Source organism: Dromaius novaehollandiae, chromosome 3 (assembly GCF_036370855.1).
Source record: "Dromaius novaehollandiae isolate bDroNov1 chromosome 3, bDroNov1.hap1, whole genome shotgun sequence".
Lineage (NCBI taxonomy): Eukaryota > Metazoa > Chordata > Aves > Casuariiformes > Dromaiidae > Dromaius > Dromaius novaehollandiae.
Genome location: NC_088100.1, coordinates 41,463,988 through 41,752,345, shown reverse-complemented (window position 1 = coordinate 41,752,345; position 288,358 = coordinate 41,463,988). Strand labels below are relative to the sequence as shown.

Sequence of the window (288,358 nt, the reverse complement as noted above, 5' to 3'; positions counted from 1 at the left end):
GTGTGTCACCCAAATAGTCAGAGGGATACAGTTGCTGGTCTGAAAAGCTCGTAATCAGTAGGCATATTTAACTAGCTGCTTTTGATTTGTATCATGTCTTGAGATAACAGAAACTCTCAACTGACAGGTAGAGGACATGCTGAAGAAGTCAGAGGCCAGGTCCGCTTGTCGAGAAGCAGTCTGCACTGTGTTACCTGCCTGCCTGAGCGCTATAGAGACTAGTGAAACAGGGTGTTGTAAAAGAAAAACTTGACTGGATCCACCAAATCCTAGCTTTGTCAGTGCATTACATCCATTCTGGGAGCATTGTTAGCAGACCTGTTGCTAGTGTCCAAGCTGAACCTCAAACTCCTCAGTCCACTCTTTGAACACTCCTTGTGTGTAACAAGTTGGCAAGTTGTCACCATGACTATTTCTACTGTGGAGACATCATCTTTCCTCAGAGCCATAACTAAGGAGCCAACTACTGAGGAATATTCAGGAAAGCTGTATGTCCTAAAGCCTACATCCCCTTGGGGTCTGGGTGCTTACAGCATTCATGTGGTAAAGGATTCAGGCTACAGTTTAACAGTACAGAGGCTTCAACAGCAGTAGACACAAGGCATCCCTACCTTGCGTCCAGGCTTTTTTCCTCGCCCTCACACCACAGTACATCCTCTCCCCAGCTGCATCAGCATAACTATTGGTAGACCATATCATCTTCTAGACCCAGACATCAGAAGAGTGGCCTAATCTAGCTTACAGTGTGAACCCACAAGCAGTTCTTGTCAACACAGCTGAGGGGAGGGGGGCCTACAGGGAGGGAAAAAGCAGCTGAGGAGGGATCAGAAACTCCTGAATTTGGCACTGACACCACAACTGGGATGTTAGGAAAGCCCAGCCTTGGAAACATTAGGTATGGACATCTCCACTGACGTCAGGTAACTTACGCCTATTTAAACTTGTCCAGGTTTGTGCCTAAGGGAGAACCAGGATGGAGAGAGGGAGAATTACAGCATAAAAAGAGAAGAAAAGACCATTAGCTGCACAGGGACACTGTTTTTAGGTAGCAACTGCCATTCCTTTTCCTCTCGCTTTATTCTATTTCTCTGACATGAATAATTTAGAAAATTAATAGATTAAAAATTAATATATGCCACTGCAGAATTTGCACGAAGACACATTCCCAGAGATTATTCTCTTCCCATTCATACCGCAGGCCTGAAGCTGACCCTACCCCCCTAGATTCAAACATTTTTTTTCTTTTGTGAATTTTGGATCCAGTACTTAAGGGGAAATGAAATATCTGGGAAATTAAATTATCAGCAGATAAGCAAGACAGATCATGGCTGTGACATTCCTACACTAAAAAAAAATAAAATAAAAGCACAAAGAAAAGAAGGAATTGCTGAAATGGTACATGAAGAATTTCCCCTTGAGAACCTGTCTCTGTGTCATTTGAGATTAATTTAGTCAAGGAGGTGACTGTGGATATATTAGAAATGCCTGCTGTTTCAACTGCAGGCTATTCTAGGCAACACAAAAATCTTAAAAATACACAAAGCAAAGGCATAAACCCAAGGGAGATGGACATGAAGTAATATGCCCAATGTTCAACACCCTATATCTGGTAGTAAAGCTGTTAAAGTTATTCAGCTGAGGTTATGGCAGTTTGAAATATATACTTCTATGAGAAAAGGGAAAATAAAATATTTCGTGGTAAGCCACAAGTTAATGACAATTTGCAAGGAAGAGTTGTACACTTGCCAGAGAAAGAAGTTCTGTCATCCAGCTGTAAGGTTTGAGACAAGTTCAAATTTTAGTAGAATCAATGCAAGACATAACTTTTCCAAGGTAAACAGAGTGAATACCAGTCAGTGTTCTATCTATTTTTGTACTCTAAGGAGTATATCTTAGATATGCTCTAAGGAGCACATCACTGTATTTTCCAAGCCCCTACTGTGTGTGAACTTTTATAGGAATATTATTATCCGTCTGATATGGACATGGAACATTTTTGTCAGTGTGAGGCTAAACTCTGATATGGTCCATTCAAAATTTTCCACAGCATAGGCTGGATTTTTTCTGCCTTGGGTTGATCAGTTCTTTGTTTCAAATTTGTTTAAATTGCTTGCAATTTCTTCACCTTGGGCTCGCTCTGTGCTTGCCTTCTTACCTATTTCTCCCCATTTTCATTCCTTACCCCTCCTCCCACTCATCTTTTATTTCCACTTAGATTATGTGTTCCTAATTAGGGTTACAACCCCGAGGAGAGGAGAGGAGAGGAGAGGAGAGGAGAGGAGAGGAGAGGAGAGGAGAGGAGAGGAGAGGAGAGGGACATGGAAATGGAAAAGGAAAGGGAAGGGGAAGGGGAAGGGGAAAGGGGAGAGGAAGGGAAAGGGGAAGGGGAAGAAATCAAAACACAGACCACACAAGAAGTTTGCAATTTGTTTTGTATTTGCCACCATCATCACATTATTTGTTGTGCTTGTATGCTCCATCCTATTTCTCCCTGGGTCCAGAGCTAGATGGAGACATTGCGGCAACCAGGACCTCTTTAATATCCCTTTTTCTTTTACATTGCTTCATGTGCCTTCTTCTCCCCTCCCACAAAGGCCGAGCACCCAGGATGGAGCAACACCGCTGTGGGACACCCCCACAGCTTGGGAGAGCAGCTTTTCTCCTCCCCATGGCTCGCAGGCACTGCTGCTGCCACAGCGGGTTTCTCCCCTCCCAAGAGAGGAAAGCAGCCGCAGCTAAATCAGGGAAGCCAAGGGCCTTGTAGAGAGGGGAAGGCTACCCACCAGGACGCCCCTGCCACAGGTCTTCTGGGGTGGTTTTGAAGGGGACTGGGTGCCCCAGTGCAGAGAGGCACAGGTGTCATACGGGGGAGAAACAGGGGCCTCTCCCCCCTCAGCTCATTCAGGGCTCATCCCAGGCGTTCTCATTCCCAGGCAAATGAGGGTGCCCCCTCATCTGGGCACCTCATCTCAGACCCCAAGGAGGCTACCGTCCCACAGGAGTCCTCAGCTGCTATGAGCACAAATGCCTGAGCAGCATGAGGAAATAGAGGGGCTGCAGCGTATTTACCTCCATTTGACATCACTCTTCTTAATGGCATCAAGGGCAAGTTCACATACCTAACCCTTGCTAAAGCCTGTCTTTTGCCAGAGTAGGAACCAGGATGCTGGTTTCGTACAGCATCTGGCACACTAGGGTTCCAGTTCTGGTGGGCCTTTAATCACTTTCCTTATACATCTTTTTATTATTAATAATTATTATGTTTGATTTACATTGTCCATAGTGTACAAGTTGGCCTTGCAAAGCTGTTGCTTGCAAGCCTCATCCCCAGACACAGCTGTGTGTTCAGTGGTGTGCCTTATCTGTGTATAATTCATGGCTCAGCTGGGAATTCTGTGGAATAAATAGCATTATACCATTATGAAATGACAATAGATGCCAGAGCTCTTATCCACTAAAGCAGAGCCCAAGAGTACAACTTCTACCAGGCTAGCAACAATTAGATTCACAAATGTAACCAGATACTACTGTTTAATCTCAGCTCTGTTTGGGCATCTGTAACAACTGATTATGTTGTAAGACCACTATGGCTTCCAAATAAGAAATCACAGTGTTCTCATTATGTACTGAGTGTTCATCACATCAGATCCATTTCTCAGCATTTAATGTTAATTACTAGCTTGGTTTTGTATTAGCTGAGAGCTAAATGATGTAGTACTGCAGAAAACTATTAAGATCTGCGTCACATAGGCAAACATAACCATCCACTTCCAGAATGTGAAATGGATAATGACTGGGTATAAAAGAGTTCTCAGAAACCCCAGCTGAATGTATTCAAGATCAGCGCTTCCTCTTTAATAGGCCCTCTGCCAGAATGACACATCACTCTGCCTCACTGAAGTCATTTATAAACTGTCCTTTATAACACTCTTTTCCCTCCTGCATGCGATGTGTCTACTCTCATGGACTGTCGCAGAGGGAGGATGCACCTGATGGTAAAACACTGCACTGTTTAGAAAAGTAAAGCTGCTGGAGAAAGCTTTTCCCCACTACAAAGCCTAGAGGAAAAGAGAGAGAGCAAGATTCGAAAAGCAGAGCTGCACAGAAGGAGTTGGATATCAACCAAGTTCCTAATTCTTTGAGGCTGACTTGGGTTTTCCACTCGAAAGCATTCCCTTGGTTTCAGACTGTAATGTAGTATCTGAAAGCATCCTGTGTAGTTCTTGCATTCCTGGAGAAAGCCAGGCTGGAGCGCAGCGCTGGAAATGGGAGCTGGAGGTTGAGGTAAAGGTCTGTGAAGTTTGCGCAGCACTCCCCTGAAGGGACGGTGCTGAGGTGTATCAAAGGAAATATTTAAAGGGAGGGAAAGGAACTTCTTTAAATTTCTATGTATGTTTCCCCTCCCTTCCTTTCCTTCTGCCTGAGCATGCTCCAATACAATGAGTCATTGGTAGTTGTCACAGACTTGGGATCCCCATTGTGTTATTCAGCGCACAAAAACGCAGTCCTTGCTTACAACGCAGACATGAAAAACCAGACTCAGGGACAGAGTGCACAAGAGAGTAGCAAGACAATTTTGGCCATGCTGATAGGCAGTGGTTCCAGCAAACTACTGGCAAGATTTTGGCCCGTGTTATACAGAGGAGAGTCTTTCTTAAACAGGGGCTGGAAGAAAGGGAGAGCTTTGCAAATTTTTAATGAGGAGTTCCTCCCAAGCCCAAGGAGAAAATAATAGACGTACTTGCTTGCTGATGAAGGTGGAAGTCAACCTCGTGACCATGAAAGAAGGTTTATGGGCAGGGTGGGGACAGGCTCCAATAGAGCTGGAAAGTGAGAAGAAATTATTTCTGCCTGATACCACAAAAAGAGCCGACACAGGGGCATGATCACTACAGAGAGAAAGGAGCCAGCAAAGAAAAAGTAACGGAGTAATCCAAGTGATGGGCTGAGAAAATGACCATTGCAGCAAAGCTCCTGCTGTAACAAAACCATGGAGATGCTGGGTGATAAGAAGTGATGCAGGAAGCTAGGAAGGGTTACAAGCTGATGGAGTACGAAGAGGAAACCTGCAAGACATAAACTGGGCATGATTACTTAAAGAGAAAATACCATTTACTTGGGCCATCAGAAGAAAATTCACCTTCCACTAATCTCTGAGAATCTTTATGCCAGTTTGTCAAGAAAGAAAAGTTGGCTTTTCTTCTGGGTAAATAGGCCAGCAATTACCTGCTTCACCAAAGCAATCGCTTCAACCACTGTCAGCCTAACTCGCTATATACCCCCCTTACAGATATTCTGTACTTGTATTTCAGATGTGGAAGTTATATTGAAAGCACAGACAGGACTGTAGCATGCAAAGATGTTCCTAAGCAGATAATTCCTGGGCAAAATCCTTTTGGATTTAATTTGCATAATTTCAAAACTTTGCCCCGTCTTTAACCAATTGCTTTATGTTATGAGATGCAGTATAGAATCCTGAATTTAAGATATAGCAGATCTCACAGCAGAGCTGAGAGTGCTCAGAGTTACAAGGGAAGCATAGCTGCATGGTGGCTGGCTTTATTAAGAGAAATGTCCTGTCTGTTTTCTCCTCCCTCCTCTCTCCAATTTCTGGATTTTGGGGGGGCCTTCCCTTTTGTCCCTTTGAACAGCCAGTTCTTCTGCTTAGATGTGCTATATCCCTATTACTTCGAAACCATCACTGGTAAAGAATCACAGCCTTCTACAACGTTTGGAAGACAAGATGGCTTTAACAATGACCTTCACATGAGTGCAGACAATAAATGTTTTGTGTGTTGCCAATTGCCTTTGTTTCCTGTGTTTTGCAGAATGTTCTCCTCATCAACCTGCTGAGGGCTGCCAGGGACTAATATTGCCCTCAACAGTGTTAAATTTGCTAGTCAAATGCTTCCCTTAGAACAGAGAACATGCTGTTTTACAATTAAAATGAGCTGCTAACTGGGGAAAGATGAGGATGTTAGCTCTAAGGAAAATTTTTAACTTGTCCAGTAATCCCCTCCCTTTTACAAGACTTTGTGGTCTCAGTGAAAAGATGCTACAAAGATTGTCACCATAGACCTTTTAGTGCTTTCAGATAAATCCTATGGAATCACTTTGTTTTCACCTTTTACAATAGACTTAGACCTGAACACTCCTGTAAATTAAAAACAAATGTAGGTTAAATACGCAGCAGGGATTCCCCTACCTACCCCAAAAGCTAATTATCACTTACTCTACTCCTAGAAGCACCAACAGGCTCCTCCTTGTTAGGAAAAAAATTACTAGGGCCACAGATGAACTATATGATAATATGCAGTGATTACTATGGAGTAAAACTCCATAGTTTAATTAAAAATGCAACGACAGTGGATGCCCAAGTGGAAAGCTAAGATAAGTAGTTATACAAGTGTGGAGTTTTGTGAGGCTTGATCTCACTCTGCTGGTGTTAGTGGACCTTTGCTTATGTCTAGAGGAGAAATTTGTAAAAAAGTCTGTGGCTATTACATATAAGTTTTGCAACTACAGGCCATATCTGCATTCTTGTTGTTTCTGCCTTCTGCCAGTGCCTGTGGGGCCACATTTTAACAATATTGTACAAGCATTCAGGGAAAGAAAACTTAAGTTGCAGCTTCACAGTTCAGGCACATTAGATTTTTCACAATCTTGTGTTCAAACCAAGAGCTCTCACATAAGCATCCAGATGTGGCAATCATCTGTAGGGTTTGCTAATAGAAAAAGTAAAATTGCCTGTAATGCATTTCAAAGTTTGGGGTGGGGGAGGCAGTCATTGCAGATGTTTGGTGTGGCTCTCAGGTAATGCAGACGCTGAAGGAAGTGAGTCTTTTTGCAGCCATCCAGCACTACTGAAAACAGCCACATTCCTTGGGCCAAGCATTGCCTGGGAACTGGTTGCACTGCACAGCTCCCGAGCATGTTTTGTTTTCAAATGACTGGCAAATTACAGTTCAGGAGGCAATTTTACTCAAGGGCTGAAGTGGCAGGGCTGAAAGCAAGAAAATCATTTTCCACTTTTGTTTTTTAATCATATATGTCTTGTGAATATGCATTGAATATGCATTTGGGTCACCATTTGGGGCAGGTAGGCATATTCTCCGGGGTATTCTGCCAGGCATGTTCTCGCTCAACACGGCAGCGTAGGCGAGCCCACTGCAGCCTTATATGCTCTCTCCTCCTGTCTTATCTCTGGAGAATCTGTTTTGCTGGAGACTTCACTCCTTCCCTCCATTGCCTGGATTGGACAGAGTCATTTTTGCCAAAAGACTGGGAGGAATCAGTGGAAGGGTGCTGATGGAGTGGGTTTTTCTGGTGGTGTGTTGCTTGCAGAAACCTGTCTGCAATGGCTGGGCTGCTATGTACATTCTTCATTTCTCGCACAGGTTGATGCCAGTTAAGAAGTACAGTTCTTACAGTGAGAGGCACCCAAGGAAGCCCAGTTTTCTAATGGGTTGCCTCAGTTTAGATGTACCCAAATGCCCTGCAACATCCTCATAGAAATCAAAATTTAATGAGGTCAGTCAGTGAATTGCGATCTGTTCTTCATAAAACCAATGGCAAGTGCAGATGCCGTGATTGCACTATATACGCAGTGTAGTGCAAGGCTATCATGAAAAGACATTACCCATCTTTAATCTGCAAGGGACTATTATTTTCATTATTGCTGTATCACCTGCTAATGTTGCTATAGTTAATGTCTATTCGTGACGGTGTCTCTGTTATTAACTTCTGTTTCTAGCAGTTTATAGCTTGGCAACCACTGTAGTCTTTGGAAGGGTTTTAAGGTTGACATATAAGAATCACAGCCTGGGAACATTTTTATTTCTTAAATTCTGTGTTTCATGATTGCCATTATTGTACTTTAAAAAATAATTTCAGAAGCTGTCTTAATTTAAGCATAGAGATTTTAAACTCTTAGGGTATCTGTTCCACCCTTTTTTCACTATTTCTGGCAACAAGGTTTCAAGATACCTGGATGACATGGGAAGAGAAGGAAAAGGGACAGAGGTATCTGCCAACACCAGTTTTCCACACCTCCCAAGCCTGAGATGGGAGGCTGGTTCCCCCAGTGCCCACCTGGAGTCAGTGGGGAAGGAGTACAACTCCAGAAGGCAATTCAGAGGACCTTAACGGACTTCAGATCTGAACTGTCTTTTGGAGCACTTGCTCTCCAGTGTAGAAGGAGCCAAGGGACACCAGCTGTCTAATTTATGTACCTTTAAATGTTACTACTCTCCCTCTTGCTACTGTAAAGCCTGGGAGAGAAGCAGAGGGGGAAAAAAATGCTCTCTACTCCCTAGACTGAGGGAAAGAGTAGCTCAGTCCCACTGGGCTGGATGATTAATTTCCACAGGCTGTACCCGTCACGGCACCTCCTGTGATATCATAACCAGGCAAACACCTGAATTTGGAGGAAACAGGCCCAAAGAGCAGCATCTTTCTTGTGAAAAAGGGGATATTTCCCCCACACGAGTAAGGTCCTCAGATTTGCTGGCATGGGCCAGCATCGTACAAGAGCGGCTCTGCTCTCTGCTGCATGGGCTCTCACGCAGACCTGGCAGGAGGCCATGCAGCCACTGCAAGAGGGCTGAGCTGAGGGACTGAGAGCTTGCAGGGCTGTCCTGGACCATGTGGGGCAACTTGATTTCTCTAAATAGCTGGGGTGTAAGTGAGAAGGAGCAGAACCAGAGTGTACCGCTCCCCCACAGCCTCTGGGCTGTGGAGCAGCCCCTCGTACCTGGAGGGGACAGCCTGCTTGAATTCATGTATTGGCAGAGTGTGCTCAGCTATGGTATATGTATGTTCTTCACAGGTTAGTTCTGGAAAATGAAAGACAAAGAGAGAGAAAGGAAAAGCTGCTCTAACAGGGAAAGTTGATAACGGAGTTCATAATTAGGAGAATAGATGTCAAATTTTTCAAGGCTGTTTTACCTTGACTGTATGTCAGCACCCTTGAACACCTTAAAAAAGAGCAAGTGTGGGTGTTCAGCAGAGACAGATGCCCCCAATTACTAGTTATCCATGCTTAAAAGAAAACTGTACGGAGTTTGCTGCCTTACAGATTTCACTGGTAGGGTTACTTGTCAAAGGAAGTACATATGCATAGTACTAATGTTAGCAATGAGTGGGATTTACAAATGACATTTATCTCCAGCATTCAGAGAATAATAGCTGGGGGAGTGAAGGACTGAGGAGTGCTTCTTTGGCTATTTTATTACTCTGATATTGCCAAGAGCAGCAGCACCCAATCTATGGCTCATGCATTCTCACTGTGAGGAATTAGTGAGGAGATACGTATATAGCTATATATAAATGTATGTGTGTGTGTATGTACTCGATCATAAATTGAAAACATTTTCCCTGATTGCCCCTGAGTCATTAGAGCGATCCCTTTTAGTGCGGCTAAAAATATAAGCATGGTGTCAGGGATCAGCGAGGGCCGGCAGCTCCTGAAGGGAGGTCGAGCCAGGACCGGGGGTGACCCAGTGCCGGCCATGCCCTCGCCCAGGGGGAACAGCCCCATGGGGGTTCAGCATGGCATGCAGAGCTTGGGCTGTTGGGGCCCATCTGCAGCCCCGGGCAAGGCAGCGATGAACCAGGGCCAGGGACCATCCAGGGAACGTCAGGAAGAAGAGGAGACAGGGCATGCTGGACTGCAAGCTGAAGTAGACAGGGCATGCTGGACTGCAAGCTGAAGTACTAGCAGACCGCAGACAAGCTACGTGGGCATGCTGTGGCCCCTGGGAAAGCAGCGTTTGGGGTTCATACTTCATTAGGCAGCAGAAATTACAGATACTTGTTATAATGCCACAGAAAAGCAACCTCCTTCAGCTCTGCTCCTCTAATCTATTTAGTCTGGGTTTGGCTGCTGTTTTCCTGTGAAGTGTTTGAAATCAGCCTCATCATTGCAGCAAAGAGCATTATCTCGCAGTGTTTTCCAGCTAGCCCCAAGAATAACTCTGATGTCAGCGGGGAGCCCTCTCTCTGGCAGCCGTCCTTTCTCTGCCAGCTGCCCAGAGAAAAGGTCAGCTGGCTCCCTGAGCTCATCAGACAGACCTAACGCATGTAGTGCCCTGTTCGCACCCAACCACCCCAAGCAAAGCCACCCCAGGAGAAAACAGCTCCCTAACTCCATGATTTCACACAGGCTTGAACCTGCCCTAAATTATCTCAGCCCTTGAAGAAGTGTATTCCTGCTGGGGGAGTGCTGGTGCCTGGTGGTCCAGCTGCTCCTTCTCCTCCATGTCCATCCTCAAATGGGGCAAGGCGAAGCGGAGGTGCTCAGCTGGCCCTGCCCCCATGGGAGCTCCTCTTACCAGGGCATTGCCAGCAAGGAGCTTCCAGGGGGTTTCCACTTTTTCATGCTGCCTGACTGGCACAGAGCGGGCAAATAAAGCAAATACTTGGGATCTGAAGTACTTACTGCAATCTTTGGGCATTTGGAGAGACCACAGGCCTTTCTGGCAACTATTCATGTTGGCCTCACTGGTAGAATCTGAGATATTTTGTCAGTCTAAGGCAATTTATCCTCCAGCTGAAACACAGCCTAAAATTCCTTCCCTTTAAACCACTACTCTATCAAGAATATAAAAAAGTGCAAGGTTACCAAGCATAGCCCACCCAGGAACCCACCCCTGAATTAGCAGTATTAGCAAACAGCATTCATATCACTAACCACAATGACCATTTTGCCTTAGTAAAGACGGAGTTAGGACTTCAGAGTTTGGCCCAAATTCTAGAGTACATAAATAGATTTCTATGAATCAAAGCTCCATTATGTAAGACATAAAAATAAGAGAACAAATGAGAGGAAAAATAAGCTGAAGTTCAGAGTCTGCAGTGAAGCATCAGCTGAAGATTTTGGGCACTGAGTCAAGACACAGATCTTTTCTTTTTTTTTTCCCCCTAGTTTGCCTGCTTTGCTTTAAAAGTGACTCATTCACTCACTCCCCCTTCCACCACCACCTTCCATGTTGTTTCAGACATGTCTGTACATTTTAATGCTCATAGGACCATAAAACTGCCTGTTTAGTCACTGCTTGTCTGCATTTGCACTTCCAAATTAGAGGGGGGAAAGGGATGTGCACAGATTAAAAAAAAAGCCTCAAACATGTAGCCAAGGTTAAAAGAAATCTGGTGCGGTGCATGCAGCAGTTTACAATGAATTGAAATGTGACTAAACGCAGCATGTGACAGCTTTCTATATTTAGCAGTGGCTTTTGCTTTTACACTCTTTGAGATACACTGTCAAGACGGCATCTATGTTTGTGCATTTCAGCAGAAGAATGAGCCCCTGAAGGTGTAGGAAATCTCAAACAATGGCTGTGTATACATTCCCGTTGTCGCTCGGGCACTTGTTTATACACGTTACAGGCTTGCCTCGTTCCCCACCTCTGGCACATTCTCATATACTCTTTGCTCTGACCACAGAATATTTTTAGCTGAGGTGGCATAGTCATTTCACCATTGGATCTTCTTGTCACACCTTTTCCACAAGCCATTAAAAAAGAAGGTTTGAGAGCAAATCACTGTGCAACTTGTAAATGTGTTGTGCTTACCATGCTCTTAAGAGATGAGGTATATACTACATTTGCTTTTTCTTTTTTTTAATTTAGGTTAGTTTGCATAGTTAAATGGGTGATGAGTGTGCATTTTGTGCAACGTTATAAAGTAAAGTCATGCTGAACACAAATTAGTCTGAAGTCTTTTATTGCAGCTTTTCTCCAGTATTTGGTAGATAAAAGGTTATTTTCATACATGCACTTGTACTACATGCATCCTTTTAGGATTATAAATAGTCACAGAAAATGATACTTTCTTTCACAGTCCCCTTTCCAGTCTGTTTAAAGCCTTGCCTGACTGCTCTTAAAGAGGGCTTAGAGATACTTAGATAACATGGTGATGCATGCATATAGGAACTTGAACAACACTAATAGTCTAGCTGGAATAAGCATTAAAGCATTCCCAGTATTCCAGATTTCCATAAATAACATAAATTAACCTCATGGCTATTTATATGCAGCAGCAACTACAATGGCCTTTTATTTCCTTCCTTTTTTTCCCCCATTTGCAAAATCAATATTCAGCCAACATTCTGTGGACGGCATCCATTTTTGCAACAGGCTGCACAAGCACAATGGGTATTGCATAAGTTTACTGGGAAACAGTCACCAAAATGTCTCGCTCCAGCCCATCGCTGCTCCATACAGGCCTCTCCATGGGGAGATTTGTAAAACAAAGGTAAGGCTTGTTTTACAAGAAGCTCTGCATACTGCTATCCCCAAACAGGAGGTCTATCTGGCATTGAACCCATGTCAGCCTTGAAACTATACAACAGCAATTGTAGAAAGATGTCTTCACATAGGCCAGGAAGGGGATAAAACTCTCGTCTTCCAGTTCTTGCAGAGATTCTTGGTCCACAGCCCAGTTCTAGACCTATGCTCCATGTTTCCAGGGTTTGGACATAGTATTTTGTGTGCTGCCATAGCAACTGATGCTCACATATCTGCTAGCAGATGGCAGTTTCAGGAAGAAGGCCTGAAAATGTCTGCGCAACAATGTTTGCATCCCTTGGACATTTCAGAAATACTGTACCTTCCAGGCGTCTCCTTCTGCAGTTTCGTATATCACTGGTTGTCAGCATGTTGCTTCATGAAGTAAAGATAGGGCATATAGGAAACTGCAGACCAGTAAGACTCATAGTTGTACTGGACAAATTGATAGAAACTTTTTAAAAGCATAGGGCAAGCAGATACATGGAAAAATATGATATAATGGAAAAGAGTCATAATAGCTGTTGTACAGGGAAGCCTTGTCTCATGAATTTCCTAGCGTTTTCTAAAGGAGGCAATGGGAATGTAGATATGGCTCATTTGGTTCTTACAGTAGACATGGATTTTCAACAGCTTTGACAAAATCCCTTACCAAGGGTTCTTAAAGATGCTAAACTAGGAGGGAAGTTCTTTCATGGATTAAAGTTAAAGGAAACAAATGGTAGGAATAAATCTTAAGGTCCTGTGGAGATCTGTTCTGCGTCTGTGTTGTTAAGCATATTTATTAACCACCTGCAAAAGGCAATGGATAGTAACCTGATGAAGTTTGTTGATCATACCAAGTCATTAAAGTTGTAAAAATAAGTGACAACTGTGCAGAATCACAGACCAATCTCATGATTCAAAGCAACAGGGCAGTAAGGCACTGGGTGAAAATCAGTACTATGAACACAATGTCAACGTGCACAGGAAAAAGCAATTCTAACTTGAGAGACACAGTGGTGGGTTTTGAGCTAGCTATTTCTACCCAGAAAAATAATCCTGGGGTTAAAGTAGCCGGTTCTATGAAGATGCTAGCTCAGTGGTTAGCAGCACTTAAAGAGCAAATAGCATCTTGGGAATTATTAGGAAAGGAAGAGAGAAAAAAATCCTTGTTGTCCCCATATTCCAAATCCTCTGCGGAGTTCCAGTCCTTCTACCTCAAAATATACAGTGCAATTACAAAAGGCACAGAGAACAACATGAGTGATTAAAAGTACAGAAAAAAAAATCAAGAAGCAAATAAACAGCCTAGGATTTTTTCACCTAGAAAGAGATGACTGAGGAGGAAGATGACAGCAATCTAGGACACCTTGAAAGTCATTGAGAAGTTGAAAAGGGAATAATTATTCAGTCTTTGCTACACTATGGGAAGTAAATGGCCTCCAAATAAATTACCAGGGGGTAGGTTCAAAACAAAGGTGGCACTTTTTCACAAAGCAAAAATTATATTGAGGAATTCAGTGCCACAGGATGCTGTACGTCTCAAAAGTTTGCATGGTTTTTAAAAAGTAGTTGGACAAAGTTAGAGGAAAAGATCATCAAAAGGTGTTATGCACAAAGCAGCCACCTCTGGCTCAGAAAGTTTCCCAGTTAAAGACTGCCAGAAGCTGGGAATATACCACTATCACTGTCATCCTGTTATCATTTTCCTACTTACTAACAGTCACTGTCAGAGAGAGGGTGCTGAGCTAGCTAGGCCTTTGGCCTGAGCAATGTCCTCTCATACTGCATCATCTGAGCAACAGGAACAGCTCTTGGGCTGTGCTATATGTGAGGCAACATGGTGATTTTCACTGAAAGCTAATCTACATCAGCTGCTTCAGATTTACCATAAATTTATAGTAGCCCACACACAGTTATTGTACCACTCCATCCCTCCTAGGTATTACATGCTCTCTTACTTTGCAGATAAAAAAGAGACAACTCTTATGAATACATAAAGGGAAGCAGAATACTTGGTCTTAGGCTTCTGGAAAATGTCTGGACCTTATTCTTTTTTTTTTTTTTTCCAGTTTTTGTCTTTTTCCTTATTTTTCCTGAAATGTCATTAGTTGTGCTTCTTTTGTAGACCAAACGAAGCTGTGCTGATCTGATAACCTCCCCAGTCCATCAGCTGTTCCTTAGTAAGAAATGGCTGCCATTTGGTTGGAGCTTTTCCACTGGAATAATGAAGGGTCAAACTCTGAAAACTTTACACACCCTGCATAGTACCTCACTCAGATTCTAGTCACACTGCAATCACTGCAGCTGCTTAGCAGATTAAAAATTACGAGGCTAATGAGAATGAGAATCTGCCCCTCATGTACCAAGTCTCTCTTTAAGAGTCATATTTGGTTCGTCCTACTCCAGCTGCTGCCCCATTAAAGCCTTAAAGAGAACTCATAAATATAAAAATACCCAAGAGCATGGCAGAAAATCCTGCCCTGAATAATTGTACTGAAATGTTCTAAAAGGAACTTAATTTCCTTCTCGGTAGCCTCAGCAATACTTTGAAGAGAGAAGAATGAAGGTGAGGACATGCATTACATTCTGCAGCAGTACAAAAAGAAACCTTTTTGCAGAGAATACATCAGGGGAATATGTCTAAAAGGGCTTATATCTGTGAAAATATGACCTCTGATTTTGCCAAGGTCAGTAAAACCTACTGTGATTCGCTTTGTAAGTGTCGGTCACACAAGTTAAAGCTGCCTCAAGGCAACTTTAATTTCTGTACCCAAATGCAACAAGACATGATGTTTCTGAAATGTTAGCAAAAACCTCCTCTGTGTGGAGGAGCAAGATTATCTGGTCCAACATTTGTTTATGATTATTTATGGATCCAAAACAAGTCAGTGTCTTTTCTATGAATTCATATAGAATGACAGATCAAAAAGCCATGGAGTTCTGTTAATCTAACATGAAACAGGCTTCTTAATTTCAATTTCCCAGCTCACACTATTTGTGGGTAGGTGCTGTTCTTCTGTTAGCCTCAACAGTAACACAGGCCAGATGATCCTCACATCCCACAGGCCTGTGGTGCCATTTATTGAGATAATCTGTTATAACTTTGGGTGACATGATTTGCTGTGTATTTCTTGGGTGAAAGCTGAGAAAAAGAGGGGATGGGTCTTGCACTCTGCCCTGAATGCCTTTATAAGGCTGCTCAGAGGCTGTAGCTGCACCCCGTAATAGCCTTTTTTGGAGACAGATGGGCACATGGGGTCACACCATTACTCATCCCATCAAACATTCCTGATCCTTAGTGTCAGAAAAATGAGCTCCCAACATCCACTGCACTCGTGTTCACATGGGATTGCTTTATTGTGCTAGGAAGAGGAGGATTTCCATAGAAGGTTAAAGCATTCTGTGTCCTTCCTGGCACTGGCCAATTCTAGATGTTTCTGAAAAAAGGTGCCAGGATCTTATTAAGTAGTTGAGGAGTAGTGTGTTCTCCAAAACAGCTTCCTATTTACCTTCACCAGGAAAAGACACTGGCTTATCACCTGTGATGTGTTTACCTTCCTTAGATTTTCTGGTTATCCTACGTAGAATAACAATAAATATTTTATTGATGCCAAAGTCTAAATGCCTAGTAGTGCCTTGACTTTTTTCATATCTTGTGGCAATGAACTTGGCAGACTGCTAAAAAAGTATTTACCATTTGCTGGAAATGGTTATCTTTCAGTTTCATTTCATTTTTAACCAAGACAGAGCTGCATTCATTGTCTGTGTGCTATAGGGTGCTCTTCTATATCCCCTTTTATTCACCTCCTGCCTAACTGAGCAAGCCCAGCCATTTTGTTCACTTTCCATTGAGAAGTCTCCCTTCACTTTAGTTGTTTTACCACCAGGTTTCTGTATCCTCTTTAGGAAAAGTGGCCTACAGCTGAAGTCAGTATACCTTGCATGTTGTATTACATTATAGTGCCATCACAGAAGCTGCTGGGATGTAAATGGTATCCTCTTAGTCCAAGCATCTTGTTTGTTTTCTAATAGCTATGGTATATTGTGTAGGCCTTGGTTTTGCTGTTTATGATAATACTCACAAATCCTTCTGGCTCTTTCAGAAAATCCCAGTCCTAGCTGGAGCTGTACTTGCACTGGGAGAGTGCGTGGGGGAAGCCATACCCCACTCCCAGCCAGCTGCTGAAACCCAGCCCTGTGCGTGCCATGGACTGGGAACGCAGCTACATTCTGGCATGACACCACCACTGAGCAACAGTGGTAAGAGTGCATGCTTATGAGTCTGAAGCCAGAAATAGTAGTAAAACTACGTGGCCCCTACAGATTGAGAGCATGGAGAGTGAAGGTTGACCTCCCATGTAGCTGCCAAGCGAGCACCCAGTGGGCACAGCAGTCCCAACCCTCCAGAAGTGTTACGCCACCTCTGTCAGCAGCATGGTTTCCCTGCTGATGACTCACTCCATCTTGTTAGGCCTCTTTGCAGTCCTTTCTTGACTCATGAACCAATTACAGGCCGTGTACAGCCTTGTGGCTGCAGTGGTTTCCCCTCCTTTCCAGACTGACGCATTTCAAACACTTGCTCTAGATAAGGTGCTTGGAGCTGCTCCTTGTGAGCACCAAACCATGCTGAGAATCACCAGCCTGCTCCTGATCTTCGCTTCTTGCCCATCAAATATGTTTCCCTTGACCCTGTGACTATTTGCTCTAATAATTTTTTTGTTAGGGACTTTGTCAAAGGCTTCCTGAAAGCCCAGGAACTCAGAATTTCCTGAGTCTCTATAGAGAAACCAGACTCTCAACTGCGCCTCCAGGCCTTTGTGGCATTGTAATGTTTTCTTCTTGCTTTAAATTCCTGCTTTCTCCTGTGAGTTTTCTTTATATTCAGATGAAGAAGCAAGGCAAAATTTCACAGGATGGAAAAGATACGCAGCATAGCGAGATGAGATAGGGAATATGATTATGCAGGAATCCTGGGCAACTTGAATTGTAGGAGAGTTATCTCATCTCCTGCTCAGGAATGTCTTATGCTGATGTGTGCAATCCTTTCCCAGTGACTGTGAAAATCATGATAAGGAAAGTGATGAGACACTCAGTGCAGCTAGAACTCTAAGACTTGGGTTTGCCCTCCCACGCATTTTGGGTGGGCAGGCAAACCACAGAATGTCATCTGTGAAGTCAGAAAGCATTGGGTACATTTAATTACTACATTAGTACTTGCTAACACTTTCTATGCCAAGAAGTGGTTGTGGAGAGCTTGGGGTTGTTGTTGTTAGCACTTTGTTTTTACCACGACATAACTATGGGGGTAGGAGCTCACACATCTGAGAGCTTGAGTCAGCCCATTAATAGGCACCTACTGCAATAAACAGGTCAGGAAATAATTGTGGCAAAGCAAAGAGCTGAGTGGCTTTGGTTTATTCTCATACTTCTCTTGCAGTTGTTTCTTATTCTCTTTTCCTACTCACAAGGTTTTCCCTTTGGCAGTTTTCTATTTCCCATGATCTTCTACATTCTGAAGAAGAAGAAAATAAGGTAAATAAAGGCTTTTTTAGTTAAAAAAATACTATTCCAGCCATTGGGATCTAGGCACCACAGAAATTCCCTCTGGGAACCTGGGCCTGACAGTTCATTTAAAAAGGATCTGTGGGTTCCTCACTGCACATCCCATTTATCAGCAGTGCCCAGATTACTGGCCACAGCCTCAGCACGTATCCCGCAGACTCGTCACCCTCCTCCCCAGCAAACCCAAGGGAGTGGGCTAAAACAAGTAGCAGCAGCAGCCAACTCCTGACTTCCACCTTTCCGGCGGGTGCACGGCCCCACGCTGCTGCGTGGTTTCATCATATGGCAGCAGCATGGAGGGGGGCTCTGAGGTCCCAAGGAGAGGACAAGTGAAAGCAGGTCCTTGCTGTTGCTACAAATCACCTACCTCATCCCGTGCTTTGGGCACTCCCTTGGGGAAGCAGACAACCAAGGTCAAGCGGTATGAGCTGTCCTCGTTAGGAGCAGCTCGCTCCCAAAGCCCTCTTCCCCCAGGACACACATGGGCTGAGCGGGATGAGCACGGCATGCTCAGTGCCTCCAGGAAGTTTGCCAGGCTGTATGTGACAGGATCGCACTGCACAGTGTTGCCTGCCGCGATGATAAGTCATGTGGCCTCCCAAGCTAAAAAGTTTGGGTACTGCTGCTTTCCATAAGAAGGGGAAATCATAATCTCATTTGGCAGTTTCGCTCAGAACATCGAGTGAGGCATTCACAAGGGGTATGTAACTGTTCTGATGTGATCTAGTTAAATATTTCAGTAGGCAAATACATGACCCAAAACAAGCTTTGTGACAGATTTGGGATGTTTCAGTTATTTTTCCATACTTGGGATATCTGAAATGAGTCAATGCAAAGTCACTGTTGCTTAATGTTGGGGCATCAGTGACAAAAAACAGTTCAGAGCACTTTTGTTAGTCAGCATTTCCTTCCTCATCCCATGACAGCAAGCAAGGTATGCATGCAGCGGGGCTGTGTTCAGCCTCACCTTCTGCTCACTAGAGCAGAGCAAACGTGCTGGTGCCGCATGTGCATATACTATAACCCTGCCACCTGCCCCCGGCCATGGAAATGTCCTGATACCATACGTCTTCTCAAAACGTGCTCCGGCTTGCAGGATCCGTCTTGTCTTTTCTATCTCAGCTCTCAACTTGGGGTTGAATCACAGGCACAAGGATTGCAGCATTCACTGTTCAAAGCAAGTTTAAAACACTACACAGGTAAAAACAGGAAGATCCCTTCCCTCTTCTCCTTTATTTTCACCCTGATCCCAAACTAGTAACTTTGTTGAGGGGTAACTTTTGTTCTCTTTCATTTTGCCTTCAATTTCTGCTATCCATACCCTTGTCAAGCACAAATATGACTGAATTTATGCATTGGAGCACCATGCTTTTGCTCCATCGGGAGTTATTACATCTGATGTAAACACACAGTTGTTTTCATTCAGCTAAAGATGAGATATTAAGCAGATTTTGATCAGTATGAATACATCTGGTTGCTAAACCTGGGGTAGATTTTTGTATGTGGATGCCCTTAAGTGGACTTAAACTCAACCTGCTACATGTATAGAAAGGTAAATGAGTATAACCACATCCTAAATCAGTCCAGAGAGATTTGCACTGATATAATTAAACTAGTGAAAGTTTGGGTGTGGACAAAATGCTTAACTTCTAGCAAAATACAGTGAAGTTCTAGTAACAGCCTTTCTGCACAGGATAAAATCCGTATTCATACATACCATTTTCTAGAAAGGAGCACGGTTGCCACAGAGAGCGCTTCACAGGCACCGTTGGGCTACGCTTACATTGAGTTCAACCAACTGACCAGCAATTTTGAGCTCTTAGCCACAAGCAGGCAGCAACAGCAACCAAGAGGACCAAGGAGCGCATGGGTCTCTGCCCAAGAAGAGAGCGCCCTTGGGCAGGGAAAGCGTGCCAGCGCGGGGGTGCATCAGCAGCTGCAGACGGATGCTGTCAGCTGTGCTAATCGTGTCACCTCAGCACCCCCGCCGTGCTTGACTCACACACCCCACTGTGGTACATCACTGCCGTCAGTTAGGAGGCATTTATGATGACAGTGATTTTCTGATATCATGGGAGAGAGAAAAGACCTACGAGGGCAAAGTTGTCCTTGGACAAGGTACACAGCCCTTGCTGTTACATGTAGTCTGAGCTTCTCTTCAGCAAATACAGATTATTCAAAGTTCTCTTTCAACTGCATGACATGGAATATTTGTTTGTGGTTATAAGATCATTTCTTTCCTTCTGTTTTGTTTGTTTTAGCTCTACCTTCCTATACCTGTGGCCAAGATACTGAAATAGGGAATGCAGCCCTCTTGAGCCACAACCCATCACTGCTCCCTCAGCTGCCAGAGAGAGGTAAATCAGTCACCTCGGCCCTGCTGTAGCCCTCCCCGTCAAACTCCCAAGTTGGCAGTGTGGATTTCAGCATCCCCAGAGGCCCCTCTTCAGCTCACTTTTTTCTCTGATAGGAGACACTGTGACTGCCTGGAGCTCACCGGTGGAGCAGGAGGAGCTCCATCCTAGGCAGCATCACAGAGTTTAAAAAAGGAAGAGAAACACAGAAATAAACAAAGCACATGCAACATTTTCAACACCAGCTTTGTAAAAAATATCTTTCATGAAGAACTCTGTTCCCAAATTACACTGCAGCTCTTAGATGACCTTCCATTCTGTGCAAGCCCTTAAGCATAGACAGCCTCCAAAACACCTCAGCACCAACCTATCCTGACCGCCTGGGACACTATTTGAAAGTGCCAAAAGCTACCTGAAATGGGGAACCAAGGTACAGAGGCACTAAATGCATTAACCTTTGAAATAAATGGACCTAAGACCTGCAATAGGTGTCCCAACGTCACCAGCCAGAGGTGCCCATTCGTACTGATTGGAGTGGAAATACCTGGAGCTCCAGACCCTGGGCATGTCACTGAGGCTGCTAAGGGAAAAAAGGCAGATAGTGAAAAGAAAAGGTAGAAATTACACATAGCAGATGTTTCTCCTTGCATATAATATTGGACTGTTTGGGAAGGTGGATGAGTGCCTGCTTGTCATCGAATATTTATATAGTTCTGTTCTTATTTATACCATTCTTACAGTGTCTCGAGCTCTCAGAAGGGTTTTAGTTAAATCATTCTATCAATGGAATTAATCAAACTTGTTCTTTTCTTGTGCTGCTTTTCCCAGCTTATAATAAACTCATTCTAGGACTATACTGCCACCTCTTCCTTTTATATTTAACCTTGCTGTCTCTCACTCTGGTTTTACCATTGTGGGTCTGAAATTCATTCATGTATAAGCCAACTGCTGAATAGTTGTTGTGTAATGTAACTTGATTTTACTATTTAATCTTCTTTTCATCTTGCTCATGTACAATATCTACACTTACATGCATTCAGCACTGTTATGAAATAGCAGATCCCTCCCTTCTGCTTCCTGGGAAAGGAGGGTGAAAGGAGAGGGGAGATTTCATCTCTATCCCTTGGTATCATGCTCTGAATGTTATTCACTGTGCTAAACTGTATCAGCATTTTTATAAGCTGATGCGCTTTTAATTGTTTCACTCACTCTCTCATACACATGAAGTAAGCACTCTAATGGGTTCTGTACCTTTCATCCTTTATTTTATTGCTAATGGTCCCTCCAGTAATATAAAATGACAGATGAGTGCAGTCTGAGAAAAGCAGAAAAATCAATTCATGTCCAGACTCCACACCAGAGGAGGCACGGAGCTGAGGCTGCCAGACACTAGGATCCCTCTTGGGCTGCACCGCAAGTGGGCGTTCGGGGTGAGGAAATAAGAGAGGAAGGGCACATCGGCAAAATCGCTCTTGGGCCACACACTGAGCAGTGGAGTTGGGCAAGTGCCGCAGGTCTCATGCACCCTCTGCCCTGTGAGCCCACCTCCTGTCTGCGTTTTGCCCTGTTTGCAAAGAAGGCGGCTCCAGCCGCACTTCATGTACACACACGTATAGTAGCTGCCAAGCATGTGGGCGTAGGATGTTTCCATCCTGCTTGTAAGCGCGACACTCAAGCCACAGCTGGGGTCATGCACAATTTGGGCAGTACGTGGGTGGAGTTATCCAAGCGCAAAGCGACCGAGCAAGCTAGCTCTTCTTCTTCCCAGGCTCTGCCTGACGTGAGATCCACAAAGGCGTCATGCAATGTGCAAAACAATCACAAGCTGTCTCTTTGACCCAGCGGCGGGGCAGCATGAGAAATACAGATGTCGAGATGCGCATGGGTTGTACAAAGCAGCAGGTGTAGGCGGACCCACATGTTCTTGAACAACTGTGCCAGGAAACATGTGACTGTGTCAGATGGTGTCAAGCATAACAGCAGAATAGCCGTCCCTGTCTTGTGAGGAACACCTGATCTGATAGTCCTCTTTATAGTTAAAGGAGCATGTTACATTCCCCAGGAACATCAAGTCTCAGCATCTAACACTATATACAGCCATCAGCCAAAAATGGTGTTAATAAATGCTCAGGGGCATCTATTTGCCGTCTCTAGACATCTAGACATGTGGTCCTCTAGACATCTCTGTTTTTCCTACATAGTTCAATTTCTGGCCATGAAAAAAAACTGTCTTTAAAAGATCAGGAAGGTTTATAATTTTTTTTTTTTTAAAGCAGCAGTCAGTGAAAAACCTATCAGATACCACAAATTTTAGTGGTTTCAGAGAAAGGTACCCAAAGGTAAGGAGATGTATTATTTGCTTCAAAACAAAATCACACCCTTCATGTCAGGCTCTAGCCTGGAGTGAATACTGTACTGCCAAGTTACAGGAGTCCGTAATGGAAACGCTGACATACCCTCAGCACCACTGCAGTCACAGTCACTCTATAAATAGCCATTGCAAATGCTTGCTGTGTGAGATGGGTTCAAGCAGCCACTTGACAGAATCTGGTAATTTAACCATGATCTTTTCAGAAAATACTCATAGGTGGGATCTAAACAGATCCGTGTACGTGCTTTTGCAGGCGGGTCTGGGGCAGGTGTGGGTGTGTATCGGTCCTACCCTCCAGTGCAAGATACAAAGCATTAAGGACGCTGTTCTGCCAGGTACAGTGCTGCTTCCCAAACAAAGCTGTAATATGACCTACTTTGCTCAGTCTAGTTCTGTTCAATTATAAGTGGCCTCTGTTGGGTTTCCACATGTAGACAACATCAAACACGTTTCACTGAAGCATTTAGATATTGATTTTACTCAGCCTGGGAACTTCAAAGTGGGTTCTTTCCATGTCAACTTGAAAACACATCCTCCAGCTCCAGCACTACAGACTGTTAGCGTACATGCACATGCGACTCCCTCAGCTGCTCTTCATCCCTCTGCTATTTGTTTTGAAATTAAGGATGATTGTTGCATCCCTTTACGGCCTAATGACATTAACTATTGTGTATAGTAACCTAGAATCTGTCATTGCTCTTTAGCTTCTGTGCTGTTACCTGGCCATGCCTAAAAATGTGCTTTTTAATTGGATTGCAAAATAGAGCCCTGGTCCCAGGTAGGAACACTGAAGTCACTGGAGGATTGTTTAAAATCTGTGAGCCTGTTTCTAAAGGCAGGGGTATTTTTAGGTTTTCACCATGCATTTGTTCACCACATCACATGTTCTGGGGACGTGTCTCTAGCTAGTAGCTTCACGGAGATCATTGTTGTTCTCCACCTATATCAGGGTTGCATTGTTGGTTTGGTTTGGTTTATGTTTTCCGGGGGGCTTTTGTGGTAGGGGAGGGAGGGGGAAGGGTCAGTTAGATAGAGGTTCAAGTGTAGCAAACATATTTTGTTAAAAACTACCGGAAACTGAAAAAGGGCATCTGCTATACTTTCAGCAGGGGGTTCAAATGTTGTGCCTGAGCCAAATTTCCAAGCTCAGAGAAACACACTTTTTTTCTAAAATTGTTCAGGCAGTTTCAGATAGGAGATGGGAGGAAGTTGTTCCCTTCCTATCCAGTTTTGTTGAATTATTTTGAAATGAAATGAAATGGGATGTGAAATGGTTGCCATGGTTCAACCCAAAGCCAGCAGCACCTGGAGTGAAACGCAGCCCCCCCCCGGGCTTGGGCCACAGGCCGGCAATGCGTTTGGTGCAACGAGAAGTCATTGCCCACCTGGAGTCCTGATGAGCTGGTGTCCTCTACACCCTGCCAGAGCGGCACAGAGCCAGGGCCCCAGCATCCCTCCGTCCTATCTATGGGCTGATGCAGAGGCCCAGACATAATATCCGTTTGTCTCATTCACAAAGCCACCCTTCAAAGTTGGGTGCATGGTACATAATAGTAAAATGAGCAGGTGAATTTTATTTTTTAGGGGCAGTTTTGATATAGAGAGAGTCTTTACGCAGTGTATTATTATGGTGTGCTGGTTCTGGTATTATTAGTATTATGACGCCTAGACTAGCATCACTGGGTCAAATGGCAGTTATTTCCTTGTAGAAAATAATGAATTGAGAACTCCACCATGAACGAAAACCAACAAGCACCTGAAGAAAATGAGCAGTAAAACTACGCTGCAGAAGGTCAGATCTCTTTCAAACGAGGCATTTTTGCTTTTTCATTTACACAAATGAGTGTTCTTGACCAAGTAGCCTTTCCTGATTATTCAGTAATCTTTCCTCCTAAAAATCTAGGGCAGACAGTATGTCATTTAAATTCATAGCAATTATTTCCTGCAAATGTTATTTATTTGAAAGGCAGGGTACAGAAGTCAATGTAATATCGCAGTAATACTTGAGGAGATTTGAACCACAGTGAGACTAATCGCATAAGGTACCAGACAATGAGCAAAACGTTTCATCTGAAGAAGTACAACTTAGGCTGATAGTGGCAGTGGCGATTATGAGAGCTATTCGCAGCCCCTGGAATACCAGGGCTCTTCCCTTGGCCTTTTGCTGAGTCCGTGATACACTATGTGGGACACTCATCTTTTTACAGATGCTGCTTCTAATATTTCCATGTTCTGGTATTGCCAAACGCAGTCTGCTCAGTCAGCACTGCAGCGCACATACTTCTTCATGGAGACTTTGATGACAGCAGATGGTTAATCAGCAAATAGTGCCAAAGGCAGAAAGGATAAGATTGTTGTTTTAAGTAGGAATCCTTAAGGTATAGGATAGGGGATGTTAGAGCACTTTCGACATATATTACCAAGAAAAATGGGGCTGTGGATAAATCAGCACAATAGGATACTGCCAAAGTGAAAAGCTTCAGTTATTATATTTCTTTATGCATAACATATACCAATTAACAATTGCAGGTTTCCTTCAAGAGAGCACATTTGATCCACTGTGGTTTAAAGATGGCAGAGAAAACTGTTAGAGAATAATTATGAGATACAAAATACATAGTAAATGAATGCCTTAGCAGAGATTGTTTTTCTGCGTCCTTCCTGCTTTCCCTTGAGCTAAACACTGTGCTGCACTTAATTCTGGACCAGATATACTGCTCATTTTTTCAAGGCCCAATATCTTCAGTTTCACTCTATATATACAGCAATTGGGATTCTGTCCTAAGTGTTAATATAGGGATATTAGCAGGCAGACAGACTCCCTTGCAGAGGTATGAGATAAAGTGATGGAGCTGGTCCATTTTATGAATGCTAAAAGAGAATGTGCAATGTCTGGAAAACATTAAACTGACCTGCAGGGTTTGAAACCTGCCTATAAAATTCTCATTTAGATGAGATGCTTTCAGAGTGGGTAGGCCAAACTACACTCCTCCTAAGTATTTGCTAATAACTTTAATGAGATGCAAAAGCGTAAAAAAGCACCAGAAGGGATTTAAAAGGGTGGAGAGGGGAAGGGCAGGAATGTCATTCCTTATAAAAAATCACATAGAGATTCACACAGAACTGGTGAGGTTGGAAGGCACTTTTGGAAATCGTCTAGTCCAAATCTCAAAGTTAAACACTCAGATCTGCACATTCACATGTATTCAAAATGGCACAGGCACAGACATCACATCATTATTATTTGACCAAAAACCCTCAAGGAGCAAAACCATTGATAAGGAGAAGAGGAGGCTGGAGTCATTGGATGAGATCTGCAAACAGGCTCAGGGGAGCTGAAGCACACAAGGCTAAATCTACCCAGTGACTGAGTGCTGTATCACTTAACCATTCAGACCAGTAGAAACCACAGCTGCAGGGCAGGAGCCCACATTCTCCATGTTTTGCATGCAGAGGATCAAAATCCTAACAGTGGGATCTTGAAAAGCTGGCGAGGTGAGTGGGGAGACAGCAACCCAGCCACTCAAAAGCGGGTTGCCATCAGAGGAGAGAGTAGATGAGGCAAAGCCCAACACAGACCACTAGGTCCTTCACTCCGTCTGGGACTCTCGCCTGCAGATGGCTGCCAAAACTTGCGCAGCCATTTCTTATCTGAGAGCTCAGCTGCTCTGTCGTGGCTTCGTACGGCCATCAGCCCACGAACGGAGCAGCTGCTGGGGGGAGCAGCTGGGCTCTCAGCCCCACGCTGTCTCGCGGGAGTGGGTTACAAATCCAGGGCTCCCGCCTGCACGTACAGAGGTTTCCCTACTTGCCAAGCTATGACCAGTTCAGGTGAGCCTCTCTTAATCTCTTCCATTAAAGCCAGCCCACTTGTTGTGGCCCTGTTGGAGAAGGATCCCATGGGAGAGAAGCAGTTGAAACAGTTCCTCCAAATGAGGCGGCACATGAGTGAAGCCTTGGCATTGCATGTTCCCGGGGAAATACCCTGAACACTCAGCTGGTGTACGAGCGGTGTTGCCCCGAGGGTTTCATCCACAGCTTTTTGCATAGCGCGGGGCTGCTCTGAATATGCTTCAGCAGAGCAAAGCCCAGCTGAGACAGGCAGGGCGGAGAGGTGAGCCACAGAGTGGAAAACCTCAGCAGCAACAGGAACTGGTGATGTTGTTCATGCTTTCCAGGGAAAATTCAGACTGATGAGAAGTGCTAGATCCTAGTAAGGTTAGGCAGGTGCCAAATAAGGTGTTGTTTTGTTTCCTGGAAAGTCAGTGGCATCTCAGTGCTGGACTCAAGAACTCACAGGGCCATTTAGGCAGCACCTTCTTTTGCCAGGGCCTGTGGGAGTGTGGTGCCATGCTCCCTTAGGTGTTTTGGGAAATGGGACCCAGAAAAGACAGAATGCATCCAAATGTCCTGCTGAAGTCAGAGGACGACAGTGGTGGTGACACACGAGCAAGGATGGCCCTGAGGATTTAGAGCACCCTCCTGACTGCCAGGGCACATTGGGAGAGCAGGAGTCTGGCAGTGTCTCAGCAGCACTCGGGGTGGGGGGAGCAATGGAAAAGTGCATTTGGCAAGGATAACACCTTTCGCTGAGACAACACAGCCCAGCTTTGAAAAGACAGAGAACAAAAGGCCGACTGGCAAACAGGGGAAGAAAGTGCTGGAAAGGAATTTGTTTCAACAGGAAGCTCAATGGCTTGTTGTAAAACAGGCTATGATTCTGTCATTTCCATGTTAATCCCTAAGAAGGGGCAGCTCCAGCAAGCAGCAGCTTTTCTGGTGAAAAAACAGTGGAGGTTTGAAAAGGACAAAAGGGAATTTGAGCTTCCCATCTGGATCAGCAGTAAAAAATAATAAGAGAGCAAGCTTTTTCCCTTTTTTCTCCTCCTTCCAGAAATTCTCTGGTTTCACCTTTTTGAGTCTTAAACATTCATTTAATCCCAGGCTTGCTTAAAAGAAAAAGAAAATGTGTAGAAGGCCTTCTACACCCCAAACCTATAGAAACAGTTCCAATTTTCACTACCAGAAATAGCAAGAGGAAATAAAAAGCAGGTGTGGGAAGGCTTTTCTGAATGATGCCAGGGCTGTGCTTTAACCTTTACTGGAGGGAAATACACATCTGCATATGCCAGGCTATTGCCTTTTTGCATAGTTCCCTTACAGCCACAGAAACCTGACAAAAGCAACCAAATATTCCCAAGTTCTTTTAAGCATGTTTGCTGACAGCCTGTGCCACTGAAATATTGCACTGACCTTTGACAAAGACAGTAAATATGGTTTGCTAGGCTGTACATAGAAAAAATCAGGGCATTGGGGGTCTCAGAATTAAACAAGGAAAATGGTAACACTAAAACAACTTTGAAGAGCAGTGAGAACAAAAAATAAGCACCATATTTGTCTGTCAATCACACCGCATCCTTCCTGCTTTTTTTGCATATATTAGTGATACCTTCTTTGAGTTACTTGAGATGACTTTGGTTTGATCCTGTCGGAGGCTGAGTGACAGCCACTTCCAGACTCAGCTGCTCCGGCAGAGGTGTTCAGCACCTTGCAGTGAATGAGCTTAGATCAGACAGTGTAGCCTGCAAAAGTCAGTTATTCTGTTTTTTGTTTCTGTGGCAAAACAGCGAGATCCTCAGATTTGTTCTTCCTCCTCCTGTACACCATTCAGTGAGGCAAGAATGAATGCCCTGGAGGCTAGCTGTACACTGCCAGCTCAAGCCTCTAAAATGAACACAAAATCACAGCCGAGCCTGAACAAGGAAATGTAAGTCTGAACCTGGCCCCATGGAGAGTGCTTGCTGGAAAGGCCCCCTGAGGCTACTCCAGAGCTGTAATAATCTACGTAAACAGGGATGGTGTATTTTTTTCATCCTCCGTGTTGCTTCAGTAGAAAGGGGCAGAAAAATAATCCACTTGCATATACAGTCATTTAGGCCCAGTCATGATTCCTTTAAAGCCTGTGCCAATGGATTTTAGTCATTCTCTGGCAAAGGTTTCGCTTTTAACCACAAACACTGAATAGTTATGGAATGAGTCACCACCTTGAGTAATCTAATTCCTTGACCAGTACATGCTTGCTTGCTGCACTTCAGAGTGACTTTCTTTAGTCAGACATTTTAATGTATGCCTCTCTCTGTGAAGTTTTTCTTTCCTGCAGTTTCCAGGGTCGCAGGACTGAAGAGTCCACTGCTCAAGGTAATTCCCACTGCACGAGCAGGCAGTTGGGGGCTGGGATGGCGCTGCAGTCCGCTGACCTCCCTCACCTCAAAATCAGCATGGGCTGTCCTTGGGAGCACAGCAAGCTCAGGGTTAGACGGTAATTTTTCAGACAGCAAACCTTTACTCAGCAAATCTGGTTATATCTAGGGGCAAAATGCAGCTTTATGCAGCTTTACCAACAAATTGCAAAACAGCCACACCTGCAACAGCACGTTGCAGCAGCAAATGTTAACTGTTAACCTGCCTTGCAACAGCAGCTGAAGAAAAGTCTTCCAGTCAGCCCTTTGCACAACTGCAATTAGTGCCGAGGACTGCTCTGATTGACTTTAGAAAGGGAACATTAAAAACAACTGCAAGATGCATGGGCTGGTGTCGATGCAAGCCGCATGAAAACCCAACTGTATGTGCTTTTGCATGGAGAGTGGAATGCTTTCTGTATTAGAAGTGTTTCGTGTGCTTTCTTTATGAGAAAACGTACAGCTAAAAAATTACGGGGTTTCAGAACACTAGAGAAGAAAGCTATTTCTCCCCCCTTTCAAATATGTAACATTTCCGGAGCGCTTAAATGTTCGAGGATTAGACTGTGGTGACTGTTCACATGACACCTTTTGAACAACGTTATTAAAATCCTTCATAGCCCCTTCTTTCATCATGGCAGTTTTCTGTTTCATTTCCTATTTACGGGGGACCAAACTCTCCCTCAGGGCATCTCCTGGCCACTACTTGCAGCAGGCTCCTTCTCTTCAGGGGAGGAACAGAACAGAGAGGCAGCAAATGGGAAGGATCAAATTATACTCTGATTTTTTTTTTCAAGCCAAGAAAAGCAGACTATAATAAAAGTACCCTAATATCAATTTATGATCCCAGTGGAAAAATGTCTTAGAGTAAGGTGTCTTTGTGCATTTATGTATATATGAGCACTGCTGGCAAACAGAGCAGAGCCAGCTGTTACTATGTTTGATAGACCTGTCCTGTCCTGACCTAATCTGTATGCACACCTGTACTCAAAAGGCACACACTTCTTTGAACAGGGGAAGAAAAAGTGTTTCACATGAATTGTCCAATGAGAGGATCGATCCTGTGTTTGGTGACTGAGCAAAGAATATTATCATTCTTAATGCTAACACCCATCTGATTTCTTTTTAATAATTATATTGCCTGTATGTATTAATCCAGGCTTTTAATATTTCTTCTTTCTTTCTTAAGTCTTGGTATCAATAAGATGGCTATCTATCTCAGGACTAGAGAATACAATCTGCAAAAATACAGGCCATTTGTATAACAAAGTATTTAACAGTCATTTTAATTGTAAAAGGATGTTTTTTCATTATGTATGGAATAAAAATGGTGTCAAGACACGAAAATAACAGGAGAAACAGGCCTGTTCAGAGACAGTCCCGAGGAACCCGACTAGCTAAGCCAACGCTGTCCACAACACACTGGTCAATGGAGACTGGGACAAATGGTATTCACTAGTGTTTTCACTAGCTGGGGCTAAACATTTCCATATTTGATGTCATACTGACATGACTTGTCCTTGCTCTGTTCTCGTGGTCCTTCTGTCAGCTAATTTTGCCTATCGTAACCACAGAAGCATAGCAAATGAGACTGGAAAGGATGGGAAAATGTTACTTAGTCCAGCAGTTCTCAACCTTTTTTTCCACTGTGGGCCTTGAAAAATTTCTCAGGAGTAGCAAGGGCCTCTTCTGAGATCATCAAATATATAGATTACTGGGTGGCATGGGTGAACACATGGGTTTTTTGAGTATAACTTGACATCACATCTAAGCCAAACTGTTGCCAAAATGAGTGACCTTATTCCTTCACCTTCATTCCCATGTGCTTATTTGTGTCCTATTTCTTCCCCTGGCACTGGTGTTCATCTGAGCCCATCCGGTGCAAGGATCTGGACCAGCAGGCAACAGTTCATTTTCTTCCCTAGGTTTGGTTTCATGCTGGCTTCATACCTCAAACCAGATCCCTGAAGGGTCAGGTTAGTGACCTTCCCTTGTTAGTGGTAAGTCTATGCTTTACAGATGATTATCAAGACTATTTTTTTAGCAAGACTTCAGTTTCATCACTTCAACAGTTAGCTTAGTTTAGCTCCTAACTTTTTCTTTAGTGAGAATCATTTTATTCTTATTTAACCCACATACAGTCTGAATAATGTGAAGAAGATAGGGACTGAAAACTAAAACTGAGCTTCAAGACCCCAGCCACATGCCACAGGCCCAAAGTAGGAGAATTAAAGATTTATGCCTATGGCCATAAAGGAGGCAGTGAGTCTCTGCTTCATAGCTCCAGAAAATAGTCAGAAAATAGTCAGAAAAGGCCAGAAATAGTCGTATCAGCCATCTTCTCCATAGACTTGCTGCCAGTAGTGGGATAAAGGCATATTATTCAGAAAGGTAACTGATCTCATTCTAAAGACATGAGGTAATGTCAGGGTTACCACCATTATGGCAAGCTATTTCAATATTCATTTATCATCACTGTTAGGAAGTTGGGTTTATTTCAAGGTTGAATTCATCTGACTTCAGCTTACAGATATTGGATCTTGTTGTACCTTTATCTGTAAGATTAAAACATTGCACAAGATCTCATTTCTCTGTGTAAATACCTATAAATACTGACCAAGTCATCTCTTAGCTGTCTCAGACTGCATAAGCTTTATCTTTGGGGCTTGTCTTCCAGTCCTTAGGTCATTTTTGTAGCTCTCCTTTGAAATCTCTGCAGTATTTCACATCTTTCTTGAAGCATGAAAATGAGAAGTGGACAAAGTATCATAATAGCAGTCATTAATTCAAAATCACTTCCCTACTTTTACTTTATATTCCCTTATTATACATCAATGGGTTGTATTGGCCAATTTTTCCCACAGCATTGCATTAAGTGCTTGTGGTTAGGTAATTATTTGCAATGACCCCTGTGTCCTTCTCTTCAGCACTACTTTCCAAGAAAGAGCTCCTCATTCTGTGCAAGACTTCAATCAAAAGATAATGTGGTATTAAGTCAAATGGCATTCAGAAATACAAGTGTAAAGTGATACAGACCTGCAGGCTGGTAGTCCTGTCAAAAAAAAAAAAAAAAAAAAAAAAAGAAAGAAAACATGTTTTTGTGACGAGACGTATCACCCCTGAAACCATGCTGACTGATATTTGTTATAATTTAGCTGTAACTGTAGCTTGTCTTATTCTTTTTAGAGTCCTGAATTAGATCTAGACCAAAATCTCCATCAGGGTCTTATACTTCCCTGAACCACACCATTCATTCCTTTCCACAATATCAGGAATCTTTAAATATCCGAGCAGCCTGATTCACTTCTTTCAGTCTCTTGGCTATGAGTAATCTGAACAGGTTGATTTGAAAATTTTGATCTCCAGCAGATGCTGTTTCATGTCCTTTTTTCTGTACCTGAGAGGCTTCAAGTTCTGGCCCTAACTTCATCTGAGTTGGGCATATCCTCCTGTTCCATTCCACCCACAGAGCAGAAATCCTTCTGAAAATGTCTGCCTTTTCTATATCCTATTTACAGGATATATTATCCATCTGCAAGCAGCAGTGGGCCCTTACCTGACCTAGGAATTTTGAATTTCTCTTGGGATAAAAATACTTTCTTACTGATTTTAGCCCTTTAGCCCCAAGCAACAAGAATGATTCCTTTAGTTCTCTTCATCACGGTACATTATCTATTGTTGTTACTTCACCGTTCTCCCATTCTTTCAGCCTGGAAATCTTTCTGGCAGCACAGTTTCTCCACATGACCGTAGATTCACAGCTTAGGGGACACCAGTAGGATAGCATTGAACAATTCTCAATTTGATATAATGCTTCCCACATTACAAATCGGTTATGTCTACAGAGGTATTGAGTTTTTGGAAAACTCTTTCTTTTGAAGTTTCAAATATACATGATAGATGTTGGTACTTTCTTTACAAGGCCAATGAATCCAGGCTGTTCTCACTGGTGCAGAGGCAGCTGCCAATTTTTAGGTCAGTGATGATCTCATTTCATCAAACAGAATGAGGACCAGCATACAGATCTGTCATATGTTCTACTGATACCCGTGTAGCTACTGCAGCATGGCAGTCAATACTAATTTAATCTGCTTTTGTGCCTGCAGTGAAGACTTAGCATTTCTGCATTAAGAAACCATTTGTCATTTCTGAAAACTCAGGAAATGTTGTTATTGGCCAGAAGAGTCTAGCCAGTGTGCCTCATGAGAAAGGTGTACATGATAATGCAGTTTTACTGCACAGTGTATAAAAAGATTAAGGACAAGTAAGATTAGAGGCACTTTAATAAATGCTCACCAATACCTCTTTAAATCACCAGTTAAAAATGTAACCTGTAACCTTTCAGAGATCCTGGGAATCATCTATAAGTGTCTAAAAAGTAGCAATGTCTTTAATGGACAGCGTAGATCACCACCAAATACACCAGTCTGGGCTGCCAACACACGAGTGTCCGTTATTGTGATGATGTCCTTCACTCCGCAGAGGGGTGAAGCAGAGAAGTGTCATGGGATCCACCTGTGCCTTGAAGAGCCATATGCACTGCTTCCCCACCTGGCTGGGATTGTGGAGAGGATCATCTCTGTTGTCTGTCTTGACTTTGACCAGCTGGGAGGCCCTTACGGGCTTCTTTCAGGTTTCTTTCGTTGGAAACAAGCAGCATTTCTCAGTTTCCTACTCTGCCATCTGTGTATCTTCTCTTCCAGTTGGTTCTTGCAGGTTCTTCACTTCAGATGTCTGATTCAGCACCTGGTGGTGATTCGATACTACCAGATGTGAAGATAACGTTCTGGTTCTTCTGCTTCTTGTCATGACAAATTGCCAGTCTCTTTTCTTGTTTCTCGTGTTTCCTGGGCTACTTAATTCCACTGCCAAAGCTCAAAAAATCTGCCATTATGCTGACCAGATTGAGGACATTTTTCAGAAAAGCTTCCCTAGTTCTGGCCTTTTGGAAAGTGGTCAGCTTTTCCTTAAGACCATTGACTTCCTTCTGTAGAAGGTCTAGTAGTCCCCACTTGATGGAGACCATATGCACTTCCATTTTGGGTAAGAAGCAAGTATGACATGTGGTATAGCTCAAAAGAATTGGTAACGCTCTTCCCATCCTGACTGCTGTGGCTAAACTGCATTTTCAGAACAAACCTCAAACTCTCAGAAAAAACTCTTATGAGAGCTATCTCTGTTCAAACTTTATTTTTTTTCAGCAGTTATCAGTTCAGATAAAAGTAACTAAACACACCTACCTTTCTAGCACAAGTGCTGCCACTTTTAAAAGATAAAAAAAGTCTTAGCAGTGTTTGAGGATGATATGGATGTACAAAGAAATTGACACTATTAAGGTCCTATTCCAAAAAAAGTTTTTAAAAGGATTAAAAGATAACTATAATAAGGATTAAGGAAGGAAATACTAGCAATTTTTCTTCAGTGCTTAATTCTCCAGAAAAAAAAAAAAAAATCAGACAAAGGATATTTATACTGCATGTAAGCTTAGCTACAAAAAATATGCCTACCATATCCTTATGGTATTTCTTCTTTTGTTTTGTGGCTTTCAGTTTATTTTTTTAACTACAAAGACAAGCATTCTATTGTTTAGATCATCATGTGTGAATGCTAGAATTTTAAATGTACTTTAATCTATGTCAAGTTACCAAAATAATATTAGAGAATTGACAAAAAGTAGGTCTTTGACAGGAGTGTTATACTGTACCATAATTAGAAACTGTTGCGTGCGTTGTTCTACTATTACAGTTTCATCAGTGCAATAATAGAACCCAATTCTGCTCCCGTTCAAGCAGAGAGGATTTTTGCTATTGACTTTTAGGACAGTAGAGTCATATTATACATTGCATTGAATGAAATGCTTAACAGATTTATTTTCTTAACAGGCTAACTCTACACTGAATTGCTGAAAGCTGCTAGGGAGTCAGAGAACGAGCTGTTTCAACCTTTCCTGGCAGTTCCATGTTTTTGACGGGGTTCAACAGGATTACAAAGGATCAATGAACACAAATGGACCTGGTAGCTTGAAAACTAGCCGCAGAGTGGATGTGAGCGTAACTTGCCCCCATCCTGCTCACTTTCAGTCTGCACAGCTGCCTCACAAATGTCTTGCCCTTGGCTGGTGTGAATGCACCTGGGAACATCCTAACCCACCAAGCAACCTCAGGCAAGCTGCTGCTGCTGCTGCTGCAGAGAGTGCACCTTGAACCAGGCAGGGGCTGCACTTGCACATGGAGAACAGCCCAGTCTACTGTTGATGGTGCTGTTGGCATAGTCGATATTTATTCTCTCTAGAGATTTCTGAGGATCTCTGAATTCTTTCCCTGACCGGATTCTGTCTCTGTTGCACCACTGTTTGCCCACAGCATTACCCTAGTGTGGGTGGGAAGAAAAACATGCTGTGCACCAGGTACAGCTGTGGGAAATGGCTAGGTCCTCCCTGCTCTGAGAAGGGTATGCCCACATACTCATAGGAGAAGCCATAAGGAGAACAGAGCCAGGGTGTGCAGGAATTAAGGGCTAAATCTATGGTTAACACAGATTAGCAACACTCATGAGATGCTAGCCTCACTTGTGCCAGCCAAGAATCTGGCTTCTGGCATCTTTCTTGGCCATGAGAAAAGGACAAAATGCGAAGTAGCCATGAGCAAAAGAAGAATAACGAAGCACTTTGCTAGCAGGAAGGGTTAGAGAGCTGTATCAGTTTCTTCAGTCACTGTCAGAGTCCCTGCTGCTGGCCTCATCACCTGCCTGTTTCAGGCAATCTCTTCTCTAGGCTGCCTTAGCCATCTGGTAAGATTACAAACAGAACAAAGCAGCAAAAAGGAGAAGAAGGAGTTAGGGGGAAAAGCTTGTTCATCCTCCTCCCCCCCCCCGTAACGCCTCCTTTTCATCCTCTGAATGCATAAATCCTGGCTGTGGCCTGGTTCCTAACAACTGTGTGCATAGAGGTAGCCAAGGCCATTTGATTCAGTTCTATTGGAAATGTGATTTTCCATTGGTCTTACACAAAGGTCTATTAATTAGGGCTGATAGAGCTTAGTAAAAAATCTGCTTGGCTAGCAAGTGCACTTTCTCGCTCGCTCTCTCTTAGACCTTGCCAAGATCTCAAAAACAGAGGGAGCTTAATTACAGTCAGTGGATTAATCTCCAAGGGAAAGAAATTGTAATTAGCACTTTGAAATGTGCCACTTATTTTTCTGGGCTTTCAGAGTTTGTCGGTGTGTCTGTCTGTCCTTCTGTATGACTAGAACAAATGTAACTCTGCACAGCTTTTATGTGCAAATGGCAGCTTGACTTCATAAACCCTCTCAATTGATCTTGTAAAGACTCTTGTTTCCTCAGTTTCTCTCTTAAATCCTGTTCACCACTTTTTGTAGGTCTTTTTCTAACTTCAGTCACCAGTGGTCCTGCCACCAAGGCTGTTAAGGCCTTCTGGTGTCTCTTTGAACTCTTACGGTCTCAGTTCCCCACTTCATGACAGTAACAAGTAAAACTATGGTTTCAGTAACCAGTGGACTTTGAGCTGTTCATGTAATGGCCTGAGTTGTAACAGCCCATCAGTGATCAATGGAAAGGCAGTAAACTCAGTGCCTTATAGTATATCATGTATGTTCATGTTCAAGTAGGTTTGAGGTGAAAAGGAGTGTTGGGAAGAAAATTTAAAGCCACAACAAGCCATTGAAAGAGATTTCAGTGAAGAGCCTAGTTCTCAAATGGGAATTAGGCACAATTTTAAAAATCACCTTGATAGATGAGAATGTGCCCAGCAAAGACACACCAGGCACTCTGATTTATAACAGCCTTTGAACACAGTCATGTCCCTGATATGCAGCACCTTTTGCTGTTGAGTTTGCATACATGCTAACTAATTTTCCAGAGATGTACGCCGGGTGCATCACACAGCAGCAGGCAAGATCAAGCCCTTTATGTGTGCACAGCAGCAGTGTATCAAGGAGAAGAACAAAAAGAGGAAATGAAATACTCTCCTCTGGGGGAGTGAGCATGGAGGGAGCCTTCAAGAGGTATATCCCTTAATCCTTCTATCTAGTATATCATCATTCCTCAACAGTGCAGTAAGGCTACCCCTTCATCAAGACTCTCAGTCCTAAGAAAGGTGACCCAAACTCCCCTTCCATCCATTTGAATCTTGCTCTGACAGCAAGTGACTTGTTAATTATTAATATGAAATATCTGATGGTACATAGAGCAGCTGAACCCAGTTTAATGTATGCTCAGGGCGACTCTCTGAAGCTGAAATCAGCCATTCCGATGCTTTGGATTTTTCTACTGAAGTTTTCCCTTTTGCTTCCTCTTTTACTTTCCCGTCTTTCTTTCCCGTGCCTTTGTGCCTTCGTGCTGAGATTCTGCTTTCATCTCAGCGATGAACTTACAGGTCTGCATTTCGATTCTGTTCCTTTACTTACTGATCAGGCTTAATGGAAAAATAAGAAACAGGATACAACACCCGGCTTCCCTCCATGCCTGGAAACTCTATTTCTTTCTTCCATGTTCGTGGAATGTTTAGTCTGTCCAGTGTTACACACTTTTAAACACTTTACGTGTGCACAGCAGCAGTGCATCAAGGAGAAGAATAAAAAGAGGAAATGAAATACTTTCCTATGGGGGAGCGAGCATGGAAGCTCATCTCTGCATACCCTTGGAGTTTGAGCTTAGGTATTAGCTTCAACTGTAAGTGAAATCACATCACCCAGAGTTAAACATGTGCTACATGTGGTAAATACAGGCTTTGGAAGACTTATCTTCTGGCTTAGGGCACGCTTTTAGGATGCAAATCTCCTCTTTAGAATGATTCGCATGCTATGAGATTATGATTTGCTACCTGCGTACTTCATCGACACACACATACGTTATTGAGGTCATAACCACCCACCCACCCTGGGTGTAGCCACAGTTACCTATCAAATCTGGTGCTTTATCATTCAAAATATGGAGGCATCATTTGCTTGATTCCCAAACAAGTTCTTTAGCACTGATTTTCAAAAGCACTTTCCCTGTCTCAGGGCACGTCATATTTGGCTACACTACCCTCTCCCTTTTCATGCAGCATCTCCTGCGGCAATCAAGAAAATCCCACTTTAGCTAAACTCTCCCTTGCAGCTTCCTACTTTTTGTTCACCTTGTTGCATTTTGCCCTTTGGAGAGTCATGAGCTGTGATAATACATGAGGGCTGTGCCAACACGGTCCCAGAATCCAAGCTTAGCCCTGGAGAAAATCTCCCTCCTGATTGGCAGCAGAGAGCCCCAAAGCACCCATCTTATTATTCCCCAGTGACCATGAGAGTCAGCTCAGTTAAAGCCTCTTTGAAAACCTGATCTCCAGGCCATTCGGCAAAACATTAAAACAGCACAGCTGTTTAACAGTGCTAATATGCAGGGTCAATGGCAAAGACAGCATCAGAATCTGGAAATTCCTGGTTCTCTGCTCTTTCCTGCTTACTGCAGTGCTTTTACTCATTTTATGATCACCAGAATATACACAGTAGTTATGCACTTATTTTGTTATGTATGTCCATCCCTCTCTAGGGAGATATATGAGCATATACTTAACCAATATTCTGTTGTATGCTGTAATTCTAACTCATGTTAGGGACCTAGCAAGCAACGCACAGCAGAAGCAACAAGCCTAGTTCTTTGTTTCTTCTCCCTCATTTAGTAGTTGTACTAAATTATGCACATTATGTTTTTCCTGAAGAATAACTTTAAGTAGCTTCATAAAACAGCAGTATTTGCACTGCAGAGGCAACCTTTGTTCTACTTAGCACAAAGTAATACTCAATAACTGTGTGCAAATGCAGAATGGGAGGTGATTTGGAAAGTATTTTTGAAGAGTTTAGAAAGCAGGATTGAGATTTTATTATTATTATTATTGGAAATTTGAACATTTTCTATCACATTAACTGACTTCACAGCAATTTATTTTGCTGCTATCATAAAGAGGTAATGAACCATGAAGTTTCTTCAGGAAATTGTCAGCATCTGCCTGCAAATAATTTTCAACCACATGTGAGCCATGAAGGAAGAACATAGTGATTCCGAGCAAACTGCTTGTCCGTATACTAATGGAAAACCAGTCAGTGTCGCTGGTGTTTGGCACACTTGGGAGACGGGCCTGTTTTAAAGGCATGACACTACTATGTGACAGTGGGAAATTTAAATGCGTGTTAGTCATTGCACAGATAAGATTAACTTCTTTGAAAGCATATGTTTCCACAGATGGATAATTGTAGTGAAAGGATAATCAATAAAACAAGAAGAAATTCAACAACCTGCTTTTTATTCTCTGAGGAATCTCGCTTTTTAAAACAATTATCTCTCTACTATCTGTGACACCTCCTTTGTTCCTCACAGTAGGCGCCTAACACTAAATCAAAACCAAAACCCATATCTAATCAAAGATAATAGGAAGTTTAAAAGATTTCCTTATCAGTTCCAAACACAGACAGCATCACAGAGTAGTTATCTAGGATTAGGAAGCTTTCTGGGTATGATTCAGTGATAGCATTTACATCATATCTCTGTAACTTTGGTGACAGCACTGAAGAATTGAGCAACATCCTCAGATCATGTTATGTTGGAAATCTGTGGAAATGGATTCACCATGCCTGAAGCCTTGTGTGGCCGTTTATACAGGTGCGAGGGGAATATAAAATGCAACTAGCTAAATGCTAATCATTTTATTCTCGCTATTCCTAAATGTAATTGATTGGTACAAGGTAGCGAAAAGTTAAGCTCATACTTGTTTTAATCTTTAAAAGTTTCCCTGTGATAGAAAGGTTGTACATTTCCTCTGCTCAAGCTTTCCTTATCTTCAGTTGGGACATCTATCATTCCCTTTCTTGGGTATTCTTTTCCTTGATGTAATAGGAGAAAAGAGTTTCTCACTTTTTTTTTCTTTACCGACACATCATCATTAAAAGTACCTCAGACTTTGTTATGACTTCACACAAAACACTAGCCATTGATGTTTCTCTGACTAGGAGGAAGCCAATGTTTGTCTTCATACCAGGTTCACTGGCCAGAGAAATAACTTGCTTGAATTCATCACAAGCAGAGAGTTAGAATTCATTGATTTACTCATTTTCCCCTGTGCTCCTCACTTTAATGTTGAGCATTTCATAACTTTGAATGGATTTATCTCCGAAGCAGATCAGTGAGGTAGGGAAATTTTATTTACTTACATTTTACAGGTGAAGAACTGAGGCAATGAGAGATTAAGTGACTTGTCAGAAGGTGCAAAGGAATCCGATAATGCAGCCAGGAATAAAGGCCAGATCTCTTTAGCATCAGTGCACTGCCTTAGCCACAAGAACATCTTTCTTCCTCTTTCTGCCTTAATAACCCCTAACTCATTTCTCCCACACATTCTGTATCTTGCAGCAGCCTGAGTCTCTGTTCATAACTTTCTTGCATTTACCATGATCCCATCATACTCCTTATGGTGCCTTCAAGAGATTTTTTGTCTTTGTTTCCAATATCAATACAAACAAACGATTACAGTATTCTCAAAGTAGCATTATAGCAAACCCAGCATGAAACAGATGGAAGAAATAAAATGAGGTGATGATATGCCACTATAACAATTGTGAGAAGACAATATATTGCTAACATCACTCCCAGTCTGCTGCTTCTACAGTGTGTATAAAGAAAGCTTTGTTAACAGAAATCATAGCTAGTTATTTATCAGTATTATGCTTAAGGTTTGTTTTATGCAGTATTCAACTGGGAGAAGGACATGCAGCAGTTTTTCTCAGAGTATATATGTCTGTAGCATAAATATAGGAGAAATATCTGGTTTTAGTTATGTATTCTAGCAGTATTCTTTGGCTGGGAAGAAGAAGAGAATGACAGCTTGTGGGGATTTGTTAGACAAAGAGGAGAAACAGTTAATATTCTGGATACAGCTTTATTGATGCCAATCACATTTCCTAAGCTCATTACAAAAATTAATAAAGTACACTAGCCAATGGAGTAAATGAATGGTGTCCATCAGGCTGTCTGGGGTCAGCAATGGTCTCAGTTGTAGTCATGTAACTCCCAGTGAAGTCAACAGGAGAGGGTCTCCAATGAGATGCTCTAGATGCATTTCTAGATGCATTTCCGTCCTACACAGCTGGTACCAATCGGTGCCACTTTGCAAGTGACTTATGCCCAATTTGCACAGGTATTGGTGAGTAAACAATGTGAAAGGCCATGAAGAATTTACCCCAAGAAAGTTAATCATCTTGTCTAATTGAAGGCAGAATTTCTTCCTGTCAATCTGAACTGAGACATTTTCAACCTGGTCAGGAAGAGTCTCTGCTGTACCTGAGCTGGCCTGTCCTGGGATTCTTGAAGTCCCCATTCTCTAGCTCCCAATTCAATCTCAGTTTATGCTGCTGCAGCTTAAAAACTCTGCATGTCTTTCTGGCAGCAAGCCTGCGGCCTTTCTAAGAAACACTGTAAGTCCTCTCATCCACCCAACTCTGATCATGCAACAGCGCTGCAGAGGCTCCTGGCACACAGAGAGACTGCCACACCATGCAAAAAGACAAGGGTCCAGGGTAAATATAGTGGTTATTCAGCAAATTCTCCCTCAACAGCAGCATCCAGGATACACTTGAAATAAGGCACAGACACAACTGGGGTACTTGGAGTAAAAACATTCCTATTTACCTCCCTTAGGTTTACTGTACATGCAAATTTCGCTGATGGAGGACTATTAAATCAACTGAGGATAACTTAAGTCTGTTGGTGTTCCAGCCCATACCTGCAACTTTAATCTCAGTGGAAATATTTCAGTGTTTCCCACAAAAAGAGCACTGAAAGCAGTTTCATCCAGCTCCCTCAGCCCTCCTCCTGCATCAGAAAGAGAGAGAAAACAGGTCACATGTTTCCAGCGGGGCAAGGAGCGGAGTAGGGCGATGTCCAGTATGCACAGAAGGGATGTATATGGCAACTTTGTCAACCACGTTCACTCGGACCTGGTGTTTAGCAGGAATCAGCACACAGAGTGGAAAAGAAAGACAGCTGCTGGATTTTTTGAAACTTTAGCTCTTTGCAGTTGATGGAAGGACTCTCAGGGACCATGATATGCCAGACAATTCTAAAGCAAACCCCAGTTTTCTCCAACGTTTTTCAAGGTCTGGCTTGACAGCAAACTGATCCACACCAAAAAGTGGCAGCCACAATATGGATGAGCATCTATGCAGCTCTGTAGCCGCAACCACATCACGTAGCATGAGAGTGCAACTGCACTGTGCCTCTAAAGGAGAGGCCCTGCTGGTATGTCACCTCTCTCGGACGCTCTGTCAAAATTTATCACAGAAAACCTCAGCCCTTGATTATGAATAATGCATTTCCAGAGAATATGAATATTAGTGTATCTGAATATGAATATGAGAATAATTATTAGAATAATAATTAGAATAATGTGAATGTTAGAATGATCAGAGTTAGGAAAAATGGACAGGAGTTACAAGGTTATCCAATTCACTCTGTTCATGTCCGTAACAGCCTGTTTTCAGGAAGTGCCTTAGATTTTTATCAGAAAAGTCTAGAAACTATAATAAAAAAATCCCAGATAATTAAAAACACTGGCATTGGGAGTGATTGCCCTTTCTCATTATGCTATAAAACAGAGAAACTTGCCTTTACATGAATTTCCAAGAACCTCTGTTATTTTTATGCTTTTATACATGCTGTCCTCATAATATTTTTATAGGATGCGACAAAGAAACTATTTCAATAAAGCTTTTCTTTCTTCATGTACAGAGGAAGCATAACTTTTCATTTAGCCTTTTAAGATATGACACATCTTTTGACACTTTCTGACTCCCAGTACAAGGCAAAGGCAACTTCTGAGCTTGTTGTTTTGGTTTTCCTTCTCTTTTTGATCTGTTTCGCTGAGCCCTTGTCAGTTGAGAAAGAATTTTTAACTCATACATTTCTGGATGCTGCAAAAAATTTCTTCTCTACCACCAGATCATGAAGCATTGTTCTTGTCTTTTGTTACTATTATTTTGCAGTGTGATTATATTGTTAAGTAACAAGATAGCTTTTCTTTGACTTCTGGGTTTTGAGTGTTTAGAGCTTATGTTTTTTCCAAGGTATGAGGGCTTGGATAACAGTAACAAGTAGCAATATCCTCTTACAGGACACTGTCCTGCAGTATATCTCAAAGTGTTTAATAAAGAGGTTATCTCCATTATAAAGAAAAGTGAGGTATCTGCTTCTCCACAAGTTCAGTGCAAAGTCGTGCATCTGAACTTAAGCTTTGGATAATGTTGGATGTGCATGAAGATACTAGACTTTACATGAGAGCAGCTGAAGTGCAGGTACATGTTCCCATCAGCCAGCTCTCCTGTGGGAATAACACGAAGCAGAGAGATTGCTAGCAAACACCTAGCAGTGAGATAATATACACACGGCCATAACCGTTTCCTAGAAAAATATGACTAGCTCAAGGTTACCCAATAGCAAAAGGGACTACACTACACAGGTCTCACATTGCCAGCTCCAATACTCCATTTTCGAGGTGGGAACACGGGAATTGATCTAATGTGCCTGACTTAGAAACACACACTCCCTTAGCAGCTAAAGTCATAGGGAAGGCAGACCAGTCTTGAAATTCAGTGCATGAATTCCCTATTTAATCAATTAGTAGAGGAAAATTTCTCTAAGGACCATGAGGAGAGCAGTTTAATTACCTGCCTTTGCAGGATCCCACTTTCTTTTCTGCATAGCTGGTTCTTGGAGGTGAACAGCTCTGCTGCTGTGACTGTACTGCTTCCAGGCTCTGAGTTTGCTCAGCTCACCTTCTCTTCAGTAGAAAATCCTCATGTGCTATGCAAGTTATTGCTCACTAGTGAAAGATCATAACTATGCAAGCAAAGTTCTTGAGTAGGGCAAACCCTGCCCTGCCTCTGCCCATGGAGAGGGTCAAGACTATATCTGTCCTGTAAGGAGCCCGTTTCAGACCATGGTCGGTGGATTACTCACCTACAGCCTGGACAGCTTTACACTGGGAAAAACCATCAGTGCCCAGCAGAGAGTAGGGAGATACACCCACAATATTTCTATCAGATGGACCAGTCCAGTAGTGGAAATCACTGATACAAAGGGTTGGTAATGTCTCATTACAGAACTTAGATCCCCAGAGAGATTTGCTTGGAGACAGAGACTGGAAGTGAGCCAATTTCTCTGGGACTACCCAGTTCCTCTGGTGATTTCAGAGGGCAATTCAGGCAAACAGAGCAGAAACTGCTGAAAAGGAGCTCTCTTTTTCACTACATAGGACTGAGTTCTGTTTATCCTTTTGTCTTTCCTAGATTTGTTTAAAATGCCGTATTTATCAAAGTTTTCCTATGATAAGCTCCCTTTAATAACTTTCTAATTTATTGGTTTTTAAGACAGTGGCTATTGGCCCTAATCAATAACATAATCTCTTGTGTCCTAAAGATGTCACTGACTCCATAGATGAATATATACCTACCATTCTTTACTTTCCTTGGTCCATAGTCACTTTACCATGTACTCTAGAGTAAAGCCCACAAATACCCAAATCATTAATCATTTTGCTTTCCTCTGCTAATACTAACATTGGCCATTTTGGATCTTTAAAAGTGAAAAGTGAAATTAAATTGTCATAATTTTTCATATGAATATGCTCCTATAAAGGCTAATAAGGAGCAGGCTTGTTTGCATAACTCAGCCAAGAAAATAAGAAATCGAATATCCTTGCATGGATATACAATAACAGGCATAATACTTTTTGCAATTAAATCTGCTTTTGATACGTTCATTTTCCCTTCAGGTTAACATTGAGACAACATTGTGCCACGCCCATATTTATTTACAGAATTTAGCCTTAAGCTAATTCAGATATAACTATTATTCTTTCCTCTTACTTCCCTTTAAACTACTGTAGGCATAGTTTGCTTTGAAATGAGCTGGCTATTTTTTTCCCATGAAGTACATAAAGTAATCCAGTGCTTACAGCACTTACTTTTCTTCTCTATTTTACACAACACACGTGGTTCTTAAGATGAGAGAAAAGAAGAGATTATTTTTCTCCCCTTTTTAATTAATCCATTTTGTACCAAAGCAATAATAAGAAGGCAAAGATAACTGAGTCAAAAGGTTTTTCTCTCATGACATTTTCAGTGACAAGTTAAAATGAAAATTGCTTGGAATTAGAGGTTGGATAAGTTAGTGAACTCTCCTTGTATCTTTAAAGGTTTGGTGCAATTCTAGTTCATGTCAAATATATAAATTAAGTTTGTGGTCTTGTCCTGATCCTCATTTGTATGAATCACAAGCTACAAGAGGGCCTGTTATAAGTCACCAAAGCTGGCAGCCAACAGGGGCTGCTGGATACAGGTGCTTTATTTCTACTGTAGTCTCTCGGATGAGGCAGTCTCACTATTTCCTCCAGGCTCTTCATTCAGGTCCCATTCTCTCCTCCTCCCTCACCTCCCAGTCTCCCTTCCAAAAATCCCCACTCTCCTTCTTAAAAAGAAAAAAAAATTAATAAACCAGCTTAACACAGAGCATGGAAGAAATCATCTGCAATGGTTAAAACTGGGCACAGTTTATGAGCAGCTGACAACAGAAAACTATCTGACAGCCTTAAATTTAAGTTGTTCGCCTGGCTTTGTCTACTATCATTGTTAACAATAATTAAAAAAAAAAATCTCCCTGAACTGGAATGTATATTATTACACTGAACCAAGGCAAGTGAAACCTTTGCAAGAAATTCAAAAACCTTAAAGGCTCTTTCAAGGCAGGAGTTTCTGTACTGGAACAGCAGTATGGTGCTGTGAACTTCAGAGACATTGCCTCCAGGACAACACCAGAGGGGCTTTCACACAGATATGTTAGAAATTCTGCCCAAACCAGCTCAGCACAAGTCACAAGTAAACTGTAAATAGACAGAAATTCAGAGGGAGGAGATAGAGCAAATAGACAAAGATATTAAGATAAACAATATATAATTATTCAAATAGACTAAACATAAATAAAGCTGCATGTGTGTCTCTGTAGGCCCTCCAGGTCACTAAGGAATTAAGGAGGCAATTAACAAGGATTAAGACATTTTCAAGAACTGAATTAATTATTTGCATTTGTCTTCACTGTAGTGGGGGATTTGGAAATTTATGGAAATTACGAGTGTGATATTATAAAGATAAACATTTCTGTAGAAGAGGTTCTGGAGCAAGTTGAGAAAACCGAGTTCAGAAAGTTAAAAGAATCCAGGGGTGTTCTGGAGAAGCTAAGCTGCAGAGCCAAGCTACTGGTCAGAGCACGCAATATGAGTTTAAAAAACAAGGGTGTTTCCCAAGACTAAAGAACTTCCCTGTTCCAATATATGAGTCAAAATGAATGTAGGCAATGCAGACCCCAGGGCTGAGGATGCTCGCTGTGTGCAACCAAGGACAAAGTTAATTTTGGCATGCAGAATCAGGCCAGGACAGTCCTACAGCTGTGCTGCAGCTCTTTCCCTCAAACCTGCAAAAAGTGCCACCAAATTAAGGAAGTGGTGTCAGGGGGGGTTTCAAAATGCTTTTGACAAAGCTCCTCATAGCAGACCAATAGGTCAAAAACAAACTGGAATAATATGCCGCATGAAGTATAGATTAAGCAATAGGACACAGATAATTTCAGTACAGGCTTGTATGACAACAGTAAGTGCTAAATCCCTGGTGACTTGAACATTAACTCTCATCTCTTCCCATTCCCATTATATTTGTTTGCTCGTAGTAAGGTTTTATGAAGCGGCTGCTTGAACAAAAGCAGGAACATTTGCCTTCAGGAAGACTGGGCTCTCACTGGCCCCCCCAGCCCCAGGATGCTGCTGCTAGGCTGAACAGCCTTGCCGAGGTTTGCGCTAACACATTATCCATTTTCATTTCTTTCTGTGGAGGTTATTTCTGAAGGCATAACCTTGCTGAATCATCCTGCCACCTGAGAGTCTGGGCTCTCGAAAGCTGAGCAGGTGAAAAGCAGAATGCCCCAGGCCCCATGTTGTTCTTTGGATGATTTTTCACCATGATTTAGAGAGGAGTGACAATGTGTTGCAGAAGTTTATGCACACCGCTAAGACTGAAAGGCAGCATAAATTATGAAAAACTGTGAGTGATTTCAGTAGATCACACATATACACCCCGGGCATGTAAAATGTAGTCTGAAGAATACAGTTTAACACGTGTAGGTGAAATAACAGTTCCTTCATGTGAAATGGCATTCTCTTCACTTGGTTGTTTCAAGAAAATTCAGTATAGCTCACTAAAGACATCCCTCCCACCTCTCCCAAGATGCAGATAATGTCACTTAAGCAAATAAAACAACATAAGCCATCCTAGATAAACAGACTGACACATCACATTCAGTTTCAGACCTTTGTATTTCGCAGGCTGCATTCCCTGTGTGGACATCAGTGCAAAACAACAGCCCTGACTTGGGGCTTTTGTTTGGTTTTTGATACAGCTATAGCTATAACTGAAGAGACCCTGGGACAGGTAATAGAAGTAGCGGCATGGACGACTATATGGTGAAAGGATGAGGGGAAATAGGCCAGATCCAGTAAAATATTTGCATGGCCCTCCTTATTCCTCCTGCTGACTGCTTGTTCCCATCCCTTGCTGCACTCCCAACTCACCTGGTGCCTCTGCCTCTCGCGAAAGGGGGCTCATGGCTTTCAAGAGCTTCCCAGCCCTCAACTTGCAATGAGCTACCATACTCACCATTCTTTTCTTCACCTTCTGAGCACAGTGGCTATCCCACTCCAGTGCCTTGTTCCTGCTGCCCCCACTCCACCAATCTGCCTGTCTTCCCCGGACTTACAGCACTGCCTCTTGCTAAAATGCAGAGGTGCTGCTGGCTCTCTACCCCACACCTCTGATGCTGGAGAGCCTCAGCACCGAGGAGCATCGAGCGAGCAGAGCACCTTGTGGCAGGTTATCAGGCTGACGGTTGCCTCGTGGCTGGGCTTTTGAGGCTGCAAGTAAGTCCCTGCTGCTCTGCCCTGTCCCCAGCCAGTCCTTCCCACTCCCTCCTTTGTGCTAGTCCTGGTCTTGTCTGATCTCCCAGTCAGCTGGTTCAGGAAGTTAAGCTGGCAGAAAACTAATCCTACAAAGAAATGTGTAGCCACTTTAGCTCCTGAACCAGCTTACTTCAGGGTCAGACAAGTATCAGTGCCAGCACAAGGGGGAGGAAGGGGGGAGAAGCAGAAAACACCGCCAGAGGTAAGGATGGGACTGCAGCAATGCTGATTAGAACTGTTTTGAGCTGTCTTGGAAGCACACCCTTAGGCACCAGCCTGCTTAGCACTGACAAAACTGAGACTTGTCTGCGCATGTGCAGAGCTGACAACTTCAGGCAGCAAATGCAAAACTTTAGACAAAAACCTTTTGGCCCTACGGAGCTTGGGCACCTCTTTGCTTAGGAGGCACATCTCTGTTCAGGAGTTCAGGGTCATATCTTCAGGCTTAAGCACTTATGTCCCACTGGGAGTATTTAAGCCATTTTTGGATCTGCCTTTCTGGTATTACTGTTAAGGTCCATGTGCTGGGATTTAAGTAACCGTTTGGAGATGTACATGGAAGAAACCCTCACTCCATGGAGAGAGTGTCGGGAGGATTATTGCTCCACCATAAAGGAACCCAGACCACTCAGTGAGGACACTCAAGGCAGTTCAAAGTCCTCAAAGGGAAGATTTGAAAGGGCTGCCTGCACTCTTAGCTGCATCAGTAGAAAATTTGGAGTAGGCTGGGAAAGAGAGGGAGTCTTCCAGGACACATTGCATATTTCCACAGAATAGCCAAAATGGAGCCTCTGCTACTTCATGAGGAAATGCTGGCAGAGCAGCAAGGAGCTGCCATCACTGCTGCCTTCCCTGAGCTCCTTCTCTGCCTTGTTTCTCTGCCCGCTGCTGCCCTCTCTTTTGAAACATGGGAGGCAGCAAGGCCAGGCAGCATCCCCTGCCTCCAGGCAGACCTCTCTCCTACGGAAGGACCTGCCCCAGTCTTCTAGAAGGCTAGAAAGTGGAGCCGCTAGGGAAGTCAATGAAAGAAATCAACTCAAAAACAATAATTTTGCAAGCAGGGGACAGGAAAGAATTAACTGATTCAGTTATGGAGGACTCAAGGGGAAGGGAGTGGTAGCTTGGGGATTTTTCATGTAGACTGTTAGGTCTGATCCTCAGGGCAGTGGGTGTTAGACCAAAGCTGGAAAACTTTCCCTAAACTAACAAAGCAAAAAGCTTCCATGCAGCGTACATTCAGTCCAAAGAACTTCCTGGTAACTCAGGTTATTGAGGCAGATTGTTGATTAGGATCCAAGAGAGGATTAGAAACTCTTTTAAGCATAAATAGTATTTGCAATTGTGTGAGTTAAGCAAACGGATACAAGGGAAATCAAACCCCATGCTTCAGGGCATAAACTGCTCTCTTGTGAGTCAGGATCAACCTTTTTTCCTCTACACATAGTTAGCTAGGTGCTCGCTGTGGTTTTGATTTGCTCTGAAGCATCGGTTATTGGATGCTGCCAGAAGCAGGATGCTGGACTAGATAGAACCATTATGTGTTTCTGTAGGGCAACCGTTTTGTTCCCATAGGTCTTCAGCAGCTCTTGGTCTTCCAAAGCATTAGTCCCTCATTTCCATAAGCACTAAATTTACTCTCAATTGCTAGAGAAATAAACAGGCAAGGTTGCATGAAGCATTATTTATCTACATGGCACAGACAGCATTTATTTTAACTTAATAGAGATATGCTTTTAAGATCTGTATAGGTCATTTTTCCAAGTAAGAAATGAATTATTTTTTGTATTCCATTTCAGCTGCAAAGAAATCACACAACTTCCAGAAGGTTTTGTATTTTGAGAAATATATATTTGTGGCTGTGTGGTTGTGTGTGTACATATATAAATATATATACACACACACACACACATATACATATCCATATCTATCTGTTGGTCCAAAAAAAGGTTTTGAATTACTAGCATTTCCTTACAAATTAAAGGCAGGCAAGAACCAGTAATGCAGGTGACAGAGCATGCACTAACAAAGTCTGCCTCTCCACACTGCCTCTTTGATGTACTTCGTCTTTGCCCTAAAGGAATTTCATTATCCTATGGTGAGCCAGTAATGGAATCTGTACTCAGAATCAAGCTTTCATAGAAAACGATACCTTGACTCTTTGTTCTGTACAGATTAGCTGTGTGTGGTAGGAATATGTTTCTATTTGTGTGTGATCTGAGTACACTTTGAATACTGATCTCCAGATAAAAAGGATAGAGATCTAATTTGACAAAAAATTAAATTCCTCTATCTTGCTTTATCTAAAAAAATTCTGATGCTTATCATTGTGATAAACATTTTGGGTGATACTTGCAGTGTTAAGATCATGTGAAAAAAATCTCTCCTCGGTGAACCAAATCGAGTGTCAAAGACCCTGATTTATAAAGAGTGCAGAGGGCTCTTCAGTACTATTTTTAGAACAATGCCGCAACAGATTTACACACAGAGAAAAAAAAACCCTACTCTACAGTCACTTAGGAGCAAAGTAGCATTTCACTGCATAATAATGAAGAACTAATTGCTCTTTGTCATCACTTTTTATGCAAATTGCCAAAGAATATTTGCCCAATGTGCATTTTACCTTTTAACAAAGAAAGTAGTCATGACAAACTAGACCAAATTTCATAAACTAAAGACAAAAGTAGGCTGTACCATACAGAAATTGCAGCTAGCAAGTCTATTCCTTTGAGGACCTCTATCAACTTACTCATGAAAGTCCATAAACAAAAAAAAATCTTTTGGCCTACATTTCTAGTTAAATTAAATTAATTCAGCTATTAAAAGACTGAAATTCCTTTTCATGGAACTTAATTGTCACTATTTGCATCTTTGTTTACTTTTTTCTTTTCTCTTGGGATAATCACCAAATATCACCAATTGTCATTTTCTTACAGACTGCTTTCAAGCTTCTACTCATTTCATTACGTCGATTTCAGACGTTGCAGCTTGCTGGTTATTTGTTTAAAAAATGTTTTCTTGGATTTTTTTTAAATAAAAAAAAATTATTATCAGTCTTAGATTTCATATGTTTTCACAACTTCAACAGCTGTGGAATAACATTTCCCTTTTGATCCAACGGCTTCACTATAAGAAAGAGAAATATATAATAAATCACCTTTGTTCTACATGAAGCCTTAATGTTTTAGTCATTCTGCAACTGACACTGAAAATTTGATATGAAAATTATCTAGATGGCAGACCAGGTCAAAATGCAGACATCCTAATGGACTGCATTGTGTCAAAGCATTTTATCCAAAAATATCCCAACATGCTCTTTTTTTTCTTTTTTTTGAGAAATAGAAGAAGGATATCACTGTGCAAGGAGTTCCTGACTTGCATGAGCAATGAATGCATTTGATAAGCTAGTTAGTCTTTTCAATCTCTAATTTTTACAAACTTCAAACATAATAGAGAATTCCAGCAGAATCCATTTCTACTCATACGCTATTCACAGCAGACCTTTATAGTTCACAACTTCAAGTTAACGTAGCAAAGAGCAGTTTTAAATTGCTCCAGTAATCGAGGTCACAATCGTTTGCAGCAGCTACAAAAAAATCACATGCAAACTGCAGGCCAATGCACTCTGCTTTCCCCTCTAAAACAGAACAGCCACAGAGGGTTGACCTCTGTCTTAAGTGCTAACACTTCAAAAACACTATCTGTTAATCAGAAAATATGTGAATATAGTTTATAAACATCTCTGCATGAAAAGAGCTATCTCCACTCATATATTTTCTGCCCCAGTCCTATGCTTAAATCACAAGAACATCCTGCTGTCCAGCCTTTTTGAAAAAAGGCAAAAGTGATCAATGTGATAAGTAAATGAATCAGTCTTTCATAATGTGAATGGAAACCCACAGGTCTATTGAGGTCCCAAGTTATTTGGTTACTATAAAGCAAAAAGCAAAATAAATGACCCCAGCAAAAGCCAAAGCTTTTGGTGTAGTACTGAAGTACCATAAAACCGCTTCAGAATTACACTGTAGTCAGGAAAAACAACTCCAAAATAGTTTGTCTAACAAAAAACTATCAGAGGCAGTGCAAGTTGTTGCTCCAGTATGGCCACAGCATGCCTGTTGACTGCCTTTGCCAGTATGTCTACACACTCCATATTCTCTGATCTGACCTCCTGCATGTCCTCCCCGGCTTACGTTCAGAGTCAGCACTATTCGTGATCTCCGTAAGCCTCCTTATGCTCCACTGATGTTTCAGCTACATAAAGTACGCATTATTATTAAACTGCACATGAATATTAAACTTCCTTTGTCTCTTCAATTTCGTATTCCCCTATGTGTATGTGTGCTATTTACTAGGCCTCTCTCTGAAGGCCCACTGCCATACTTTGCTGAGCTTCTTGGTCATGCTCTGTAACACAGACGCGTCTACCTCCAGTGCACTTGCATTTCACTCTCCTCTGCTGGCTTCTGTCAAAGCTAGCGGCTTTTCACTCTGCTTCCTCCTTCCCTCCCTTCTCCCCCCGCAACCTCCCCCTACTTGCTCCCACCTCCAGCACTCCCATCTTCTATCTCAATCCCACTAGTATTTTAATATCTCCATGGCTTCACATTTTCTGCCATCTGCTACATCCTGCATGACTCATCACTAGAGCACAACAGAAATCCCTCTTCATGCCGAAGCAACAGTACACTCAGCAGAGTACATGTTCTCCTTCATAAGCAAAGGAAACACACAGCTGTCACAGCGGCGGGGTGGCACCGAGGACCAAGGGAAGAGATTATTAAAGGCACAAGTGGCAGCTGGGCATCTAGTAGACGTTTCACCACCACTTACAGCTCTGAAGAAACTCCTTGTGATTCCTTACAATGCGAGCAACGTGTCAGTGTTGTGGCTGCACAATTCAGCCTGCAAGGAAATAAATAAATTTATTTGCATGAAGCCTCTGATACAGTTCTCCAATGAAAGGAGAATCATACATGCTAAAAAATCAGAGCTGTTACCAATCCAGTATTTGTGTTTGTGAGTAATAATTACCTCAAGGCTTTTACTCTAATTAATGGATTCGGGTCTAGTCAGCCACTAGTGTATGTGCATAAACTCTCATTGATGATAAAGACTATGTAGAGTAAAAGACTCCTTAAAAATAGTAATTTCTCAATGCAGAATAAGATTTTTTTCTTACTCATCTTTTTTTCCTTCCCCAAATCATGACTTAGGATTAAATCTTGCCAGACTAATGGTGTTTTTTGACATGTCAGAATTTGGACACAGATAGTTCAGAAATATTTCTGTTTTGTTGAATATGACATGGAACGAAAAAGCCTCCTTCCTGATATTTAGTGTCTAGAGCACAAATATCATCCCATCATATCTCAGCTAATCTTTGCATGTACCTCCTTCTTCTCAAATCCTAGAATTTTTCCCTTTCTGAGTCGTTTCCCTTTCCAAGAGGCTCTTTTTTTCCAACCCTCTTGTGCATTCCTTCATTTGCAGAATGACACACTTGACAAGGCAGATGCTTTGTTTGTGCTCTTAAGGTTTGCTGGAGACATTATCACTTTATTTTCTGGGTAACTGTAAAGAAAGAGGGTTGTAGAAACAATGGTTTTCCAACCGTTCTGAGCAAGTTTAGCTGCAACAAGGTGGCTCTTGGTGCACAGTTGCCCTTAAAGAACTTTCTGAGCTGATTTGTCTGCACCGCTTCGCAGTGATAGGGCCAGATGAACTGAGGTTTAAATATGTTATGTTCGATGGCCCTGTTTTGGGGCGCAGATTCAGTGATCATCCAGACCCACAGAATCAAGGAATTTGCCAGATTTCATCTCTGGAATATTAAAACATAACACCGTTTCATATTCTATTTTAAAATACATTTCTAAATGCAAATTCTGAAATATTACCTATTAATCATAAATAGTAACAGACATAGTGAAAAAATGAAAGTAATAGCAGATCTAACTAAAATCTCAGAAGGCACTGATTTGAAGACAAAGGGAGTAGTCTAAAGCCTTAACCTTACTGGCTACCTACATGACTTACTGTGGGCTGTACTCGGACTGCCTATCAGGGCATTTCACTGCAAGACAGCAGAGCGCTGCTAGGATTGTCTTTGCTCTGGGACTGACTCTGATCTCCTGCAGAACCAATGAAAAGAATAATCTTAGGCTATTCATTGTATGTGTCTAACATAGGTGTTGCAATTACTTTTCCCAAATTACTATACATCAAACCAAAGTCTGGCAGCTCTGACAAGCAGGCAGTCTGAATTGTTTACTGCTCTTTTTTGTAAAATGAAAATGCCAGAGAGACCCTAATGTTTGGCTTAGAGACCATACAAAGTGGTTTGGACATAACATATAAACCTTAATGATTCTTGACCCTCAGTTTCTTGACATGCTAAGTCAACAACTCCTTAAAGGTCCCCTTATATTATGTTATCTACATCCATTTTTTTAAAGGTCAGTGCCTGCCTTTTTATTTCCTGCCTTGCTCCCCGACACTATAATTTTAGTCTTGGCAACAATGCTTTGTTAGTGCTTCAATACATTTCAAATATTATATCTCAGTGGCTCCTCAAAACACCATGCCGGAGATCTGATGCTCTGTGCATGGCAAATGTTCCTTTGTGGAGCTTTTGATGTTATGTCAAGCCATGCTGTGGAGACATTACATTGTGGATCTTTGATATCATGCTCCATGACACTGTCTCCTTCTTAGCTGTCACCATTACTGACTCAGTGTGTGCTATTCATACCATCAGTGTTCATGGAAATGCAGTCTACCTGGGGTGTGTTAGAATCTGGTTGCAAAAAGACATATGGTGCATGTAACATAATCAGTAATCAACTCTGAATTTCTTAATCACTGCAAAGAAAATGATGCAATTTCATGAATTCTACCTGCACAACCCAGGAGAACATGTGCATAATTACCAATAATGACTTAGATCTGTGTGCAGGACCTGGGCTTATCCAGGAAAGCTGATCTTTTCCACCCTAGTGCTGCTGCGTAAAATGTACACTGGAAGGAAATGAAATTTTCCTCAGTTAAAAATTGCAAGGTTTGTCCTTATTTTTCCCTTTGTCTCTCCTTCCATTACCACTGTAAAGATGGAGTTGCAAAAGGTTCTATATCCACTAACATGCCACTCATTCAGTGTCTTCAAGTCAGAGGGGCTGAAGCAGAGACTGCAACAAAAGTTGTTCTGTGCAGTACTTTGGTTTCTTCTTGTAACTCTTTAAGATAGGAATTATCTATTACTAGGAAAAAGCCATTTGTTTTATAAATATGTGATTGAAATATCCTGCAATACACAAAGCTCTCCAACAAGTGGCACTATTAAGACTATTGAAGTTAAAAGATTGATATGCAAATGAGATCTCAGAAAGGGATGTTGGAACATGTTTTACAATATTGCATTCTATTTTAAATCTTTTAAATATACATATGAAATATGACTGAAATAGATATTCATAATTCAGATATTCTGGAAAGTTTTGTGTTAAAGAAAATACTAAAAAGTAGGTCAAGTGCCACAAGCTCAACCAGACAGTCCTTTCTAAAAGGATGAAGTCATGGAACTGTGGGGAAACTGCCTAATTAAGACGTTAGTAAAAGTAGTATGTAGCCAGGAAATCTGTCCATAGGGCTAAGCTAAAGCCAGTTCTTAAATGTATGGAGGTAGCCCTTTCTTGAGGATATTGCGGCATTCAGGGTAAACTATGCTTGAAGCAGTCATGGAATAACTTCTGGATTGCATGTCTTCACATTTATTCTCATCTTATTTTGTTACTGTTGCTTGACAAATGGTTAATCATTTCAAGAGACTATGTATGACTTCTCTTTAAAAAATTCATATTTGCCTGGAATATATGTTTGGCTGTATTTCAAGAAAAATGGTCCAGAAATAGTTACATATACAAAAATCAAGGTGTGAATATAGTTGATTGCAATGAAAACAGGATCAGACTGGATTTTTGTTACTGGAACATAAGCAGTTTGGAAGTGAATTAGGAAGCCAATGTACTAAAATATAACATATATAATATAAAAATAGTATTTTGAAATGGTAGGTTCCTTTTGGTTAGTGTAATATTCCTCCCATCTTTTCAAAACTAATTTGTCAGCTCTTCCCCAGATTTCTGGTGTATGACCAACAGATAAAACGGCCTGTAATAAAATCTGGATCTGAATGATATACAGGAATCCGAACTCTGTCTTCCACTAAGAGTGGAATTTTAACCTACCCTGATAGCAAAATTATTAACAGCATTTAGGTACCAAAGCTGCATATAGGTGCTTACTGAGATTTCGAAAAGCCTGTGTGTGCAGTTCCTACCTGGCCCTAGCTTCTTTCACTCTGTGCTGATTTCCATCCTGCTCAAGAGTGATCTTGTTTACACCAAAGTCACTGGAACTTTGATCACGGGGTACCAATAATTATAAGATCTAAAAGGGACAATTTTCCTTTTTACACTTACTTTAAGTCATATTGTAACATCCAATTTAAAATATCGGCCAGTGAAATAAATGCTAATTATTGCACTTTTCAGAAATAGGTGCTATGGACAGAGGTTTATACAGACTTTTTTGTTTTCTGTTTGACCAACTTTGACTCACTTGCGGCTTTACCTCCTGCAGTGTGTTGTAAATAACAGAATATGTGCACTTTGAATGCAGTGGTATAATGGGCATGCAAAGTGCTAACTAAAGCATTACAAATGCTGCATGCCTTTTATTTTTATCTCTCAGTCCTTCTGAATGTAGTATTTTTATCTCGTCCCAATAAAAAATTATTTTTGTGTCTCTAGGACAAGCAAGGCAACGAGACTCAGCCTTGCCAGCTTTTCAACACAAGACAAATCCCCTTACATACTGTAGGACTTTTGATGTGCTTAATGCTACATATGTCTGAGAAACCAGAACCTAAATGGCACTTGTGAGCAAGGTTTTATATAAGCATTACTTGGAAAAGGAAATATAAGTTTATGAGTCAAATTCTCCAGTGGAGTGCTATTATGCAGCCACATGTAGCTATGAAAAGTAGGTGTAAAATGCTACTAACTGAGAATGCTTTTCACTTTACACAAGCATACAGCCATGCTAAATGCAAGCCAAGGGAGAACTAAGCTTTTGAAAAGTGACAATGTGTCTGACATTAGATATGAAAAGTTGTTTCTGTGTTGATATGCAGTATTTGCATAGCTTTCCGTAGTCAGCTAGACTTTGAAAATGCAGGTAGCCCGATGCAGAAGCCATAATTCAGAAGAAGACATCAGTGAAATGACTTCATTGAAACTGCTCCTCGCTGAAAGAAGATTTGTAAAACACCGTGCGTCACCTGTCTATAGTGAAAGGGGGGGAAAGGGAATGAAAATACACGATAAAAACTGACATAAGCACAGAAAAAAAACCCAAACATATACATTAATTACTAAATATGCTTTTGCTAGCAGTAGGTCACCATCATTTTTTATTGACATTTACTGCAACTGCAATTTCTTTTTCAAGACCACTGACCCAAGAAAATGTAACCCTCTAGTTATCCAATGCCCTTTAATTAGAGATGCCTCCAGAGATAATCTCACTCACAGCCCCCATTGTGAATCATTTATTTTCTAACTTTCCGTTTTATCAGCACTCTTTCATCTTTATGTTTTTCTGTCCTAACCCGGTTGAATAACTTGGGCTTATACAATTCAGTTTAGTCATTTACCAACTCTCACAATTGCATTTCATGTCTCATGACATTTGGGGTCTTTCTCAAAAGCACTGGCTGCTGGAATCAAGGTAACTCGTAGGAATCCCCAGCTTTCCGATTCGTAAAAGGAACCACGGTGCCAGGCTTTGGGATGGGGAAAGGGCTGGAAACCACGCACCTTGCACCCTCCGAGACGAGGCAAAGGACAAATCGTGATCCTGTGCTGGGAAGACTGTCGGGGGGCTATTTTCGTTTATTAATCTCGGGAGCACTTATCTCTGCTTGCGATGTTTGGCAGGGCTGACTCACGATTGCTGGACGCTTGCGGTTGGCAGTGTAAGTAGGATGAGGTTTCTCCGGGGGCGGAGCGCGTAAAATATCACCAGGATCAGCGCCGAGACGCCAATGTCACGCTGGAGCATGAGCGAGGGGGTATTTTCTGCCCTGCCCGTCAAACCTGCCGGCCGCAGCGCCGGGCCCGGCTCCCCGCCGTGGGGCACCGCGACGCCTCTCCCCCGGGCCCCGACCTGCCCCCGGGCCCCGACCTGCCCCCGGAGAGGCGCTTCGCGCACACCACACCTCACGCCGCCGCCGGCCGCCCCCGCCGCCATGGCTGTCGGCGAGGCTGCGCGCCGCCCCCAACGGCCCCTCGCGGCGAACTACGACTCCCAGAGCCCCCCGCGGCCGGCGGCGCGAGGCCAAACACGGGGGCCGGCACGCGCGCAGGCACGCACGCACACACACACACAGACACACACCCGCTCCCGCCGGCCGCGCTGGGAAAGCGCCGGAGGGAGGGAGGGGGCCGAGCCCGCGCCGCGCATGCGCCTCCCGCCTCCCGCCGGCGGGGAGGGGCGGGGCGGGGCGGGTGGAATGTCAAGCGGCGCCGCTATTCGCGGAGCGGCCGTACGCCGCTTTCCGTGCGTAGGGGCCGCGGCCGCCGAGGGAGCGGGCGCTGCGCCGTTGGCGTAGCGTTGTTGTGAATGGAGCGGGGCGGCGGGGCGGGGAGGATGATGTCAGCCTGCGAATGTCAACAATGTAGCGATTGAGGGGAGGAGGCGGCGTTGCGCCGGGGCGCGCGCGAGGCGGCGGCGGGGCGCGGGCAGCCCGCAGAGCGGGGGCAGCAGCGGCAGCGGCAGCACCGCCGCCTCCACGTCCTCCTCCTCCTTTTCCTCCTCCTCCTCCCGCTCCGCCGGGCGGCCAGGGGGCACCGAGCTGCCACCGCCGTGCGCGGCCGCCGCCGGCCCCGGGTGCCGCTCCGGCAGCGCCTGCTGCGCCCCCCGCCTCCTCCGCTGCGGGTTTCTCTCCTCCTCCGGCCCCCCGCCCGCCCTTCCCCCTTTATTTTTCTCCGCAAGACTTTGGCTCTGGAAGCAGCTGGTTCAAAGCAATCGCCATGTGATGAGCGGCTGCGTTTGGGTGGCTTTTTTCTTTTCCCCCTTTTTTGGGGGGGGAGGGCGGCTGTAGGTTTCTGACCGCAGAGAAATATTAATAAGAATTTCCGAAACAAGAGCAGCAGCAACCAGAGCAGCCCCCCTTCCCCTCCAAAAAGCCACAACAAGCTTCTCCCCCCCCCCCCCCGCTCCGCCCCCCGCCCGGCTGCAGCGAGCGGCGACCCGCGAAAGTTGCGCGGCGGCGAGGTGAGTGCGCCTGTTCGCGGTGCTGCGCGAGGCGGCCGCGGGTGCGCGGGGGGTCCCGGGCCGGTTCGGTGCCTCCCGCGCTGCGCGGCTGTTTGCGCGGGGCGGGGAGTGCGCCAAAGGCGCCGAAGTGTGCATGTGTGTGTGTGCGTGTGTGTGTGCATATGTGTGCGTGCGTGTGCGCGTGTGTGTGTGCATATGTGTGTGTGCGTGTGCGGCCGCGCAGCGCGGGAGGCGGCGGCAGCGCGCAGCGTGCGCGCAGCCCCCGGCGCCCTTCGCGCTGAGCGCGGTTAAGTACCGGGGGCTCCCGCCGCCTCCGGCCCCTGCAGGCACCGCTCTGCCCCGCCGTGCGCGGTGGGTTTTTTTTTTTCTTCCCTTTTCCCCTGTTTTTTTATAGGTTCGGAGGGAGATGTTAACTCCGATAGCAGTTTCTTGGATCATTAAAACGTCGCGTGTAGGCAAAGGCGGTTAGCTGCGAAGACGCTGGCTGTCATGAACGACGCGAAGTGTGAAATCATGCCTCTCCTTTTGTGGAGCAGGCTATTTTTGTAATGCGGCGGGTGCCTTGCTTAAAACGCCTCAGTTATCGTGAGATCACTGTGCCCTTATTACCGACGCCCTGGCAGCGCTGAAGTAAACTGCCTTTTTCATTCTTCAGGATAATAACAAACGTGAGGCAGGGGTGACACCTTATTAGAATTACTCTTTAGGATGTTGGAAAGATCGCAAAATTACAGCGTTGCTGTTTGCTCTAGCTGTAGACGCACCAGCGTTTTCGTGATGAAAACCCATTTTCTGAGACTTCGGAACTGTCACTAAACTTGTGCAGGTTTTAATTGGTGTTCCAAGGCTTGCACTAAAAGCAAGCGTGTGTGGTGGTTTTTTTTTTTTTTTTTTTTTTTTTTTTTTTTTGAGGCTGAGATTTGTCTGAGATTGTGCTGTAGGTGGTGGAATGCTCTGCACTTTGAAGAGGGTGGTGGTGCTTGGGTAAATTGACTTCTTCAGGTATGTAAATACTGAAATGTGAGATAATTGCTTTGGATGAGATGGATAGAATAAAATGCTTAAGACGGTGTGTTAAGCAGTTGTCTGTTGGGCTGATGTAGTTTTAAATGCTGTTCTAGGAGCTTTTGCATATGATAGATAGAAGTTAAATTCCACCTCAGATGTGAGCTTGTTCTCTTGAAAATCTGCGTTGCCTTTTGTATCCAGCTGCCTGGGCCTCATCACCAGGTCTGGGTACTTGTGCAGCAAAATGGATCAGCGTCGTACTTCTCTGCAGCATATTGAACCTGTGCTTCCAGCATCATTTTTCACATCTGACTGTCCAGCTTCAAAGGCAGGTGTGAAGGTGCTCTGCAAGAAATGGAAGGAAGATGTGTCTAACTGGGAAGGTAGAGGATTGAAAGTAAGGATCAGGTCTCTACCTCTAGTTTCCCTGTTAGTCTACTCTGTAATACCGGACAAGCCATCTGAACAGATGTTCCTCTATACGTTAAGCTCTCAGATGGGCAGAATTGTCCCTAGTGATGTTGCAGATAGAGGGGTTGTCAGCGTATTTAGAGGCCCTTTGCAGAAATGCTCCGCAGAAGCAGAGGCTGCATTGCTGGGCAGTGCTGGGCAGAGGTGCTCTGCAACTGGCACTTGAGCAATTTTGTGAGAACTTCTGTGTTTGTGAGGACTGGATGGGAAAGGTGCACGCAGCAGGCAGGTGGCTGATGTACGCACTGTAGAAGACAGATCCCAACTGGTTAATCCTCAGCACTTGTTTATGCCCAGGTATCTCACACTTGGAAACAGAGCGCTCGGGCTGGTGTTTTTAGCCCTTTCCTTGCCTGGGGACACGTCTGGTGGCATTGCTGCCGCGCGTGCGTGAAGGACGCGTTCATGGTGGAGGTGGGCCGCCCTCCTCTCCCTCGTTCTTTGCTTTCCCTCGGTCACTCTGCAGGAAGAAAGCATAGGTAGGTCTCTACAGAGCTAGGCATGAAGGAAAGTTAGAGATAGGACATGACCCTCTAGCAAAGAATAATGGTCCAGATCCCAATAAATAGTCACTGACTTGACACTTCCAGTACTCTTCGTATGAGGAAATTCTGGTAAATGTTTGACGCTGTAGAAGGCCTCAGAGACTCATTGAAATTAATGACTTTAATAAAACCACCATACTGTATAGCAGTCTTACACATCTTTTTCTGTGTGTGCATAATTAACAACAAAGAGAGCTGAAACTAAAACTCCCTATAGATGGTGTGTATTGTGGAATAAGTGACAGAATTTGCTCGCCTTTCTTATTTTAACTTTCATTGCTTGATTGTTCTGTTCTTAAGTGTGATGGCTATTTTTCTTAACGGGGCTGCAGTATGATTGCCAATTAGTTATTTTCCTGAGGGTTTTCTCTAAAAATATCTCCAGCCATGAAAAAAATTTCCATGATCGCATCTTCTCTCAGAGAGGTGTCCTGTCACTGCATCTGTGGCATTGTTTTTGGTAGGGCATTACATCTGCAGAGATACAGAGGAGACCTCTCGGAGTGCAACTAACAAGCGTTCGTAGCACTAAGCTGAAAAATGAGATGTATAACATTAGTATTTGTGAGGTAAAAATTACAGTAGTAATTAAATTTTTATATAAACTGTCTTTATAAAAACTATATAATAAACTATTGGAATAAATTGAATAGCATTTATTGTGTGATTTGTGAACAGAGTCTCTTGTGATTTTAATTCAAATAGTATGAACACTGTATGGTCAAATGAAACCGTATGTGCCTTCTTGCTCAAAGGAATGCTCACTGAATGGTTTCTCAGTTTACAAGTTGCATGAACATACCTGTAGTGTTTAGCAAATTTGACTTACATCTGAAGGCATGCGTGCTTCCATCTTTCATCTCTTGATTTGGGTTTCCATCCCTATCAATTTGGGGTGTGATCATTGTATATTAGTGGTTTCTGGGGTGAAGTGTATTAGGGGAGATTTACCAGGCATTCTGTTAATGTGTTGAAGAGAATTTGGATTTAAACTGTTAAATGTCAGCTTTCTGTAAGCCTAAGTTATTCCCGCTGCTCTCAGTGCTCCTCCTGACTACAAACGCTTTAAGAGAATGTGAAAGGGACTCATTTGGTTATTGTCGTTCTCCACTGATATTTGAAGAGGTGCCTAAATGATTCTGTTGTAGTAGCTGAATGGATAATAGATTCCTACCCCCAGTAACTCCCTAAGGTTTTCCAGAATAGTGCTCAGAACGCTTGCTCAGCTTTTTGCAAAAATGGTCATCATTTCTTTAAATTCAGCCAAAGGACATTAACCTTGGCAACTGCCTGAATATTAAACATTCATTTGAAGCTTGCATCAAGAAGATGTAAAATGCATGAATATAGCCAGCTGAGTTGCAATGTGTTCATTTTGCTTTTTAGTTAGGCAGAAACATCTTTGTAGTGCATTGAAAAGAGTGCTACTTACTGTGCCACTGTTGGACTATGAATTATAATTTTAAAGCAGGCAAGCAGTGGAATGCATACAAATTTCTTTGTGGCCAGTGATGAACTTGAAGCTCCTGAGTTAGTAGAGCTACTAGCATTGATTAAAGAGCAACCACATGTTCAGAACAGGTAAATAAAAAGGAACAAGGGAATAGGTGCAGGCAAACCTTTATGCTAAAAGTTTATGTCTATGCCAGAGCTTCGATCCTTCCAAAATTGGGCTTAGACTCCTCGGCTGCCTATTGATCTTCTTGCAAGGAGAGCCACTGAAGCAATCTGAGGAGCGCCTGCTGTGCTGTGCTGGGGACCCGGCAGATCAATAGACTCAACCTGAACTTCATCTGAAGCAGGGTGCCTGCAAAGGGCATAATGCGGTGAGGGGGCTGCTGGGGTGGAGCCCCTTAGCAGTATCAGTAGCCCCTTAGCCCTTCCTTGGTCTGCTTTGCCTCTTTCCTTCCTCTCCCTTTCCTATTTACACCTCCTGGTGTAAACCCACCCTTGGAGCAAGCTGTGACATTTTCAATGAAGTGCCTCAAAGGAGGAAGGGGAGGAGGAGATGGTGGTGGTGGCTGCAGGGGCAAGAGTCGCGGGGACCCGAGGCGCACTGCTTTCTTGTCATTCTTGGTGTCGGAGGTGACCTAAGAGTCTCAGGTCCTCTGAGATTCATTTCTAAAACCTGTAGTTTGCATAAAGTTTGAATGATGGCTTTCACTGCAATTGTGTCAACAGAAAAGATGACTGAAGATGTGTTAGGAAGAGGAAAACTTGGGAACTTCCAGTTGGCACCTGGTGGGAGCTGGTACGGAAGCTGGAAGCCTGTTTCTGGTGCTGAGCTCCGCAAGCACCCGCCAGGCTCGGGCGGGCTTTGGCATGCAGGTTCAGAAGGAGTCTCCCTGCTCAGAAAAACAGGAACTGTTTATTGTTTGCCTGTCGCTGCGCGGTCTGGGCTGTAGAGCAGCAGGTTTGCCTTTTGAGAAGAGGAAAGGCAGTTTCATCTATTCAAATAAAAACAGCGAAAGCAGAGCGACCCCTTGAGCCTTAATCACAGCTGACATCCATTGAGGTGTTTTTTTTCTTTATAAGCGATTGCTTTATAATTTAAGCCTAAACTAGGAAAACAGGAACTGTAAGTGTGGAGGTGTTCCTCTGCCAACGATTTGCATACAGCCTGTTTTTTATTTAGTGGGTAGGTGTGTTCAGTGTGTGCGAGAGCAATTTAGCATGTCAGCAGTTTCCTCCGAGCCGCTCGCTCTTGCTGACTCACGTGTCTGGCGCAGCCCGGAGCTGCCCTCGCGATGAGCTATCCATAAGCGGAGGCGCAGGCACAGAGAGCACCCGTGTTCTGAGGCTGTTTTCAGTTCTCCGGTCACTGCCTTGCTGTGCTTTCCTTCCCCAGTAACATCCAAATACCCTGTCATTTTGACAGCCGGGTTTTTTGCTATGTGTTGCACGAGGTAGAAATGCGCTGCACCTCTGCGGCGGTCGCGTTTGAAGTGCAGCTGGTTACGGCGAGTGTTCAGCAAGAGTCAACCTCCCCATTTTATTTGTTGTTGTTGCTGTTTCTGGCTTTGTTTTGCCTTTTTTTTTTAATGTGAATGGGACGTTGTATTCACCAAAAAATCCCCCGCAACGCTGGTCCCGCTTTTCATACAGCAAGCTGAGCATACGAATAGTGATTTTCCCTAGACCATCACCATAGTGATTTCCCTAGACCGTTTCCCCTGCCCATCGCCCCTTTTTAGGGAAGAATTCTTCCCTTAAGCCAGCAAAGAATTCTGATTCACACCCAAAAACCTGATGTGGCTGTCTTGAATTTTGAGCATTTTGCTCGGTCTTGGAGTCTGCTTTCTTATCCCCTGTGCAGCAATAGCGCCAGCCGTTAGCACGTAAGGATTTCATCGTTTGCATAAAGATGAAAACTTGCACTCTTGTTTAACTGTTTCTTTATTTACAGACTCTTTTCTGATTACTCATAAGGTTCCTAAAATGATGACTGATGATTTTTAACTGATCTTCTTGTTGTGGTTTTTTCTTCTCTCCTTTTTTTTTCTTTCTTAATCTATCATGAAAGCCTTTGCAGAAGGGGAGTGCGTGATCTTTCTGCAGTTTGGGGTTTATTGTTACAGCGCTTAAACTCTTAGTCCTCTTTGGGGGGTTTCATTTTTTTGGAAGAGGGCGAAAAGTAAGCGATCACTAAAAGTGAGATAAACAAAATCAGCTGGTATAAAACAGGCTTTAATAACAAAAAGGTGAGTTCTTGTCTCCTGTTGACTAAAAACAAAACTACTCTGACCAGTAATGAATAGAAAACCACACTGAGAGCTTTGTAACACATGAAGAAAATGGGTGTTCTTGGTTTCCGCCAATACAAATGACTCATCAGTATCAGTAGGGTTTCTACTTCTAATAATAAAACTGTGGAAGACCTTTAAAACATGTGGTTTTGGCCCCTGCTCTTAGTGAAAGGTTGGAAAATATTACTTTGAGCTTTTTTTTTTTTTTTTTAAACTTATTTTAATGATTTGCTGTGCAACAGTGAGAGATCTCCAGCCCTCCAAAAAAACCCTAATTGTGCCATTGGTTGCGGTGATAAAATCTTCCCCTCTCCCATCTCCTCCCTGCAGCGAGTATTGTCGACGTTTAGCCTCGATGTCGGAGATGTGCATCTGGAAAATATAATCTATTTATGTCGAGTGGGGGGAAGAATTGGCACACTACCTCGTCTTGCTGAGCTGTTGTTCTCCACTTCTATTCCTCTCAGATAAAGAGAGGATAGTAATATTGCAGAGCGACCTACATTGCTGTTTGGGCTAGGGTCATACGATCCCGACAGGAAAGTAAATAGAAAATATGAATTGGAGAATAAGTGGCAACCGGCAGGATGCATGTGTTATTACCTAGGAGAAAACGAACATTTTCCACTACCGAAAGTGATACTGAAAAAGAAGGCAAACCGGAAAGTGATCTATTAAATTCTTGTTTTTTTGAGTAGTAGTTTTCAAATGTGCTGGCACCCTTAAAGCTGTTTACCTCTGACACTGAAGTTTTTTGTAAAGATTGTGCTGTGTGCTCTGTAACAGTGCAGCAAAGCGACCCTTAGTGCATATTGCATTTGGTTTGAGCTTCTGTAATGTGTAGAACACAAGGGTTTTTTTATGTTTATGTACAACCAGAACATGCCCTCCGTGCTGTTATAGTATATCAAATTTTAATTCTTTTTTGCAAGGAATTCTACTTGTAATACTAGTCCAATCAGTGTATTGTGATATGCTCCATTAATTGATAGTGTTGCTGCCTGCTATCAAGTTGTCTCTGTTTTAAGATGTAAAGATCATAAATGAGTCAAAGGTAATCCTTTCTTCCACGTTAGTGAAAATTTCAACACTTATGAAATGTTTACTTTGCCTGTTGTTGATATATTTATACTAGTAAGTTATTCCTTATAAGGATGTGATAGTTCTGTGTTTCTCATTATTCTATTTTAAAAACAGGGTGTGCTTTAGAAAAAGAAAAAAACCATTCTGGGGTAGATCCTCAGCAAATCTAGAGCTATCCAAGCTCCCTCAATATCAGTGGGCAACCTTTACCACTAAATGTTTAATTTGGATTTTTCTGATATATCTTAGATATGTTTGCTGGTTTCTTACATAACCCGACTGATGGACAGTCTTCATCTTGTAGCTTCTTACAGGGAAAAGCACACTAAAAATAGAGTTGCAGAAGCCTGTGGAAATATAACTTTGATACATGTGAAAATCCAGTTGTTTGTTACATGGCAACAATATGAGGGATTTTATTATTTTTAGTTTGGTATAGAAGAAAAGGATAACTTCCATTAGAATAGGCTTGAAGAAGTTATTTAAGGAGAGTTCTTACTGAAGTCCACAGAATAACACTCAGTAAGGACTGCAAAATACGGTGTCTGTTTTTATTCAGAGTTCAAAAGGATGTAGATTCAGTGTTCTGATTCCAGCTTGTTTTTAGGAAATCTTGCCATCAGAAGTGTCGTGAAGGTAGAATGACAATAAATGAATAGCACATCTAAATCTCATCCACATCCTGAACTTTGCTTGCTTGGAAACAAGACTCATGTCCCAGATCCCTGAAGGCTGGTCCCAGGAAGGGCAGTAGGCGCTGTCGCTACCTGAATTTGAGATTACCGTTCCCCCCCTCCTTTCTTTGCACGTGGACTGGCATCTGCCTCATCCCGCAGAGAGCCAGTTGTGGGAGCTAAATTGCAGAAGATGATTCGCTTTACGCGTAGGGTTAGCTGGTTGAGTTTCCTGCAGGGTCTGACAAGGACCTGCATAAGGGAGAGGATGGAACCGTATAGAGCTGCCCCGGGGGACACTTGGCTCCCGAAGCGACCCTTGCCGAGCTGTGGGAGGTGGCTGCGCCACGCAAAGGGAAGGTGAGGCACGTCCATGCCGGGTGCGCAGTAGCGGCTTTGGGACCCCTCAGTGCTCTCTCACCTGGCTTCTCTGCCTGGACCAGTTCAGTATTTTATCTATCACACAGATAAAACAGCATAATCCTGTCTTCCAGGTGAGTGGCTTCAACACGGCGTTTCTGCATTGTGGCCCACCTCCTGAAGGTCACCGCACGCTTGTTTTTGCAGCACGGTGAGCTGCGGGAAAAGGTCCTAGTCCAGCCTGCGCCCCGTCCAGCCTGCAGCTTGGCTCCGAGGCCTCGCTGCCAGGGCAGGAGAGATCGGGGCGCAGACTAGGGCTGTTTAATTTGCAACGGACAATTGCAAGAAAAACTAGACAAAAACAAAACTCAGTGAAGCAAGCCTTCCTCTCTTCTGTCCCCCTGACACTGTGCAAAAATAGTGTGGTGCAAATAGCTGTTGTTATTCCCACCTGATTCCAGGCACCCCTCGCCTTTTCTGTCTAACCAGACCTGGTCGTGTCACCCCTGCCATGGCGGTGAAGAACTCTCAGAAATTCAGATTTTAAACCTGGGTTACACCTGAGGACATGGGAAGGGTGGAAAAAGCACATTAGACCTAGAACAATTTTTTCCTCCCCCCTTCTTTTTAGCCCTGGCTAATTTTCTGACAATTTGATGAGTTAAACCCTGGGCAGCTGTGATAGCTGGGGCACTGCTGCCTCTCCTCTCCTCTGGCCTTGAACAAAAGTGGTGGGGTTTGGGCAAAGCTGAACGCTGTCCATGCATATCAGGCCAGTGCCTAGGACTTTGCTAGCAAGATTAGAGTATATGCAGACTTCAGGTGAGGTCACGCTCTCAAAGAGGGAAATCTGAATTCTGCTTTGCTTTGACTTTAGGTATCTAATATGCCCGAGGTGAGATACTTCTGTATGTAGAGCCTATAACCTGCAAAATGCTTCTGACTCCTCCAAGATTTAACTTCATTTCTCACCCTGTATTTATTCCTGTAACTATTTTAAAACGTGTACTGAGGGGGTGCAGAATTCTTTTTACAGAAAACCAAACAAATTAACAGCTTTAAAGTAGTAGTACGATATGTCAGTGAGCTAACCTGAATGTAAAACTCATGGTAAATTTTAAAATTGTTGTGCAGTTTGTCATAGCTGGAAGTTCACAGGCAGTGATGTATAAATATTCTGCAAGGAAATTTTTTGTTTGTCTTTTTTCCCCTTCTTGTTCTTCTTCATTTGTCTTATTTTAGACTAAAAGTAGAGTCAGTGATTCATTCCATAATCTGTTTCTTGGACAGTTAGTCATCTGCCAATTTCTATTAACTTTCCACTTTGTTCATAAAGTGAGTAATGCTTAATGCGCTAACCACCAAATTCCAAGTTTAAAAAGCTGTGAGCATCATTAAAATAGTCTCCAAACTTTCTCTTTACAATTTTTACCATTCTGTAAGATCAAAGCAAGTAAGATTTGGCATGTGATGCAGTATAGCTACAGTCTAATTGTTTTGTCTAGCCCTGGTTATTAAATCAAAACTCAAGGCTGCAAATGTAATACACAGGTTGGTGTGAAACAGAACTTGTATATTACTTGTATTTCTTAATCACTAATATTTCTTGTTTTTCGTCTCAACTCCTGCTTCCAACAGATAAATAAAGCCTCCTTTTTTCCCTCCCCCATTGATTGCCATCACTTTATTAATTTATATTGTTCCCTACCTCACCAAATTGCAATGCTATCGAGACTCATTTAGTGAAAGTAGCTTTGTCTTGCAAGGAAAACTGGAACTGATATTAGCTGGCTCCTGCAAATATTTCTGTTGCTTTTCATCTTTTTCTTTGGTGGAAAAAAATGATTGTGCTGTTGAAGTGTTATCTGTGTAGAACTTGAAGCTATAAAGCCTTCATATAGAGATTGGGAGATATTTTGATCTCAAGGTGATGCCAGTCATATCTGAAGATGTACACGGTACTTGTTTGAATCACCCATAGAATTTTTTTTAACTACTTTTTCTTTCTTGTGGAAACTGGAGTACTGTAAATAGTTACAAGGTCAGTAATGTCACAAGAGAACTTTACAGGACCAAAGTCTTCATGAACTGTTCTGAAATAACATGAAAACTCTGACTTCAGCACTTGGCAGCAGAGATATTCAAAGTTAAGGAGAGACTTTAATGCTACAGGAGTGTGTGTGTTGCTGGGGGGGGGGGGGGGATAAACATCGACACCAAAAGTGGTTCACTTGGCCGGACGCTTTCTGGGTTCCTTTTGCAAGCGCCTGTTCCCCCCCATACACCTGCACTCCGTTTCTTGCAGTGAAGTTATCTTTCTGTCTCTAATCTCTCTGTATTGTAGATCTTTTTCTGATATCCCCAGTTCAATGTTGCAGTTCTGTAAGCACAGAAAGCGGTGGATGAAAAGGAAAAGCCTTCTGTTAGGGCTGCTGGTGGTGATCTCCTTACCTCCTTCTGTCTCAGAAGAATAGTGTCAAAGCAGAAATCTGTCACAGGAAAAATGTATTTGGCGTTGAAGAAAAGGTAGGAAAGAGCCATTTCCTCATTTCTAGTCCTTGTAAATACCCAAAACATCCAGATACCTGTGCTCACTTGCAGTGCAAAGAATTACACCTTCTAAAGGTTTTCTTTTCAATCTAACTTTGCTCACCAGTGGGGTTTGAACAGTTCAGTTGAAGCTTTGGACGAACAGCAAGGTTGGGGATGCTTATTTGAACACCAGCCTTTGAGATTTGCCCATCCTGATTGCTTGCAGATTTTCTGACATCAGTGGTTTTACTTAATGCATGTCTCTTTATCAGCTATCACATTTCAAAAATTACTTGTTTCTGGTTCAGTCTGTGTTTCAGTTTTTAAACTTTACTTTCAGGACTGGTGGTGGTCTGGGATTTGAAAACTTCTTGAATATGTCTGCTTCTCAATTCACAGAAGCGTGAACGGAGCTTTGGCCTTTTGCTTGAAAGGCATACAAGAGCCAACCTGTATGAGTGCCGTTCCCCTGCCTTATTGCAAACAAAAAAATGAAATTGCATAGGATCCCATGTGGACGGACCCAGAGGTTGTACTGGAATAGCCCAAGAAGCTATCTCTGCGTGATTAGGATATTAATAAAATGTTCCTTTATTCCCCAAAAACAAAATTCACAACTTCCTAGGGGGCTTTGAACCAGTTAAGGCAGATCTGCTGTCTTCTCCAGCCCTGTTGAGCTGCCAGTGCAGATGAGCACACGTACGGCCCTGCCGCACTGAAGAAGGGGTTGCCAGGTGGGCAATCTGTGCGAGAAGCCATCCGCTGCCGAATCTGCTGCCTCTGCTCTCTCACCCCAAACACCCTGCCTGTGGCCCACAGCAACAACTGTTTCGGTGCTCTGATTTAATCCTTCAGAGCATGGCTAGGAAACTTCTCTACTTGCTCTTTTGGGAGGGGAGAGAGAAGAGTAAGGGCTGGGGTCCTTGTGGCAGCTATTGGTTTGGTTCTTTGCACTTTGTGTGTGTGATAGAAGAAGTGGTCGGTTCAGCTTGTTAATTTGGTTTGATTTTTACGCAGGTAGTCTGTCTAATGATGAGAATTTGTGCGATTTTGTTAGATTAAGAATCAAAGTAAAATAAAACTGTGAGGCATGCTATTGTTTCCAGTCTTTTCCTTTGGACCTTCGGTGGTTAACGCCAGGAGACAGACCCTTCGTAGTGAGCTGGCATGGGAGGACACAGGCTCCCAGGTTTTAGGGGAGCGCGTCTGGTTTTGGGGATTGCACAATTGCCAGGTTGGAGCATCGGGTTTTGGATCACCTCTGGCACAGGAGGTTGCATGATTTATAACCCTTGCCTTACCTGGTTTAACACCTGGCACAACTGGTTTCTTTGGCTGGGAAGAGACTTTGGGACACACTAAAAATGACCAGTTGCCCAAGATGTTATATTTGTTGAAACTGCACAAATACCCTGCTAAGGGCAGTGGCGGAGCGTTGACTGTTGTAAGCTGAAACTGCATTCAGTGCACTTTCTTTGAGGAAAAACTTTTTTCCTGTCTTCCATCTGTTTCATTCTAAAGTCTCTTTGAAAATGGTCCCATAATGATGGGCACATCAGTGTCCGCCTCCTGAGATGAAAAGCGTCCTCACGTTCATCCTCGATTTTGAGGTGCGACATGTTGGAGTATGCGTAGCCATGCAGGGATTCTCCTGTGTATTTATAGAGCAGGTGTCTCCCTCGGCGATTTGCTCTGCAGGTGCAGCTCTTCTTCGGTTAGAGAAACCACGAGCTGAAATGATCGTCCGAGTGAAACAGTTTACAAATAGCTTTTCAATGTTTGGTGTTTATTTTTAACTCTTTTCCCCGCCAGTGGGCCCCTCCCTGGCACATTAATGGGTCTGAAACAACTCAAGGAAGGAAAATCGTTGTTGCAGAATATGCAGATTGCTTTAATAGTTTCCAAGGGACCCTCAGAGAAAAAAAAAAGGTCATAGTGGCGCAACATACGGGTGAAGATCTTCGCCCTTTCCTTACATGGGCTTCTCCTCTGGTTTTATTCGGGGTGGACGTATGCACGGGTGGTAAAACCTCATCTTCCATAGTTGCTGGGTTTTGTTCTTCTGGTGGTGGGGGGGGTTCTGTGTGTGTTTTAAGGGTTGATACCTGGTGAAAAGACACAGAGTGAAGGCATTGAAAGCCCATGGAGGCAGGGTGCCCCGTAGCACCTGCGAGGGGAGCCTGGTGCCCCATGCCGCTGCCAGGCTGCAGCTCGCCGCGCGCCCCAGCAGCACCTCAGTGCGGTCCCCGCCACGCCGCGGCAGACACTTGCCGTACGCCCTTTTGCCCTAATTTTGGTTTATTGCAAAGAAGTTATCTCAACCGTGCTGCTGCATCTGAACACAAGAGGAAATTTAGATGCTTTTTGTCTTTTTTTCCTTTCCTTAACCCCTGCTCAATTGCTAATGGAAATTTCTGGTCAAAAGGGCAGAATTTCGTTGCTACGCGTTTAATCTTAAAACCACAGCTCCCGATACCCAGGACGCAATCATGCTAATGCCCTGCTTACTGTCTTTTTCCAGTGCTGTGTAGGTGTGGGTAGGTTACGTGGGGGGGAAAGGGCAAGGGAGAGAATGGGATGGAGGTGCCTCTCTTGCCCCTTCAGCTGTATTTCTGTTGGGTTTTGGTTTTTCTTGTTTTTTTTTTTTTAATAAAAAAATCTGCCTGCAAAGTAGGTTGATCTTTGCAAAAAAGATTTGACACCGATCCTCCTTGCATGTATTTTTGCACATGTGCCGCTAGCTGCGTGCGTACTTTGCGGCGGGCGCAGTGTAGCTGGAAAGTATGTGGGAGCGCGGCTGCTTCCTCCGAGGCTGTTACAGGTGGTCAGATGCGGCTGGGGGAAGAGGAGGAGAAGCACGGCGCGAGGTATGACACCCACTTCCTTTGGCGTACATTGTAATGTACTTAACCCGCTTGCCTCTGGCTGTACACACCCGGCGGCAGGCTCTGCTTGCGGTGGTTGTTCTTTGCTGTTACTGATTTGCTGGTGGAGGTTTGTGACTAAGGTTGCGGTTTAATATGCCCTTTTTAGGTATGTGAGTGTTTAAAATTATCTGGTGTTGCATTTCTTCTTCTTTTTTTTTTTTTTGCCATAGCCTTTTCTACCTTTGAAAGTTTCCACAACTTTTAGAAGCCAAGAAGCTTAATTAAAAAAAAAAAAAAAGTTTTCCCAAATAATTACAGGTTGGCTACATGTTTGTGTGTTTTGCCTTCAAAGATAGCTTTTGGAGATTAAGTAGGTTAACAGCCTTTATGCTTTAAATGTTTAGTATGAAATATTGGTGAACTTTACGCGTGCTTAAAACGAGAGCTTAAGTATTTAGAGTTTGTGAGAAGACTGTCCTTATTTAGGTGAAATGTCTCTTTTTCTGCAGCTGTACCCCAAGAAGCTTAGTACTAACATTTGCAAGTACAGATTTGTTTCCTTGTAATTTTTAAATCTTTACTTGAGGGCCTGTAATTTTCCCTTAACTATTCACCTGCTGTTTAATGGCTCAGATATTTGTTGAGCGTATGACATATGTGTTCATATTCCCTTATATTTTTTGATGAAATGTTATAGCCCAGTGAGCTATGCTGCCATCGTGCTAATGGTGAAGAAAAATTTGTCATTGCACTTTCTGGCTCGGGGAGGAGGTGGGAAGGGAAGGGAGTGGATGTATAGTTATATGTACATCTGATTGTTATAACACCCTTCTTCCTCGGCAGATTGTGCAGCTTTAGTTCCTACTGATTATTTTTTTTTTCAGTTCATGTCTTGTTCTGCCAGTGTGCCACCGAAAGGAATAGCATTTACCTACTGCTCTTACTAAAGAAAAGGGTGTTTTCCCCTTGGAGGTACCTTGAATATCTGGCATCAGTGAATGGTTGATGGAAGTCCCAAATGTTCTGCCTCAGGGGAGCTCCTGCAAGTTAAGCTGTTGAATGTAGTTATTAAATATCAAGCAGAGATGTAGAACATTGTTTCTAATATTTATGCCATCTTGGATCTTGCTATTGATTGCGACTGAAACAAAAAGACCCAATAGTAGTTCTAGATAGTGTGAGGAAATCTGACATTTTTGGAGACATTAGTACATGGCTATTGTGGAGCTGTCAAAGCATGTTACGTGCTTTGAAAGAAATGGAGTAACTGCAGTGAAGTCTAGTGCCCCACAAAGGTGTAGCTAGTTATGCTAGTAATTAGCAAAGTAAAACTGAATTAAGTTGATTTAATTTGGGAGATGCTGCTGAAAGTCACATAGCACTCCAGCTCAAGTTCATCTCCTGCAGAAAGACCGTCTAGCTTGTGGTCTTTCTTGTGCTTAATCAATTTAGGCTTGAGGTGGCCAGTTCTTGCAGCTCTGCAATCTGCTTGCCAAACCACTCCTATAAGTTAGGGCGTCAAGGTGCTTCAGGCATCCATCCTTGGGGATGCCCCAGGGAAGCTCTGAGAAGAGTTCGGGGAGACGGTGCCTGTCGTTTCCCGGAGAATTCGCTGCTCCGTCTGCCTTGGGACAGGCAGCGGTGCTCGCAGGCGCCCTGCGGCTTCCCCCTTCCCCAGGCCCGCGGCGTGGCAGGCGGTCCCTGCACCAGGTTAGCCTTCACACGTCTCCAGAGACCCTCGCTGTGGTACCGGCCCTTGGATTGCTCAGGAAGCAAAGACTGGCCACCCTGATCTAGAGACTGTTTGCAGAAAGGACAAGATGAGGGGGTTGTAGTTGAAATAGCTATAAATGTTGTGTACAGCTGCCAGATTGGGATGGTTGGATTAGAAAATCAGAGAGAATGTGGTGCAAAGCCAAGAAGTAGCTGAAAAAAAAATTCAGGAATTACACAAAGAATGAAAAAGAGGGAAGACAATCGAAGCCCTGTCCTCTGTCGCATTGGAAAAGGGAACATATCATTAAAACCCATAGCTCATTTTGGTGTCGGAGGAGGTGATGTTGAAATTAAAACACGTACCTGTTTGAGTTGCTGCTTTCTACGCAACCTCACTTCAAAATGAACTGTACTCAGTAAAAAAGAGCTGCTGTATACAGGAAATCATGTTTTTTACTAGAACATATAGTAAAAACACAGGGTGGGGCATACATGTGCCTTATTGTATGAAAGCAATGGGTATGCAGCAAAGGATCATAAGTGGATCCCTGTTCCTTCGCTCCTTTCTTCTGTTAACATAGGACACTGAGGCTTGAGTTAGGTGATGTGAGAATTAGTCTGCCACTTAAAACACTGCCATTTTACTATCTGTTGTTTGAAAAAGGGACCTACCAGTTACAGAAAGCTTTTGAACATTTGAATTCGCAAAGCAACACATGTATTTAGTTCAGCACACAACTCGCACTCTGAGCAGAGGCACATGGCAAATATAGTTCTGATTTTTTTTTTAAGAGGTTCTAATGGATAAACATAAGTGAAACAGATCTAGATCTCACAGTGGTTGCAAACTGTGGCAGAAACATTAGCACCACACTTTCCAGTGGAAGCAGAACAAAAATGTAAAGTCTGCCAATTAAATTGGAAACAGCTCTTAATTTCCCCTCTCTCCCTCCCCGGAGGATGAAGGGCTTACTCTGCTGTGTGGAACCTTGTGTAGTGACTCACAGTTTTATATGGATTAGTACGAAAATGTAGGTGAGGGAGACACGGATATCTGGCAAACTATATATAGCGTCTAGGAGAAGCGTCCTGGTGCACACAGTAAATGAATGTTTGATCTATATCTCCTACCGAATTAATGGAAACATAAATGCAGAATATCCTCCTCCTTTACTCTCTCCCCTTCTGGTTGTGCTTGGCAGATATAGAGGAGGTTTATGATGCTGAGAGAATGAGTGTGTATCAATAAACTGAACTGTTCATTGCAATAAAGTAATAGTTTCCCCATTGAAATAAAGTAGTAGTATCTGCTTTGCCCCATCTGAAATATGCATGTGCAAAGCACCACAAACTAGAAATTTTGACAGTTCAGAAATGGGCGGTGAGCGTGCCAAGTGGCTGTGGTACCTTTCGCAAAGCAGTTATTGGGTGGTGTTGCATGCTGGATTGCAGTGTCTGAACTTTCCTGTCTGTTTAAGATCAGTTGTAGAGCACTTCAGAGGATGGTCTCTTGGTCCAGCAGGTTTCCAGGAGGGAAAGGCCTTTCCACCTCTTTGGTCCATGTCTTTTTGGTCGGATGACAACCAGCCCATGCCTCACTATAGGCAGTGGCCAGGGATGTGAGTGGGACCTCTGTGTATGTATGTTGGCATGTTAAAGTATGTCCCCATCCTACTTGCTGTTGTAAAGCCACAGGCAGCACAACCCTATTCGTGCTGGCATAATCCAAAATCTAATGGCTCTACAGTTGTCTGTACCTGGTAACTCAAGAATTCAACATGAGACTTCTTCAGTGGACTGAGAAGTTTTCCATCTCCAGGATTCCGTTTCATCTTCCCCACAAAACTGTTTCGTGTCCATTCATTTGCACCAGCATAGCTATTAATTTAACCAATATCAATGGAATGCTCATGATTTTAAAAAGAAAACTTTTTAAAGGTTTGTTTTGAAACTGAGTCATTTCCCTGAGTTGCTAATAAGCAAGCCTACAAAAATTTAGAGCAGAAAAACTAACAGGGTAGTAAATTGCAGTAGAGGAGAAATGGGATCGAGTGACCTGGGGAAAAAGAAAATGTATTAACCTGGCTTTGCTGCCAGATGCAGGCAATAGGGACTGTGCACTTAGGTGTTGCTTTCTCTCTTTAGTCTGCAGCTATGCCATTTGTGCTCCCTGTGGAAAACGGCCTCCTATCTGGAGTCTTCATTAAGGACGAGAGAAAAAATTGTTCTTATGTCCTTGAGTGACAGTCATACATTAAAGTTAGGCCTTATGTAAGGGACTGCCCCTTTCGCGTGGGCATCCAAAAATCTTAGGTACTTAGGCTCTCATCTTTGTATTTTTCACTATATCTTACTTACTGTACCATTTAATTGTATGGACTTTATTTTTACATCTCAGAGTTTTGGACCTTTATTGTAGTAGCATAAAATAAAAATGTTGCCAGGTAGCAAGGCTGAAAATCCTTAGGTCAGTTCTGAGCTCCTAGCCTCTGACTTCCCTAGGCAGTGTTAGTCTTCCCTGGGATCCTGAGTGTTGATTCTCTTCAGTTCTTTCTGGAAAAAACCTTGAGTTTTTTTCTTCGAACACGGTTACATACAGGGTGTCACAATACCCTGGGAAAGTTTTTTGGAGAAGAGGAAATGCATTTACAATGAAAACACACAACCACCACTACCAATAACAACAAAAAGAAGCAGCCGCATCTCACGTAAGTGGGGGGAATCCCACACTTTCTCTCAGTGTCTTCAGAGAAGTAGACTTATTTGGTAATGTGCATATTCTCAGACCTCCCACCATCAGTCTCGGATGTCAAAGAGGTCTGACTTCCATTTTAAAACTAGTACCTGGCACGGAGTAGAGTTATACTTAAAGTCTTATTGCCTAGAAACCCAAACATGGAGAAGTAAAGAATTCATGTCGTTTGGTTTAATTTCTTGAAAATAGATTAAAACTCCAGTGTTTATCTTGGATCCCCTATGCGTGGAGCTGGAGGGAGCAATAAGGGTATTTTATGATTAATGAGCCTTTCTGCATGTTTCTCTTGCCTCTTGGTATTTAATAGTCTCAGTGACCTAGCATTTTGTTTTATTTTTCTCTTGTTGGCATTCTCGTTAGTCGTCTCCTGAGATGCAAGAAGTCATCCCCAACCTGAAGATTTCTTCTCAGCGCTGAGAATGTGGGCTAGGTTATTGTTCTTTTGACTCCATCAGTCAAATGGGTTGAAGTTGCTGTTCCATTCCTAGCATCAGATCTTTTTGTTCTCTACTTCTGCACAAAACAATTCCTGCAACACGTAAAGCTGTCATCCTCACCTCAAAAATAGGATCCAATTAAGATGAGGAGCTGTGTTACACTGGTTACACAGGTTAATTCGGGTACGGTAGCAGTCTAGCCACAATACCTGATGTTCAGTGTGAAATAAATTTGCCACCCAGGCTGACCTCCATGCTGCGTGCTCTGACTGTCCAGGCCACTGATGCTGCAGTGACAGCAGTGTAGGCCTAGCCTAACTCAAGCCCAAGCCAAAATAAAAACAACAGGAAGAACTCTTCAGCCTTCTTTCACCTTTCTCAAAAGAGAAGAAACCCAAGATCACAACAAATGCTTCTTGGCACTTATTTACACCTAGAAGGCAGTGAAGGGGGAAATACTGTATGGACCAAGCATCACAGTCTGTTGCAATCAGAGGCTTTTTTTTCCAGAGTCCTCCTGAAATAGTTTTATGGGTCTGAGTGATTTTTATGGGTAGGGAGGGGTTTGGTTTAAGACACAGGACTGATCCTTCATCTAGAACAGTCAGAAGAACATCTGATACTAAAAATCACCATTTTATCCTTGCAAATGGAGGCTTTCTCAACTGGTGGCAGGCCATGTATGGCACATGAATAGATCTGCCTCCCTTGAGGTTTCTCTCTGCAGCTGCAGACCATGTGCCTGTGTGTGTGTGTGCGCGCTCACCAAGCAGGCAGAGGGGAGTATTTAACCAGCTGCAAGTCAGTGAATCAGTGTAGGGGAAATTATTTTCCTTGGGCAGAGAAACTCTGTACTAGAATGGAGGCTTAATTTGGCAGGGCCTTCTGCAGTACTGAAAAGCTGTGCCACTAATCTGTGTTCACTCACCTGAACTGGAGACGGGAATCCGATTGCCAGGTCCCAATTAAGAAATCCTAGGTGCTTTAAGGTTTTATTAAAATCGCTGCACAACCATCCGTGTCGTTTCCTCTGCCAGTTTAACCAGTATGGTTGAGCACAGCAACAGAGAATTGGAGCATAAACCAGCATCTCTGTAGACTGAGTACAAGGAAATTGAGAATTACTGAAAAATAGCGGTGTATCCAGATCAGGCAGCAGCTATCCAGGAACTGGAGCATGAGTAGAGAATGCTTTTGCTCTGCTGGCAGTAGGGCTTATTCTCCCTTTCCTGCCTTTCTCCTTACTTGGAGAGTAGTCAAAACAGCCGGGAAAAACAGAAGTCATCTGATCAACGTGCAGGAGGCCCTGCTTCTTACTTTTGCCTTGCAGAAGAAGCAACCGTAAAAGTTTCCCCATTCATTCCATCTGCCTCTTTTGGGCTTTTGATGCCTGAGCGAATTTAATCTATACCTGTCCATTTTCCTCATACATGGCAAGTCTCTGTATATAGTAAATATTTTTTCTCTTTCTAACCCCAGGTATAATGCACCTGTTTTCTGTGATGATGTGTATCATTTAAATAATTTTGCTTAAATGAAGGAAGTCAGTGAGGAGACAGAGAGTTTTAATTTAACTGAAGCCATTCAGGAGAAGCAGCTGGATTTCTATTCCATGCAGGTTCTTATCCCACCTTATGCTTCGCTAGTGTGTTAAGTGCCATGATGAGCATCCGGCATGGTGAGTTTTGTAACATGCGTGAGTGGCTAGATACTCACTGTAGAGTCTGCAGAATGAAGTACACTGGGCACAAAAAGTGGCTGTGCTTATGATGTCCCTTAATTTTTAGGGAAAAAGTTTCAGAGGTTTGTCTCAGCCTTTTCTGTATCTTGGTGAGTAACCCGAAGGAGTGAGGCTTGAAACTGAGAAGCAGCTGTTGGAGAGATTTGTTAACTGACAGCCTTGTGCTTTTGGGAGTAAGCATCCTCCTAAAAAATCAGTTTCAAGCAGAGTAAAGGTAATGGAAAGGATGAGGTAGGTTTTCCTGTGATTGATTAGTGTTAGATTTCTTGTACCTTGCCCTGAAACATCTTTAACTCTCCTGCCTGAAGCTGATGATGGAGCGAACCATGAGTGTGATCTGAGAAAGCATTTCTTGGGTACAGTATAAACTGCCCTCATGCAGTTACTACTAAAAATAGTCAGCATTTCCTCTGAATGATACAATTGCAAGTCTTGAGAAAAAAGTGTGTAAAGCAAAAGTACTACTGTGTGGGGAACGCTTAGCTTCTATAGAAATCAAAATTAACAAAGCTGAAAGCTTCTCACTGCATTATAACCTGTGGACCACCAGACTATGTCACAGAACAGGTAACGGGCTTGCCATTGACAGGGTCACTGATAGACCGCATCGACCTGTACAGGTTTGGGAACCCCAAATAGACTAGAAGCACTACAATGAACATCAGCAGAAACACTAACGTTTGCTGTATGGGTGCAGCTGTACACTGAAGAGAATGCTTTAAAACTCTGATCCAACCAATGAAACAGGTTTTGATGGTGTGTTGGTTTTCTTTTTAATAATCATTTTCTTTGCCTAGGCAGTGTTGTTTGAAAGCTAGTTGTTCATGAATGTGTAGTGCGATCTTGGTGCTCTGAACAGTATAATACTGCTCTGAAAAACTTACAGCAAAGCTGTTCTTTCTGTTTTTTCTCGCTGATACTGCAGTTTCTCAGACACAGAAGATAGAAGTAGGATGGTATCTCAGATGTAGACCCACTAGTGAGAAGGAGATAATTGGCCTAGCAATGTTGATAAAGATAAGTCAGCCATACAACTATTCAACGTAATGCTTTTGTTAGGTCAGTGGGAAGGCAGAGAGGCTGGGAAGTAAAGTATGAACATGACCATTAGCTGTTGAGTCCAGCAATATATTGTACTTTTCATTTCTTAGAAAAAAAGAGAGATACTAATTTTAAGGTACAGGATTTTTGTTTGTTTAATAGCATCTCATCTTCGTGAAAAAACATATGCATAATAGCATTGTGTTGGTGGGGACAAGTCCTTATTTGTGCTACAGGCACATGTTTTGGAGAGAGCGTATTTTGGCCGCTGTGCATGGAATTGTATGTAGCAGTTATCCTTTTTGCTTTTGTGGGTAAGTTTTCTCATGCTAAAATATGCAGCTACAATGCTGTGTTTCATTGTTAGACTGTCTGACCTTTGCCTTTATCTGGAAAAGGGGGAACAGGAAATCTGTATTTCCTAAAAGCTGCCTGAAGTCACAGAAGAAAGCAATATCCCTTATACATGCAGTATATGAAATGACCCCTCAGTGCAATCAGAAATAACTGTGGCCACATGAAAGCTGTATGGGGAACTGGCTGTTGGAAGTCAGTGATGATGGGAAGCAAATAACGTCCAGTTCCCTGTTGTTTAATGTTGAATGTGTCAGATATGTGAGAGTTATACTGTAAACTGGTGTAAGTTGCAATAGTTTTGCTGGTCAAAAGCTGATCAGGATCCACAATTCATCTCCACCAAAGTGTGAGCCTGTGGAGCAGATGTATATGCACTGCTTCAGAAGCAAGGTGTAATTGTGGACAAAAGAAAGGTAATCTAGGACAGAAGGCATTAAAAGGAATTTGAAGCCATTGCCTCTGCTGGGACTCTTGGACAGTGTAAGAAAACAAAAAGCAATCCAGGATGGTGAACACGAAACATCTCAGCCTCTCTTGCCAGTTGGAAAACTGCTAATAATGTTTATAGCCTTGGAATAAAAGACAACAAAACAAGTTACTTAAGAAAAGAATCCATCATCCTGACAAAAATAGAGCTTTCAGCTATTTTTTTGTATGAGCCTCTGTTTTTCCAGCCAATCAATCCTGTTACTGAATAAAACTCTGCAAATCAACTTAACAAGATTAATGTCTGTAAATATTTGTAAAACCTATGTGTTACACAGTCTCTTTAAATGAGATTATGTCATGTTTATAATACTAACTTATATTATGTAACCAGTCTGGTCTAAAATCGAATAGTTTTCATTAATTTTTCTTGCTTGTTTAATTTCATGCTTAAACTAATAAGTTATAAATCCGCATGACTGCCCACTTATTGTTACACTCAGAATAATTGCATTGAGTCACTGTTCATGGATGTAGATAGCCATAGGGGGTTAATACTTGGTATTTAAGCAAGTGTGTTTATCTGAAATCTGAATCATCAGTCTATAGAATACAATGCTTACTATGCAAAGTTCAGCCTCGAGTGATTACAGGTAGGAAATGTAATATGTAATCATTACTAAAGACACAAACAAGAATTCTAGGCATGAAGGATGTTATGGAAATTATCTGTTACAATGTGAGAAAATAAATGCAGGCAAATTGATTTCCAGTATATTAGCAATTATTGAACTATGTAAAAATAAGTTGTATGTCATTTCCTAGAAAGACCATATTCATGCTAATTAAGCTTTGAGAAAAGGGATATGGAAGCATTTAATATAGTCTTTTTAAAAGTTTTTTTTTTTTTTTTTTTTTTTTTGGTCCCGGTGTATATCTGTTTCTCATCTATGCTCTGTCTTGAATATCTTATTTAACCAGAGGAGAAGTTGGGAGTGCTGAAGTTAGCTGCTAATAATCAACTCCCTTCATAGACTGAAAGATTCAGTTTTTCTCATCCAAGTTTATTTCCAAAGTTTAGTCCAAGTGTTTAGTTTCAGACACTTAAGTGGAATTTTTTTATGTGCTGAAGTTTTCCTTTGTGGTGGGAAGAATGCCAGGGAAAATGACATTTTGAAATGGCATTTCACCTTCCTTTCTTTTGCTGATGTGTTTGCAGGTAGTTAAATTGCTGAGAAATTTAGTAGCAGTATGACCTGTATGTTTTATAGAAGGAAAACAAATAATGAAGGGAAATACTGTTATTTTACTTGCACCTTCTGCTGAAGTGCCATTCATCGGTCCTAATAGAAGCAACTGATGTGCTATAAATCCTTTGCATGCAGGTGACAGAAAAGAGCCTCCCGCATAATACATTCTGTACATTGCAGTACGAGAGTGTTCAGTAACTCTAAATGGTTTGTACTAGGTGAAGTCTGTAAAGCTTTCCTTTCTAAATTAAGGCATATGTTTTCATTTAGAACGTTGTGAGAACTGATATTCACGTCTTAGGGGGAAAATGCTAATTTTCCAAACTTCAGAGGGTCTAAAACTTTTGCTTTGGGGATTTCTAGCTAAATGTCAACAGCAAACTAGATTTTGTTTCGCAAGAGAGAAGTAGCTGCACGGTTCTGCAGAATGTGATAAAGCAAACTTTAGATTAGAAATCAGATTAGTTTGTCAGTCAGAATAACTGTACTGTGGAGTTACATCTAGGGAGTCAGAAAGCACTTCATTCTTTGCAAAAGACACAGGGAAGATTTTATAATATACCACTTTCTTGCTTCAGTAGTATTTACTGCCTTTGAGAGTAGGTACTACTGACACAGGCGATTCTGTTAGCTTGTTTCCTTTTCCTGCAGTTATTTGGAATATGCAAAGGAATCACTGTTACTCAGTGTCCATGTCTGGCAGCTTAGTGTTCTGTGTTTCAGGTGGCATTCACATGTCAGTATGTCACATTTAAAAATGATGTTTTTTTCCTTTTTCAGCATAGTTACTACAAATAAGAATACTTGAAAACTAGAGGACATTGTAGTTATAGATATTCTTTTATTTATATTCTCATATGATGATCTCTTGCTGATCTTTTGCTATCAATCTAAAGAATGTTTTGTAAACAATACTGATTATTTTATAAAGAATGTGGAGGAATATGTATGTGTGCAAGAGAGGCTTACATCTTTTTTCAAGTGCATTAGACTTTTTTTTAGATTTTAAGTACTTTGCATTATTCTTAACAGGGATAATACATCGAGCATACTGAGATATATTATATAGATATCATTTGTTCTTGGGCACCAGTGTAACATATGTGGGTGTCAACTGCATATCACTGTGGTTTTTAACCAATTTATGATAGTTTTGTTCTGATGTAAAGCCTAAGTATGCTAGAATTAGGATTGCCACCCACTTTAAATGTTGTTGTTAGCAGATAGCATTTATTTCAGTCACTTTAAAATCTTAACATTATGCAGTGGTTTTAAAAGGCTTATGACTTTTTAAAGCAACTTTTATATTCCATCTGGTTAATCTCCACTGGGGTTGGTACTGGAGATCCTTCTCCCAGAGCATGTAATGCAGGTGCAGCATTCTGCTATGTTAAAAAGCTAGATAGCTGTTGGGCCCCCTAAAAGACTCAGGCCATCCCTGTTAAGTGTTCAAACATGGTACACCCCACTGAACTGCAGCGTTCTGTCAAAGCTCCCGTTGATCCGCTGGATTAAGTCCAGAGAGCCCATTGCTTCTAGGAGTGCACGTGTTGGACCATATGAGCTTACATAATAACCTTGCATGTTAAAAGCCCAGAGGGCAAGTAATCCATGAGATGTCCAGTGGTAATGCTGGCAATAAACTGAGAATTCCTGTGCAGGAGAGATCTGGGTGAGTCAGTGGGACTCAGCAGTTGGCTCCCTCATGTTTTCTACAGATGACAGTTATCAAGGTTTTGTTCTCCTACCTTTTTTGTATAGCAGTTAAACTAAAAGAATGTGAAGTGTGGCTCATATAGTCCATGTGAATGTTTCTAAAGCTAACAAGGCTGCATATATTGCTTCTGTTGCCTGTGGTCAATTATTTGACTGAAATTAACTTGAAGATTAGAGAAAAGGATACAGCCACAAGCATGCACACAAGCTTATAGAGCCATGAAAATACCAAGAAAAATTGCCCAGAGGGTGTTTTTTTCCCATCACGTAGACAAACATATCATAAAATTCTAGTGCCTGCATTTTAGGTTTAGCTGGTAGGTTATCCTATAATGCCTGAGAGTTGAAGCAAAATGCTTACTAATGCTGTGGTTGATCTTTGGGGATCTGCTGTAAAAAATGGGAACAGGCTGAACTTAGATGAAGGAATGGATGGAGAGGGAGAAAAGTCTGAGAATGATCCCTGAAGCCAGGTCGTCCCCACTCTAAGGCTGCGATGTGCTTTCCTGGTAGCCTCAAGGTCCTTTAGTCAGCCCTCCCTCCATTTGTGGACATGTAAAGCAGAGGCTCTCTGCCCTCCCGGTGCTTAGGGAGGATTAATTACTCCTTATGAATAACTGTGGAGATGAGAGGTGCTAAACAGGAGGGCACGAAGTAAGTCTGATGTGGTGAAGGTGGGAAGGCAGGAGGCACAGTAGTAATCCTAGCTGGATAACACTCCTTTCTCTCTAGAAAACTCTCAGGGAAGAGTTAGTATGGATGTATGGAGGTGGAGAGAAAGCCAGCAGAGGCCACAGAGAGGCAAAAGCTGTGTGAAGCTTGGCTCTTTTGAAACACTCGCAGCTTGCTCCTCCAGGCCACCAGAACGAAGCAGGTGGAGGTAAAATACCCAGAGCGTTTCAGTAAATACTAGCACAAACCTGTTGGCTGTAATGAGCTTATGAGAAATGAGCCAGATCTGCAATCTGCACGTGTCACGCTTGCAGGACAAGCTCTGTTGGATGCATGCATGTGTGTGTGTCCCTGGGTCCTTCCTGGGCACACACGCCCTGGGGTAGGTCATGCTGCCTTTGGTCTCCATTGTACATGGTCTTGTGCCCAAGCACCATCTGGTCTCCAGTGGCCTCAGCCTTCCCCTGCAAGCCTAGCAAGGAGAGAAAGCATGGCTGTTTAGCACGATCGCCCAAATTTGGTTAGTGCTGGAAAACTGCATTCAGTGCCTGCTTCAAAATGAGTCCAAAAACTTCTTCAGAGCAAATTACCGTCACTCAGAGAGGACAATTAGTAGAGGAAATGCTTCTCTGCCTTTTTCCACTTACCTGAGCATTTTTCTTCCCTCATGAGCCTTGCCAGGTTCCCATTATCATGGGTATCCCTGCAGCTGAGGGCTGCAGCCTGCCCCCACGGTGGCCATCTCCTCACCTTCTGCCTCCCCAGCCATCACTCGTACCCACTGGTGGCCTTCTCCATCTGCACGTCAGGCAGGGACAGAGCTGGGCAGGTGGGCACTTCCCAATTAATAACTTCCCTGCAGTTTCCTTAAGGCTCCTGGGGTTGTCTCTGGCAGTAGCTTGTCTTCCTCCCCCTTCTCCTTCCCATTTGCTTCTTCCTGCAGCCGCCTTGGTTTAACTCTGCGCCATTAGACTGGATAATGCCTGTCAGGTAAACTGGGGCACCTGCTCGCCTTCAATGGGAGTGCGGACAAGCTCCCGCACTGTGCAGAGCAAGTGGTATACCAGAGCAAATCTCTGCCTTCCGGGGGCTCTGCTTTTGCTGTTTGAAAACAAGCTGGTTCATCTCATCACCTCAGATTTTTGTTTTTTTTTTTCTTTTTTTGATGTTCCTCGTCCTTTTGAAGAAGACAAAAAGCTATGATATTAAAAAATAATTTTATAAGTCCAGGGATAGCATGCTGTTTCCCTATGCAAATTAAAATAATGTTCTGTAATAGCTACTGGATGGGAAATGGTTTTCTGCAGGTAACAATTTTGTGGGCTAGATACAACAAAAACAATAGAGCCATGCATGTTGTGTACAACTTGAGCAATATTTCAGGCTTGTGATAGAAACAGCCTTTATAATGCAAAAATAGCAATCACATTCCAACATTTTCAGTTTCATAGTGTGAACTAACATCAAACGTAAGAACAACAACAAAATCTAAAATTCATCAGCCATTTTCATCTGAGTTTGCCAGGCCCCACACTGTAAGCGTTGTGGTACTTCAAAGCCCTTGACAATTCAGTTAAAGTAAATAAATAAATTCATCTTGAATATTAAGAGAAAAACAAAGGAAAAGACTCTTTTGGCATCCACATATGTGATAGGGCTGATGATTTCTTTGTCACGTTGAAGCTGTACCCAAAGTTGAGAGACGGAAAATCCTGGCATTTCATTATTAGCAGGCTGTTTCATTTGAATGTGGCTGGCAATCTCCTTATCTTTCTGTTTTTAGCATAACTGGGGAGTCTCCTCTTGCCATGGGGACTGGCAGTGTTGCAGAGCTGTATGTGTAACAGTTCAGGTTTAAACTATGGGATGATTCTGCTCAAAATTAGATCTGATACCTTACAGTTTGTTACCCAGCCTGGAGTCACCATTAGCCTGGTGGGTCTTGGATGAGTAACGGCTCTGTGCAAGAGTGTCAGTGGGGTCCTTCCTGATGGAAAGCACCCTCTTAAGTGGAAGTGTCTCATGGGCATGAGTGATGGAAACTGGGCTGGCCGTGTGTGTCCGCAAGGAGTAATGACATTTCCTTAGAATGAATTGGGGCCGATGCTACACCTTTTAAAGCTACCAAGTCTGAGAGGCTCTGGGAGAACTTGTAAGCAATTGAGTAAATCCAAAGAGGATCTACAGGATGTATTTCTGTAGTAAAAGGGCTTGTTTGTGCCCAAGGGCTTGGTGCAGGGAGGCATGTGGTATGAAGGACAGTCAGTAATCCGTAATGTAGAGGAGGGACCCTGTGGCTCTGGACTAGCAAACTACTTCCAAAAAGTGCTTACTTTTATACCCCTCTTCATTAACTGAAAAAGAGAGAAGAGTGTGGAGGGATCTGTTCTTGTGTAGGGCTATGCATGTACCTGAAGGAAAGTTCGGTTTCGAGAGCCCCCACAAAAGCTATGTCAGTATGTCCACTTCCATCCTGCATGCCCTGGGAGAAATTAGCTTGTAAACCTGGCGTTAGATCCGAATCCTGGCTAAACATGTGCTTAAGCCTACTGTGAGCCTGAGATGCCAGTGCTGGTCTGGGGCCAGAGGGAGACTGGACTGTGATGTCCCATTTTCAAGGGGGCCACCAGGGAGCGTGATCTCGGGGAGTGTCAGAAGAGAGGCCAGCGTTGGGTCAAGACAAGCCTAAAGGCATGCTGAAGTTGGCTCCCCGGCACGGCTTTCCTGTGTACGCCCTGGCATGGCTCTGTGATTCCTGGTGGGGCAGGCAGTGGTCCTCCTAGTTCTAATGAGGTCTGTCTTTATGGGAACAGACACATCTGAGACAAGCTTGTGAGTATCCAAAGCCTTCAGTGTCTATTGGTCTGGCAACAAGCAGAAGCTGTCGCCGTCTGGGCAGCGTTCAAGGGTCATAGCCGTGACCACCTCCTCTGGCGGTGCAGGTGATACACAGACACTTGAGCTGTGTTTCCCTCTGCCTACGCAGTCAACACTGCTGTTTTGCAATCAGCTCTTCTCAAAATGACATTACCAGTCACCCCTGTTTTGATGGCGAAGTTTGAAATATTTTGTTGCTGATTATGCAAAGTATCTGGTTTTCATCACCACATCTTTTTGTGTGACTGCTGTGGAGTCTTCAATATGGATTTAATATTTCTTGAAAATTATATGTTAATTGTTTCCAATTTTCTATGGCTTAATCTCTTGGCCACTTCAACTTAATTATTGTTATAGTTGCCCTTTTCTGAAATGTATTATGCCTGTTCTGATGTTTTTCTCAGTTTCATTTAAGTACTTGGCCACGTAAGTAAACCTTACTGCCTTACATTTTTGCTTAGAACAACAGATTCCTATTAAATCAAGTATGGGAGTTTAAACTATTTAGTTAATAGGGAAAGCGTGTAGCATTACTGAGTGCAAAATGCACTGTATTGTAGCCTACAGCGTTAAATTGAGAGTGGTGTGTTTCTTGAGACTTAAGGTTTGTGTGTTGATTCTTATATTCATCGGGTTTCCCAGCTATTTTATTACTACTCTTTGTGCAGAATTTAAGCACAGCAGATGATCTGTGTCTGTTCCCTTTGGTCTTAGCATTTGTAAAAGGAAAAAAAATGCACAGACATACTGAATGAAAAGGCGCTGCTTCGAAAGGCTGATGAGTAAGGCTGGACCTCCCAAGGAACATTAACTTCAAGGTAATGTATTGCCGAAGACGTGTGAAGGTGAAGCAGGCTTTCAGTGGAGCAGGAGGCGCTGCTGGAGTCCTTCTGACCCACAGTGCCAAGGGTACTCCTGTTCAAAAGGAAAATTCCTTCTGGAAGATGGAGAGGGAGAGAGGCCCAGGCAAAATTTAGCAGTTGCAAGGTCCTCAGAGATTAGAGTGACAGGCACAGGAAAGCTGCGTGGATGATGGTGTGCTTTATCTAAGCCTTCTTGAAGAACTTGAACTCCCCCACAGGGTGTGTTGGTGATACGATGACAGCTGTTTCGGAGCCCAGCCTTTCCTCTCGTTAGTGAAGTATTGGAGATCCCTGCCTGGGAAGTGTGGGAGTGAGATCAGGTGAGACAAGAAGCAGAAAGTGTCCACGCTGTGTTGTTTTGGGTTTGGTTTTTTTAATACCTTCTTAAATAGGAAGGTTGTGCTCGACTAGGAGTGTCCTGATGCCTCCTCGTAGTCCCAGACTACTTGTTTCCTGAGTTGCTATCTCTGTGAATCCAGATCCTGTTGTTTACCCTGTGCAGAAAATATTTGGCTGTTATGGGGATGAGCCTATACAAAGACTTGTGTGAGGAAATGTAAGATCTGTCAAAGATAGCACAAAATTGTTTCTTAATGAGTCTTGGTTACAGCATTTCATAATGGACCTTTAGAAAAGTATGAAAAATATTTGCCTCAGTGTGTTAATAACCTCTTGGGGGGAGGGAGGGGTTGTTTTCCCATGTGTTTGCACGGTGCCGGTTGCAAGCAGGAATCTCTAGCTCTGCCCCAAGAACTTAACTCCTTTAGCCTTTTAAAGCTACCTTTCACCAACACTGCAGCTGAGAAATATGTGTGTGTGTGTGTGTATATCTTGCACGTGATAATTTTGACCCTTGAGGTTTTATATTTAATATTGATTTGATCATGTCTTTTGTAAATTAATGTTTTGAAAGGAAATTAGCAGGCTTCACTGGATACCCATGAATTGATCCAGGTGCTCACTTCTAATGCAGGCAGTGGCTCATTCATGAGCATAACCCAAAGAGGATGTAGTCGGTTATATCTTTTTTTAACTGAAAAAAGTATTTATAAGTGATTTAAAAATGGCCTTAAGCTTAAAAAAGATTAAGCAGGTGTTACAGTAAAACATGAAGCACTTTTAGGGTATCACTGTTTAGTTGTTCCCCCGCCCCCCTCCCCCCCCCCCCCCCCGGTATTATCGTTCCACACAAAAGCAAATGGATTGAAGACATTGCACAAAAGGCTGGTGGTAATAGACTTTAAGATGCTGATTTATGGCTTAAGTCTGTGCTGCTTTGAGGTGCCCGTAGGTCGTATGTTGACTGCAAAAAAATTTGATTGTCTTAATCATTGCGGAGCAAAGAAACCAATAGCAATAGTCTCTGTTGATACCTTGTACTCTAAAAACTAAGAAATTAAATATGCTGAAAATGTCTTCCATTTCCATTCCTATGTATTCTTTCTTAAAATAAATGTAAATGACGTTATAAAAGTAGCCATTTATTTTTAGAAATTTCTAGAAAACTCTGAAATAGAGGAGTGTGAATGTGACCATGCTAGAAGACCACACAAAAGCATCTAATAGAGTGAAGAGACTGGATTTCTTTTGTTTTAGATTATGGAATAAGGTTTTAAAATGAATGATTGCAGCTTATTGTTTTAAAGGCAGTTAATTTCAGCTAGTAACTTCTAAAAGCAGCCTGTATAGGCTGCATATTCTCTGTATACACAAAGACTTTTAGAGAAAGGATGACCAAACTTCAGGGCTTGTGTACTGTGCCTTACACACACCAGATGGTCCCACCCTGCAGCTCAGGCACTAGTTATTCTCTTCAGTTTCCCAAATCTTACCGACTTTCTCTTCCATAAATCATCAGTTCCATTTCCTAGCAATTAATCATTTTGCTTATTTTTTCTTCTCTATTTAATTCTTCCCATTCATCAACTCATTCACGTATTAATCTTCCAATAATAGAAAAGTTGGATTTCTTGCTTTGCCTGTCCAGATCCTTGTTCATACACCCCAATTTCCTGTCTTTTATTTTGATGACGAGCTACAGATGCTCCAGAGGAAAGAGCAGTTCTCCTGCCCCACCTTGAATGGCAAATATAACATCCTGACAGCCTACGATGTCTTGGCTTTATCCTGTAATTGTTGGGTCACGGCTGAAGCCTGAGATGTTTATGTTCCTTTCCAAAATTTTGTTGAGATGTGAAACTCCTGTCCAGTCCCTTTCTGAATTCAGCTGAACTCTTGGCCTCTGTGATATAAAGTGGAATGGGTTGCTATCAGATAACTACATGGTGTATAGAAAGTATTTTCTTTTATATGTGTTGAGTTTTTATTTGGTTGAATTTTATCTTTCTCTCACATTATTGGACAGAGAAACAGAATCTCCAGTTCTTCTCCTGTCTTATCTTCTGTTAGCTTGTATTTACTAAAACATGTATTTTAAGCAGGCCAAATGGCGCTTTCAGTATTTCCGAAGCATGCGCACGCACGCATGTTGCCCAAACAGAGAGCGCGTCTCTCTCACGCTCAGCAGGGCTAGCGCAAGGGTTTTCCTCTCCAACCCCGGTTTTGCCGTGCGGTGCTGGGGGGCTGGTGACGGTGGGGGCGGCCAGGCGCTGGCCCTGTGTTAGCCTGCCACCACATGAGGGCAACCAAAGCCATCCTGAACCATGGTGCAAGCTGTCATTTAAATTGGAGAGACTTGTGTCAAACGATGGGAATGCCGTCGCTGTGTGCGTGCGTTTCTCCTTTTTTTGACAAAGCAGCCTAGAGGTAGCTATCGCGAGATAAGCAGCCTGATCGAGTGATTGCTCTTTTGTTCTAAGATAAACCTCTGATGCACGCATATAACCGGTTCTGCTTTGGTTTACTTTCTTATATGAATTTTACAGAAAACTTTAGAAAAGCTTAAAATGATGCTTCAAACCAAACCCTAATTTATAAAGGCTTGGTGAGAAGGGTGAGGATATGTATGTGGTTAATACCTGCAGTAGCAGGTGAAGATATAAAACCTGGAGCCCTGAGTCCAATGGGACCGCTGTCGCCTGCTGGCGGACAAACCTTGTCTCAAGGCGCCTAGGAAAAGACACATTGAGGGGGTTTATGGCTCCATGTTCGAATGCGTGTATTAAATGCCATATCTTTGACAACATTTGCTGCGTGCGTCTCTTATCATTCCAGAACTTCTTCAGACATCTGAATAACTTCCCACCTCTTAACTGTACGTCCATAATGGTGCCCTTTGTAGACTTATGTTGGTAAATTTTCTGTAGGACACCGTCCATGTTGTTCCACATGTAACACACATACATTACTACTCAGATAAAATAGATTTATTGTACCTTGCTGCAGCTGTCAGTGAAAGGAAATTGTGCATTTTTCCCTTGAGTGTTGGGATATTTTTTTCCAGTCTTTCTTTCTTTGAAAGCTCTAGTAGCAGGCTACTTTTTAGCTCACTCTTTCTTTGCAGAGGAGAAGTCACCTTCTGCTTTTCTTGTGTTCAGAATTATGTAAAACAGTTGCAGAACATAAACAGGCAACAATAAATGCTACAGAAATGTATTCTAAAAGATTCCACTGTTAACCACACCAAAGAAAACAGAAATGCAAGGTTTTCAAATCAATGTAATATACAGGAAGTGACATTTAAATTCTTACTCTTTTAAAATTAAGATGTCTTACCATTTTCGTCTTTTAAAGCGTTGAAGATTTTTCCATTAGTTCAAAGGTTGTGTTGGAACCCCTTTAAGAATAAGTTTTTCCATTTTTTAAGAGACTTAAGGTTTTTCTTTCTTTTTTTTTTTCAAGATGATAGTATATATTTGAGTGTAAAAGCTTAATGAGCACTGCAGACGTTTAATTGGCTATTTGAGAACCTGTGTTAGAGAACTGACCTCAGGAATATTAGGAAATGGTAGTCCCACAGCTTATCTTTACACTTCATAAAAACCATTGTTTAATTCTTGGAAGAAGAGGGTGTTTCAGTCTCACTCAGTTTTTGTCTTTGTTCTGGTTTGCTTTGCTTCTGTTGGTGTTTTTCCTGGTCTCCTTCAGTGCAGGAACGCAGCATTGAAACAAGTGTGAGGTTTACAGCTTTTACTCTCAAGTTTGTCATTTTTTGCCTCATGTGGAAGCCTCATGTTGAGCCGCCCGTAAACAGATTTTCTTGAATACAAGTAGGAGGTGAGGGCTGCGCCCGGGAAGCGAAACCCGGCTCGCTGTGAACCCGGGCTTGGAGTAGCTGGCGTTCAGCCCACGCCAGCTGCGATGAGCAGGGGGTCGCACCGGCGGCAGTGCTCCCCGCTGGCCCAACTGAGCTGGTCTCCCGACGCTTAATGAAATTCAGGACTCTTCTGGAGCGCGAGCAGAGCTCTCGGTCCATTGCATCGTTTTGATTGTTTTGAACTAGTTTTTCCTTCTGCCTTCTTTCAAGGAGCGTGCTGGAGTAAACATCTGTCCTTTCTTTTAGTTCGGATTGTTGATTTTTTTGCATGTTGGGTACCATGATGAATTGAGTAAAAACCGTTAATGCTCTTCTGAAGCATGAAAGGACAGTGCATTTGTCCTGTTTCTCAAGCATCTGCCAGGAATACTTGATATCATTGAAGTGTCAAGATGTTATCTCAGTCACTTAAATTCTGCACTTTTGCATTTTTCCACTGCTGGGGTTGAAAAGAAAAATCAAAGAAACTTGAAGTATGAAGTGTTTTTCAAGTGAAATATAAAATTTAATGTATTTTTAGCTAGTAAAATTATCAGAGCTGCTAATTGGTATCATTTTTATCATTACTATTGAATCTCCTTTATCCAAGTATGTTTTTGTTCCTTTTATCTGAAACTTCTCCACAGCATAGTGAAAAAATAAATCTTTATCTCCTCCTGATCTCTTGTATATTATTCTTTCAGCCAGAAGTGTCTCTTTGGTATTCTGGAAATACTGAAAGATTTTAAAATACAGTCTATTAAGGAAAAATATTTTAAAAGATTAAAAAAAAATAAAATCCTGTTAAATAATTAAGATGCTTTGGGCTTTATCAGGATTGACAGTGTTCTTGCCATAATATACATATGCAAAAACTGTAAGAAGTTTAATATTTTATAACAAAGATAACTCCAAAACCTAAATCTGCTGGCTTGTTTCTATGGTAACAAATATTGAAATATGTCTAGCCAACACTGAGGTCCCCCCCCCCCCATTTAATTTCTGTCTTTAGGTTCTAGGAATTCATTAAAACTGTAGAATCCTTTTAAAATTGGTATGTTCTGTTGTAAAATTCCTTAAGATTAATGTTGAACATAACTTTAAACATAAATATTTCTTTGAGAGAGATTTCTTTGCAAGTGAGGGATTAGAGTTATCATATTTTTAAGACTATGCTCATTGATCTGGTATTTTTGTTCTTCATTGGCAAGTTGAGTTCTTTTTTTTTCCTTCGCATGACTATACATAGAAAACGGAGTTTCAGCCTATGGATTCTGCTGAAAAGGTATCTTTTTAAAGGTATCGTCTTAACCAGAATGGTCTGTCCAGCAGGTAACCGTGGCGTGAAGTCAGTGCCTGCAAGGTTAAAGTTAGTGGTCAGGACCTGCTCTCTACTCACCTGTCCTCATTCAGAACTACCTCTTAGGGATCCAGTCTTACTCTTAAGATTAAAGGGTTGACTGCTTAGGACTGTGGATGTTGATTTCATAGAATTGCACTTAATTTTTTGCTTAGTCTAGAGTATTTTCTAAGTGTGTGATTTAAGCCATTTTACATCTGTCGTGTTCGGGTTGTTTTTCTTTTGAGGGCAGCCCAGCAGCACTGGGAAGAAATCTGAAGTATTGGCTGTGAGTTTCCATTTCCCCAGCGGTAACTCAAGCCACAAGCACCTAGTCCTAGAAGTAAGAGAAAATTTTTGCGACTTTGAAGTGAAATATCAGGTTGATGCAACATTTTGCACCATCCAGTTGAATAGCTAGCATTAGATACAGCTGGAAGCATGAAGACTTCCTCTCTTCGCCTGTGGGAACCCTGATTTCTCCCGGAATGTAGTAAAGATAATGAGGCAACAAAAAGAAAATCTCAGAAACTGAGACTTGTGTCTAACAGCTGCGTTACAGGAGTCCATAGTTGTGGACTAAATGAATGTTTTCTCATATCCTCCAGGCATGATAAGGAAGAAAGCGGGATGTTTAATGGGCAGGGAGTTATCTCCATGGTCCTGTGCAGGAATGACTGATTTCAGTGCTGACCTGGAGGCCCGTGTAGGCAGCGCATTGCTCGAAGGGATCATGTGCAAAATATTGAGTCAACTTACAAGCACTAGTTAGATCTCCAAAATGTCCTTTTGCAATCACAAACTTTATACAGAAAAAGAATCGAGACAGAAGTTCAGTGAAGAAGTTGCTTCAGGTTAGATATGTGAGACTTTGGAAATCCCAAGTCTCATTTTCTTGCCTCACCTGAGTATGTATCTACTTGTCGCCAGCCTGAGACTTTTTTTTTTCTTTCGTACACATCCTATGGTGTTCTTTTAACCAACATGGGTTATGTTGGTTAGCTACAGAGTCCATGTATGGCTGATGTAGGAGTCTTCCCTTCACACACCCACTCAGTTGAGAGCATTGATGTGCACCCTTTGCAATATTTTGATCTCTCCAGACTTTATCTGAAGTCCATGGAAGGACTTTTGCTCTCTCCAGTGAGCTTTACCCAAGGGGCCAATGTAGAGGACATGTGCATGTTCCTATTCCTCACTAACAGCCCTCAAGAGAAGCACTGGTGGTTTTCATGGTAACTTCACTGTATTTTTGAAAAAGAAGCAGCATCCAGTATTGTAGCTACAGAATGAAACTTGGTCTTGCAGGACACAGATTTTGAAGTCTTAATGCAGTTGTAGAGTGTCTATTATGGGGGGTGGTGATTCTGACTGACGCCTCTGGGAGCTGAAGTGAAAGCTTCCCTCCCCCCTTTTTTATCTTTTTTTCAATCCAAACACATTGAAAAGTTAAATCCTGAAAATGAAACTGACTCAAGACTTGCTGCAAACAAGTGAAAATATTTTGCTCTTTCATTTCTTAGGTTCACTGTGAAACTTAGTGAAACTGCAGGTGTGCTCCAGCTCAAACTTTTTTCTTTAAAACAATCTGTTTTTCTTAAATAGATACAAAAATATTTTTAATGAAACAACTTTTGTTTTGAGGGTTTCTAGCTTCATATGGATTGACTTGTCAAGTTTATTTCCCCCAAAGCTGAGCAGGATTGAGAGCAGGATTATACGTATGAGTAAAAGCTGTGAATATTCCCATTCCATTAGGCTTTTATTCTTCTGTAGGCAAAGCGAGCACACACACTAAGGCACGTCCAGTTGGTAGCTGTCGGGAAGCTTTCGCGGTGGACAAATGTGTCCACACCACTTTTTCCACCTTACTTTAAAGCATCTGGTATATATCAGGGTCCTACACACCCTTTTTGACTCTTGGAGCTGTGAAATGAAAAGCAACTTGTATTCTTGTATGATCAGCTCTCACGTTCTCATATGGTGTGTGTATAATCAGACACATCAAATTATACTTTGATTTACTCCTACATTTTGAAGAATACTTACAGTTGGTTTTAGATGAATTGCTTAGTAAAATGTTGCAGAGAATGACAGTGTATTTAGGGGAAATGTGAGCAGAGAGTTAAAAATGCCAGGGGTTATATTGTTTGCTCAATGCAAGACAAAAACAGAATTAGAGCCACAATTGCTACCATTAACCTTGGTTGTATTTTTGCAGAACAGAAGTCAGTATTTTTTGCAGAACAAGCATCGCGTAAGCAATCCTGTATAAAGATGCATACCAGATGATTAAAAACAGTAAGCAGTGTGAGTGCATGGATAGAAAATCCGCTTTGATATGGGAGGGTTTCTTTCCTGCAGGAGTTACTTAGCCCCTTTTGAGAGGAGAAACAAGGATTAGTTTTAAATCTTTTTGATTGCTTAGTGCTGTCTTTGATAATAGAGGGAATTTTTTTCCTGGCAGCTTTTTTGGAGATCTACAGTTTGGAATATACGGTGAATGCTGTGATTCCATTATCATGTGATATTTATGCGATATTCCCAACCATAACATTACCAAAGCCGGTCTCCCTGCCCCATCTCCCTCCTGATTAAATATTCAGTTTCTCATACTTGAGTCCTCTAGAGACAAAATGTAGAGAGGGCAGGTATGGCACTGTGGCAATTTCTTTTCTGTCCTCAATTCCCTAACCTTATGGCAGAGTGTTTCTCTGTACTCACTATGGGTACTTCTGCCATGCTGTTTCAAGGCAGAAAACATATCATTGTTTAGCTTAGCCCTGAGGCAGCTCAAAACTTGTGCTAGATTAATTTAAAAATAGTATAATGCCCTCCACAGCAGCAGAGTATTGCTTGGGGTGGGAGTGGCGGCAGGAAGGAGTATTTTATACTTGGGGCAGGCAGACTCATCTCGAGGCAGACTCCTGCTTGTAAAGAGAGCTGAAAATCATTGACGTCAGTGGGAGATCCATGCATGTAAGGAGAGTGGGATATCAGCTTTGAGATCTGCTGCGCAGCTCTGAGAGCTGAATTTTGCCTGAAGCCTTGTATTTATAAGGGAGCCATTCCACCTCTGGAGTGTTTTATTTTCTAAAGTTGCATCAACCCCCTTTTCTGTCCTAAACATTTATCAAAAAAAAAAAAGTCTTTTGGAAGAACAGATAGGTAACAAAGCCATTAATTTCTCTTCCATGTTATGTACTTTATACAATTTTAAAGACTCATTTTGCCTTTCATCTTGTGAACTGTTTTCTGCAGATATTTCCTAACATTTCCCATGACGTTTTAGCCTGTTTCTTCAGAAGATTGTATGGACTGAAAGAGACTATTGTTTCTGCAAGAGTGCAAGCATGTGCACATTTGCTAATCTGGTTGGTACAGGATTTCAAGAGTGGGTGTTTGATGGAGGAACAGGATTTGGATGTGTGTGTATACGAATTCTTGCTAATAGCATGCTCTCTTATTTCATAAATAATGTCACATTTCACTTTCTAGGTTCTTCATGCATGTTTCTCCAAAAGTTGAACTCCAGTATCATGAGACATAAACAAGGAAATGACATAGAGTAGGATTACAAAAACTTTAGCTAGCAGAGGTTTGAAGGCTGTTTCATTTTTCAGTCCTGTTCTTAGATAGGAATCAGCTACTTGATTGTGTAGGGAGAGACCCAGAGCAATTATTTTTCACAAATAAACAAGGGTTTAAAATGGATACTTCCTTGTCTTCCATGCTTGCTTCCAACCTGCCTGGGTTTTCATTTTTGAAGTACAGGGTAGGCAAGCAAGTCCTTTGTAGCCTGGCATGTTGGAGGAAGACTTTGGCAATCTAGATGTGCTTGCCAGCTCTTGAGAAACTGGAATCTGAACTTTCCATTTACAAATTCTTTTTGCGAAGCGTTGTACATACAAGAAATCATGTGATACTTTTTTCAGTCGGATGGTATTGCCTCGAAGCAGAGGAAGCTGGTTATTTTTGTGCTATGTCCAGGACCTTGTGAGATGCAACCTTACCCACAGATTTGTTTCCCCTTTTGGGAATGTTACCTAGAAGATCGCACTGGGGTAGCTCCAGCTTCCTTTTTTATTCTGTGACCCAGATCTCCGCTGGTGATAAGATCTCATCTCCTCCGGGTACGGAGTGAGAACGGCAGTCGTGTTCCCGATCGCTGATCCACGGGCATGTTCCCATACGGTGTTTCCAGGCTTGTCAGCAGCCTTTCAGCGAGTTGGCTATTGTTGCTGCCGCGATTGTGTCTAGCAGCAAAAGGCGGGGTTTTGTTCCATGTTTTAGTTTCACGTAGGTCTCGTAAGATGGTGTTAGGCAACTTCGGGATGTTTTTACATACTACTTTATGCATGTGTGAGACAGCATAAAATTCCTCAGAGTGTTTCAGCAGCAGCAACATTGTATAGCCGATGGTAGTCCACTGTATCCCTGTTTTAATAGTTTCCTTGCGTCGTCAGGGGTCGTCAGGGGTAGATGCTGTCTGTGCATGGCTCCTTGTAGCAGAGGATGCAGCCAAGGAACACTGAGACTTGGGAGATAATTTAAGAATTGATGAGGATTGATCCTGTGGTTTGTTTATGGATTTTGTCTGGCTGAAATACTTTTTGATGGACGCATGGGAATTCTTAGGTGGTGATAAAAGCATTTGATAAAAGCTGATTTTGTAAGAGGGTGGCAAAAAGATTGTGGAGTGGGGAAGAGTTGGGGGTTGTTTAGTTTCTTTAATCTTCTGGCTGTCTTATTTAGCAAAGAGCTTACAGCTTTACCCACAGTCACTTGTGTTTTCAGTGCCTCTGGACCAAACTGCTGTTGACTGTCCCTGAGGAGTTTTTTGATGCTTCAGTGGGACACAAAATGGGTCAACTACCTTGCTTCACAGACCAGCTCACTGCTTGCCCAAATCACGTTTCTTAAGTAGCACCACCTTTTCAGGGGCTTCTGGATACAATATAGAGCACTGGAGCCGAGCTGTGAAGCTGTCTTTTGCTCTCCAGGACTTCTTTTGTTTTGTGCGAGAGAGATTGTGAGAGTTCCTTGTTCCTATAGCGGGGAATGTTTGAGGCGTGTTTTTGCTGCCAGTTCTCTGTTCTGCACTCCTGAGGTTTGCATGTAGGGCAGTTTGGAGGGCTCCTAGCAGTGGAACTCCCTATTTACAGTCAGCGAGTTCATTAGAGCCCTGAATTATTTACCTTTAAGATCTGTCTTCCTGCCTCGTGCCTTTGGTTGACTGTAGGCTTGTGCTCTGTTACAGGCTATAAATGTCCAAGGCAGCGTAATATCTAGGGCCATTTCACCTATTTGCTATTATTTTTTTTTCATGCACAAAGACATTAAAATATTGTAAATAAGGGCACAGTGTGAATCGCTGATATATAAAGCTGGTTTGTACAGCCCTAATTTAAGTCTTGTGAATGCACAGACAGTTTTTGATTATGTGATCACACCCTGCTCTTTCAGCAAGACCCCTGCCTCTAACGCAAAGCGTACAGCTAGCTGCAAGCACACGGTGAATGAGCTATTCAGCATCTTGGGCTTTTTCCTGCTGTTCTGTGTTTGGCCCCAGGCTTTATTTACTGCATGCTATTCACATCTTACTGAAGAAGTTTGCAATTTCCTCCTGAACTTTTCTATTTATCACTGTCACACCTGAGAGTTTGACAAATGGTTTGGGAAGTGTTGTGAGTCTCTTACAGGAAGAGAGTTAAAACAGAGGACAAAGGATCCTGAGGATCTTGCAGCCTTGCCATTTAGATGTCTCAGTATCACACAGTATTTCATATACTGGAAACAGAGTTCCCTTTTGCTGCGAGTGTTCATTAGTTTTGCTTGAGAGAAGCCAGGGTTTCGGGTTGGTTAGGAACACGCCATTAATGGCCACTTGGGAACCGCTTGGTTTAAATGACTTGAGTGCCACTGCACAGCAGCTCGGTGGCAGTCCTCCAAGGCGGCGTTCGTCCGCCTGAGCAGTGAGAGGAGCAGCAGGGAGACACGGGGCGGCTGCCTTGTTCGTGATCAACAAATGTCGGAGTTTCCCTGCGCTCTCCTGCGGTCGCCCTGACGCGTGGCTCGAGCGGGACCTGGAGGGGCACAGGGAGCCACTGTGGGCCACGTTCACCCGTAATGTCTGCGGCTCCCCGCCTCGGCCCCCCTCACCTCACCAGGCACTGTCCTCCATCCCGTGTCCTGTCCCAGCGACATCCAGCTCTGGTTCTGATGTACTTCTCCCCTCCCTGGTCCGGCTCCCAGCTGCTCTGCGTTTAGGCTACGTGGTTTTAACCCCCAAAAGCTTAGGACTTGGTCAAATTTGGGTGGATTTGTGCTGGAGACAGCAAAGTTCACTCTCCGCTGAAAAGACCAGTCCCTGTCAGTGCTGGTCTCATGTTTTAAATCATTACGCCGAAGGTTGCCAGACTTGTTGATCTTTTCCAGCCACATTTTCCGACGTGGCTCAGTCGGACCCCCGTGACTGAAACCGTCAGACGCAGCTCGCCTTTTGGCAGGCGTCCGCACTGACCGTGAGCAGAGCGTGCCCAAACGCCTGAGCCCCTGACCTCGCGGGACGGGCATGGCGGTCGTGTCCTCGTGAGCGCCCCGTCACTGCCTCGGTGCCACACGCCTTGCGGGAGCGGGCAGGGCACCAGGTGCAGGTGGCTGAGCTGCATCTCCTTGAGTAAAGGTTTTTATTTTGTTTTGTTTATTTTCAGGGAAAGCGATGAAATATTGACGTTAGTGGCATTTCCAGTACTGAAAATCCAATTGCAGTTTTTTTCCTCCCTTATGATGTGTCTTCTGGCAGTTCAGAGTGATTTTTTGGGGTTTTTTTTGAAGTTGTATCTTCAGTGGGATTCTACCATGTGGGGCTTTTTCTTCCTTATTTAAGTATGAAAACTTCTTTATATAAAAGTGTCCAGTATGGTTCATCTGTGTATTGGTGGGAGAGACTGACACTGAAACAACAAGCTAGTAATCTGTGAATCAGGGGGTGAGCACAGGCACTAAAAGACCCCTTCTAGAATTTTAAGCAGAATCAATCACTACTTCAATAATGTTGTGGGTGCAAAGGTCAGGGAAACTGTACCGTTAAGTAATTTACTGTCGATGTAATTTTGCAAGTATTATTTTTACAGTACTGCTGTACTTACCAGTGATACGTATTTGCTAGTGAAACTGAAAGAAATTAAGAGAAAAAAAAATTCTCTTTTCCTCCGTATTTCTGTTTTTGGTGGCATTGAGTGCCTGCTTGGCTTTGTTCCCAGCACTGCCAGGAAGCACGCGCCAGTGGAAAGGGCGTGAGGTGTGGATTCGGGAGACCACATTCCCCCATGCGGCTCCTCAAGTGATGTGCTGGGTTATTTTGGCCTCCAAACTGTTCCTTGTCTCCTCCCTTTGTCAATAAGCAATCTCAGGAAAAGGACTTTCTTCTTGTTTGATAATTTTTCTGGCACATAGCAGAAAAAAAAGACCTAAATATCTGCTGGGAAAGCCAGCTACTACTCTAACACAAATAACAGGTAATCCCATGCAGTTAATCAATGTTCTCTTTTGTGTTGGTTTTCACACAGAGCCATGAGGCAAGAGAGAAGTTTTTAAAAACAGAAAAATGTGATTGCAAAAACACCATTGTTGGCAGGAGGACTCGGTGGATTCAGGTAATAATGTGACACTGCTTTTTATTATGTTTTAAAAACTGGATAGATTTCAAGTTGACAGCGGCCCTTTGTCAGGGACGGAGCAGTAGAGGAAAGTGACAAGGTATAACAAGACCCAGTGGCTGGCTGTTAAATTAATTCAAACCAGGCATGAGGGTGTAAGCGTTCTCGCAGCAAGGGTAATTATTGAATAGGACAACCTTGTTAGGGCTGTGGTGGCTTCCTTCATCATTTCAGACTGTTAAAACTAAGATTTTTGTTTTGTTTTGTTTTTTCACCCTGAGAAAGAAGTCTAATGCAACCTCTCACTACTGTACTGAGGTAGAAGCTCCAGGCCTGTTTAATGGAAGAAGGTCAAATGAGATCGTTAGCTGTCCCTTAGACTGTAAAACTCTCTGAATCTATGAATATTTCCCTTGAATTACCTATTTAAAAAATTATTCTGGAAGAGAGCAGATTATTATCTGCTAAAAGGCTTGGACCTAGATCCTCACTGCTTTAGAGTACTGCCACTGGCTGGTGTGTATGTTTGTGTATGAAGACGATTTCTTGTTGGATAATTGGAGGAAACCTAACGTGTGATGTTCAAATACGCTGCTGGTATACTGCAACAATCTCATCTTAAAATAATGTTTTTTAATATGTTTAGATCCTCTTTGTGAAGAAGTGTAAGTTGTTAGCTAAAGTACATCTTTCATGTTTTTAGTAATTTTAAATCTCATAAAATGAGATTATTTCCATAATTGAGGGGGAGTGGAAGGTGGAGGGAGTGTATACAGTGTTAATCACAATGGACTTTATAATTAAGGCCAGATTCAACCCTCAAACTTCTTAGGCAATCCCAGTGAAGTCAACAGGCTTTTCACAAGCATAAGGGTTTTCCCCATGTGTACTTGATTCCAGGATAAGGGCCTGCAGTGGCTTTTTCATGCTCTGGTTTCTCACACATAGGAGGAGATTTGAAAAACATGCATGTTTTCCAATGCAGGCTTTTGTTTTTCAATGGAAATTGGAGAAGTTCTGTATTATTTATCAAGAAGCAGATATGTAGAGCAAGTCAGCTTAGATGGAGTTGTTTTTAGCTGGTGATTCCTATGCATTTCCTTTGTTAGATGCATGGGGGGGGGGAATGCAACTGTGTGTTTGCATTCCTATATTCATGACAAAGAAGGACTTTAAATAGTATGTGAATGGGTGTGGATTCGAGATTTCCTAGAACCAGTTTCTTAAGATTAAACTGCATACTCCAAGAAGATAGTTGCTGTATCAACATGAGCATAATAACAGATTATTAAAACTCACTATCTAGTCATAGAAATGAGTCCTAGTGTAAGCAGTTGTGCTTACAGCTGTGATGTGTATGTATTTGCAAATGTAAAGGACTTTTTTTCTTGTAGCACTGATAACTTGGATAAACACTGTGTGTGTGACTCATTGCAGAATATAAACTTATTTTAAAGGAGCAAATGTGGGATTTGCTGAATATCCTATTGCTTGCATCCCTGAATACTTGCATTAGGTCATGATTAGTCTTAAATTGGCCAACCAGGGAGCAAAATTACTGCTGATCTCCCATAGGTGACTTCAGAAATAAAGAGCAGAATGAAAGTGTTTTAAAAATATAAAGAGTAATTTGAATTCATAAAATCGTAAAGCAAACATATGGTACAAGGTCTTCTCAAATATTATACTTAAAAGCTTTTTTATAATTTCAGAAAAGGCTTGTTTAGTCATCACAAGAAAAGTATATATTTTCATCCCTTTCTCTTCAGATCTTTGTCATTCCATTCTTGTTTTTCTTTTTCTTTTTTTTCCACCCCAAAATTGTCTTAATTTGGGGGAGGGATGGGAGACCGAAACCAGATGTGCCTAGGAGCCGTGTTAGGGGGGCAGGAGACACGTGGCCAGTCGTACTCCTGTTGTTAAATTCATTATGGAAGTCCTTCTGCAGTGGCGGGACGGAGTTGATGTAATCCCAACCGAGCACTCTGCGTGTGCGCACGCGCGTGCCTGCAGGCTCGTCCCCAAGCAGGAGATGCAACGGGCACCGCAGTGCCGCCCGGGTCTCCCAGGAACGCTCCTATTTTTAACGCGATCTGCCAGGCGTCGGTGCCAATGTCTCCCAGCCCCGTGCCTGCACCGACCAGCTCCGCCGGCGGGGAGGTCGCTCTTCGGCCGCGGAGGCGATGTCGGCTTTGGAAGTGGTGAATGAGAAAGAAGGGAGCCGGAGGAGCGGGGGCGGGCCGGCAGCGAGAGAGGGAGATGGAGAGAAACATGCGGCTCCAGAGGGAAATACGCTGCGCTTTACAGTTGCTTGTGTGGATAGAAACCAGATGGTGAGCTGGAACACCCGCTCGGAGAGCTGAGGAGCCAAACATATGGTTAATGGTTAGGAGAAATAGCTTTCAGAGCCAGGGCTTTGCTGACTGCTTCACATTACAGATTGTTACAGTGTGTCATTACATTGCCAAACTAAGTGCTTAATACCCACCGCGGGTGCTGGGCATACATTTGCGCAAATGGCTTTGAGCGCGGCGCTGGCACGGCCGCCGGGTTGACATCACGGGTCCCCGCCGCCGCCCCCCGTTCGCGGTGGAAACGCTGCCGCGCTCACGTTTTACGAGCCGAAAACCTACAGCAGGCAGCTTTCCTGTTCTGCCTGCCTGTGTCTGTGCCTTTAATCGATTTATTTCCAACAGTGTGTGTGTGCCTGCGTGTGTGTGTGTGTGTGTGTGTGTGTGTGTGTGTGTGCGCGTGTGTGTGTGTGTGTGTGTGTGTCTTTTTTTTTTTTTTTCTAACAGCCAAGTTCACCTCGACTGCAGCATTGCACTTACATGCCCAGCATTTGAAGTTCCTGCTTTGGGAGCTTTGGGCAACACCAGGCCCATGTTATCTAAGGAACTGCTGAGCTCATTCATCTCCTTTTCACGGCCCGCTTCCTTTTATTTTTAGCCAAATCCGTCAGGCCTGACAGGCGGGTAATTTGAGCCAAAGAAAGGGCAAAGCTCCAGGTCCTTTCCACAAAGCAATTCTTCTCCTCCCTCCTGGGAAGGCTCCAAACTTGGCCTGCTCCAGGCAGATGGATTTGTTGAGTCATGTGAGATCATTTACACAAAAACACAGTGAGGCAGTGAAAAAAAAAATAAAAAAAGGGAGAGAGAAAGAAAAAGCGGGTGGGAGGGGGAAGGGGAGGAGGGAAGGGGTGGGAGAGTGTGCGCCGCTGTTGATTCTGCTGCGAGTGTCGGAAATGTGCTGCGAGGCAGCTAGACAGAGGAATGCAGCAGATTCATTCTTGTATAAGGTAATGTCTAGTTTACAGTACAGGGTGGAGCCAGCGTGGAGAAATCACTCGAAAACAGATTACTCATTTAAAAACCCAAATTTCTCCTGAAAATAAAAAAAAAGGGGGGGGGGGGACAACATGCACACCCGCACGCAGCGGCGCACAGGCAACAAAGAACACGTTGTTGACAGCCCGGGATTACGGCAGCGGTAAACTACTAACTGGAAGGTTTCTAGAAAATTGAGTTTGCTGTGTGATGCGAGAGGGAGTTTGCTTTGTCTCGACGCCAGGGTGCCCGGGGTGGCGGGGCGCTGGGGGTCTGGCCCCGGCGGGGGTCATGGCGTGGCGTGGGGAGGGAGGGTGGAGGGGCAGGACGGGGCGTCCGGAGCGGGTGGCCGGTGGTGGAGCTTCGTTACGGGTGAAAGCGGGTGCGAGGGGGCTGGAGGGGGGGGGAGTGGTTCTTGTTTGGGTTTTGAGCTGGCTATGGCACGGTCTTTGGTATGTCAGAAAGTAGACTGCATTTATTCGGTTGGACTGGGTGTTGATTTTGTTACCGTTTGCAACCCAAACTCACCCCAGCGTGTGCGTGTTTTCCTTTTTTTTTTTTTTTTAAGTGGGTGGCAAGAGAGAACATCAAACTTAAATTTTTTTAGATCTTGGTGCATGCTGGAGAATTATGTTGAGTTAATTTATGCAGTTTTCTACTGATAGGCATTTGAAGCTTTAAATAGGCATGGACTATATTTATATATTTTTGATATAACTTCCTGCTGCTTTAGCTTCCCTTAACAATGCAATATCTAAATATTAGTGTTTTGTCCTGACGCTGACTGGAATTAGAGTAGGAACAGCAACTGGAATGGGAAATTGTTAGAACACAAGCGCTAAAACAAGTTTCCTGCAAAACATTTTCTTAAATCCTGAGCTGTAGTTAAGAAAGTTGTGGGAGTGTGTGTATGTGGGTTTGTGTTTTAACTTGACCCTTTCTCCCACAGAACAGCGTCTTCTGCAGACCACATAGCAGTATCTGTTAAGGTGCTTTCCTTTTGGGAGGAGAGTGTTTGTCTGTAGCCTCCCTCGTTCTGGTTGACCTTGTCTTCCCCTTTTCTCCCCCCCGCTGCTTCTTTTACACTTTTGTCTGCAAGACCGCTGGATTTCGTGGCCCGCTTGTTAGGGGTGCATTGTCCTACTGAGGACGTTTGGTGTGGTGAATGCCTCCTCAGCTGAGTTCTGTTGTCGCTGCCTGCACTTAAGAGTTTTCTCACTTGGTGGAAGCCTTTTGTCTTCTGTGTCTCTTCATGGGTCTCCCTCGTTAATTATATTGAAGTAGCACTTGACGGCATCCTGGGTCCTGGCTGGGGTCCTGCAGGAGCCACCGCACAACCGTGTGACGGGGTCGTTGCCCCTTGGAGTTTACAGCTGATGTCTGGGATGAGACGCACCAGGGGACAGGCGCATAAGGAAGAAAAGTACAGTCAGATCTGAGGTTTAGACTATGTGATAAGCCGTGGCCATAGCATGGTAGCTTTTAATGAGGAATGTCTCTGGGTTGCCCTGAGATCCTCTGGAAGGTCCCAGAGAAGGACGGCATTGTTATTTATTGTATTTGCATGATTGCTGTAATTTTCATTTCCCTCTCCCCAAAATGCCTAATTATCCTACATTTTCTGCATCTGTGAACAACGTTTCTCAAGGTTACCCAGAGCTGCAATTCCAGTGAAATTCTCACTTTATAAAGCTAATCTCCCATCAGTGGCTGTGAGTTTTCTAAAAGAACAGAGATTATGAGGAGCAAAAGTTTTCTTCTTAAGATTTTTGCATTAGTGGCCAAGCTCTGCGTAATTCCTGCATTAACTATTTAAATTCATTATTGACTGAAAGGTTAATAACTTTGTCTCTATTTATTGCACTTAGAAGACTTGAATTTCTTTTAATCACCCTGCAGAGAGTCACTGTTGTTCCTGCCTCCTCCCCCCAATCTCCTTTTTTCTGCTCTGAAGATGCCACATGTGTTGTTGTATGCCTCTTTATGTTGGACATCCAGCCAGACTAGACATGTTTCGGGAACCGTTCATGACATGCCTATCAGGAAAATCAGCCTTACTCTTCCTTCCCTCTCTTTCACTGTAGTTCAGCTTCCTCTCCTTCTTCTAAAATTGCGTTGTCTGTGAGATGCTATCAGCCCCTTAATTCTTTTATCTCGCTTCTCATATTGCTTCCATTCTTTCGGTCATACTACCTTTTCCTCTATCTCCTGATTAGACCAGAAATTTCTCTGTTATTGGCATCTTCCTGAGTTGTGCACACCATGGCACTGTCTCTTCTGGGATCTGAGGAAGGATTAATTTTGAGTGCTTGCATGTTATGTCATGTCTCGCACTCGGCTTCAGTTTTCACAGCGTACACCAGGTAGAGGACATCTTCTCAAGGAATTTTTCTTTCACTGCTGCCTTAAGCAAGTAGCTCTCTTCTCAGTGTTAAACTGATAGCACGGGCCCCTGAAAAGGTATGTTCCTTGACTGGTGTATATATCGGGCCTTAAAGAATTGCATGTTGTTGCAGCCTCTCTGCACGTAGCTTTCCATCAGCACAGGTAGTGCCATTTGCTTTCTGCCTGCAGTATCCAGGTAACAGCCAGGCACATTAGAGCATCTCTTCTGTTTCTCATGTTACTTCTGCACAGGGAGTCTATGTTATTTTCCTTCTTGCCGTCTTTCCCGAGAACAGTTGAATACAGAAAGCTTCCAGAGTCGAGAGCTGAAAGAGACGTATTCCCCAGCTCAAATGCAACTGCGTGTCCTAGCTGGAATGAGCAGCAGCCACCATCCTTTTCATCTAGGTCAGATGAGCAAGAGATCCTCAGCGTGTTGCTAACCAGATCAGCAGAACTGTGGATTCTGCTCTGAGGTCTGACCTAGTTGCTCTTTGTGGAGTGGGGTAACTCATAGCCGGTTCCTGGAATTCATACCGCCAAGGTGCACCAGAGCGCTTGCCCTTACTTTGTAAGAGAAGCGGTTCTTCTTTCGTTTCCTCAGGCTGAGAAATACTTCATTTCTTTCCAAAGACCATGCTGTGTGCCATAATTGTATAACCTGCCTGAATCTGAAGATGTGCCGAAGACTCTGCTCTCTCTGTGAGCAAGGAAACCCTGTGCTTTGAGCTCAAATTATTCAAATTATTCCACTGGAAGGAATGAAATAGCAATCCTCTCCAACAGAAAACTTGAGCAAACTGTGATTCTCTACAGAGGGATCAGAGAGTTAGCATGTGATTTCTAAGATGAGTGTGGCAGTGACTTCCTCGTATTGCAAGTGTTCATTTATGGAATTTACAGGCATGCATTTTCCTTAAAATAAGAAGAATCATAAAAGAAAAGAATCATGACCGTAGCTGGAAGTTATGTAGCTATGGCAATTTCCTCTACTTAATAAGTGTATCTATTGGATGTGTCAGAGGGGAGACAAAATTTGTTCTAAACAGATCCTAAGCAAAATTTCCATGATTTTTTTTTTTTGAAGCATTAAATATATGTAAATTTCTCATATGCAATGGTGGAGAACTGGTGCAACGACAAAGTGGAAGACTGTTTATGATATACTCTGAAACTTAGCTATTTCTGATTGTGGCCAAATCCCATTAATTGTGATTTCCCTTTTTCTTCTTTCTTTTCCTCCTTTGAGCTTTCTGGATAGCAGCTTCTCTCAACAGCTTGAAGTTGTTTGGAGAATCTGCTCTGAAAATCTCCCAACCAGTTCCCATTTCTCAAAGCAAGCAAGACTCTGGGAGCAGCTTATCACCCAGTGATCCACAAACTTCAATTTCTCTTACAAAGTCTCTGTCAGTCATAAACCTAACAAGCTTAAATTTCTCTCCCATCCATTCAGTTGTGGACAGCAGAGTTAGAAGTCTTTTTGATGATGAAACTTCGCCTATTGGTTTAGTGAGGCATCAATCCAAATGGGCAACACAACATGTGTGAAAGTGGCTTTTTTAATTTCCTTATAGTATCCTTAAAGATCATTGAGAATTGCTCAAGAATTTCCAGTGATGATGCGCAAGCACCCTCTGCTACTGCCATCGTAGTGGCAGGTTTTTCAAGTTGCTGCGTTAAAAAGAGTGAGGTGCTTTCAGGTTCTGTTCAGTCCATTAGCTTTTACTTTATAGTCCTGTGGTGTTAGTAACTGCTGAAATGATTGTTTACTTTTTTGCCTGATTCTGTTATAAATTAAATTGATGTCAGCAAAGCCATCTCTAATCATGCACTGTAAAAAGGTCTCTTTTTACCTCTGTCACAGGCATCTCACTTGTTTGCAACATCTTTGTAATTAATTAGAATGTGCTGTTACTCCCTGATAAATTTACTCTTGTGTAACGATGCTCGTGGGCCATATTCGGCCTTAAGTGGATGTATCACTGCTCTTCAGGCATTTTGGTGCCTCGATAGCTGGTATTATTCACTCCAGTTATTCATTCTGGTTGTTTTCTTGTGTTCATACTGAAGTGAGTGCGTTAACGCAAATATTTTTAGTTATAGCCCTGTCAGATTTGCTTAGGGAAAAGGCATGTCCTCCTTTTTCAGAAATACTTATCTATAAGTCAGTGGTATTATATTAAAGTTTTTTCTTTAGTTGATCAAATTCTAAGTGCTAAAATGAAAGGCCTATTATTACTTTAGTACTCCTCTTGCAAAAACAAGACTGTCTACTCTTGCTTTTGCAAGCGTAGAGCAGTATGTCTTCTGTAACCGCTTCTCTAATTGCAGCTTGAAAAGAACGTTAAGAGTTCTGCTGGTAAAAGATTTCCTTGTTGAAACCAGTGAAAAATCAGGTTTAGAATGCACTTTGACTGGTGCTCAGCTCCGCGTTTAATACCTCTTGATTACTGTGGTCACAGCATAAATAAATGAATTTGATAGCTTACTTGATCATGCAAATGCTGAAAGTCTTTCTCCTTCATCTAAATATTCCTTTATCAAAGATATCTGCTCTCATATAGCTCCAGGCTGTTGCCCATTGGTTAGGTAAAAGGGAATGCCATGTGTGGGAAAATAAACCCGCACATGCAAGCTAGCTCCTTATTAGAAAACAGTGAGAATATTTTAGCAATTTCAGTTTGTTTTTGATTTGAATACTTTCTTAAGATTAATAAGAAAAGGCTAAATAATCAAGTTGTCAAGCAATCACCTTCTGGAAGGATGGCATAATAGTTAACGTGAGGTAGCTGTCCATTCACTTTTGGGCTGATTGCTTGTTGGTTTTCATATACGACCATTAATGGATTTGAAGCTCCTGCAATGTGTTTGGGCTGTGCTGGACCAGCTTGACAGTTTCAGTATCTGGACTGATGTCAGAACCCAGATGGTTATGACAAAATAGTTTTTTTTCCTTGGCTGCATTGCCTGGACGCAGGCATTTGTGTACTTTTGAAGCACCTTCTGCACGGCATGATTTTAGAGCCTGAGCTGAGCGAGTGTGTGCCAGTCTTGCAGAGGAAGTCTCGCTTGTGTAGCGCTGTGCTGTGGAGGGCATGCATGGCACAGCCGAAACTTGTTCAAATGTGCTTTTGAGAGTGAGAGGTTAAAAGGACAGGATAAACCACGGTCTAAAGCAGACTCTTGTATCTGGCAGGTCTATTCTTGGGTGACACTGGTTTGGTTACTTAGTTCAAATGCAGTGACAGTTTCACCCCTACCCACAGGCTGACAATCTTATACCTAATGGGAAGTTCTTTTTCTTTTGGGTTTTGCCTGTTGTCAGTTTAGTCCTCGGAAATAACTGCAAAAAAAGGATGTAGGTTTATGGGCATTATGATGTGTTCACTGTTTAAATAAATCTTCTGTGATTAAATTCTGTGTGGGGTTGGGGGAGAGGCGCTCCAGAGCCCTAAACTTTGGAGAATTTTTAGCATTTAAAGCTAATTTTAACTATGAAGCATCAGTGAGTTAAGTATAGTTGCAAAATTCACATTTAGCCTTAATCCAGAAGTGTTGGATAGCATCACCGGAGCAGTTGCTGCAACAGGGAGTGCCCACGTGCAAATGCCAGTGCTTCTAGAAGAACTACAGGTTGAGATTTTCAAACAGAAGTGGAGATGCACTCAAGTTGGTGCCACATATTTTGATTTTCAGTAGGTGGCAGGAGAGACAAAGTGACAGCTTGACTGAGGTAGCTAGCTGCTTGTCCACATGCCGCAACAAGGAATTAAGGCTGTACCACATCTACACCTGATATCCTGCAAGAACCAGTGAGGACTTATTGCTGGGTGCTTTTGTAATGTCTGTCATCTGGTGTGTTTAACATCGAGACACAAGAAGATGGGAACGTTCGACGTGTATTGCACTGCCTGTGATAGATGCTGCACTGCATGCTGCATCTCGCGTTTCTGCGATGCCTCCTGGTAGGCATCAAGGACGAAAGGATGTTGTCGCAGCCTGAGCCAGTTCCAGTTACGGCTGCGGCAGTCCATCCTTCCCTCCCCGCCCTAGCCCTGGCCAGGAGTTCCTATCTTCTGTCTTGCACCACTGTTGGTGCCTATGAGGCCATGCTGTGAGCTCTGCTTGATGGGGCAAATCCAGTCCAAAGCTAACTAAACTAAAGAAGTGGCTGTTTTCTTGGACAGCTCATCAGAACCATCTTGCCTGATCATGTTACTAAGGTTGAGGCAGAGGAAGGGATGGGAACAAGGGACTGGAGGCAGAGGGGTTGCGACATCTTATTCTTAGATCATTTCAGACTACAACAGAGCCGCACCATTGACCTATCAAATGGGGTGAGAGATGTGTTTCTTTCACAGAAAATACAGTAGATGCTAGGTACTTTCCTAATCCAACATGTGATATTGTTGGACTTCTGATCTGCAGTGGGATAAAGTAACTTTAAAAGCCTGAAAAACATGTTCTGTCTAAGCATAAAAGAGGCTTTCCCAACGTAGGGGCAAACCAAAGAAGTGAAATTAAGAGTGTTGTCCCTCCTGTGTCTTACTGAGACATGTATCTCCTTTTTGAAGGTGCTCCACATCCCACTTCAGTTTTTTCCTTTCTTATTTATGGGCTATTTGGCCTCCCGTTGCACACAAGGACAAAATCTGCTCTGATGCATATGTAACTCTAGCAAAGTCAATGAGGTTGCATTTGTAAAACAGAGAAGGTGATTTGGCTCAGAGTTTGTAACTGGAGAAAGGAAGCACTTTTTATCCATTGATTTATAGGGAATTAGCGTATGGTTAAAATATGTCCACCCATTTGCTGTGCTAATTTTCCAAGGATTGTTCTCTCGAGGACTTTTGGTCATAATGGAAACAGCTTTATTGTGTTGGCCTGCCAGAGGGCATTGAATTTGTCTTAGAGCCAAAATGAGTGGACAATATTTGATTCATGCTTGTCAAAGGAACTCGTACTGTATGTACCAGACAGCTTCCAATAATGACTTTAGCCCTCCATTTGTGTGTATTTGCACATAAACTTTAATATCCTGGCATATCAAAACAGTTGGTTGTATGATAGCCTAAATTATGCATATTTGTCCAATGAGTAGTGCTGTTGAGCAACCACCACTTTGATTTTCTGTTTATTTCTGTGCCCATTGGTTTCAGAAACTTTTAGCGGTCTGTGTTAGTTAGATATATTGATGCTCCTGTCTTGCAGTTGAAGCTGATTGAATATTGAAGTGGTGTTCAAATTCGAAAACTGCTGGTGTGATGTAATGGCAAGGACAAGACATCTGTGTAGGTACTTGCTCGGCTGTCTTTGCTGGAGAGCCTGACAGCCTCATGGACAGAACCAGAGCATCTAAAAGAGGATGAAATATCACGCTCATACTGATGAGGAATGGAGGCAGGGACGTGGTGATTTATTGAAGGTCACGGAGGAAATCTGACAGGTTGGAATAAGGACTCCTCTGCACCAGCCCAGTAACTTAACCTGTGATCTCTATTATTGTGGAGTTTGCTTCCTCTCGCCCAAGCAACGTGAGAGTCTTCCCATTGAAAAAGTACCTGCTCTTATCACAGTGGGAGCAGGCCATAAGTTTGGAATCAAGTTTAAGAGTCAGTGCTATGAAATCCAGCACATTTGGAGAGCGGCTGTAACTGTAGCATCTCAAAGGGAAGTGGTCTGAGGGGCACAAATTTCATAGCTGCTCTGTTGTTGCCTTACGTACAGTTCAGGTTTGATCTGCAGAGTTTTTAGTAGCTGGAACAGATTGAGGACCTAGATATATACCAAGTTTGGAGAACTTTGAGGCCCCTCCATCCCTGGAGTCAGGCAGTCCCATGCAAGGGCAGGGCTTTTCTCATAGAGAAGCCATTGGTAAAGAATGGGACCTTATGGGCCAAAATTGCCTTAAATAGGGTGATATCTTCTATTAACACATTGTATGCCTGCAAATGGTTAATCATTGCCATGAGCAGATTTAACTATGAAGTGCTATGCTTGGTAAAGATGATCAGGAAGGAGTTCCTGCTGTTTGAAAGCAGTAGTTGTCTGACATTAATTATGAAAAACATGTTAGGTTGGAAGAGTAATTTTTTAAATCTATTTCTGTAAGCAGTTCATAGAAAGGTTTATGCCATTCTCGAAGACGTCTAACTGCACTTTAAAGTAGATACCTGGCTTGGTGTTGGGAAAAGAATGTTAAACAACTGGAATTTAAATACCGGTACAGCCTCATTGTAATAATTTCCCAAAAGGCACATTGGTAATTCTGCTAAATAGAGAGTTTAATAGACTTTAATAATGTGTACTTTAGAGACCTTATACACAAAGGAATTATGCATAAAATGTTCATTATGGTACAAGGCTACCTTTTTATTTAACTAGGAATCTGTCAGAAAAAAACCAGTACATTCTATGTGGCAACATATTGGGCGGGGGGGTTAACAAATGGAATTAATTATTGCCACCTGACCTATCACTTCACCTATTTTCATCAAAGTTGCAAATGTATTATTTTACCTAACAATGAACAAATTTCCCAACATAAATATTAGTTTATTTAAAAAAAATCCTTTACTCACAGGAGTGCTGTGGTTAACGGAGAGTGCAGCTGTTGCTCTGTAAAGCTTCCCTAACTAGAACCACCGCTTGGCTGTGTTTTCCTTTGATGTGCCCGTTCAGTATCTTAAGAAGTACCCGGTAAGAAATGTAGAATAACTCTTCTTTTATTTTTTTTAGTGAAGAGGAGAATAACAAAAAGCAATCTTAGTAAGCAGCTCTAAGCAAATTTTGCACTGGATTTCAATTTGATTTCAGTATGCTGCTGCTGAGGGCCCTGCTGGAGAACAGGCGAGAAAGAGGGAGAAGCAGATGCTTTTGGTAGAACAGTAGGGCATTTATCTCTTTTAATGAGGTGACATCATTAGTGCTGACAAAGTGCTGCAAATCAATACGTGTAATGGACTGCTGCTGTCTTTCAGTAGTGCGCAGACTGGGGTACCTCTGAGCATTTGAATCTGCTGAATCACAGGTCTGGCTTTCTCTCTTGTGGGATACTTTTTACCATTTTGTCTGTGTCACTCCCTCCCCAGAAAGACTGGGGCCTTTGATCTCAAAACTTGGAGCGCACCTCCAGGACTTGTTGGGGCAGGCAGAAGTGCACTGATTTCCCGAACGCAGGCAGATCGCTTAAACGCCGCAGACGTCCGTTGTGGTGCAAGGACCTTCTTTTAATTGGCAAGAGCGAGGTTGCTAAGATCTGCTTTAGCCTGATTCCTTCTGCCTAAAATGGCTGCAGGTTTTTTTTCCCCCTGCCCTCTGCCTGCTTGCTTTCGAGCAGTGGTGTAATGTCAGCAACACCAATCATGTCAGCGGTAGCACTGGTGACCCTGACATTCAGCAACAAAAGGGCTGGAGGAGAAAAGAGACAGTGAGCTGGCTGGTGTGCTGGAGAAGGAGCAGCAGCGGAGCGAGGGGGGAATCTGTGGGTCAAAGCATTTTTTTCATACAAAATCCGTAGCTGTAACAAGCACAGATACCATTGCATGCAAGGTGACTAGGAGAAGAAGTAAGATGGATTTCACTAGAGAGCTTTCCTTTCTTCCTCGCTCTTCAAATGGTAAGCAGCAGCACATGGCTGTAATAGTATGAAAATAACCAAAAAGAAAAAAAGAAAAGCAAGGCGAATCTAAATTTTAAAAACCCTGGAAGTTTTAATAATGCGTCTGTTAAAAATGACTTAATTCTCCCATAACTCCCATCAGAATCATGTCATCCTTCACCAGAAATGTATAACATGACCTAAACATTTGAGGTACGCGCTCTGTTTGTCAGAGAGCCCAAGAGTCATACTTAAGCATCAGTGCCGATTCCAGGAAAAGAGGCTGTCAGTAAGAAGATTCGTCTGAACAGATCATGCACATAAAAAAAAATGTGGTTCCTCTTTCTTTTTTTATCTGCACGCCCCTCCCATTGTGGGCTTCCCAACACCTGTTTTTGGTGAAAGAATATAAACAGAATTGTAAGATTCCTCAACATTAACTATTGCCTGACAGATCAAGCTTAGCAATACAAGGTCATCCAGTTTTGCCTTTGTATTTTCTTTTTCTTTTTCTTTCCTTCCTGCCCCCCCCCCCCCCCCAAGCCTCTGCAGTCTGCCCAGGTGGAACCATCCCTGGTGAGAGACCTCCCACACTTCTGCCATGTCATGATCTGGAAGTCAAAAATGTTTGTCATCGTTCAGGTGAATTCAAGTCTCTCCCCCCCTGCTTTGAGCCCTGAGCTCAGCCTGAGCCATCCAAGCGCTTGGACAGACGTGTGGGCCTGACTGCTGGCCCAGGGGTTTTATCGAGCTGCTTTACCTTGCCCATGGCTCTGGAAACACAGCGTTCCCAACCCTCTCTTGTGTTAACTGAGGACGAAGGTGGGGAACTGAGAGCCAAATAAGCCTTTCAGGTACATTTGGTGGGGCCATATGTTAACACATGCTGTAGTATGCTCCAGCAGTAACGCTGCCAAATGTCGGCTTAGAGGGAGACTAGGTAAGGCTGTTAATACTTTCTTCTTTCGTTAAATTAAATTGGCCTGCGTGCTCTAAGGGTCAGAGGTCTGCTTTAGCAAAACCCAAGGTACGCTTAGCATTCTTTATTGCTAAAATCAAAGAATCATTCTTACGAAGCAAAATCGCATTAGCAGTTTGTTACCTTTTCATGCTCTCAACCTTCCTGAACTGGCAGAAGGTAATGGCCAACAGATGTAGGAAAGGTGTCATCTTGGGAAAGCTCTAAAGACTTTTTTTTTTCTTCCCCAGAGCATCCCTTTTGTAAATCAGCTGTTCTATATCGCATAGCACAGGCCTTTTGGGCTATCTTATTGCAACAATTAAACTGAAGTTTGTATACCTCCCTTCCGGGATTGGGATAACAGTAACCTCACACACATCTCGCCTCCAGTCTCACTGCAGGCACTCCAATCCAATAAATAAATACTTGGCCAAATTTTATTGTCTTTTACCCAGTTAACTGAAAACAAATGCCTTCTGCTTTGTTAATGGCAAGTCATGCCTACATCTGTGACTCCAGCCAGCAAAGTTTCTCAACCAGCTTGGCCTCTAAGGGACTGATTCCTTTTTATTGACTCTGCTATGATTACCAAATCTTTCTGTGATCAACATAGGAAAAAAAAATCACATGGTCACGGGCTCTAAGGAGAGGAAATAGCAGGTCATACCTTCTCCCAAGACTACATAGTGCCCACCTTTGCTCTCCTTTCCTCGGTAATACTGGGGAGAAAGTATTGCAATGGAGGGTAAAGAGGCAGGCATTATGAAAGGGTTTGGGAGGAAAATAGCCATTAATATTCCAGAATATTCCTGTATTAAGACTGTCTACTTAATTCTTTTCCCTGTGGATGGTATATTCACCTTGCTTTAGAAATACATGTGAGCTTGGGGTGGCTTCTCAAGAGAGGAGAACGCAGTGCTCCTCATTAGCGTTGTGTCACAACACATGCAGCTCGCTAGCAGGTTTAGAGATGATCCTGCCAGCAATCTCAACCAGTCTCAAGGTTTTGTTACCTCTCATAGAAAATACCGTGCAAAGCATTGACAGAGGAGGGCTGCTAGCGTGCAATAGCAACACTGGTGGGCCAAATCTTGTTTGCCTTGCTTTCCTGGGTGGTCGCCTGGCTTTTATGCAGCACATGGAAATAGATCTTTTGGAATGTGAAACTGTGCCATGTGCATTTCTCCCACAAGTATTTTATAGTTTTGACTGGCATGCGTTAAGGAAATGGAGAATACTAGAAGAAAAAGATTATATAACTCTTCATCTGTGCTTCCTTTGCATAGCAAGATTTTGATTTTATAGTAAAAAGCCCAGTCTATGTTATCATGTTAGTCATTTTTTTAAAGTTAAGAGTGAATTTTTTGGTAAATGAGTGAAGGAATAGTTTCTTCTTAAACTCATCCCCAATTTAGTTAGTGAAATATAAGTTCTTATATGCCTTCACTCAAAGAAGCTGATTTTTTTGGTCGTATTAATTGGGTAATCTGATTCTTTAAAATTCAGAAGATCCCTTTGTCCAGCATAGATTTATTGGATTCCTGGTTTTATAGAAGTAGGTTGTGAAGGGGTTTGGAGTGTTTTGTTCTATTTTTTTGGTTTGGGGCTCATTTGTTTTTTTTTAATAATTATGTTATGTATTTTTTTAATAATGATGTTATGAGCCATTAAGTATCCAGGACTTTGTAAGTCTCACACACAAATGCTATACTTGAGTTGGGGAGAGAAGGAATTTTGACACACGTATCTCCCTGTGCTCTAGATCTTGCTACTCACTAGCTTCGTAATTGTGGTTTTTAACATCTGAGTGTAAGAAGCAATATAACTTTTCAGTCCCTTCATGGAGAGAAAAGCCAGATCTTTGTCAGTAGGACAACCTTGCTCAGGTTCAGCTGCACAGGATGGAAAAGGGAGCCCTCACACACGAAGAGCTGCCATTTCAGAGCATGTTGAGGATCCAGCTCTGATCCCACTGTGAGTTAGTGCTCAGGATCCTTTGCACCACCAGAAAAGTTGCCACCCCATATAGTAGGATCTTTGTGTGAGAAGAGAGAGATTGAAAGACATGAACATTTGGAATGTGCATTGCAGTAGTAATGGTACATACATTTGCCAAAATAAAGTCAGACCAGAGCATGAAGGGCAGTGTGACTGGAGATGTGTAAGTAAGGAAGAAAATGCTTGCTTTTCCCCCAGCTCTGCCCTCCCAGGTAGCCTTGTCCTCTGGGGACGTAGTCCTTCTCCTGTGAGAGATGCCTGAGTGTTCAAGTCACTTAACTTCTGAACTTTGTAAATTTAGGGATAATTGTTTCATTGTAAGGTGCCTAGGAATCCTCTGCAGGGAGGGATAGCTCACAGGAGCGCATGAGAGGTATCACTGCCTTTGCAATGGCTTTCAAATTAAGTATCTTTTGTTTCAGTAGATAACATAAAGCCTCCCAAGCCTGCTTTGTCAGCAGCTCGCTGAGGTACTTCCCAGTGCTTTACAGCTCTTGGTTTCACCTGGCAAGAGCAATCTATAATCCAGGCGTGTACAGGTAAGGGAGCCCTTCAGAAGCTTATAGAAGAGTAATGGTGCTTTTGCCTTGTCACTTAGAGAAGGTGAATGTTCTGTCAGTTTCCCACTGTGTTGCACTATTCAGTTTCCAAAATTGTAGGTTGCATTTATCCTTTCAGCAGAATAAGGCACTCCCCTCCAGCTCCTCGAGGAGACCAAGAAATGTACACTTAATTGCTTTGTGAATGGTGCGAAGTCCTGGTATGCAATCTAGCCATTGCTCATTAACTAGCTGAACCTATTAAACCTGGACGGTGAGCAGAACTGAGTCAGCCGCCCTTGATTGCAGGCAGCTAATGGCGCTCTGGGAGCAAGCTGTGACTGTGGAGTGGAATTGGCAGTAGACTCCCATCAACCTTCTCTGTTTTGAACTCACTGTACATGCCATTTAGACTTCTGGCTTGAAGACAGATGATTTCAGTGCAGTGAGAAGGGGGAAAGGCGGAGGGAAGCAAGCATTGTCTTCCCAGCTACGTTAGCTTTGATCTGAAGTTAAAAGCAAACCCGAATTCTAATGGCACTGGTAATTTGACATTTAAACCTACAGAAGCGGAGAGATTTGTCGTCTGGCTGTAGCTCACTTTGATTATTGATTGAATCTTGCACAGATGGTTCCACTATACAATGCTAAAACAAAAGAAAATGGCCAAATAATGTGACTTGGCATCTCCTTAACGTTTCTTAGCTCTGAGAGAACCAACTGCTTACAGAGCATATATAGGGGGATTTCTGCCACTGAAATATATCCTGTCTTGCAAAAGAGCGTGGTAACACTTTCTTATATTTTCATGCCACACTAGTAGCATGAATGAAAATAAAATCTACTAAAACTTAACTAGTTGAAGATAATTTTTTGTTTAGTTGCTCAAGGAAAAATTAACGATGTTTGCATTTGCCCAGGAACTTGGAGTTGTTTAACCTTTTAAACTCACGAAGGGCTCAACTGGAGATGGATACAGCCCTGGTAGCATAGGTTTTGCCTCCAAAAGTGTAGAGAACTCTTGACATTGTGCTGGATCATTGTTTCAGAGCAGTTTGTGCTTCTTGCGAAGTTGCCAACATCTCATCCTTCAATATTCAGATGCCACCTATCCAGTTGCACTTCATGCCCAACCTTATTTACCTTATGGGGTTTGCCAAGATCACAGCTTGGTTGTGTGGCTTCGGGCCCAGTCAAACAGTCTGTCAAGGAGAAGAGGAGAGTTTTTTTGACATGTTGCCTGAAGAAGGAAATGTCCAAATATGCTTTGAAATCTTTGTTCTACTTGTTCGTTCAGTAGTTTTAAGCTGTTGTGTGTTGTGTTTTCCTGTTGTTCTGCCTTAGTTTCACTAACGTGGAGAGATTATTTCGTTTCTAGTCTGGATTTGTACATTTTGTTTGTGTTGCTGGCAGATCATATCAACACCCACTTTTCTGTGATATTTAAACTTAAAAAGATAAAATAAAAATCTTTGGTGTCACGGAACACTGATTTGCTTGTAAAATAGTTTCATATACCAGAGATGCTATTTAAAAATATTGTAGGAGTCTAGTAATACATTAGCATTTTATACGTTTCACTCCAAGCAGTCCCGAAGTACTTAAACTGTAGTGCATGCCTGCAGCACCATGAAGTGCAGGCTCTAGGGTGGGGTGTGTAAACCCGGGTAGCAGTTACTGAGGGCGCAGGGAGCTGTGGGTGCAAGCAGCTTGCAACCAAGGGGCCAGAATAAACTGTGTCCTGGAGGAAACCGCTAGGAAAATGATCAGTCTTAGTGAAAGATAGCCAGGCTCTGCTGACGTTCTCATCTGGAAATGAGTCGTAGTAATCCTCCAGAAATCCATACCAAAGCTCTGCTTACAGGTAATTTCCAGCGTGGTGGCAAACAGTGACACTTCATGTTATTTGGCGAGCTGTCAGCTGCCAAGAGACCCGGGAGCTGAAACTCAGACTGGTGTTCAGCCCGCGATGCTTTTAGGAGCTGCCCCCTGGGATCGTCAAGCCGTATACAGCATATCCACGCTGTGAATCGCGCAGCCTGAGCTGTGCAGGCCTTTGCCGCAGCTGCGGATACGGCCCTGTGCAGGCACTCGAAGCCAAATATTTGCTGCTTTGTTCACTCGTAGAGAGGCAGCCATAAAATGAGTGTCCGCGTGGATTCTGGGTTAGTAACTTGTTGCCCTTAGTGATCTCTGCTGCATTAAAAGCAAATAGCCCCTTCATCTGTCAGTGGCTAAAAATGAATGGAGTAACCTGCTGTAGCTGTAGGCTAAGCTGAGCTGCGTTAACTTGCAGTGGCTGTAAACTGAGAGCAGCATACAGATGGGCAGCAACACTGGGGTGTTGATAGCTGGTAATTTCTTATGCGATAGCAATGTGGTTGTACGTCTGACATGCATAAAGAGCGTTTCTCTGCATGACCCAAGGTATCCTTGAGCCTATTTTTTGTTTGACTCCCTTTAAAACCAAACTCACATTTCAGTTGCTCTCAGCTTAGTTGTTTTGTAAGTATCTCAGGGTGGGGGGAAAGTTTAGTGTGAGGATAGCAAAACCATTCTTACATGATTTTGAGACACTAATTACTTGCCTCTGGGAAATTCAGCATTGCAGGCTAATATAGGCTAATATGAAGACTAATATAAAACTAAAATGCAAGCTTCTATAATGTTTAACAAAAGTAATACCACAGTGTGCTTTCTGGTTATCATTTCAAAACCTCAGTGACATTTTATCTCAATGTTCCCGTATGCTGTTAGAAATGCAGGCACTGTTATTCATGCACAGGAATCTCAGTAGTTGGGGCAAAAAAAAGAAAAATCCAAAAAACAGAAAAATCCAAAAAACAAAAAAGGTTTGTAATGGAGCTTCATCTTCTGAAAGGAATTATGTCATGGTCATCTGTGATGACATAGCTCAGGATTCAGTCAGCTGGGAGAACCTTTATATTCCACTTCTTCCGACCAGGAGGAATATAGCCCAAGCAGAACAGCAGCCTATGTGCCTTTGTTTACTCTTTAAAGAAAATGAGGTGGTTAATTCTTTCACTTTTAAAATACGTCTAGAAGAAAAAAAGGGCTACTTTATTTTCATCTGACATGCCTCTTTCAGGCAGAAAGAGTCTTCCAATAAGTTGAATAAGGAAGTCATGAGTCTTGGGAGTGTGAGATGGGTTATAATCTTAATGTCATTTTACTATTACTAAAATAGGCTAATTTTGTCTTGAGTTAATCCATGCAAATCCCATTGATTTAACAGTGTTATGCGGATGAAAATAAGAAATGCTGCTGGCCTATATTTGGTATCTTCTTGTCTATTGTAAAAGCTTACAGAGCGTGTTGTTTAGTGAAGTAATCATCTCTGCTGTATGCTAGAACACCGCTAACAAAAAGCTGGCACAAGCTAGTGAACTGTGTGCAACTGTTGCTGTTTCAGAGCTAACAGGTGAAACACAAAACCTTTCATTTTTCTAGGTTTTGCAGAATACACGTGTGCAATTTGTCGATATTTTTATGGTAAAATAGGCTAAAAGCAGAAAACATTTGTAGAGATTGTGAAACCAAACCTCCTGTTTTAAATCAAATGGGAGGCTTTAAAAGATTATGCAGATCTTGAAAAACACAAAGCATTCGACTGAATGTTTCAGTCAAATTTAGAATCTTCACCTACTTAAACAGGATCACAGGTCAATGCTTTGTGCTTTGCAAAATCGTCTCTCCCTAATCTCCTCCTAAGCATTTAGGACTATGATTTCAGTGACAGAGGGGAGGGAAGTATTTCCAGTCTGAGACTTGTAGCTAAGTTGTCATATGGAGTTAATCTGTTGAAAGACTTAAGTTGGTGTAGATAGATATATGCATTGAATTCTGAAACCTGCTATTTATTGGCAAGCATACTTGCACGCAGGTACTAATTATGTGGAAGCGTTTAGCCAAGGTATCCAGAAACTTTTATTTGTAAACCATTTGTGTAAAACATGGAAGTGAATTCTACCTAACTAGGTTGAGCTTGCTTTGCCTCTGTGTTTCAACAAGATTCAGAGAGGCTGTGTCAGCAAGATTCGGAGGGGGTGTCTCAGATGATCTTTTGTATACAGTTTCTTGTATTTATCAGATAAGGGGAGCAGAAATAAGGCTTTCTCCAGCCGTTTTTTTGTTAAATGAAAAGGGAAATGTTGGAAGCTACTGGAAACCTTGATGTGTATTTCTTGACACAAATATGCTGTTTCTGTTTCTTAGACCTGGGTTCTGGAGCAAGCTGCAAACACCAAAAGCCCCTGTATCTCAGGTTGTCTTAGTGTTGTTATCTTACAAAGTTGGTAAGGAATAAGTAGTCAGACTAATAAAGATCTGAAAATATGTAATGAAAAGTACTTCTTTGGTAAAGCTCTCCTTTACTGTAAAGGATCCTGAATTTGAAGTCCTCTGGTGTCAGAGAACTTGGCTTCATGGACGATTGGGTTGGGATTTAGAATATATTTAAAAAGCATCCTGCAAGCAGAGGCTGCAGCAAGGTGCGGTTGTGATTCCAGTGTGAACGTGGGCATCACATAAGTGAGACTGCGCCTCCAGGGAATGAATGTTGGCGTTCTGTCTTCTTTGAAACCCCCTTGTGCTCACCCACAGCAGTGTCTACTGCTGTCACCCACCCAGTAATGAAGAATGAAACAAAAATGTTCTGCAAGCAAATCTTCGTTTGCGCTCATCCTCCAAGTGTTTTGTATTCTGTCTGCTCCGTTTTGTAGCTCCTTCCCTCAGAACTACGTCACTGCTTGTCTTTTGGATACAGTATTGGGTGCTTTTTGCAAATAGTTGGTAGCTCTGTCCATCTTGAAGGAAGTTTTTGTTCCTTTTCGGTGGCCGTGCAAATGCTAAAATGGAAGATAAGAGAATTACAAAAGTGGAAGAATTAAACTAAGGAGGAAATGACCCTGTATACTCTCTGGACTTCCCAAGTATCTCAAGTGGATTGCTTTTGGGAACAGGGATCAGGGATTGGGGCCAGTCATGTTTGGAGTGCTGCTCCAGTTCTTTCCCTTCAGCATCCTTGCACTTTTCACAAGCAATAAATTCAAAAGCTGTCAACAAACCTGGTCTTTATGGAGCATTTCAGCAGCAGCCCAGCTTATCTGAAAGTACAGATAGTATTAAAATGTGCTCTGTCAAAGAGAGCTAATTGTCAAGACATAAAAATGAAACTGCAACACAGTCATGCACAGATTTGTTGTCTAGCCATTACAAGGCCAAGCAAGAAAAGATAGGTATCGCAGAATTAAAATTCATAATCAAAGGAAATGAAGCAGTATTGTAATTACTTTGGGCAGCAGAAGCTAGCCATTTTCTAGCTGAAACTAGCTTAAAATTGTGAATCTGAAATAGTCATTTCAGTCTTCCTTAAACTTCCTCTTTTCTTAATTTGAGACCTAATAGCTGCAGATTTTTTTGACACCTGTAAATTTACCCTGACACCTGCTTTTCGCTAGAAAAAAGTACAATGGCAGTTCTCTTCTTCGGACTTTATAGAGAGCTGGCATGGACAGATATCAGCTGCATTGTGCATCTTCTTGGTAACATCTTTCTCCATGGAAAGAACTCTGTAAAATGATGATCCATGTTTCAGAAAATCTAGGCCTTTTGCTTATTGTGAAGTCTTGGTTTGAGCACGTGGATTCGCAAGTCTAGTTCAGTTTCAAAACTAGAGGGTGTTTACTTATGCTTGTTGTACTTTGGAGCAAAGCTGTGTGTTCTAGGGAGAAGTGGTATTTCAGATGACCACAACTGCAAAATTTGTTAACTTTTGTCAGAGTTTTACACTAAGTAGTACTTTTTAATTAAGAACTTATCTTACAGGCACAGTGTACAAGTTTTACACATCTGTAAGCTATGGCACAAAAGTTGCTCAGGGTTATACACGACGTCAGTATTAAGGCTGCTTAGCACGACCTTCGTTGTCAGTTTAGCCTTTATGTGAATGTTGGCTTGTTAGAGCACGTTAGCAAGAAGAGAAGAAACGCAGACGGCTTGTTTCTTACGGCAAGCTATATACACATTGGTTACACTTGCTTAGTCCATACTTATGCTAAGAGATAGCTGACTATTTGTGAATGTTTTAAGTTGGGTCTGTGATGTTCTTGTTTCTTTAAGTTCTTCTGAATGTCCCCTCTTTATCTTCTGTATGTCATCTGTCTTGATCTGAGCAGATTAAAAGGCTAACACTGATTTCAGAATATCTCAGATAGTAGCATTTCTTGTCTCATTTCTAACTGGAAGACCCTCTTTTAACCCCGAACTCTGATTTTTCCTCCCCCAGTATTCTAACCAGCATGCTTACCTGCATTCCCCAATCTGGCAGGTGCCAAGAACTGTAGAACCAATGTAGATAGATAGCATCTCAGCTTGACCTCTAAAATCCTCATTCCGGTTCCTCTTATTTGGCTGTTGAGGGTGGAGCTGGGGCCAGTTCATTCCCTCTGATTTTAACTGACTAATTCAGTAGGAGGAGGCCTCATTGACTGTGTTAAGCTAGTGAAAAAGGTTGGCTTCTTTATACCCCCAAATTTTCACTGGATTTTTCAAGCACTTACCTAATCCTTTGATCATCCTGCAGATTTATGGAGCAATTCACACCATCCTGATTTAGTCTAGCTTCTAAATTTCTTGTTTAGTTGACAGGTGCTCTGCACAGCTCTATTCTAAAAAAGCAAGTTAGCAAGTCCCAGGTTAAATCTCGGTTAAATATCACCCCTGTACGGAAGCAGTCTCCCTAAAAGATTGGGTTTATTGCGATGCTGAGCTACTGTTCTGTACTTTTCAACGCTGCTGGTCCATTTTGGCTTTCTCTTGAACCCTGACTTCTTGAATATTGATATTTCAGGTCTGTGCCTTAGCCACCTAAATGCAAAGTCTGCTGGTCTCCAACAGATTATCCACTGTTAAGTCCAGAACAACCTTTGTCACACAGAGCCTGATTGTGGATATCATCTCTCATGTGACATAGTATAAATTGTTGGTTAAAGGGGTCTTTCTCTGCTGAACCAAATAGCACCATAAGCATAGGAGCATATGAACTAGGTCAGTAGCCAAAAGAATTCTGAAATTTTTTCTCCAGCTCTGGCAGGTGTTAAATTTCTGTGTTTCACTGTATTTAGGGAATGCTCACAGGAACCTGTGTAAGATTTGGGTGACAGTAACTACTAGCATATTAGTGTGACGGGGACGAGGGAGGGAGGCATGCAAGATGTCATGTTGAAGAACATATGAGCTATTCACAGCAGCTCTGGAAACGGAACCCAGCTGTTACTGAGATAAGATGCAGCTTCTTTTCTAAGCTGGATATTGAAATGGCCGCTGTTACTGTAAAAGGTAAGTACCTTGCAATCTTTTAGTCTTGCAGCATCCTTATGAACTAGGATGTAGGTGACAGGAAAACTGCTATGTTCTCTTTGCACTTGGTGATGTTGTTTCTAAGACAAGGTTACCACCTAACCCAATGAGGGCAAGTTTGTTTAGTTTTATGACCCAAACCAAACTGGCCAAAAGACATGGTTGATATGAAAAGCAATAATAAGACATTCTGTGTTTGGGGTTCAGCTAAAGGCAAAAATCTGTCTTTGGAAAAGAGGCAAATTATGGGAAGATGGCAAGGTAGCTGTTCCAGCAACGTGTGTGCCAGGAAAGTAACAGATTCTGTCTCGGGTGAAATGATATGACCTGCTTTGGTGAAAACTGTGAGCCAACCAAGCTTCTGAGAAGTTCTTCAGGGAAAGTTTTGAAAAAAATATTGAAAGTAGGTTTCTGGAACACTAGAACAAAGGCTGCAGCAGCAAAAGAGGTGCAGGTGAAAGTAATGGACGAATATATTAGATTCAAAATCCTTTGAATAAGCAAAATGTCTGTGACCAGGAATTGATAAAGAGCAACATGAGAAGGAAAAAAAGCTATAATATATTCATGAAGCAAGATGATTATAAGTCAGAGGGAGTAGCATTAATTATGACTTCCAAGGCAGAAAAATAGCTTATAGACTGGGAACCGATTAGCAGTCGATCACTCTGAACTAAATTTCAAACACAATACATGGAGTGACAGTTATACAGTGTTACGAACAGACAACTGCTATGATGAGATGAGAACTGTCAGCAGATTTGAACCAAATTCCTCAGCCTGACATCTGCTTACTAATGGGGAGGCTTCCTTGTCGAGGTTAGGGATGATGGCAGAATGGAGGAATCGATGGCCGAGCATCATCTTTTGTCTCTAAAAGCAATAAAACAGGATCTGGCAGACCTCTGCCTGCTATCAAGGCTCATCTCGATGTGTGGGAATGGCGTACAGATGTCCCTAAAGCAATCAGTGGAGTTGTTGCAGTCTGAGTTGTATTGGAGGAAAACTGAGTGCAAATCTCCGTAAGATCTAATTTTGTAGTAGACGTGATTGTTGCTTTCAGGATGGGACCAAAAAGAAAAAAAGTCCCCAGAAGTATTAAAAAGATTGCTAGTAAAAGCAAAAGAAATACCTAATGAACAAGGTACTGGTCACTAAAAATATGATAGTTTTCAGCTAAGCAAACCCAATAGTGAATAAGCCAGTGTGTGGCTATGAATATGAAAATGCCATAGCCAACACCAGACCATTGAATGCAGCCAGCAGAAGCAGTAAGCAAGTTGATTTCAAACCAGGAATAGATGACCAAAAAACAGAAGAGAAATAAAGCAGATAACCTTTTCAGCGACTAGATCAGCTTCTTGGGCAAGGTTCTCTCCTTCACTGTTGTCTGCATCAGCTCAACAGGTAAGTCACCACCACCCAGGCTCAGATAAAGGAGAAGAAACTCTTTAGTGACAGGCAAAGAAGAAGGACGATGCATGGAGTGCTATGACTTGGCCAAGGAAACTGAAAAAGCCAAATTAGACATGCTGTCTCACAGCACAAAGGCAGCTGTGAAAACTCAGAAAAAATGAAATTTGGAGAAGCTGCAGGTAGAGACCTGCTTGCTTGAAAACAGTGGAATGAACAGTTGCTGAATTCTTCAAGAATACAGGAATATAGAAAAAAAAAATGACTGACAGGGAAGTTGCAATCAAAATACGGTAGCAAGGTGAATATAAGCAATTGCAACAGTTCGGGAGAAGCTGTATTCCTTTCAGTAGTATGGTCTTCATGTAAAACTAAAAAGCAAAACAACAAATACATATTTTTTTTCTCTTAGCTTCAGCTCAGCCAGTTCAGTTGTGAGGAAACAAAGGAAGGGCCAGATTTTTGGCTAGCCTTGCCTTTTCAGGAGATTAATCTACTTTTTTGAAGTGTGTATTATAAAAATTGTGGCATCTTGACAGCCTTGGACTGTTGAAATAAGAGGAGAGCTGAGTGAACGGTTCATCGTGGGCATCCTTGGTGTAAAACAGAGGTACATTCTGTGGCAATTTTACAATTGCTGTTGACTTGATATTGACAGAATCAAGTCGTCATGAGAAAAAGGTACAGCTAGTGTGTTATTATCAGCATCAGTTAGATCCACTGTACTGAACATGTGATGCCTAAGTGACAATTCAGAAAACATGTAAGTAAAGACCAAAAGACTGCCTAACAGTGCAGGGCTAATAATCAGCTGTGAAAACAAAACTCAGGAGAACTTCAGGAACTCCCAGCTGAAGCCTTATATAAAAAGGCAAAGGAATACAAGGATTGAGTCAATTTACATGTCTTGGCAGAAACACACAAACCAGTGGGGAAGTCCAAAAGGAAATGTCACCAACTGGCAAGGCAACAGCTGCGTTTACCAACTTAAACAAAATTAGTCATTGAAAATATAAATTTAAAGACCAAACTATGAGTCTTCCACTCAGATGTTATTTCCATTTTAACGTGTGGATGTGAGAGCTGGAAACTCACCAAAGGTACAGGCACCCAGTGCTCCAGAAGTAAATACCTGGGGATAGTACTAGATAACAAACAGAGTGAATTTATTAGGAGCACAAAGATCTGTCAGTTTAACAACAGTGTATCCCCCAGGTTCTCCAGGGTGAATGATGGAAATACTTGGGTCGTGTGCTAAGAATGAAGCCAGAATGCCTGTCGGAGCAGATGGGCTGTTGAGCAGCTGGAGGCTCTCACAAATGGTCAGACCAAATACTACTTTGAGTGTGAAAACTTACGGGCACTCAATGATACAGAAAAACTGCAGAGAGCGGCTAAAGATAGGCACAGACAGAGGAGCCGTGTTTGGTTCCAGAGCAACATCTGTGGGTGCAAGGCGGCTTTCGAAAAAAAGTTACTCCTGGTTCACTTGAGAGTGGTGGGACTTATATGGCGTTTTCTCATTCGTGAATTCAGAGTATTTAATCTTGGGTTACTGAAAGGAATCTGAGCTTCCCCGTGGCTGCTTTTCTGGACATTGCTGTGGAATATTGCTTGCACACACATGCCAAAAGATCTGTCATCTTCGGTCTAGCATGCATTTTCTGTCTGACCTCAAGCAAATCACGCGACCTCACTGATTCTCAAGAGCTCTCTGACTGCAGGACTATGGGATTTTAATTAGGAACAGTGGACAGTGTACCACTTGCTTTCTTTTTCTGGTTTCACAGCTGTCCACAGGATCTAGTAGGTGAAGCAAGTTTCTTTGGAATTAGGAAAAAAGCACGTGTCTTCCAAACTCTTCTGTGGGAGTAAAGTTGCTTATAGCTTTATTTGAAAGTGACCTAAGATGATGTAACTACAGATTGCCTTCAGAGAAGAATGCTAAATCTTCTCTTCCTCATTTATGGATGCTTGCATATTTGACTTAACATGGTTTCGTGGGGTTTTTCACTTGGTATTTTAGATAACAGCAGTTCTTACAGTAGAACCTAGCAAAATTATTGTTTAGGTTATTGAGTTTTAGATCACTTTTTAGAACGTGGCGACAAAACTCAAATGCCATGCTCTTTTTTAGGATTTTTATTCCTTTTTTTAAAAAAATTGTACAAATAGCACCTCAGTTGTTTGCTCTTTATAACTCTTAGTTTCCTTTCTATAAACTGTGCTTTATAGGAAAAGTTATCAGAACCTATTTATTCTCCCTCCTTTCATCTCCGCATCTCAGGACTTTTTAGCTGTATCACACCTGGGAGTAGTTCGCATTCCTCTTTATAAGCCAGTTGTTCTGTCTTACCTGTGATCTCCCTTTTTTGACATCTACATTAGTGTACAAACAAGCCATGATTTTTATTCCTAGTGGCAGTGTCATTGGCCTGTTGGATAACAAGTTGCTTTTTCAGAGGCATAGAAATTTAAGACAGAAAAGGCATATTTAATCGTCTGCTCACTCTCTCCCTGCCAACCTCATATTATTTCTCATCCGGACTCATTTTGAAAGATTCAGACAAGCAGATTGCAGCCACGTGCCTTGGGAGGCAATTCCAGTGCCCAAACCCAACACTTCTGTTGTGAAGTTGTTCCCAGTAAGAATCCTGACTTCTTCACCTTCTGAATTTAATTCTGCCATGTTAGTTGTTTCTTTCACTTGCACATGCCTCAAGTGCTTACTACCCTTCGTGTCTCGCCTATGACCATGACCTTCCCTACTGGCCAGATTTAGCCCTTTTTATTCTTTCTCCAGCCGTCTTTCTCTGTCATCCTGTAATATAACTGTGACTCCTCTGGTCATGAGAAACCTGTGACTGAATACCACGTTCTGGTTTATCTTATGCTTGGCTTTTTCCATGCAGCGGAACTTCACTGAAGCAGTGAGGAAAATATGGCAGTAGGTGCAGACAGACCCATGTGTTTCACATGCAGCCATGCTTCTTGTCTAGAGTTACCTGATGACGAAGTGTGCTCTTTTATTTGCCTGCCAAGATCTAAGTTCAAGGTCATGTGTTTTCCCTGCAACGACTGATAAGCATCACAAGCAGCTACAAACAGCATTTTCCCGCATTCTTGTTGGCGTGAGTTATACTGCCTTCTCTCATCAAGGGAGCTCAGAAACCAAAGTCTGAGCTTGGGAGTGTGATAAAGGAGTCCCTTTCCAACCACTGTAAAAAACAGTCTATCTAAAATGATTCTGCTCCCTTTAAAACATTCTGCTAAACGGGGCTTCAGATAGTCCGGGCAGCCACTGCATGTTATCCATGCCAAGGAATTCATCTGGATTGCATTTGAGAGGGAGTTTTGGATGAGAAGAGCTGAAATGAACACAGGACCTGCTGGATTTGAAATGTGGAAATCAGCAGACATCAGAGTAGGGGTTGGCACTGAGTCCTGTGTGTCTCTTTAGAAAGGTCGGGATGCACCACTGGTCTGTGGTGGGAGACGCAGGGGCTTGCTCGGGGGCAGCTCTGAGTGCTGAGGGCGTCCCAGGCTCTCCGCAGAGTGACAGTAGCTGTGTCCTAGCATCTGACCTGGCTGCCGGTGGTTTCCTCATGCAGCTTTGCTTGCTGGCTCTCAGCTGGAAAGCCCGTTAACTTGGTAGCCAGCCTTCTCGAGACAGCTCTTTTCCCCCATGTCCCAACACAGACATGAGCAACTCTGCCTGCATAGCTAGGCTAAGTCAAGTTATTTGGGCCCTTTGCATAAGTAGCTGCAGATATGTCCTTAGAACAAAGTCGTAATATAAATTGATCGTGGCAGCAGGGATGGAGCTCAGCAGGAGTTAGGCCTTTGGGGTATTTTGTCAAATTTTTGAAGCATGAACTGTTGGTAAACTAGAGCTAGGAGGGCAGATTCATAATCTGCACTGAGAAGCAGTATAAAGGAGCTGTAACCCCACTGCCAGTGCCCAGCATCAGATTTCTTCTGGCCTTTCTCTGCAGATTTGCCATTGCTGTCGCCATCCTTCCCCAGGGCTTGGGGCGCACGGAGGACCCCAGCTCAGCTGGAGCTTGCAAAACTGCTGAAACAAACTCGTGGGTGACCTTGACTCAGGAGACCAGCCCCAGCTTTCCTCTTTCATTACCCAATAGCTCTGCTGCTGCTTAGCCCCAAACTGCCGGAGTCACTCAAGAGGGAGGTTTGTCTAGGTCTTTGGGTAGACAGCTGCAGCCAAGCCGTTAGGCCCTTCTGAAGGCAGGGAAGGTTATCGTTCACCTCCTCAAAGATGGGTACCTGAGACGGGTGTGAAGTGTGTCCCAGAAGGGGCTGTCACTTCTCATCAACGGCAAAGGAAATCTGGAGAGATGACTGTCTGGGATGTAAGTCTCTACATTGCAAGCATCTGATTCAGATGAGATTAATGCTGTGGTAAACTGTGAGAATGACGGGGCCATACAGATAGCTACATAAGTAGTAAATGGCTAATTATCTGATAATTTAGATTACGTTGTAAAGTGCACTCTGTGAGTATGTTGATGACCTCAAGTGGAGAGATGGGGGTCAAATGTGTAGTAATATTAAGATTCTTGCCTCTTTATCTTAAGTTGTGGTTGTTGATAACATTGCTTATTAACTGGCAGTAGATTAAGTAATCTGTGGTAGCCTTGCATGTTTTGACAGAGAAAAGAGTTTTACAAATAAATGTGGATGTTTTCTAAAAGGGTATTAGTTCCTGCAGGATCATCATCGGTATCTTTGTTTGTACCTTGCAGTCTTTCAGGATTGTATCAAGCATACATGGCATCTCAAAATTTGGCCCAGTCCAGACTTTTTTAATTTGAAGAAAGCTTTTATAAACCTAAAGCAGAGAGTTTTTCTCCTCTTCTTCTCATATATCTGTCCTTTTATTTTAAACAAATATAATACACGCAGTGGTTTTAATACCTGAAAGTCTCAACATGATTTTCATTTGTAGGTTTACTTATTTGTTGCATTCTTCATGGCCAGGACAACAGGAGGATCTTTAAAGACATTTTCATTAGTATGGAGCAATATCTGTATTGTGGCTAAGATCGTAAGCACTTTTTAGTTGTAGTTGACTTCCACATTCTTTAAAATCTTCCAGTTCTGCATGTCTTTTTGGATTGCCTCAAAACGATTAGATGCAAAATTAAAAGTTTAGTTTGCAATTATACGAAGTATTGAAAACTGTCATATTCTTCAACTGCATTGCTTTCCAGAGGTGGGAAGGAATAAAAACATACCGTAATTATATAGTCTAGCTATTTATTTTCATCGCAGTGGCACTGCTGAAATGTGCAGCAGACGTCATAATTCCAGTGAACATGGTCCCTGGATGTCGCACCTGCCAGTCCCGCAATCTTAGTACCCGTTGGGGATGTATGTGTCTGAACAATGTAGGAAGACTACAAGAGGTTTATCCCATTAGAAATAAATTACAGTGTGGTGTAGCATGAAAGTGATGTGTCAGTGAATACAGAACACAGGATTACCTTCTGTCTCTTTTCTTTATCATAGATAACAGAAGCAGTATGGGAAGGAGATTTATATTGCCCTCATTTGAAGCTGACCAGTCAATTTAGATGAGATGAAATAGGGATTTATTTCTGGAGAGAAGAATGTGTTCCTGCTAATATGCCATTAATTGCTTTATTATTTAAGGCACAAATTATATTCAGCAATTTGTTGGTCTCCTTTTTTTTCCAGTGAAAATAATTATCTGTGGAAAGATTTTTCTGTCAGAAAATGTTGATGAACCTACTAACAAATTCATTTGAAAGAAGCTGAACTTTCAATTCAGTCTCTCTTCTCTCTCCCTCCCTCTCACAGAGACACACTCATACACATAGTGCTTAATTTAAATAAAAATAATAGTGGCTTTGCTAAACGCACAAATGTTAACAAAAATCATGGCAACTCACTTTGGCATGCTTGTCAAGAATTACGGCCGTCTCTGCACGTATCGGGAGCTGCTGCCTGTCACCTTGGTAGCAGCGGCACCGAGCGTGGCTGCAAGAACAACATCCTTCTGCTGGATGCAGAGGGAGGAGCAAAGCTTTGAAAAGCTCCCGGGCTCTCCTGGAGGCAACCAGAGGCACTGGCTGGGGAGGGCCGGTCCCTGCAGGGTTCAGTCCCAAACTCTGCTCTGGCTTCCCTGCCTCTGTCGTACGCACTGACACCATACAGCGCGAGTGAGCTTCCCCCACAAGCGCTGCCGCCGTCTGCCGAGCCTGCCTCCTTTTGCTTTTTTTTTAATAACCATCTCTCTGCTATATCTTTGCTCCCTTCAGTGTGTTTTCTGTGGTTCCTGTTGTCCTTTATGCTTTGCCCTGTCACCCTTCCTCCACCGTGCTGGCGTCCTCTCTCCGTTGCTTGAAACTCTGCTCTTTCTCCCTCATCTTCTTGCCTAGAGTTTGCTGCGCCTGCGTTAGCCCAGTGATTGCCAGCATTCAAATTGTTTGCCACAAAGAGGCAAGTAAAACTGAGCTCAAGGGAGACATGCCTCCACGCAAATCACCGTTGTCCTGTCCTGATGAAGCTTGCGTGGGCAATCGCTTGTTCAGGGTGCCCGAAGCGTAAGCTGTGGGGCTTCTGCTTTGCTCTTGGCTTGGGATTATGGAAGATTTGGAGGCTGAGAGATGAACGGGATCTTTCACACCTCTAGTACTCTCGGGTTGCCTCAAAGTCCTGCCAAGCGCTGCTTGCTTTGGTCACGTTACCAAGGATTTCTTTACATCCAGCAAGGGCTAAGGAAAAATGTGCGTGTGTCTAGATGTGCACACAGCCTATGCCAGCACTCTCGCCTTGCCGCGTCTGGAGCTGGGGCCTGCCGGCTCTGGCACGTGCTGTTCCCTGCATGACTGCAAAGCCTCCGAGGTGCAGCCATGGCTGTGGACACGGCAGTGGGCAGGGGCATGGACAGGTGGAGCGGGGGCGAACGGTGAGCAAACGCAGGTGCCGTGGCGAGCCGGAGTCGCAGTGCATCGGTAGCTGCACCACTGTCCAGGCACGTTGTGCCTGCGATGTAATGCAGCTCTGTGCCCCATCACTTTGGTTTCTTTGCTAACAGCAGTGCCCAACCACAAGCTAACGCTGGAAACATCCTAATCTTGTATGTCCTGTTTATATAAATTTTCTTTTTAAAGGAGGCTGAAATTATACTTCGTGTGGATGCTGTTCTCTTCTTTCAACTAGTGCAAGCTGAGCAGTGATCATAGTAAATTAGATCTGTTCCCTCGTTAATGGACTCAGAGTTCTTTCTGGAGGGAGGTGATAATCATATTCTACTTTAAAAAATAACAGTTGGTCCATGCAACAAGAGCCTTGAGGTTATTTCTTCTGTTTTCAATTCTTCACAAATAGAAATGATCCCAAGAATACCAGCTCTCTATAAAAAATTGTTCCACATTGCTCTTTCCTGTGTGAGACAGAGCATTGCTCTCTGTCTTGGCTGGTGTTTAAAGTAGCAGCAAGACCCCTGAATTGCCAATGACTCTGTATCATTTGTGTCACCATTGATGGAGAAGAAGAATAGCTTTTAGAAAAACTATTTTTGTTACAGATGTGTAGAAGTGAATTTATGGTTTCAGTCATGCTTCCAAGAGAGGATCTGTGGAAGTGAGATAGAAAACCATATGAAAAAGCTGGCAGAAGGAGTATAGCGTGTTTGGGGGGGGGGGGGGGGGGAACCAGACAAAAAGGAATAATACCTGAAAAATTCACTGAAAGAAGAGAAGCTGAGGGAAGTAAGTCCATGCAGCCATTACTCCTGAAACGTCCATGCCCAACTACTGGCTTCTTGCCTGCCTTTTTAATTTTTGATTCAGTGTTGCCTGCTGTTTTTATTCCTGCCCTTATTTAAAACAAGCCTTTCTTAAGCCTTAGGTGTTAGAGAGCACTTTCTCCAATTCTCTGCTCTTCCTGCATACACATTTCATTTTCCTGTCTAAAAACAGTTTGAGCCATCTCCCCAAAAAATACAGCCTCAGTGTTCAGTTTTTCTTAGTAAGTGAAAAAATATATATTTTCAAATATTATGTCACTCTAGTTATGTATTTCAGGTGCTGCAGTTTATGTGCATCCAAATTGTCAGGAAGGTCCTCGTTCCTTGGGGTTTGCTTCTTCCATAACCTGAGTCCTGGGTTATTTAAATTGACCAGTGCCTCTGCATTGCACTTTTTCTGTAAGGACGATCATTCTTGCCCATCGTGTTAATTCGGGAAGAGTTTTCTGTAGGAGTGACGTGACCTCATTTGACTGATCTCATGCTCCGCTAGCAATGCTGTTTAAACAATATCCCTTCCCACCCCCATCGCTTCCCCGGCATGTTGCTGTCCCTGGACACCTCGCTGTGTCTGCAAAACATCCCTCACCTCCTTCTGCAGTTCTGTAGTGCCATCTCCATGTAAAATTTTCCTGCCTTTTGTTTTTTTTCAAGTTTCATTACTTGACCTCTCCCTCTCCCCCTACTCCAGTATAGCCTGGAACCTACACTCATCCCTTCTGATGATGTATATGTTGCTGTGGTGCACGCTGGAAGAATGAAATTTAGCTATGGTGGGTCTTTCCTTATATATTTAGTTTAATGCATTCCAGTCTGTGCTGTGTTGTCATAAACCTTAATCTTGCCCTGCTGAATTGTGCCTTGCCAGTGGGGAACCTGGGATGGGAGCTTTGTGCTGTCTTGGGGGACAAAGGAAGGAAGCTCTTCTAAATGGCAAATTGTGCTAAATTCTGGATAGGCAGGCATTTGTGAAGGGCTCTACCTGGAAAACTGAAAACTGGTTGGGTGTTTCAGGGAGCCTGATGACAAAGGTAAAAAGAAGCTCAAAAGTGGCTAGGAACAGAAAATGGTAGCTTTTCAGGCATTAGTAAATGGCTATCACAGTCCATATGCTCATGTTGAGATGTTTATTTTTGTTGAGAAATGAAAAAATACACTGGGTAGTTTTATACATAAAGCAAAAAATGCACTAGGTATTTTTATATGTAAAGCAAAAAAGCTACATGATTGTGTACAATTGTAAAAGCTTTTTTTATCACCGTAAGTTTGGAAACGTAAGTGACAAAGTAGATGAGTCATGTGGGTCATCTGAAGTGAGTGCCCATAAAAAAAACTTGGCAGCTCATTATCATGTGTTTTCTGTCTAACACTTATTTTATGGGAAGAAATCTTTTGAAACTTTTAAGATTCTAAATTTTATTGGTGTTACTCATCATCCATCCTTGGAGCTGTAAAGATGGGCTCTGTGAGCTGTAAGAAGCCCGTGCCCAGGTTTAAAGGACATCAGAGGCATGAGAGTTTCCATAGCAGAGCAGCCCTGTGTCCTGTCTGAACGCTTGGTCAGTAGGAGTTTTGAGATGGATGCAAAAAAACCTACAACTGGCATTTGTATATTGAACCTAGTTATGACTCCTAGTAGCTGCCAAAATTAGTTTAAAATAGCTTTTACTCTGAGAGCAGTGTTACAGATTTATATTTGAGTTGTTTGGACTTCATAGGGGTTGGAAACTCAGATTCTAGACAGTGCAACTTTCTGTTTTTTTGATACAGACTTTCACGTCGTGAAATTTTTGTACTATACATTTCTATTTTGAGCTCTGGGTCATGAGACATTCAGTCTAAAGCATGTCATTGTTCCAGGACTGAATATTTGCCCCTTGGAGTTTTAGACCAATGTAGTTTACGGAATGAGAAAAGGAGCACTTTGTTGACATTTGGGTTATCATCATTTATGCTGCAGTGATGCCCAGAGGCCGAGGAGGTCAGGGCCCCGTTGTGCTACATGCTCCATAAACACACAATGACAGAATCTGCCCAGAGAGCTTGCAGCCTAATTTACTTTTTTCAAATGGCAACTGTCACAAGCTGCTCAGGAGTGTGGAAGGCCAGGCTAAAGCTTAGGAGAGGTGGATAAAGCAGGAATAATTCAGGTGAGGCAGCCAAATGTGCATTGCAAATGCAGTTTACAGTAAGGACATTAGGACTGCATTCTTCATGTGGGTGAGCAGATACAGATACATAGTTCGTTGTGTTGATGACTTTCTGATATATTGCAAAGCCTTATAATAAGTGTTTCTCAAGTGTAATGGACTACCTCATTTATCCTTGCCTACTATTCTGTCTCTGCCAACACCAATTCCAGTAGGACCAGTGTGAGAACAAGCTGTTAAAAACAAAGATACAAATTAGAGAGGCATCCTTTCTCCTTCCAGATGTGAAATCTCTCTGCCCTGTCCATCCCTGTGCTTGTGTACACAACACCGCATAGCAAAGGGCAGGGAATAGTGTCCCTGAAATAGGAGGAGGTTTAAGCTATGATTAAAAAGTGCTGGAGAATAGAATCACACACAGCTGAAAGGGAGAATATCCCCATTTTTCTGTGGGATATGAAACATCACAGTGCATGCTTCTAACTCTGGATAATACCAGGGTAGTAAGCCTTTATGCTAGTGATAAAATTATTTTTGTTAATAATTATATGCTTTTTAGTGTATGAATGTTTTTTCCATATTTATAGTGTGTATCTCTCTGAAGCATGTGCAGATGGACTTCTGCTTTGTGACTGGAAGGTTGGAAATAAAATGAAATGATTGAAAATTCTCTAATAGGTATCATAAGTCCATTACGTGTTATTTGTACATAATATACAACAGTATGATACGGTTTCTGTGGCATATGCTTTAAAGGATCTGCATGATTCAGTAGTGGCTTTGCCACTATGACTGGTCTGCAGTCCTTGTGAAGCAGTGTAGTTAAAACCCTATATCCCGCCTTACATCACCAGTATGATGATGTACTCCGAAGTAGTGTGTATGCTGTATGCAGCACCAGTGTGGGTACAAGCTGAAGCAAAACTTCATTATGTTTGACAGTGTCTTTTTAGCTGAAGTACTGCCATGATTTGCATGACAGTAGTGAATCCCAAAATTGGTTGATTGCCGAGAGAGACTTTAAACTGTGAAGACAGACGTGAGAGAGAAGAAGAATTAAATGCTTAATTAATGGATTTGTACTTCCTATTTCTTGGAGCATGGCTTTTTTTCTTCTCTCCTGTATTGTTTATTTTAAGGTGCCATACGTTCTACTAGAAGCCGTTTAGAAATTTGGTAAAGAAACCCGCACGTGAGTATTAAGAGGGTTCTGAATGTGACGCTCTAGTAGTTGAGTATTGCACCTTTCTAACTGGAAAATATTTGGGGCTACCAATGTATAGGCGTTATTTGGCCAGTGTTGTATATTCTAACGATGGCATCTGTGCAATCGTATAACTGCTCTTGCTCCTGTGGACTAAAATGAACCTGTTAGCTGAGGTTTAACTTTTCGTGGGAGAAGTTCTTCCCCTTTTTCCTGGATTCTTTATACCATGTTTTCATCAGAATTCTAGTTACCAACTTTGACATTTCTTTGGTGTCTCCTTATGTTAGTTCCTTACTTCCCACATGCTGTTTTATGTGAAGGTCTTTATAAGTTGCTTCAGAGGACTAAAATCTTTCGTGGTGATAGAGATGCCAACATGCGTGACAGTTCTTATCCACCCAAAATGGCAGTGATTGACTTGTATTTTTTCATATAAACTGATTTTTCTCTCAGAAAAGTTTTCACTTAGAAAAGGTAGCTATTAATTACTTACCTACCTGTGTTTCAATATGCCACCGTCTGGTTAAATAGCTCCCTTGTCTATTTCTCTCTGAAACTATAAAGTACTCTTTTCGGCAGAACAAGCTAGATGACATCTTGACACTTCCCTAATGTTTTCAAATCCTGGTGGGTTTGAGTGAATTATTTGATTTATTTGAACTTCAGATTTGGGTCTTGTAAATATGCACAGATGAAAGCTAAAAAGGTTGACAAAAACGCGCTTGCAATTGGAAGTGCTGGGTTTGGCATAGTTATCTTTGGCAGCATGAGCCTTGTCAAGTCCAAGAACGAGAGTCAACATAAATCTGTTTTGATACCAGTAATTGTTTTACATTATGGTAGTTATTACTACCTTCACCATTGTTTTATTGGGAAATGCAAAGTAAGGCGCAGGTCTCACCCTTAATATTTTGGTACTCAGTAAGCCACACACTTGGAGAAGATGGTTATCCTCATTTTGCAGATGGAGGACTGTGGCCCATATATAAGAGTGGGTTGCCTAAGAAATCGGAGGCTGGCGTTAGTTGGTGGGCTCTGATCTTCCATATGTTAGCCCAGAGCCTTAATGCAGAATGGCCCTGCTTTCACAGACCAATATGCAGCTTTTTCTCTTTCTGAAAAATAGTACTGTTGCCCATGAGAAAGCTGGAAAGCTATGTCCATCCAAACAGTTAAGCTTTCAATTATATTGCTGCTAAAGATAATTGCAGGAGTTTATTTCTGATCTTTTAATGGTCCGGGGATTTGGAAGTTCTGTGAGAGAACAACGTGAACTGTGGTTGTAGTTTGATGGAAGGATTTGTTCAATAACATTAGATTTATGTACATGTAGCCATCAAGGAATGAGTGCAAGTAGGTGGCACCTCTTTTGCTGTTATTTCTGCGACTTCATTTCTCAGTCTTAAGCTAAGTGCTCCTGCAGTCCTCTTCTGGTGGGCACAGATGCTTTTTATGAGCCCCTGTGCAGGGGATGATCAGATCAATAGGTGTTTAATTTATAAGTTTCCCCTACCCATTTTGTTTTCTATTAATAACTCTGTGTTTTATTCCTGCAAATATCTCATGTCGTGCATCTGTCTATTTGGGGAGCTAATCCTGTTGTGGTGGGCATCTATTTCAGGAGCAGCCTAGGCAAAGTATAGGTTATTGTCGTACTGTCATCCGTTACTGTCTGTAATGGGTTATACAACTAGTATTTTAGTGTTGGTGTAATGTAAGAGTTCAGGAGGGAAATGTGTATTTGCAGCATGAAGTCATTAAAAATACTGTGTGGATTTTTCCAAAAGAATAAGCAGACCAAGTGTAGTGGGCCCTATGCCAGAATATGTAATATCCTTGCAGAGCATCAGTTGAAGCTCCACGTTGGTTTAAAAGGCAGCTTTACATGGGTTTGTTGAGTATCCCTTTAAAAAAAAAAAAAAAAGGTTTGTGTACAGAAGTAGCAAATGAATTCAGTTCTATCAGAAAGTAGGTCAGTGACTGACCGCCCGATAGCATGAGGCAGCAGTTCCTAGTAGAACTGACAGCTCAGCAGCATGAACCCTCAGTGTCTCCAGGAAACTTGTTGTGACAAATGTAAACACATTATATCCTCTATTCCTCTTATTTATTTATTTTTTTGCTGCTGCATTAGAAACCACAAACTGTCACTCTCCATCCCCTTTCTTCACCCCTTCTGGTCCCCAAAGGGAAATGCCTTGTAACATAGCTAATAATTTTTGCAAGGCTGAGTAATGAGTAAGGCATTCCAGCAGGGTTGGGTTTTTCTGACAGCTGAAGTTGAGCGCTTTAAAGCAGACTTGACTAAAATCCAAACCAAAGAGTTTCTGATGGTGAGGGAAGTCATTGTAAAGACAGGAACTGGATGAATTCAGGCTCCATGTGTCCTGGTCTTTCATTGCTTTGTGCTGAATGTAACTTTTGCATATACTCACTTCACTGTTTGTATTGCCAACATCAGTAACTGTGTGGCTGAACAAAGAGCACTCCAAAAACGTCCTCACTGGAGCCCAGCAGTTCCTGAAGTGGGGAGGTTTTTTTGTAATCTGGGGGGAAATGCCAAAAGTTGATAATATTTTTCCCCACTGTGCCTCCCCACTTTGCTCCTTGACCCACCCCATAAAACAAAACTACCTCAGAGGACATGGAGGATTTTATGTTCTCCTTTTCACTGAGTTGTCTCTATAGCAGGGAAAGAAGATGAATCTTACACTACCAGCTTCCTTGGCTAGTGCCTTTCTGGTGGTGATTCCTGCCATGGAAGTCGCTGTGGACTGGAAGGTCAAGGAAGGCTTCTGGCTGCAGTGCCGTATTTTGGTGGGTGAGACAGATGGCTGAAAAGCTGCAGAGTTGGCTCTTTCCTTGGCCCTGTAACCAGGTTGCACAGGCAAGTCAATGCCACAGGAAGCAGAAAGGAGGATTTCTTTATGTACTCACTAAAATGGTCTGATTTAAATGTTTTTCCTGAAGAAGTACCTGTTTGACAGTTCTGGATTTTCTTAGTTAACTGGTTATCTTTTTGGCGTCAGGTCGCCCAAAAACATCTAGAGGACTCTATGCTCGTTTATGCAAGTGCTCTATAAAAAGCGATTTTTGCTGTGTGGTAGATACCACCAGAGCCTTCAGTTGTGCTTTGCCATTTAACTGAATCTTTAAGTTCATTTGTTGGTGAGCATTGCATTAAAATCAAAAATGGATGACATTGTCCAAGCAAGAAGTAGAGATTTGATTTGAGAGCAGCCATGGGAATATATTCATTTGAATTTTTCTTAACCAAAATGCTTTTAGCTTTGGTAAAAGTTTGACCACAGCGGACACAAGTTGAGGAAGAAACTAGATGATTTATTTGACCAAAAATGGCTGAAAGTAATTCAGGAAGAAGAGAGTCCTATTTCAATTAAGTGCATGTTTTGCTTCATAGTTGTTGCTATAGATAATGCTGGCATTGACTGTTAGACACCATGCAACAGATGTAATGCTAACAAAGTTGTGAAAAATATATTAATGTATGCAGTTAGAAAAAGGCTTCAGTTGTAAAGCAAGGGGAAAGGATGCCCATATGCATGTGTGTGAGTCCGTTTGTGTGCCGGGCAGGAGAGGCAGTTCTAGTTTGCCTACAGAGGGATTCTTGCACTTCCTTTTTTGACGGAGCCCACAAAGGGGGAAATGGAGATGTTGGCTTTCAAGTGATTAACCTCTTCACAGAGCCACTAAGCTCCTTCTACTTTAAAGGAATGGAAGCGCAAGGTGCTCTCCACAGAGGCATGAATAAAGATCTCGTCCCTTTTCCCACCGTTTCATGCTTGCAGAGCTCTCACTGCCCATAATTCCCTCCCCTGCTCCGGGGAGGGGATGGGAGAGTCAGAAAGAGAAGGATTTCTTTAGGCCCGGGCTTTGCTAAGCAAGCCACTGCAGGTTCAGATCTTTTTAGTTCCAGGTAGTTTGAATATCTGAGTCCCTTGATAAGGTTTCAGAAATGGAAATATTTTTGAATCCCCCACTCAGCTGGAAGCTACAGGGTTTTTTCCCTGCTCCCCCAAATGCTAGCAGGAGGTCCTGCGAGGCCATCCAGTTAAGCTGCTTCCCTGTTTGCGGGTGGGCGGCAGACCTCAGTGTACGAGATATGACGCTGTGACCTTTGCAGCAGTACGAAGACGAATGTAGAATACAGACAGGAAAATTACCCACGTTCGAGTTAGTCACTGATGTCACTCGCCTTGGGAGAGGAGAGACTTTCATAAACCCCAGCAAATCTGAACTACTTGGGTTACTGCAGAGCGGTAACTCTGCCCTCTCTGGTTGGAAAAGTGGTGCCCAGGGAACAAAAAAGCTGCAGCACCACTCTTTTTTTCTAGTTCGGGAACATCTGTTTCACACAGTCTGCACCACATGCAGGCAGTTGCTACCCAGTACATTTCTCAGTATGTTGTACTTTATTCCTTCAGTTACATTGCTGCATCATGAAGACAGCAGGGTAAATTCATATGTTCCCTTTTTGCTTGGGAAATCTTGGTGAGGGTTTGCCAGAGCGAGCGTCTCCTTTATGGCCGTGCACACAGCAGCGAGACGGGGGACTCACTGCAGGATCGGCTAAGCCTCTGCCATCCTCTCCCTGCCGATCTCTGAGGGTCACAGCAGTGTGGTCCGGTATAGGAAGGCCACAGAACTGATTTGGTCTTCATTTCTCAGCTGCTGAAGCTCTCTCGGCCTTCCTGCACTTCAGAAGGTTGGGGAGGGCTTTCCCCCTGCCCTGCGGAAATGAGGATAATCAACCGTTGGTTAGAGCAGGCAAGACCTCAGGCAAAGGACGTGGGCAAGAAAGGCCCTTTTGCTTGCAGGTGGCTTCTTCATATTCACGAGCTGGATCTGTCAGGAAGAAACTTGTCACAAGCGAATGCTTTTTAATGGAAATGGACACTTTTTTCCCCCCAAAAGTATGTGAACAGTTCCATATTTTTTTCCAAATTAGTGCCGTTCACTGGGTTAGTGGGGATGTCTTGGGCTTTTTCTGTCCCAAAATAAGAACTCAGGGAGTTTAAGTTGCTTTTATTTCCTTCCATACAGCAAAGGAACAAAAATGCGTGTGAGAGATCATATTTGGGCACTGGAGATAACTTACAATAGAACTTAGATTTTATCAGTTTTCTTCTAGTCTGGAGGAAAATTAGTGTTACCCTCTGGGTAAAAGAGGAGGCAGTTACACAGCTGCTGTTTTTGAGCTAAGAGTTGGATCAACCTCATTGACTCTCGGGCTGTATCGAGTGACTTAGTGCACTTCATGTGATGCACTGAAAATATTTCAAACTTTTTGCTACTTAGGAAGGGGGAGGTAGGAGTTTCTACTTGATTGCTTTTCTAAATGCACAGCAATCTAAACGAATTAAGCATGGATGATATCATTTCAGTCAGCAGCACAAGATAATGTCCGTCTTGACTGTATGTGAATGTGTAATCCTCAGTGTCTCTGCTTCCATTAGATCTAAAAGAGTAATCAATGTCATTTGTCAAAGTAACATCTCAGATGATGGAGAAATTCAGTACAAGGACATATGGTGCTTGTCTGCAAGTAGGAGTGGCTCCGCGTGTGTTGATCAATTCTCCATATCCATCTTCTGCAAAAATACCAGTATTTAGTTCAATGCTGACATAAAGTCAGGCTGTCACAAACAAGTTTGCACACCATTCTCTTCTGGTGCAAAGCAAGCCAGATGAGCAGTGCGGTGTTAAGAGTCCTGCATTTTAACAGGAAGAAGTTCAGAAAAGGTGAGTGAGGTGTGAACAAGTGAAGCGTCCTTATGAAACTTCATCCCCCTTAATGTTTTGCAAGAACTCTTTTTAGGTGCAATCATACGTCTTGGGTTTTGTAGAGAAATTACATGGATCATTGCTTGCCCCAGTGTTGGCACAGGCTAGGGTGAGTCGATTGCTTCTGCAAAGATACCTAGTTGCCTTTCTTCGTGACTTAGGAACCACTCTCAGCATCTCTTCTTTGTACAAATGTTGGGGGAAAAAAAGGAAAATGAATTCCTTATATTGCAAAGTTGATCTGCTGAATGAAGTTCTTCTGCACTCATACTCAGGGTGTGCTCCATGGGGTGGCTGACTTTAGTAAAGGGTAACTGAGAGGTTTCAGTCCAGAGTGCTGGTGCAAAACATAAAACGGTGTCTTGCAAGTGCTCCTCAAGAAGCCCATTGGCTGAGAATACTCATTTCACAGTAATGTGCTCCCTCCCTAAACTAGTCCTAGTATTTGGGGTTTTGCCTCTTGAAGGGCCCAGCTTAATTCTTTTTCTTCTGTCCTTCATTCACCATCCTCATGTCCTGATATTATATTACAGACACTGCAGTGTAACGGCATGGTTTGGTTGCCACGTGAAAGGCTCTAGTGGGCATCTTTACAAAAGTGCAGAGCACTTCAGTAAAATTTAAAGATACAGGTGTTTACACCTTGGCCGGACAGATGCATTATTTATTTCCTGTTGATTGAGTCTCCCCAGCCTTAGCCTTATCTCTTAGCCTTCATTTATTCTAGTGTGCAGCTCACAGTTTTAATTAGCATGTTACCTACTGAAACACTGCTCATTTCAGGCAAAACCACCACTTTGCCCATTACTGAATCTAATGCGTAAACAAGACAGATTATTTATCCTGCCTTGAACGAGAAGAGGAGGAGCTATTTAAGAGCTCCCGTGGGCACGAGTGCTGACTAATGGTTGCTATCTTGAGTACACAGAAATCAATTTGGACCTTGTCTGATGAACACTGCTGCTTTTTTCTCATATAGAGCTATACAGAAGAATTGGGAAATAAATGCGTTCACTTAAGATAACAAGTGACAGCTGAGAACAATTAAAACTCTTACTTGGAGCTGTATTTTTTTTCTTTCTACAGTAGGTGGGTGGTGTCTGCAGCTCTGAATAGCTGATACAGGGTATTTGCTGCTGGTCTGATGTTATCGTTCACAAAGAGGAGAAAGTATCATGCCAGGTTATTTATTTTACAGCCTTTTCTTCTTGCTTCACACAACACACAGATCTTGGTAGATGGAAAAGGATTTTTTTCTTGTTAGAATCTTTTTGGCAATAAACACATGCCTAACTGTAAGAGGAAAAAAGTTTCACAACCTATCTTGTTTTGTGAAGCCCAAACATTTGTGAAGCTTACAAACCCTCAAACTTTGCATAATGTGCCCATCCCTGATCTCAAACATGAGGTGGCAGAAGAGGGAAGTGTTACTTTTTTTAACCAACAACTTATGACTGTGTCAACACATGACAATTTGTCAAAGCTTTCTGTAGTGGTGCTGTAAATTAATTTTTAGCATCAGTTGTGAGTGGTAAACACTTTGTGCGGTGTGAACAGTTCTTAGTACGGTGTGAGTTGTCAGCAGCTTGCTATCTACCCTAAAAGAAAAAAAATAAAGAAGGGAAGGATGAAAGCTCGTTTACTAGTACAAAGTGGATCTGAGTCTGCAAAAATTAGATATGCGGTGGTATTTTTTTTCTCCTCCAACCCAGTCAGCCCCACCTTGCAATTCGGGGCTTGGCTTTGCCATTAATATTAAGAACCTGTACTCCAGGCAGGGGGTTGAGAAATTGCAACTTCAGTCCTGCACTCCAGAAAGTGCTTGACAGTGAACAGGTTTTTTAGGCTGACGGCTAGATGAATGAGAGCCCCTCTGTACCTCTGGCACCTTGGATTTTACCTCTGTTTGCTTGCTTTAAAAGCAGAATTTGTCCTGCAAATGCAAGCATGCTCCTTTGTTGCAAAGTCTTGCATAAAGAGCATGAAATGCTTTAAAAAAAAAGACGGTAGCCCAAACAGAAATGATGGCTGCGCTCTCCCTCTTCCTTGCCTGCCCCTGTGCTGTTTCTTCTCCTTGCCTATCCCAGCTGTTGTGGTAGGGTTTGCAGTAGTGATTCTTACAATAGGAGTTGACGTGATAGAAGAAAATGATTCAGTACGAAAAGCTGGGGAGTATATACTGCAGAAAACAACTTTTCAGATACAAACCTATTTTAATCTGTTACTTTAACAGAACAAGCAGTAATAACCTCCCAACCTAACAATGACTGTTAAACTGAACATTAATTCGTTCAGTCATTGAATTGCTAACGTGTCTAAAACTTGCAAGTGAACACCCACTCAAGAGAGAAAAAGAACTTAGTGCCTGGAATTCTTGGCCTTACTGAAATCACCTAGATTTGTGACACCAAAGCCAGTATTTCATCTTGCATTTCCTGAGAATGCTTTAGGTAGAACTAGATTAAGAAAAACAGCTGTGCTAGTTTGTTTGCTGCTCTGATACAGTCAGCATGTTTTTTTTCTCAAGCATAGGTGCTCTCAGCTTCAGCTGCCTAGATAGGCTTTGACTGTGGTTTGAAGCTCGTTCCTGTAAATGGACAGCACACTTTAAGCTTGGTGTGAGAACTTTATACAGCCCTACTAAAGCTAGTTTTAACCTGATAATGATTTAAAAAAGAAAAATGACTTTATTTGCGTATTTGCTCACAAAAGATTTTGGTTTTATTTCCTTTTCTAGATATAACTGTAGGTGCTTCTTATGTGAAAGAGCTGAGCCACACCATCCAGTAAACTGTCTAAAGCAGCAATTGGCTTGCTTGGAAATCATTTCCAGGACTGTGTTGTAAGTAAGTATTTTTACAAAGCAAAATGAAATGATTTCTTTGGTTTTCAGGGATTTTTGGATGTTTTGATTGCTCCGTACAATCTTATAGTTTTACTGTCACATTTAATCTCCAGTAGCAATGCACGTGAGGATATGAACACTCCTGCGTCTAAAACATTTAGCTAAAGCCCCTTAGAGCCCTGTCTTCTTGCTGGCTTGTTCTAAAACTCCATGGCACAGTAGCTAAACACTTCTAAGATTAGGCACCTATGTATAAGTCTAGCAAGAAATTTGGCGAAATAAATACTGATCTATTTTGTCATTTGCCAGTGCAGTTTTTCACTCTGTGGCTTATATGGTTTTTCAGAAACACGCCTTTAGTGTTCATCCCTGTCTGCATTTTAGCTATGGTGGGAAAGCCTTGCTAGTGCAAGCACTTCATGCAGACATTCTGGGCCATGAACTGTGATCTGCCTACCTTGATTTGAAATACTCCATGGAAAACTGCGATGGATAACCTAACTGGTCAGAAAAGAGCACTGGTTTGTTTGCTCTGACACTCTCTGCGTGGTGAGGGAACCTCCGTAGGCTGTGAACAATGGTGATTTGGTCTCCTAGATCTGTCTATGATGAGTATATGTGAATGAATAAGACCCCATTGCAGGTTAAGAGCCGTTTGCATTAAATATGGCATTGAAAACATGTTTGTACTTAAAAATGAATATCATCATTGTAGAAAACTTTGAGAAGTGCACCAAGAAAACCTCATAATACCATTTATACAGTCACTTTTGAAAGTATAATCCATTTGGGGATATTTGTGACCTAAAATTTTACAAACATTTTATTTCTTTTTATATTGCCCTCATTTTCCTGCTGCTGGTGATGCGGGTTAACCTGACATGAGAAATATTTATGACCTAAGTGCATTTCCCTCAAAATGGCCTCTGACAATATGGTCCCTTCAGAGAAAGAGAGCAAGAGGGTTAGTGACTTAGGACTCAAGTCACTTAAAGTTAAGCACATGTATATGCATTTTACTGGTTGCTCACACTGCTCAGCACCTTGCAGAGTAGTCCCTATAGGTTACATTTGCAGTATATAAGCTAGTTGGGAGAAGGGAAAGTGCTAATCCCAACACTCAGTCCTTCATTCCCAGGTGGTAAAAAAATGGAATCATTTCTTTGGAATAGGCTTCTTGTTTGTGGATTTTTGTTCTGCGTGGTCAACTGACACACCTGGATCACTCTCCAGGTGAGGTTGTGCTTGACAAAGATCCTTGTCTCAGTTCTGCCATTGTCTGCCAGGTGTTGTGTGCTGACTGCCATTTTACCATTGCTCTATGCCTGCCAGGCCAGTGTAGCACTCAGCTTGATTCTCCATGGCTGGATGGGAATCAGATGAAAAAAAGGACCCGTTTGCTATCAGTGGTGGGACCTCAGCTCTGGCATCTGGACAGAGAATGAGTGAGGCAACTGCTTGGGGAAAGATGCATTTAGAACAAAACGAAATTTATATTTTTGGTATCCTGCTTATAAATGGTCAGTCTCTTCCTGGAATGTAAGTCCAGGTGCAAACTCACATTGTTTTCACTGCGGGAGGCAGATGCCTGGCTACCTGTAGGGTCTCAAGTGCTTCTGGTCTTATCATGCATAGTGATGCAGCACCTACCGGCAGGAAGCCTCGCTCTGACCTTGTGCCCTGGCTGGCACTGCCGTCGTCGTTGTCCATAACCATTAGAGCTATTTCAAGGAGAACTTTTGGTTTTATTGCCGTTAGCGATATGGCGTTTTGTTATGTTATGGTGTTTTCATCACTGTGGCACGAGGAGCTAAAGCTGTGCCACATTTATGCTGAAGCAATCACAGCTTGTTTCCTAGACCAGGTTCAGATGTTGTGTCCCAGTGTGCATACTACTGAAGCAGTTGTGCAGTCTCAGTGACACCAATCCCTCAAAGGATTCACTATTCCAGTGTGGCTTTCTGCCTCATGTCATTCGAATTTAACTATGTTAGTCTTTGTAATGGTGCCAGAAGGCCACATATTGGATCTCTACAAAGTCTCAAACAGTAGATACATGTTTTTAAATAGTTAAATAAATGTTAATTGTGATTCACGAATAGCTTTTCCCCAACTATTAAGTAATATCAAACACTGAATTTTTCAATAAGTAATTGTTTTTTCAGCTGCTGAGTAGGACTAAGTTTTTAAAATATTTTTAGAGGGTTATTTTTGCAGCTGCGTGGCTGCTTTTAGCATGAAATTTTCAAGTTATTTTGTAGGGCTTGACAGCCATGGATGCACAGTGGGCAAAAGCTGATGAAAGCCTGTGGTTGAAGTGGTATGATTGCATTCTTTTGATGCACCTTGGTTCGTTGTGGATAGTTTGGGCTGCATCCAAATAAGCTGAAAATAGCATATTGGCCACTTTCAAAAAGTCTGTGGTTTTGCAGTATTTTCTCAGAAATGTCCAAAGTTTTTTCTTTTTACCATGTTAGCTATTACACACAGGTGAAAATTAACTACTTTTCTTTTCCTCTCAAATCCCTTTTTGTAAAGGATTCAGCCAGTGTGAATTATTTCATGAAATAACAGTTTAACTTGCTGCATCTTGTTGCCACTAATGTAATACTACAGAATTTTTTGTTAGAATTGTGTTATGTGCCATTCACTAAAAGATCTGAAGACATTTTCAAGTATCAATTCAAGCACTATCATGATGATAATAGAGACACCATGTTTTTACACAGAAAAATGTGTTTTTATCTTAGTGCTGCAGTACGCTGATTGAGAGTACCTTGCTTACATCTGCACAGTGGTTCATTAGCCAAGCCAGCAAATCATTCTAGGCACTTTAATGCTTTTCTTTAGCTGATTGCTCATTTTGATGTATTGCATAGCAATATTGGAACATTTACTTAGGATCTTTTTTGTGCATCTCCTTTCTCTTGTTTTCCCACCAGATCTGTTCTGTTGCCTCAGAACACTGCGGTTCATATAAGCATTTGCTGTAATTCTTTGAAACGGTGAATAAGAAATCTCCTTCTAGATACTACTGACATGTTTTGATGAAGCCACAATTATGAGCACAGAGTGTACAAATGAAGGACACTTAACACTTAGAGCTAGAGAGAGGTTAATGTTGGCAGGGGAGAAATAGTGAAGGTTAAATTATGTTCGATGTTTGTCTGCTTTTCTTTTCTTTTCTTTTTTTTTTTTTTTTTAAGCCACGGAATAAAAGAACCAGAATAAAAAGTTTCCACAAAGCAGAAGTGTGAGTGAAATGAAACGTAGTGGCTAGACAAATGAAAGAACCACATTCATTTAAAAACACCCAAAACCTTTAAATTTCAAAGACCCGGTAGAAAAGCTGATCTGTCGGACACCCAGTTTGGACTGGGTACTCAACTGGAACTCATGGTCGGGGTTCAGTTACCCCACTCAGTCATTGGTTTCCTGTGTGTTCTTGGGCAAGCTACTTAATCTGCCCCATGACTGACTTCCTCATTTTTAAAATGGAGATCATCGTCCTCCCTTCCAAGGGGGTACTATGAAGGTGAAATCTACTGATGCTTCCGAAAGACTTGGATATTACAATGCGCAGAGCCCATCTAGGAGCTAGAGTGAGAGGGATGAGCTTCCTTGCAGGGTTAGTCACCCATGCTGCTTGCGTTTGGGTGTTCTGGGAGTAGAGGAAATGATCTAGAAAGTTGAGGGGGGGGGGTTTTTTTTGAGCCTTTCAGATCTGGTTTTCATGGAGTTTGGCTGCCTTTGTGGTAGGCATTTGGAATAGTCTCTGTCTCTCCCCTCTGTCTCCTGATAGCTTTGAGTCATTCATATCTGCTTGACACACACGACCCACACAAACCCAACTGGATCAAAAATACAGCTTCTGTCACCTCCTGAATTATAGAGAGATTTCTTGACATTTAAATATGGTTGTGCCTTTTCATAAGAAAGAAACTGAAGAGAACATGAGCCTGTTCAAGAGGTATCAGAGGTGACCCTAGCAATTGAGGAAGGATATAAGAGTGAGCTGGCCACTACCTTCCAGGCCTCCTGGCAAGGTGTGCACTGGCACAGTGTTGCCGCACCTGCTAAAGGTTTCTGGATAGCCGAGCACTGGAACTAAATGGGTCAGCTGGCCTGTAGTCTCTCTGCTCCTCCACTCAGCCTCTGATAGGCAAATATTCATTTAAGAGATTTTGATATGAATCTCTCACAGTGCTGATGCTAATTCTGAGTAAGGAATCAGAAATGACAAGTCACATGCCTTTTGATGTGTCCTTTTACCTTACATGGGTTGATAGTCAAACTTTTCTCACCATTTACTGGCATTCTTTTTCTCTGGGAAGAGGGCGTGGAGGCCTGTAGACTCTTTTTCGTCTCCAAACATTAGTAATGCTCTTCTCCAGCCACCAACAAGGTCTTGAAAGTACAAGCAGGTTCATGTTCAGATCAGGGCCACTTTTGTTTTATCTTTGATTCTGCTACAACAGCTCTTTCTATTTCCTGTCCTCCCACCTTCTTACTGCCTTCCCTGTTTTTGGCTTTGCTTTCACAAATCTTCCTTTGACCTGACCCTCAGCTTTCTCCAAGTTGCTAGGGTTGATAAGAGATCCTCCTCGTTTGAACCTGCATATCCTCCCATCCCTGCCATATTTCTGTCCTCTTCCTGTGGCCACATAAATGCTTCCTCAGCCATCTTTGGAGGTCCCTACTCACTCAGACCTCTTTCTGCCCCTCTAATCTACCAAAATTAGAGAAACAAAATCTAATGTCATCTCCAGCCAGTAAATCATTTTCTGTTTCTCTCTATCCTGGCCTTCCCTGAGAAGTTTTTTCTTTCTCATGACTTGTATCATGTAGGATACAGCAGTAGTACAAGATGTGCTGTTCCCTTCACCTCCCTGGTCCTCCTTCCTCTACTTATTTCTGAACTTCAATCAGTCTTTGTCTTGGATGGCTTGGCTTTTCTCCAGTAACTCTCTCATCAAGTTGCATTCCTGTGTTTTTTTCTTCACAATTTCACTGCACCCTGTAGTCCCTTTCTCTTCATTCATGAGGCAGGGTTTGGTTTGGTCTTCGCATTTGGACCCCAGTTAAAGAGAGAACATAGTAGCCTAAATTCTGAACCCGGGTGCCAGATAAGAGTACCTGCCCTGGGTCAGACCAAAGGTCCGTCAGCCCAGCCTCCAACCACAACCAGGAGCACACGTCTGTGCAAAGGCAGCAGGCACATGCGGACAGTGCTGTACACTGGGAGGATGCACTGGCAGATCTGTGATATAGAGCCCTCTCAAGCCACAGGTTGCACCATTAGGTTGTAAAAGGCCTTGATGGACCTGGAGTGGTTCCATTGATTTCAGGTGAGTTACCCCCATTTTAGATGGATAAAGAACCCGCTTCTTGCTTGGAGGGAAACGGTGCAGCTCAGAGTTGGCTGCTGCATCTAATCCAAAGCTCTAAGTATGAGGATTTTCAATTATAGGATTGTGTGTCATCCGTTCCAAAACTGGTTAGTTCAGAGTCCCCTGCCATGAGAAAACACGGATGTTTGAGACGTGGCGCTGCTGCCGCTGGGTGTCCCCTCTCTGCCTTTAATGGTTACCAGTCTTCCCAACTGCAGAAGTACAAGGATTTCTGGTAAACATGAGAATTCAGTCTGCTTACAGCTTTATAGTACTGCTGCCTGAAAATGCTGCAGTGGCTTAGTTGTCCATTGCTATTTCAACACCACGCCCAAGCTACAAGTAAGTAGTTATTGAACTAATTTAGTTTTGTACCCAAGACGTAATTTTCTTCCTGCAGATCGGGAACCCTGCTATTTAACACAGTGTAATTGACTTTAGCTGTAAGATTCAATATACTTATCTAGGATTACAGTTCAATAAAATCTGCTCGTGCCTGGAGTAAAAGGAATTGCAGAAACACTCAGCGATCGTTTTCTGCCTGTTCCGCAGACAAGCTAAATTTCATATCTTCTAATCTTTACATTTTTGGTTATGTTGCTGCTTGACCTATTCATTCTGGTTAGAGCTGGCAGAAACAGCTTTAAATGCCACCATTTTGCATGGAGATCAAGCCAAGTGACTGAGATGTTGCATAGTATTCTTAAGTCAGTTTTACATGACTAACTCTCTCATTTCAGTGTGCCCTCCTGGTGACGGGGTGGGGGAAAGGGAACTAAACTGTGTCTGGTTTCATTATGAAGATGATGATTATAGAATCCACAATGTATATGAGATTAAAGCCCTATAATTTTATAGACCAAATTGTGCACAAAGAACAAAATCTGAAATCATTTCAGTCACTAACCATGCTTTTGTCTTGCCTCACCCAGTATAGAAGAAATAAGTATTGGAAAACAAACATTTATTCAGAACATCCTCTTACTATTGACCAAGTAGGAAGTTGTATTAGGCCAATTTCTACAAGGAAGCATTCACTGGCCAGTTTGCATTGGCTTTTATGACTGTGTGCTGTAATTGTGGAGAGCCTTTTTGCCCAACTATTCATTAACATGTTTTTCATTAGCCACTGTGAACTCATGGGAAAGCATTAGATTAAGTTTTTTGCTTGCAGAGCTTCAGGGAAAAGTAGAGACTTTTTCAGTGAGACCAAGAGGCGCACAGGTAGTGAGTAATTTGGGATGACTGCTGAACAGAGTGTGGGAAGTATCCTTGACTGAACTGAGAGCACAAGCTTTGTTGATCTTACTTCTGAGAGATGTGCCCCAAACTGCAATCCTTAATCCAAACATGATCTTAAGTTACTAGTTCTTACCTACCACCATGCTTCTTTTCTGGATTATTTCTTCTGAGCATTATACTGTTGCAAACTGGAGAGGAAAAATAGACTCTCAGACCCACAGTAATTCATTTTCCCGGTTCTGGCACACTGATGTCCCAAACAGTAAAATACAGAATAACACTGATACAGCACTGATTTGTACAGCATTTGGTGTTCTAGTCCTCCTCTTTGCACTGTGTATTTTTCACATAATTTTAAACAACTGCTAGGGCTACAGAGAATAACAAAATAGGATAAACAAAGCAGAATGGGCAGATTTTGTGGTATGAGTTAAAAACAAAACAAAACTCCAAAAGCTATGAGAATTGGAAAGAGTGGCTCTTTTACATGGCAAAAGTTGAAGTATAATTACTGGGTGCAAAGCATGGTTTTTTTACAGGAATAAGTTATGAGTGCAGATCATACCTGAGACCCTAGAAGCTGGTTCAGCTGTGATTTAAGAGTAGTGAGGAAGGCTCTCTAAAAGAGTTCTTTCTTTCTTCCAGTTACTGAATCAAGTTTGAGCCTGGATTCATGCACATTGATTCTTACTACTTCTTTGTGTGATGGGACTTAACTGTGATGGGGATAATACTGATACAAAAATTCTGGTTTCAGATAGCATGAAACTGAAGAAGAAAATAAATGTAGTATTCAAGCTTTCTATTTGAGTTAAGCTGATATGAAGAACTAGATAGACGTTTAAAAAATAGTAGTTGCTATTTTACTTTCCTTTCTGTGTCCTTTATGAATTAGTGAATCCTGTTTTTCTTTGTTCCCCATGCTTTTGTTATATATATTTTTTTTCATCATGACACTCGGGAGTTGGTGCAAAGTGAACTAAATGGCAATCATAACAGACACAAATAGTCACTTCAAATTTTGCCCACTTAGCTTGTGGCAAAACACTAATGTATGTTAGTACACTGCTTACTGGTATGCAGTGCCAAACTGCAGACATTTTGTTAGCGTTGCCAGTGCTCTCATGAAACCAGAAGTGATTCTTTCACTTGCTTGCTAGAGTGCAAAGTAGCCTTAATTCCCGTTCAGTTTTTCACTGCTGCCTCCATCTTAGTATTGCCACCCTTGTACCTTGGAACAACAAAACTTCGAAGAGTTTGTAAAAGCCACAATCAAAAAATTGTATTGGTCTAGGTCTGATAGGTAATACCACTACTGACTACCTGCATTCTCTTCTCGAATCTGGCACAAAACAGTACATCTTCTCCCGTTTCGGGAGCATGTCTATCCATTTCTCTCTACAATTGTTGAAGTATGTGAAAGTATCATTCAGAAAAGCATGAAAGATTCCCTAGATATACTGGAAGGTTGATGACACTCCTTGGGTTCTGTTCTGAGTTTAGATAAAGCTGTATGCTTCTGGGCATCATTTCTAAATCATAATTGAGGTTACCTCGTTTGGTTTTGTCATAGGTTTGTTTTGTAAAGGTAGCTATGCAGTCATTCTTACATCAAAGGACCTATGTAAATTGCTTGCATTAAGATTTTTTTCAGTCGTTGAAAAGCGAGACTTTCATTCTGCTTCATTTGAAGGATAGAGACTACAATATTTTGCGGATATTTCTAAGTATTAGTTACATGTCCAGCAATCTACCACAATTAGGGAAACAAAATGTAATGACATCTCTAGCCAGTAAATCATTTTCTTTTTCCCTTTTTACATTTGTTTCATGTCTTCTTTTCCTCCACTCTTTCTGGACTCTTTTCTTCTTGAATTGAAATCTGCCATTGTATTGGCCTCAGTACTTGTTTCTTCTCTTGTTTCAATGGATCATCCTCCATCTTCTCCAAAGCTGCAGTATTCTCAGGTTCTCTTCCTATCTCCAAGTCTTATTTTTAAGAATTAGTAGCATGCTCTGTAATCCATGAGCACTATTGGATGTGTCTACATCAGCTTTACAGTTTGAATCAAGAGTGCTCTTCTGAAACAAGTCTTCCAACTGTCCCCAGCTGTGAGGCTTTGTTTCATGTTGGAAAGTGGTCATGGAGCATGTGAACTGGATATCTTTTGAATGAAACAAAGCTGAAAGGTGTGCTCCAGAAGTACAGCTGATGTATTTCAACTGCTGGTAAGCGTTCAGTCCACAGGACCATGGTCGAATTATCCAAGGTAACTTGCACAAACCAAGGTAAAATGCACAAAAATAGACATCGCATTAGCTCCCAGCAGTAGCAGTTACAGTCTACAAACAAAGACTAATGTAGACATGGCCATTAATTGGTGAAACATCTGGGAACACATTTCTAGTAAGCGCAAGTATCTGTCATTAAATTCTTCTATACTTTCTCCTTAATCTATAAATTCCTGGTCCATCTAACAGGAGTCTGTGTTCAGTCCCAAACTTGACACCTGAGTGATACTCATTGAGCCTGGTGCTCCTGGTTCATCTCCACTCCATTTTCATGCTTATGGTGTAGTCTAATCCTTTTATTGTTGAAATCTCCCACCTGTTTCTCCCTTTGTTTTCTTTTTTTGTTCTAATGATACTGCTATTCCAGGGCATATTCCCTGGCAGGAGACCTGCAGTACAGCTGGCTGGATCATCATTAGCCTGGTTGTAGAAACCACTGTTTTATGTTGCCTGTTCCTCAGAAAACACCACTAGAGGCAGTTGCAGTCTCACTTGATTTTTAACCGTTTAAAACATGTGAAAATAATTAATGAATTATGTGGGGATGTGTAACCTGAAGAATGTGGATACGTGGGAGTGTATGTCGGAAGCATCAGAAATGGGATCACTCCATTATTCAAGTACCGATGTTAAAAGGTGAAAAAGTCAGTGTGCTCTGAAGTTTGATTGAATCTTGGGGGTTTTTTCATATCTGTCTTCCTAGGTGATACTTCATTTTGGAAAGTGCAGGGAGAGGAGCAAACAAGAAGCTCTTAAATTCCCAACATTTTCCTTTGGGGAGAAATCCTGCAGAGGAAGAGTTCAGAACTCTTTCGATAATCTTTACAGCATTTAATCCCAAGAAAATGCAATAAAATCAGTGCTTCCACTGAGAATTGGCAGCATATTCTTTCCGTAACAAAAGACCGGTTTTTGGTTTCTTTGTAGTACAGTCTGATTCAGTCTGAGTTGACTGAAAAGAGTGAAATCTGTTTTTGACAGATGTTCCCCACAATCTGGCAAATATAAACACTCCTGCAAGACGATAGACAGCTTGTTTACATAGGAAATCTTTTCTTTTTTTTCTTTTTTTTTAAACAAAAAAAACACAAACAAAGCAACATTCGGATCAGTCATTCTGATCAAGGCAGTGTCAATTATTAGGCTATAAAGGGAACTGATGACTCAACTTAGACACAGCACTGCGGCGGTCTCCGATTTTCAGTTTCATAACAGATTCTTTTCAGGAATGATTTTCATTCATATGTTATGTTTAAACATATTTCTGGAAGTGTGTATCGTTTTATAATAGCGATGCAAGAGAGGAGTGGCAGTGTATGTGAATGTTTGTGCAGAATTCAGGACGCTTCCCCGTGCCTCAGTGGGACGTTTGGCGCATTGTGGGATAGGGTTTCTCTGATCGTATCGTACACCAGGACTGGATCCACACAAAGCTGTTTTGTCAGTCACCATTTTAAAATGGCACATATGTGCACATCAATAAAATTGAAAAGAACTTTGATTCAGAGAGTGAAATATTTTGATCCGATCCCAAGCTTAGTAATTCCAGCAAGGGCACTTGTTAAAACTGGTGACTCAGAAATTGAAATGCAAAGCGTTTCTCTGAACGGTGGCCGGAAATTAGCTCTGAAAACTGAAACAAAGCCCAGACCGCAATTTTATCTATTTACTTATTAATTTTAGATGTGCGAAAATCCATTTGTCTTTGGGAGACATTTTGATTCCTTTTCTGTAGCACCTCTATGATCCTTAGGCTGTATGATCAACCATGCCAGGACTGTCTGACATGTCTAATTTTTAGTTTAAAAAAATGAGTTCCCTGTGAATGATTTCATTGCCCATAGTGCTGTCTGATTCTGTCATGGCGTTTGACAGAACTCGGTGAAGTATTAGGTAGGACAGGATGCTGGAATATTTGAGGTCATGTAATAATAAGGAAAAAATCCACAATAGTGGAATTGAATCAAGTGACTTGTTTGTTTAGTGTACAATACATAGGTTATATGTACAGCGTACAATGGCATCTCACTGCTCCGGGACAAACAAATCCAAGCATTTCTCTGTCAAATGCAGACCCGCTGCCTATCTGCTGGTCCTGCCGCCTTGCCAGGCAGCGCGTGTGGCTCTTACCCAGTGAAACACATTGCATCTTCTGCTCTGCCGTGTCCCACAATACGCTTCTTCAGGGCGCCGGGGAAAGAGCCTCGTCACCATCGCTCAATGACTGCGTGCTTTCATTGTAATGCTGTGCTAGGGATTGCCACTGTGCGTGTCCGCTAATCCAAGCACCGAGTCCCTCAAACGCAGGAGATGCTATGGCATTTTGGTGCTGATTGGTCATGCCCACTGTTTTGTAAGGAAATACTACTCTGTCATTTGAAAAAGAACAGATAGGGACCGCCAAAGTGGTGGTGTTGATAGAGGTGGTCTTGCTGCAAGAAAGTTAGAAATCAGCATATTGAGCGACGGATATCAAAGGTACCAGACAGATGATGTGAAAGAGCACGCTGTGGAGCCAATATCTGTGTTCTGGTCCTCGTTCTGCACCCCAGGTGTTGTTGCTTTTCTCTTTGCTGGTGTGTGAGCACCTAGTACTAGTCGCTGAAAGTGAATCTAGCTGCTCTGGATTCGCTGCGTGACCTTACACAATGTGAGGACTCTTCCCTTGTCAGGTGCCAAGTGCCCTGAGGCCTGCAAATGAAAATCACAGTGGAAGAGGACAAAGTAATATATGTGTTTAAGGGACTGACAATTCCCATTGCAAGGCTGGTGGAGTAGTGTTCATTTCACAGAGAAAACTGTCTGGATGATTTTCTTAATTATGGTTTACCTAAATAAATAAATAATGCATATTCATAGCTCTCAGTAAAGTAACTCGTGTTGAAATGTTTACCTCTCAAGAGAATAATTATTAGGGTGGGGTGGGGGGGTGTAGCAATTAATAATAAAACATTCAGACAAGATTACAGAATGTTCTGATTAGAATAGTAAACATTATGCTAGAAATAAAAGCAAATACACAGAGCTGTCTTGAACTGAGGGAAGAAATGCTGCGCTTTCCAAAGAAACCTGCTGAACTGAAGCAATTCAATTGAAAGGACTGCTGTCTTGGAGCTATTCTGTATACCAAGTAGGTTCCTTCAGCATAAAGTTAGATTTATTGGATGATTCTCTCTCAATTCGAGTCTGGAAAAAAAAATGCGAATATTGGCATTCACATAGATGTGCATGGCAGCTGTAATACCCATCAGCATTGCTTTGAGTCTAGTGTATGTTGATTCTTAAACCAAGTGACAGAGGATGTTTCAGCTGTTTATACGAATAGTAAACAAAACCTTCATTTGTGTTGCAACCCCTCCCCCATCTCATACAATCCTTTGAATGAAATTCTTTGCTCAGCTGAGAGTTTAAATTTGGACACATCTTTTCATGTCTTTTGGCTATGGTTTCTTATCTAGATAATCAGCTCAAAGAGAGCCAGTGATGTGTTTAAAGATTTCTGTGACAGCTGCGTACCATTAGGCTGAATAATTAAAAAAAAAACTTAATTGTAGTTTAACACAGTAAATACAGATTGGGCTTTCAGTTTAGCACATGGCACCAAGAGAACGGAGCCTTGGACAAGAGTGCTGTGATTAACCCTCTGCAGAGCATACTTATGGGGCCGGTGGAGCTGGTCTGCTCGCTAGCCTTACATGTCTTCAGCTGTTTCAGACCAACAGAGGAGTATGACCCTTGGTGTATTTGCTTATTTGCACAGAATTGGAAAAAAATGTGTGCAGAAGATGGTCAGAAAGTAGTTAGCAGCCTCGGGGTAGTCTGTTGGGACCACAGCCTACCGCAGCTCCTCTGGGCACTCCTCACGTTGCTGGGAAGCAGGATCCAGTTTCCTCGAGCTGCTTGTTCCCTGGCTGTGATTGCAGTGCCTCCGCCAGAGCTCAGCCGCGGCCTCCCAGCGCTCGCTCTGCATGGGGACAGCCTCAGACTCCAGCAGATGTTTAGGCAAAGGGAATGACCTTGAGTTCAGCACCATCTCAGATACCCTAATGAAAAGGGGGTGGACTGTCCCTGCTCAACTAAACATCTGTCAGCCAGTCTTAAAGGAGCAAGCTGCTGTCCTGCCTGGGCCATTCTCTAACTCAGGAAGCACAGGGGAGTCTTTTGGGGATGAAGACTTCCAGACCTTTTTCTCTAGACTAAATTGTTCCCTTCTAAGGTAATGTCAAAAATGTCCTGAGTGCTTGTAGGCAAGTAGAGCACTCAGCTTTGTGCTAATACATGCCCGTCCTGGAATACCATCTCATCTAGAAACTGAAAAGAAGTTTTTCTTTAACTGAAAGCATCATCTGACTATTAGGATTGATAGAGTTTTTCGCATATGTGTCATTAATGGAAGTGTTTGGTCATGGACTGAAACGAAATAAGATGCTGAAGAACAAGCGCTAGCAGCTTCCCACTATGAGCTGTGCTGTTTCCAGAGCAGGTGATGAGAATGTCATGTTGACTTTAGTCCTCATTAGGCAGTTCTGCAGCACCTTCTTGCTAGTAAATGTCCACTACCACATTTTGGTTTTCTTCCTTGGTGGGTCAACCTTTTCCCTGGACAAGCCATCTCCTGTGCAGCATCCCCAAGGTGGTGTCTGTACCAACAGGATGAGGGTGTTAATGCTTGGACAAGGCTGTTAGTCTGTGTCCTGTTTTATCTGTGTGCTACATGGTAGAGAGAGCGATTTTATAACATATTCTCCTTTGGAGAAATCTTTCTAGGTTCCCCTTCAAAAGATTTTTGTGGAGCAGAAATATCCCTCTCCACCCAGCCTTTTTTATAACAGCTTCTGGGAGTTTCAGCCATGCATCTCCCAGTGAAGCCAATGGCAGGGAGGCAGCCAAAACCTCACACAAAATTTTGAGTGTTCAGAAAGCAGCATGCCGTTGGTGCTACACATACAGAATACACTGCACAGTAAACCTGATATCAGCTCACAACTAATTATCTGTGTATAAAAATTCCCCTGCTTGCCGTTTTGCCGTTAGAGACTCACTGGTAAGATTTATGACTCTGGCTAAAATGAGGTACCATTTCCTTTTTCTCAGCATTACTGTGCGTGGCCTTTCTGGCTTTTCTTGTTAAACCAACTTGAGTTCACACAACAGGGAATTATTTTTGAACCTCTTTCCCATCATGAATCTACCTTTCTTTTTTTGTTGCAACAAGAGAAAAATAACCCACAAAACATTTTAATTTCTTTAACTTTCCCCTGCCTTGTGTGAGAGTAAAGATGAAGGACTTAAAAAGCAGTCCCTTCTAGTGAGGCACAGCATTGCCCTATTCTGAACCCTACAGCTTCCACAGACTCGTGGTCGACCTGCCCTGATCAGCATAGATACAAATGAAATCAGTGTGGCCCCTTGTGCTACCACTCTGTTTACTTCTTTCTGCCAAAGTGACCTGAGATAACTTCTACATGAGAGGGAAGAGCCACACTTGGCCTCTCTGCAGGGTTGGGGACCTGAAAAGGGAGGTGGGATTCCTGGAGAAATCAAGCTAGATAAATCAAGGTAGATAACACTTATCCTTTGGCTTTTTGTGGCACCTGTTTACTTCTAGTTACACCTCAAAACCTGGGCTCTGCATGCTTTATAGTCTGATATGTAACTGTTTTGATTGGCGTTTGTATGAGCTAAAAGACAATTCCTTTCCTTTAACGTAGAGCGCGGGGAACCAGATGTACATCTCGGAGAAAGACGTTATTTATTTCTCCTGACCTAATGTTAAAGGCATCTGTCTTCGTTCCATGGACTCCTGAAAATTAGACTGCCGACTGAACTTGTTGACCTGGCAAATGTTTATCCGATTTCACCCTGATCTGAAGTTACCTGAAAGTTACTAAGTCTAAAGACAAACTAACAGTTGGTTTTTATTGTGTAGAAAGAAAAAAGGCAGCAATGTTGAGCTGCTGCCATGTTTCCCAGTCAGATTTAGACATAGTTATTTTTGTATTAGGGCTTTGAGGAAAACCGGTAGAGATGCCAGATAAACCTTCCCAAAAAAGCCATTTGTGTTAATACTTAAATATTGTTCATCTCTCACAGCATTTACTTATCTGTTTCCCACATGCTGAACCTTATGGGGAATTCTTGTGGTTGACTGTGGCCTACTCTTTCATTCTGTATTTTAACTGTTTTCTTGATTTGCATTTTTAAAAAGAAATTAGCAGTAAAATTCTGACTGTGATAATCATTCAAAGCATTCAATGGAGCATGCTTGCAGCAGGGTGGAGAGCAATGCTCGTGGTTCACATGTGTCGGGGCAGGGGTCCCCACGCGTAGATCGAATGAACTGCGTCGTTTGGTACTGCCATGGGAAGTGTCCGTACTCAAGCGACTGAGCACTGGTATATCTGGTATGATTTTCTGAGATTCCAGGTTTGGTATCAAGGCTCTGTGATGGTTGGTGATTTCCTCCTCGTCACTGAACCGTTTGATTTTGTCTTGTTTGTGTGTTTGCTAACCGAAGTCTGTAGTCCTTAAGGAGAAATATGCCAGACAGCTGAATTTTCATCAGATTTGGTGCAAAGTATTAGGTGTGGCTTTTGCTGTATATTGGCTTTCTAGTACTTTATACTACAGGGGGCATAAATGTTCAGCTTGTGTCATTTGGTAATATGTGCGTATTGTTATGTGGGGGTCCTTCTTGCAGAATATATTAACTTTCCTTTTAAGTCTAGCCATTCTTTCATGCATCACATTACCAAGAAAAAATATTTTTGATGGCAGCTTTATTTAATTCAAGAATATTCATTCCTATGTTAAAGTAATTCAGATTTTATATAAAAAGGTTTACAAGTTCATGTGGGGCAGGTCTTGAACTAGTCTCCATATAACTCTATTCCCACCTCTCCTAGCCCAGCCTGGTTGAAGTGTCACGAAATTAATTGTAACCGGAGGAAAGAGAAGGTGGAAAATTTCCCCCTCACACATCCCCCAGGTGCTCTGAAGGTTTTCCATTTAGGACCTAAGCATAGTTAAGGAAAATCCGGTTTGCAGACTGTTTCAAACAATTTCCTGGCTAGCACAGAGCAAAAGAAGCTGTGCTCACCTTCAGTCAGTCAGCTGCAATTATCTTAATGCTTTTTCGGATGAGTTTAGTCGTGGTTTCTAGCCAAACTGATTCTTCACACGGTTTTATCATTATCTAAGTAACAGTTGAATCTCATCTCAGTTGAGTGCTCACCCAGCTAGCCCAGATACAGCAAAATCAAGAACCAAGTAGATGATTAGAAGAAAATCAAATACATTCATAGGTAAAGCAGATTGTGTGTCTTTTCTGGCATCAGATGCCGATACCATCATGGGTTTTAATTTATAGATTTCAAGGCGGGATTCTGTACTAGATGTCAGGAGCATTGCAAATACCTTCCCAGCCTCAGACAACACTTCAAGCAGTTGCAAACTACAGGTGTTATAATGAAGCAGTTTCAACCAGAAAGAAATATTCTTCAGCTTCACTTGAAAACATATGAAACGTAAAGAAAACATGTTTGCTAATCTGTGATAGTATTGTATGTAGCAGACTGGAATCCAAGGCTTTTGGAACTAATTTCTGCATGCTTTGGGGTAATAAGCATTAAGCTCTATCAAGCGAGGCATAACTTGAGAAAACACAAGTTCTTGTTTACACATCTGTGCGCACTTCTTCCTGTTCCCTGTTGCTCTGCCTTTCTTAAGTATTTTTTTTCACTATCTGTGTCTGTAAGAAGCCTGCCAACTGATCTTGTCGTGTGCGTTTGTTTTGCTTGGTCCTAATGCCATGTGTCTGTTATGAATGTTCATGTGTAGGCTAACCCAACGGTATGCTTGTTGCTCGCCTTCCGCATTGCCTGCCCAACTTCTCTGGTTTTCACGAGCTTGATTGCTCTGCTTTCTGTGCTTGAAAAATCTTTTGTGCTAACCGGAGAAACACCCAGGGACACTCATCTCACCCTTCTCAAATCATCCTTGTTGTTTTGTTCATCGCAAACTGAAGAACCTCTGTTTTCCTCCTCTTGAGCATCAAAGTTTGTGTTATTTTTCATTAACAGCAACAACATAACCTCTCTTTGAAACACACCCATGGTATAAAAAAAAGAAGCTGAAGATGTTTTCTTCACATAAATACTTTTTTAGCTTTATGCTTCCTTCTGCCAAACATGGTGTCCAGTGTGTCTGCCTTTAACATTTGCATTCTTCCATGAGCCCTCAAAAAATACTGTAAGCTCCCCCCCCAAAAGAAAACAAAAACAGGTAACATGGTTCAAAAACGTACAACGTTGTTACAAAACATAATTTAAAAAAAAGCTTAGAATGCCTGGTTTGAAGTATTTTTATCTTTTTTAGTCTTCTCTGCAATTGCAAAGACAGAAGCTTCTTTTGAAATTAGAGATAAAGTCTCCTTGCGCTCACCTGACTCCAGGAGCTGGCTCTTCAAGTAAATATTGAACAAGCATTTTTGCAGTATCTCATGACCTGGTGATCGACTGCCCCCGTATGCTGGGGGCCTACAGGGATACAGTGCTGGATGGAGAGTGCATCTTCCTCTGCACAGGATACAGCTCTTCCTCTGTTGTAAACCTAGCCAGTCAGTGTGCTCAGATGCTCAAACTTTTCTTCACTACATGCAGTTTTGGCTCTTTATTTCATCTAAGCTCTTTTTTTTTACATATTCTCTGCAAGTTTATAGCTGTAGCGACAGTTGTGCTTTTCATAATTTGCTTGTTTCACAAAGAAAACTCTTTTATAAAATGGAAAGCATGAAATAGTCTAGATGTTGAGCATAGGCGAGGGGTTAGCTTTCATTCTCCCCTAAGCTGACCCCTAGGCAGAGAGATTCCTGCTTTCATGTTTTAGATCATGTGTAAAACCTGATGCTCTCTGGATCATCCTGTGTAGGGCAAGGATATCTAGGGAACATGGAGAGAGAAATAGAGCAAGACATTTGCAGAAGGGAATGAAATGTTTGGGAGGTAGCCTCATGCTTTCTACAGCAGTGAACATCAATCACACCTTCTCAGAAAAGTGTGGCACTGCAAGTCCCCCCCTCTTTTTTTTGTTTTTGTTTTCCAATTCCCCACTGTGTTGATTCTCCTTTCCTTCTGATGTGCTGCAGCAAGTGCAATTTTAGCTCAGAAGTGTAACTTGTCTTTGAAAAAGCAAAGGCTTCCCTGGTTTTATCCCTTTGGCCATTGAGTAAACAACAGCTATTTTTGTTTTACCAGTGATTTATGACCGAACAGACTTGAAGTTTTTATTTTTTGTTTTATAAGCAATTCATATAATGTATATTTGTAACCATAAAGATTTTGAGTATTTTGTCCTCGTACAGTCTGTCAATGAATGTTGTACCCGCTTGGAAAAAAATACATAAATTAAACAGACACAAGCATGGCATTCCTAGAATAGTCTCACGATTCTTTTTAAATTTATGTACAGATAGTGCTTAAATGTAGCAGAATTCTGAGCATCTGTTAGTAAATCATCTATTAGGGTGCCATCCAGAAGAAATAACCTGCTCCTCGTAAACGATCCAGTTTTTGCAAGGCTTGGAGTAAAATGCTGTAATATCAATGCGACGGCGAGAGCTGTTTCCGTGCGATTTGGGCTTGGCACTGTGTGGTATTTGAGCCGGGTGCTGCTGCCAGCTATCCGGGAAGGCCGCCCTGCGCAGAAGGGCCATGAGCCCCTTCTTGCACCTCGCTGAGGGCACGCGACCCTCCCACCAAGGGCCAACGAGCGCCTTACTCCCGCTCCAATTTTTTTTTGACGCCGAGTCGCATGCAGTGTGGCTGTCCCGTAGAGCAGATGGAGGAGCATGGCACACATTACATTAATCAGGGGTTGCCAACCGAAGGGTTTTTTCCCCTATCTGACGCTCCCCAGAAGAAAGCGTAAACAGAGGGACAAACATGATGATCCTGATTTAAAATTCATGATGAAATCAAAGCTAAGCTTTGGCACAAGCCGGTATTAATCGTTATTTAAAGCCTGTTAGATCATTTTGGTAATTTTGTTGAAATACCTTGCTGGTGTGATGTGCAGAGTTTCATTAATGTGTGCAAAGTACGCAGATACTTACAGTATGATCTATTTAGAATGATCACAGAAGTATTAGTTTATCTATTTTATAATTCTTCTCAGGGGCCTTATTTAGTCTTATATAGTCTTCGTTGTAAGCAATTTACAGTTTAAAGGTAAGATGAGGTATGTAATGGGCATAGGCTGTCACTGAGGCAACATGTAATTTTAATGTTGGACTATAAACACCTTCTATGTAAAAAAGAAAAAAACTCCTTTTAGAATTAGAAGGGGGGGGGAAGAGGGTTTTGAGCAGATTTGATGCTTGAATTTTAATGACTGGCTTCATTTTATTTTAGGTTGATATCGACTGAGTTGCCAGAACTTTGCCCTACAAAGCTTTGGAGGGCCACTTCTTAATGGATTGCTGTGGCCTCTTAATTTCTCCATTGATCCCATTCCCTGCATCGTGAGAACGTTTTAGCCAGCACAGAACCTGAAAAAGTTACATGTAAGTCATGATTCAAGTTTCTTTCTTTATAAAGGGGAAAAAAAAAAAAGGTTTTGGGGAGGCAAAATGGAGGCAGCAAACATCATACTTTAGAAAAATACCATAAAAGCTGTAATCCAACAGCAAACATTAGGTTGTGAATAAATTGTTACTGAAGTATTCTTAGTGACTTTTTTAACTTAAATGGTGATTGTCATTCTGAAAGCTGTTCTAAGTGTTCTGCTTCCATAGTAAACCTTAGCAAAAAGTAGTTAAAATAGCTTCTCACTCTCCCCCAGCCTCCCAGTTACGAAGGTTTTTTCCACAACTGGCTAACTTTGTGTATGTTTACCCCAGAGTGTTGTGCTAAAGCCACACTCGTGCTTCATGTGAGATCAGAGGCCAGCCTTTGCTCAGTGGACTGTAGGCATCCCTCTTTTTCTATCATAAAACCAGTATCCTCCTCCTTCGCTGCGGTTTGCAGAACGGTTCCCTCGGAGGAGTCCGAGCACCTAGCATGCTGCTTCTCCTTCCCCCGGCTGCAGCCCTGAAGAGCCCTCTAAGCTCCAGTTGTATCTGCATTTGGAGAGCCACTTCCAGCTCCTTTCAGTGAGCTTCACATGTGGGGCACAAATTTAGCAGCTCCACCAAAAGTCAGAGGTGACGTACATGAGCGACAGGCTATCAAGAACACCGCCATGGCGCAGGGGTCGTCCCAGGCAGGACTGTGGCTCGGGAGCCTCCCGTTTTATTACCGATTTGCCTGTGAGATCTCATTGCCTCCCTGCATGCTTGTCATTCAGAAAAGGCAGGGCAGGGGCATTGCCAGTCAGCATGTTCATACGGGCTTAATGCATGCAGGAAATGTGATTATTTGATGTGGAAAGAACTGTGTAAATGCTGTAGCAGGGTGCAGAAAGCCATACAGATTTGGTAGGGACAGAGGGGATTGAAGGGGCTGAAGACCCCATCCTGTCTCCTTAATCTGGATAGTATTTGCTGGTGCGGGTTATACGCTTAGATTTTTCCTCCTAAGACGGGGGAGTGGCTGTGGTGCTGTGCACAAATTTCCTCTCCTCAACACCACGGCTCCTCCATCCTCCAAAAATCCTGCAAAACCCCTCACAGCATCTTCTAGTGGGAAGAAGCTGAGGCTGGTTTGACTCTGCACCCCCCAGCAGTCCCAGCCCTGCCGGGGTGGATCTGCAGGTGGAGAAAGCCTCTGGAGCACTGCAAGGAGAACGTGGACATGAGGGTCTGCGCAGCCCAGGGGATGGGACACCCCACAGCTGCCAAGTCTGGAAAAAGGCTTGAGCACAATTTTATCTGTGTTTTATTAAAAAAAAAAATCCCATTGCTGTTGGGAAGCTTTTGGACGACGGTGTAGAGCACCTTGGCAAAAAACCACCTGAACCAGAGGTAATACAAAATTGTGGTTTGCAACGTCGTCCTGTCTGGCAGTTTCCAGCATCGGTTGCGTATTAATCCAGTCTTCACAAGTAGGAGAGCAAACGTGGAGCGGAGGAGAAATCTGGTATAAAATCCATGGCCCGGCTTCAGAGCTGGGGCCGTTCTGTTGCCCCCGCTTCCGTCGCGCTCACTTTCAGTAGCAGCGATGCTGCGTCTCTCGGTTCGGCCAGCTCCTGCGCTGCCTGTGCTGCACAGCCCTCCCAGTGCGGATACGTGTGACAACCGGCAGCTGGTCAAATAACTCGACCAGAAAAACCTGAGGGGAATCTGCGGAATGGAAAGTCGTGCTGGCGCAAGGTCTGCGCCTCACTGCAGCCTCTATAAGGACATCTGCTTCCAGTGGCCCCAGCAGGGGAATTTAAATCTCGTTCGGCGCTTTATGGTGGTCGTGCTGTTCGGGCTCTGAATGGCTCCAGGCCCTGGCTGTTAAGCAACAAAAAGGCAGAAGCAGGAATTCCTTGAAAACCATTGGCAGACTGCGTTGTGGAGGGGGACACATCGAGGTTGAAAGAAGGAACTTCTTTTTCTTTCCTTCCCCCGCCCCCCCCTCCCCCCCGAAATAAGCACTGACATGTTGATCATGAAGGCTGGCCTCCTGCCCTTGTTTTTGCACCGGAGTAATAAATTCATATTATGCAGTTTAATGACTAGTGAGGCCAGGACGGTGAAGCCAGCCACAGCACTCGTTCTGGTCAGTTTGCCTTCAGTGCTTACTACCACCGGGTCTCTATTAGGAACTGTAATATTACTTAAATAAATAAATAAGTATTGCAGTATTTTGGAAGTGGAGAACTTAAATTACAGATAAACCTGCATATGATGTATAACCTGTTTTATTTGCTATGAGGTTAAATGTAGGTCTCAAAACAAAAAAATCTATTGTGGAAGAAACTCAGGTTTTTTTAAAGCATATGGGAACTCAGTTTTTAAAGACAGGAGAATTTTTTTTCCCCCCTGAGGTAAAGGGTATCGGCGAAAATAATAGCGAAACTGTAGGCAATGGAGAAAGGGTTGCTACAGAATTTGCTGTTGAGGAGGCCTTGGTAAAACAAGGTGTTGGCTTGGTTCAGTTTTCTGAAAAAGGGAGAATCTTGCCATTTTGTTCTGGGCCTTGCAATATGTGCTGTAGCTGTTAATAAAAATCTCCATAGGAGGAATCATCTGACTACATGAGAATTTTGGATCTCATTTAAAGTGTGTTCCTGGTGCTGGTCTTAGGGGAAGAAAACTTGAAAATATGAGATGTAACGACTCAGAAGTAAGCAAGCCGAAAGAAGCAACCCATCGTTTATTAGTCATCCTTAACACAATTCCCTTGTCGTTTTGAAGCCTTGTTCACAATTTCTGTGGACTTTTCTTGTGATTTTTGAAATGCTTGTGATTGGCCACCTTGCAAATTCACCATTAAAATCCCTGTCAGAGGAACTAGCTTTAAAAATGACATCCTTCATAGCAGATTTGAAAGAGCAGCCGGAAGCTGAGTGGACATAAATGGAAAAAAACCCTCTCTCATTCCCTGTCCACAGCTGAAGCGCATTGGCAGAAGTGTGTGCAGGATGTTTTGTTCTCCTGCTTGTACTGCGAATCATCAGAATTCTCTGTTTCCAACACTAAAATCATATCTGAGCACCAAATTAACTTGAAAAACGTGCACGGGTGAAAAAGCTGTTGTAAAATAGGGTTCCTTTGTTTGTTTGTTTTGGTTTTGTTGGTTGTGTGCTCAAGATCGCGCCAAGCTTTTAAAACATGGCATGTGCCCTGACTCCGGGGAAGTGCATGTGTCGCCTTGCAGGGCAGCGGGTTGCTGGCGGGGGCACCAGCTCGGCCCCCACATCTGTGCCGGTGGCGTCCGCCACCCGGGTGAGCCTGCAGTTGCTTACTTAATTTCCCAGTGTTACTCCCAAGCCTGCTGCCTGGCTTTTTCATAACCAGCTCTGCTTGCGGGCAGTCACCCTAGTGACCTGCTAGTGGTCGTGGGAGAAGAGACCCGATTCTCCTGGGTTAATTAGCCCGGTTGGAGAGAGCGGTTGCATGAGGTTGACCTAGCTAAAACTGTGGTATTCTGGCTTTTCTCGAGGTGCGGCGTATTTAGTATGCAAGTACTCTTTTCCCCCTTTCGTTTCATTATTATTTGCATTTTATAATATTACTGGGGTGCTGATTGATGTGATTGATCTCCATAAAAATAGTATGCGGTGATGTTCTAATTCAGAGCAGAAGGTTTCTCCCGTGTTCACAGAGCAGATTGCTAAACTCTGTTGTCGCCTACGCGCCAAGATAGAAACATTTATCCAGGTCCCCTAGGAGTTAATCGCGGGGAGGTTCGGCTCGGGCTGTAACAAGGGAGCGTAGGAATTAGGGAGAAGCCGCGCTCTGCACTGAGCAGCTCGTCGGTTGTCATCCTGAGCGACCACCAGTAACGCAACAGGGACAGGGCTGTGATCGGACGTTGCTGCCGTCGCCGTGGGGCCGGGCCCTGCAGCGGAGGGGGGCTGGCCCGAGCGGCGATTGCAGCGCTGTGTAACCATTTTTGACTTTGTCTTACCGCCTTTTCTTTCCCCTTAAAAGCAGCAAAAATAACACCCCAAATGATGGCATTCTGAGGACAGTAAATTGTCTTAATTCTTACTGCTCGTGCACTTACTGTGTTGAGAATTCAGCAAGAGCCTTTAAGTGCTTTGCTCCAAAAAAACCCCAAAACTCGAATTCAGAAAAGCTCTGCACACATTAATATGCTTTAGGTATGAGTTCTTCAGAACATTTTTTTTTTGGTAAGATTTCTTTAACTCTGTCCTGCAGCCATCTGTAGGCAGATGTAAATAATGTAAAATTTTAAGATGCAGATTTTGGTGATTAGATGTCTGTCATCCGCCTACCACCACACACTGGGAAAAAATGTATCTTTTTCTAAATCTGCACCCAAAGGTCAGAAAGTTTGATTGGATTAACAAGGAAACCAGATTTCTGAAGGTGAAGTCCTATCGCTTTGAACATCTACTTACCAAACACTTGGGTCTCTTGTTACCAAATCCAGTCCAGCTGCTCCCAAGTGCCATGGTCAGAGCTAAGGAAACGGGTGTTTTTATGCTACTGAGCAGACAACATTGGATTTTAATTTGAGATGTTGCCGCATCTGCCACAAAATCTCAATTAAAAAAAAAAAGTCCCATTCTCATGTGGTGTTTGTGTTTTCTCTGTGATACTGCAGAACTACTTGTCCTGCTTTCAGGCTTGCTTTTTGAGAGGTGCACATGTTTGACTTATCACCAGTATTTGGCAGGAGTGCACTGAAGATAGGGAGGAGAGGCAGTTGCTCAGCGCTGGGTACAAATACCGCTGGTATCTTGGTCATGCAAGTGAGATGTTCCTGCAGGACATCAAGTATTTTATTTAAATGGGGCCTTAGTCCTAGCAGAGGGCTGCCACATGTCTAGAAATGCTTTCGTGTGGATGAGAAAATTCTTTTTGTGCAGAGTTTCGCCATCTGTCTTTTTGAGAGCTTCATATTGGCATTTATCACTGTAGCGCTGAGGTGATTTCCGTCAGATTGGTAGCCACAGCGATGCTGCTTAATGGATGTTGTGATTTCTGTGGTACGTTTCCCTGCTTGGAGACTGGGAATCTGCTCCAAGGTGCGACATGTGCTGGTGGCAAGCTCTTGGCGTAATCAAATGCTCCCCAGCACTGCCCGTGTCACCATACCCATGGCAGGGCTAACCCATGGCTTGGGGGACTGAGGACTGCTTTTGATAAGTATTTGCTGCAAAAGTATCTGTTGATTGAAAAAAATAATATATATATATATTTAGAACAGATATATTCAGTACAGCCTGAAGAATGTCAGGTGTAACCTCAGGCACGATTAGTGTGTGGGCACACGTGTGTGCAGTGAGCAGACAGCCCTGTGTGAAGGTTTCTGAACAAGAGCCGTGTGCCCAAGGTGTCTCTGCCCGCAGACGTGTAGCGATGGCTCTTCGTGCCACCAGGAGAGAAGTTGCAAGGGCTTCGGGGCTTGAACATCGAGCGCTGTGGCTGGACAGAGCAGACCCTTCCCTCTAATTCTGCCTGTGGCACTCAGGTAAATAGAATTTATGTATTTAGCTGTTACGACTGAGGAGGGTGGTGCTGCTCGTTCCAATATGACCCAGCATACAAGACTGAGTTATTTAGACCCCTCTTCCCTGCCTGCCCTTAACGAAATGTTTGTTTATCACTTGGAGGGCGTGAAGATCTATTTACTCCGTATTTTCCACGTGACCGCAGTGTTGCGGCAAAGATTTTTATTTTTGCCGCTGCAGGTGACAGCCTGCGTGCGTGTGTCAGCCCCAGCGGCTGAGTCACAGCCCGCCGCCTGGGCTGGTGGCACTTCCTCTTACCATCGGGAATGAGAAAACGCACCTTTCCCCGGAGGTGGTGGGGGACGGCACCTCCGCCGGCCCAAAGTTTCCCACAGAAGACCTTTACCTGCCGGCGGTTCGCCTTTATTAAGAAAACACCGAGAGATGGTGACAGGGCGATCAACTTTCTCTCTAACCCAAACCAGTGAAAAGTAAAATCCATCTCACCACATCGAGTTTTGTTTTCACTGCTCTTTAGATCTATCCTTTCCCTCTGGCAGAGCTCTGCACAGTCATTTAGCGCCGGCTTTGGGGGTGGTGTGGTTGTTAGCTCAGTGGTGTATGACCCATTTTTTTCATAATACTTAGCTACCCGCGCTTTTACAGCATACATCACACATTCCTACGACCTAAATCGTCGCCAGAAAAGCGTGCGTCTGATTTCGGCCGTGCTGCGTAAACTGCCGTGCGTCGGGAGCAGCTGGCGCCGCGCGGGGCTGCGCGTTGGCTGCTCGGAGATGACGGGCAGTGCCGTCTAGCTGGCAATTAATGGGCAGGTAAGTGCAGGTAAAAGCACATTTTTTCTGGAGCTGACACTTAGTCTGAAATTATTTTGTTAAATATTAATTGCTAGCTTACGGCACGTGTTTCCTGTTATGATTTCTGAGGAGTTCAGAAGTAAGAGTGTTGTAATGGATGCTTTACTTTCTGTCATACTTGCGCTTTCAGAGGCAGCAAGGTAATTAATGACGGCAGATCGTTAACTCTCCTTTCCCCATCCCCAGCTGTGGCTTCCCTTATGCTTTTCTTTAGTCTGCTCTTAAGACAGACGCTTTTTTCTTTATTTCTTTTTTCATCAGTTAATTGAGTTAGCTTTCTGCAGCTTTTCAGATGATAATTAGGTTCATACTTGTGTCGCTTTGCCGAGTGCTTGTTGTAAGCGGAAAGAATCGGACATGGGGGAGAAAGATAAACTAGCGTTGTAGTAGGTATGGGAGTTTTATGTATAAAATTAAAAAGTAATTTGCAAAGCAAGTTGAGGTAAAGTGGATTTAAATATAATGAAATCATCCTTGACAGCAATTTGTTTCAAGTTCTTCTACTATTATGAGTGTAAAGGGATTTTTTTTTTTAATTGCTAGTTTCTGGGTAGAGTATTCAGCATAATTTCTCACAGGTAAGTGAAGCATTAACTCCTTGTATATCACTAATATGGGGAGCAAGGGGAGAAACCAAGAGTCAGGGAGATGCATCTCCTGCATTTCATCATTTGAAAATTCATCAGTGGTTAGCCAGCCAGCTTAGAGAAGAAGTCCAACAGATAACTAAGAGCAAGTAATTAATTAAATGCATGAAAATTCAATATGATACCTGCTACAGTAGATATACAGGGTGTATGAATATGTGCCATTGATGTTTAACAGAATCTAATGAAACTCCAAATACAAATTGGAAAAAAGTAACAGCATTTAGCTAGTTTGCATTCCTTGTTCAGATGAGCCATGAGTTCTGTTTTTTTTGCATTTATATACTTGTGCTGTAGGTGTTGGAAGTGTGGGTGGCCAAAAAAAAGCAGTGGTTACAATAAGATTTTCCACTTATTGCCCTTTGTGTACAACTAAAAATAAGGTTCAAATGCTTCACAATTTGTAGAGCAAGCATAATCGTTCTGTTGGCTCTAATGACTGGCTTACATGCAGCTTCGTCTCTGTCTGGTAAGTCCTGTGTTTGAATACTTGTAAATTTGTCTGTGTTGAGATGAAAAACGGAGTTTACTTGCAGTGTTGTGTAGCTGTGTTAACTTACCAGCTTTTTCTTATCTAAGAAAAAAAAGGAGTTAGGCTTAGTACATAAGTCAGAAGTGGTGATGAAAGAATTTTGGAAGCAGAATTGTTCTGGTATCTGGAAAAAGCAGCTTTAGAGGGGACTCAAAGATCTTTAAAATCAGCCCTCCAGAATTACCCTTGTGTAACTTGAACTGTTGATCCGGAACGTAATCTTTTGGGAAAAAAAAAAAAAAAAAAAAAAAAAAAAAAAAAAAAAAGGAAATCTATACAAATCTGCTGAGCATCAAGAAACAGAATTTTCAGTGTTAATTTTTGGCATGCAAAACCTTTTTGGTTTGGTTTTTAGCGCGCTGGTATTGAAATATGCTGTCTTGGTAGCTTTTCCAGGTAGTCGCACCGGTCAGGAATCTGCTAAATTAGTTGAAATATATTGAGCTGCTAAAACTGTTATGACCACATTAATTGATATGTCTCCTGTGGCCAAGAGAAACATTAAAGAGAAGATGTTGTCAGCATGTGCAGGGAAATTCATAGCTTTATGGTCTAAGGTTGGTGCTGTCCCTGCTTCACTCATTAAGTAGTTGTGGCATTTCCAGAGAACGAGTGTGCCTGTGCATTTCAAGCTTCTCGGTTTGATGTAATTCTTGTAATGGATGAGTGGAGAGCGAGCATCTCCTCAAGAGCTGCTGATCCGAAGGTACAGACGCTGAAAACTTGTTTTCCGTTGTGTGTCAGCTTGTTCTTCGCAGCCTGCTTGTCACTTTGTGACCTTTCCAGGTTTTTCCAGGCATTGTAGTGTGGCAGCAAGGTTCGTTTGTTGGACTTGAGCATTGGGCTAATTAAGACGACAGGTTTTCATTCTGAGTAACTCCGTGTGGCGCGGAGGATGTGATGTATGGGAGGCACTTAGAGGCACATGCAGTTGTTCCATGGAATATTGATGCTGGCTGCGGTGAGTTTTTTATTATGCAATATGAAATCCCATTAAATTACCTTAATGCAAACCTCCCCCTCTTCTTAGAAGGAAAATGCTGTGTGTGCCGTTACTACCTTCCTCTCATGGCCTTCTCTATGCCTTTTTGCTTAAATGCATGTTTCTGTTTTAACATCTGTGCATGTCCTTTGGACCAGCTGCTGATACAAAGCATAAAAGGCAAGAGAGCTAATGCAGTAATCAAGGCTTTAAATATTTCAGGTGGGAATGGGCTAAACTTCAGAAATAATTAGCTTCTGTGGTGGTGTTTTCTGCAGGGAATTACCTTACATCTGTTATAATTATGTGCATGTCTCAATCCTTTAGGTGACCAGATGCTGACAAGCAGTATAAGCATTTGTTGTCATTTTTTCTGTGGAATTTTCCCTTTTTGATACAGACATAGATTTTTTCCCCCCTACTTTCTACTGCTGCGCCTGGTGCAGATGAGTTCAAACCTGATCGCTTTGAAGATAATGCCAGGAGAGTGTGTGTCATGTGGCGAGCGCACTCATGCTCCATTCACTGTTTCTACACTTTCCAGTTGGATGAGACGGTTTTCTTTTCCGGGGGTATCACCACGCAGGCTATTTTTAGAAGTGGCACCGAGAACGCATTGTACAACTGTCGATAAACACTACAGTCATCTTAATTTTTTTCCTTGTATGGTGATAGCATTTTTGAAGCGTTCGCCTTTTCTTTAAGAGGTAGACAGATTTCTTTTTGATTGTTTTTAAGCACTTAAACATCTGCTCCAGGCAGCCTGTGCGTGTGTGTGTGCTGTACGCTGGTCAGAGTGAAAGGCAGGCACTAAATTAAGATTAGCGTAAGAGGCCGAAGCAGTGCAGTTGAGGTTTTCAGCCGAAGCGCTCTAGTTCACCTGTTGGATTGCAGAGCAGAGTATCGGCTCCCTTGGGAAACCCTGAGCTTGTTTTTCGAACTTGCCTTTCCTGCAGCAAACAGTCTGCAGTCAGACATTTTTGCAGTTGTCATAAACTCTGTATGGCTCTTAGTTTCGGGCATGCCTGGCTGAAATGGGTGAGAAGCGGCTTGCAGCGCACAAAGGCTGCCTTTGAGCAGCCCCCTCGTCATGGCACCCTGCGATGTGCGGGAGCTCCCAGGGAAAAGTGGGAGCTGGGGATGATGATATTCAGCCCGCGATGCCCTCCCACGCGCTCGCTGGGAATGGCGAACGCTTAGAAACACAGCCTTACAATGCAGTCGGATCCTGACATAGCAGCTGATTGTTAGCTTATGCCTTTTATGCGCTGGAGGAGCAGAATTGGCCAGTCATGGGCTCATTATTGCATTACTCGAATAATACGAAAACATTAGCAATGGAGATTTACTATAATGGTGTATTTTAAGTGCATCTCTGCTCTGCCAGTTTCGCTTCTAATGCACTCAGTTAAGGAGTGCTTTGGAGGTTATTGGTAATGGACGAATCTTCCGGAAAATTGGAATTTTCAAATAAGATTGACATTTGGAGTGAGAAATCTAAATCTAATGAGAGTATTTCAGCAGAGGTTTGTAATTAGGCATGAATGGAGTAAATTTGTACGCGCAGTCTGCAGAAGGGCACAATGGAAGGTGAAATTGCACACCCTGCAGTGAATGAGGGATGAAAGCCAATGTATCAGTGTCATGGCATGACAGTGTAGAGTATAAATGATACTGTCACTGAGTGCTGCAGAAGGTACCGAGGGAATTCCACTCCAGTAAATTACATTACTTAGACAGACCTGAAGGCATCATGTCTGAATGATTGGAGGGAAAAAAGGTTGTCAGCACAAAGCAGAAGATATTATAGAACAACTGGCTGCAGGGTTGGAAATCAGTGTTTTTCTGATGTTTACCATGCAGAGCTCTTTAGTTCCTTTTAAAGTTTTTGGTTGGATTACAGATGTATTCATGACACAATAGTATTTTTCCAGACGTTGTTCAGAGCAAATGCCGTCCTGCAGCAAGGATTGAGCATGCACAGCTCCCATTACTCAGGTAGGAACTGGGGCTCCTCCAGACTTGGGAAAAATCTAGTCCCATGTACCTCCCTCAGGCAGTGATCTTTATCCATTTCTTTATTTGGCTGAGGGTTTGTTTTTTCAAGCTGGGTTTTGATTGTAGGATGATTTTAGCACAGGTGTGTGCGCAGGGGCGGGTTGTTGCCCATTCGCATTGGTGCTGCCTGGAGGTGATGCGGTCCCAGCTGGGAAGCCTGGTCTGGGGCTGTACGCCTCCAGCTGGATTGGAATGAGCCGTGCCAGATGGTGGGACATGAACGTTGTTCTCTATGGTCGCATTTGAAAGCACTCGGGCAGCATGGTGAGGCTTGTGGGACAGCTCGCTAGGAGCCCTATGTCATGGTGATGGTGCAGCAAAAGTCCAAAGACTTCATCCATTTCAGCACGCGCATGCAGGCATATACCTCCAGCTGTTTTGCTCTTCACCCACCCTTTCCCAAGTAAAACCCACTGCTAATTTTTCCTTTTTCCCTGCAACCGCAGCAGTGATGCTGAGTGGAATAGCTATTTCTCACTCTTTTCTCTGTAATCACCTGTTGCATCCATCCTCTCAGGGGCAGTACCTCAGGGGTTGGTGAGAGCTGCTGTTTCAGCTTAACTGCTTTTCTGTCTCTGATCTGACATGCATACAACACCTTCTAGCTCCTGTCGTTTCATAGCTTTATTGTAGGTGAGGCAGTGCAGCTCCCACAGTTCTCCAAAACTGCCCCTTCTTGATAGACCTCTAAGATAAAACCAGCTTCTCCCCAAAGATGACGCGTTTCATTTCTGCAGCACGTGAAAAGCCTCACCTGCCTTGAGGCTTCTAGTAAAACTTCAGCAGGCTTTGTACTGCTTAAAAACATCTTTTTCCACTTGCCTACGCATGAAAACCATCACTGTATGTGCGTGCTGTAAATAGTGATTCGGGAGCATGCTTGATTTCTCCTCTACAAAACTCTTAAGAGCAAATAACTTCTGATTAGCAGCATTCACAAAAGGTAGGATGATAGACATGCAGCACAAATAAAATAGCAGTCATCAGGGTAGTTTTTTTCACCTGTATATATGGCATCAAGGTGTGGGAGCATTAGCTGGGTAATATGGCCAAACCAAACTGCACTTCTTCTGCTTCTTCTGAGAAGCTTGAGGTTCAGAGAGGAACCTCAGAAAAAGTTAATAGGTATTCAAGTTCAATTGGATCCTTTCTTTCTGTTTTTCAGTGTTATGAAAATAGTGGTAGAATCATTCATGGCCTCGTCCAAATGAGTAGGGCAGAATTCACGATTAAAAGTAATTCAGTGATTCTGGAATTTGTCCCTTCTAACACTGTTTGACTATTTGTAATAATAAACAGCCTAAGGAGCAAGTTTATTGCGTCTATATTCCTGTAACCTGTGTTAACTTCGCTGGAAATGGCCCATCTTTCTCTGAATACAGGACTCAGTCCTTGCAGCCTGTCTCTAGAAACCATAGCAAACCTACAGGCCAGATTAAAAAGCAATGAGGCATCCGTGGAAAAGAAGATGCCCTGCATGGATTCAGCAATGGAACAATTTATTAGGAGGTCCCAAACATAGCAAAAGGTGAGTGGGAGGTAGCAAACTGAAATTTGTGTCTAGTTGGAGTGTTTCCCACATTAGAATTGGGCTGGAATGGCGTAAAGAGTCGCATTACGTCTGTCTGCCTGGACAGAAAGTAGAGTTAATATCTGAAGGATATAAAGCTTGTCCTGCCTAGATCATCAGTGCTACAGGAAACCATTTTGTCCGGTGAAGCACCCATTTGTAGTGCTTGTAGCTATGCAAGCTGTTCCTTACTGTGTTGCTCTGTACATATTTTTAAAAATCTGCCATAATTTGCTTCTCTTGTGCTATCTTAACTCCAGAAAGCTGCCATTTTGGCACATCTATTTTTTTTTTCATGTTTGGAAAGCAAATGCTTTTTCTAATGCTTAGTCTCATTCTAGTGGTCATGGTCTAGCCACATTTGCAAAATGCGGCTCTGTGTTGTCATCCATCAATCCACAGAAAAAATATTTGCTCTTGCCTTCTTGGCTACATGCAGGTTGTTGTTTTCCCCTTCCCAAGCTGATCTTGCAGCATGAACACCTATAAACAGCACCTGTGAAGTCGTTGGGGTCACTCATGTGAGTAATGGATGCAAGACGGGACTTTAAAGGCTGCAAAATACCGTTACTGCAAGGGGGGGATAGGGTGGAAGAACAAATGACCAAACTCTATCCCTTAGGGAAAAATGAGAGACTAACCAGTACTGCTTTAACTGAGAGAGATATTGAGCATGTTCAGTCAGATTTGTATCCCCTGGCAAATTTATTTTGTTCTGTAAATGGCTTCCTGCTGTCCCAGAAGACTATTGCTATCTCTTCCTATCTTGTTTAATGGATTTCTAAAGAATCAATCTTTCTGCAAGAACGTTGTGGTTCAGTAACCCCAGCTTGCTATCAAGTCAATAGTTTACTCTTAAGTCTCCTTACTAACACTTTTGATAATGCAGGACTATAAAGTTTGACACAGCAGAAACTTCTCTATAAACTCTGATTTGCTTGCCAGAAAGTCAGCCGATTACCATTAATTCCCCTCTTATCATTAGTGTTATTAAACTGACGATGGATGTGTAAAAACTGCCATTTGCATGAAGTTCCCAAACTGCTGTAAAAGAGACTTTTGTTCTGACTTGGTAAGGGGAAGGGGGAAAAAAAGACAAAATAACACTACTTCTAAAAGCAGAGATGTTCATATAAAGACATGTTCTGAACAATAAGGTCATTTATCCATGTATGACATAAATACATAGGAATTTACATAGTGAGAGATCTTGTGAAATGCAGTAAAATGCACACCACTGGTATTGTGAAGTTCCCATCTATAAAGCCCTGTTCTCAGGGAAAAGCAGCTTTACTTTTGCTTTGAAAATCCATTATCATAAGCCATTTTTTAAAACACTTGTCTCACCGCAATATTAAAGCAATTTTATACCCTAAGAGCAGCTCTTTCGTAAGGTAAAGTGCAGTCTCGTGAGTGTATATGTAATTGCAGTTTATAGTACTTCTCACAATCCTAATTTCTCCCAAATTAACAAAACCACTCATCTTTTTAGGCTTTCCTTTTCCTAATTTTATTTTTTGGTCTCCCTGTTTTTGTCCCCCAAAAGATCCTGTCTAAAAAATACTCTTTTTAGCAGAAAAAGACGCAGAATGCTTTCTGAATTCATTGCAAAATACTCTTTGAATGAAGCACTTTAAGAGTTTAGTTTGAAAAGTTTCTGTCTCTCTCAAACTGCATGGGAGCATTACTATTTTGGGAGGCAGTGCCATCTGCTTGTTAAACCAAAAAGCTGGAAAGATGTTCTTCGTTCTAACATAGACTTTTGGTTCAATTCCACATAAAATTCCTAACTGATCTTTGCTTGCATTTGTCCCATCTACAAACTGGGGACGGTATGCCCCCCTTACCTCTGCAGTTCTCAGAGATCCTAAAAGAAGGATGTTCAGGTCATTGCATATGATGTGTGAGTATATGAGGTTCTTTACAATAGGTATGATGTGCTGTACAATACATTGAATACCTCCCTGCAGGTGTTCACAGCTGTAAGAGCTACAAAAAGGAGATAAAGAGAGCATCATAGCACAGGACACTTAGCATACTGCAGGTGGCCACTGCTCTTGGATGGAGGAGAGCGGTTCTGAGAGAGGGTTTGGGGAGGCTTGGTTGTGTTTTCCTGCTTTTTTTTTGGAGGGATGGGGGGTTTGTTTGCTTTTAAATAAAAAAGGGAGGAGGATGAGGTTTCCAGGGTCACAGATCAACTCTCAGCTTGTTTCAGCATAAGGGTTACTGTTGCAGTCAGTGCAAAGTCAGGAGCTAAGGAGTGCAGATGGGTGGAAGTAGGAGGTCAGGTCACAGAAAGCATAGGAGCAAGGTGAATGTATGTCATATGGACTGCAAGTCCATGGAAATGTCACAGGAGAACATGAAAAAGCGGGAAGAGGTTACTGCAGATGATGAAGACATTTCTTTGAGAAAGCAGAGATTTCAATGTATGTTATATTGCTGAAGTATTTGCAAATACGTATATACATAGACATTACAATGTCTTCATGACTGAAGAAATGTTTCATCCAATCTCTGTTGACAGAAAAGATTGTCTCCTGATAATTGCTTTGCTTAAGTGTCTGATAATATGCCAGAAATGAGAGCATTCTATGTTAGGTCATCTTTAATTATGCATGTACCACCTGTCAGCTTTAAATCTGGGGAAGATTAGTTTTCTCATTGGAATTAGGGTTGGGAAAAGAAGAGATCTTTCAGCAACAGGAATAGACCATTATAAATGACATGTCTATAGGGGAGTTTTAAAAGCAATCTCCTAATCTTCCCTAGTCATGAATACACTACTGGCACATGCAGGAATATTTGAAATATTGCCTGAGCTAGCTACAGTAACGATGGTTTTCGAAGGGACAGGATTTCAGACCATCTGTTGCATTTCCTAGTTTTCCTTTTCATCATTTCAAAGGAACAAGGAGCGCTGAGGTGGGGGAGGGCACACAGAAAGTCATGAGCACTTTTGGTGGTACTAGGATGAAATCCATCCTGAAATCCTTGCAATTTACCACCAATTAAAATGCACAGTAAAACTAGCCTGACCTATTAAGACAAGCCTATCTTAAATTATAGGCTCAAACACTGAAAAATGATGAGGGTGAGCACTTTGTGAAAAACCTGGTAAAGGTTTCTGAAGATTAAAAATTAACATTAACAGGGGTTGCCTTTACAAGGCCTACTTATGATACTAAAAATTACCTTAGAGAGGAAACTTATGTTTGTACAGGTTGGGGAGAGAGTAATTGTTTGAGAATAGTTGAAGAGATTTTTAGTTCACAGGACTGTTTATTTGATACAGAAATAGGTTGTAGACATCTCCTGCTTTTATGGTCTCCTTTACTCCGAGGCAAGTCTGGGAAGCCGGAAAAGGACAGCTGTTTGTCCTCTGAAATGCACCACTGTACTTGAAATCAGGAGTGGTTTTTGTTATGAGCAGCTAAACTTCTCATGTGATTCCAAAAAAAAAGAACATCCATCTCTTGTGAATTGTTTGTCCTGCTGCTTGTTGCTGATGTATCTGAGCAGTCTTTCACGTTGGAGATTGGGCCTCTCAACATGCGTGCTTCTGTCTGTGGCATGCACAGAGCAGTCACAGTCAAATCTGTGTTCCCCCCTCTGTGGGATTTTGGTTTTCCAGCTTCTGTGATCACTGCCTTGGACTCCTGGAAATAATTCTTCGGTTCTACTGATTACAGGACACTGATTGTTTTTCCTAGTAATACCTTCAGGCAGTGCTATTTCTGAAAATCTGTGATTTCGAACAGTAGGTCAATTGGTAAAAGAACAAGAACGAACAAATACAGGCAGATGGCTTTGGATGTAAGAGCATGTTTCCATGCATCTCACATTTGGCTTTAGCTGATGCTTCGTTGTTGCACAAGTATTTAAGGCTGTCATTTTACATTAAGTGAAGTGATTAAGTGGAGTTGTTCCTTCACTGCAAATATTGGCCTATGCCCCTTGTCCCTACCACCACCTTCCCAGCAGCACGGGCTGACACTGAAGAACGGATGGTTCTTCAGGACTTCCCTGGGACCCCACAGCAGCCTTGTCCCTGGAAGCTGGTGGTCATGTTTACACCGACATACATGGAAAGATTTTGTGAGACCAGTGATTGCACCATCCAGTGGGAAACTAAGAATTTGTTGCACTTCTCTTAAGAAATACAGTTGTATTGTTCTTGACATTTTCTCCCAGTGACTGCATTGGATGAAACTTGCCTGTTTATTCATTTGTTTAGGCTAAGCTTGCCAGGCTTACCTTTCTTTTTTATTTCTTCAGTAAATTAGGACAACTTCTCTTTCTTGGATTGTGCTGTGGAATTTTATCCAATTCTTAGACACAATCTGATTCCTAATTACTTGCTTCTTTCGCTCAGTATAGCAGTTCTAGTAGTATCAGTTGGATGTAGCTTAACTTTGCTGAATTTAAATGGAAAGGTATTGAGCAATTCCACAACTTTTTTCTCTTTTGTGATTCACTTGCTCTTCATTTTCACCACCTATTGCATGCTAAAGAGCTTTCCTGTCTAACCGTGGCCGCTGGAAGACACCTCTTTCATAGAGACTCCTTCATTAAATGTGAGGACCTGTGCATCTCATTAGCCTTCAGTTACTGTTGAGTTGTCCTGCGACACTGGGCACTGTAGGAAATGTCCCCATTTGGCAGTTCTGAAGACAAACAAACTCGAGGTAACTCAGTGCTCCGCTTTTGTGTCTGAATAATTGGACAACTTTGTCTCTAAATGAGATTTAAGGATACATTTAAGGATTAGAGAAATATTTACTTAAAACCAGACTTGAAGTAATGAAGCAAAATCGCTGAAAGGTAAAGCCCAAAGGACTGCCCTAGCAAGGGTTTTCCTGAACTAGCCCAGCTTTTGAAGCATGGCTTATGTAGTCTGTGGTTTACCCCAAGCCTGGTCTATCTTGGAGCCTCTTCTTGCCACATATTTTTAAAGATGGTTACTGAAGCTACCCAGAACAGTTGTTCTGGAAAATCTTTCTGTTCTCTAACCCAAGATGGCATCAGTTCCCTTGTCCTCTCTTATGATTACTTGTCCCTTTTCTCCCCAATGACTCTTCCCTGGAAATTGCCCACTGTCTTGATCACAGGAGGGATTAAGCTATCTTCTCCGTTTTTCTATACAGACTCTTTTTTAACAGTTCTGTTGTAAGCTTTGGCATACTGCTGCTCTTAAGCTTCATGCTCTTTTGCCCCATTTCTCTCTTTCAAAAACACTGCAAAAACTTTTCAAATGTCGGTTTTAGGTATCTGTTACAATAGAGAATTCTTGCTGGATTCACACTTGTCCTTCCACAGCAATGCTAAGCTTGACGCTCAAGGTGGTGAAGTTCAGAGCAATATGTTTACATTGAGTTATTCCATTGTATACACTGCTGATTTTAAGAGGAAGGGGGACCCTTCTTGGGATAATTAGTTTTGCTCTGTTCATAGATATGACCTCTTGCTAAAGCATGTTTTTTCTGACTCTGAGTTGGTTGCTGACAGCCAATATTATGAGAGTTCATTGTGAGTTTCATGGTCCATGTGTGCTTATGTATACATAACACAGACAAATGAAGCCACGGAGAGATAATGAAGGCAGCGATGATAAACCCTGTGTGAGTGCCCAATAGAATGAAGCTTTTGAACAATCAACATGGGCCAAATTCCAGCGCTTGTCTGGGTCATAACGATGATGAAAATTGCCTTGTCCTTTAACTGACTGCACCAATTCTCTGCTCAACATACTATTTCACACACTAGAGAATTTTTAAAAATGCAAAACTAAGTATTTACATTTTTATGTTAATAGTTTCAGGTGATTTCATACTTATGAAAACCAATGCTGCTTTAAAAACAAATAGCTGTATATATACTTTGCCTCTCTTATGCATTCCTAAAGCAAGTGCCTAGTGATCTTAACTTGTAGTCAAGAGTAGACTGCAGGTAGGTAGTCAGCTCTCTATTACCTGCAGCACTGGCCACGTAAGCATCCAAAGCAGATAGCTTGCCTGTACCGCCGCAGCCTATCTGTAAAATGGGGATAATATGGCACTTTTCAATGTGCCCTTCTGAGGCATATAGGTAAAGGGGTGTGTGGATCACACAAATAGCTCAGGTTTTGCAGCCTTTGCAGGGCAAGTCAGTTGTCAACACAATACTGTAGATCAATGGTAAATAAATGCAACCTTCTTGAAAAGTTCAAGTGGGCAATCAGAGCAGGAAAAGTGGTTTCTTTTACACTTTGGTTGCAGTGCATTTGTGGAGTGATTTCAAGGAAACCTCTCAGTAACAGGAAACTGCTACTGCAGGCATTCGATGAACAAGCTGTGTAGTTGTGCTCGGTGCCTGCTGTCTCATTCCTCAGGCTGCTTAGTAAATGCGCAAGTGTGTCCACAATCAGTCAGGCTTAGGTTTTTTTCCCTGTGCTAATGTGTCAGTATTTTATCTCACATTTGGTGAGAAGGGAAAGCAGTGATATAAAGACTTTTTTCCCTTCTCTTAAATAGGATTGATTACCACAGTTTTAACAGCATTCCAAAAAAAAAAAAAGAGAGACAATTGATTTAAGGTGGCCTGAGCCTCCCTTGAGATGGTGCATAATGACATTCACACTGGAAAGAAATTGCCTTTACCCACCTGTGTGCAGAATGGACATTCCTATTGCAGCAACTCCTTTTGGTTGGTTGCAATTAATACAAACACATATAGATATATAAAGGCACCTCTCTGATTGCCTCCAGGCTGCCTCCCTCTGCTCCCAGCCAGGTCAGATCGAGGGCCTGCCCCTCTCTGTGCCTTTCACGCAAGTCACTGCCCCTTCGGCCCTGGGGTATCTAATCTGCTGGGCAGTAGCACGGGGGAGTCCTGGAGGGTCGGGGGCTTTCTGTGCCCTGCAAGTTTGAATTCCCTCCTGTCCGTTGCGATGAATATTGCAGAAACCTCGCGGAGCCAGGGAAAGCTTTGTGCTTTTCCGTGCAAGTGGTTGCCAGTTCAAATCACGTCTGTCGTGTTGCAGAGATGAGCGTTGCTCTAGATGCAGTGGGTTAGTGGAGTACTGGAAAGTCACATTTGCGAGGGGTTCCAGGCTCCCGTCTCATCTAATCTGTCACCCAGGGAAGGAATCTGCTCTGACAACTTCGGCAAATGCTGCTGTGCTGCTTTCGCTCTTTTTTTGTTGTTGTTCCCCAGCTGTGCCCTTTGTTTCTGCAATGCTGTTTTTGTACCACGGATTTTTTGTACAAATTGATTAGCTTTAATTTCTTTTCTCAACTACCTGATTTTTTTCACATTGCTTTAACAGCATCCTGGTGTTAATTCACATGATATATGATAACGTGATGTGATACCCCTCCCTAGTTAGCAAAATGTTAGAATAGCTGTTGGCAGCCTCTCTTTCCTGGAAGAGTAATTAGCAAGTGGAATTACTCAAAGATGTGCATACTAGCCTAAGTAGGCATTTTCCAGCTGTCTGCAAGTTCAAAAACTAGTAGGGACTTTTCAGACTCTAACACAAGATTAATTACTTGCTACTAGAAAAAGAACACTTACAAAAATATGTACTGTGCAATCAAGGCTACTGTGTTTTCTTTCTTAATTTGAAAATCAGCTTCCCTGTCACAAACACCATCGTTTTTACGATGTTCAGTAGTCATTCTCCTGAGGAGGCAAGCCCTTATATTACATGGGGATGTCAAGCTCAAATGCAAAACAATAAGCTTTCTGATACAGCTCTTAGGTCTTCATTTACATTGATCCTGATACTGCTGCATATAGAGATGCCTTGTATGGGAAGCGAATGGTGAAAATGCTTTTGTGCTGGCTGCTTGAATTAGGATCCAGAACTCCATATGCTTCCGTGCACGAGCCAGGACATCACCATTTTCCTTCTCCCTTTCTAACGTGCAGGAGTTTCTGTCCGTGTTGCTTTCTCTAGCAAGCCCTTTGCGAGACTGTGCCTCAATTTTGCATAAAGAAGCTCACATAAATCAAGTACAGCCACACAGCTGTGCTAAAAGCCCCCTTTTTGTCCACGGACAGCTGTTGTCAGCTGCCTTTTATTTCCCCTCTATCCTATTCTTTCGCTCCTCTGGGATCAGCCAGAGGATCACTGGAGCTGTGTTTGTGCCCCGATGTAAAATACTGCATCCCCGCAGGTGGAACAGAGCAGCCGGGAAGCGCCATCGTGCTGCATTCCGACTCCTGGACTGTCAGTTTTATTTTAAGTGTAGGCTCTTACTGCCACTTCCATAACCTCTTCTGCTCTCTGCCTTTCGCTTGACATCTACTGTGCCTAATTTTCTAAAGCGCAGATGATCATCTTGCAGCACAGTCCTCACCCCCTCTTCAGCCTCTCGCCAGGGAATCGTCTCCCCCATCTCATCCGTCTCCGCTCCGATGCTCCTCTGATCTCCACAGCTCCCTCTCTGCCTGGCTTAGCTCCTGTGACTTTCCCTTCCCTCGTCTCCCTTTGGAAAAGCATCGGCCCATCCTCCTTTGGAGGGAAGGACAATTTCCAGCAACTGTTTTCCCATTGTCGCCTCCATTCCCACTTCTTTTCAAACCTCTTGGCAGTGGTTCCCCCTCTTTTTTTCTAGGCAGCAAAACCTCCCCGTCCTGCCTGTCCACTCTTTTCTGCTTCCTCCCAGCATCCTTATGTACTCGCTGTAGTCTGCAGCCGCTTTATCTCTGGCTTCTTGAGTTTCTTTCTGCTCGCTGAAAACACTGAAAACTGGCTGTTCTTTCCCACGATTCTTTCCTCTCTCCTCACCTTTGCCACTCAACCCTCCTGGTAACGGCCGTGGCCGAATTGGACTCCTGCCACTTTCAACCTTCCCTGTTACTACAGACCATTCCCCTTGAAATGTGTCCAACCATCCCTTCATTTCCTGCTGTGTAACTTTTGGTCAGTAACCTCCCAGCCTCTTCATGCTCCTCTCGCTCTGACACCGGGCTTGGTCCTTTTCCTCTCTCTTATCTGAGACCCTCTCACTCATCCGTAATAACTTGATTTTAGCTTCCATGTGGATGTTGCTCCTGGCTCTTGCCCTTCACTTCAACTTTTAACCATTGGCTCTGGACCAGTCCCATTTTGTAGCTTTTCTCACACATCTTTTCTCCTTTATTATTACTGAAAACATTTGCACAAGTATCTCTTTCAAGATTTTAATTTCTCCTCTTGCCTATTCTCCATTTGGAAGAATTCCTGCCACATGCAGAGGAGATGAATGTATGTGTATGTGTACTTCAGGTAAGAAATAAATGGAATAATTGCTACAAATAATATTGAGCCACTTAATTTGTACAGGGTTGAAGGAATGTTTCCTGCTGATACAAATCTGTGTAGCTGTATTAACAGGCCTGGGGCAGGGATTGTTTTAGTAGTGATCAAGTCATTTTTTAGCGTTTGGAAAGCTCATACCAAGCAATATGGGCATTAACGGAAACATGTAATAACAATAGCATACATTTTCTAAGAGGTATTAATTGAACAACATGCATGTGTATGGGTATATACACATATTTATAAACACATGCATACGAGTGTGTATATATATATATACAAACACACACACATACAGCTCAGTTTTTAAAATAGTGTTTTGAAGTAAAAAAAGCATTATTTCATTTATTACAAAGTAGTGACTCTGTCCAAAATCTCAGCAAGCAAAAAGTATTTTTGAAATAGTATTTTAATATTCCTTTGGGCATATAACTAAGCTGTGTCTTTCTGTGACTAAAATTCTTGAGGTAATGTCATAGATCTATAGATATACTTACCTGATCTTGACTTTTGATAAATATAAATTAACTGACCCTACTTCTGTAAGACCTGAATTGTGCTAATGGCAAAATCAGCATTCAGTCTGATTGTGGAAAATTCTGTCTCTTCCTTTCATGCAACTATGTCACCTGTGTGGTCAAGTTTGTCTAAAAATATTGGATTTGGTTCTGCATGTCAATACTTATCATCTTCTGAGAGTCCCAGAAACACAGTACATTGATTTAGTTGGAAGGTTTGTTGGTTTTTTCCGTTCTGGGTTTGTTTTTGTTTGTTTGTTTGTTTGGGTTTTTTTCTTTTTCAGCCTCCAACATAGGTCAGACACAGTTCGGGTAGGTGCAAGCTCAGGGGAGAGAGAAGCAAGAAAAAAGTATGCTTCTTTTTGCATTGTGGACTTTTTTCTTTTACATGTGTACAGAGAGATGAAGTCGCTGTCAAACACTACTGTTTGCCATCTGGATTGGTCCCCTTTTTACCATGAAAATCGCTGTAGGGGTTTGCAAACTGTGGGAGGTATTGATTGTTTCCTGGCTCATTATTTGTATTTTAGTATTGTTTGTATTTTAGTTAATAAATAGTAAAGCTTTTAGATTGGCTTCTCTAGAAATACTAATCAATGGCTTTATAGATTGCCCACTTTATACATAAACATATCAGTCTCCAGTGGAGCAAAAGAGTTTTGTTTTATCCCAGATTGCTTATGCTATATAATTATTAACCTGTAGTTTAATCTCTTTGTCTTCATGCTTTTATGACTTGATCTTGCTAGCTGCAGAGCTCCCTCAAATCCCATTAAAAGGCATGGGGTTGAAGGCACTCAACATTTTGCTGAACCAAGTGCTGGAATGTGCCAGCTAAGTCTTGTTGCACGTAGACCTCGATGCACTTCTTACTGTACACATGCATCATAAATAGGGCTGCCTGCATTGTATCTTGCCACTGGTACAAGAGACTTCTCCCTAAAAAGCCACATTTTAAGCTTCAGTAAATCTGCTAAGTTTCAAGAGCACAGGACTACAATTTTTTGCTGTGGTGTTCCCTCAGACTACAGTTGGAAAACCACTACTGAAGTGTTTCAGCTGAGGGGGAAGTAAATAGGGAAATAAATGTTGAAATTAAGTGTTGATTTTGCCAATGTTCACAATTTTTTTTGATTTCATTTAAAGCTCTGGTGCCCCCATGCTGTGGAGCAAAGACATGAAATTTTGGGTGGAGAATACGTTTGGAGCGCCATATAACATAGGCTGCTCAGCCTTCAGTTGGATCCTGTATGCATGCAAATTTGACAGTCTTTAATTGCATGTCTCCAAGATCTGTGGTGAATGTAGCTTCTCAGTTCACAGCAGAAAAAGCACACAGACTTTTTTCTTTTCAGAAACAGTCATTTGCTTATCTATCAGATGCGATTATCTGTTAAGGTTTGTCCAAACTGTAGGTGTGGGATGCATTTCATCAGCTCAACGAAACTTCAGTACAGAAATAGGTCAAAGCTGCCAGAAACATCCCTGAGCAATCCTGCCACGGTCCCAAAGGTAGTGTGGCAGTGGTGATTGCCACCATAAAGACAGGGTTCTTGTTAATTCAGGTTGTGCTGCACTTGAATATGGCACAGCTGAGTGTCCTGAAACTATTCTGTCTCCTTTCCAAAGGAGTGGTAAGGCAGACGGTAGCAGCAGGTTACAGTAGCTACGGGTGCTATGTGCTGCAGAAGGCTTTGGATTTTGTGGTCTTCAAGCTGTGGACTGCAGAGGTGGGGAATGTCTGCTTTTGATGGCCTGTATTTCTCTACCAAAAGTTCAGTCTCCTTAAAGATAAGTGAGCAAAGTTAGGGGAACTGTAAACTAACCATAAAGGTCAAGAGTGATAGTAGTGAATACCCAACCATATAAACCAGCCTTATGGTGCTATCAGTATTAAGTCTGAAAGTGCAAGGTTATGTAAGAACATACTGTTTGACTTTTTATTATCTAGGTTCTTAGCATTAGTCGGTAAGAATGGGAGATAGTAGCATATGAGCAGAAATGTGATAAAATTGATATTGCCTAATTTTAATGCAAATGGCTTTTTTAAGAATGGACTGGAAAAGGTTTACAACTCGTAGCATGAGAGAGAACAGGAAAAACAGAGAGGGAAAGCAGTTTGTCAGACACTACTACTTGTTAACAGTCTTAAATAATTTGACTTACAGGGCGTCAAATGCCTTACACTGACCTTGTGCAAACTGAGTACAACACCTGGCATTAGATTATAAATTTATGTATGCTCAGACCTGAAAAAGATCTGTTAAAACCTGTTGTGTTGGCACAACATTACATTTAAAGTAAAAAGTATTCAGCACACTGGGAATTGTTGAAGAATATTCTGCCAGCTGCTCAGAAATTATGATTCTACATTGCCATCAAGAACAAAAAAGTTACACTAATGAGAAGCCATCCTTTTTAAATGAAGAAATAGAAGTTGTGATAAAACATTCATTAATCAAGTATCAAAAAAGGGAAAATAGAAAAGGCAGAAATGTTGCTTGGTGGGTTTTGTATTTGAAACAACAGAAGATGTAGACAAGGAGATGTGGACACACAGGATGTGTCCATCCTGTACAGCAATGCAGACAGAACAGAAAGTTTGCTGCTTATGGCGAAGGAGGACCTAAGACAGGAGTGATTGAAATTAAGCATTTTCACATCAACAACTCTTAGTAACTTTTACATCCAGGAATCTTAAAGGAGGTGGCTGAAAAGCTCTCAAGCTGTAACAAATCTTGGGAAAACAGGGAAATTCCAGAAAACTGGAGGGCTGCCAACTGTATTTCCGATATTTCAAAAAGATAAAAGGGATGTCCCGGGGAACTGTAGGCTGGCTTAGCTTGACGTCAGTCTGGGGTGAAATAGCGGAACAGCTATTTCAGGATCTGTCAAGAGAGAATTTGGAGGCTAAAAGTACAGATAAGACCAGTAACAGTTGAAGAGAACTTGTCAAGCAAACCGGCTGGGTTTTTTTCCCTCTGAGGTGATTGCACGTCTATGTGGTAAACACAACTGTTGGTATTGCCTATAGGAGGTCAGAGTACGTGATCTAATGGTCCTTTCTGCCTTTAAGATTTGTGAATCTTAGAAGTAGTGCCTTAAATCCAATAATTCAGACAGAAATAATCAAGCTACTCTGCTTCCCTGGGATAAAATGCAGCTTAGGTTTTTAGATGTTAATCTCCTGTTTGTATTGATTTGATAGGTTTTGGTGCTTTAAGTATATTGATTGCATTGTAATTCTGTGGTGGCAAAGAAACCAAATAAATTTCAAAAACCTGCAAGAAAAGCTCAACAAACAATGTAGGTATCCTCAGATGAAGATAAAACCAAAGTTCTTCTTATAAAAGTTTTCACATCTTTAAGCCCCCACTCTTTATGCTGCCAGAGAGGCTTTCATAAGCTCCTCTGGATCTTACTGGAGAAGAAAAACTAGTCCTCACTTCTGCTGTCTTCCTCGTCCTCTGACAAAGGTGGAGGTACTACACTGGCTGTAGTTGTCCTCAGAATCAGGACCTAAAGGCGTCACATCTTTTCTTTCCCTCTAGGCTTCTTCAGACTGCAGTTGCAGTTAGTCAAAATGCCAACACTCTGTCTCATGTCCTCTCCACTTACCCTGGCTGTAGCCTGTTAGGTCTCTGCAGCATAAGTGATTGCTTTCCACGTGCCTCTCTGATTTATGGTCTACAACAGGAAAGGCAGTTTAATTCCAGAGTAAGGGCTGGTCCATGGATAAAGAGAATTATGTAGAAATCTAAGCATGTACCAGAGTATGAGGATGATGGGTGGATTTTCAACTCCTGAGATTCAGACTGTTAAATCTGTGGACCCCACTTGAGTAGTAACTAGAATTTTTTTTCAGATGAGTTTAGGTTTATCACTGTCAATGGTTTAGGTATAAGGAAACTTTTTTCTTCAGTACATAGGCAGTCAAAATAGAACCTGATTGCTGATATCCATTCATTTGTGAAAAACACTGCACAAGCAGATAGCAGCCTTGTCTCCAAGGAAAAGGCAACACCTGTATTCCCTTCCAAGAGGAGAAGCTGCAGAGTTATACCCTAAGAAATTCTGTCCCAGGTTTAACCCAGTGACCTACTGCATGCTTTCCTGCTCCTCACGCATTAATCACAACAGACACGTTCCAAAGGAAGTGCTAGTGTGCGGCCCAAGGAAATGTGAAGGATATTCTAAACACCTGCTAAATTGCTGCAAAGATGAAGAGCTTGCATTTTAGCAAAAAAAAAAGATTGAGATCAGATTTTTCCCATAGCAGCTATGTAATATGACAGGAGAAAATGGGATTTTGTCATTCTCCCAACTTCTACAATTTGAGCACCTGAAGATGTCAGCAGCAGTCTAGACCATACTTTTCCATGGAGACCAAACCTCTTCAGGTAGTTCTGCAGATAAACTAGCAAAGCAGTAATTAATGGAGTGAGTGGAAAATTAACCAGGAAATGCAATTCTGAGAGATATGTTTTCTGTTTTCTTATGATGACATTTCACAAAAAGTTCTTATTTTAGAAACTCATTCAACTGTAAATATTGATAGCAACCACCATTTTAAAGTAGAAAGCTTCAGCATTGAACTCTACGGAGATTTTGAAGGCTATACTTCCCTGGGAATAAAGCAGAAGGGAAAAGCTTTTACGCAGATAACTTGTTGGCATAATCTTTCACATGAAGAGGCTGCGAAAAGGAGCAGAACAGCACTGTTCATGATTTCTGGCTTCCAAATACTAGTAGTATTGGCTCGATATCAGCCTGGCCTTCCTTTTCAAAGTTATATTAGCAAAGGAGATTTCAAACAGAGAAACACTCTTTGCTATCCCAAAGTACTACGTCATACAGGGGAGTGGCCCTGAATGCTTGACCAACCGTTTATGCCTCAGCAATATCATCATCCCCAACAGCAGCGCAGCACAAATTGCATGCTGTAGGATACATATGCACATGTGCAGAAGCACCCACAGTGATCTGTGTAAAATACTGAAAAGTTTAGGAAGAGGAAGAAGACCGTGTCACTGTACCACTCAATGAAAGCCCCAAAACAATCATTTAAAGCAAGGAAGGCAGGACCTAAATCTGATGGACCCTTAACCAGAATCTCCAGCCACCATTTCTGTGGAGAGACCTTAAACCTTCTCCGAGATCTCACAAAGCTGCAGAGCAAGATAAAATCACTAGATTATTTTTCCCTCTGGTTCTTTAACTTGGCAATCCAGTTTATCCAAGAGTAAGCCTAAAGGTTTTATCCTTTCCCCGAGGTGCTGAAGCCTTTGACCACTTCAGAAAAATAGAATATCTTGTTTGTTTTGCTTAGTGGTTTCCTGGCACTGTTTCAGTGTTGGGCATTCCCCATTCTGCTTTGAATAAGCCATTTTGAGTAATAGATTTGGTTCTGGTCCCCTTCCACCATAGCCAGTCACTGTAAAGACTGGCAAATGTGAAAACTATGAGAAGAGATGTTATCAGGGAAGAACTTTTCTGTGTTTTTAACTTTCCACGTGCTTATATGTTAATTGAATATCTTTTAAAAAATAAGGACAGAGGACAATTCTTCTGTTGTTCCTTCTGTCTTCCTACTCGGTCTCTCTCTCCCCCAACACATCTACTGTGCCCCTCTTGTGAAGGCATCAGTGTTTATATTCAAAGAATGTTGAAAAAGCATGTTAAACTAAGCCTGACTTATTGAGTATAGGGACTAAAAATATATTATTTTTTCCTAGGTCATAAAAAGATGCACATGTATATTTTGCCTACTAGGCCACTGTAGAATATATAAATATGAATGCACATGCCATGAATGTTAACAGAAGTCCCTAAAGACTGCAAGCTATCATTACCTTGTTCAGCTGGGTTACTCTCTCAAAAAACAAAACAATAACAGCACAACCCCCTAAAGTCAAGAAATGGATTTTATCTGTATGTGAAACATAAATATATTTGGACTCTTCAAAGTAGCCTCCACTGGAAATCCCTGGCTCCTTATGGTACCAATCTCTGAACAACCTGAAGCACAGTTTCTGTAGAGTAGACACCTGGGGTTTAAATAAGCATTCATCATGGAGTCTATGGGCATCCTGTCTCTTCGTCTAAAAAAAACAAGAATACAAGATCCGTTGCAGAACTGAAGCAGCCGCATGTCTCTGCTCGTGTGTGCAGTTTGCTGATAGCGAAACCATTGTAAGTAACCAAAATGCGACAGGCAAGCGTTACATTCAGCAGTTTCCTTTAAATCTCTCAGCCGGGGATCAGAGCCTCTCTTTCTTTCCTTTTTTCCCGGTCGCTGCCATGTTGTGCGGTAGGATTTAGCCCAACATAGCAAAGCTGGGAACTGACTTTTGCAATGGGACTTGCTTCCTGTAGCAAACGTCTGGGCACTGTGGCGGTTTATGGCCATGCAAAAGCAGCCGTTTCACTGTCTAGAGACCTCAGCAGTGTTCCTGTCTATTTTTGGTATTCTTGTCTGTAAATACTTCGAAAGCACATGAAGCATGCCGTAGAGAAACAGGGCTGAGAGGGGGCAGCTTCTGCCCAGCTCTTGGCCAGCTCTTCCTCGTTGCCCCAGCAAAGCTCCGCAGTGGCCGACTGCTCCGTGGCGCTCGGTCCATGCAAAGCTTCTTGCGGTGGCCAACTGGTCCTTGGCCCTCAGGCTGTGCAAAGCTTTTAAGCAATCTGCAGGGTGCTCACAGGGCGGGAAACACGCGGTGGCTTGTGCTGCAGCCATGCAAGCAGCAGCTCCTTGGTGATGGGAATTGGTGCCTTCAGGAGGCCGGTGTTATCCATCGCCCTGCCGCATGCCCGGCCAGCCTCCTCCTGCAGTGTGCTCACGCTTAAATCCTGCCCGAGTTACTCCTAAATATCTTCCTTCCAGCTCATGGTCAAAGGAAGATCTTGCTTTGATGTGGCAGGGTCAGCAATGTCAGCTGTGGCTGAGCTGGCAGCGATGCATGTCCCCAGTTGCCGAAGAGGAACACTTTATAATGTCTTCTCCGCTTGGCAGTGCGTCTTTTGCTTTATAGCAGAAGTTCCTTGAACAATGTGAAAAGCTTATTTCTGAAGACATTCTTGCTAATGGTTCTGGTACCCGCAGTATGTTTGGCAGTAGGCAGGCCCATGCAGCCTGGCGGTCCGTTATTCTATTTTCAATTATCTGGGGTGCTCAAAGAAGAAGACATTAATATTGCTGAGGATGACATAGCAAATTACTACTGCTCCCTAACCTTTTTAAATTGCTAACACTGTTGTAATCTGTAATTACAGAAATCAGTGTGAGAATTGTGGCACTGTATAATTATCTTTCCTGATACTTTATTGCTGTATGAATTATTAATCAAAATCAGTCTTGTATAGTATTTGCAGCAACTAGGAAGAATAATGTATAATTAAATTTCATTATTTCTATTTTTGTGCTGGTGTTTTATGATGTTGTAATTGATAATTAATTGGTTAAAAATTCACACAGTTCTTGGGAGTTTCATATGACTATGACTGCTTGGTATTCAGCATTTATTAATTGAATAATGGGCTTACTGAAGAGACCTTTGTATATAGTCTCCTGTCATTACAGCAAGCTCTCAAAAATGGTGAATTAATCATTAGGCCTTTCAATAGTTTCTTTTAAAGGAAAGCAGTGACAGTATAATCATATCCTTTGTTGTTGCATCTATAATCAAGAGATCGCAATAACCAATTATCAATGGTCATTTTAGGAGCTCTGAAGTGTCAGTTATTGATAAATTTCTTTAATACCAAAGTGTTGATTGCATAAAATGAATCTTTTGATAGAAAAGTATATTAGGAGATGGGGAAGGAAGCCCTGGAAAAATATTTTCCTCCCACTTACTACTTAGGAACAGTGCATGTTTATCCTTAAAAACTGTCAAATCTCATGTGGTTTTGCTGCCATTTGTCAGAGGTGCTAGTTCTGCTCAACTTTATCATCACTGTTGGAAAGTGATGCTCCTTTTATCATCACTGGGTCTGAGGTAACTTTTTGCATGTGAGATAATCATGCCTCCCACACACACACATTTTTTCCCTAGTGCCTTTTGGCAATTTAGTAGGAGAAATAAATTGGTAGAAAACCTCAGAACACACGAACATTTTTCGCACTCTGTGTCCTATTGAAAGAAATACTGTTAGACATTCACATGCAAATATGCTGTGCAGACTGCCCCACTACCTCTGACCAGAGAGCCTTATATGTGTTCAAGCTGTCTGCTTCAAGTCATTCCTAAGTATCTTTTTTTTTATTATTATGTGAGTTGGTTGGAAGACTGTGAAATGGAACTAAAAATAACCGCAGTCCAGTGTTGCTCCTCTCATAACACGATCAGGAGAAAGCTGCGAGTCACTTTGTATACCAGGTTACAAAGTGAGCCTTAGCATATGTTTCCGAGCTAAACGTACAGTTCATTTTACATTGGGTCAGTGTAAAACAGTGTCACTGGTACTCCAGTTCCTAAGTGGGAAATCACACAGTCTTATCAGTTGGCTTCTGTGCTAAAATGTAGTGTTACAGACATAGTGAGAAGATACCAATAAGGCTTTGCTGGCCTTCATGGTGAAGCTCTTGGGAGTCCTATGCACGCTCTTGTGGCCCTGATACAGGGCTTACACCTCACAGAATGCAAAGTGATCTTGTGCTTCAGGATGACCTTATGCCTCCTTTTTTCACCATCGCTTTCCTTGATGGTGTTTTGCCGCAGAAGGGCTGCAAGGACCCTTCTGCTGCAGCCTGTGCACCTTTTTTGGGGGTGCAAGGGAGGGCAAGTGGTCAGGGAGGCACCTACGGAGGGGCCAGGTTTGGATTTTCACCTGTGTTGGCATCAGTCAGGTAATTTCTTTCCCAGATAGTGGTGGGATGGTCAGAACAGACAGGGGGAAGACAGGCAGCACCGTCCCCCCGAGCAGTCCGTTGTTGACCGATGCTGCAAAGCATGCTAATTCTCTTCCTGTGTGAACTGTATCCTGATTAATGTGGCCATGGATGTCTTTATGAGGTGTAACTAATCCTTTCACAAGTTTCTTGCCCCAGGAACGTGCAAGGGTGGTCATTTCCACAGACTGGGGTTATTGCCGTTACAGTGGAATATCCCTGAAAAAAACAAAACAAAACCTTCCAAAGCATCTTCCTATATAGTGCAGGGTACAATTTCAGTACGTGTGTGTGGTCAGGAATCAAAGCTTTTCTTTTTAAAAATTCTGCATGTGTCTTGCCTCTGTTGCTGGGGTGTCCTCTTCTATTTGTAGCATCAGAAATAATAAGTAGTAGTGCTGCTTTGACCTTTCATCCTCTATTTTGCATTATTTGTATGTTCTTTATCAAATCAATCGTGCATGTTGTCTTTAGAAGGGCTCTTTCTCTTCCCTCACCAGTAATCATTTCCATTGTCCTACTGAGGATTTCTTTTCTCTCTTTTTCAACATCGGTAATCAGATATGGACACTACGCTACACCAGAAGTGACTAGAAAATGTCTCTCCTCTTTTAAATATTTCTCTTTCTTAGCACTGCCTTTGAGTCTGGTCTATTTATTGGATGCCCTTAAAGCTATAAGTGATGATACTCCAGTCTTTCTTTTTCTTGAGAGAGTCCAAATTGACTGTAAAGAATCAATTAATTGCTCAAATTATATTTTGTTCTGTTTGCCACCTGTGTGCAACAGATTGCCCTGGATATAGTCTGTCACCCTGTCATTGACTTAATTCTTTGTTGTATTAAATCTTTCTGAAATGCCCAACAATCCATGTTACCTTTGACATTTGAACTGATTTTATCAATTTTCAATCTCCCTGACATGTGTGGACTTCTAGGTCTCTGATAAATGTAGGATCATGGGATAATTCAGTTTGGAAGGGACCTCAGGAGGTCTAATCCAACCTCCTGCTCAATGCAGGTGGGCTAGAGAGACCAGCTGGAGATCACACCAGCTTGCTCAGGGCTGCATGTAGTCTAGCCTTGAAAGTCTCCGAGGGTGGAGATGGCATATCATCTCCGGGCAACCTGTCCCTCAGTTTTTCCTGATACCCAGTCTAAAGCTCTCACGTTTCAGCTTATGTCTGTTGTCTCTTGTCATCCCACTGTGCACCACTGTGCAGAGCCTGGCTCCATCTTCTTGGTGATGTGCCCATATGTAGCAGCAGGCTGCTATTAGGTCCCCTAGATTTCCCAGCAGTCTCCCATCCAACCTGCTTAGCTTTGGACCCTGCAGAGCTTCAGAGATCAGATCAGCTTGGATGTATTGAGGGTGGTGTGGCTGTAGGCGACTGTCAGCTGGTGCTGCTGCTGTGTCCTGTCTTGAGGTGTTTCACTATTCATCTGCTGAAAATGGACCATGTATCCCTGCTCTATTTAACAGTTTAACCTAAGTAATTTCCAATCTGGTACGACTTCTCACCTTATGACAACTGAGCTTCTCTGGGAGCCTTTTGTAAAGGTTTTATCAAAAGATTTTTGAAAGTCAACACTAATTACATATACCAGTGTTCCTTACTGCTAATTTGACGCACTTCAAGAATTCTAATAGAGCAGAGCAGAGACATGACTTTCCCTTTGCAGAAGCCATGCTGCTTTGTCATGATGATAATTTGCTTGGTTAAGTGTTCTATAACTCCGCCATGAGCTAGGTTTACCTTTTCATGTAATTAACCCAGTTCTGAAGCAAGACTTTCTGGTCCATAATGATAAGGTTTTCTCTTTCCGATACATCCCTTTAAGACCAGGCACTGCATTGACAGCCCTCTAACCTCGCCAGATTGGAACTGGTTTTCATGATAGGTAATGTAAGTTGGTAGCAGCTCAGCCAGTTTGTTCATAAGTTCCTGGAGAGTTCTGGGTGAACGCCAGCCCGTTTGATGACTTCCTGCAAACATAAGTGATCTGGATATTCCACGAGCAGTTTTTTTGGTGTCTTGATGCTTAGCGTGCCTCCTCCTTGCTACCCATGCAGAAGGCTCTGTGGGATCTCCCACTGGTCTCTGTGGAAGCACTGTGTAAGCAAAGTTCCAGTCTGCTTTGCTGCAGTTGCTGGCCTTTAGCATTTTTTTTGTGTGAGGTTTCAATGGTGCTTTCCTTGCCCACAATAGTTCTTGCCAGTTTCTGGAAACTTTTGTTTCAAAGAGACTTTTTCTGGCACTACGTTGACCTATATGCAAACAAATGCACAGCATGTTCTTTCGAGCTGGAGAAAGGCTTGCTAAGTCATTCTGTCTTAAGTTTGAAAGAAGTAGCAAGTGTGTTACAATCATTTCTGTGAAGAAGGTTCTGCAAGCTCAGCGTAGTACTGAGTTCAGCAAAAAATTATGCATTTTGAATTAACCCTGTATGAGAGAGTTCCACCCCTACTTGCATTAGAGTTCAGGATTAATACCTGATCTCTGATTTTCTCTTCTGGGGAGAGAAAAAAAACCAAACGATGGAATTCTGGTTGCTTTCTTACTACTACGTGCCAGAGCCCTAAGGTGACCACTTTGCACTCTCAACCCTCTCTCCGTGAAAATGAACAATGCATTTCCCAGCGCAGGGCTTCACTGTCTTGCTCCCGTCCTGCGGGATAAAGCCCTCTCGGATAGGAAACACCTCATGCCTGGAGGTCACTCAATCTCCTCTAGATTGTGGAGAGGGGAAGACAGTAAATCACTTGTGTTGACACATTAAAAGCTGATAAATAGATGGTCCTGAGCCCTAGCCCAGCCCTGGCTTCCCTGTGCGCAATCTGGGGCTCCGTGTGCTTCCGGAGGTGGCCAAGTGCGCAGAGAGGGGAAGTTTGTGCCTGACCGAAATTGCAGCCACCGGCCAAGGCACCTCTGCAGGGCGCCAGGAGCATGTCGTGGAGCTGCTTTCAGGAAGCCCCTGGTTGTCAGAGGCGCTCACGAAGTCGCAACTGTAATTAAAGACTGCCAGAGTCTTAGAAACACCTTAGCAATCGGAGTAGCGGGATTGAGGTCCTTCCCAGGAGCATGGCTGGTGACCCACCAGAGCCGAAGGGTGCAGTTACAGTACTGGATCAATCACATTTCCTAGCACAGAAGGCAGGCTCACTCACCGCTGGGGAAATACACCGTGGTATTTTCAGCCCTTACAGGGCATAAAACCAATTTTAAAAAATTCTCTTAATGAGAGCTGTAGTTAAAAAGTAGGAAATTACTAATTAGTAGACAAATTCAGTGTTTGATTCACAGAAATTGCACTGTTACTGTAAAAAAAGGAGTGCAATTTCAGGCAAAGGGTATTTTTTTAGAAAAAGTGAAAATGTAATTGATCTTCTGTTCATTACCTGCCAGGTTTCAGACTTCTTGGACGTTTCGTCATCACCTCAGACATTACAGGCATAAGACGTACTTGGAAAAAAAAATTTTTGAAAAGCTTTCCCCATTGCATTGTCATTTGCAATTCTCAGATTTTCCCACTAGATTGTTCTTGTAAACTCTTGCATTTCATAGCACGCAAGAGTGACCACTTAGAACCTCACTGTAACGTTATCGTTAGCATCACAGTTCAGTTATACAGAAAACTATGAGTGGGATGAGCTAAGTATCGTTTTCTCTTTTACCTTACCATAGTGCTAATAAAATGATTGCTGTCTATTCTTCTCACCAGTCTCACTTCATGAGAAGAAAAGAAGAATTTAGTTAATTTTCTTCTGCTTAAGAAAGCCAACCTGTAACATAAAAAAAAAAGTCTCCCTCCCCTACTATATACAGATAGATTTATATCTTTTTGGTGAATATAAAGTCAGTGAAGGGATACTGGATATTGGGTTGCTCTTTTTAATGCAGGCATTTCAGCTGCGTACTCAGAAACATAGTGTGAGTCAGCAGTAAATACTGAAGATACCAGTAAAAGAGAAGTTGTAAGCATTTCATTAAGAAATCTGGTAATATCATACTTCTGTAATGTTGGCGAAAATACCTATTTTGTAAAAAGAGTCATTTAGCCTCCGGCTTATAAATACTCTTGTAAAGCTAGAGAAGCTGGAGAGTTTTTTTCAGAAGTTTAGTATATATTTACAAGTAGCAAGCAGGTCTTCTTAAGTCCATTCTTGGCTAGATTACTAGTATCTTTTGAATTGCAACTTTAAGAAAAGGATATCCTGGTTTGAATGTATGGCAAGAGAAACAGTTTGAAGTCATTTTGTAGGTACTTGTGTACTCGTAAATTCTAAAATAAAAGGAAAATGCTTAAAGATCCACTTTAACAAAGGAACAAAGGAGAAATTCTGCATCCACTTTTTACAGTAGTCAGATATTTGCAGCGCAGCAGTATTATGCCAAAATACACTGGTTTGTAAGCCTTAGCACTGTATACTTCTGAATCTCACCTCACAGAGTGCTGCTGTTGTTTGTGATAAGGAAAATAAATAATTCCTTAAAATACCTGAAGTTTGCATGGGTACACAACTTCCCTTTTGGCAGCAGATCTCAGAAGACTGGCAACTTGTAGTCAGAATAGCAGCGTTCAGATTATGCCAAAGTATTTATACACAAGGACTTCACAGCAGAGAAAGTTGAGTGCATGAGGGCTGGTTTTGTCTTTGATTCTTTGCTGTTTCTTTGTCTGTGACAGGTTTTTCTTTTTAAACTAAGATGTGATTTCTAGTCTGTGACTGAATAGTGACTTGCATGTTTTTGCCAGCTTAATCATCGGTTTGTTCTGCTTCAGCCTGAAAAACTTAAGTTCTTCTTTCTGTGTGTGCACATCTTTTATATGTCTTTATGCAGTCATATGGGGAAAATAAAAATGACGGTCTTTTGCTAGAATAATACATGCAAGTAAAATAATCCTTTTTCCCATGTAAGCCTTAAAACAAGTGTATTCAGTTTGTTTTGGGGCAGGCAGTGCATTCAGATACAGCACAGGATTTAACACTTTTCTAGTCAGAGGAATTAAAATGGGAAAACAAAGCAAACAGGATTCAGTTAGGTGCTCACTGGAAAGTTTTGGGTAAGAGAAAAATGACTTCAGTGTGCCAAGAGTAAGAGAAAAATTGCTTCCACATGTCCAAGTGTGAATGGGGTTCATGTAGTGTTGGGTACTCAGGGAAGTCGACATCCCATCACCACCACCACCACCAGAAGTCTAATCGCTTTGTTCAAAGGCACAGACAGCTCTATATATGTCAGAAATTGCAGAACAACAGGCTGGGAACTTCCCAATTCAGAAACTTGTAATGAATATTTTACATCCTACAAATGTCTGGTCTGTTGCCAGTGCACAGAGACTTACAACTTATCTTGAGGCAGGAGCAAACCCCAGCACCCACATGCTGCCCTGCCACCTTTAGCTGGAGTTCCACGTAGGTCAGGGGATTTCTTATGTATATGAGTTTGGAATTCAGAAAGTGCCCTTTTCTGTAAATGACATTAAACCACCAGCGAGTGTGCCTTGCCTTAGCCATACCTGGAAATGAATTTTTTCTAAAGCCACTAAAAATCTTGCTCTCCCCCTTAAGGTTTAAAATATCTTTAACTCCTATTGAGAAATGAGGTCACTGTAGTTAGTGACTTGTCTTCACCAAGTACAGTCCCACCGTCCTTCTCACTTGAGCAGAAGTCTTCAGGGTACACACGGAGCGCTGTCCACTTGAGTATAGGCTGAGTTTTCGAGGGTTTTTACCCTTAACATGAAAATGAAAGAAGCAAGGACAGAACTCTTTTTTCGATATTAGAAGACCGAAGTGTCACTCTTGTTTGTTTTTGCTGCAGTCTTCCAAAATTTCCCGTGTAATTTTATTGCATCTACTGAATCGAGAATCGCAGATGCACAGTAGCTTGTCGGAGGGTTTTGACGGAAAGCGCTGTGCATTCCAGCCTAAACTCTGTTTTGGCTTTTACAAGGGGAGGGATTGGAGGGAGGAGGAGGCGGGAGAGAAAGACCTGCTAATCGAAGTGTGGCGGGCTGCAAACTGATGACACAAATGCCCTTCCAGATCTCTTCCCCGAGCAACTCATTCTGACTAAGAATTAACGTGCCGCTCAGCAGTTCTGCCGCCGCAATCGTGCCGGACCCAGCGCAGATGACGTAACCTCCCCGCCACGCTCGGAGCGTGCTAACCGCGGGCGCCCGCCGGCTGTGCCTCTCCTGACTGCCTGTTTGTATGTTTGTTTTTGCGTTGCAGGGTGTGAACGGCATGTCTGTGGATGAGAAGACTGAATCCCCCATGTATGTGTATGAGTCAACAGTGCATTGTACCAATATTCTCCTGTGCCTGAATGACCAGCGGAAGCAGGATATTCTCTGTGATGTGACTCTGATCGTGGAGGGGAAGGAGTTCCGCGCCCACCGCGCCGTGCTGGCCGCGTGCAGCGAGTACTTCTTGCAGGCCTTGGTAGGGCAGACGGAAAATGACCTGGTTGTCAGCCTGCCAGAAGAGGTACAGTATGTCATCGTTTCTCAGACGTAAACACCGTCCTCTCTCCGCCACGCGGCGAGGAGAACTGTTGTGCGCTCCGCCGAGGGGCCAGGCGGCTAGCCTGCGGGGTCGCGGGCCAGCCGGAAGGCGGCGCGGCTTTCGGGGCCGCCCGCGGCACAGCTGCTGCCGGGCTTTTTGCGTTGGGGTTGCTTGCGAATTGCTGGAAAGCCCTTGGGGAGTTAGAGAGTGAGCATATTCACTCAACCTTCCTTGCTGGGGGAAAGCGAAACCTGCCAGCGTTTCTAACAGTTACTATAGCAAAGCTTTAAAATGTTTCAGCTTGCCGTTCTCGCCGCGGCTGAAAGAGTAGTACCCACACCGAGGTCACTTAATTACTATAGCTTCATTCAGTACGTTATCAGTACCCTAATATTCCTCTGGCTCTGCAGACAGGAAATTTGAAAGGGGTCACTTGGCTGTTAGACAGCAGGTTATTGTTGAAAAATCATTTAAACCGTCACATTATTTGGAGTCTCATTGCTATCCACCCCTTTCCAGCAGTTCATATCCTTGTTCTTGTCTTTCCCCTTTCCTGTATCTCATTCAGCCTAGCTTCCTTTCTCTTCCCCTCACAACCAGTTTGGGATTTAACTGCTTCGGGACATGTGTTTTCCACTAAGAAAGCAAAGCTGAACAAATTCTTTCAAAAAGCAGGGTTTTTCTCATGCAGAATGGCTCACGCAGCAGGAAGCAACGGGATGTAGAAAATACATACCTCACTGGAAAGTTTACTTTGTTTTACCACAAAATCTCACTGGCTGACTTCCACCCCCAGTGTAATTTCCTCACAGCTCTAAGCCTGTGATACCAGAGCTACTGCTGGGCACACTGGTGGCTTTGCCGCCAGGAGAGGGGAGGCACTCAGCTGCCGACGGATCCTCCTGTCACCGCCCACCGCGTCCCCCCGCGCGGTGCTGCTGCCGCCTGGCAGAAGGGCCTCTCCGCAGTGCCGGTGCCACCTGCCCCGGGGCGTCCTGTTCGAGCTTGTAGTTGGAGGGACGTTGGTGTCCCCAGGGGAGGCGAAGGCAGTCAGTCAACAGGAAGGTTTTCTGGTGTGCAGAATGAGGTGAACATCTTTTTCAACATTATTTGCTTAAAGCTCCCTGAGAAGTACTGTGCATTTTTAAATCATGACAGGTGACTGAAGTGTCACGCATCTTTTTTACCCTCTGAGTTGGCTCTCCTGAGACTCTAGTGGTGTCATGACATTGTCATGGCACAAATTGGAGGGTATGAGAAGAAATAGGTCACCGGGTGTGACTTCATGAGTCTTGACACTGAATATTACTCATGAAGAAATTTTAACCCAGACATTTTGCATAAGAGTTTAGATGTATCGCAGCGGACACGCTAGGATGCACACTATGATTCTACACAGTGTCCACTAATAATTTCCAGCGGAAGAACGGTGTTTCCGTCAGTGCCACCCAGCTTTCGCACTGCAAAGCAAGGGTGGGAACAGAGAGGTCGCAGAGCACACGGGGTGGTACAGAGGCACGAGGAGACAGGAGGGTGTCCACACTGCTCTGCAAAGCCTTCGAGAGATTGCTTGGATACCATGTGTGACACTGGTCCAGCTAGATCAAGAAAAAACACGGAGACTCAAATAAGTGTGTAGATGTATGGGAAGAGTGACTAGGATGATGAGAAGAATGGGCCTGGCTTAAAGGAGGAGAAGAAAAGACTAGTGATGATTGCACGCAGCTACCACTCCGTGTAGGCAGAGGGCATGAGACAGCGGCAGAGTTTGTCTTTAAGACTGAGAGACAGTGGATTGGCTGGTATTAACTGGCTTTTAAAAAGTAAAATTAGATTGGAAATTAGCAGATTTTGGATCATAGCAGCGGTGAGGGGCTGAGGCAGGCAGCCAGTCGCAGGGGTAGGGTGGGACCCCATTTGCAAAAAGATTATCATGTATCTGCCTGCACGGCCAGGGGGCTGGACTCAGTGACACGGTCCTACGTTCAAATGACAGAATGGTTAAAACATGAAGATTTGTCTATATGTATGTCTTATGTGAGATACTACATTAAAAAAATCCTCCGATCCAACCATAAATTAATCCTATTTAAGTGAATCCTCTTTAGATAAATGAAGTGTAATTACTGGGATTTTACATTTTAAAATATATCTCAGTGAAAGATCAAAAAGCTGTAGTGAATTAGGGTTAAATTGTCTGCTGTCATAGCTCCACTGAAGTCAGTGGATTTGCAGAAGAAAATAATCTAATTCTTAAGGTTTGTTTCAGTACTCTGAAACCATCATGCTCCACCTGAAAGCTATACCATTATTTTGCCGTATGCCTAGATCAGTTGCAGAGCACCAAGGCTTTAACTTTCTCAGGCTGGAAAAGAACTCTTGGCCTAAAGAAAAAAGGTACCAACAGTTACTAATGGCTAGTTGTACAGATATTTTCCACGTGCAAATTAATTTCTGATAACTCCATGGAATCTAATTTATGCAGTGACTAGTTTCCTCACAACTCTTAGTCATTTGAGGTACAGAGATCTGCCTGATGCAGTTAGTTAGTTATTTCTCAGTTATTGCTTGGTTGAGGTACACATATCCCTAGTGGTGGTGCTGCTCTACTTCAAAATGCTGTGCGCTTTGGTAGGTTCCTGTGCTTAGGTGTGTGAAATGCCACCAAGAAGAGTGTCTGAGCTCCTTACAAAAGGAACAAAAGCACTCTTGTTTTTAAGAGCCGATAAGGGGAAGAATCATGTTTCATTAAAATAAATTAGAAAGATCTTTTCTAGTCTGTAGTCTGCAGAATCCTGGGAACTCGTGAACTAGTTCTAAAAGTATTTGTGAGAGTTGACTTAATTTGTCATGTAGGGAGTTATACCACCAGTGGAAAAATTGCAAACAGAAGTTGAAAATTAATGTCCTGGGTCAGTGCATTTTTCAGGCTTAGAGATTTACCATAAGTACTTCGTTCCAATGTGTTTACAAAAAAGGATCACTTTGTTAGTACGCTACCAGAAGAACAAAGATTGCAAATCATTTTTAAATATAGTTCTGATAGTTCAATCCTTTTCCAAAGGTAGCAATCAGTTCTAAGTCAAGAAAAGTATTTAAAAGTCAACCATACAAGCATTGCATTTTCAATTCTGGTGTGGTTTGAAAACTGTAAAAATACACAATCATGGAGAATGGACATTGTTGTTATTCTCAAAGATTTGATACTGGAGCTGGTATAAAAAATATGGCACTTCAATTGGGAGACATTGTACACACACGGAATTGGGACCAGCTGAACTTACTGGGTTTTAAACCAGTGTAAAGCCTTGTGTTAGACATTTCATGTCAGTTGAAGCGTAGCTTGATGTGTATTAGTCCAAATCCTCTCCTAATCAATTTAAACTAACTCAGTATGCAACTAATTTTTCATTGATTGAAGAGTTTCCATAAAGTCTTTGTGCCAGCCTAAGTAATTTGATTTCATGCTAGACCTTTTGTTAAAGCAATGTATTTTAGTGTGTAAGTAAGCTCTTGGAAAAACAGCCATGTAATAGCAAGTGCTCAAATGTGGCAGTGGCATGCAATGTATCAGAAATCAGAATAGAGTTAGAGCAATCATGTTTCAAATGCAGCTGAATAGAACTAATAAAAAATGTACCCCCTTTAGCTGCTAACTTTTAAGCTTTTCTCTTAATTTGCAGTTTTTGCTAAACAAGTAGAACCTCGTGTGCTTTTCACCCAGGGTATTTTTCAGCAGTTTTTCAGTCTTCATCAAGCAGCTGTTGTTAAATGCAACCCAAATTAATATTTTCCAAGAACTGAGTTTTAAGCTCTAAAGTTACTCCTTCAATCCATACTCTTAACTGTTGTTTTGTTTTATTTAATCACAAAAACTGGTCTTCCTTCCTGTAACAAGGCACTTAATTAAGCTTCTAATTCATGATAAGAAGTTAAATGGCACTTAGGAGATTTTTTTTAATGGTTTCCACTTCCCATCCAGATTACAAAAAAAAGGTGTGATAGAGAAACATATACGGCTGTCAGCCAAGGGTATTGTAGGTCATGCCAATATTAGCTGGCAGCAAGCCATTATCCAATTAACATTGCTTCATCGCTGCAAGTAATAGCTCTTGAGTAGATGATTGAGTCGTTCATGCTGTAGTGGTACTCTACGTTACTTGAGAAAGAGCCAGTGCTTCTTAGAATAGGGTTTTTATTCACTATTATTACCTGCCTCGCTTTGCTAATAGAAGTGCGCAGGGAGCAAGTCTGTACTGGCAAGCTGAAAGCTGGACTCTGGACAGAAGAGCAGCATTTATGCAAACATCTTATTCACCTTGTTTTCTGAAAACTGAGGTTTCAATTGAATGGTGAAAACATTAAAACAGCAACAACAAATAAAACCCCTTGGTTGCATGGGATTCCTACAGCTTACAGATGAGATTCTCAAGCTTCAAGAAAGAAGCAGGCGAGAAGGTGGCTGAAGCATTCAAAGCTAGAATCCAGAAGTCAACTTTTTCTCCAGACATTCATGTTTGGAATAAATTTTAGCAGAGGGGAGAACTTACTTCCTAATCTTAATGGATCTGGATTTCAGGCAGTCTCTTTCTGCACCAGTGGATTGTTGCAGCCCTCTCGACCTTGCTGTTGGGATTTTCATGACTTTGGGGTATACATTTAAAAAAAACCTTTGCAAGATCGTTCTAGCCATCAGGGCATCATGTGTCTTTCTCTCTGGTGAAGTTAAGCATAGGTCTCCTGAAATAGCAGGCCGGGCTTTCTGTAGCACTGGTCTGGTGTTATCATTTGTATCATACAAACAAATTGCTCCTGAAGTAGGTTGGTTAGATTTTCCTGTAAACCCTTTAATTCCTTGAATCTGGTTAGAAGGGTGGTTACTGGTGACTTTCTTCTGTGCAATGGACTATATGAAATATATATTCCATTCCTAGCGTGAAATGATTAAATCAAGTTGTCTGTGGCTTAAATCTTCCAAGAGGCAAAGAGAAGCATCATATCTTTTAGGAGAGGGGGTGGGATGCATTTGGCAGGGGGCTTTTTATTTGTTTCTCTGTGCAACTCTTTCTTGCTATTAGCAGAATAATGTTCAATGTATGTTAGCATACACCACATAACAAATTGTTCTGCATTCTTATTATTTTACTGCTTGCTAAAAGCTGCTGTGAAATCTGCCATTCCCCCACAACATCTAGCCCTGTGAAATCTATCATCTGTTTCTTCAGTTTCCATGGGTTAACTCTCTCAGATAGGTAATCTCTGCAAGGAGATTGGCAGGACAGGAGATAGGTTCAGGTTCAAGGCTGGCAAAAGCTGAGTGTGTTGGAAAGTGAAGGCATTCAGCACCCGTAGTGGGACTGAGCCAGGCATCTGCATTAGTGTAGTTCTTAACTGACAGGGCCGAGAAATACTGGCAGCTGTTAACCATCCGTGCCAACCCACCAGCCTAAGGAAAAAAGGCTGGGAATTAGCTGACAAAAGATGATTGGGTTCAGGGGAAAATCAAAGGCAGGATGCAGGAGGTCAGCTATTACATATCCCGCCAGCTAAAGGCGATTATTCATCCTTTTTATCTCTATAGAAATAAACAGTATTCTCTTAACATTGTCTCTTTCCTCTCTGTGTGTACCGTGTACATGTATGAATATGATATTTTTAAAGAATTCAGTAGCTGAGCTGGGAGTACTTTGCACAGGGGCATGGAGTGGAAGAGGTGATAAATGTGGGAAAGAGGAGCAAAGAGGGTAAGAAGTAAATGTCTGCTTGGAAGGTCTGTTTCCCAGCTGGAGGGGTAGCAGTGTACCACAGGGAACAACCAAAGACTCTTTTAATTTGGGATTCCAAAGAGCCGTATGAGGAATAGCTACAGTTTTGTTCTTGGGGAACAGGAAGCATTAATGTGGTTTTCTCTTTACATGACCATATCAGCTATTGATGTTCCTCACAGATTGTAATACTGGCCAGAATTATTTCTGCTCTTGACTCAGGAGATTGTGGTGATCTGAGAGCATCCTGCTGCCACCTTCCCCTTTCTCTGCAGACCTTTTGGGGAATAGTGAGAAGAAGTTGTATCCATCAGGCTTCAAACTCATTTACACTTCAGCCTCACACCAATGCCACTTCAGTGAGTCCGTATGGATGGAAGTGGGGTCTTTGGTTTCCTGAATTCATCCTATGGTGTATATTATTATTCATGCTTACTCACAGTGCTGACACTCATGACACAAGAATTGCTGGAGTCTGTGGGTCTGTATTAGGCATAAAACTGAGCATTTAGGTACATTTTGAAATCGTAAGTGACATGATACTAATTCAGCAGAAACCATGAGACAGAAATATCTGTTGTTTAATGTGTGTTGCATGTGCAGCACAGTACAAAGTACAAACATTGTGTTTTGTTCCTAGCAGCTGAGTGATAAAACAGAAATGAGATCATCAAGATGTAAAATGAAATTCCATCCATGTCCCACTGCATCATATTTCATGCCTCGAGTTTGATGAGGAAACTAGCTGCACACTTTTCATTATGCATATCATAACTTCCACTATTTTCTCATGAGTGGTGTCTCACTATTGAATATTCTTTTCTGATCTTTTCCAGTGCAGAAAAGTGAAATGCATCGCTGTTGTGGAGAGACCTAAGCTTTAAAAAAAAAAAAAAACCCACTCATACATCCATATTGAGGGGGGGAAATCTGAAATAACTCCTTTGAGTTATTGAAAAATCTGAAATAACTCTGCTGGTAGTTGTACTGTTTATTTATTTATTCAGGTAAGCCTATAAAAATGTGCTATAAAAGTGGAAATAGAGATTAATGCACAGAATGAAATTCACCACTGCGATAAGTGGACTCAATTTCATTACCTTTGTTAGAATCATGCCTGTTTGTAGTGGTAAATCTGGCTGATTGACTGTGATTGCACTTGCTATTGAAAAGACAGTTTGTAATGTGGAAACTTTCCCTCTCACAAATCACAAATACAATTTAAAATGTTAAATATGTCCTGGAAAGTAGGTCTTAGTGGTGGACTGTGCTAAAGGCATGAGCAGAAGCAGTTAACATGTATTTTGGCATGTTAGCAGGAGGCCTGTGTATTTAAAGATGTATTTTGGCCTGAACGAAAATGAGGTGGCTTAACCATAACTGCATCGTTCTTCAATGCTGTTTGTTAGCCTGCTGACCCTGCAGCCTCACAGACCTCCTCACCTCCCTGCTCCTCTTTGATTCTCATGCCTTTCCTTTTTCCCCTTCTAAAAAGTTGCTTTAATGCAGGAAGACTAAATATCTAGTGTTTTAAGAGTCCAGAAGTACAGACTGTGCATTTGCCATTTGAATAAATGGACAGATGAGGCCCAGGTCAAAATCTAAATAAAGAGACCCCTCAGCTTCACCGATGAAAGCTCACAACCTGTAAGGGCCTTTCTGATCCCAGTGCCAAGCTTAGCTTCATCAGTGTTCCCAAGACCCAAAGAAGATAAGGTTTTATCTTTATATTGTACTTTTTGGCAAAGATTCCCCAGTGAATAATGTCATATTGGCTCTTCTTCTCAGCTGCTGGTGAAATTTAGCATGTTTTGGAGTGGAATGTGGCAAGTATTTAAATGATGCATTGTAGCAGTCATCAAACATTAAGAATAGGAAATGAAGTTCAATTTGGAAATGAAATACAGGTTTTAGGTGAGCAGAAGGCAATTTAACCACACTAGGATTTGGGAATGACACAGTTTTTGTGAAATATACTGGGATTTAGGGAGTGGTTACAGCAGTTAGCAGACACACTTTCTGTTACATGTGCAATGAAAGCTCTGAACAGAGAAATGGCTGGTTTATTGCAGTTTAGCACTTTTGTGCAACACTGAATTTTCATCTGTACCACTTTCATGGGAAACTGCCAGCAAACAGCTCCAGCTCAGCTAATACTACTAAAAACTGTGTCACTGGGCACTTTGCTTACTTTAATGAAATAAATAAATATGAACAGCTGTACTTGGTCAAAGTAAAGATCTGCCTAGCCCAGGCTTTGATTATTTTATAAATGAAATTTAATTTGTCTGAAAAAGATTGAGAGGAGACTTGGATGGTTGTTTAAAGACCTAAATGAAAAGAAAGTGTCAGGCATATCTCTAGGAAATATGTTTTAGTTTACTGGAGAAAGATACCATGAGAGCCACTGGCAGCTGTTTTGAAGCCAGAGTAAATTCAACTCAAAATTTGGCATGTGTTTTTGGCAACAAACTACTCAGTGATGTGTGGGACCCCACATTGTTGCATATGTTTAAGGCAAATTACCTTTCAGAGGGATTTGCTTAAGACACTCTTTCCAGAAGTTATTGTATAGATAGTGGAAGTTAATACAGATGTAGCTGACTGGAATTTAAGATCCTAAGATAACATAGATCAGATGTGCTAATAAACCTTTCTGTCCTTCACTCTGGTTAACCTGAGCTTGTAAGAGCTGATGACATCAGAATATGCAGCAAATGTAATTGTCTGATTCCCTCACACAGAACGGTTGAATCCTTCCTTTTTTAATTTTTGTGATTTGAGATATTTTCACTTTAAGTTTGCATGGTGCATTTTCTAGGACCTGACTAAGAGCCAGTGATGGAGGCTTTAGAAGACTTTGTGGACAAGAGAAGGTTAGTTCCTACTTGAAATGACTTTGGGAATATTCTGCCATGATCCATGGACTATCATTAGTCTGGGGCCCAGAATTAAAATAGTCATAGCTGGTCTGAGAAAGGCAGAGAATCACAATACTAGCACTTACAATAAGACCGTTATATAAAGAAGGTATCACCAAACAGCTGGAATTGTGAGGTATCAGCTCTGAAACGAAATAGTGGTAAGATAAGAGCTAGAACTAGAACAGCAGTGGATTTTTGATGTCTCTTGTGAACAAACAAAATAGTGTTATCACCCCTCTCCATAAGTGCTGTGGTGGAAGCTGATGCCTCAGATATGAATATGAAGCACAGGTCTGTGCATCAGGTCAGTAATGATTAAATCACCTTGCATGAATCACTCAAATATGTTTACTTCTTCTTGAGCTCTCTGTGGTTCACATTACCTCAAATATAAGTGAGGAGGCCAGCACACAGCTGGCAAAGCTGCTGGGCAGAGAGCAGCCAGCATGCCTGAACCCGGAGGTCCAGAGTATGCTCCTCAGCCAGAGTTAAGACCATTTTCTTCCTTCAGTACCTTTTAAGCATACAGTGGACATTAAGAGGATTTCCTGACTGGCAGTAGCTGCAGCATTTCTCAAAATACATGGGGGAGGATCGAGCCACTAATAATCATCATCATGCCATGCTGTCTGATTTGGCTGATCAGTCCTGGGTGGTGGACTGACTCTGCCCTGTGTCCTCTGTGCTTTCTTCCTGATCATCGCTGAAGTATTGGTGCAAGTCCTGTGCACCATTTATAAGACCTGCTTGCGGTGACAGATCCAGGAAGAAACTAGGCTTGGAGGCATGGAGCAGATCAGAGAGAATCAGGAAATTGCTACAATGGCTTCCAGATCCTCACCAGGAGGTTGGGCACTTCCGAGGATGCTTATTCAGGTATTTTTGCATGAGTGACAAGGCTGTTGCAGACCCAGATTCAGAAAAAAAATCTTCATTTAAAAAAGAAGTCTTGGTATTTAAGATTTAAAAAAAAATGCTGTATTATTGTAACTTGTGGGTATCCCATTTGTCCCAAACAATAGGCAGGTACCTAACAAGTCTTGATCTCTTCCGCTGAGAGCTGATCAGTTTTGGTAAATGGGAGCTGTAGGTTTTGAGGACCCCAAAAAACAAGCACCTTTGTTTTGGCGTTGAAGCTACAGTAGTTAGGTGCACATATATTTGGGTTTGGTAACACATCTGCCTCTAGGTCACATCATTCCCTACAGCATCTGCTCATGGTTTCAGAATGATTTTCGTCACAGCTTACAAACTCCAGGTTTAGGTAAAAGCTTCTTGAAGCTATCGTCATGTGTAAGAACAGGTCCCTGGAAAACATTTCTTCTTTCTTCCACTAGTCAGCATTTGGGAGGCATGGTTAGCGAGAGCCAGAAAGTTAAATAAGAAAAACTGAAGGTACAGACTTACTGTAAAGAGAACAGAGAGGTTTGGCAGGTGTAACCCAAGATCAGTTCAATGGTGGCTTTGTATTTTCAATGCTTCCTTCTGTTCCTGTGGTGCCAAATGTATTTCCTGAAGCCAGTGCTGAGGTGGTTTTATTGGGGTAGTAAAATAGAAAAGAGACCATCCAAATAAACAGACTGACAGCCATGAAACAGCCATGAACAATGCTAATAGTTTAAAGGGGTGAATATCCAGTGTACTGCACATCAAACACTTTACAATACTCTGCTGTTTGCTTGTTTTGAATTGTGATGTGACCAAATTCCCTAATTTATGCATGTACCTCTTATATTATGTTCCCAGAATGGGTGGGGATGTGGTCTGCAGTAGTGTTTCAAGGTAAAAGGATTAAATTTAAAGAAAAAATTGTCCATGCAAACTTTGCCAGTAGAGTTCTCAGTTTCAGGAAAAAATGCTCTTGATGAAGTGGTCCAGGACTTTCATCAGACTGCCAGCTAGCAGGCTGGGGCTACATTTTTGGCTGTATGAAGTTTTTTTCAACATTTGTGGGAAATGATTTTTTTTTCCTTTGAAATTCAGATATGTGGTCCTCAGTTTGAAGGGCCTGCAGCTAATAAGAAACAAGTCTTAAACAACTCTGAAAGCAAAGTATCTTTCCATCTCTGACCGCACAGCAGTTGTACAAGATGCCTAGCCACCTCTCTCTCCATATACACGAGCAGCCTTCAGAGAAAATTTCCCTGTCAGGGGATTCTTGGTCAAGTAAAAAGAGAGTAAGTTCAAGTTATTTCCTGTTTCTTTCAAAGCACAGGGTTGAAGCCAGTAACCTTTCAAGACAGGAAAAAGCTGGGTAAAGATGAATTCTGACAACTTCCCTTCTGCTTTCCATGGAAGACTAGTGTGCATTTCTACTTCCAGAATGGGGGAATTGAACTTCTTATAGATAGGTCTTTTCAATCATTTCATCTGCCTGTTGAACTGAAATAATGTTTTACCTTGTTTTTATTTGACAACAGATTTCTGTGTTTCCCATATATGGCTTTCTGCATATGACATTTTTTTCTGGACATGAAACCAAACCAGTATCTGTCTATTCCTTGAACTTGTAAGTTTGCAGAAGACTGAACGCATCGAACCAAGGCTATGCTTTAAATGTCTGAATTAATTTGTCAAATCCAAGACCCCAAAAAGGGAAAATTGCCAGTTTTTTACTAGTGCCATCTATCCTTGTCATTTTTGCCCAGTCTATATAAGCAGTGGTCAATAGACAAGTCATAGACTTGTCAATAGACAAGTAATGTCTATGCCATTGTCAAAGGAAGTGAAGAATGAAGGAGACATCCATGGCAGATGTAGGAATTGGGGCATTCTCCAGAGAAACTTGTTTGTATTTACCAAATTGTCATAGCATTCAGAAAGCAGAAAGAGTGCCTTTCAGTAGCAGCAAAAATGTTTAAATTGGTAGACCCTATCCTTCTTTCGTTGTCTTCAGTATATCTGTTACAGTTAGAAGACTGAGAAGAACAGCTAACAGTTGCCTCAATTGTGTTGTAGCTCAGCTTCTTTTTCAAAGATGAGCCCAAATCTTCTGTTACATGATTCCTTTCACCGCCTTGCAGGGACTTGCTAATTGGAAACCTAGGTCAGGTGGGCCAAGGCAGGTGAATTATTGAAGACAAGAATTTGATCTCCTTCTGACCTCAGTCTTCAGCTGGTTCGCAGCTGCCGTGACCCTGACAAGAACCGCAGACGTGTTGCTGTTCTGGGCCTCCTCTGAGTGGGGTGTAGGACAGGCTGGCTCTGGGCTCCTTAAGCTGCTCCTCACAGCAAACTCAAAGGGTTCAGAGCAGAGGCCGTCCTCTGGGGCCCAGATTCTGGGCATCATCTCCTCTTGGACTCTCAGCTGAGCCCTTGCCTACAGTTTTAGTCTGAAGTATTTGTTGAGGTTACTGTCTTTCTGAAATTGGTTTTCCAAAGAGGAACTGCCATAGCTAAAGGAGTGCAAGAATTCGTAGTCATTTCTTGTCACTGCTTTCTAACTCTTCTTTGAACAATGAAGTGGTGCTAAAGACTTCTCTCAATACTCTGTCTGGAATTGATGTTTTATTGTAGCTAGGCTTGCTTTTTTTTTTCCCCCCAAAGTGCTGTTACTGCAAGCAAAGGAAAATAAAGGGTCAGGTGCCACATGTGTTGGTGAGAGACTTCAAAAGTGCCTTTGCAGTTTGTAAAGAGTGGAAGAAATCAATGTCATTTTAACTATTTGATGGAGTTATTCCCCCTCCCTATGTTAAAATCCCTTAAAGCAGAGTTTTTTGCAAGGCCTTTTTGTAACTAATTGTCTATGCTATCTGCATTTTTTAAGGGAAAGGAGAAAGTGGGTCCATTTTCAGCCTATGACCTTCATCTGTCTGTTGGATGGATGTATATTTACGGCAGTTGATCGATGTCTGTTTCTAATTGCTCCTCTTAGAGCAGAGGTTACACCGTCTTTGTCTTCAGGAAGTTTTTGGATCAGTTTGATTTTGTGTGTGCCACGTTTTGGTACCACGCCAAGCACCCCGTTGAGACTCTGGTGGTGATCAAAAGAACAGAAAGAAGTTTTCCGGCTTGGAGATATACTGTGTTCACATGGATAAAAGTCCGTAAAACCTCTGTAGTGCTCTATTAGAGAGAGTGGGCTCTGTGCTGGGCAGAGAGCGTGCCGCTCCCAGTGTCATCTCTGCTGGGCTGAAGCAGCTTCTGTCCTGCCGTGTTTGAACACGGGGTCCCTGCAGCACCAAATGTGGGAAGGACTCGTGCCTGCTCTTCAGCAAAGCAGCAACCCTTGGTCAGGCTGTCGTTTCCTCACCCTCTTTATGCATGGAGCATTGGCATTTAAATACTACTGCTTGACATTAACTTCACCAGCTGCATATCGCTCTATTCTAGGGAAGACGAGAAGTGCTGGAAATTACGCAGCTCCAAAGGGTATCAGCTTTACTCCTCTTACTCCCTGAGAGTTAGTCCTTGCCTTAGGTTTGTACAGTAGCTACCACTAAGGGTTATCAAGGGGGAGCCTCACCTTTTCAGACACGCACAGCAATGAGAAATGCTGTGCCATCCCATTGAGTGAATGTATTTGTCATTTGGTGTTTATATGGCTGATTAGCTCTGTGCACGTCCCCAGTGCACTGTTTTGCCAGGTTTTTTTAAAGGTCCTTGAGAAGCCTTTATGGCGAATGAAGCAACCTTGGTGCGGTCATGCGTTCTGCCATGCCCTACCCAGCATTCCTGTAGTTCCTGCCATTTCCTCCTTCTTACAACATGGTTGTGGCTTTGGACAGCAAGTGCGCTTGTATTTCCCCAAAAAACGATTTTTTCAAACGCCTCTATTTGTGTTTTTTACTGCATGCTGTGGATTTGCACTTGTGTGAGGGGATTTTTGCTGTGTGTGACGGTGTGCTGTTTAGTGGGACTATTTTATTTCCTCTTTCATCTTCCTCCCTCTCTCGCTCTTCTACCTGAAATGTTAAATTAAATCTAACATAGCAGTATGTTCAGACAGAGACTGCATTTGGCTGTGCCAGTTCCCCAATGGCTTTGAACTGCTGGCTGCAATACTGCAAACAAATTCAGAACCTGACTTGGCCAGCAGTTCCCCCCAGCCATGTGCATGTTAGCTCTCCAGGCTTTATCTTACCTACAGTATTGGAGACTGTGGAGTCACAGCCTATGTCTAATTGTTATGCATGAATGGGAAATATTCCTGTACTTACTTGCATTCATTAGCTGTTGGTAGTTCCTCTGTTGAGGTCTCTAGCCTTGTTTTTACAGTGCTTTTGGCAGTGTTTCCGCACTTGGTGTGTGAATTTTTATGATCTGTTGCATGTTATTCATGCAATTTCCTGCCCTGTAATGGTATCAGTTTTCCAGACACAGAGGAATACAAACTAAAACCCAGGAGCCCACATTAGCATAAAATGTCCCAGTTCTGTCAGTTTGATTAATTTGTCTCTTTGTCTCCACTCTATATGATAAGTGCTATTAATGGTTGCAACACTTCATATGTCAAAGTCTTTCTTCCTAATGACTTGAAAATGTGGTTTATTTCCCCCTTTTTTGTATTATTTTTCTCATTTAGCATTCCACTCAAGTATAGATTTATGCCATGCTCTTTCATTATCTTACTGGTTGCAGCACTGGAGTGATTACATATGGTGTAGGGTATGAGCAAAGATGCGATCCCAGGGGCAGCAGCTGCTGATGCAAGCTGAAAATAGATCCAGCGTATGCTCAGCACTTTTCCCAGAGGTCTTTTATTTATTAGTAACAGTCTTGGTACAGGACAGCTTGGACCCTCATTTAGCAAGATGACTTTTTGCCTTTCAAGAACAGTGCAATGACTTTGCTCTATTTACTGACTGCTGTGTAATTTTTTTTCACTGCCTCCTATCGAAGCAGTGACTTAACCTAACATAAATTGTAATATAATCCTGATTTATAATGAAGTCAAGAAACGACAGGCTCCATTTGAAGTAATAGAACTTGACAGATCTAAGGTTTAAATTAAATAATCCTATTTGTAAGACAGCATTTGTACATGGAACACTGATTTAAAATGAACTTCAGTTCCTTTCCAGGGATTCCTTTACCATTCTCTGTATTTTGCCTTCCATAGGGGCTTTGGGGGAAACAAAATTCATTTGAAGAGAGTGTGCTTGTCTGTGTGGAACAATACATTATTTTTTTTTCCTTTTTAAAGAAGAGATGTTTCACGTAAGAGCTCTTTAATGAGGCAACATTTATGTAGGTGAGTTACTCCAGCCAAGCCACTTTTAACCTGCTTAGGCCACCAGAAGTGGCCAACTGCTGAGACTGAGGAAGGGGAAGACATTGGAAGAAAAAGAATGAGGAATGTTGCAACTTGGCTGCTCCTCTCTGAGAGAAGGAGGTTCGTTTTAGCAGTGGTTTTTCTGGAGGGAGAAGAGCGCGTTCTCTGAGGTTTCCTTCCTCTGCAGCTGACAGATGGGGGCAGGCGAGGCGGCACGTGGGAGAGCGGCGTTTCCTCCTGCCTCCGCGCCCCAGCTTTCGTGCTCTGGCACAGTGTCACACTGATGCAGATAACAAAGTCTTGGGGTGCGCAGTGTGTGTGCAAGTGCAAAAGGAAAGGCAGTCCCTCCGTGGCTACCTGTTTGGAGCTGGGAATAAGGCTAAGTATAGAAGGTGGAATGAGTGAAAAAAAAGATTAATGGATGGGGAAAAGAGACCGGGCAAAGAACAGGAAATGCTGGAGAAATGATGAGAGAGGATGGAGGACAAAGGGCTGTGGAATAAAAACCCTGAAGGTATTTTGCAGTATTTTTCTGGTCCTGATCAAGGGAAGCTACTTCAGCAAATCCATTCTTCCCTTTTGTCTCTCTCTTGGTATTGCATTTTTGCATTCCTTTCTGGCTGTATTTGGTTGCTGCTGCCCCATCTTGCATTTTCATGATTTTTCTTTCTACCCGAATGGGCTGTGGCCCTTTTCCCACGGGCCTGACAAACGTTCTCACCCTGGGCCAGACTTGAACACTCAGGCAGGAACGGCAGTGCTTGCATATTCAGCCTGATAACGTGGCTCATACTAACCATGGCACCCTGGTATCACCCCGGATCACCAATTTCCCTGGAAGCTCCAATGGGGAGAGTGTCAGCTTTGCTCTCTTTGTGTTCAGGCATTGTTGGTTTCTATCAAAACTAGGGGGTTCGTCCTGCAGATGTTCAGCACAGCCCATACTACTTACCGGTGGGAATCTTCCCAATTGATTTCAGCACAGACCTTTACTTTTGTGCCTCCCTGCTGGTGATCAGATATTGTTGTGGTGGCATGGAAAGGGCTGAACAAAACAGGGGCTTTACTTAATGCTTTCGTGGAGAGACATCTTTAATTGGGACCGTATAGTTATTAATCCATAGAGCTAGACTTGAAAGAAGGAAGCCTCTCTTGAATCAGGGTAATGTCTCTGTGAGAATCGGCTGCCTGAATTCGAGTTTTAACATAATGACTGCCCTGCAGTAAATGGTTTCAGGCCCAGATAGCTTATTTCTCTTAATTTTAATGAGCTCCACTAATGAACAGATGATCACATCCTAAATTAATCCCCCCAAAGAATAAAAGATTTAAAGGCTGTTCTGCGATCCCTAACTGCTGAGAAAGATGTTACTCAGGTGAATGGGCTCAAGTGCTGCTGCAGGGATGTAGGGAGAGCAAGGCTTGCACTCAGCCCTCCAGTTATCTCATGCTCCCCAAATGATAACTTTTTCTTGGCGCAGGCAGTGAAATAATAAATTCTGTTAATTAAAAACCAAACGCGCATTCCCCATCGCCATCAAGAAACGCCGGGGCTTGGGGGTGTCGTTGGGAAACTAGCAGGGCAGTCGGGGAGCCGCGGGAAAAACGAGTGTGCAAAGCAAAAGCAGCTCAGGTCAGAGGAGAAGGGGGAGGAGAGAGCGATGCTTTCAGCAAGCAGTGGATTGACTTCGTTTGGGCCGTTGCTCACCTCCCAGGTGGGAAAAGCAACGAGGCCAAAGGATTAAAGTCCGTCAGAAGGTCCTAGAGTTTCTGCCTTCTTATAAAGGCAGATTTGACTTATAAAACTCCACTGATGGTAGCTTACACGCAGCACTGTTTCCCTCCTTGACAGAGCTGTATATGGTTATGGGCATGATTTTCTGTTCGCTTGGAATTAATGGGATTATGTATGGCAGGAAAGGAAGCAGAGTACATTGAATTCTGCAAATGTAGAGCTTCAGCCTTTGCTGGCTGAAAGACACTAATTCAAAGTATCTTTATAAAAATAAATAAGATCGAAAGAACCAATTTCAGGATGATTCAGTATGCAAATAAACTGTTTTTCATTACTCACAGCACACATAAATGCACAGTGGTGACTGAGACAGCAAAATAACACTTCGCTGTTCATTATTTTATCAGACAGTGATAATTGTAGTTAATATTTTCTTAGTAGTGTCTCTGAGAGTTTATTTATACTGTTAATAATCTGAGCAGCTGTAATGATGTTGGCTGCCAGAACTGTAGCCTTTTAGAAGCACTCTAGTGTGGCAATAATATGATGGCAATAGAAATCCAAGGAGAAAACGATCTTTTCAGAGCAGATGGGACTAATTCACTCTTTCTCATACACATTTGCCTTCCCTTTCTCTTTCTCACACCAACATGTGTGGGTGCATGTGAGCTTATATAGACGCATACGCACGCGTGCGTGCACAAATAGCTTTGAAGCTCTGACTTGTACCCTCCCAGGGTAGGAAAGCCACACGTAAGGCTGAAAAGGCCATCTTTTTCCTATGCAGAGACTATTTCTTGGGGTCCTAGTGCAGATGACATTTTCCATATATCACTTTCTGCATTGGTCTTAAAAATCCAGCATGTGAAATTGAGACAGGAAAGTCAGTTGTGTGGGGCCGGCGCCAGAGCAGGGTACAGTGGTTCCTGGCCTGGAGGAAAGGTGACAGATGTAACGCAGAAAGTTTCTGCTGATTCTGCGCTGCCTTTTGGCATAAAGAGCCATTTTTGTGTGTGCACGGTGGATGTGCGGCTCTCCCGTTCTGATCTGGCCACGTTGCGCGCTGGCACGGCACTGGCTCTGAGCAGGTGTGAGTGCCTATAGGAGGTGCAAGACGGCGCAGAGCTGGGCCTGCTGTGTGCATCCTCCAAATATCCTGAGCCGGCAGCCCATCTTGGAAGCACAGTCCACTTCAGTCTGCGCGGAGATAAATCGCATCAAGAAGGAAAATGCCTCCAAATTCTTCTGGTGGGATTTATGGAGCCTAACTAACCTTTTAGGCCACTGCAGAAGGAATTAACGGCTCTTCTTGGAGGGAGGGAGGAGAACGACTTTGCCAGCTCAGCAGTGGCAGTTCTCCTTACTAACCTGCTTCACAGGGCCATGCAGATGCCGTTGGTGAAACGTGAACACAAAGACGTGAAACAAAAACCACGTTAACCGTCAGCTCTGTTGTTAGTCGTGCAAGAACAAAAACGAGGTGAACGTAGGAAAACTGCACATCCAAATACTGGAAATTAAAAGCAGGGTGGGGAAGGAAAACTGTAACAAATACAGCATTTGGCAGTTTTCGTTTTGAAAATACAATGCCTGCCGGAAGCTGGGATATTTATCCGTGGTTGCAGCCTACCAGTTGTTAATTGTAATTGCCTAATAATCTAGTTAAGTGGAATAGTAAAGCATTTGACGCCACGTTTCCTCCACAGCCCAGCTGAAGTATCTCTGGATTTGAAATGTTGCAGCGGTTCCTGGGCTGTCTTCTCTTCCAGCCAGCGTACAAAGGCCAGGGTTCTTTTATTCTGTGCCACGCTGGCTTGCAGTCGCGGGAACTGCTGGGAGCGGGCCTTGCCGGGCATCGACTCCTGGCTCTTGCCAGCCCCAGGAAAGCTGAGGCAACAAGTCCATGAACTTCAGCCAGTGCTTGCTGTCCCCGTCTTCAGAGCCTGTTTTTTCCCTAGCTCTTTTGTCTTCTGCTTCAGGTTGCTTCTTTGGTGTAACCTTGTGTAACCTTGTGTTCTTCTCCATCATATGTAGCAGAGCCTGTTTCTTCCTCCCCTACATGACGCAAAGTGTAATAGTAGATCTTGTGGTGAGATTCCTTGCTGAGAAGGGTTTGTTGTTTTTGTAAAATATCTTGCAGCATACTCACTCAGGCACTGTCGTTTGTGCACATAACTAAATTTTACTGTGCTCCGGAAAGAGTAGTTGTGTAATTTACGGGTCATTACGATTTTTCTGTATTGTGTGTTTGCTTGTGTATTAATGGCACTGGACTTCCAAGCACCCTCTAAATCAGCACATATCTATGTTTATCTTCATTTTCTTCCTATCTGATATTTGCTGATGTAACCTGCAGGCTTTTAGAGTTTCTTTTTCCATTCTAGAAGTTCTCAAATTGCTTTTTGTTTTCCCTGTTTCTCCCCAGTTTGGCTCATGATATGCACCTAAACAGATCTTTCACAGACTTTTCTCTCACCATTTATATTCTGTGAAAGCTGTCCCACTCTTTCATTCCCCCTCCTCTTTGCTTAACACTTTCTCTCTTCTTTTTTCTGTTGTTTGATCTGTGGGTCAGCTTAGTTTTCCTTTTGTAAAAATATGGTGCTCGATTTTAATTTTATATTGCAGCTTCATTTCAATCCCGACGATGCTCTGGAGTTAAAATCTGTTCATTATGCCTATTTCTCTCGCACTGGTTTCAGCCTGGGTTATATGGGTATCCAAGGGGAGGATGTACCGTTTCTGCTGAGTGGCTCTCCTGTGTCTTGCTATAGTGCTGGGTTCCAGGTCTCTCAAGGTGCAAGTTGCATGGGAAAAACAAATGTATTGCAAACTGTCAGATATCGCAGCCATATCTTCCCTTGCTTTGTCTTCCAGTTCATGCCTGAGAATCTAAACTGCTGATCAGTGTCACTAGTTTTTGTGTGTTCTCTGTCGATACAGTCATGTCATCGCTGAGTTGTTCTTTTGGGGAACAGATTTTTTGCAACGTCGTCATCTCTAATTTTCTTTCTAATGCCTCTCCCTGTAACCTGGCCATACCAGCCTAGAAGTTCACCTCGAAGCTTTCTCACCAATTCTTGCCTGCAGCTACTCTCTTGGCTGTACTTTCTGAATTTTCTGTGTTCTCCAGTTTCGCCCTAGACAACCTTTCACATCAACCAACTACACTAAAGCATGTTATTAGTAAGGATAAATTTGTGTCTCTACACTGAAGTCCACTAGGGTGAAAACAGGTTGTTTTCTCCAAACAGTGGTACCTTAACTGTTATTCCTCCAGCTTGTTTTAGGGTATTACAGATATTATTCTCTTCCTCGTTTAATAAGCTAGCGTTTGACTGTAATACGAGTTACAGAGTGAGGTGTTAAAATAAGAGCTCTGTTAGATATTATGTGGCAGATTTAGCTGCTGTGATTGAAGACGTTTCCCCTCCAGCTAGGCAGCCCTTTAGCCAAAGGCGCTTGGGCGCTGGCGGGGTGGGCGGTGAGGAGGCAGCCAGGCGCCAGCTGCTCCGGCGGGCAGCCCCTGTCCCGGTGCAACCCGCTGCCTCCGCCTGCGGAACGCCGTGGCGGACAGTGGCTCGGAGGAGCCGAGGCACAGGCAGGCGTCTCTGTATGCCCGGCTTGCTGCAGAGGCAGAAATGTTCAGCAGAGAGCTACAAGCAGTAAAACCATAAACTGCCCAACTGGATTTGCCAGAGAGCGGTTCGGACAGATTTCATCCAGGCAGTGCATCCCTTCCAGGGAAAAACACTGGACCTTCCAGTCCCGTAGCATTTCGTCTTTGTAAGGCTGTTCAGCTATGTGTTTTGCTAAGGTGCCTCCTCTTTCCCAAAATGTGTGAGCAGCAAAGTATTCAGGCTTATGCCTGGTGATTTCCCCTTTACCTCACAATGTCTAGCATATCTTCTGGAAGTTGCAATTTGGGAAGACCGAAAGCGCTGACAGATTCAACCGACAATTTTCCCTTAAAATTTTGGGGGATGGGAAGGATGCTGAAAATGCCTGAGTCCTTACTGTCAGGGTTTTTGAGAGTCAGTGCTGTGTTCTGATTTGAAACCAGTCTTGCTTTTGAAAGGTCAAAAGATTTTCATTTGGACTTAAATAACTCCAAGATGAAATAAAACTTTATGTCTTCGGTTAAAATAAGCATTGTGGTTGTATCAGAAATTAATTTATTTCTATTTGTATTACTCAGTCTTTTTATTTTTAGTTTTATTACTTAGAATTTTTTTATTGCATTTCTAAAACAAACGTAAGCTTTTTTCCTGATTTCCTCTCCCCTTCTAGTTCCTCTAACAAACCTGCGTTATTGTCCCCCTGTGTATGAGGGCCAGGATTTTTGAGAATGCTTCAAAGCTTATACCGTTACTGCAGGGAATGTGATTTGGAAAAACCCAAGTGTATGGATGTCTTAACTCTTGCACTCCATGTATAAGTCACACGTAATCGAACTCTGACATAACCAATAATGTGAGCATCGATCCTCTTGCTGTTTACGCCCTCTTAGCGCTTGGCAATAAATTCTGAGCCACTTGTCCCGCTGTGAGTGCTGACGCAGTTCTCACAGAGCGATATACCTAGTTCGCAATTATTGGTTTCTGCCCTCAAGGCAAATCTAAAGCGAATGACCTTTCTTTCTTCCTCATCTCACTTTGTTCCCTAGCACCTGCCACTGAGGATCATCATAATGTTCTCCAGACATTAAAGAATATTAATCTCTCCCTCCCTTTAAAGTGTGGCGATGGCGCTCCTGTGTTTGCCAGGTGGTGACATGGAGGTCAGGAAGGCTGAGCCGTTCCTAGTGTTGCGCTGGAAGTTTATCAGAGCGAGAACCTGAATCCCCAGTATTTGGACTTATGCTGTGGTTTGTGCTTTGAAAGGAAAAGGGGAAAGCAATCCTCATTTGTCTAAAATAAACTTCGAGGCCTCATCTACAGCAAAACTTTGGGCTGTGACAGCTTAACGCTGTGGTCCCAGTTGCCTGAATAAAGTCTCCTGGGAACCAGGACCGGGAATGAAGTCTCTGGCTTGGTCGTCCGTGGGACGGCAGGAGTCGGGCGAGGCAAGTCGAGCTGCAGGATAGCCCTCTATGTTCGTGCTCTCTGCTCAAGCCTTCCTTTCTCCTTCCTTTTCTAACTGTGAGAATCTGGCACCGGTTTGCAGGGACGGGCTAATTATCCTCACAGGCTTGTCCGCTGACGGGCAGCGATCCGCTAATGAGTGCACAGACGGTTGCTCCCACCGTGTTACAGGGGCCCTTTGAAGCGTTGGCCTCGTACATGTTCATTATGCCGAAGAGAGAGAGGAGAAGGAGAAGTCATCTATTTTTCTCCTCCAATTCATAAATACTCTCACAAAGGCAATCAAAGCGTCCAGGGTAAATCTGTCTCCTGGCCAAAGGCTGGAGCTTCAAGGGGGGAGGGCTGAGGGGGACAGCTGCACTTTTTTTACAGAAGCGCAACATTGGAAGTTGTATGAGCGCTTCCAATTTGGCATAAAAGTGCCATTAAAGAGAGTTAGGCAATTTTGTGAAGCACTAGAGCTGGCTGCCATAAGAGGCAGTTGCGGAGGATGTACTGGAGTGAGAACATGGTGCCTCACCCCACTTAGCCTGGCTTCAGTTGGTCTTTTTGCTTTAAAAAAAAAAAAAAAAAAAAGTAAATCAACTTCTCAAAGAAATGAGTACTGTTCATCAAGGGTTCTGCCTTCCCCTGGCGTGCATCCATGCCAGTGCCCCTTTCTGCTGCTTTGATTTGAAGTCGGAGTTGCCAGACAGTCACTATGACTTCAGGGCAGCCCTCTGTCCAGACCTGGATGCACCAGCCAAAGTAGTCGGATGTAAAAGCGCAGCCAGCAGGATATCTACTTAATTTAAAAGGTGTTTTGACAATAAAACTAGTAGGCCTTTCTTCATCAGGCTTTTCCATCAGCCGCTTTTAAATTCCTCTCCTCCAGATACTGCAGGGATACCTGCATCCGATGCTTCTTGCCCAAGTTGAATTTTAAAGAGTGATCACTAATTTTAGGAGCTCCGTGGCTTTAGAAGGAGGTAGGGAAAATGCATCTGCAGGCTGCTGTTGAGAGAACATTTAAACACTGTTAAACTGACCCTCAAAAAATGCTATAAAATCCTGCTGTGCCATTGACTTAGGAAAGTCTGTTGGTTTTCCTCTCTTCTCCTGACTTTTTCCTGTCTCCTGTGTGTTCTCATAATATTTGAAAGCATTTAAAACAATTTCTGATTGTGTGCCGGATTATTTTGTGCACCTATATAGACAAATCTGGATATCTAGTGCTGTTGATTTTGCACATGCAACTGACCTGCTTGAGCCTAGTAATATACATAAATCTTCCAGACAGTTTTCCAGGAACAAATAACCTCAAACAAGGAAAAACAGGATCTGCCAGGCCCGACCATTCCAAGTAAAAATAACTAAGTAAATAAGTAGGAAGTCTCTTAACTCTTAATGGAATAAGAGCTTGGTGACTGATTTTAGTTATCAGATTACACTCTGGAAATAACTTATACACTATACTTGCAATTGGCTGTACAAGAAAAAGAATATAGTGTGTGCTAATTATAGCAAATAAGATTAATGTTTAATCCCTGAGACCTTCTTCAGGCTGTGGAAAAAAATAGAAGCAGTTAACTGTCACTAATCTTATCTCCTATTTCTAGCATGTGTTTGATTATATAAGCTGTAGTGCTAGGAACACGCTGCCCTAGTGAGACAGTTAGTAGTTTGTTTTCTGCATCCTTGGGCTTATTGAGATGGATTTAAAAGTCCTCCACACATGCCTTTAGACTGTAATAGTAACAATAAAACGTTACCAAAATGACAACCACAACAGGCCTGCTACAGAACAGTATACTAATAAAGGATTGATCTGGGATTCTGCAAGAATTGTTCACATTTCTTATGTTTTTATCCAATTGTTTTAAATTAATATTTGGTTTGGGATTTGATATTCAGCGTGTGATTTTTTATTCAGTTTTCGTTTCTTCCTTCCCCACAAAATGACTTAAAACTAAATCAATGTTTGGAGATTACAAATGAGGGTTTTCTACCTGTTTTTAGGTACCTGATGATGAGTTTAACTTGAAAATCAAAATGCTAAAAGTATAATCCATAATGCTACAAGAACCTTTCATCCTTCGACAAAACCCATCAGAATTCCCATTGATTTCAACAAGACCATTCAAGTGCGTAAAGATAATAGTCGGCATGTATGCTGCACAGTCAAGACTTCTGCATTCTCAGTGTGTTTGAAAGTCTGACCATTTAATTTACCCCCAGTTTGGGGAGATTTAGCAACTAATGTTCTGCAGATCTCTTTGTATGCACAGAATCCCCCCTGCCCCCAGGAGGGAAGGAGGGGGTTCTGCCCTCCCACACCACTGCCATTGAACCTATTCTTTTAAAATGCCTCAAGTATTCTTTGTTTTAAAAGGAACAATTGCGTGTACATTTGCTATTGAACTTCTACGCTGTTTTCTAGAAGATCATTGGCAGTGTGCCCTCATTAACAGAGAAATTGGAGCTGGAAAAATCATACCAAATATCAAAGCCCTCCTTGCCAGAACAGAATTTTGCTTTGTTGCTTTGTTACTTTTGCTTTAAAGTCCTCAGATATAAAGTATCCATCATCTTCCCTGGAAAGCATTCTAGGATCTAGAGAATTCACCTAGGTTGAGAGTAAGGAAAGTTCCCTACATACTCACTTTTTCAATTTCTTCTCATTGCAACCATCAATACCACCCCATAGTGACCTAGACAATTCTTCTTTGTTCTTGATGTGCATCAGCTTACTGTAAACATTATCTTGCTCCATTTTAGATACTGCCTTGCCAAGTTTTGCATTCCTGCATGTTTACAGTGACCTTTTCTCACCCTTAATCCCTTCTCCCCTCCTTAAATTGAGCTCAGATTTGCTGGCATTCTGCTGGGGTTGACCTTCTCCCAACCAGATGCAGCATTTCAGATGGGCTAATACAAATGCCATTCAGAGCAGGGTTACCAGACATCCATGTTTCCCTTGGAAATAACCTTTTTTCTCCTATAAGAAATATTGTCTGTGCAGAATTGGAGGATTTTGTCTATTTGTCTGGGATTTTCAGACATCTGGAAGTCTGGGCAGTCAACTAATGAGCATGCACTGATGAACTCTGCAGCACACAGTGAGTCTAGCCCATCCTCAGAAATGTCAGACCTCTACATGTGCTCTAAGGCTGTGTCCCATGTGTGCAAAACAAAGCTGATGCCTTCCTGGCATGCTTGATCAGCTGTCATGTAGGAGACCCGATGCAACTGGCAGCCAAAGGAAGTTCACCTGAAGGGCTGTATCTCTCCTGGTGTGTGTGTGTGCACACAACAATATTTGAGAAAGGATTTATGCCCTAGAAATCCCTTAGAAAATTACGCCATTGCTAGCTTAGAGGTGGGCTAGCCATCTTCCTCATTTTGGAATACTGCATGCCCAGGACTAGAAAAATGCTGTGGTAGAAGTGCTCTATATTTGCGTCTGTAATGCTGCCTTCTTCACTAGCATTTCTCATTGCTGACTCGCATCTAAGCTACTTTTTCTCCCAGATGACAGTGATCAATATTATTTTCCTTGACTTACCCAGTTTTCCTTTAATGATTTAATACCAATCAAAGAAGAAGGGAAGCTAAAGAGTTTAATAATAACTCTACAACTTTTTCTCCAGAAGGGAAAAGCATTTCCCAGAATACATCAAGGAAATATAATGAGAAGTGATGGAGGAAAACAAGGGAAGGAAGATTTCCTTACAGGGAGCCTTTAAGTAGAGTCTGGCAACAATCTCCCAAAGGAAGTAGTGGAAGTCTGGTCACTTAAATCAATTAAAACTAGACAGAGCATCACACTCTACAGGAGTCTGCAGGGAGAAAAACAGTGTCAGACTGAACTAAAATAGGTTTTGCATGGTTATTTTCTACAAAGCTGTTGTCTTATGTTGCTGGTAAATTCAATATGGCTAATGCTGATTAACCATTCTTTTGACGGTGATTATATCATTGCATTATTCCCAGGCCATTCCTGAGTATCATAAAGTCATGAGGGCACAGAGGTACGAAACACGTCCCTGGCTTGACTAGCTTAGTCTGAAAGACAGTTGGTAGATAAAGGCCTGGAGAGCTTGATACGTTCTTTTCTTTAAACTTAACAGTGGTTGGGCTTCGTATCGTCATAATGTTGAATTAACGTAGACCTCCACGTTGTGTGCTGAGTGTGGTGTACCTATGTCAGCATGGCAGATGCAGGAACTGAGTGTGGAACCTCCAGTGCTTGAAAATTTGGGTTACTGTAGAGTGAGTAATGTGCCAGATGGCTTAGTTAGGGCTGCGATATTCATATCCTTCATGCATTAGATGTACAGAAGGCTTTTTAATGCATACAAGACCAGCTGGTGACACTAGCAAGACAAAATAAAGTGATTCCTTAGACTTAGTGGGTTTTTTGGCATGCTTCAAATACACAGGAGAACTCCTCTGCTGGCCTGCCTTCTCTGCCACCTGAAAGACAGCCAGCAGGTGAAAGACAAGGGAAAGAATGCATCTGAGAAGCCGGGATCTTTGCTTTGCTCTTCTTGTCTGTGTGGACTTTGTTCTGTTTTGCAAGTACACATTATCTTTTCTCTGCGTGTTTTTTTTTTTTTAGCCAGTTGATTTCACACAACTGTTGCAATAGAAATGGGTATCCAGGAATAATGCAAATGACCATAGGACAGGGAAGCAGGGACTTGGCAAATAAATGTGGACAAGGTGCCCAGTGGAGGTTCCCACAAATTGACCTGTCTAGCTAAACATTAATTTGCATGGATGATCAGATTTAAAAGGAAATAGATCTTGGAAATTTGGCATCTTATTTACAATGGGGGGGAATAAAATAAACTGAGATTGTTGTTGCCATGTGTTTTACTCATGCAGTGAAAGGTCTCTTTCGCTTGTAAATGAAGACGGTTACATCAGAGAAATGATCCATTTCCTTCTGCAAACATAGATCAACTTGGTTTCACTCCCTGTTTTCACTGGGATGCGTCAGTCAGGTTAAATCATTTTAAAAGGCTGTTCTTCCTTCTTCCTACAGAAATGCATGTGTGACTGTAATACATGTAGCTTTGAAACCTTTCCTTTCAAAACGTGCAGTGTTTATGAGTGCACTCCAGCGCCTTGATTCTGCATTCTTGTCAGAATGAATCAAATGCAGGCTGTCCCAAAGCTGGCAAGACTGAGACAGTGGACCTACCATGGAGGCCAAATCAATATTTAGACAGCTTCAGGCTACTGAGATTTTGTTAGTTTTGACACATGCCAGTAAGCTTTGCATCCATTTGTTATCAAAGTTATTGTTTATGTAGTTTAAAGCATTGGCTCTGAATGGAGCCACTTCAGAGATTCCTCCCTGAGGGCAATTCTTAAAGCCAACAGTGTGCTCGTTGCAGTACTTGAAAAGAAACTTTCCTCCTCCCTATCTGTTTGAATACTGTGAGAGTGGGAGAAGTTGGGTAACCATGTAAGATGGCATTTCAACCATAGCTAGACCAAGGTGCACGTTTGGCCCGTATTTGAAGCATCCGTCATTTGAGGTGTTTGCTGGGCATCGCAGGGAACTGCGTCCCAGGTCTGTCTCCGGGCCGCAAGAGCTCTGCTTCTGATGTATTCAGTACAGAGCAGATGTAGCAGATGTCTTGAAGCTGTTTGTTATCATTTAGGCTTACTGGGATCAAAGAACTGAGTCAGCATGGGAAATAGTCTTGCTACGGAGCCGTATGAGTCACTCAGAGGCTCTGTGGAGTAGCTGCACTAGGGCGAAGGAGAGGCAGGTGAAACCGTGACCCGGCACAGAGAACCGTTCTGATTTGCTTTGCAGCCATTCCACCTAGTGGCCAAGTTACACAACTACCAGGAGAAGTGTTTTTTTATTCGACAAAGTCCCTTTGAATCAAAAGGGACTCAAAACCTCAAGACATCATTTATTACTGCTTCTGCAGACCTACGTTGCTGCTGAATTTACAAGATGTGTAGTAATATGTAAGGCCCCATACTGAAGATCTTATCAGAGAAAAACATTGGCCTACAAGCAGCTCATTAAGTTTCTGAGCAATTTTCTTAATCATACTGCATAGATAAAATGTAGATAGGCTTTCAGTGAATTGATAATCTAACAAATAGGCAGAAAGTGTAACACCAATAAAGCATAGATCGTTTTAATAGCCAGCTGTAAATCTAGGCAATTCTGTACCAGAGGCATATTGTAAAACAGGAATCTGCAAGTGTGTAAGTGCATGCATGATAATGTGCTGTTTCTTAAAATAGCAGATACAGCAGTAATATTATGTATGGAAAAGCTATTGGGAGCAATTTTAGAGGTGTTTTAAAATATTTTTCTCTCCATCAAAGTCTGCACCATTAGCAATATCTTCATAATCTAGCATCACAAGTACAGATTTATAAATAACAATGGCTTGTTTCTAGAAGTCAGGATTTTTATAAAAATCTGTGATCTCTGCCACTGGTCCTGAGGCACTGTAAGGAATCCATAGGCTTTTTACTGTGATGAACCAAACTATGCAGTGAGATTTCTGCTATTCATGAATAAATTCAGTCTTATACCTCACCAACCTGTTGAACAGTCTGTATATATCCAAGCCCAGCTGCATGTGTCCTGTGGGGAAGAGGTGACTCTCAGTGAGAAACTATGTTCAATACTATATTCATGCTGACCACCAGCTCTGGCACAGTTGGCCTCAAAATCATCCTCTGTGGCCCCTCTTAAAGTCCTTTTGCAGCAGGAAATACAGAATTTTGAGAGGCAAAGCAATTCCACAGCATACTGGTTACGGTCCTCTGCAAGAGCAGGAATCTCATATTCAAGTCCATACGCATTTTGCATTAAATAAGTTTTAGGAGCAGGGACTAGAAGCTCAAAGTCTCCTTTTCAAAAAGGGACTTTAGCAGTGGCTGAACAGCATCTTTCCCACTCTCTGCATTATTTCTTGCTCAGTGATGTTATTTCAACTGGAGGGACAGAGAAAACCCACTCATCTTCAGGGTATCCTGTCCCTACTGGACAGGGGATCCTTCTGAGGAGCTGGGAAATGTGAGTCTGAATCCCCACAGGCTGAAGCAGGGACCTGGCCTCCTACTTTGTAGGTCCCTATGCCAATCTTCAGGCTATTTTATGAAAAGAGGACAGCAGTCCTTTCTCATCCTGTTTGTGTTTTAGAAGAAAGAATTGAGCCAGGAACCCCTACGAAAAGCACCTGCAAGCAGAGGAGGTTCCAGGCTGCTCATCCCAATCTTACGTAGGCATGTAGGTGCCACATGTGTTTGCCATTGACTGGTTTAGCTGCCTGGCTGCTCTCAATCCCATCTAGATGCCTTTCCACAATATGCAAAGCACAGGGAACCCAGATTTGTGAGTACTGCTCTGCAAGCAAGGCGGGAAGGTTTCTTCGTGGACCGAGGCTAAAGGGCCTTGCCCAGGGTCACGTGGGAGGTCTTTGGTGCAACAGGAAATTGAGTGCTGGTCTCCCAAATCTCAGCTTAGTGGCCAAAGCACTGAAACTCCTTGTGGAGAAAGAAGCCTTTATCCTTGACTGTGAGCCCTGTTTTGAAAGAGGCCAAAAATGAAGGACTGATATTAGAAAAGCTGGAATTCCCTCCTTTTCATTGATGATAAAGCTTCCTTATCTAGTCCAGGAATAATTTTGATATGTCAAACCTTGTTTCCATCACTGCTTCATGAAGAAGAGAGTTTTTCTAGTACCTTTGTCTTCTCCACATTGGAAAAAAGTATGTAATAGAAATAGATGCCAATGCAGTCAAAAATGGAAAATAATTATAGTTTACTACATGGCTCTGCAAGTCATTTGATAATTATGTGTGGAGATACCACTGTAAAAAATCATGAGGTAGAAAGTGTATATTCGTATATATGAGACATTAAGTGAATGTAAAGTATAGGGTAGATGATGTGATGAGAAGAAAGGACAAGTTGTAGTGCATAAATCAGACCCATACACTGTCCTGAAAATAATTTTTGTTCCTTCTACGAAGAAAATGATGGAAAAGTATGTGTTAAGGTGGGACTCAGTGTGGCTTGTGTCACTGGGACCAAGGGTATGGATCACTTTCCTGTCTGCTGTACCATAGACTCACTAAAATCAAAAATAGTATGAGGAGAAATCATCCCCATGGGATGGAGAAAAGAGTTATGCAGTCATTACATACCTATTTATTCACTAATGGCTTGCAAAAATTTGAAAGAAAAATGAACTGGTCTGCTGTTGAGAGAGGAAAAAAAAACCTTTCTGTTGAATTTTTGTATAATATTAGATGTTTCCTTCCCAAAACACTGTCTGGATTTAAGTGGTGTCTTAAACTCGAGGCCAGTGTTCACCAGAGCTTCCACTTGGGCAGAAGAATCATATCTGAATTGGTATTTAGATGTTAATGTGCATCATAGTTAAGATAGGATCCACCCAAGAGGTAGCAGCTTACACACTTACATGTGTTTTAAGCTTTTTATTGCAGCAGAGACATAGTTCATAGGTCTTTAAGTTATTTGGCCAGAATAATGTTCACCTTAACCCTTACAATGATGAACAGAAGCAACCGAGGCTAGGCAGCATTAGTTAGTGGATGTAAACCATGATAAACCTGATAGAAGAATAACTGGTACTGTATTTATTTCTGAATGTTAGATCTGTTAGAGTGCCTCACTACACGTGATGAAGGACTTGCAATGATAGCATGTGCTGATAGTAATGCTGGCAATGTCCCTCTTTTTTCTTTTTGCAGGTCACTGTCAGGGGATTTGGTCCATTGTTACAGTTTGCCTACACTGCTAAGCTGTTACTTAGCAGAGAAAACATCCAAGAGGTCATCCACTGTGCTGAATTCCTGCGTATGCACAACCTGGAGGATTCCTGCTTCAGCTTCCTTCAGACACAGCTGCTGAACAATGAAGATGGCCTGTTCCTGTGCAAAAAAGATACCACCTGTCAGCGCATGCACGATGAAGAGAACTCAGATGGAGACGAGGAAGAGACAATGGAATCGGAGACGTCAAAAATATCTTGCCCAAGAGAGAGAATGCACCAAGAGCCCTTCAATTTTGAAACCACTGTTTCTGGAACAGACAAAGGAGAAGGGATGCTGCCTGACTCTGACATGCTGAGAGATAGCAAGGACAATTTGGACAAAGATGCAGTAACACGGTACCCCAGATACAAGAAATACCAGCTTGCTTGTACCAAGAATGTCTACAACACATCACACATCAGTACCTCAGGTTTTGCAAGCACATTCAGCGAAGAGAGCTCTGGAAATGGCCTCAAATCAGGACTTGCTATGGGGCAGATAAAAAGCGAGCCTCAGAATGAAGAGAATGATGAAGAAAGCATCACACTTTGCCTGTCTGGAGATGAACCTGACATCAGGGATAAAGAAGGGGATGTTGAAATGGACAGGAAACAGCCAAGCCCCACTTGTGTCGACAGGCCTAAAAGTGGGTCCTCTCCTTCTTGCTTGCGGTCTTTCTTCAACAGAACAAAAAGCGTAGATTTGGTTGGCTTCCCCAGCACTTCCCAACAGCACTTTGGCAGGAGTCCAGCATGCCCTTTTGAAAAAGGGACAACTCAGGGTGACCACAAAACTGATTACGTCCCTTTCACGGGGAACTACGGACAGTCCCATGCCATTCAGAAGGATGCTTCCAACTTCACGGTGGGATCGCCTCTCAGGGGGCCTGGTTTTGAAACTCTCTGTAAGCAGGAAGGGGAACTGGACAGGAGGAGTGTTATATTCTCTTCAAACGCTTGTGACCAAGTAAACACTTCGGTGCATTCATATTCTGGTGTGAGCAGCTTGGACAAAGACCTCACTGAGACTGTGCCAAAGGGTCTGTGGGCTGGCAGTAGCCAATCTCTCCCTAGCTCTCAGACCTATTCCCACAGCGGACTGACAGCTGATCACTTGCCAGGAAGGATGCGGCCGAACACCAGCTGTCCAGTGCCAATTAAAGTTTGCCCTCGCTCTCCTCCTTTGGAAACCAGAACCAGGACCTCCAGCTCGTGCTCTTCCTACTCGTACGCGGAGGACGGCAGCGGCGGTTCGCCATGTAGCCTGCGTCTTTGCGAGCTCTCCTCCTCCCCTTGCTCCCAAGGCCCGCGGTTCCTGGCGCCCGAGCACCAGGAGCCCGGTGTGGTGGGTGATGGAATGTACAACCCGGTGCGAGCCCAGATTAAATGTGAGCCATCCTATGGAACAAACTCCAGCGATGAGTCTGGGTCATTCTCAGAAGCAGACAGTGAATCATGTCCTGTGCAAGACAGAGGGCATGAGGTAGGGATTTAAGATAAGTACATATATGACAGTCGTTGTGATCCGATTTAATCACCCCTTTTGTTCTCTCAAGTGACTTGGCGTTTTCCCAGGCCTTGCTTTGTTTATAGAGGCAAAGAGTAATTTCTATTTATTCCCTCGTCAGCTGACTGCGTGTGGTTCACTTTGCATAAATAGCTGTTTGACCTCCCAAATGTTTGGCACTTATCAAAATTTCAGTATTAAGCAATAGCAAGCTGCTGAGTGATGAGGGCAAATTTATGTGCTTAGGAATGCTAACAGTGTCCTCTTTGCCTCTCTCTCTTTACCTACCTGAGGGGACACAAAGCACCATTTTTCACCCTTAGTTTGCTGAGGTGGTTCCAGTTCTGCTTTTTGTTGTTATGTTATAGCAACCCGAAGCTGTGCCTTCAGTGACGCTGAGCGTTGGGCAGTCCAAACCGTGGAAGAGCCCTTGCTTCAAACTGCTTACAGGCTAGGCAGAGGAGACAGACAGAGTGGGAGGAGGCAGAGGTGTGAAATGACTTGGACAGAGTTGTGTAGCTGGTTACCCTCAGCTCTGGAAATAGTACTCAAGTCGTGTGTGTGTGTGTGTGTGTGTGTGTGTGTGTGTGTGTGTGTGTGTGTGTGTGTGTCTTTACTGGCAGGTAATGGGTTTTTCCTCCCTGTTCACTGACAACTGAGATGGTATTTCCTGACTGACCCCACTTCACTCGTGGGAGTGCTCTAGCACACAGTTGCACAAGCTGTTTCTGAGCGAAGCTATCCCTTAGTTTACAGGACCGGTAGGGGAACATGAAGGGGACAGCCTATGACTGAAGAGCAAACTGTGAATTTCTATGTAGCTCTCCTGTGAGAGAGAGGAGAAGGAAGGCCTGCTTTAGAACTAGAGGTGGGCCGGGTGGAAATGCTGCGGTGATAACTGGTTAACTGTGATTGAAAATACTGTCTGTGTGAAGTGACTAATTTGAGAGAATACTTAATTCATTGAGATGTGCTGTAGAGCACAGAAGCAGGAAAAAGGAACGGATGTTTTCACAGAACTCCATTAGGGAGCTGTGTGAACATCAAGGTGAAATCACATGTCTGTCTTCTCTAGGAAACCTCAAATGCTCCGCTGATGACTTCTGTTTTAGAGTGGGGAGCAGTTAGTGCTAGTCTGGGGGTTTCAAGTCCTGTGAGTGCCCAGGATTGAACCAAGTGGGCTTAGTTTTGAGATAGGGCTGAAAAGAGATAGGAGCAGGCACAACTTTATTCATCCCTTGCTCTTTTTTCTTACCACGTCCCAGGCTCTGGAAGATGCCTTTCAGGACAGACATGTGTGATTCCTTTAGTTCGGCGTTTTCCTGCTTAGCTGTAAGGGAGGGCTGAACAGCCTGGAGAGCCTCTGGCATCCTAATCCCTATTGTGCTGTGCTGGTAGTCTTGTTTGCCCCTATGTACCAAGCTGGGGAGATGCCAAGAGAGAAAATGAAGGCAGGGGAGAGGAGTCTCCGTGGAAGTCTGGGATATTCTGCGTAGCACCTCACTATAGAAGCCCTGAAGCTGCCACACGCAGCTGTGCTGCCTGGAAATACCAAGGTTATTGGCAGTCTGGCCCTCTTATGAAGTGCTGCATTTATGAGGAGTGAAAGAGAGCAGGGAGTGGGTTGAGGAGAGAAGGCCGGATTTCCGCCGCTGTGTGCTGCTTGCTCAGCAAGGGCTAATGCGCAGCGTGGTACAGTGGAGAGGGCAGGAGGCCAGCCTTTTGGGTTTTGATGACTAATTAGCTGTCGTAATTGGCTAATTGTGTGGAGATGCTGCAGCAGAAGCAGGCCTGAAAAGAGTCAAATGAGAAGGATATAGGGGACCATTGACAATTTCCCCCGAAAGTCTGTGTATGTGTGCAGGAGAGCGTGGATGAAAGAAGGAACGTTCATGGAAGGAGCAAACGAGTGGGCTGCAGGGGTCAGTCTCAGCACGCCACTGCTGACAGATGTGTTCAGGGTTGGGGCAGAACTGGGAGGGGTTTGCTCCACTCCAGGTTTTGCTGCTGGTTTCCTCCTTGGAAGATTTTCTGCACTATGCCGAGCAAGTTTTCTCTCTGGGACTGCTGGTGACACTTGTGCACTTTTGCAGGGCATTTTGATTAGAACTGCTAGGAGGTCAAAAGAGGGTGAGGAAATGACTGCTCCATAAGGTGATATTGTGTTCTCCTGAGCAATGTAAAGATAAACATCACATCAAAGCTTCAGTTCAGATTTTGTTTTACGATTGAATTTGTAAAAGTTGTTGCCAATGTACGAAAAGACATTGCAGTCTCATTAAACAATGTATTATGCAGTAACTTGGGGTATGTAGCCTGCAATCCTGCAGGATAGCTACTGTGGAAACTTCAGTGTAGGATATGTTAAATGAGGCAGCAGCAAGTTCTTTTATAAGTCACTCTACCTGGTTTTAGCACCTTGGCTGCCGTTAAAACAACGGGAGAGACATACAGCATTCTGCAATGTACTGCTTTCTGTCATTTGCCTCTGTTTAAGCTTTACATTGAATCTCTCTCCATTCATGAAACTCTTAGTTTGCCTTTGTTATCCTAACCGCTGTTCAGACTGGTCTCTCCTCCCTTGCCGTATCAGAACACACAGTGCTTGCTGGGTTTTTCTTCAGAAAGCACCTGATAAGGTAGCTGGGTGATGCGCCAAGGGGCCACATTCGGGCACTCAACCCTCCAGAGAGCCGGTTGGGCTCTTCTGTGGTGTGTGGGTTTTCGTTTCCGTGGAGTGGCTTGGTGGGAGTGAGCCTGCTGGACTCTGGCCCTCTGTTATCTCACGCAGCTTCTGAGTTCCCCTGGAGTTTGGACCCTGTTGGTCTTGATTTGGGTCCCAGAGTGTTATCAGTGCCAGAATTAATGTCACAGAACATCATCTGCTGGTAAATTGGTTGTGTGTGAAGTAGGTGAAAGGTTTCTTCTATCCACTTTTTTGGGGAAGTTGGCTTTCCTGCAGGTCGGTGCCATGCAGGAGTACATGCCCAAGTTGTTCAGGGCTGGAAATGTGATTTGGGGCTGGTGTGCTGTGGCTCAATACGACTGCAGTGGGGGTGACAGTGGCCCAGCTCTGTGGCTGGTCACCGTGTCCCATTGCAGGGTGCAGACAGCACCAGTGAGTGTCCAAGGAGGTGACAGTCCCTGTAGCACCGCTGACCAGTCCTTTCCAGGACATCTTTGCTGTTCATTTTTCTTTCTTTTAGAGGAGCCACCTAGACGGTTCTGAGATTTGTCTTTCTAAACACTTTGTGATAGAAGAAGCAAGTGCAATTTCAAGTGTCCTGATCACAACGTTACACATTTACAGGAATGGGACGGTTGTTTGAGCTGCTGGGGTTTTACAGAACTGTTTAACATCGTAGCTTGTTTCATTTATGTTATCCTTTTCGCCCAGCTCCCTCAGGCCTCCAATGGTTGTTAAAAATCAGTTATTGGGGTATAATACTATAGAGAAGACTTACACTCTGCTGTTCGCAGACAGATTCTGACAATCTTGCTTAAAATAGCAACAACAAAACAATAAGTCCTGAAATAATGAATTGTTGAGAAGGAAGTAGTCTGTCAATCTGTTAACCTACTTAGGAATGGAAATTTCAGCACTACCTACTTTTCTTGATATTCATTTTTTTCAATAGGTATCTGTGGGTTTTTTCTACTAGATAACTTGTAAAAAATAGTGTACTACTGGATCACTTAAAAAGAAATCTCAACTTAGTCTACTTTGATGACCGAGTTTTCTTGGGAAAGGAATAAACAAGGGTAGGAGAAGGTAAGAGGTTGAGTTTTCCAAGAACTATTATTATCTAGAGAATTGCATTCAATGCATCTTTCATTTATATTTCAAAAGAATTCATCACTGGCTTAATGACTCACTTTTCAAAGGAAATTTTCATAAAGGCAGAGCTAATGCAAGTGGACCATTGAGGATATTGTAGGCAAATAACCTTCAATGAGAGTCCAAAACCCTCCGTGTTAAGTGATAGGCAGCCAGCCTTTCTCTAATGGTCTGTTGTCCATTAACAAAGTCCTGTAAGCCAGAGCCTTAGCAAGGTAAACCAAAATTGCTCTACCAGAAATCAGCTGGAGCAGTACTGAGTTACCTAAGCTGAGTCTTTAGTGCTTAGTATTTCTATTCAATGAAAGATATTATGTAAAAAGAAGGACAACCAAGGAAAATATGTGTTGGGATGTTAGCTTGCTTTCATATGTAGTTCCTCCTCAGAATGTGGTAACAGGCACCCCAGCTTTCCTGATGTTGCTAGATTTGATCCTTGTGAATTTGAAAATGAGGAAATTATTGTCCGTGTTCTTCTCCAGGAGGCATCACCAGAGCACTGGGAGTTGTGTTTGGCGCCATGCGATTAAATGGTGTCATGTTAAACTTTGTTCTCACAAGATCAACCTCACGGCAGCTTTGTTTTCTTCTCTCCCGTTAGCAGGAGTGGTATTCGTGCAGGTAGCTGGGAATTACTGGATTACAATAACAGCAAGAGTTTTCAATTACAAACTCGAAATTTCAGGAAGGTCCTTTAAACACCGAATTATTTCATTGCAGCCTAAAATCAATTCTGCCATGCCCTGAGCAGAATCAGCAAGCCCATGCTGGAGTGCTTGAAGTACTCTTTCTGTTTCCTGAAACATTTTCTACAAAAGCAGATTTCTCAGCGAAATACTGCACTTCATCCCCTTTCATTTTATTGCCTGATCTGCCTTTCTCAAGTGTACATATGGCTTCTGTCAGGTGTTCTGTACTATTCCTATTCTCAGAAAAGCCTGTTAATATAGTGGGGTGTTGTCATATACATTGGACGGATGGAAGTTGGGGAAACTAATTGAAGAATTCAGAGCACCTACTATGTTGTTAACGGGGAGAGGTCAGGACAGCATTTTAAGCACCAGTGGTATGTGATCTGAATACAGGTCCAAGTCATGGGCTGAAGGATGAGAACTCAGTCCAAGTGTCCTGCTTGCTGGGTTAAAGGCCTTAGCCATGGGATCACCCCCTCGTCCCCACTTCTCTGAAGCATGTGGTGAGTCTGTGGGTCTTTGTGTGTGGTAAGCCTACACCTGTAGGGAGATGCAAAGAAAGAAATACTTTCTAAGGTAAATTGGCCTGATTTGTTAGATACTACCTTTGACACCTTGAATATCTAAGATGACTGTTGGGATTGGGAAGTTCTCTGTTCTTCCTGTAAGCTAATAGAACTGCATGCTGCAGGAGATACTAACTTCTATTAGCTGTTAGAAGTTAAAAAACAATGTACAATTGGTACTGTACAAGCAGTACCTGTTGCTGACAAATATAGTTCATTTCTGTCCTCTGCAAACAGAGGGCTGCAGTGCTCATGCAGCTCACACCTGCTAACCTGCTAATGGAGGTTGGGCTCATTCCAGGGTCAGAGACTGGTGATGTGATTTCCATGTGTTCCTGTGACCCCAAGGGAAAGAGTTAGCAGGTGTCTGGGCCCAACCCAGTCTCCCTCTTGTGTTGCCAAGAAACAACTTTCATCAACCACCATCCTGAAATCTGGCATAACTTAAGCACTAGACTGCTGAGTAGGTGGAACGATCAACAGATTACCCTGGCTGTATCTGCCGAGCTGCACAGCAGTGTCCTTGCAGACAGCATTTACTGACCCAAACATCCCTCATGGCCATCAGGAGGTGAGGCTGGAGTTGACTCCAGGTAAATACATAGCAGTCAATCCTGCTGTGCCAGGCTGGATGCCAAGGGCCTGCAGATGAGGACTTTTCCAGACTCAGCTCCTTGACACAACACTGCTGCCTGGGTTCACCATTCTCCCCTTACAATCCTCTGCCAACCTCATGTGAGTGCCACATGAAAAGGAGAGGTCGGTTTTGAAGGCCTTACCAATTCCAGGAAGCAGCAGCGTGAGGAGACCAGTGAGAGTACATCCTCTCTGTCCTGTTATACAAAGGATGGCTCGCTAGCTTTGTGCTTCTTGGATAGCTTCAGTCCAAGTTAAGTCAGGTGTCTTTTCTCCGCTCCTGCCAGGGCAAACACATAGGAGCGGCTTATCTTCTGGAGTTCAGTCCCGTTGTCCACTTACAGGCCCAAATCTAGTCACTTGGAGGAAGAGCACCAAGATTTGTTTCTCTGCTTATGCTTCCCACTGATGACAGGTGCTCTGTAATCCTGTGTGCACAACTTATTGTGTGGGCCTTTTTCTGCCGTTGTTCTGTGGAGTTGGGGGATGTGTGTTTTGCTCTGTATATTTGGGAATGTTGATGGATTCCAAGGCATGTTACGTAAACTGACCTGGGCATCATGATAGTAAATGCAGTAAGAATAAATGCAATAAATCACAACATCCAAAGAGCTGTTACCTTCCATTCTGAGCAGCCAAATCGGGATCATTGGTTCGCTGGAATAAACGTCACCCAGTGAGAAGACCTTGGGAAGGGAAGGAGAGGTGACTGGCAGGACCAGAATAAGAACCACTTGCTATAGAAGAAGTGGGGATGGGAAAAGATTGGGTGACTGGTGGGATCAGACTGGAAAAAGGACTATAGCTGGTGGAGAAGGAAGAAAGAAGGATGAGACCCCTCCCTAGGTGACGTAATTTTCAACTTTCAAATTCTAGTTGCCATAGACTGGAAGAAAGACTTGCACGCTAAGGAAATTGCTAGGAAAAAAAACACTGATGTGTTGGGCTCTCCTATGTGAAGCAAGTTACGCTTTCCACATCTGAAAAACATTGCTATGATTCAGTCCCTATGTTACATTCCTGGGGCAAGTCCTGAGTGCTTTCTAAGTGCTGGGCAATTTTAAGTGTCAGAGGCTTTCAATTGCGCTGGCTTTCACTGTAAGAACCCTAAGGCAGCAGTTTTATTTGTTACAGCTCTAGAGGAAATGATCAAGATTTTGAACCATTTACAAAGTTGTGGTTGGTGCATTGAGTTCTGCCCTCCCTCACCCCAGACGAATGATTACCTTTTCCAGTGGATAACGTATGCATCCTTTTAGTGACTGTGATGTTCAGCCAGGCTTGGGAAGTTCAGTGTCTTTACTACTACATTTTTTTAATGTATTTGGCAGTTCAAGGAAGATGATGTTGAAATTTAGTTATAAAGAAATAGTGAAAAAGTTAACATTGCTCATGAGGTAAGAAAATTCCAAACACTTGACACTCATATCTACAATGTGAGTCTATACGGGGCCTTGTTCCTTTTCTTTATTCCCCTCAAAAAGAGCGGGGAGAGCAGCAGCAGTAATTAGTACAGAATGTGAACGGCATAGCACTAAATAGCATATGATCCAAGCTGGCACTAACTAGTGAAATTTGAAGGAATTAATTGGTTACATATGGGCCTTTCATTTGTTGAGTCAATGGCTGTCCCTGTCTGTCTAGATCACTACTATTACTAGCTATTCAAAGTAATGACATTTACACTGGCATCCTAATGCTAACGCAGGGAAAAAAATACCACAAAATCATAAGCAAGTTTTATTTTTCACCAGGGTGGGTTGTCTGTCCTTCTAAGGAGGGTATCAGCCAGAATTCAAGGGCAATAGAAGTTGCAGCAGTAGCCGAAAGTGCTGGCGTGTGTGTTGTGAGGTGAAAACAGAGCCTCTGCTATTGGTGTAAAAGTCCAGGAAAAGAGTAATTCTGCTGATAGTGAGGATTTAAGAGCTTACATTGTCTATGCAGTTAGCTCTGGCTCATGGAAGGAATATGAATCCTGCTTGCATTTTTAATTTGAAATAGTCCTGTATAAAATTCATAGTTATTAAAAAGAAAAGTTTAGGAGGACACATACTTTGAGTTTTGTTTTGTTTTGTTTTGTTTTTACACACTGCCCTTTTTCAGAGACACCTCAGGTGAGATCTCTCTCACCTAACCTTAAGTATCTTAAGGTATAGCATCTTGTCTATGCCTTATCTGTGTAGACATGGAGAAGGACAAGCCATGCAGGATGAATTGCTTTCTGAAAGCCTTCCTCTGACCTTGATGCCCACAGCATGAGCCTGGACGCTCCTAGTCCCAACCCATACTTTTGGGCAGCTCTAAGGAGATCAGACGAATCCCACCCATGGCACAACCATCAGCTCTTATAAATTGACATGTAGGTTTATTGTAATTAATGCTAGTTGAGAATCTTGCCCTACACCAATGTAAAACATCACTAGCATCTTATTACAGCAGTACCCCAGTGTAGTTATTCACTGTATCCATGCCAAAGGATTTTTTTTTTTTAGTTGATAACTAATTGAGGAGAGGGAAAGCAGCAATAAAAATTATGTGTGTGGTGAAGGAAATGAGGCTGACTCACTTCCACTCTCTCTCTTCCTTTCACTTTTTTAATCCTGTGCAGTGCTGCACATGACAGGAGTGGGATTATTCTGGTTTTCCTGATAGCAGTCTTTGGACTGCTATGTCGATATTTTTATTTTCAGTCCCCTTTTCTTTATGAACCTGTTTCTATTTATTTTCCCATTTCCCTTCAGCTACTTCTACCTGACGGATTTAAGTAGATTCCATTTCATTCCTACTCAAACTGCAAGCACACTTCCTGCTCGCAAATAAATATATTTTGAAAGCGGAGAGAGGGAGAAATTAAGCTAACATTGCTTTCAGCCTTGGAGTTAAGAAAACAAGGAAAAACTCGGCCTGTGAAAGGCCTGATTTTGTAGTGAAACTGTGGTGTCTTTCAGGGGAGTCTACGGGCTGTTTTCGTTTTCAGCCCCTGGTTGAAGCTTGAGGGAAAACCAGATGACACTAAGTTTGTGTTTACTGTCCAAAGGGTACGAAGGGGAACTCAAATAGGTTTCATGTCATTATTTAGCAGTCAGTAAACAAGATAGTCCACATTGCCGTGTCTAAGGTCAGTGTTTGTGTGCGTAAGCAAAAGTTTGGGGAATTTTGGCAGTGTTTATCAGGGATTTTTTGCTGCTTTATATTGCCCTGTAAAGGAGCAGTGTCTGGGCCCGAGTTCCACAGGTGGGACAGAGGGGCAATGTTCAGGGCATGAAAGCACGTGAAAACATACACTAGGGGTCTGTACTGAATTTCCTGTGGCCCAGGCTTGGAGATAAATAGAGCAAAGACAAAACAGCGCAAGGAAATGCAAGCTCATAAACAGGACAGTGTGCTGGTTGTTGGCACGTCTGGTTGTACAGCGAGAGCATGACTGTGGATGCCCAAGTCGGTGTTGTGTGTTTGTGTGTATGTGTCCTTAGCAAACTGTTCTGCCTAAACAAGCTAAACTCTCAAATGAAAATACCTTCTTTTCTTGCTAATCTGTTCTGTTACTTTCTTTATCTCCAAGTGATCAAAGTGCACCGTTTGAGGCCGATAACCATGTTTTAAATATCAAAGGAGCCTTTTCAACCAGGATCTTTTGCTTGGCTGGAGAAATGAAGTGTATTTTCTTTGGTAGCCTGTGTACAGAATAGTCTTGTTCAAAAGCAATTGCATTGTACCAAATCAGGGCAGAAATGCAAATATTTAGCGCCATCTTTTGGACAGTGTCGGTATGACTCAAAAAAGAAAGCAAGGACCAGTTCAGTTATTGTCTTCTCCTTCTGCTTTGTCAAATAATCATTATTTGATCACCAAATGCAGCAGTCCACCGAGGAACAGTATTGTTTTCATGGACATATTATCTGTCTCATGCTACAAGTGAAGCAGGGTCTGTCGGGTGAGGTGGCCTCTTTAATTAGATCAAGCTGATAGGTTTGGGAAAAAACAAACAGGAGAGTTTCAGCACATCAGCCTTTCTGCAGGTTTTGAGAAAGTCTGTATTTATGGCTCCAGCTTTTTGCTTTGCTTTGCTTTAATGCATAATCGATAAGAGTTTGAGACATGGTTAGAATTTCTGAAATAAAAACCTGAGTGACTGTTCAGGGACAATAGGAAAAATGTTTTATTGCAGATTTTAGACTATTTATTTTTTCAAGAAATGCAACTCTGGTACTGTTCACTATACACAAGTGTTAAAATTTTAGAAAATACTGGTTTATTTCAGCATGTATATTTTTTAGGAGGCTAGAATATGTTTCTTCACACTGCTCTGACCCTTTCTTCTGATGTGGCACACTGCTTATTTGAAATGCTGCTTATGACACCTGTCCTAATTGTGATACGGTATTTTTCATGCACTTGAGGTGTCCGGTTGCATTTCTAACCTCACACCTAATCAAGCCTTCAGTCCTGCAGGCCATGCAGGGATAGGTCTCCTGCTGCAGTATTAGCTTGTTCCTTGAAGTTACTTTGAAATCAGTAGCAGGGAGGCACTTCACTGTTTCCAAAAGGCTGTGTCACTTAGTGGGTGGAGCCCCATTTTAGTGAAAGGAGATCTTTTATTAGAGCTTCTTAGAAAGACCAAACTTTTACCTGGGATTCATCTGTATTGTTGGTTTCAGCATGATTACTCAGATCCTTACCAGCTGGTCCTCCACAGTGTGCCACAAGGGAGTGGTAAAAACTTGCTCAATGTAAAACCTTCTATGTGTTGTTTGTTTAGGGGGTGGGAGCATAGCAAATAGTCCTTCTGCTCAGCATTGTTCGGCTTGCGTTCAGCAAGCAAAATATGACTCTGTGTTTGCTCTTGTCTTGTATTTGTTTGTTTTAGGTGAAACTTCCTTTTCCTGTTGATCAAATCACAGATCTTCCAAGGAATGATTTCCAGATGATGATAAAGATGCACAAGTTAACCTCAGAACAGCTAGAATTCATCCATGATGTTCGCCGGCGCAGTAAGAACCGAATTGCAGCCCAGCGCTGCCGCAAGAGAAAACTGGACTGTATTCAGAACTTAGAATGTGAAATCCGCAAGTTGGTGAGTGGCACACTGCCACCTCGGCAGCTCCTGGCCAGCCGCCGGCTAAAGGGTCCTGTGAGCTATTCCTGCTCGGGGGGGGGTTCGTTGATTTACATTCAGCTAAGTGAACCCACTAATACAAATATGTAATTGGTAGAAGTATATTAGTATGTGTATGTAGAGAATAGAGATGGGAAATACGAAATTCCAGTGAGGTGAAGCCTAAATATCTCTTTATTTTGATATCTCAAAAGCAGATGTTTGAGTGAGTCGGAAGCGAAGGGAAGCCTGTATCCCAGTTCTCTTTTTGCATGTTTTTCAGTAAGGAGGAAAGGTCCAGTTTAACTTACTTAATGGTGCATCCACAATGGCACTTTCTCATCCAAACCCTACTTACATGCCCAGCTGCCATCACAAAAATTTTTGACAAGATTCACAGAACCCTCCAGATTAGGTGTGATGGGACCTCTGGAGGTCATCTAGTCCAACCTCTTGCTCTAACAGGGCCAACTTCATCTCCACATTGAGGTTTTCTTTCTCTTTGGTGTGCTAAAGGGCAGCTCTTTGTTTTCAGGATGTTCCAGCTTGCTCTGCCTTCTCCTCAGATCTTTCATTCACTGAGGAAATGGCAAGGGAAATGAAAAAGCCAACAGTGTAAATATGCAGACAAGAGGGCATTCACTTGTTTTAGAGCAGCAAGATGGCAAGGATATGCTCCTCCTTGCCCCCGCGGTCTTCTTCCCTCTCTCTCACTCTCCTGGTGTGTCATGTAGTGAACCCCACCATGATTCAAGTGATGGCTGTTGGTTTGCCTTTGCCCCAACCGTACCTGACAAGTGTCTCTGGCAATAGTGTGCTCCTTAGAAGACTGGGTAAAGCACACTCCGCTCATTGGCCCAGAGCTCATGGGGAGGGGTCTCCTGTATGCTGAGGTGCTACTGTCCAGTGCTCCCACATTTTAGTCTAAGGAGGTGAGATGACATAAGCGAGGCTAAATGGCTGCTCAGAAAATTCCTCTCTACTCATGGTATGGACACCTCAGGTGTTGTTTGTGTGGCTACATGAAGATGTCCACAATATGGACACCTGCATTGGAGCTAGTCATCCGGGTCTCCTTTATAGTCAGTGAAGAGAAATTGATTCTTGTCAACTCTTATTTGTCTCATCCTGCAGCCAGGGAGATGAAGTACAGCCCGGAAGTGCCTGTTTCTCCCCATGACTAAACAAGATCACCTGGAGAGCTATGTCAGATGTAAACATCTCAGTTGTAGGCACCTTAGCTGAAAAGGCTCCCATCCCTTCTGACAGTACCCCTGTGGTCTGAGGATCCTGCCCCTCTTCCCCTTTCTTCCTCTGCCCACTGAGAAAGCAAGCTGATACACCACAAAAAAAGCCCTGAGATAAGGGTTGTGTCTTCCACCATGACCCTTCAGTCTATGGACTACCACTCGCATGCACCAACAGTGCGCTGAGGGCAGTGCTGGGATAGCTATATCCATCAGATGACACGTAGCTAGGGGCAGTCTTCTAAGCAAGGAGAAGAGAGGCAGCAGTGTGATTTCCTACATAGGAATGACTCACCAGTGAGATATGATGAAAAGATAGCTTAGCTGCTAGGTAACAGGTATGCAGAACATTGTCCATGAAGGAAACGCGCAGCTGGAGGAACACAGCACTGGAATTTCAGAATGGGTTGACACCTCTTGAGCTGTTTGAAAGTCCTGAAAGTTTTCCCAGACATCAAAATAATGTAAGAGTCTCAGTTCAGCCATTATGAAAGGTGTGGGTGTGCAGTACACAGGACAGGAAGCTTTAATTTTACTATGCAGCATGGGTTTAGGAGCCCAGCATTAAACTCCATCTCTGAATGTCCAAGAGTTTGAGTGATGGATTTGTTTATTAACACAGAGTTAAAAAAAGGAGCCAAGGCCGATTTCCGTGCCAGCAGGGATTGTCTACACACCCAGTCTCCATTAAAATTAAAGGTTATTTGGAGCCTTTGGTTTAAATGTCTATATACATATTTGAAATATGCTCAATTGTAAGTTAAACACAGTGGGTCTGGGAAATGGGGCACTTCTGGTTCTTGTGATAACAGGTTGCATGTTGAAAATGGCTTTTAAAGTAGGCTTTATTTTACTTTGTTCTCTTCTCAAGCTGTAGCAAACACAGTGTGAAAGAGGCAGGGATCTGTTGAAAGGAGCTGAGTTATCGACACCCCACAAATGGCACAAAGCTGTGCATGTCTGTTTCCCATCTGTAAAACAGAGGTGACACTGACCCCACAAGCTGGTTGGGAGGCTTAGACCATCAAGGCTTGTGAAGCCTTCGAATGCTGTGGTGTTGAAGCCCAAGGGAGAAAAAAGAAACAAAAATAAAAACATTTTTCCTAGTGGTGTTTGACTGATGCAAAACAAACAAAACATCAAAGATAAACAAAATACTGAATAACTGCTTCCTCCACCAAGCATAATCCACAGCATGTGCTGGATGAGTCAGAGGTTCTGCAGGGTGAAAAAGAGGTGCCTAATCGAGGTTGTCAGGAGAAGCAGCCTCAGTCTTAGCTGCAGATATCCATCTCTCTGCACTGAACTGATGTCTCAGTGGAGAAGAGTACACATCTCTTGTTCGCCTTGTGGGTGAGCACTGGGAGCAGCACTCGAAGGGTTGGACCACCCTGGGGTTGTTCAGTTCAATACCTATACACTTCACTTGAAAATTAGTTTGGGTTCATTTCGCTTAGGGCATCCTGGGAAATGACCTTCATTATTTAATATAACCAACTGTGTATAAAAAAAATAAACTTTTCAAGTCCCCTTCTCCCACTAACACATACACATCCCTGAGAAATGAATGCAAGGCATATGAGTGACCTTGAGGGCCCCCTCTCCGCTAGCTTTCAGGAATCGAAAGCCCTTTGAGGTGTGGGAGCCTTCAAAAGAAGTTTGGAAATTTCTATCTAGTAAGCTGTACTTGAGTATGTAGCAGTATGGGATTTAGTGCAGCATTCTGAAAAAAGTGGTTGTGGAAGCAAAACAATCATGAGGTGTGTAAGAGTATAAAGGGACAAAATCAAACAAGCTCATGCAACCTTAGCTTCATCTCTCCAGCACTCCTGCCCTCTCCCTATACAAATTCTGTATCCTGCTTCAGGATCTTACTTTCCTCTTAGGAAACCCAGCAGTCACAGTGAAGTTCCAGTTGACTTGACATAATACACGGTCACTGGAAATTCCTTTGTCATCTTCTGTCCACTTTGTGACCAGTAATTTCCAGTCTCCTTCATTATGTAATGGCACGAGGATTTAAGGTTTTTTTGCTTGGTTGGGGGGCGGGGGGGATATGAAAGACGCTTTTTCCCCACTGTCCCTACTTCCCATAAGTCACCCATCTTCTTGACACAGATGGCTTTGGAGAAGACAGCAAGTGAAATGGTTGTATCCTCTGAGGTTGATAGGTAATTTCTTCTGCCTGCTTTCCCTCACTCATCCATCACCCACTCGCATTCCTTTTTTTTCCTGCAAACTCACAGCATATTCTCTTCCATAATTCATTATCTCAAGATGTACTTGAGCATCTGTTTATTTTTTTATTATTTTTATGCTTTCCTGATAGAGCTATCAATATTTTAGCAGTTGGTGCTTTTCATATACACTGCTCTTTTTTCTCTGTCATTTGCACAGCTGTATGCTTCCAGTGCAGGCTTTGGACCCAGTGATACTGTATCAGCTTTCAGCCACTCATAGTTGGAATATCTGAGTTGTGGAGTTTTCATGCCACAGACAGTTTGGGTTTAGCGATGTCATTAGGTGAGGTACATGGCTGCACTGCTTTCAGGGCCAGCTTAGCTCTGGATATAGCTCTGGTTCTGTATAAAATCTGAAATAGTCTCTCGAGCACTCTTCCTGGGACACGGACAGTGGGGACTGCAATGCAGCAGGACCATCTTGGTCATTCTGCACTGAGTCAGCCACCGTTTTTATAGGCATAGCTGCAGCTTGGCTCTGGCTCTGAGCCTGACCTCTCTTATCTGACATTTGAGCACAAGGAGGGCAGTGCGCCCACTCCGCGGAGGCCTTGCAGGCCACACAAGGTTTGAGCCTGTGCAATGGCAGAGCTCCTGAGCTGCCCCTAACCTCGGGTTACTGCCACAGCACCAGTCAGGGGTCTGTCCCCACGGCGCACAGCACCCCAGCTAGCTTTGGGCCTTGCTATTCCAGACGCAGTTCTGGACAGGAGCTGGCTCTCTGCATTCACAGCACAGTGTGCTATAGCTAATACCCCCTCACCGAACACTGCGGGAGATGTTGCAGGAGGCAGCCGAATTTTGCCTGCTCAGCCCTCACCCAGAACCTGCCTGTGGCCAGGCTGACTCTGTTTGGTTGGATACCTCCGTGCTGGGCCCTTTTTCATCACCCAAAACTTTTAGAAACATCTGGATTCACAGCTGGCACCCTCTTGCACCTGGAGCAACCTGAGCTCCTTTTCCCAGTTTTCAGTCTTTCACACAAGTAGTCTTAATGGAATTCTCTTTTCCTCCTCACTGGCACTGTCCTGTCTCTCACCCTGTTCCCTCCAAGAGCAGTTCGCTGACACAGTGTCGCTCTCAATTGAAAATGCTTGACTTAGATGCTGGGGGAGGGGGAGCAGATATTTGTGAGCACAGGAGGGAAAGCTTTGCCTGAGCAGAACAAAGGGAAAATGATGGAGTTTCCTGCACTGAGTCTGAATTAAAAAGTCCACCTACCTTTGTGGTTCTCACATGTCTTCATGAAAATATCTTGCTTAAGTGAAAATCAAACCTGTAAGCACCAGGACATTGGAAAATGAGCCATGGCACAGGCCACAAAGCTCGCACTTTCGCAGACACCCTCCTCTGAATAACATACATCTCAATGTCAATGAGTATTCAGCTGATACATAGGCTGAAGTGGGGTGCACTCTGCCTGCCTGACTGTCGCGGCGTCTAGAGGGTGAACTGGACTTCCACAGCACATCCTTGCTTGAGGAACTAGGCCCTGGTTCCTCACTGTCTGGATAGATGATGGCTTTTCTCCATCAAAATGTTTCTTTCAGAGTTTTTTTCATTGTATATCAGGCAGCCTTAGTTTATTCAGGGAACTAACTGTCTCTTGGGAATAACTCATGACTCCGTTGTCTTCCAGCACAAATGTATTTCCCCAGGTGGTTCCCAAGCTACAGTCCATGCAGAACTGCTGGTGGCCAAAGTAGCTGATATCTCTGAGACTTGTCCTCTGCCCATATAAAAGTAAATGTAGCGTGTTGGTGTTCATTTGGGGCACTGCTGCATATGTACCTGGTGCGCGCAGCCAGTGCATGGCCTTCTGCTGAACTAAGATGCCTTCTTTCTTTTTCAGGTGTGTGAGAAAGAGAAATTGCTCTCAGAAAGGAACCAGCTGAAAGCAAGCATGGGAGAATTGTTAGATAACTTCTCGTGTCTTTCCCAAGAAGTGTGTAGAGACATGCAGAGCCCTGAACAGATCCAAGCTCTCCACCGATACTGCCCTGTTCTCAGACCTATGGATCTCCAGACAGCCACCAATATCAGCCCTTCACCAGCGGGAGTAGAGCAGAGCCTGGTGACGTCCCAGTGCGTTGGGGAAAGCATGCAGTGCTGTTCAGAGCAAGGCTCGGTGCAGCTCGGAGCGCCTTGGCTGCCAAACAACGTCTCAGAAAATTGCACGGCCGGCGGGGGGTTGGATGGAGCTGACCAAGGTACTTATCCCGAGAGAGAGCTTCCGCTAGAACAGAGTAGCCAGACAGTCACGGTAGACTTCTGTCAGGAAATGACTGATAAATGTACAACAGATGAACAACCTAGGAAAGATTACACCTAGTGACTTGTAACCTTAACGTTACACCTGGTCAGGTGTTCTTCAGTCAGCCAGTGGCAGTGTTCATTTGTTGTCTAGAAGAACGTATTTGGTGCACACTACAGTGGTCTTAGCAGCAATACTGTTTTTAAGTATTCCCTCCTCTCTACAAGCAGGAGTTATCTTCACAATGGTGCTATCCCTCGCTCAGGCAGGGAACTAAACAGTGGCAACACTGTCTGTTTTTGTATGTTAATTTCAATCTTAACAGGGATGGACATAACACCTCTGAGGACCCAACCGCAGCTTTCTTCTCAGTGGCCCATGTCACAAAACCCTAACTCAGGAATTTCCTCTGAATGTTCAATTTTTCATTGAAGACAGCTTCTTTACACATCAAAGTTTTATAGCTAAACTGTACATATTATATATAATATATATAAAATATATATATCCATATGCAAAAGTCCCTGCATGCCTCAATTTTTCTCATCCTACAAACTGGAAGCTTTCATTTATATTGTATAAACAAGTTCCAACATTCCTTTTTGTCTTCGATGCTAGAACTAGTTTGGTAACTTGTTACACGATTTTTTTTCTTGGTTCGCAGTTCAGCAATATCATTCAATTTGTACTTATTTATGAAATTTTAATGTTGGAAGCTTATTTGAGATTTTATTATAGACAATTTTTTTGGCACAGCCATTTCGTGCCACTTGAGCAATGTGGATTTATTTTATTTTCTTGCAGATACTGTACAGTAATGGTCAACTTTGCCACTTGCACTGAGTTTCTGGTCAAACCTCTTTTCATAAATGAAGTTGTGACTTCAGTATAACTTGAGTATATGGTTTTCTTTGCTTTATGGCTTAAAGAAAATAGAAAAGTTTTAGCTAACAGACAAACACTCAGGAGATCATTATGTAGGAAAACAGTCTTGCCAAATACTGAATTCCCTATACAATTTGTAAAGAGAATCTGCTTGAATTATTTTTATATTCAGATTTCTTTCTGTTTCACATACCAAGCTTAAGTGCTGTTAATGATGCTTTTGGATTCTTATAGGGTAAACTATATTTCACTCTTTAAAGAAAAAGTATTTGACAACTGGATCAATTCTTCGTATGTTCCACAAAGTAAAGTAAACGGAAGTCACATCGATACACTTTGGGGGGCTTTTCATCCAGCCCCAGTCTGCAACCTTTACTCATGGAAGCAACTGCTACTCCGACTAGTCCGTAGAGCCTCACCTCAGCTTTCCCCAGACATTACCCTGTTTACTTCACCAGGCCTGAGTTGCAGAGTTGGGTCTGGTGAAGTCAGTGATCCTGCCTTGGTAGGAAGAGTTGCAGGATCAGACCCCTAATTGTTGACTTTGGTTTCCATACAGAAGTCAAGGTAGCACTGTATTCTCTAAGAGCAAAACATTCATCTGTCAACACCCAATTTGGTTGCTTACTCTTCAAATTCTTGTGTTCCAGGATCCTCTCATCCTACAGCATTGCCCTCAGCACAAACTGCAGCTAAAAGAGCGCTGTCTCAAAGGAGACTACTCAGTGAATTGGCTTAGTTGTAACTGTATTGGATTTGTATCTTAAGCGATGTTGACTCATGTTATGACTGTGTGAGACAGCAGCTTTCCGAGCATAACATCTGTATGTACAGTGTAGACAGAAAAACGTCCTCCTAATGCTTTTTTTAATAATTATTATTCTAAGTGTATTGAGTTTTTATTTTGTGTTTTTTTGCCCTACATATGCCAGGTTGCGTGGCTTTATCCTGGACAACAACTGTCATGTGCTTTACTGGCTGATATTGTTTGCTCTTGCTGAAAAAATTGACCAGCCGTTCACACCTGTTTAAAAAAAAAAGTGCGGGGGCGGGGGGGGGGGAAGCTGCTTCTCAGAAGCACTAACTGATAATGTGGTCTTCTGTGCTAACGTTTACACTAGAGGTGTGTGCTGGTGCTTTTTTGAGGCACTTGGTAGATCAGCGTCTTTACCCTGGAGGAGGAATCAGCTCCCTCTCTCCACTTCTTACATCTTGAGACTGTGCTCATGGACCGTCGCCCACTTGCCACAGAGTCTTGCTTTTACCCTCTTCCCCCAAACTCTTGTAGCCAAGCTACCCTGGAGGAATTGCATATAGCATGTGCCATGTTTGTTGAAAATACTTTTTTCCCCCGCATGTACAAAGAAAAACTAGTATATAATGTAGGAGAATATTTATGTTTAAGTATTAATCGTTACTGTACAAAATCCTTACCTTTAGATGTTCAAAAATATACAAATGCCATAAACTCCTAGTTCACAAGGTTGAAAAAGGGGGGAGGAGTTGTCCTTTCTTTTTAAAAGATCTTAAACTAACTATATTTGAACCCCCTCCCAGCCGTCTTTTGCAGGTAACTGACTGAGAAGCTCTTTTGGGGAGAATTTGATTTTCCTTTGAATTCATTGACGTTGCAAAGCAGTTCTGTGCTTCGCAGAGAAGTTTTGTTTCTATGAGACCATGGTGAAAGCTAGAATTTAAAACTAAATGTGAATCACATTATAGAGTCATAGCTACTTGGGGGGGGGGGAAATGGGTGGGAGGGAGGGAAGGGTCAACTGACACAGTATTTTAAAGATGTTTTTTTGTTGCCTTTTTTATTTTTAAGTGACCTCCTATATATATAGATAGAATGTTTTATGAGTATAAAACCAAGTTTTAACTTGCTTCCTGACATGAAGATTTACTCTGCTAACAACTCATGTGCAACTGGTACTCTTGACCTCATTCCAACGGTTTAAAAAAAACCCACCCACACAACCCATTACACTGCAGCTCTTAGGTTTGACCTGGCTTCATAATGGTGCTGGGTCTCTTGATTTCTTCTATCATGGGAACTGATATTTAAAACCACTGCTCAAATAAGTGTCTCTTCCTCAATCTTTCTCTCTCTTCTCTCTTTCCCTCTCCCGTGAGCTTTACTGGATGTTTGATTTCATTCTTCCCCATTAGAAGTGGCTGATTTTGTGTCATTGCTTCCTATATTTACATGTATCTTGGTTTTTCAGTGGGTTTTTTTTTGGTGGTGGTGGTGGTGGTGATTGTTTTTTGTTTCTATTTTGTTTTGGGGTTTTTTTGCTATTCTGAACCATGTGTCTCTCAAAACTGTTACTAGGCTAACTTTAAAGGGAGACACAGGGAGAATTAGTTTCAGACCTGGACATGAGTTGACCTACACAGCTCTTGTCATGAGACCCAAACAACTGACCAAAAGAATACCATTTAAAAGAAAAAAAAACCTGACTGCAATATTTATTAGTTTTAAGAGTTCGGCCAATGGTTACCATGCTCTTTAAGTAAGGATCTCTTTGCTTTTGTCAAAGAGGACATGTGCAGCGTCTGATCAGTCAGGCGTTGCATCGGAGTGGCGTGTGATGAAACCCCATGTCCCTGCTGGCCGCTGCACCGCTCTCATGGGCATGGGAGTCCCTGAAGCTTTGTCCAGTCTGTATCTAGTCCTCCTTTTTCTTTGCAATGGCTATATTTGTACCACCAGAAAACCTCATTTCATTTAGGCTTGTTATGCTTTGTCAGGTGAGTACTACACTATATAATGTGTTTGTTTCTCTGCGTTCTCTGGGGGTGCCTTGAACACAATTAAAGCTCGTCACAAGCTGATTCTGGAACAAAAAGGTAGTGCAAAAACATAAAAAAAGAAAAAGAGAAAAAACAAAACATAAAACAAGCAAAACAAAAGCAAAAAGGTTGGCTCTGTTATCAGGACATCCCAATATTTATACTACAGACTTCCTAACATATGATGACTCAGGCGTCAGAGTTTGATGCTGCAGTATAAAACTAATATTTTATATATTGTGCAAGTAATTTATTAAATGTCTTTCTAAGGGTATATGCTGCTTTTAAGATGCACTATATTTTTGGATCTAATCCTTGTATTATTTTTTCCCAAGGAAGTAAAATGTGCTGCAAAGGCAAGCCACAGTGATTAGTATGCTAACTGCTACTTCTCTTTAAAAAGGAGAGTGGGAACTAGATAAATAACTTTGCTAAATGGATTAACTGCTGCCAGAAAAATGATTAATGCTGATAGTATGGTTGTTGATCTAGAGTTCAACACTTTGTCAAGTCTGTATGCTACGGAGCGCTTAAATAGAAATTAAAATGCATAGATGTATAGTTAGATTTTTAATATGTAACTGTATGACTGCCTAATGAAACAACAAATCTGCATGCTGGAATCGGTATAATCCTGTAATAAAATAAAATCCAATTCACTGGGAGAAAGCATGATAAAACACTGTAATTCCAGAATCAACGTAACATCCCCACTCGTGTCATGGTAATCCACTACTGTGGTTGTTAAAAAAAGGAAGTGTGGGTTTTCAGAAAAGAACTGTAGTGAATTTTGCAATGAGACAAAGTGAACATTTGCAGGTTTACACAAGCTTGCATTTTGATCTACTTCATATTCTCTACAATCCCTCTGAGGAGCACTATTTCCACCTTTTTTTCTGATTTGCAATGTATTTGGTGGTGACTTCAGATGGATGTTGTAGTCTATGTTTGCAGCATTTTAAAGGTATATATTTTAGGTCTGTCTACAGAAGGTTTAGCTTCAGTAGGAGCAGCAGAGCTGTTGGCCTTTGCACAAGGAGGGGATCTGCTAAGTACAGAGTGGCTTATTTTTATCGAAAGTGAGGTGAAACTAAAGTCATTACCATACAGAACTTACGTTCTGTTTCATACTAGGAATTTTCTCAACACATTTTGAATTCATTTCAGTTTTTTCTCTGCCAACACAGTCCAAGTTAATTTTATATACATATATATATATACACACATGTATGTATGTATACATACATATCTAATTCTAGTCAGAGTGTGTGTTTGTGTATTTTCCTGTTTATAATACATATACGTATATTTATAATACTTCTCGGAGTATTTCATGACTCAGGCATCAGATCTGATGCTGCAGAATACAATATATGTGTATATGCGTATGTTCAAATACTGTGTGTGTTTTTAAAAGATCTATTGTTGGTGGTCTGTAGAATAATTATTCTCTTTACTCTCAAAGTTTTAATGGCATTACTTGCAAAGACAAAGTGTACAGTATTTTCCTACACTCCACCAAGATAGGTATTATTTATATCAAATGCAAATATTGATATGCATTTTAAGGTATTACACCTATAATGTTGCCATTTTTGCAAGTAAAACCACTTTTTGGCAGGAAGGAATCCTAGAAATACCTTTTTTAAGGTAATTACCCAAAACGAACAACTGCTAAACACCCAGTTAGATGACTCCTGCTCTTCTGTGAATTTCGCTAACTGGGAGAAGAGTCCTTTACGTAGGTGAAATCCGCTGTGTGATTCATGCAGTACTGCTGTCATCCCTTTTGGCGAAGGCAGGGCATGCAGAAAGAAACTAGTGTCCTAAAATAGAAATAGCAACTAGCAGTGTTTGATTGCATCGATTGCTTAGAAGCAGAGATGGTCCGAGGCTACGAGCCCAGCCCCGCTGCCTGCAAACTCCGCATTTCCATGCGATGGTGTTATCCTGCATTCGTGATATACCTGAGAGAAATGTACATGTTTTAGATACTGTTTTCACTACTACTAATGCTCTGACTGAAAATATCTGGATCCCTCAGACTGGCAGAAATTATACTAAACACTCTGGTGATTTTTGACGCGTGTTTGTTTACTATTGATTTCGAGCATCACCTTTGATTTCAAGGGTGGGGATGCCCTAGGAGTTTGTTCCAGAACCAGTTGGTTACAAGTGCACCTCTTATATATGCCTTACAAACTTCAGAGGCCATATTCAAAACAGGGTTTTATCAGTGTATGCAAGGGGGTGCAACCCCTCTTCTCTTCCTCCCCAGGTCAAACAGTATGGACAGTTTTCACACATATCTACCTGTATAACCCTCTGTACCTCTCATAACTGGTCAATGACTGTAACAGGTTACATCAGGTGTTTTTTCTACATACTTTTTACACAAATTCTATGCGATTAATGTAACTTGATTCAATGCATCATTTTATTGTACTAGTTCTTAAGCTTGTCTTTATTTTTTTTCTAGGTGACTGTGGTTTCTTGTGATTTTTATTGTATAAATAAATGAGGTGGCTGTTGATGCTTACTCTCTGTTACTAAGAATTTTTACCTTTTTGGAAAAAAAGCATTGCTATGAACTAATGAATTTAAAACGTCATTTACTCATTGTAAATACAGTATTGTGCAAAAAACAAAAATGAAAAAAAAAAACACCCAGCCCTTTTCATTCATTTGAATTGCTAGTGTTAACTGAATTTTGTCTAGACACCATTTCTGTTGATGAAATAAAGACATATCATTATGTATTGTAAATCGGCTTATCTTGACTCTGAAATTGATGTTGCAGTCCTGCATTAATGAGCGGTTTGTAGCTTTGGTTCTGGAGGGTGTATAGCATGTAGTTAATAATGCCTGGTGAGTCTTTGTCCATATGAAGAAACCTCCACTCACGTGGTCCCATTTCTAATTCACTAGGTGTCTTTGATCCGAGGATCCAGTCATCTTTGATCTGCAGCAGGAACAGCCAAGGGTATTTCATTGCAGAGATGAGATGAGATGAGATGATGTTTTGGAAGATCAAATAAGCTATATCTATACTCACTCCCCTAGTGCTTGACTTAAGGCAGTTCTTCTAACTTGTTGTTTTGGTCTTGTAAAGTGTCGGTGTACATGTTGAGAGGCACAGAAGCAGAGAAGTTGGGTTTTATTTCCCCTTTACAGAAAACCTGAGAAAAGCTGGAAGAGGTTTCTGTAGAAATGAAAAAAAACAACTCAAAATCCCTGTGTATAAAATAGGGCTGCGTTCTACTCCGAAGCAGGAACTTGTGAGACTGACTGCTCGCTTCGCTCAGGCCATAGAAAACCCAGAAAGCAAAGTAGACATGGTGACAGCTGTGGACGCTGGCATGACAAGCAGGCCCTGGGTGCACATGGGTTGGGGATGCAAGCTGGCCCTCAGAGACTCCCCGGCAGATGGCAGGCGCCTGTCGCCTGGGGCCAAGGTGACCTAAAAGCCTGGTCAGGGAGACTGAGGATGGTGGGGGTGACACAACTGGCTGGAAGACCCTGATCTGGCCTGTTTGCTAGGAGGCTGCATCAGGGCACGGGGAGAAGGGCAAGCTGCTAGAGAGACGTTGCTGGCCTTTTTATCACAAAATGGGGAAACCCTAGGTCGTGGGCTGCTCAGGTCCGATTCTGCATGCTTGCCATGGGCCACTGTCTTTGGCGATGTAAGCTCCATCCTCCTCAATCTACAGGGATGAATGTTGCCTGCAATTTTTCAATCCTAAAATTCTCAGGGAAGAGGAACAGAAATGTTGCTTTCCAGAGTTGCCCAGTTTTATGAATCTTCCTGTTGAGCATGTAGGAAGAAAGCTTCCCACCCCCTCAAATCTGTCAGAAGATGTAGCATCAGCTGCGGCAACACATAGCCTGATAGTAGAGACTGTATGCTAGCAAAGCTGTTTCTCCATCCCTAATCAGTTGCTGCTAGTACTTAACAGCCACCATCTTAAGCATTTTCTTTTTTGCTTTAAAATACTAAACAAATGCATGGGCAAACTGTCTGTCAATGAGTTTGTAGGGAGGCAGAATATGGATGTATGTCATGAGCTCTGGGACAAAAACACCGCAATCTCAATCTTTATGCTTGAGTCCTTTTATCTCTTTCTATTTTTTTCTTCTCTCCTTCTTTCTGCTAGTCTTTCCAAAGAGTTATCAACCTATGGAGGATTTTTATGTTTACGGAAGCAGGCACAGCAAACAATCTTGTGCTGTTTCATCTGCCATTGGAATGATGGGAGCATCCATAATGAATGCAAGCTGTGACAAGCTTGATAAGTAAAAGCAGCCAAGAGCATGTGGCTGGAATTCCCAGGGTTGGGAATAGTCAGGGTAAGGTACTTTATTTTTTGGATACACAATTAGAGGGACTGCTTTCTTGGGCCATGCACAACTTAGAAGTCCAACCCTCCAGAACAGGTCTGTCTTAGCAAACTGAAAAAGAGACCTTACTGGTTTTGCTTGTACTTCAGTTCATTTATATGAACTAATGAGACAGCAAAGGAAACAAAATTTTCATGATCCTGAGCTGATGTCTTGCAGATCTTCTTCAATAGCAAACTGAAGAAAAGCACAGGTGTTCTGCATTTGAAATAAATAGCCCATTTTTACTGTTTCAGTGTTGAAGCCAAAAGTATTAGCTGTGAGGAGGCAACATTAGCCTGGAGAGTTTGTATAAAAACTTGAGGAGTACACTAAGAAAGGCTGATGAGCAGCAGAATATTCTTCAGCTGGGTTTTTATCTCTGGTAAATTCCCTGTGCCTTCAGATTCCTTGTGTGTTTCTTGCATCTTTTATTCATTGGCTGCTGAAGCCTGGGGAGATAGAGGGCCTGTAACCTTTCGGGGTACTTTCAAATCAAACTAACCCTTTCTTGTAGGTATCTTGGGTCTTCTGCTACTTTTAAGGGCTATGTAGCAGGCTGCTTTCTGATATGAACACTACCGGCCTGCACAACAAGTTGTACATCCCAAAACGTTCTCCCTAAGACACGAGGCTGTTTCTGCAGTCGCAGCACACATTGACCAAATCTGGCTCAGTCTACGTGAGAAAAATCTTGAGTTTTGGAGCAAGCTAGCAGTCAATGCTGTTGGGATTGGCATAGAATTTAGGAATAAAACAAGTGATTGCTTTCTTGAACTGTATTACGGTTTTAGCGTTATAGAGGAGGGAGAGGGGAACATAGCAACAGATAAGCTGCTTTTTATCTTTCTGCTGAAGGTGGTTTGTGCTCAATCCCTTAGTTTATTTCTTGTCCTCAGAATGTCATTATTTTTTCATTATAGATGATAGTTCTAGGAGCATGCTCTGAAAGATAACAAGAGAAAGAAGCATGAAGCTGAGCTGGCTTAAAGGAGAAAAAGAAATGTTATCATAGCAATTAATCCAGGTCCAACACATACATAGTTGGGTGGGGGTGGGATCTGTTGTTTATATGAATAGCTGATAACATGCTTACCTTGTATGTATTGAACAAAGCCATCTCTGTTCAATGTTAATAGTAGGGGTGGGGAAGAGAAAGCTTGCTTTTATGCCAAAATCCCTGAAGTAACCTGCTTGAAATCGGTGGCCCCACCTTGTAGCCCTTGCTTTATTCATTAAGGGTTTTTGTATACTTTTAAATGGCCCCACCTTGTAGCCCTTGCTTTATTCATTAAGGGTTTTTGTATACTTTTATATGGCTCTAAAGCCACAGATTTACAAAGGTGGAGTCAATTAGGAGAGCTCCACTTTCTAAAATCCAGCTGTCTATTTGGTGCTACACAAATCTTCGGAGGGGTTCGTCTTTCATCATCCCCTCTTTATCCCCAAAGCTTGTCATTTTCTAATCTCTGTTTCTGCACTTGGTGAATAGTTACCGCTCGTGTGATAAAGTAGACTTTGCAGGATAATTGGTACACTGGCTGTCTTCATCACAAGCTTTTCCTGAGTGCCCCAGGGCAGAATGTAATGTGCAGAATAAAACTGGTTTGGAATATTTCTTAAAAAAAGAAGTTTGCATAGAAAAGCTGTACAAAAATAACAGCATGTACTAGCAGATTAAGCAGGCATAGAGATTTCACATTTAAGGCTTCTCAACCATCCTAGTGGAACACAGGGTTTTGCCAATTCCTCATCCCACCTGTAGCTTTTCCGGTAGAGCTTAGCTGTCAAAATAACACTCAGTTATCAGCAGTTATCAGATTCATTATTTCAATGTACATTTTTTCTTATCAAACCATTCCCGGTCCCAAGAGTGAGAGCAGTTGTGCAGCTGCTTAAATAAGTGGATGTTTATTCCTGAAGTATAGCTGAAAAGATGAGTAAACATGTCTTGTTCTGGAGAAGACTGCAAATATTCAAGCTGAATAGCAGCTCCCTCTTTCATCTCCTTCTCACTACTGAATATTTTCCCACTAGGCTAAAGCTCAGAGATGAATGGAGAAGTGAGAAGCAGAAAAAGAATTGAAGAGCACAAAGAAATAAAAAAGCAATCTAGCGAAGGAAATCCTGAACCAGTGAATAGTAAAAATTCCCCAACTTCAACAGATCCAGGATTTCAGCCCCAGAGATTTTCTTCTCAGCAAATGAATAAAACCAGCAGCTCTATCTGGGTCTTATTCTGTGAGCTAAGAGTACTGCTTGATTGTCAGGTTTTTAGACCCCCTCATTCACCATGAGGAGGGGGCATGACTTTTAAAAGTATATTGGTTTCTTTGCAGCCAAATGTGGAGACTTAAAGAAATGACATTCTGAAAGTATAAGACTCTCTGAAAGAAAGGGTGAGCTAAAGAGGAAGTGAGAAAGAAGATAACTCAACACCTCTTGAAAATCAAGAATCTGAATTTGGGTCCCCAAAATGCCTAATACTTTTTGAAAAGCTCAATCCCATAACCTTGATTTCCCAAGAAATAGGCTCAGCTATAATACTGTTAGGAATATTATAAAACTTTTAGTGACTTCCAATTTTGCTTTGTGACTCCAGGAACTTAGTTCAGTGTTATATTAAAAAAAAAAAAACAAAAAAACACTGGACCAATTCCCATCTTCTTGGTATATCCTTGGGTACTCTTACCAAGAGGGTTGTTATTTCTATTACAGTAGCTCCTTCAGTGCACAGTTAGGCTAGTGGTGCAAATGTAGTAGACCAGGTCCAGGTCTTCTGAAAGGCACTGGCCTTTGTGAGAAGAGGTGGCAGTCTAATTAGTTTTAAAGTAAAATGTAAATACTTCCCATCCCAGTTAACCAAATTAAAACTTATAAGTTTCAGAGCACACCTTAGGATTCTTTAGAAAACTACTATTTATAGGTCAAAAATAGCTGATGCTCAGGTAGCATGCAACTGGAGTCCTCTACTTGAGAAAGCTGGAAAGAGACACATATAGCAGAAGAAGTCAAATGCACATAGCAGTGAAACATCACACAACCTTCCGCCTTTGTGGAAATGTTTATGTTCAGCTGTTGGAGAGTTGAATTGCTGTGACACTTTGCAGACGCGACATCAGGAGATAATCATTCCGAGTCTGGTTGTAACCATGCTCTGCAGAGTTTTCTGACATTGTGCAATTGCTCCTTTGATCAGCAGAAAATGCCTGAGGAGGAAGAGCAGCTGACTCTCTCAAAGGCTGACTTTGGAAACAAAGCTCGCTCTCTCTCTAATTGTTCAGCTGGAGTGTTCAGACCTCTTATTTTGGGCTCCCCAGAGTGAAAATGAGAGTTATGCCATGAACATAATGGCTTCACACAGCCTCACACACAGCAAGGCAAGGCAATAACCCTGAGTGTGGCACTCCAAGAATTAGGTGCCCAAATGTTCTGTGATTTCTGGCTTTACCCCCTTTCAAGAGAATAAGCATTGCATTACTAGGTGTATACTGACCTTTGACTGCATCAACTTATTAATTTGATCAGACTTAAAAATATTTCACCCACCAGTGGAGGGCCTGACCTTGCAAAATTTTTTTTTTTGCTCATAGTGGTGTTCATGTGCAGAAGCCTATGGATCTCAGCATAACTTCTACACACCTTTGTGAATCTAACTCCCAGTTCTCCTTTGTGAGTGTAGTTATAATAATTCAGTGCAGTTCTTCTCACTGAGTGGAGCGTGTCTACCTTTGTGAGGAAGGCCCTCTTGCCTGAGGAAGCTTGGCAGGCTAAGACGATACAGAAGGAGCCCCTTTCTTCCGTAGCAGCATCTGTCCTTAATTAAAAGAAATTAAAATGTGGATAGAAATGCAAAACTGAGGGCAGACCTTTGTATACACCCACAGTATATCTTGGAATATATATCCTAGAGGATATATAGTATCTTAGCTTATAAGTGAGCCTTGGAAGCAATTAGGTTGGAGCTAGTTATCATTTAACACATTGTTCTGTATCACTTCAAAGCTTGCTGACTGAATTCCTCAGTATCAAGGTTTTGGAGTCCTGCAGGCAGCATGATTTCAGCTGTACCAGTGCCTCCATAGAGGCTGAATTCCCCTGCCACTGTAGAACTTCATAACTATATTCATCCCAGGTCTCCACCAGGTTGAGGCTAGCTCACTTGTATAGTCCATGATGCTCTAGTCATTGTGTTTAAGCAGACTGAAATCAGTTGTGTCATGCAGTGACTGTCTCTTTCTATACTTTGCTACGTACTTTCCCTGATGCCATGAAGGTCTTGTTTTGGTGATCTGTCCTCTGAACTTGATAGACCTAAGGTTTGACCAGCAAAGGCTGAAGAAAAAGGCATTTTTCTCAGTGAATCAGACTCTTCAGAATCCTTCAGCCTAATAAGTTATTCAAGCTTTCTGTCTCTTTCATTTTTGCTTACCACTCTAAATAATGGATAATCTTTGACAACAGAATGACCAAGAATCTTAATAGAGTATGGAGACTGATTGTTTTGGGTGTAAAACTAATGAGTTGTAACATAATTTTTTTTCAAGGTTTTATGCCATAGTTGGGAATGAAACAAAGAAATGGATCTTTATTTCCACCAATTTCCAGGCAAGGAAATTTTATAAAGCCTGGTTGGTCTGGAACATGGCCAAAAAACAGCTGGGCTGTCAACAAGAGCTGCCTATGCTCTTTGAGGGATGCAGTTTTGTACCTTGATTGGAAATAAGCACTTGCTCATGATCTGGCCAACTACTATCCACAATCTAGTTATCAGGTTTTGATGAAGAGGCTGAAATACATTGTGGGAGGTAAGTTTTACAACATTTCATTGTTCCTCATCATAATTATTTATCTATCTGTTAGAGACTCAGATTTGGCATGGAAATGGCATCGGTAGTATTGCTCAAAAATCTCTTGTCAGTGGATAAAGGTCAATCATCCATAACTGTGTTATTAAATCTGTTAGGTACTTTCAATGTTATCACTCACAGGATGTGGTTGAGTTGTAAGCAGACTCTTGCAGTATAAGATGTATTGATTTTTGCGTAGCTTTGAGCTTTTCTTTCAGCTAAGGATATGGTGGTTGTAGGCAACTGCAATCATCCTGTTATCTTAGTACAGCCTTGGCATGTATTTCATTAGAAGCTGCTAGAATGGTTGTTGAAGAATACAGAATGTGATATTTTCAATATTGAAATGATACTCCTCTCTCACCCAGCTAAGACAAAGAATGCTATAACTAAATTCTGCTACAAGGAGGGGTATGAAGGCAAACAGAAAAAAATTCTAGCCACAATGGAGGTATAGATGGCAGTTGGGAAATTATCAACGAAAATTGAACAGCATCAGTTCCAGTAAGTCTTTTGCTCTATTTGGCTACTCAAGTTAGATTAATAAGGTCTGGGTTAGAGTAGACAGTATTTTGGCTGTTTAGAAAACATTTGTGGGCACAGATTCATTGCTACATTAAAAAGTGCCTCTCCTTTGTCTGCATTAGTGTTGCAAGTCACTATCAAGCAGGTAAGGCAGTAGATTTTCTTTTTTTGTACTTCAGATGGAATTTTTAAAATATTACCCCTTCTAAATGCTTTTTTAAAAAAACAGGAAAATTAGTTTTTGAATGCTCCTGTCACACAGGTAAATCTACTTACTCTTTATTTCTTTTATCTAAATATTAATATATGATGGTTGTTTCCTGGAAGTCAAATTAAAACAAATCACATCAATGCTGCATGCCTTTAACAACCAAAACTAAATAGTGAATATAGGGAAATACAGACCAGAAAGATATTTGAGTTAATGCCCAACATTTTCATGATGCACTAGTGGATTCTTGTACTGAAACTGGTATTCATAAGGTGCCTTAGCAATTCTGGTACCAAAGTGCATTTGCCAAAACAGTGACTGAATTGTATATAGAAGTACCTTTGCTTTATAATATCATGTTCTGTAAACAGGATAGATACATGAGTCACATTTTAAAATGCTAGAAACAGTCCCATACATTGTGATTTACAAACATAGCATGCCAAAACAGTGTTACTTTCAAGACTAATGACATTGCTTTGCAAGCTGTATTTCTTCAAGATCTCACCTGAAAGCTAGCTTCATTGTCATTAAACATTAAAAGCTGCCAAGGAGCTTGTATAAATTTTCAACAAGATGCTACCCAAATCCTGTTTAATATCTTTTTGCTCTTCACCTTTTTAAGGAACCTTCCCATCTGAATATCAAAAACACCAGAAGATCAACAGGTTGGACTCTAGCCCCTCTCCACAAAGTGGAAAGTGATTATACTGCCTCTAAGTGAAAATTTAAAATGGTTTATCCTGACTATTTACATGCTGTAGAATCCATGAAAATTGGAGCTCATAAATTGCTGATGAGCAACAAGTGAGAGCATTTTCTGCTTCTTACCACAGGGGTATTGTGGGGTTTGTTGTTGTTGTTATTGTTGCTTTCTTTGTTTCAAGAAGAGTGAGAGAAAATTGAATAGAATTGATAACTTTGAGTATTATGTGAAGGAATCTTCTATTACATGCCCTATGAAAAGTTATTCAAGGGCATGCTCCTGGAAGCATTTGTTTGTCCTCAGAGGACAAATCTCATGATTCAGAGACATCAGAACTCAATTTATTTTCAAAAAATCTACTAGATAGCACTTGATTGCAAGCACTAGTTGTTCATTAACACTGAACAGAAGGAAGTTTAGAGTGTGTGGCCACAGAATAGGAACAGCTGCTGAAAATGAAATTCTGTAGTTGTTGGATCTGTCATTGCAATTATTTGGTGTTTTATATGTAGATATTTTGGTTTATTCATTGAGCAATTGTTCAGCCCAATGGTCACCCCAAAGAAACCCCCTGAAGCTGAGGGAAGTTGAGCCATTGGTTTCAATCCACACAAGATTTCTCTTCCTTACAGTTTCAAGAAGGCTGGAGCTGAACAAGTGCCACTGGGCTAGATGACAGTCCATGCAGACTCAATTGGGAGATGTAAAATAAGCTTAAATAAAATGAACTTCAGTGACTCACAAAATGAACTTCAGATCCTGGGTGATGAATAATTGCCCTGCGAGGTTTTTGCCCTCACCTGAGAGGGGGAATCGAGTGTGTGGAGCATGGCTTGCTCTGGAGGGCTCGCAGCTGTGCCATGCTGGGACTGTGTCAGGAAGCCTAATTCTCCAAGGCATGAAGCTGGCCCCCCTTGCCTCTGCCCGCTCCTCCCCGGGGCCGGGAGAGGAGTCGGTGCCCGAGCGTGCGCCCCCACCGCCTCTGGCCCCCGCCCCGGCGGCTCCCGCTACCCCGGGGGCCGCGGGGCGCTACTTGCCATCGACACGCGGCGTCCCGTGGCGGCGGGCGGCGGGGAGCTGCCGGGCGGGCTGCCCTCCTCGCTGCGCTTTCCCTCGGAGCCGGAGCCGGAGCTGGGGCCGGGGCCGGGCCCGGGGCCGCCGCCGGAGGACGCGCTCTCGCTGTCGCTGCCCGGGCGGCTCTCGGAGAGCACGCGGGAGAGGAAGCTGGACTTGCGGGTGCCCGCGTAGTGCCCGCTGTCCGGAGAGCCGCAGCGGTCCTCCCCGAAGTCCCTGCAGATGCTCACCCGGCTGCGCTTGCGGGGCGCCCGGCGGGCGGCGGGGGCCGCCCCCGCTGCCGCTGCCGCTGCCGCTGCCGCCGCCGCCGCCCCGGGGGCGCTGCCCGCGGCGGCCGGCGGCGCCTCCTCGCTGCTGGAGGAGGGCGGCAGCGGCTGCTGTCCGCGGTGCTGAGACGAGCCGTGACGGCGCCGCGGCGCCACGCGGAGCTGTCCGCGGTGCTGATCGCCCGGCGGCGGCGGCGGCGGCGGCGGCGGCGGCGGGAGCAGGGCCGCGGCGGGGCGCGGGGGCACGGCGTTGCTGGCCGCGCAGGGCGGCGGCACCGCGAAGCTCTGCTTGGCGCTGCAAAGGCTGGCCTCCTCCTCGGCCGGGGCCGCCGGCCGCCGCGGCCGCCCGTACAGCGTCTTCTTTATCCTCTTGATGCCCAGGTGGGCGATTTCTAGGATGTTGAGGAAGAGAGAGACTGCAGCAATGCTGTTCATGAAAACCATAAAGATGGTCTTCTCTGTGGGTCTGGACACAAAACAATCCACCGTGTTAGGACAAGGGGGCCGAGTGCATTTGTAAAGGGGGGACATGTGAAACCCATATAAAAGATACTGACCTATCATAAAGCCCACTTCGACCACTGACCGGGTCAGGATATGTAGGATGTAGGTGCGCAGCAGGGACCCTCTCAGGGGTGCCTTATTCACTTTCTTCTGCTCTTCAAGCTTCCGTAGTTCCCTCTCCATTCTCCTGTGTTCCTCAGGCACGGACTCCAGGTCTTCCAGCTGGGCCCTCAAGTGGGCCTTTTTCTTCTGTCGTTCTTTCTCAAGAGCCCTTAGCCTGTAGAGTGCATGGCCCATGTAAACAAGAGATGGAGAAGAGACAAATATGGTCTGCAGTACCCAGTATCTGATCAAAGAGATGGGGAAGGCTTTGTCATAACAGATATTGCTGCAGCCCGGTTGCTCTGTGTTGCAGATGAACTCAGACTGCTCATCATCCCAGACATCTTCGGCAGCCACTCCCAGCACCAGCATCCGGAATATGAACAGTATTGTAAGCCAGATTTTGCCAACAATGGTGGAGTGGATGTGCACTTCTTCAAGGATGCTGCCCAACAAATTCCAGTCCCCCATGGTCAGAGGTTCATATCTGAAATACAAACCTCTATTTTATTTTAATACATAACAGGATTCCTTTAGGAAATGGCCCTTTTTAGTATTTCTTTTTAATAATGATGTTTCATATATATTCTGATAGCACAAGTGATCTTAGGAATTCATCATTATTTTCTATTTAATGGGTTATTAAGTGAATACAGACATTATGGTTACTGCTGAAGGATGCAAATGTGAAATCTGTATTTTAAACTTGGGGAGAGACTGACTTCAGCTGTAAGCCACAGTACTTCTTAACTGTGTTTTCTTCCCACTGAGTAAGAAGTCTTTTTTTTTTCCCCCCCCCACTTTGCAAATAGTGCCAACTATAGTTTAATTCTACACCCACTCTATTGTAATGTCTGTGACCTTGGCATGGCTTTGGGTATAAAACAAGTAGAATAAGATACAATAGTTATGGACTTTATTGCTGCGAGAAAGTTTCAAGATGCGTGGGAGACAATTTTTTATTTTGTACCTTTTTAGTGCCATTCATCCAATATTTTGCTATCTACCAGAGTAAAAATCCACAGGTTTCTCACTTGGATTCCAAAATTATGCATACATAACTAATTTACACATACCTAACCATACATGCGTTAATAGTCTCAGTTCTTGAACATTCATATCGTAAGAGTGCTTGTAGGATTAATATTTTGAACTTTATTCATTTAAAGTCTTACTGAAGTCACCAATAATTTGGCTTAATTATAAATTTCAACACACAAATAATGGGGAACACACAAAGGAGCAATATAAAGATTTATAGCTGTGACTGTGTGATGACCTGCTTTACTATCTCTTGCCCAGAAGCTTTGATTCATCAGCAAATTGCTCTACATTCTGCTGCAAGATGCTCAATTTCCATGGTACCCCCAAACCACTTCTCTGGAAACTAGTCAAGAGCTTCTGGTAACCTGGGAAATTGAACTCTAAGGTATTTGTCTTCTTATCTGTAAAAGCACAGTACATTGTATTGTGCACCTAGAATTCTTTCTGCTAATATGATCATAAAATACCAAAAGTAGCTTGAATCGTATCTATGTGAGGGGTCTCACAATTTTTTTATGTTATCATGCTTTTAAGAAGCCAAAAATTCCACTAAACTGCAAACCTTAATAAAGTGCCAGTTCTAAGCCTTTTAAGAGTGGTTGTTGCAGTGCCCACAATCTTACACAAGTTTAATTGATAGTGCAGCTGGGTGATATCATCATTATCAATAGATATTGGCTGCAGTTTATGATATGATACCACACAGCACAATTCTGTTTGGAGGCTGTGTTTATCCACACCACAAGTAAAGATTTTCAATTGTAACCAACAGTGCAGTCATTCTCTGCATATGTGCCCTACATTCTTTATTATTACATTTCTTTTTTTCCTGAAAATTTGAATCTTCACAATGAACTTCCCTTTTGCTCAAATAAATTGTTCCAGAAAATTAGTCTAGCAATTTCTTAGCTGCTATGATGCATCTGGAAATCGTCTTTCCGCACTCCTTCCCTCCCACATATATCACCAAAATAAGATACGTTAAAAAAAAAATCAGTAAAAATTATTGTAATCAATTTTCCTCATCTTTAAAGAACACTGTGAGATATTTCTTCTACCTTTATACAGATTTCATTCAGAAATAGACAGCAGATTTTGCAACTTCATGGGTTGAAGGGTATAAAAGTGTTCATATGTCAAAATGTTTGCTAGAGGATGTTACATCTGAAGCTGATAATGTTGAACCCATTTTTCAGAGCTTGTGGGTGAGGATACAGAACCTGTGTAAAACAATTCAACTTCAGTGAAGTGGGAAGTAGAGCTTTATGTAGAACAAGCTTTGAGGCCCAAAGCACTCAAGAGGTCAAGGACTAGGGGGTGCTACTTGCTGGTTGTTGTGTATCACTTCTCCTCAAAGGTGACTGATCGACGGCACTGCACAGCACTTAGGCAAAGGAGCCTTGGGTGTATCTGCTCCTCACAAGTGGCTGATCCTTCACTGAGATTGATAGATGTAGGAAAAAAAGCCCAAGTGAGATGCTAAAGTATAAATGCAGGAATAAAAGGGAAATGAGACCTGTTTTCATCCCAAAGTTGAAAAGGTAGCATCTTTCTAGCACTAGCAATTATCATGGCCCATTTTGGAATAGCAGGTTAATATATCCGTTCAGGGTAAGTGAGGACAAGAAGAGGATATAAACATATGTTTTGACTTTACAGAAGTTTTTGGTAGAAGCATTCAACATTTAAACAATTCTGCCCTGAGCCTTGAGCCAACAGAGGAGAGGAATTACAGGAGAGGCGTAGTTCATTCTTTAAATAAGTTTATTATACTAGGACGCTTCCCCTCAAAGCTGCGCTGGTATGAATACTTACGTGGTGAAAGTGCTGTATAAAATGCAAAAGTAGTCTGTATTCATGTACATCACAGTTTCAAAAAAATGAGCAAAAAACTCTTTGCAAACTTGCTATAGTAATGTGCTTCCAGTAGTAATTTTCCAGCTTCCTTTTCCTCTGGTCTTATTTGAACTCTGTGTAACAGAATAATCTTGAACATAAGTGATACCATTAACTCTAGTCTGACAAATTGTACAGTTTCTAGTACAGATTGTACATAGCTGTGACATTTCTCCTTATACTGACTCCTTTTGTGTCTGTCTAAATATTTCTGTATGTTATTTTAACATTATTAAAAATTCATGAATGTAATCAGTTAGCATCAGATGGAAAGTCACCATTTCTGCTGGAGGAAGTTTATTTCTTGGTTTTTTTTACTTCTTTGTTTCTTTATTTCTTTTAAAATTTGCTTGGTCCTTCTCCAGAATGCAAATCACTTGTATATTAAATCTGTCCCAGGGTTTCATCAGCTGTGATTTGAAAAAGTGGAAGTAAACTTTCTCAAATTTTATAAGCTATAAATTAAAATACAACTGGAATGCAGTGGTCAAAATGAAAAGACATGCCATAATATGAAATCTTTTTTGTCCTGCAGCCTTTACACTGGAAAAATGCCAATATATTCATTTGATGTTCTGAGAACTGCTAATCAGGTAACACCTGTAAACTGGATCAGTTGGTCCACTGATTATAGCTATTACTAGGAAGTGAGTAATAAGCTATAATTAAATTGTTAAAAAGACCGAGTCTTCATAAAGTTATAGCTTTGCTTAAAGACACTTCTTTTCAAAAAAGGTGAAATGTTAAGATACAAACACTCCTGTTTTTAATTTGAATTGCTTCCAGTCTGATGTGTGTCTACCTCCGTACTCCATACTGTATCTATGCTCCGTACTTCCCTAGCAAGATATTTTTTCCTCCCACTTACCTTATGAGAAAGCCCTTGGTTATTCTCTCTCAGAGCATTGCAGAAGAATCATAGTGCTGCTGAAAATTTCCTTTGAAAGTGCTAGAACAGCTTCTTTTTCTTTTTTTTTTTCCCTGAAGAGCCAAAGTATAGATGTGGTACACTGAGCAGATTTCACCGTTCTTCGTATCTGGATGCAGGATCACTCAGTCTAAACTATACATGCACAGTTTACAATCATCAGATGATAGGATGGTGCCTCCAGCCAAAATTATCAGGCAATCATTTTAGTCAGTGGCAGCTAACAAAGCCATTCCCTCAAGGCTCAGCCTCCACAGCAATAGTTTATAATATCCCTGTGAATTGTTTTAGTCCATTCTTTAAATATTATGTCTTCACCCAGTTCCTAAATGAAAATGTATTGTGTAAAATGGGTGAATAACCACCCTTTACAGTGCTTTACATTTTCTTTACATTCCATTGGTTTCGCTTTGAATCAATGCTGAAGGATCGATCGGTCATGTCCGATTTCATAGTCTGTTGCCTGGTGAGTTAATTTAGTATGTGTTAGACTGATCCTTTGAAAATGGAGGCCGCAGTAACCTAAACTCATGTCTTCAGCTAGAAACACAGCCTTTTGGCATGGTAACCCTTCCTTGGCTGAGGGAGGATGCTGCCATCCCTGAGGTCTGTGCAGAGTGTACGTCTCTGAGCACGAGAGGCAAGATCTAGAACATGAGTTCCTAAAGTGCGATTTGGGGAGAAATCAGGGCCACTGGAGCTGAGGTTCTGTTACTAAAAACAGTCTGCCTAATCCTAGCCAGGTCTAACTGGAATGGCCTAAATTAAATTCCTAAATGCCTAAAGGGAAGCAGCGTTTTCTTTTTTAGTCTTTAAGTGCTACAGGTGTCTGACAGTCCTTTTCAGTGCATCCGGAAGTGCTCCAGCTTAGCGTGCCCTTTACATTAACCACGATTCAGCAATTCCTTCCTCTTAGTCCTGTGAGGGGCTTCGGTTAATAAGTATTTGGAGGCTGTGCCTGATAACTGCTGGTTTTGGTAGTGCTGCAGCTCCTTTCCCAGGGAAATAGTGTTTTGGGAGCTAGATAGCCCATGGGATGAAATACCCCATTTTTATCTCTGTTGCTCCAGAACTCTTAGACTTTTCCTTCCCCTGACACTTGCTTGCCTCTCTCGTTTGGCTCATCAGGTTTGGCTGCTGCCTTGCATGTTACTGTAAGGTGCCTCTGTCCTTTGCCATGCTTCTAACTTCAGGAGTCAGGTGAACTACATATGCTTCAATTTTATAAGGTGTGTAACTCATTTCCAGTTCCTCACTAAAGATATTCCCATTAACCCATTGCCATTTCTCAAAAGACACTACCACTGCCTCCTTTTCTCTTTAATATAGCTAAAGCAAGCCATACTTCTTTGCGATTATCTTGGATTTATCTATGAATGCATCTTTCTCTTTAGCATAAGCTGTACTGGTCTCTCTTAAAGTCATGTCTGAGTAAGTGCTCAGAGCCTTTCCCTGCAGCAAATGAGGTGGCTACAGCATCTCTTCTCCAGCTTCAGTATTATGCAGAAGATATATGGCATATGTATATGCTTCAAATGATTTAAGAGAGGCAGAGTTCGACTTTCTACTCCTGATAAGCACATTAATCTGCATGCAAGCCACTTAGGCCTTCCTCATCCACATGCTCACACTCCCTCTCTCAGACAGTGTAGTACCATTTACCTGCTATTGGCATTTTATTGTCAACAAGTGTTTTCTCTATAAATTTGGTTATAAAGCCTCTAAGGCTTTATCTTGTTGCTTCAATTGTCTTGCAGCTTTGACTCGGGCCTGGGAGTCCTACGCTGCCTCCCCAGCTGCTTCCATACCTCCTGAGTGTTTTTCAGGAGCACCCTCCTTGGCACTGATCAATGTAAAAACTTTGAAACAGAGCAAGAGTAGCATCAGCTGAGATTTATTCATCCTATCGGAGAATACGCTTTGTCTCTCCCTACAGAAGCAGCTTGTTCTTGGATTAGCACGTTCCTGTGCAACTGTTGTAGCCCCTTCTCCCTCCTGCCAGGTAACAGCATCAGCACAACAGGCTGCCTGTGTCACTCAGCCCTCAGAAAAATGACTGTTTTAAGGTTTTTGGTTTTCTTGGGATGGGGGAGATAATAAGAGGCTGTTTATCAAGGATAATTTGTAGTGTTTCTGCTGTAGCAGCACCATAATTGGTATTGTTCAAGGCATGCCACACATGTCTATGCAAGCTTGCTAACAGACTGTAGCACTAACTGCACATAGCAGGGAAGCAGGGCCATGGGGTGTGTGCATGTGAGTGTGTGTGTGCACGTGTGTATCAGAGGGGTAGAGGAAGGGAAGCCGTGAGAGAAAACAGGAGTGCAGTGTGGTCCTTTGCATTTGGAGGTGAGCAAGAATCTGTGGTGGCTGAGGAAACTTTCTTGCTGTAAGCACCTGTTGTAGGTGAAAACATAGCTAAAACTGTGAATGCTAACAGGCAGCAGATAACTGGGTGTACGTCTGTGTGCGGGTGAATGTCCAAAATTGAACTTCTGAACTCTCAAGCAGAAGGCTGTTACTTGCTAGCCGCAATGAGTACTGGATCGTTGTAAATTTTGTTAACACCTGCATTGAAGTGGCACGTCCTGAATTGTCCAGTTAATAAAGAGACATGAAACAGACTCACCAGTTAGGGGGCTGATCACACGTTGTACTTCTGCTCATAGACTATTTAAATTGGGAAAACTGGGGGCTTGTGTGCTAGAAAGAAGAGGTGGTGCCAAAAATAAGGGTTCCTGAGAAGAAGTTGTCTTGGAAAGAAGGGAACCTGGAAAGAAGAGAGTGAAGACTCTGGCTGGAAGAAAGATCCTGGAAGTTGGGGAAGATCCTGGAGACTAGAGAGCCTTGTGGAGATGAATGCAGGGGATGCCCAGGCACTTTGACCAGTAATGCCCCAGACTGGTTAACTGCAAGCAGCTGCACTGCAGGAACCACCAGGACTTTCTGCCCAACCATCCTGCACCAGCAGCGACCTCCCTGCTGGGAAAGCAAGGTGAGAGCTAATGAACGTGGTGCTGGGGGGGGGGGAGGGGAGGGAACGTGAGATAAGTAAGGTTAAAAGCACTAATTTTGCCGGTTCTTAAATAAACTCTGGTATCCAAATCCACTATGGGTTGTTTTTCAATCTGTCTTGCTCATGACAGCGCCTAAACCCATACAGCAGCTATCACAAAATACCTTCTCGAAATATACATCAAAATACTGGATCTGAATACGCTTTTTATAGCATTGGAGACTTTGATATTCTCACATCAGGGATTCATAGATTGAAAATCAGAAGAGTATATACGTGGTACTTAACTTTAATTTTCTTGTAACACAGACAGCAGCATTTCCTTGTACTAATATATTACATTCTGATATTCAAAACATTAGCTAATGTCTCTTTTGCTAGAGATAAGTATTACTAAGTAGTAGACTTGCTCCTTCTGTGGCTACTTTTACAGTAATAAATAAAACAGGTGAGTGACATCTTTCCAGCTCTCAGAACTGGCACAGCTCACAGCTAAGCTCTGAGCCCCCATGCTAGGATGCCCACTCCCTAAACTCTGTCAAGGATAGCAGCACAGTCACTATCAAAGGCCATGCTAATAAATTTAATAGTATGGACAATTATGTTCCAGTTCTCAGATCCATACCATGGCCCTGTTTAGTTTACCCAAAGCTGTATGACTTTCTTGCTGTTAAGGTGTTTCTGTATCTATTTTATTTCATGTATCACCTTTTGTGACTCAGATGGGTTTGCATTTGGTGGCACAGTACATACTTTTTAATTATGATTGGAGAGGAGGTGCCAGCTACTGCTAAAATTTTACCCACCTTTCATTTTGTTCCTGAACTGCCCCTTGATGAATTTCACAGATTTTTCTAAGAAAGCCAAGGATTCCTTAGACGTGTTTCTTGGTATGCTTTGGTACTGCAGCCTTCCTTCACCAAGACAAATGCATTAATTGCTAAAGATTATTTTCTAGCTGCTTTTTGAGTGAAGACAATCAGTGGAAAGTTTTAACGTAAAGAGCTATGGATTGTAGGATTGGCAGCCAAAGAAATTCTCTGGAGCCTCGAGAAGTGCCTTTATTCCTATCAACTATTATACAATAGTCAGTCAACTGGCAACAGACTATGCCTTGAAAAGGAACCCTCAAAATTCAGTTCCAGATCCTCTATGATTTCACTACATTGCACATGTGTAACCTCTCCATAAACACCACTCACTGAATTTCCACTTTGGAAAATTTTCCAATACCCATGACAACTAACATTTTTAAACTGAATCCTGGAAAGATGTGTGTGTTGGACAGAAATAGATATATTCCTCAAAAGCAAACTAGAGGAAGACTCAAAGGGCTGCCAGCTACACTCTTTCAGTGAAGAGCCCTGAATACAAGGAAGTCTTTTCCCTTTGTGATGTTTCACCCGCCACAAAAACAATGCTTTTGGAAAGAGAAGAATGGGGCAGGTTCCGATTCATAAATGGCTTAAAGAAGGTTTTGATACATAGTTTGTTAAATAAACCAACTTTTGATCCAGTCATTTGGTAGAAATATTCTGCTGTTCACTAAGAAATAAGGAGTACGTAATTGAAGCAGTAATCATATCAGAGCAGCAGCTAAGTACTTCCATGTTTATTGGCCAGAACTTCTACATAGCTACTCAATTATACAAACTAACAGAAGTCACTTTTAATGCTGCTTCACAGAAGTTGTAGTTACCAAGCCATTGGCCAACAGTTTTAGCAAATGTTTTCATTTACCTGAGGTTTCACAAATAAGATTTATATACAGTACACTTTGAAAATATGTATCAAAATTCTTATTGAAGAAATAAATTACAAACAATGGTATAAAAACACTTCAAGCCAACCTTTGTCCAACAAGAACGTAAGTGGGTGAACTTTACAGAGTTTTATTTTTTTGCATTACTCTTACAGTAAGCAAACTATTTAGTTTATACAAAATAAACCTGGAGTTTTATATAGTTAAAAAAATCATCTTTGGCTAAACAAAGTTCTCTCTATATTTATACATATATTTATATATATACACATATCAGATATTTTACAAGACCACGTAGGAACCTGTACACGTACTTACAGTAAGCAGAACATAAAAAAAAAGTTTCATAATTTACAAAAAAGGAATCCAAGTCAGAACCAACACAGTAATTTCCCCATCCCCCACCTTTACAAATACAAAAGTAAATAAACATAGACATGGAATAAAAGACTTTGTAGTAAAATACTGCCTGCTTTTGTGAGACAGAGAGAGGAAGCACTTTAGTGAAGAGAGGCTACTTCCCTCAGTGCCTTCAGTATCGTGCACATTTTGCTCTATAACAATATGGTTAAAGAAAGAACCCAAAAATATTAGCTGAGTCTGGGCATGAACACTACTCTGCAAGCTAAGAGATTCAGTTAGATCTAAATCTCTAATAAGCAAACAATTGTCACAAATGTTTGTTTAGAGCAAGCACGGATGGATAGGTATATAAATCCCCAACTGAAATCACCAGGCACTGCCTGGGTAGTTCAGATGACACTTGATCCTCAAAAGCAAACGTTTTAGAAGCAAGCATACAAGATGGAAGACTGCCAAAGTTGACATCACAACCTATTCAAGTAATTCTTTCTAACATTTTCCAGAGCACTGTCTAAAATGAGGATTAGACACTGTTTGGCAGCGTGATACTCACACTTCCATAAGTCATGCTGACAATTCTCCAAAGGTGCCAGTGGCAACATCACTGATGAATTATCTGATGGTTTACAGAATCAGAAGTCTATCCCATTAGTTGCTATGTCTTGGGGAGGGGCCAGAAAAAGAATTATCCTGAAACTGAAGAAGTGATTGCTGGATTTTGGAAAAAACATTTGTGCTTTTAGGTGGGGCTGCTACTCAAACAAAGCTCTAGCTAAGCTCAGCAGATGTTCTGACTGAATAAAGACCATAGCAATTTTGATTCTTTACTAAGCATAAAACCCTCAAACCCCAATGAATTTATAACAAACATCACCTGTGCAACTCCCAATAAATATTTTAGGGGTTCTGAATGAAGGTTTCTTAAAATAAAAAGCTTTTTAGAAATTTAGGATGAAGCAATAATATATATATTTACTTTTAGTACCTACTAGTAAAATTGGAAGCATTTGTAACATTATTTTTAAATATAACATGTCATGAATTTCTGATGCACTAAATAATTTGTAAAGATAGATACACTGCTGTCAAAACAAGTCAGTTAGGCTTTTGAAAATGCTTGCTTTTATAAAAAAAAGTTTGTCTCTTAGTTAGTAAGTATCAAGTCACATTTTATAAAACTGTAAAGGTCTATTTCCAAATTATTGAAAAGAAAATGGCTTGCTGTTCTTTTTTTGGAAACAAAACAATGCTCATTATGTAGAAGGCCTGTCAAATTACTTTAGCTTAACTTAAGCTAAGTTCAGCAAATTTAAGTGCCTTTCCCAAATGTAATCTGGAGAAGATAAATATATTTATCCCTTTCCAAAGCAAAAACTATTTTTGAAAAAAAATTCCTATGTATTTTTTTTCTGAAAAGTTAATCAGCTGTGCAAACTTCAACACTAAGTCTGTTTAAATATCATCAGAACTGTAAAATATTTTCAACTGCGAATGCTCCTTATCACTATTTCACAATTTAAAAGAATGTGAAAAACTCGTCACTGCATTAATGACTGGCTTCACTCTCTCAGAGGTGGGACTCTATCCACCTTCAAAAATCTGTAAATTAGGGGTCTAATCTAAGCAAATCGTTTAGGCATTCTCCATGGTCAATGGAGAGAGATGGGCAACCTCACAGAGGAATTCATTCCTTTCCATTGAACACTGCAGTCATGAAGTGGCTTAGAGAACATGCTTAAAGTTGAAGACAAACCCTATACACAGGGGTAGATTCCCTCCTTGAAGCAGACTATGAGCCGCTGATAAAGTAGCAAAGAATACCTATTCCTTACCGTCATAATTCAATTACTAGATGAGTAGCTTTTGGAATTATTGCTATCCTTGCACTGTCCTATTTTAAAAGAAATAGGGCCTAACTTCTCAAAGTACCTGTTTCCATGTTTCAACGTAACATGATGTATTTGTCATTTTCTAGGATTATTTACCAACACGGATTACCTACCAACCAATTTCCAAGAACTCCTATTTTTTCAGTTATCATTCCACATCACCATGTACAGTACTTCTGAGAAGCTAAGCAATAGCCATCAATTTCACTTGACTGCCTGCTCGTCCGTGCTTATAGAACACATTCAATCAACAGGAGATTCACCACCTTAAAATGATACCGCTCTATTTGCATGCACGCATTCTTTCTCAGATAGTTTGTGGTTTACTCTGTGTTATTCTCCTGCTATCTGGGCCATAACACATTTCAGCGGAAACATGGACAGGGAAGTAAACAACTAACAGTGCACCAGATTTACTGAACTATTCTGACTTAGATACCTCCACTAGCCCCACCATATGAATGCAGTGGTTATAGTCTCATTGCTGAAAACAGCTAAACCCAGCAACCAAAAAGCAGCTTGTTGGTAGGTTCACTTGCACTTGGATTTCTTGAAGAGCTTCATTAACTGCTTGAATCTTTCCGAAACCTAAAGGAGAACAAAAAAGGGCACACTATTAACACCGTCAGTTTCCAAGACATCTACCAAGACAGACTAATCTGACAGCATAAGTCGTCTTTTTTTTTTTTAAATCATTATTTTATTTCTTTTGTTTGCTTCTACTAAATTTTAGGGAGAAAATTTCAGGAGCACAATCAACAGGTTAGTTGGATTTGTGCTCCAAAGGATCTAAGAAGCTTTCCTACACCCTTAATATCCAAAATAGTCTCCAGGCTTATTACAGAGAGCAAGAGCCAGCTGTTGATTGAGCACAGGATTCCTTCCATCAGGAAGGTTTGACAGACAAAAGATGAAGGCTTCAGAACAATTGGACCTGAATTTTGTCAGGTATAACTGGGAGTAAGATTCAAATGAAAAAAGGCCAACAACTTTTTTTGTCGTCTCCACAAAAAGTATACTTTATCAGCTGGTTTTCTACTGTGTTGTACAACTGTTGTTTCAGGTATTTATAGCTCATTAGGCAATAATCTATCTACTACGGATTTTACAAAACTCATCTGTACAACAGAGTTCAAGATTTTTTTAAACACAGCTATAGGTTATATAGTGCTCTCATTCAACCATAAATTAGTATTTCTTAAAGCTATAGACATATAGCTATAGCATACCTACTATTGTATAGCAAATATCTATGTGAAAATTATAAGAAACAGCGGCATAAATGCACAAACACCACTGTTTTTTAAATACAAATCTTCCACCCAAGCAGTTTCTAAGACCCACAAAGATTCTATATCATGTACATTATATGCAAACCTCTGGAAATACTCTACATTCATTTAAAATCTGCATCCTCTGAAGTTTCCTAATAAAAAGTGGTAGAAGAAAAGAAAACACTTTCATGAAAAATGACTTTTCTACAAAAACTTGATTTGTCTTTTAGAACTGCAATCCTAATTCTTTTCTAATCAATTAAATAGTTGCAAAGGCTTTTGGCCTCTCTGAATTACTTTTCCTTTACTTTAGTGCTGAATCAACAATATGAATTGTTGAATTCATATTCAACAATGGATATGAGTTCACATTCATATAACAGCACAGTCTTTCCCAGCCTATGATTGAACACAGAAGTTTCAAGGAACTGGAACAGGGAGTTAATCCCTGGACCGTGATATCTCCTTAAAACATATTTTTAAGAAGCAACAACTGGGAGAATCTAAGATTTTTCTTTCAAAAACTCCCCATCAAAAGACATGAGAACAAAACAACTCCAGACTAGCAGGAGATCTCCAAAAATCTTCATTCATCTGCAATCAGAAATGTAACAAGGAAGTCGTTATTAAGGATAAGAATCATAACGCCTACCTGATTTGGGCTCTTGTTTAACCTAGTGGCTAAGGAAACAAAAGTTTTGCTTGAAGGTCCTTTTCTCTGGCACTCCAGTAAGATTTCTCGGTCATCATTTCTACAGGAAAAATACATTTTCTTTTAATGTTAATACATATGTATTTGTGCATGCACACAAACAAAAAAGATACATACATGCATTTTAAAAATCCCGAACATTCCCAAACTCCAGAACATGATTTCAAATAACAGTAATGAACTGATGGAGGACACTCCCCTCCACTGGCACAGAATAACAGAGTCAGCACAGATGAGTAATTGGTAGCAAGCATTATGTGATCCTATTACGAAGAGCAGGATTATTACAACAGAGTCACCACAAAAACTCAGGGCAAGATCACTCTAAGCTTCAACAGCAGACACTTAAACCTGAATTCAAAGAAACTCCTAAATTCAGTAGTAGTCAGCCATTCTAGGTGGCTACCCATCCATACCCAGACTCACCTCAGCCTGCGCGGCTATGCAGCCAGCTCTCAACTAAGGCCCACTGAAATTCACAGAATAGACAGAGAGGTAGGTGCCTGACTCCTGGAAGTGGCCTAATATAACAAACAGACTCAGAGCACATCTACTGTTCAAAAGAGAGAAAAGAATTGGGAGTCTATTCATAAATGTGTCACTGATCTGCTCTTTGTCTTGTTCATCAGTTTAGGTATCTGTAAAACATATAGGCTCAGTTACTATAAAGTAGCTATGAGGTGTCTTTGGTTCAAACATGCCATATCCTGATAAGTCATATTTAATTAAATTTCCTCTATTTGCAAGTAAAAATGTCATGACTAGTTACTTAAAGAAGCTCTTCAATTTTTTAGGCATTAGTTCAAAGATGGACGAAGACTGAGGCAGATAAAATCTAGTCACATTCTTAAGGGAAGTTGTAGGAAAGTCACCTTATTTCACTGGTTTGCACATTAAAAAAAAAAAAAATCACACTAGCTTTTATGATCTTTTTGCCTGCAGGAGGTGTATTTTTTCTAAAAACCTACCTAGAAATTTACTTCCATCCCCAACTATAGTTCAGAAAAAAAAAGTCTGTCCTGAAAAATTTTAGGAACTTCTTTATAAAGCGTTGAGTGGTATGAAGTTGTAGCAAGGACAGCAAAACTACCTAACCCCGGTTTCTTAAGGATTTATTTTATGCCCTCACACCACAATAACTCTGCTTCCACACTATGCAATTAACTCCAACACCTACAATCACATCATTTTCCTCCCATATTCTACTGACTGAGCAGTAATTAGTACATATGATGAGTGGTTTCAAACAATATACAGGCTGAAAGGTTGACTAGCACATGTGTGCAGATTGAGCAGTGTAGACCCCAAAACAAAAGTCTGTTTGCTCTCATGCCTTCTTTCAGAGAGGGAAACCTTTGGCTGCTCTCCTTTACCTGGGTCACCAATGCTTCCAGGCCTTGTAGAAACACCAACAACTTCCATCCCATCAAGTTTGGTTGGAATTTTTGAACAGAGTAAGAAAGGGGCAGAGGAGACAAAAATTACAGATGGTGCAATATAGTTTATCTTGTTTCCTCAGGATACAAATCTTTAAAAACAAGAACAAAAATACTCTTGTTTTGGGAGATCCAGGTAAGTGACGAAATCCATTCTGAGATACAGAAGTCGTCATCTTTAAAAGGCAAATCTGATTTAACCTACCCAGGAAATTATTAAAAATTATTCCCTTCCAAAAGCTACTTACAGGACTATGTGAAAAGAGTTCGCCTCTTAAATCTGTTTTCCACTGGACAAGCTTTATATAAAAAAAGGATAAAATAGACATTGGCACCTTTCAATGGCACTCTAAGGGGAGAAACCTGTCTCATAAAACCATCCTACAGAGATGAAAGGAGGCTCTTATACTACCATTTAAAAATAGATGCAGAGGTTCTGAATAACCAGCCATCAGCTAAATTCCCTTTTCCTCCCACTTTTGAAAACACCACAGTTTAAAAAAAAAAAAAAAAAAGTGCAAATCAAATCAGAAATCATTACCTTGTCCAGGAAACTACTACTTCTCCTTTCTTTTTAACAATATTTTTGGCATACAGACTAGGTGACGTTGCAGATGAAGCCGAAGGAGAAGAGTCTTTGTTCTGTGGCAACTCAATCTTCTTACCGGAAGATCGTTTGGGTACTGAATTCATCTCTTCAGATTTCACATTGCTTCCATCATTCCCTTCACCCGCTGATTCGCTTTCTTTCCGCTGTCTTTTTGAGTTAGAATTGTCTACTACAGCGTCTTTTTTTCTTTTTTTACTAATTTTATCATCTATGTTTATTTGGCATCCTACATCAGTATTTGAACTGGATTTTATTTCAAGATTACCTTCACCTGACACAGTCTCATTGGAAAGCTCTTCTGTTAAGTCTATAAATGCATCAACAGAGCATTCTTCCAGTTCTTCCTTTTTATCACTGATTTCTGAGTTCCCAGTAGAAGTTTCCTGACTCCTATTATCTGCAGTAGATTGCACTGCAAGACATGAATTTTCATCAACAATATCATCTGTTAAGTCTATGTATGACTCTACACTGCATCCAATGGGAAAAGAAGCTTCAGATCTAACAGCAATTTCATTTACTTTTTCAGGTACTTCCAATTCATGTGTCTGAGAGTTCTCACAGTCTTCATTTGGGCTTTCAGTGTCAGGGCTATTTGTGTTTGCAGATTTTCTACAGGGCCCAAGCAAACCAGCAGTTTCTTCCTTTCCAGTACTATTAGGCAACTCCTTTAGAGGCTGAGGTGAGGCAGGACTTTGTGTTTGTCCAGTGCTGATGTAATGCAACTGATCAGTCTTAATCGGATCTGGCTTGACAGTTTCTTGCATAGTGGCTGCTATGGCACTCTGACTGCCCCTGTCTTTTTCACCACCCTTTATGACTTCATTTTTGTTCTTGGCTGAGGATGCCCATGCCTCCTTCACTAAGGCCACCTGATCAGATGCTGGTGAGGTACACGGCACTGCACGTCTAATCTTTACAATAAAATGATCATTGGATTTCTCCATGATTACTGCTTGCATTGGTAGGCTGGGGCGACACTGAAAACCAGGAGCAATGGGCCGACTTGTCCACGATGAAGAACAGCTTGACCTACTACTTGAGTTATCAGATTCTAAAGCCAAATGAATGTCTTGTTCAGTGGCATCCTCCTCTTCGAGAAGTGCATCTTCACTGTAATGTGCGCTAAGTACACCCTCAGGAGTTGAACCAGAATTATTCTCAGGTTTTAGGAAGCTGAGATGAGCATCCGATTTCAAAGGTGATGGAATAGTTAAAGAAACAGCCAGATCTTCAAGGAGTATAGAAGAAACAAAGGATTTATTTTTTTGTAAACTGCATTCATCTTCCTTGCATGAAGTTGCGCTTGTAGGAACCTCAAACATACAGCTTTCATCTAGTACATTTGGATCAACTGACATTTGGAGCCTGGATGATAAAGAAGCAGCTCTTATAGGTGAAACAACAGGCCAGTTAATATCCTCCACTGGTCGAGATTCCACACAAGCCTCCTTTGGAGCAATCTCTTGAATTAATCCAGCATTATTACTTCTGCATTTCTGACTTTCTAAAAGCTGTTTTTCTGGTGTCCTGAATTCCCATTCATGTCTGTCAATATTGCTACCACTTTTTTCCAAGAGATCAGAACCTTGCAACAAGCTTTTGAAAATTTCACCCATTTGAGCATCACTCACAAGATTAAATGTAAGACTGGATGCTTGCTGTTCTGTGAGAAGATCATAACTAAGGTCAGACTTGTTAGCATCTTTGGCTAGCTGAAATCCTTCCTTTTCATGTCTTGTACTTTTCAATGGAGTGAGAGTGCCTTGTAAATTATTCTCTCTTGTTTGGGAAATTCTTGTGTTATCAATGGAATTAAGACATTTTGTAAAGATAGTTTTTGGTGCATCAGTTTTATTTTTCTCATGGTGAGACTTTTTGGGTGGCTGATGATCCACAATTGGCTTAGAAAGGATATATTCTTCAGTCTTTTGAGATCTGGCATTCAAGGATTTTTTTCGAGACCTTTGAACTTCATTTTTGTGAATGATTTTGTGTTTTTGTTTTCCTGTTCTTTCAAACTTCCCTTCCTCACTCTCATTTCCTGCATTTACTGCATCACATAGTTTTACTAAAATTCTCCTTACTTTTTCAAATAAGTAATCAAGCTGCTCATCTACAAATTTCCACAACTGTTTTTTCATATCTGATACTTGTTGTTCAAAAAGACGATCCACTATGGCATTCTTTTTAACTTGCTTAAGTTTGGACTCTATAGTATCACAGAGGTTCAATTTTAAAGTCTCACCTAATGTAGACATCTTGGAAAAGTTCAAGTATTTTATTAATGATGTGAAATTTATGATGGCAGATTCTATAATTCTGTGAAAATGCTGAACTGGGAAGTGTACTTTGAACTTCATATAATTTTTCCTCACCTGTTTTCGTATAGCTCTTAGCATTTGCATAATTTCTTGTACAGTTGAAGGTTCAAAAATAATGTGAACTATTTTTTCAAGACAAGCAATGCTCACAGTTTTATTTTTCTTCATCTCCTTTGAAGATCTGAAAGTCTGATTTTTGTGTCTCTCTCTGTTCTTCTTTGTACTTAATTTCACAGAAACAAACTTTCCATTATCTTCATTGCAACAGACAGTTTTGCTCTTTTGATTATGTGGATTGCTGGTCAAATTTCGTGCTTCAGGAGAAGATCTCGGTCTTGATATTTTTGTATTTTCAGAGGTTCTTTCTGGTTTAGATTTTTCTTCATCATCATCGCTACTTATGATTTCTCCTTCTTCTATTTCATCTGAAGAGATGCTCAGCTGGGACTCCATCTCTAAGTGTTCAACAGACATGCCAACCGGCTTTTGATTTTCTTTATTTACCTCCTTGGACAAATTCTTTGAGGGACAGATGACAACCGTACTTTCAGGAATTAAATCTATGAAAAGAAAACAGTTTGCTAATCCCCATAAAGAATGCAATTATAAACAAATATGTAAGAAAAACATGGAAGATTCAGTTCTGTGAATTGACTGTTTACAACTGTTTGTTTAAAACTGCCAACTACAACTCAGCAAGTTTCGTCTTCAGCTATGACAAGTTTGGGCAGTTCTCTTCAGCAACTACTAGTTCAATGGGATTTTTCTGGGCTGCAAAAGGCAAATGAGGACATAACATTTCACCAGAAACACATGATCTACCCTCAAGAACCCATCCACCTAGAAGAGGAAAGAATATAGAGGATTCTATAAGCTGCACAACATTTGATTTCAACATCATTATGGATTAACATCCGCATACAATTGCTTTTCTTTTACTAGTTTTACATTTAAAACAATGTGCAGTGCAAACCACTTATTAAGGTTTGCATTCAACTATCTTTTCCAGAGCTGATAAAAAGGATTTACTTGACTCTTCAAGTCTTTCAATATACAAACTTATTAAAGAGAGAGGCCCATTATATTACACACTGTTCACACGATAAACTCCTATTTCCATTTTTGGTGCATTTAAGATTACCAGCACCATAACTAAGCACATAAAAAGTTTTTTTTCCTTATAAATTTATTGGCCTCCAGTCCAGGTTCCTAAATGATAGGAGCAGGGAATGAGAAATGCGAGAGGAAAGGCTAAACCTTTGTCAAATTTGGTATGCTTTATTCTGTCTCACAAATAAATTTATTAAATATTTTATATATGAGATGTCATTAAATATGTATTTAATCATTATTTTAATTTCCAAGCAAATGTTTTTAAGAAAAATAAGCAGCTACAGTCAGCTACAAAACAGCATGTTACAAAAGAAAAGACAAACTTATTTCCGATGTACAACAATTAAAATGAAGTGTGTATGTATCGATTAACAAGATTTGTAGCTGTTTAATTTTAGGCTTGCTGGGCACTCTAGTTAATAAAACACTTTACATGGTCCATCGCATGGGAATTAGACCACTTAATGACCTCTAACGAACAATCTCGTAAAACAAGAGATTATATCTAAACTCCTCTCCCTAAAAATGAATTTGTGATTACCACTTTAAAGCTATGCTTGGAAACGTTCACTTTATACAGATTGCACAAGAGTAAAGACATATTCCATCACTGCCTCCATTTCAGCTTTGCAAGGATCATTAACAGGACCTTCACATACCAATCACTTATATAGCTTAAGAAGAAAAAATGTGTATGTATGAGAAATCAGTTAAAAGAAAGTAATTTCTGCTTTCTGTGAAAGCATACTCTAAGCATTTATGCATGAAACAAATTATAATACATATATACAAATACCTTTGTTATAAATCTTCACAAGACCTTTGCAGGGACTTTCCATCCTAAGTGCTTTAGCCAAAGGACGCATTGGACTGTTCAGTGGGCTGACAGCCTTCGGAATATATCTCAAGTGATTGAGATCAATGCTCAGTATTGAACTGTCATCATCCACAGAAACAGCGTTAGTTTCTCTCTCTTTAGTTCTAGGATACGCCTCACCACTAAGACAAGATGCTGTTGTAGTGATTTCAGATAAGTGTGGCTCCAGATTACAGGCATTCTGGTCAACTAATGGTACATCCTTAGCAGCTAATACAGTTCTGTCAGGTGACTGAGGTGTATTCATATTAACTTTGCAGACTGTTGTTTTCTCAACAGAACACTCAACATTTTCTGCAGCCAGGTAATCATCATCCTTCATTACTTCCATTAAACAGTCTGGTTTTGTTTCCCTAATATCATCAGCTACACCACAGGACTCCAAGTCACCAGAACTTTTGGCCTCTGAGTCATCTAAGGCAAGGTTTTGAGAGGTATGCT

The 288,358-nt window shown here is 42.3% G+C and overlaps 3 protein-coding genes and 1 long non-coding RNA gene across 17 annotated transcripts in view; 1 reads left to right on the top strand and 3 right to left on the bottom strand.

Moving 5' to 3' along the window:
- Nucleotides 1-47,107: 47,107 nt before the first annotated feature.
- On the bottom strand, nucleotides 47,108-58,216 carry LOC135327842 (uncharacterized). The gene is made up of 3 exons (XR_010388286.1): nucleotides 57,713-58,216; nucleotides 52,668-52,739; nucleotides 47,108-50,960 (listed from the first exon to the last, which is right to left on the bottom strand). It is a non-coding gene; the product is annotated as an uncharacterized LOC135327842 (long non-coding RNA).
- Nucleotides 58,217-58,427: 211 nt separating this feature from the next.
- On the top strand, nucleotides 58,428-254,156 carry BACH2 (BTB domain and CNC homolog 2). Of its 10 annotated transcripts, XM_064508781.1 has the most exons (9): nucleotides 58,428-59,171; nucleotides 101,414-101,500; nucleotides 113,798-113,913; nucleotides 146,803-146,911; nucleotides 166,244-166,395; nucleotides 203,504-203,758; nucleotides 234,244-235,788; nucleotides 246,412-246,618; nucleotides 251,979-254,156. In XM_064508781.1, the coding sequence occupies exons 6-9, from the start codon at nucleotides 203,516-203,518 to the stop codon at nucleotides 252,456-252,458; spliced, it is 2,475 nt and encodes an 824-aa protein (XP_064364851.1). In that variant the 5' UTR covers nucleotides 58,428-59,171; nucleotides 101,414-101,500; nucleotides 113,798-113,913; nucleotides 146,803-146,911; nucleotides 166,244-166,395; nucleotides 203,504-203,515; the 3' UTR covers nucleotides 252,459-254,156. The 10 variants fall into 10 exon arrangements, with proteins under 10 accessions (XP_064364851.1, XP_064364853.1, XP_025949192.1 ...); XM_064508783.1 differs by lacking the exon at nucleotides 113,798-113,913 and having other exon boundaries at nucleotides 146,803-146,907; XM_026093407.2 differs by lacking the exon at nucleotides 113,798-113,913.
- A 4,654-nt stretch (nucleotides 254,157-258,810) lies between these two features.
- On the bottom strand, nucleotides 258,811-269,144 carry GJA10 (gap junction protein alpha 10). The gene is made up of 2 exons (XM_064508098.1): nucleotides 268,146-269,144; nucleotides 258,811-259,020 (listed from the first exon to the last, which is right to left on the bottom strand). Exons 1-2 carry the CDS (start codon nucleotides 269,142-269,144, stop codon nucleotides 258,811-258,813), a joined length of 1,209 nt encoding a protein of 402 aa, XP_064364168.1.
- An 8,010-nt stretch (nucleotides 269,145-277,154) lies between these two features.
- The window catches only part of CASP8AP2 (caspase 8 associated protein 2), a 21,893-nt gene continuing 10,689 nt past the window's right edge, over nucleotides 277,155-288,358 (bottom strand). For 4 of the 5 annotated variants that reach the window (XM_064508778.1, XM_064508779.1, XM_026093387.2 and 1 more), the window contains exons 7-10: nucleotides 287,837-288,358; nucleotides 283,535-286,487; nucleotides 281,498-281,597; nucleotides 277,155-280,159 (exon numbers count right to left, since the gene is read on the bottom strand). The exon at nucleotides 287,837-288,358 is cut by the window's right edge and continues 1,967 nt beyond it. In XM_064508778.1, coding sequence (XP_064364848.1) covers nucleotides 280,103-280,159; nucleotides 281,498-281,597; nucleotides 283,535-286,487; nucleotides 287,837-288,358 — 3,632 coding nt within the window. In that variant the 3' untranslated portion in view covers nucleotides 277,155-280,102. Of the gene's footprint in view, nucleotides 280,160-281,495; nucleotides 281,598-281,983; nucleotides 282,196-283,534; nucleotides 286,488-287,836 lie in introns of those variants that run through there. The other variant, XR_010388285.1, reaches the window with a different exon arrangement.

Bases quoted from the DNA above. Each gene is read 5' to 3' on its own strand.
- BACH2 (XM_064508785.1), top strand. From the start codon at position 203,516: ATGTCTGTGGATGAGAAGACTGAATCCCCCATGTATGTGTATGAGTCA. The intron at 203,759-234,243 runs GTACAGTATGTC...TTCTTTTTGCAG, and splicing joins TTGTCAGCCTGCCAGAAGAG to GTCACTGTCAGGGGATTTGG. The intron at 246,619-251,978 runs GTGAGTGGCACA...TTTCTTTTTCAG, and splicing joins AATGTGAAATCCGCAAGTTG to GTGTGTGAGAAAGAGAAATT.
- GJA10 (XM_064508098.1), bottom strand. From the start codon at position 269,144: ATGGGGGACTGGAATTTGTTGGGCAGCATCCTTGAAGAAGTGCACATC. The intron at 259,021-268,145 runs GCGCCGCCGGCC...TTCCTGCTGCAG, and splicing joins CCTCCTCCAGCAGCGAGGAG to ATCAAAGATGACTGGATCCT.